Source organism: Eurosta solidaginis, chromosome 3 (assembly GCF_040869045.1).
Source record: "Eurosta solidaginis isolate ZX-2024a chromosome 3, ASM4086904v1, whole genome shotgun sequence".
In the NCBI taxonomy this organism is placed as follows: domain Eukaryota; kingdom Metazoa; phylum Arthropoda; class Insecta; order Diptera; family Tephritidae; genus Eurosta; species Eurosta solidaginis.
Genome location: NC_090321.1, coordinates 204,169,057 through 204,457,414, shown reverse-complemented (window position 1 = coordinate 204,457,414; position 288,358 = coordinate 204,169,057). Strand labels below are relative to the sequence as shown.

General features: G+C 36.5%; 1 protein-coding gene across 1 annotated transcript; it reads left to right on the top strand.

Moving 5' to 3' along the window:
- Positions 1-133,555: 133,555 nt before the first annotated feature.
- LOC137246086 (uncharacterized) lies at positions 133,556-282,953 on the top strand. The gene is made up of 4 exons (XM_067777181.1): positions 133,556-135,024; positions 277,945-278,490; positions 278,588-278,665; positions 280,884-282,953. Exons 1-4 carry the CDS (start codon positions 133,649-133,651, stop codon positions 281,257-281,259), a joined length of 2,376 nt encoding a protein of 791 aa, XP_067633282.1. The 5' UTR covers positions 133,556-133,648; the 3' UTR covers positions 281,260-282,953.
- Positions 282,954-288,358: the final 5,405 nt, after the last annotated feature.

Below are 288,358 nucleotides of genomic sequence, written 5' to 3'. Positions count from 1 at the left end.
ACTCAATAGTGAGGCAGTTTCCTGAGTCAGTGCATGTGATACCGTTTCTCCAAATGCTGGCTTTGGGTTTGCGTATGTGGCTCGCTTCGTTTCGACGTCCCGTATGCCATTTATAAAGCTCTGAATTTTTACCCTTTCGGTGTATTCCACAGGTGCGTCGGCATTGGCGAGATGAGCCAATCTTTCAACATCCGAGGCAAACTCCTGCAAAGTCTCAGTCGCTCTTTGGTGACGGTTTTGCAACTCAATTTGGAATATCTGTTTTCTATGCTCGCTTCAATAACGTTTCTCGACAGCGCCTATCAATGCCTCATAGTTGTTCCGCTCTCCTTCGGGAATCGTCTGTAGGATTTCGGCTGCAGGCCCCTTCAGTGCCACGAATAGAGCTGCAACTTTATCTTCAGCATTCTAGTTGTTCACTGCAGCGGTCTTCTCAAACTGTAGCTTAAAGGCCTGGAAAGGAACAGAACCGTCAACGGATGGTGTTTTTACCTTTGGATTACTCGCTGAAACAACTGGGCGATTTAGTAGCAACTCCTGTATACGATCTTTTAAAGCATCCATCTCGGCTTCCATTTTATCTTGTCGACCACTGAACCCTTCCTGAAACTGCATTAGTTTCTCGTCCATACGCGATTCTAGTTGTGCAGAGATCTGCGATGATACCTGTGCTGAAATTTGTGTCGACATTTCTGATATACGTGCCTCTTGTGCTTCAATTTTAGATGTTATTTCTGACGACATTTCTGAGATAAGTGTCCCCTATGATTAAATCTTCGCTGTTATACGGTTCTCCTGCGATTCTAGTTGTGATGCCATATATGTCTTCTGTTCTTCCATCTTGGATGTTAAACGTGTCTCCTGCCATTCCAGCTGAGATGCCATTTGCGACGACATTTCTGAAATGCGTGCCTCCTGTGCTTCCATCTTGGATGTTAAACGTGTCTCCTGCGATTCCAGCTGAGATGCCACTGTCGATGTTTGAGCAGTTATTGTAGCCAATATCATCTTCAAGTCTGTGCTCGTAACTGTCTATAATGTTTCGTTTTTCTCCTCAATTTTTGTTGTTGTCTCGTCGACATCAAGACGAAAGACATACTCTTCCACGTTAATTCCTCCTGCTTCCATTGCCTCTCGTAGTCGTGCCTGAAGTTCGAGTTTAATGCCGGTTGTATTCAATCCACGGTTCTCCAACTCCTTCTTCAGTTGCTGGATCTTCAATTCACTGAACTTTGCCATGTCCTTGTTGTCCTCTGGAATTTATTCAACAATTCCTCTTCTGACACCAATTGTAACGAATTGACTTGCTAATCCTCTTATTTGCTCTTTTGCTAAGTTCGTATCACTAAATTGTTGAATAAATAACTCCAATATTGAGTAATGGAAAAATGGCCTTTATTAAAGTACTTCACAGCAACTAGCTGGCTTAATAACCAAACTGATAGCTTAAATGAAACTGACTTTCAAAATAATACTGCTCAAATCAAATTGAATTCCAGCGCCTCTACATTTGCTGCCTTTTATACTCTCTGATTTCAACGTTCGCATCTTCTAGGCGCTTCCATTTCCAGAATCTACTAGTTGCCATCAGCTCTCAAACTTCTCGCCTGTAACTACAATTGCACGATTTTATAGCTTCTCTCATTGCATACTTTCAGGAGTATCTCAGATATATGCATGTGTTTGTGCATTGATTCTCCGCTGCTCGTATACGTACATGGTACGTATGTGTAGACGCAATTATTGTTTCGTTTATGTAGATACATAATGATTGATCTATGGATGTGCATGATATCACTGTTTAGCATCGGCTTAGAGATAGCAGCACCCCTTAGTTTTGCTAATATTCGTAACAATATATTATATTATAAAGAGCGGAGAGTTCTGTTAGGAATATTAAAACATATTTGTCTAAGAAGAGCTTGGCAGTCAATTACACCAGCCACATTGTCGACAATAAACATTAGATTTTAAACAGCGCCTCTGATTTCGATTGGCATGCACCTAACGGTATAGGGAGGCAAGGGGTAATCCAAAAAGGGAAGTTGAAGAAAAAATCAAGTGAACCTGCGTTGAACCCTTTTCTTGCTAACTTAGATGGAACTAAAAATTATACAAGATTTTCGTAGTGATTGGGTCTTTAAAGTCTTTCGCATCCGGCGGTAAAGAGCTAAATTAGAACAAGCTTACGGTATGATATAGTTAACATGGGTAAAGTGAATGAAGAGTCAAAACTATACCAAGATCACGAAATTCGTTAACCGAAACAAGATCTATACTTGATATATAGTAAATTGCCGGAAGAGCACTCATAGATCTAGAAAGCGTTATATGGCAATATTTACTCAGGGTGTTTGCTTTACTGAAATTATTTTCGCCCTGTGTCTTCTTATCAGTAACTTTGTGTGTTCCTTTCATACAATATTTAGCTTTTAATAAGAAAAGGGATATCATTACCTACAAACAGAACCGTTATTCTCAGCGGAAGGTGACTTAGTTCAAAAGTGGAATTTAAGAATGCAACATGTAGGTAACATATTTCACAGAAAAGAAAAATCCATACGATTTAGTCACAGATTATTATGTACAGTACAGTAATCAAGAGAATTTAAGTCAACTTGCAAAAGAAATGCATCTGATGTACATGTTATCCTTCTATACAGTTATTTTTTTAATGCTTTAGATGTAAACCATTGCCATTGATTATGATTAAAAATAGCTATGCCAATACATTGGTGTTATAGCTTTAATCCGATAACGTAGTGGCGTATTGGTGTTAAAAAAGATTTTAATTGGGCAAAGTCGGTCAGTGTGTCCATCCGCCACTAACGTGTCTAAAAATACCTGCCTTGAGAATCAACGGCATGCTCTTCGAAACGGGACTCTAGCGCTTTACCCACTATAACAAGGCGTCATGTTCAAAACATAACTCAACATAAACGCTGCATCTAAAAAAATAATTTTTAAAAAAATTTTTAGTTAAACGGTTTTATTGAAAACAATACTTACATGAAATAATAATAATGCTAAAAGCTAGAAAATAATTAGGTAGGTCCTAGGTACTAGTCATCACACTCCTTATCAATCTAGGGCGTTGATCAGACAATTAAATAAAAGCATTGTGACGTGAAATTTCTAAAAATGTGAGGCGTAGCATAACCTGATTAAGGTTCAGTTGGTCTTACTTATGACTATCAATAGAAATTTGACGCGTCCAACGCTTTAATTTAATTGTCTGATCAACGCCCCATATTGATGAAGAGTGTGATAACTGGTACCTAGAACCTACCTAATTATTTTCTAGCTTTTAGTGTAATTATTATTTATGTAAGCATTGTTTTCAATAAAACCGTTTAACTTAAAAAATTTTTTAACTATTTTATTTTCAAGTTTTTAGTCTTCATTTAATTCCCTATAATTTCTCATTCTATTTGGTTTATTTAGTGACTCATTAGTACAAGGAATCTTTCCTAACAATTTCTTACAATCTGAGTCCTCAATACATAATCCTTCTGAAGAATTTACTCGAGTCAGCGCCACGTATGCTTGTCCGTCCTCGAACTCCAAAGTATTTTGAAGTCACATCTACCAGTGGACAGGGGCACGTCACAGGGAGGGGTGCTATCACCTCTGCTGTGGACGCTGGTCATCAACCAACTGCTCAGGCGATTCGATGAGGGACGCGTAAAACTTACGGCTTACGCATATGACGTTGCAATTGTCATAAGTGGAAAGTGCTTTCGAACGATTAGTTCGTTGAAGGATCGGGTACTTCGGGATATTCATACCTGGGCATCTAATGTCGGGTTGAAAGTCAATACGGAGAAGACGGATATGGTCTTGTTTACAAAAGAGGTACATAGTCCCGAATTGGACCAGGCTTACGTTACGAGGGGTGACCTTACAGGAAAAACCTTACACAAAATATCTAGGAATCATCCTAAACAGTAAGCTGTCATGGAAGCTCAACGTGGAGGAGAGGGCGAAGAAGGCTTCAACGGCACTTTATGCATGTAAAAGAATGCTGGGGTGTACGTGGGGCTTATCGCCCTCTCTATCTCATTGGGTTTTTACAGCGATTGTAAGCCCTATTCTACACTATGGAGTTCTTGTTTGGTGGAAAGCCACAAAAAAACAACATACCTCAAAAAATTAGAGGGGGTATGCAGACTATCGATGCTGAGCATTACGTGAGCCCTGAAAACAACCCCGACGGCTGCACTTTATGCCATTATGCACATTCCACCTGTAGACCTGTTAGCAAAGAACATAGCATTAACAACCGCAACAAGGTTCGGTGCCTCGGGGCAGCTTGAGCGCCGACCATATGGCCATAGTAGTATAGCATCATCAATCACAAGACGAACAGACTACCTGATTCCCTATCTGCGCTTCGAGGGAGATCTCAAAGCCACAATAGAGGTGGACGGTTGGCGCAAGAGTACGCAAATGGCGGACGAGGCGATACATGTGTACACAGATGGTTCCAAATTAGTGGAAGGAGTAGAGTCTGCGGTATACTGTGCTAATCCGAAAACAAGCAGATCCTACATGCTGCCGGATTACTGTAGCGTTTTCCAAGCGGAAATATTAGCCGTAACCAAAGCAGAAAAACCCTGGAAGAGAAAAGCTTACGCTGCAGCCGTGTTAACTTTTATATTGGCAGTCAAGCAGCAATTAAGGCAATAATCTCGTATAGCACAGCATCTAAATTCGTGTTAGAGTGCAAGCAGTCTCTGGAGAGAATCGGGACGGGGAGAAGAATACATCTATATTGGGTCCCAGGGCATATGGGAATAGATAGGAATGAAAAAGCCGACGAACTAGCTAAAAAGGACACATCCCAATTAGACTGGGCGAGATTAAGCGAAGGCGAGAGGTGCACATGATCGACCAAGTGGGAAAGGCGTGGGTTCAAGTTCGGGGCTGTAAAGTGTCGAAGATTATGTGTAGGTCTTACAACCTTAGACTAACAAAGTTGCTTTTATCATTAAAAAGAGAGGACTGTAGACTCATGACGGGTATTCTGACTGGACACTGCCTTCTGGTTTCACATGCCCTTAAATTATACTTGGTAAGTGATAGCAGATGTAGCAAGTGCGTGTTGGAGGAGGAAGTGATCGAGCACGTTCTGTGCTCATGTCCCGCGCTTGCCAGGCTAAGACTCCAGCTATTAGGAGTGATACAGCTGTCAGATCTAGAAGCAGAAAGCGGCTTAAGTACTAGGAAGCTTCTAGTATTTGCCAAGATGACGGAGTTATTTTATAACATAGGTCCTGGTTTTTGATAGGGTTTTTCAGTATGGTCGTTAAAACAAGCTTCTGGTAACACTACGGACTCAGTCAGTCTATGTGAGGTCCTCATGGCCCGGCCAGTTCCACCTTACCTAACCTAAAATCTACCAGACTGTATGTAATATTTGTTCTGAATATGAGCCAAATCGGGCCACAAAATCCGATTTTTTTCAATATCTCCATCCTTGTAATACCTTGCGGCGATTTTTTCATAGGTCGCTTTCTATTCATGTATGTATTAGCCGTGTTTTTTTACATCTATAGCCGTTTACGCTTAAACTTTATATGGACTGCTAAGCGTCGAACTTTAAATACACCTCTGAAATTGCTGCGCATAAAATTTGTCCTACTAAATTTCAATATGCATTATACACATATGTATATAACTGAAATATGTGTTTATATTTCATCTCAACACTAATTCTATGTTTCACCTCTAAAAATTGTGTGCATCCACTATTCATCGCATCCGATTCAGGGCCCGTATTACGTGTCAGTGACTGAAAGCCATTTTCCATCAAGCGATAACTATGCAATTGTCAAACTATTTCTAAAAATTTTTATAAGTTATGGATGTAACGATTATTGTTTGCCGCTAGTTCGCATATGCCATTAATCCGATCCACCATTTCAGAGCTATTGTGATTTAAAAAATAAGTTTCTATCACGAATTTTAACACATAATACGGGCCCAGCTATATGTTATACATTTTGGCCACCAGAGGTTTGTGTCTCTGATTTTAGGTACACCCTGTTCTGTAGCTAGTTATTTAAATTAGATGGGCCTCCTAACCATTATCTAAGCGAGGATAAGTGTTTTTTTTACGCGCAAACGTAAAGGTATACGCGTGTAAAAAACATGCCTATTATTTGATAAAAATATGATCCTAATGGGGCCATAAAAATGATTTTTTTTAAATATTTCGATCCATGCGCCATCTATCGGAGTTTTTTCTTATAATTTCATTGTCATCGGGTTCTGAACTATATTCCAAGTTTCAAGCTTGTAGGTTATCGGGAAGTTACTTAAATTTTAATTACAAAATTCGTAAACAAGCGGCTGGCTGCTCGCTCCACACAGTAACCTGGGTTGATTTGCATGGACGAAACTTAACCCATATCGCGTCGCGCCATCGATTTTTCGATAGGATTTGGGCTCAGGAAAAAAAGTTCCACTAAGCATACCCGAAAAAATAATTTTCGAGCCTGGAAAATTTGAGTTTTTTGACTTTTTTTCTTTGATTTTTAAGATTTTTTTCATGACCTAATTAAAAAATTTTCATTTGATTTTAAAATTTTCATGTATACCCTGTCCGACTCATAATTGTCCGCTAAAAACTTAGGTGATAAGAGTTTTTTGAAAAAAAGAAATATTATTTGGGTTTTGAGGAGTGTTTTGGTGAAAAAAATTTATTTTTTCGCCATTTTTTTTAAGGGTTTCTTCAGAAACGTGCAAAAGTCTTGCCGATGAAAACGAATTTGTCTCATAGTTCCTATCCCACTTAAAATTATGCGATAAAAACGTTGGCATTAACAGTTTAAAAAACAAAATTTTTTTTTTGGTTTTTGGGACTTGTTCGAAATCGATTTTTTTCATTTTCAAGGCTCCAAATCATTTTTAAACGGTTTTATTTAGCTTGAGTTGACAAGCTGCACGGCCGCATGCACGGCCGTTGTGAACGAATCTTGTAATTGAAATTTAAGTAACTTCCCGATAACCTACAAGCTTGAAACTTGGAATATAGTTCAGAACCCGATGACAATGCAATAATAAAAAAAAATCGCCGCTAGGTGGCGCAAGGATCGAGATATTCGCAAAATTCGCGTTTGTAGTCCGATTTGGCTCATATTTGGAGCACATAATACATGCAAGAATAGAAATCGACCTGTGAAAAAAATCGCCGCTAGGTGGCGCATGGATCGAGATATTCACAAAAATCGTATTTGTGGTCCGATTTGGCTCATATTTGGAACACATAATATATGCAAGAACAGAAATCGACATGTGAAAAAATATCGCCGCTAGGTGGCGCAAGGATCGAGATATTCCCAAAAATCGTATTTGTGGTCCGATTTGGCTCATGCTTGGAACACATAATACATGCAAGAATAGAAATCGACATGTGAAAAAATATCGCCGCTAGGTGGCGCAAGGATCGAGATATTCCCAAAAATCGTATTTGTGGTCCGATTTGGCTCATGCTTGGAACACATAATACATGCAAGAATAGAAATCGACATGTGAAAAAATATCGCCGCTAGGTGGCGCAAGGATCGAGATATTCCCAAAAATCGTATTTTTGGTCCGATTTGGCTCATGCTTGGAACACATAACACATACAAGAATAGAAAGCGACCTATCACAAAAAATCGCCGCTAGGTGGCGCAAGGATCGAGATATTCACAAAAATCGTATTTGTGGTCCGATTTGATTTGGTCCATATTTGGAACACATAATACATACATGAATAGAAAGCGACCTATGTTGCCCGATTTGGCTCATATTTGGAACAAATATTGCATACAGTCCAGTAGAATTGACATCAAAATATTTTGGAGTTGGAGGAGGGACAAGCATACGTGGCGAAGAGTTGAGTAAAGTCTTTGGAAGGATTATGTATTGAGGACTTAGGTTGTAACAAATTGTCAGGAAAGAGTCCTTGTAATAATGAGTCACTAAATGAACTAAATATAATGAGAAATAATAGGCAATTAAATAAAGACTAAAAACTTGAAAATAAAATAATTAAAAAAATGTTTAAGTTAAACGGTTTTATTGAAAACAATATTTACATGAAATAATAATAATACGAAAAGCTAGAAAATAATTAGGTAGGTCCTAGGTACTAGTCATCACACTCCTTATCAATCTAGGGCGTTGATCAGACAATTAAATAAAAGCGTTGGACGCGTCATATTTCTATTGATAGTCATAAGTAAGACCAACTGAACCTTAATCAGGTTATGCTACGCCTCACATTTTTAGAAATTTCACGTCACAATGCTTTTATTTAATTGTCTGATCAACGCCCTAGATTGATAAGGAGTGTGATGACTAGTACCTAGGACCTACCTAATTATTTTCTAGCTTTTCGTATTATTATTATTTCATGTAAGTATTGTTTTCAATAAAACCGTTTAACTTAAAAATTTTTTTTTTATTATTTTATTTATGTATATGTTTCCGTTAGACCAACCAATAAGTATACCAAAATGATCAGGGGACGAGCTAAGTGGATTTGGCAATGTCCGTCTGTCCGTCCATCCGTCTGTATTTTTAAAAACTGTCAATGCCAACGTTTTTATCGCATAATTTTAACTGGGATAGGAACTATGAGACAAATTTGTTTTCATCGGCAACACTTTTGCGCGTTTCTGAAGAAACCCTTAAAAAGATGGCGAAAAAATAAATTTTTTCACCAAAACACTCCTCAAAACCCAAAAAACATTTTTTTTTTTTTCAAAAAACTGTTATCGTCAAAGTTTTTAGCGAACAATTTTGAGTCGGACAGGGTATACAAGAAAATTTTAAAATCAAATGAAAATTTTTTAAGTAGGCCATGAAAAAAATCTTAAAAATCAAAGAAAAAAGGCAAAAAACTCAAATTTTGCAGGCTCGAAAATTATTTTTTTGGGTATGCTTAGTGGAACTTTTTTTTTCCTGAGCCCAAAACCTATCGAAAAATCGATGGCGCGATATAGGTTAATAAACCCGTTTAAAAACTAATATTTGCTTTGCTCTGCAAAAACCCGCATCAGCAATATTTTTTATAAAAATAATTTCCATTCAAATAGCAAAAAGCTGTATCTGTCTTACAAGCTGAATTAAACTGAGCTTAGTGAATACACAACGGGATTTCTCACAGCCCAGTGGGGTACTTCATATTTTAAAGATTTTGATTTTACAATATAGCTGTCAAACCAGTTTTTTGCTCTCCTGAAAAACAAGGGGTTTGCTGGTAGAGGGTATAGAATATAAGCCGACGCTCTGTTAGGAATTTTCGGGACTGGCTTCCCTAACTTGTTTATAACAGCTTCATAAAAAAAACTACATACATTTATACATATACATATATCATGGGAATTGTAACAATAGCCAGTGGCAGAGATAAAATTTGATGGCACATTTTCTAGATACCAATAAAAAAAAAAATCGCTTGGACAACACAATCGAATATAAGAGCTCACTTTAACTAAGGACACTAACAGAAATCCCGCTCAGTCAGATGTGTATGTATGTACACTAGACTGGACATATATTGTATGAAAAAAATAAAATTTTGTGAAAAAGCTGTACCGCCCCCTCAAATTATCCCTTTGTATGTAGATAATTAAGTTCGAAACTCTTTGGCAGGTAACTTCAAGTTAAGGCGTGGCACATTGCCATTAAAATACTCAGAATCAGGTCTTTTGTAATTTTCGAGTCATACCCGACAAAACCTCATAAAAAGTTGTTAATATGCTAAATGGGGGTTGCTTCGCCGCCTCTTATTTGATCATGTATTGGTCACCGTTTCTGGAGACATAACTCGAAGACCGATTGAAGTAACTTAAACATTTGAAATGGGTGTTACAACCTCTTTTGACCAATGAAGAAGAAGAATTGACCTACCTACACTTTTTTCCTGTGCAAAGAGGAATACTTCTTAAAAAATACGGCCAAAATCATTAAATAAACACTCCTATTTCGATAATACATAGGGCCAAAAAACTGAACTAAATGAACTGTACAATAGATCTTAAGCTGAGTATATGATGTTCGTTTAAACCCGAACTTTGACCTTTCTTGTTCTTCTTCCACGTTTGTTAAATATTGTGGTTCTCCATTATTTAAAAAAAAAACACCCATTTCCATCAGGTTAATCTTTAGCTTACGAAAAGTATGTGAAAATTGAAAATCTTTGTAAATTTTTTTGTTTGCTTTAGAAAAATTAAATCAATTTTTTAACAGTATTTTTCGCCTCTTCAAGATCTATATCCGCATCTGAAAATAAAAAAGCTGCTTCTGGTGGCAGGTCCCACAAATTTCTATAAAACTCCTTTGTTATTTCCATACTTATTTCTTCCATTTATTCAAATAATATACTTTAAATCATTCCACGTTTGCGTTTTGCGTCAATTGGAACTTCATGACCGAGCCACAATAAACTTTTTCATATATGTAGATCTTTTGCATGCCAGTAACATCGCAACAATCACGCAAGATGTTCCGTTTGTAAATATAAAGGCACACCAGACTTAGCAATTGAAGTTTATTTCGCCTTGCCCATTCACATACAAAATTTCATGACGCATTGTTATAAACATTCTCACAATACAAGAAAAATACATATTTGCTAACATATTTCGTTCGGGATATTCATACCTGGGCATCAAATGTCGGGTTGAAAGTCTACGCGGATAAGACGGATATGGTCTTGTTTACAAAGAGGTACAAGGTCCCAAATAGGATCAGGCCTGAGTTAGGAGGGGTGACCCTACAAGAGAAACCTTGCAAAAAGTATCTAGGAATCATCCTAGGCAGTAAGCTGTCATGGAAGATCAACGTGGAGGAGAGGGTGAAGAAGGCTTTAACGGCACTTTATATATGTAAAAGAATGCTGGGGTGTACGTGGGGCCAATCGCCCTCTCTTTCTCATTGGGTTTTTACATCGATTGTAAGCCCTATCCTATACTATGGAGTTCTTGTTTGGTGGAAAGCCACACAAAAAGCAACCTACCTCAAAAAATTAAAGAGGGTATGCAGACCATCAATGCTTAGCATTACGGGAGCCCTGAAAACAACCCCGACAGCTGCACTCTATGCCATTCTGCACATTCCACCTGTAGACCTGGTAGAAAAGAACATAGCGTTAACAACTGCAACCATGCTCGGTACCTCGGGGCAGCTTGAGCGCCGACCATACGGCCATAGTAGTATAGCGTCATCAATCACAAGACGAACAGACTACCTGATTCCCTATCTGCGCTTCAAGGGCGATCTTAAGGCCACAATAGAGGCGGAGGTTAGCCCCAAGGGTGCTCAAATGGCGGACGAGGCGATACATGTGTACACAGATGGTTCCAAAGTAGTGGAAAGAGTAGGGTCTGCGGTATACTGTTCTGATCCAGAAATATACAGGCTGTCGGATTACTGTAGCGTTTTCCAAGCGGAAATAGTAGCCGTAACCAAAGCAGTAGAAACCCTGGAAAAAATAGCCCAAGATGCAATCGTGTTAAATTTTATGTTGGCAGTCAAGCAGCAATTAAGGCAATAATCTCGCATACCACAGCATCTAAATGCGCGTTAGAGTGGACGCAGTCCCTAGAGAGAATCGGGACAGAGGAAGTATACATCTATATTGGGTCCCAAGGCATATGGTAATAGATGGGAATGAAAAAGCCGATGAATTAGCTAATAAGGGCTCATCCCTTGAAGCTTGCTCCGTAGACGTCCCGTTTAGACTGGACGAAATTAAGCGAAGGCGAGAGGTGCACATGATCGACCAAGCAGGAAAGGCGTGGGTTCAATCGCGGGGCTGTAAAGTGTCGAAGATTATGTGCAGGTCTTACAACCTTAGACTAACCAAGTTGCTTCTATCATTGAAAGGGGAGGACTGTAGGCTCATGGCGGACATGGTGGGCACATGCCTTTAAATTAGGCTTGGCCAGTGATAGCAGATGTTGAAAGTGCGGGCTGGAGGAGGAAACGATCGTACACGTTCTGTGCTCTTGACTGCGCTTGCCAGGCTAAGACTCCAGCTATTAGGAGTGATACAGCTGCAAGATCTAGAAGCAGCAAGTGGTTTAAATCCTAGGAAGCTTCTAGTATTTGCCAAGAGGACGGCGTTATTTTGTAACATAGGTTCTGGTTTTTGATAGGGGTTTTCAGTTTGGTCGTTAAAACAAACTTCTGGTAACACTACGGACTTATTCAGTCTATGATAGGGGTTTTCAGTTTGGTCGTTAAAACAAACTTCTGGTAACACTACGGACTTATTCAGTCTATGATAGGGGTTTTCAGTTTGGTCGTTAAAACAAACTTCTGGTAACACTACGGACTTATTCAGTCTATGTGGGGTCCTCATGGACCGGCCAGTTCAACGTAACCTAACATATTTCGTGCCATGCATTTATATATTTTATAACTTGAAAAGTGTTAAAACCAACCAGTGGGAAAAATAATTTCACTTGCTGAGTGTGAAAGCACACTTATCCAAAGCAAATGTCGAATTCTTCTTCTTATGCTTTGCTTGCAACAAAGGTTGGAAATTGGCTACTTTTTCATGTCAGATGCGTCAGCGTCGCTAGTCTGCTGTTCTCCATAAAAATATGTGGAATCTACTCATAATGCATAAGATTTCGTTAAACGCAACGTCCTACCTCATTGCATTTTTTTATCAACAACAAAACCCGTACCACTATGATGATTTTAGTCTTACTAAGACAGCCACAGTTTCAATTTTAGTGATCTGGTCTAAAGCCAATTTTTATAATAAATAATAAAATAAATAATAAATTGCTTTTTATTTAGCCAATAAATATACGTTATTGGAATAGTTACGCGCGAAATGGTCTTTCTTGCCTTGTTCAGCAACGCTTAACGAAGATTTTGATACAACTTTAAAATTTTAGTGCAAGTTATGTTTCCCGAAAGCACTGAAAACTCCGTGAAAAAAAAAAGGTATTTCGTTTTTTAAAAGATATTTTACTCCCACTGATTGTTTTAAAGTTGATCCATCCAAATGAAATGATGAATCTGGATTTAATTGGGAATTCATGTTGTTAAGAATTTTTGAAATAAATAAATAAACAAAAATAAAAATTAAAATAGGAACAAGAAAGGATGTCTAAGTTCGGGTGTAACTGGAAAATATATCCTTAGCTGAGGGTTATCGAATAGTTTCAGTTTTTTGACACTAAGTGAAAAAGTGGGGGGGGGGGGGGATGCTTTTTAATGATTTTGGTCGATTTTATTAGAAATATTCATATTTATAAAAAATAAGGATAAGCACTTTCTTCACAATATATCAATTCTTCTTCCAGTAACGGCTATCCAGACGCAGTATAATGAATGGAATGAAAAAGGAGGGGTGAAGCACAAATTTCAAATATTTTAGTTTCTTTAATTTCTTGTTATAATGGTATTTTGAAAGTAAGTTGGTCTTTGGTCCTTAAAAAAATATTTATAAAATGGGCGTGGTCTTTAACCGATGTGGGAGAAACATGTGAATTGATACGTCAATTGGCTCTGAAACATTGGAAAATGCTTGATTGTTTTCGTTTTAATTTTCTTCTTATAAATACACTATAAGTAAAACAGCATACTTACAACTTTGTATAAGATTTTATCGGGCATTATTTTCGAAAATTAAAAAAAAAGTTTCGGCATTTTCAATGGGATTGTGCCACCCCTTAAGCCTGGTGTATTCTGCCTAATAGTCGCGATATTGATTATTTACATGCAAAGGAATAATGGGTGGGGCGGTACAGTCTTTTTGTGGAAAAAAAAAATTTTAAGACCACTCTAATTTGAATACATACGTATGTATAATGCATAATGTTATCATTCCAAATTTTGAGAAATAAAATCATGCTCAAATATCCTGAAAACACAAACAAAACATACAAAAATGCAAGTAGAAACACATATTCGTAAATTTTTTTTTTAGCTAATGTTAATAAACTTCTTTACGCAGAGCAAGGTATTATCATACATAAAACAAACATTCACACATACGTAATACATAATATGGTGGACATTGTTCACAGGATAATAAGGATAACTTTACCTTGCATACAAATGGATAATAAATAGTTTTTCTTGCTGTTGTGTTAACAGTGCTGGATAATAGTCGAGTGCAAAAGTGGTAAGAATAGTTTTTGTACAATTTGCAACTATAATCACATACTATGCAACATTTTATATTCTCATGGCGACGCCTCATATGCACATAAGCACATATACAAATACAGCTGCAAAATATTCATGGTCTTTTATGCGCCTTTGTTTATGCAATGCCAAGCAACAAATGCGTCGTCTACACCGAACACATTTCTATACGCATCATAAAATTTTATGCGGAAATGTGTCACATGCAATTGTAAAAGATGTATGTGAAGAGCGAAATAAAATGACGAAAAGAAAAAGTAGGGAAGAGAAGCTTCCCATCGTACTGAACTGTATATACCACGTAGTGTTTGGAATGGCGATGGCAAGTCGATCTTTAGCATAATTCGGTTGAGTATTTGTGATGTGCAAGCATCCTTGCTTTAAGTGGAATAAAAAAGGCAACCCAATAAAGTGCAACTAGGCAAAATAACTGTTCTTAAAAAAACTAACATGCGTACATCAAAAATTAGTACGTAAACACGGCATACAGAGAGCTTTGCGACTTAAGGAATAATCCTTAGTTGCCTTCTTAGACATTGGCGGTGCTTTCAATAATGTTACCAAACATGCGATCATAGAGGGTCGTAAGTACATTGAAGTAAATACAGCTCTTACTAAATGGATCGTCTGCATGCTTAATTGCAGGAAGATTTTTTTGCAGTGCGGACTGTATGAGGCCACAAAATCGAAGGACAGGGGTACGCCATAAGGTGGGGTATTGCCACCGCTGCTGTGATGCAGATGGCGTTACAGTTGTTATAAATGGATAGAGCATTCCAACGACTAGCCCCTTGATGGGTGGGGCGCCTCGGGATATACATATTTGGGCATCTAATTTCGGGTTGACCACTACACTGAGAAAAGGGATATGTTCTTGTTGACAATGAAGTATAGAGTACCGAATTGGCCTAGGCCTAAGCTAGGAGATTGCGACAAAGCAGGAGAAACCTTGTACCAAATAGGAATACTCCCTAGGAATCATTCTAGACAGTAAGTTGTCGTGGAAACTTAATATGAATAAGAGCGCGAAGAAGGCCTCAACAGCACTTTATACATATAAAAACTGTTGAGGTGTTCGTAGGGTCTATCGCCCTCTCTCACTCATTGGATATATATAGCGATTTGGAAGTCTTTCTTGTACTATGGAGTCCTTTTTGGTGAACAGCCACTCAAAAGGGAATGTGAATTAAAAAGAATGTAAGGCGCGATTACATCCGAAAAGATATAAGATGTCATGCTCAGTTTTTCCTAGGAATTGGCGCGACAGCTTTTCGTAGCAGAAATACACTTGGAGCACTTGCAAAATCATTGCCGAGGAGGGAACGCCGTTTTGAAAAACTTGTTTCTATTTATAACCCCCCCCCCCCCCCCCCCAAATTTTTAGGAAATATGTAAAGGAGCAGGACGCGTGTTGGAAGAGAAGCTCGGCCTAAAATCTCTTCGGATATAAAAAGGAAATAAATGCAAGGCGCAAGTTGCATTTATTTCCTTTTTATATCTACGGGTCAAACCAGCTTTGCGTACGGTCAAACCGAGTTTGGTTGCAATCTGAAGCACTAACTTTCCCCGGCTGTTGGTCGACGGGGTTCCCCATTTGATGGCTCTTGCGCTAAAATTTTATGCAACAATAAGTTTAGCAACTAGGTCCCTCAAATCATCTTGAACAAAATTCTAGCCTGGCAAAACTAACACACATCGTTCAATAATTATTAATTTCATTGCTCTAGCGCTACTGGGTATATGCCACTAACATGAATATAGTTTATCCTACCCTCAAAAGTCTGACAAATAGTTTCTTTTTAAACAAAATGCATTGTCTCCCCCAGTAATTGGCCTGATTCGCTTTTATTTCGAATTTTCAGTATTCCCCATTTATTGTTTGTCCTTTTTTCCAGCATCACAAAATGTAAGTCTGTTTTTGCGCTTCTCAGCAAGCTGTAATTCATTACACACTCACATACAATTTTCACACATCACGAACTGCAATTTGCGATTTATTGTAAACCCCAAAAAGAAAGACAAAAAATATTATTCCTCAATTGAATGTTACGAATAACTTTATGCTCGTATTGCATGCGACTATTTTGGTGTGTGTGACTACAGGGTGGTTCAAATGGGTTTTTATACTCAGTTGAGCAGAGCTCACAGAGTATATTAAGTTTGATTGGATAACGGTTGGTTGTACATATATAAAGCAATCGAGATAGATATAGACTTCCATATATCAAAATAATCAAGATCGAAAAAAAATTTGATTGAGCCATGTCCGTCCGTCCGTCCGTTAACACGATAACTTGAGTAAATTTTGAGGTATCTTGATGAAATTTAGTATGTAGGTTCCTGAGTAGTCATCTCAGATCGCTATTTAAAATGAACGATATCGGACTATAACCACGCCCACTTTTTCGATATCGAAAATTTCGAAAAACCGAAAAAGTGCGATAATTCATTACAAAAGTCAGATAAAGCGACGAAACTTGGTAGATTGGTTGAACTTATGATGCAGAGTAGAAAATTAGTGAAATTTTGGACAATGGACGTGGCACCGCCCACTTTTAAAAGAAGGTAATTTAAAAATTTTGCAAGCTGTAATTTGGCAGTCGTTGAAGGTATCATGATGAAATTTGGCAGGAACGTTACTCCTATTACTATATGTACGCTTAATAAAAATTAGCAAAATCGGAGAAGGACCACGCCCACTTTTAAAAAAAAATTTTTTTAAAGTAAAATTTTAACAAAAAATTTAATATCTTTACAGTATATAAGTAAATTATGTCAACATTCAACTCGAGTAATGATATGGTGCAACAAAATACAAAAATAAAAGAAAATTTCAAAATGGGCGTGGCTCCGCCCTTTTTCATTTAATTTGTCTAGGATACTTTTAACGCCATAAGTCGAACAAAAATTAACCAATCCTTTTGAAACTTGGTGGGGGCATAGCTTTTATGACGTTAACTGTTTTCTGTGAAAATGGACGAAATCGGTTGATGCCACGCCCAGTTTTTATACACAGTCGTTCGTCTGTCCTTCCGCATGCCCGTTAACACGATAACTTGAGCAAAAATCGACATATCTTTAATGAACTTAGTTCAAGTACTTACTTGAACTCACTTTATCTTGGTATGAAAAATGAACGAAATCCGACTATGACCACGCCCACTTTTTCGATATCGAAAATTACGAAAAATGAAAAAAATGCCATAATTCTATACCAAATACGAAAAAAGGGATGAAACATGATAAGGTAATTGGATTGTTTTATTGACACGAAATATAACTTTAGAAAAAACTTTATAAAATGGTTGTGCCACCTACCATATTAAGTAGAAGAAAATGAAAAAGTCCTGCAGGGCGAAATAAAAAACCCTTAAAATCTTGGCAGGTATTACATATATAACTAAATTAGCGGTATCCAACAGATGATGTTCTGGGTCACCCTGGTCCACATTTTGGTCGATATCTGGAAAACGCCTTCACCACCACTCCCTTTTAAAACTCTTCTTAATATCTTTAATTTGATACCCATATCGTGCAAACACATTCTAGAGTCACCCCTGGTCCACCTTTATGGCGATATCTCGAAACGGCATCCACCTATAGAACTATGGCCCACTCCCTCATAAAATACCCTTTAATGCCTTTCATTTGATACACATGTCATACAAACACATTCCAGGGTTTCCCTCGGTTCATTTCCCTACATGGTTATTTTCCCTTATGTTGTCACCATAGCTCTCAACTGAGTATGCAATGTTCGGTTACACCCGAACTTAACCTTCCTTACTTGTTATTAAGAAAATTTAAACATTTCAAAATTTTAAGTTTTTCGCAGAAAGAACGGCTGTGGGATGCACCCACGAACTGCCCCTTTTATCCACCAACTTGCTTGCAGGACTGTGGGTTATTGTGACACCGTTGCTTGGCCACATCATCCAATAAAAAATACCTTTTCTGAAGATGCGATTGGCTGGCAGTCTTATACCCCAGCTTCCATCCTCGATAATAACTTCGACTGTTTTGACCCCAATTTGCGACCTGTTATCGCTTGTACCTCGATTTGACTCACTCGCCAAAGACCAAGGTTCGCAGCCGAAATAGTCCCTAGCTGATTTTAAAAACAATCAAGAAAAAAATGTTTCGCAAAACCTTTCTTAACTTATTGCGAAAAAATTCCAAAATGGACCCGAAATAGTTCAACAATATTACAGAACTAATCCCAAATAGCATCTAATTTATTCCGGAAACTATCCCCAAATGTTCATGAAATTGTCTCCAAATAACTTCGGAAATGATTCCGAAGCTATCACGAAATTATCCAGAAATAGTCTTAAATCGATCCCAAACAAACCCATAATGCTTCATAAACAGTTCGGAAAATAACTCAAAATAGATCCAATATTACCCCTAAAAGATCATAAGAGAAAGCTCCAAAAGAAATTCGGAAGGCTATCCGAAATACTTTGAAAATAGTTCGGAAGCGGTCTAGGAAAGAGCTTAGAACTTGTCCTGAAACTTCCCAAAATTAATTAATAATTTGAAAATAGCCCCAAATAGCATTTATTTAATTCCGAAACTATTACGAAATGTTCACATCAGTTGAAATGATTTCGAAAATGATCCCAATATAATCTGAAGATATTTCCGAAATCAAAACTAAGGCTTTCTGATAATAATCCGTAATAGATGCGATAGGACCCCCGAATGATCCTGAGAGAAACTACTGAAGTAATTCCGAAAGCTATCCGAAATAATCTGGAAATAGTCCTGAAAATTTCTGAAAATAGTTCAAAATAGTAGTTCCTAAATGATCCTTAAGCAATCCCCAAATAGTTTCATAGGTGCCCACTCAGAGTATTTTAACCTCGTCAAAATGGTAGAAGTGTACGAGTGAGGTGCAATAGCGTGATCACCGTTTTAACTCTCATTTAAATGTACTCGCCATGTCCAGCTTGTTTCAGCACCCCAAGCAAAGAAAAGAAGCTTGTGAAACTCTACTTCATCAAACATGGAAAAAATGTCAAAATCAGCTGATTGCGATGAGTTCAAAAAGATCGCTTTTAAAAAAGAGTCATGATTAGAGAACACCCTGTATAAAAAATGTGTGATTACTTGCATGCTATGCTGTTTTTATACTCATCTGGGCAGAGCTCACAGATTATATTAATTTTGTTAGCATAACGGTACCCCGTAACGACATAAACTAATCGGGATAGATATATATCAAAATGATCTGGGCGATGAAAGAAATTCATTTAGACATGTCCATCCGTCCGTCCATACGTCCGTCCGTCTGTCCGTAAACACGATAACTTGAGTAAATTTTGAGGTATATTAATGAAATTTGGTATGTAAGTTCTTGGGTACTCATCTCAGATCGCTATTTAAAATGAATGAAGTAGGACTATAGCCACACCCAATTTTTCGATATCGAAAAACCGAAAAAGTGCGATAATTTACTACAAGAGGCGGATAAAGCTATGAAACTTGGTATGTGGGGTGGCCTTATGACGCATAATAGAAAATTAGAAAAATTTTGGACAATGGGCGTGGCACCGTCCACTAATAAAAGAGGACAATTTAAAAGTTTTGCAAGCTGTATGCAGCTTAGTATATAATGTTCGGTTACACCCGAACTTAGCCTTCCTTACTTGTTATTATTATTATCATTTTTTGCATGCTTTTGTGCGTTATCTTAGCAACAATGTATCGGATAATTCACACAACCGTAGGTGCACTAAGCCGATTTTACTTTGCACATGTCGAAGTTTACACAGTTTTTGTCTTGTTTTATTTTGTTTAATTCTTATCCTTTTATCTGCATCCTTGTGGTTCTCTGTTATTTCACCTTTCTGAGCATCGCATGAATTTCATATAATTTTTTATTTTTTTTTTTCAAACAATTGGCAGCTGTTGGTCAACAATGTGTCCCTTGATATGCGTGTTTGATGGATATCAAAGTGTAGTGCATTTATGAAGCGTCATTAATTAAGATGGCTTGTTTGCAATAAAAATCTCCTCCATCCCCTTTTGAACAATGAGTTATGGAATTGTATGGCAAATTTTTATGGAGAAGTGGAGATTTTATATACATACATACGTACATTCTCATATATGAGATGTGTGGTTATAAATTGAATTCTCGGATTTGAGTCCTATAGAAAAAGAAATACTGCTGAGAGTAGATTATTGATGGAACAAATCATTGAAGAACTTGTGGTAGAGATTTGATGGTATAATCCTTGAATAAGGTTTTTTTGCTTCGAAACAAATATATGAAAAGGATCATTTACAAGTGTAGACTGTTTAAAGAATCGTTTTATCATGCGACGCGTCTATAACGACTCATTAGATACACCCCATTTCTGCTTAAGTATATGTGAAGTTAGCCCGCATAATGTAAATTCCAACATTCTATAATCAAGTTTATTTAAGTTTATGTCGAAGAAATTTCCATTACAAACCTCGCAAGGAAAGATAGACAGGGAAATCTAAACGTCGAAAGGCTGCAGTCACAACACACTGCCATTGATTTCGCAGGTCGACTATCACATCTACACTGTGAGAGCGCAAGACAATAAGAAGGACTTCAGGAGCAGTGGGAGCATATCTCTAAAACACTTCATACCACCGCCCATAAAAAAATGTGTTACCAGCGACTACGAAAAAACAACTGGCACGATGAAGAATGCGCATTGCAACAAAAAGAAAGGATGCTGCCTATAGGGCTTCGAAAATCTAAGCGGACGCCTTTATAGGAAGAAAAAGCAGAGAAAAAAGGCGTGAGTGCGAGTAGCTTGTGCTGGTGCTTGAGAGCGTGCTTAGGGAACACTTATCTTATTTACTTACTTAATTGACGCTTAGTCATTCAAATTGTTATGGCCGTTCACAGGGGCATGCCAGCCGTTTCTTCACTCTGCTAACTGGCGCCAAATGGTCACACCAAGGGAATGTAAATCGTTTTCCACCTGGCCCTTCCAGCGGAATGGGGGTCGCCCACTTAATCTGCTTCCATAGTCGGGTTTCGATAAAAATACTTTCTTAGCCGGAGCGTCATCTTTGATTCACATAACATGGCCTAGCCAGCGTAGCCGCTGCTTTTTAATTCGTTGAATTATGTTGATGTCTGCGCAAAGCTCGTACAGCTCATCAATAATTTTTCTTCGAAGTATTTTTCTCTCACTCTCCCAGATCCGCTTCATCTGATACTGCCATGGTCCACCATAAAGCAAGACGTGTACGATAAGTGACTTGTAGAGCATGATTTTCATTTACCGCGAGAGGACTCTATTTTTCAATTTGCTGCCTAATTCAAAGTAGCATTTATTGGCAAGAGTGATTCTTCGCTGGATTTCAGAGCTGATGTTGTTGCTAGTGTTGATGCTAGTTCAACGTCATCAGCATATGCCAGTTATTGCACGCTTTTACAGAATATTGTACCAGAGCGGTTAAGTTGTGCAGCTAGTATAATTTTCTCCAGCACCAAATTAAGGAAATCGCACGATAGAGGGTCACCCAGTCTGAAACCTCGTTTAGTTTTGAACGCTCGGAGAGGTCCTTCTCATATCTGACTGAGCTGATGGTGTTGATCAACGTCATTTTGCACAGCCGTACAAGTTTTGTGGGAAAACCAAATTCAGACATAGCGGCATATAGGAAGCTCATTTTCGTGGACTAAGAGGCAATGTGTGCCAATTATCTTTTCGAAGGTTTTTTCCAAGACTTGCTGCATTGTGAAAATCTGGTCGATGATAGATTAACCAGGTCTGAAGCCGAACAGATAGATCCAATCATCCGATTCATGGTGGGCTTCAATCTTTCGCTGAATTTACTTGTCAGGACCTTATATGTGATATTAAGAAGGCTGATTCTGCGATATTTGGCGCAGTTTACAGGATCCCCTTCTTGTGGAACACTAAGATTCCAACCGTCGGGCATGCACTCGTCCGACCATATTTTGTAAAGAAGCTAATTCATGCGCCTCATCAACTACTCGGCGCCGTATTTGAATATCTACGCAGGCAATCTGTCACCGCCCGCGGCATAACCGAGTAGTGGCTATTAATTCCATCATCATCTATTGCGGGATCGGGTTCCCGTGATCCGCTCACTATTCAATTAATTTTTTTTATATAAGATGTGTTTATTAAACGATTATCAAGTTTATTTGCGGGCCTTTTATCTTTTTTATCCACATTATCTCAAACTTCACTCAGACGTATAATAATAAACAACAGACTAAAAATTCTCAGAGGTTGAAAAACTATTAATATTCTCAATTTCATTTCAAACGTTGTTCATGATTTGATGATAACCATTTTCACAAACGTCAACTTTGAAACTTGAGAAATATTTGAGAAGAAGGTTTCGATTTTTGCCGTTGAAGTTGCGTACAACTTGAGAAATATTTGAGAAGAACGTTGCGATTTCGGTCATACTTGAAATGGATTTGAGTTTATGAAATCTTCCAATCTGAGTGGTAAGCTCAAAGAACGTTGTAGTTAAGTGCAAATTAAAATTTTTTCATAAATGCAATAAATAAAACTGTCTCATAAATAAACCTTAATTTTCGTTGTATTTACAAACTACTATTTGTAGTGTAAAACATAACATTAGAATAACCGGTATTTGAACAATGAAAGAGCGTAATATCAAGAGTAATATGCAGGGAATTTGGTTGGCGCTTACAAAATATTCTGAGCCGACCATTAATTTTAGTGAATCGCAAATCCCAAACTAAAAATGCTATGCATTTCAGGTTAAGAACGCGAAAAACGGTTATTTGTGAACTAACAGTTTGAGTACAAACTCAGCGGGTTAGGGGACTTAGAATAAACCCGCGGCAGGTATGCCTGTCGTAGGAGGCGACTAAAATATGCAAATGATTCAGGGGGTTTTGTAGCGCCACCCTTTCAATTTCACTTTTCCTTTACATGCGTTCATCTGGCGAATTCAAAATGGCAATGTCCAAGGCTGTAAAAGGCTTATGCATTACTTTTTTTATAGTTCAAGACTACACAAAATCTAACTACTATCGAACTAGTTCTTGTGTGCTACTTTAGGGGTAGTACTAAACCGAAAATCATGTATCACTAGTTACTGGCTGCCCAACAGTGAGGTTACTCTCAATAACACTAGCCATGTTTATTTTTACATGTATATACATGTACATTTACGGGTTGAAAAAACGCATATCATCACTTAGATAATATTTAAAAGACCCACCTAGCGGCAATTATTGAAGATTCTCGGCAGTTGTGTGCAACAATTTTATAAGTGTAGATAAAATTAATCATTTGGAAGTACATATAAAGTTTAAGTGCATATTAATATATATGTAAAAAAACACAGCTTTTGTTTCGCGAGTGGAAAATTAACGTTTGAGAATTAGTCTAGTGTCCAGTCAAAACTGCACAATAAACAGAGAATTAGCATGTTCTCCAAATTTTTAGGATTCTTCATTCTGTTGTTTGTTGTGTTTTTAATTTAAGCACAAGTTAGGAAGCATCGGAAAATCATATTTCGTTTTCGCAACGTTCAGATCATGTTGACTTTATTTTGAGAATGTTGAACTTCTTAACTTGAAAACGTAATCGACAGTTATTTGCGATTCAATTAAGAACGTACGTTTACGATTGGGAACAAGCCTAGTTTTTAAGAGTCTCTCACGAAGATATTATATTAAAAGTTTTGTTGGGTATTGTCATGTTTGTATGAAGCTCACTAGATGTAGGTCGTGTGTACAAATGCACAAGTATGCTATATTAAGCTTATCCTGCCACAAAGTTTTTATAAAACAATATAAAGGGCGTTACGGCCCAAATAAGTAAAAAAATTAAAACAAGAAGCAGGGGCGTTGAGAACATATGTCGGCGCTTTGTAGTTTATCCGCTACTTAATCAAAGTTCAGCGATTATACCTATAAACACATTTTTTTGTTTTATTCATTTTACGAATTTCTCTGTTTTTTGTTTTTCATTTAGTTTTTCTTTGTTGATTGGATTTACTTCCCTTGACGATCAATTATGAGGTGAGTGCAGGACTTTAATTTACTGTACATATAAATTGATGCATAAATATATGTTTTGTGTGCTTAAAGGTTTTAATAAATTGCCATATGGTGTTTTGCTTGATTGTTCTGTTGTTGTTATACTTTTTATGTAGTTACTGTTATGCATTTTTTTATGTTCCCTGCTACGATAAGAAAAATAATTAATTTGAAACAACACATGTTTTTGGACAAATATATATATATATATATATATATATATATATATATATATATATGACATGGTGAGTTTTGTGATGATGGTAGAAAAGGGATGTAAAATGAAGGAAAAAGTCCGTTCCAAAATTTATAAAAAAGCAGTCTTAATAAAATCGGGCAAAGATATGTATATATGTATAGAACGGGCTTTTTCCTTCATTTTACATCCCTTTTCTACCATCATCGCAAAACTCACCATGTCAGGTCACCCTACTTTTATTTTCCTATGCAAATTGAAATGTTGTAAGAAAAAATGTCTAGGAGTAAGAAAAAGGGTACCGTTACCTACAATTTCAGCCATTTTGCAAAACTCTTGGTGATCTAGTTCAAAAGTTAGAGTTTAACAGTGTAACATGAGGGTAATTTTTTATAAAACAACATAAAACTCCAACTTTAATTGGAACACTTCCCAAAATATAGACTGCAATCCGAACGAAACCGACATTTATCCCAAATATTGAAACCAAAACAAGGAATGAGACACTCTCCAAAACCGAAGATAAAAAGTGAAATTATTTTTGAAGAGCGAAACTGAAACAGAAACTGGATTTGTAGAACGAAACAGGAAAAAATACCTTAACTTGAATCAATTTCGAAGAACGAAATGTAAATTGAAAATGTTTTTAAAACCGATTTCGAAATTTATTTCAATATAAATTTAAATAAAATAAACTGAAAAAAATGTTTAAGAACAAAATCAAATATGAAACTGAAACTCTTTTAAAACACAATCCAAAGTTTATTTTGAGCAGCTATTACAACTCTAAGTAAAATTTTGAAATCGAAAACCAAAACCGAAACCTTGGGGTAAAAGCCAAAACGCTGCCGCAGCGAAACTGACATTAGTTTTGAAGAATGAAAACTAAATGCATTTTCGAAACCGGAAAAAAAGTTACTATTATATGAGAGGAACAGAACTTAAACAGAAATTAAACAGGGATGGAAAGCGAAAAATTTCATGGATGTGGTAGTTTTGAACCAGAACTGAAATATTTTTTAAAAACAAAACGAAATTAATTTTGATAAATTCAAAACTAAAATAAAGCGTAACTGGACCGAAAACGAAATTGATATTGGTAAAGCGAAATAAACTCCTGGCACAAACTTTTTTAAAAATAGAAACCAGTATGAAATCGAGTCTGGATTAATTTCGAAAAAAATCAGAAATCTATTTTAAAAAACGATATTAAGAATGGAACTCATCGAAAGGAAACTGTACCAAAACCGAATCGCAACCCATAAGAATTCTAAATAAGCAACCCAAAATCTGTAACCAAGTTCTTTTTTAAAACCACAACCGAAACGAAAATGAAATTATTTTCAAAAAAGAAACGATATTGTTAACTGAAATAATCTTTAAAATCGAAACTGAAACAAAGCCGAATATAAATTAATTTATAAAAAAAATTATAAAGCCGAATATCAATTTTGGCGAACGGAACTAAAACACGATTTGTAACTGGGACGAAACTGAGATGAATTTTTTTAACGGATCTAATTTCAAAACCGGGCGAGCTTCTCTTCCGATTTGCGACGTGTTCCTTTTAATTTTCTTTACAAGATGGCGGGACGAACGTACATGTTGTAGCGAATACCAAATTATTTAACAAACCTCGAAATTGAAATATGTTTCCAGGTCTAATTCCAAAACGAAAGCGAAGCTTAATTAATAAAACAAAAAAAAAAAACTCAGCAACTTTATTTAAATCACCTTTCTTAACCAAAATCGCGGGGATTTTTAAAAAAGCCCACAATTTATTTTAAGAAATCCAAACCAGGAACCGAAACACTTTCCATAAATACAAAATAACTAAATCGAACAAAGCTCGCAATCATTTTTAAAAGGGAAAGCGGAACGAAATCTAAAACGAAATTCATTCTTTAGAATAAATCTAAAATCGAAACAGTTATTCTTTTCCCAGCGAAAACTGCAAAATAAATGGAAATAAACATAATTGGAAGAACCAAATCAAAACTGGAACCGAAACACTTTGCAAACCCGGAAGCGCAACCAAAAGTAATGATGGCCGTTTTTATCCTAAAGCTTCAAAATTTTTTCTGTTCGTTATGCTAAAATTTTAATTGGAAAACAATAACAAATTAAACGAGTTGTTTAATTTGTGTTCGCTTATCAACTGAAAAATTTTTTTAAGAGTGCAGAAAATATGTTGAAGCTTTAGAAAAAATAGCCCAGATATACATAGGTAATAATGGCGTTCATCCATAAACTCCTTCATGCGGCCGCGGTAGTGCCGACGCGGAGGTCCTGTATTCAAGTCACGCGCAAAGCAATATAGAAAATGTATTAAACATTTCGACTTCCCCTACAACATTTCCAAAAATCAATAAAAAAAAAGGAAGGAAGGCTAAGTTCGGGTGTAACTGAACTTTACATACTCAGCTGAGAGCTTTGGAGACAAACAAAGGGAAAATCACCATGTAGGAAAATGAACCTAGGGTAACCCTGGATTGTGTTTGTATGACATGGGTATCAAATGGAAGGTATTAAAGAGTATTTTAAAAGGGAGTGGGCCATAGTTCTATAGGTGGACGCCATTCGGGATGTCGCTATAAAGGTGGACCAGGTGTGACTCTAGAATGTGTTTGCACGATATGGGTATCATATGAAAGGTGGTAAAGAGTACTTTAGAAAGGAAGTGATCCTTAGTTCTATAGGTGGACGCCTTTTCCAGATATCGCCATAAAGGTGGGCCAGGGGTGACTCTAGAATGTGCTTGTACGATATGGGTATCAAATGAAAGGCGTTAATGAGTATTTTAAAAAGGAGTGGGCCTTAGTTCTATAGGTGGACGCCTTTTCGAGATATCGACCAAAATGTGGACCAGGGTGACCCAGAACATCATCTTTCGGGTACCGCTAATTTATTTATAATGTAATACCATGAACAGTATTCCTGCAAAGATTCCAAGGGCTTTTGATTTCTCCCTGCAGAACTTTTTCATTTTCTTCTACTTAATATGGTAGGTGTCACACCCATTTTACAAAGTTTTGCGTCAATGAACCAATCCAATTACCATGTTTCATCCCTTTTTTCGTATTTGGTATAGAATTATGGCATTTTTTTCATTTTTCGTAATTTTCGATATCGAAAAAGTGAGTTCAGATAAGTACGTGGACTAAGTTTAGTAAAGATATATCTATTTTTGCTCAAGTTATCATGTTAACGGCCGAACGGAAGGGCAGACGGTCGACTGGGTATAGAAACTGGGCGTGGCTTCAACCGATTTCGCCCATTTTCACAGAAAACAGTTACCGTCATAGAATCTATGCCCCAACCAAATTTCAGACGGATTGGGAAATTTTTGTTCGGCTTATGGCATTAAAAGTATTCTAGACAAACTAAATGAAAATGGTCGGAGCCACCCCCATTTTGAAATTTTCTTTTATTTTTGTATTTTGTTGCACCCTATCTTTACTGGAGTTGAATGTTGACATAATTTACTTATATACAGTAAAGATATTCAATTTTTTGTTTAAATTTGACTTTAAAAAAAATTTTTTTTTAAAGGGAGCCGATTTTGCTAATTTTTATTTAGCCCATATATAGTAATAGTAGTAACGTTCCTGCCAAATTTCATTATGATATCTTCAACGACTGCCAAATTACAGATTGCAAAACTTTTAAATTACCTTATTTTAAAAGTGGGCGGTGCCGGTGTCGGTTTTTCGAAATTTTCGATATCGAAAAAGTTGGCGTGGTTATAGTCCGATATCGTTCATTTTAAATAGCGATCTGAGATGAGTGCCCAGGAACCCACACACCAAATTTCATCAAGATACCTCGAAATTTACTCAAGTTATCGTGTTAACGGACAGACGGACAGACGGACGGACGGACGGACATGGCTCAATCAAATTTTTTTTAGATACTGATGATTTTGATATATGGAAGTCTATATCTATCTTGATTCCTTTATACCTGTACAACCAACCGTTATCCAATCAAAGTTAATATACTCTGTGAGCTCTGCTCACACAGCATTGTACCGACGATATACTATCAATATAGGTATTCTCTGACATGTAGTATATTGTTTACACGAACAAAGCGTGAAATAAACGTGGATCTATGAAACGCCACAGGATAGTAATTGATGCCGAGCACAAACAAATGCTTTCATAACTATTAATACTTACATATATAGGGAAGCAATGAAGCGATAAGCTCAAAGGCGATAATAGTAGCACAAGGCCACATAACGCTATGCACAGGAGGGTGTGAACAAAAGGACAATGCGCGGAGAATGGGAAGCAAGGACACGGTGAAGGGCTAGATCAGTACTACATTAATCAAATTCACAAGAGCGTCATAAACAATAGTGACTAAATTTTCATACAAAAGAGCATTCATACACATATATGCATGTACATACGTACTAAGGATGCTTACGGAGGATGGCGGTACCGAGTGAGTTGTAAAAGACCGGTTAGTGTAAGCATAAACATAGTCTTTGCAAGTGGTATACTATAAGGGGGAATATAGCATGTAGTGTAGGCGTAGTTTGTGGGACTGGTATACATAGAGAATGTAACCGTAAGTGTAGTTACAACACTGTAGCAAATATTAGGTTAGAGTGGCCGCCGGTGTGAGCACCAGTGCACTAAGGCCCAAAAAGGTCCCATTGTGATACCACGTGTATCTCTCCCCTACTAAAACCAACAGGTCGATACAGCAAACGTCAAGAGTTTCTTAGGTTCCAACTTAGCCAGATCACAAAGATCGTCAAAGAAGGGAGATCCCAGAGATTTCTTCTTCTTGTGCCAAGGCACGGGACAATCGCACAGAAAATGGTTCATTGTTTCTATCTCCTCTTCCTCCTGCTTTCAGTGCAGCCTGGCTATCAGAGTAAAAACAGATTTAGTTATAGCCGTGAGCAGCCTTCCACAGGTGATCAGCGGCCTCATTTATAGCAGTCACCTCCTCCTGAAACACGCTGCAAAGATCGGGTAGGCTAAATGATAGATTCCACCCTAGTTGAGGTGCAAAGACACCGCTATCCACGTTATTATCCAGATACTTAAGGATGGCTGCATGACATCCCACATTGCCTCTCCATTCGGATAACTCTCGCAGCCGCAGAGCAGAAAAGGCCGCACATTGCTTGGCTATTAAATATATTGCCAACACATTAAATTAGTGTCCAGCGTATCCGCAGGGGTGGTGCGCAGAGCACCCCCACGCAGATTAGAGCACTTTTTTACCTTCTGGAACACCCTTAGTTTTGATATAGTATCTAAGCTCGTCCACCTGACCACTGCCCCGTATAAAAGAATTGGTCTAACCACAGCGGTGTAGAGCCACAGGGTAATATCCTTCGCGCAACAGCTCCCCTACTACTGTACAGTGCCACCGTTGTTTTTTTCACACGCTCCTGAGCGTTTTCCCTCCAGTATAGCTTCCTATCCAAAATCACTCCTAGGTATTTGGCAGAGCCCTCAGCGTCAGGATCATACCCGCTAGCACCTACAGCTGCAACGCAGGATCTTATATTTCCTGGTGAACAGAACCAATTCAGTTTTGCCTGAATTTACCGATAGACCTTTACTCCTGGTCCATTTCTCCAAGGTCATCATCATTTGCGATTAACTTGCTGCAACCGTCCTTCTCAAGAAAAACTAAGAGCTCATTAAGTGTGGCAACCCATAGAAATTGAGAAAGTATCCCACCCTATGGGGTGCCTCTCCGTATGTGGTTGACCACCGTAGAGCCTGCCAGGTTAGCAAGAACCTTTCTTCGCAACAGTAACTGCTGAACAAATTTCACTAGCACCGGATCGGCTCCCAAGCCGATTAATGCATCAGTTATCGCAAAGGGCGTAACATTGTTGAAAGCTCCCTCAATGTCGAGAAAAGCAATGAGTGTGAAGTCCTTGCACGCCAAGGATTTCTCGATCTGGGAGACAACTGCATGCAAGGCCGTCTTCGTGGACTTCCCTTTCATATACTCACACTGTAGCATAATATGGTAACAAAGTACGCGGTCAAGTTGATATGGGCGCAATCAGATGGAAAATCAAGACAAGGAAAGGGAAGTAAAGAAAAGGAAGAAGGAAAGGAAAACTTAACTTCTATTTATCGAAAATGTTTCGATATGTTATCAAAAAGATCTCGATTTACCATCGGCATGTAATCAATTATTTATGGGCGATATGGTACCAAAAAGTTATCGATTTGTTATATTATGTGTTATAAAAATGTGATCGGTTTGATAGCGAAAAGTTATCGATATATATTTTTTAAATTTATATTTTTCTCGAAATTTTATCGACTTGTTATCGGACTTTTGCGAATTCATTATCGACTCGTAACCAAAGATCTATCGATTTTTTTATCAAAAAGTCGAAACTGTCGAAAAGTTATCGGTATATCATCGAAAACAATTTCTAGGTTATCAAAAATTTATCAATTTTTTACGGAAAAGTTATCGATTTGCTATCGGAGTTCTACCAATGTGTTATCGACGTGTTATTAATTTGTTATCAATGTCATCGATTTCGGATAACACTCCTATCCAGCAATTCGATGTCAACGTGATACCGATCTGTTATCGACAAATATAGATTTCTTATCGAACAAATACAGATTTGTTATCGACATTGTATCAAAAGCTATCGATTTCGCATCGGAGTACTACCAATTTGCTATCGACTTGTTATCTACGACTCATCGGTTTGTTATGCAAAAGACATGGAAAAGAAAACAATGGAAAGTCTATAACTCGGCGATAAAGGCAAATAACATCGCAATAACATCATCATAATCAGATAAATTGGGGCTTAACCACCTAGGGGATTTAGACCATTTCAATTCAAGTCACAGCAATCCCTGTGTCGTGATAAATTACACCAATTCGGGAACAGAAAAAGAGATCAAGTCTTCCTCCATCTGCCTCGCGCAACTCATTGCAGCTCTGACCCTCCTTTGCCTCTAAACTGCGGTGTCGATTGAAACACTTTCATGGCCGAAGCTTTTTCGTCCATTCGCATAATATGACCTAGCCAATGAAACCTTGGGGTCTTGCACAGCGTTATACCTCCTTCGAAACTAGGCGGCAGCATCACAGGCAGCACCATAAATCTTCCAAGAACTTTTCTCTCGAGCTCTTCAAATGCTATATCAAAACAGGTGTCATGAGCGACTTGTATATAACAAATCGAATTGCCTACTCAGTCTCGATCGAGAATCCCAAGCTACCACCAAACCTAACCTATTAACCTGACATCCGATTTCCAAAATTGTTCTACCATAATTTTGACTTTGAATAGCTCTATACTTTCTTCTGAGGCTGTTTGAGCTCTAAAGTCGTTTTCACATTGTTTTGCCTGCTAAACCATATGAAGCCTCTTAAATTATGATTCTGATTTCCGAAAAATATGAATATGCGAAATGAGAGTGTCTAATGTACGTACATATGCTCATATCTGAAACAACAATAATGCAATAAAGTCATTGTTTCGCAATACGAAATATATTGATGATACATATCTGCATATTTTGTTTTGCATTTTCAAAAAAAAAAAAAAACAAGATTTGTTTTTTTTTGTGCTTTTTTAATTTGATTGCATCCGATTACAATCTCGCTCCAAAAGGGTAAAATGGCAGTGGTAAAATATGAAGAAAAGAATCGCTAAAGCGTAAATTAACCAAGTGCTAGCAGCAGTAAGCTGAGTAAGCCAACCAACGACTAGGAAGGACATGACTGAGAGGAAGTTGAATTTAGATTTTTTTTTCTGCTTTAATTTTTGCTCAAATGGCAAACAGCTCTTAATTATGTAATCTTTATATATTTGCTGCAAGTCAAAACCAATGAAAGCGGAAGAATTGCATGAATGGAAATAGAAGTTTACCCTAAATGGCAGCTGATTAAAAGCAAAAAAACAATTGTATGGGGGTTTTTTTGTTGTTGTAACTGTAAATCATAAGTTTTGTGAGGGTGTTTGTCCTTTGACATAGAAGCGCATGCATGTGAAAAATTGTTCAAGTTGCTTATCATTCCGGAATAAGATGCAAAAGGAAATCGAAGGAATTGAACTGTGCTTTAATAAAATGTATGCTTGAGATCTTCTTCAAGCAATTATGCCTGGGTGCAAAGTATTGAAGTTGAGTACAGTTGCACCAAGCGAGACTAAGTCTTCTTGCACATTTCTCTGTCAACTCGGTGGGAGGGACCGCGATTCTCTGGTGCCAATTTCGAGTCTCGATAGGAATACTTTTTGAGGCGTGGCGTCCTCAACCATTATGAGCTAGGGAGCAAAGCCTGTTAGATTTTCTTTGTCGCATTATGTTCACACCGGGCAAAACAACATCAAAAATTAGGTAAAAGGTTTTTTCGATTAGAATAAAAAGATGATAAAAAAATTTTAAGGATAAATGGACCAAAAAATAGAAGGCAATTTTTCCTTTAATGCCGACATAGTCTTGTTGAATTTTGACTAAAAAACTTTAACAATAGCTCTTGTAATAGAATTTTGGGATTTAAAACTATAAAGGTGGAGCGCAATCTTTCAATTTAAGGCAAACCATGTACTTGGGATTAACTAATTGATTATTTAAAATTTAAACGCGCGCTCTACCTTTATAATTTTAAATCGCAAACTTCTTTTACAAGAGCTATTGTTAAAATTTTTTGTCAAAATTCACCAAGACTATGTCTGTATTAAACGAAAAATTGCCTTCTATTTTTTGGTCCATTTATCCTTTATCCTTAAAATTTTTTTATCATCTTTTTATTTTAAATTTTTTATTACTGCCTACAAAAAGGCAATTGCAACTTTGATTAGTAATTTAATTTATTCCTAAGTGAAAATTCTTATCTTTATTTATTTGTTCAAAATAGCTACCCGTTCTTTGGCGTTGCTCGGTCGTACTACGTCTATATCTATATTCGGCTTAGGTGACTGTAGAAAGATGTATGTGTTCTACATATAAATCGGTGAATTATTATAGCTGTTCGATGTTCTTGATACTGGTGGAGCGGGTGAGTTGGACAAAGAGGATGAATGTGGTGACTGATTCTTGTTGGCAATTATTCTCATAATTGGCGAAGCCGGATAGTGCAACGCAATCGTTGTTGGTGAATATGATCACAATTGTTGAGGAAGTAAGTTCAACACAATTGATAATGTGGTGCATTTTCGTTGGTGGTGAATGTGCATCATAACAAGAGAATTCCACCTCGTTTGTCAGTATACGCCTGAAAGTCTAAAAGAATCGTGGTGAAAGTCGCGTAGGCCTAAAAGTATGCAAGGACGTGCATTGAGTTGGGTCTTCAACGAGGTAGAACTCTACAATGCCTGCAACACTCAGGAGTCTAGCCATGAATGCATGGCCTAATCTTCTAAATAGTTCGACTTGTGCATTACGCAGCTCAAATTTTTTGACCAAACATTGCACTGTCATCGAGTTTTAAACTATATTTCAGGTTTGAAGTCTGTAGATATCCAGGAAGTTAGTTAAAAATCGATTTCAAGATTCCCAATTTAAAACTAATTTTCACAATATCTCTATCCATGCGCCACCTAGCGGAATTTCTTTGATAAAATATTGCATTGTCACCGGGTTCTGACTTACGGCTTAAGTTTCATGCCTCTACTTCATCGGGAAGTTACTCGAAAATAGATTGCAATCCCCCCGTTTTTAAAGATTTGCAGTTATCTTCACTAGCGCGCCACCTAGCGGAACTTTGTTTTCTATAAGTTGTATTGTCACCAGGCCTCTAACTAATTGCCAAGTTTCAAGTCTCTAGGTAACCGGGAAGTTCGTTAAAAATGGATTGAAAGATTCCCAAATTAAAATAAATTTTCCTAATATCTCGATTCATTTACGGCTCAAGTTTGATATCTCCAGCTCTCAGGGAGCGATTTTTTTTTTTACCAAATATTGCACTGTCACCGGGTTCTGACTTACGGCTCAAGTTTCAAGTCTCTGGATCACCGAGAAGTTAATTAAAAGTCGATTGCAAAATTTCCATTTTAAAACTAAATTTCTGTAAATCTTGAACCGTGCGCCACCTAGCGGATTTTTTTCACTTGCATTGTAATATCTGCCAGATCTGAACTATGTTCTAAGTATCAAGTGTCTAGCTCAACGGGAAGTTACCGAAAAAGACTTTTCCGTGGGTCAAAAATTCGTATGGAAATGAGGGGAAAAACATGAAAAGGACTTAATATAAAGGCAATAAAATAATAAAAAAGGTTTTCGAAGCGGGTAAACACTACCTGTGTATTTCTCGTAACAAAAGCTTCTCAATGAAATTTTTTTTGTCTTGCAGCTGTAATACGGAGTCGGCATAAAACATGAAAAGGGTACACCGCAAATTAAAAGAATGGCTCGGCGTAAATCTTCCGGAGCTAAAACTCGTGGAAAGGATCACAAATCTTACGGAGAATCATTCTTTAAAATACTCCAAGGGTTATCCCTCTTCCCCCGACAACATCCGTTATTCCGAACCATGCCCTAAGATAGGTGTGATGAGGGATTTAAAGAGCTTGAATTTGTTTATCAATACGGACACCTAGTTATGGGAAGCCTTTTCTAGTTTGGTTTTCAATATTAGCTCCGAGAGATCCTTTGCAAACCTTATGGAGCTCATAACGTACGACAAAGTCATTTTACAAAGTCGCATAATCTTGGCAGGGAATTTAAATTAAGGCTTACCATCCTACATATAGCTATATCTCTCAGAGCAACTTTAAAGCCAACAAAAAGGTGGTGGTAGAGGGATTCACAATTTTGTGTAGCACAATTCTTTCTAGCGGCTCCATGCACGAATTATTCACGATCTCACCTACTCGTCCTGTTGATTTAGTAGGCAAGGCTCTAACAAACCTTAGCCACATCACAGAAGGAGTTATTTGAATGATCTAGAAAGTTTACATGGTCACATTAAATCTACACCAAGATGGTCGGACTGATACTTTAATGGTGATATTTTTTGGAACGTTACGAATCAATATCCTACAAAGGACCATCAACATCTACAAACTCCACAAATGCTCCCGTGGATGACTTTATCGCTACAAAAAAAAAAAAAACAAGGAAAAATAGCGGTAGTAAATTATCTTATGAAGGGACTTTCAAGGATTTGTAGTATAGGGAAAACTTTATGTGGGGCATCGCAGGCGTGTGGGCCTGGCACCCCGAAATATGTTTTTTTTTTTTTCAAACTATGGGTCAGTGATTGGGATATGTCTAGGCCGAATAATTAATTTCCTTGACATTTGCAGTATTTTTAAGTTCTCTGTTAAAATCCCGACCATTAGGGCTAAATAAACCCTTAATTAGCACTTAACAACCTAATCGATTTTGGTCGTTTCCTAACAAGTCACGTTAGCTATCCCTGTTTCGCGAGAACTTACGCCACTTGGGAACACCAGGAGAGATCAAGTCGTCCCCAACCTGCCTCTCCCAACACAGTAGAAATGTTCCCTTCCTCTACCACCATACTGCGCTGTTGACTCAAATAATATCTTGACCAGAGCGTCTTCGTCCATTCGCGTACAAATTACCTCTCCGGCGAAGTTTTAGTCTTTATTCGCTGCACTTTCGTCATACCTGCATAAAGCTAATACCGCTCACCATTTTATCTCCTTTGATACGCGCCGTCGGTATTACGGACCAAACCAAAAATCTTCCGGAGATCTTGTCTTTCGAACACTGAAAAGCTATCTTATCTCAACGTCCATGATTCCGAGCCATACATGGACAGGTATGATGAGCTACGTGAGGGCGTGATTTTTGTTCGTCGAAGGAGAACTTTTTTTCTCTCGCCCCAAGACTTGACAAAAAGGTGATCTGAACATTAAGAAATAGTGCCATCCCAGCCACCACAGGTCTAACTATTTAAAACCTGGCTAAAAATCGTTTACAAAACTGCGGAGTTCTTTCTTAAAAAAAACTTTTGCTTTAATTTGAGGCAGCTTAAACTTTGTTTAAAGTGGATCTGGAGCATCCCCTTGTAAGTTGATGATGCTGTGGTTATGCAGCTGGAACTCATGGCAACCCTCAAGCTCCTCTATAAGCAAATTAATTATCAGCCTCACAGATAAATGTGATATGTACTAGGGACAAAATATGTAACGTCTTACGGATTTCAAGCCAGTAAACTCTAGTCAGGAGTCAGAAATCAGAAGTTAGTTCTAAGCTGAACCTCAAAAACTTTCTTTATGAATAATAGCTCATGTTTGTGTTTTAACAACAGATTCGAATTCTGCTGCTCGAAATCCATAAAACCAGACCGGTCTTGTACGTGCAACTACGTTTTACATGGAAGCCCTTTTTCTGTGGTACAGTATACTTGCACTCAGCTAGCCAAAAGTTAAAAAACCAACACTTATCGGGTGTACATGTGGATGCTCTCGCTTCAAAGATGCACTTACCGTCCTTCTCGGTTTTTATAGGCAGTATTTAAAATATTAGCTAGGGCGGGATACATATTACTAGGGACCACGATGTATATATCTATAACTTTTCAATGCGATCATTACCTTAACTGACTTAATTCCAATACTGATACAAACTGTGCATTTTTTACTCACTACTCAAAAACTGGCTTTGGATCAGGACCAGTGCCTGTAGACAATGGTGACGACCTTCACTTATCCTATTGAGACTACGATTGATTCATACAGGGTGTGACATTCATATTGAGCAGAATAAGGAGAGTAGCAATCACTTACTCAACCGAAATGACATCCAAACTGCATTAAACGTGTTGAGCTAGCTTCTCGCTATTCCAAAATTGGTTCAGCAATATAATGTTGTTAAAAATTACTAAATTATGGAATTCGGGTTAAGCGGACTCCCTGAGCACGCATACCTGTGCCCTGGAATGGTTAAGGCACTAATTCCAATGGTCATAGAAACCACTGTTATACTGTTTTTACACAGAAACTTAATGATCTCATTTCACCTTCTAATGAAATCGTAAATTTTTTGCTTTCACACAGAAGTAACTGCTCGATTAGTATGAAGGATGAAATGTCAAGCGAATAAAATGACAATGATATATGACAGACAATCATGGCGGAACGATATAAGGTGGCAGCATGGTGACATACCTACATAAATAAATAAGGATTCCATGTATTTTGTTTTTGTAAATTCTATGAACAAATATCAAAATCGTACTACGCCGGAAGTTTATGTATCAAATCAAATAAAAAAAGGTTATAATCAGCTGTTCTATGCAGCCACCTTGTATCGTTCCGCCTTGCAGATAATGACATTTACTTTGAAAAATGACATTTTTAAGTACTGACACACCAAAAACTAAGAAACTGTACGCTCCCAACAGAGTTGCGTTGTGCTTTTGACTTCATTAGGCATTCGATTAGCTACTAATGAAATAATTAAAGATTCGAATTTTGTAGGGAAGATTGAGCTCAATAAGCGTCTTAATGTAGAAAACTGCCTTTATTATTCAATAAGCCGTCTGTGTGAAAACAGTATTAGAAGCGTTCCGAATGTTTCTCATTATCGAGACTTCGAAGCAATAAAAAGTTGAAAGCAACAACACATAACTGTAATCAGGCTACACGCCCTTCTTGCCTTGACAAGCAGGAGGGGGCTACGAATTTTCTGCGTATTTGTCATGCCATCGCTAGGTACAGAAATCGGGCTACAGCGGATTAAGGGGAACGACCCACTACAATGCCCACATCCAGAATACTCTCTTCAATATTTGAGAAGTGTTTTAGAGAAAAAACAGCATCAGGGTTTTGAAGTAAATATATTCCGAGATACCACATGTAGTTTTTGATAGCCAGAAACCTCTTTTTATTTATTCGTAAATTGAAAAGATTAAGGACCAGATTACAGCCGTGGCGGTAACTGTTAAATATCACATCGAAACCGTTTAGAGTAACCAAAAGCGTTAACCCAGCGTCACTAAACCTAATCACAGCCCTAACTGCTGTATTTTTTTCAGCCTTTTACGATCAAATATAACAATAACAGTAGTCCATACAAGTTATCTCACGTACCATAAGTTATGTAAGGTTGAATTGATCGGTGAAATCGTTAAGGTTGGCACTGAATGGACTAAATGAGTTCATAGTGTTACCAGAAGTTGGTTTAACGACCAAACTGAAAACCCCTATCAAAAACCAGAACCTATTATATTCAACAACTCAGTTCTCTTGGCAAACACTAGCGGCTTTCTAGGAGCTATGCCACTTGCTGCTTCCAGATTTGACAGCCGTATCACTCCTAAGAGCTGAAGTTTTAGGCCCAGTTTTTCAGTAGTAGGTTAAGCTAAGCTCAAACTAAGTTTGCTTAAAGTCTAGTTAAATTTAAACTACAGTTAAATCACTCAGCAAGTTTTCGGTCACAGTTTAAGGCCGCCTTTGAGGTGGAGTTGAAAAAACTCTCCAAGGTGGTACCACCAAAACACGACAGCCGTTTACTGTGAGAAATTAACACCTGGGTGATAGCAGTACTGAAGCGTAATTAATTAAAAATAATTTATATATATCGATCGTTTCCTCCTCCAACCCTGACTTCGAACATCTGCTATCACTGTTCTCTCATTTTTTAATGATAGGAGTTACATTGTTAGTTCACGGTTTTAAGACCCAAACGTGATCTTCGACACTCTACAGCCGCGCGCTCGGGTCCGTGCCTTTCCAAAAAATGTGCAACTCTCTCCTTCTCTTAATCTCGCTCGATCAAATTACGATGTCCACGGAGCAAGCTTCGTGTTATGCGCCGTTCTTGCTAGTTCATCCGCTTTTCCATTCCCTTATACCACAATTTGTTTTAGTAACTGCGATGAGCTGTTATCGTCTGAGTCCGATAAATATTTAAGCTTATAAATTCGAACTTCTATACAAACATATTTATATATGTATGTAGTTGTAAATTTACTGACTAGTAAACATTTCTTTTTATTTCTCAGCTGTTTTTAAGATAAAATACTTATCTCAAAATGCTACAAATAAAACGACAATTGCTATTGTATGATCGCTTTCAAGAAAAAAGTACACCCACACCACACACTCTCACAAACACACACATTAAGCAAGAAAACGGAGATACCAATTACTCAGCATTTCGCTGTCATTTAAAGTGCAATCAGCAACAATTTGAAATTTCACTATCAGAGCATTCAACGTCAATGTCTACGAGCTAAAGGACCCACATCACTTACATACAAACATACTTACATACAGGTATATGCATAGATATAAATACTTAAATAAAGTAGCTAAGTAACTGAGCACAGAAAACCAAATAACAAAAGTGAATAGAAAAACAAGAAAAAAAAAATGGAGAAGCAAGGCAAAATTGTGGACGACAGCTAACGACAATCCATTTATCCTTTCAGAGCAGATCCTTAAAAGAAGTCGAACATTTTAGAGTTTTATTTTTATTTTATTTTTTTATAACTTTTTTCTGATTTTTGCAACAAATGCAGCAACTAACAACAAAAGAGGCGATGTCTAACTATTTAAATGAAAAAAGTAACACAAATTTGTGTGCGCTGTTGTAAAGTGCTTGTAAATGCATATGAAACAAGTAAGGAAGGCTAAGTTCGGGTGTAACCGAACATAACATACTCAGTTGAGAGCTATGGAGACAAAATAAGGAAAATCAATCTGGGGTAACCCTGGAATGTGGTTGTATAACATGTGTATCAAATGAAAGGTATTAAAGAGTATTTTAAGAGAGAGTAGGCCATAGTTCTATGGATGAACGCCATTTAGGGATATCGCCATAAAGGTAGACCAGGGCTGACTCTAGAATTTGTTTGTACGATATGGGTATCAAATGAAAGGTGTTACTGAGCATTTTAAGAGGGAGTGGGCCTTAGGTCTATCGGTGGACGCCTTTTCGAGATGTCCCCATTAAGGTGGACCAGGGGTGATTCTATAATGTGTTTGTACGATATGGGTATCAAATGAAAGCTGTTAATGAGTATTTTGAAAAGGAGTGATCCTTAGTTCCATAGGTGGACGCCGTTTCGAGATATCGCCATAAAGGTGGACCAGGGGTGTCTCTAGAATGTGTTTGTACGATATGGGAATCAAATGAAAGGTGTTACTGAGCATTTTAAGAGGGAGTGGGCATTAGGTCTATAGGTGGACGCCTTTTCGAGATATCGCCATTAGGGTGGGCCAGGGGTGACTCTAGAATGTTTGTACGGTATGGGTATCAAACGAAAGGTGTTACTGAGCATTTTAAGAGGGAGTGGGCATGAGGTCTATAGGTGGACGCCTTTTCGAGATATCGTCATTAGGGTGGGCCAGGGGTGACTCTAGAATGTGTTTGTACGATATGTGCATCAAACGAAAGGTGTTACTGAGCATTTTAAGAGGGAGTGGGCATTAGGTCTATAGGTGGACGCCCTTTCGAGATATCGCCATTAGGGTGGGCCAGGGGTGACTCTAGAATGTTTGTACGATATGGGTATCAAACGAAAGGTGTTACTGAGCATTTTAAGAGGGAGTGGGCATTAGGTCTATAGGTGGACGCCTTTTCGAGATATCGCCATTAGGGTGGGCCAGGGGTGACTCTAGAATGTGTTTGTACGATATGGGTATCAAATGAAAGGTGGTAAGGAGTATTTTAAAAGGGAGTAATCCTTAGTTCTATAGGTGGACGCCTTTTCGAGATATCGCCATAAAGGTGGACCAAGGGTGACTCTAGAATGTTTGTACGATATGGGTATCAAACGAAAGGTGTTACTGAGCATTTTAAGAGGGAGTGGGCATTAGGTCTATAGGTGGACGCCTTTTCGAGATATCGCCATTAGGATGGGCCAGGGTGACTCTAGAATGTGTTTGTACGATATGGGTATCAAATGAAAGGTGGTAAAGAGTATTTTAAAAGGGAGTAATCCTTAGTTCTATAGGTGGACGCCTTTTCGAGATATCGCCATAAAGCTGGACCAAGGGTGACTCTAGAATGTTTGTACGGTATGGGTATCAAACGAAAGGTGTTACTGAGCATTTTAAGAGGGAGTGGGCACTAGGTCTATAGGTGGACGCCTTTTCGAGATATCGCCATTAGGGCGGGCCAGGGTGACTCTAGAATGTGTTTGTACGATATGGGTATCAAATGAAAGGTGGTAATGAGTATTTTAAAAGGGAGTAATCCTTAGTTCTATAGGTGGACGCCTTTTCGAGATATCGCCATTAGGGTGGGCCAGGTGTGACTCTAGAATGTTTGTACGATATGGGTATCAAACGAAAGGTGTTACTGAGCATTTTAAGAGGGAGTGGGCATTAGGTCTATAGGTGGACGCCTTTTCGAGATATCGCCATTAGGGTGGGACAGGGGTGACTCTAGAATGTTTGTACGATATGGGTATCAAACGAAAAGTGTTACTGAGCATTTTAAGAGGGAGTGGACATTAGGTCTATAGGTGGACGCCTTTTCGAGATATCGCCATTAGGGTGGGCCAGGGGTGACTCTAGAATGTTTGTACGATATGGGTATCAAACGAAAGGTGTTACTGAGCATTTTAAGAGGGAGTGGACATTATGTCTATAGGTGGACGCCTTTTCGAGATATCGCCATTAGGGTGGGCCAGGGTGACTCTAGAATGTGTTTGTACGATATGGGTATCAAACGAAAGGTGTTACTGAGCATTTTAAGAGGGAGTGGACACTAGGTCTATAGGTGGACGCCTTTTCGAGATATCGCCATTAGGGTGGGCCAGGGGTGACTCTAGAATGTTTGTACGATATGGGTATCAAACGAAAGCTGTTACTGAGCATTTTAAGAGGGAGTGGGCATTAGGTCTATAGGTGGACGCCTTTTCGAGATATCGCCATTAGGGTGGGCCAGGGGTGACTCTAGAATGTTTGTACGATATGGGTATCAAACGAAAGGTGTTACTGAGCATTTTAAGAGGGAGTGGACACTAGGTCTATAGGTGGACGCCTTTTCGAGATATCGCCATTAGGGTGGGACAGGGGTGACTCTGGTATGTTTTTGTACGATATGGATATCAAATTAAAGGTATTAATGAGGGTTTTAAAAGCGAGTGGCCCTTAGATGTATATGTGAAGGCGTTCTCGCGATATCGACCAAAATGTGGACCAGGTGATCCAGAAAATCATCTGTCGGGTACTGCTAATTTATTTATACTTGCAATACCACTAACAGTATTCCTGCCAAGATTCCAAGGGCTGTTGATTTCGCCTTGTAGAACTTTTTCATTTTCTTCTACTTAATATGGTAGGTGTCACACCCATTTTACAAAGTTTTTTCCAAAGTTATATTTTGCGTCAATAAACCAATCCAGTTACCATGTTTCATCACTTTTTTCGTATTTGGTATAGAATTATGGCATTTTTTTCATTTTTCGTAATTTTCGATATCGATAAAGTGGGCGTGGTTATGGTCAGATTTCGCCCATTTTTTATACCAAGAAAAAGTGAGCTCAGGTAAGTACGTGGGCGAAGTTTAGTGAAGATATATCGGATTTTGCTCAAGTTATTGTGTTAATGGCCGAGCGGAAGGACAGACGGTGGACTGTGTATAAAAACTGGGCGTAGCTTCCACCGATTTCGCCCATTTTCACAGAGAACAGTTACCGTCATAGAATCTATGCTCCTACCAAATTTGAGAAGGATTGGTAAATTTTTGTTCGACTTATGGCAATAAAAGTATTCTAGACAAACTAAATGAAAATGGGCGGAGCCACGCCCATTTTGAAATTTTCTTTTATTTTTGTATTTTGTTGCATCATATCATTACTGGAGTTGAATTTTGACTTAATTTACTTATATACAGTAAAGATATTAAATTTTTTGTTAAAATTTGAATTAAAAAAATTTTTTTTTTAAAAAGTGGGCGTGTTCTTCATCCAATTTTGCTAATTTTTATTTAACGCATATAGAGTAATAGTGGTAACGTTCCTGCCAAATTTCATCATGATATCTTCAACGACTGCCAAATTACAGCTTGCAAAACTCTTAAATTACCTTCTTGTAAAAGTGGGCGGTGCCACGCCCATTGTCCAAAATCTTACTAATTTTCTATTCTGCGTCATAACGTTAACCCATCTACCAAGTTTCGTCGCTTTATCTGTCTTTTGTAATGAGTTATCGCACTTTTTCTGTTTTTCGAAATTTTCGATATCGAAAAAGTGGGCGTGGTTATAGTCCGATATCGTTCATTTTAAATAGCGATCTGAGATGAGTGCTCAGGAACCTACATACCAAATTTCATCAAGATACCTCAAAATTTACTCAAGTTATCGTGTTAACGGACGGACGGACGGACGGACGGACGGACGGACGGACGGACGGACATGGCTCAACCAAATTTTTTTTCGATCCTGATTATTTTGATATATGGAAGTCTATATCTATCTCGATTCCTTTATATATGTACAACCAACCGTTATCCAATCAAACTTAATATACTCTGTGAGCTCTGCTCAACTGAGTATAAAAAGAAGAACAAAAACAAATGTAAGAGTAAATGGAAGATGAACTCAAATATCATATACCCTGCAGTTTGCTGCTTTGTTTCAAAAGCAGTTGAAACCTCTTCTGATGGGTTTAAGGAGCGGAGATTTTTTCATTTCATTTTCATTTCGTTTATTAATAAATGCATTAGTACAATAAGAAAAGTAATTCTTTTTTAGTACAACAATAGTAATTTAAATATTTTAGCACATATCAAGGAACGTTATTAGAGAAAAAGTTAATTAAAATAGAGATGTAAATAAAACTGTAAGTAGAACAATATAACAAGAAAATACATAAGGTTTTAGAAAGCACATCTTAGGGTAAAAAGAACAAAGAATCAATCAAACAAAAATCGGCCAAGTAACAAGATTACTTAAATATGAGGTTAAAATAGTCTTAACAACTTCCCTGTCCCCATACAAAGCGCTTTGATAATGGCCCACGCCCATTACTTTTTTGTATTGCTTAATTGATTAATATGAATATATATAATAAAATATTATTTTTATAAATAATTTGACATATATTTACCTTATTTTGTCTATTTTATTATGTGACTCCTGAACGTAGCAAAAACAATTTTGTTTACCACGTTCAATGAGTCACATGTGAACATATAGGACCATAAGAAATAATTTAAGTTTTCGAATCACAAGTAAATTGATATATAAATGTCAAAAGCGTGTATTAGTGTGCTTTTTTGTTTAATTGAAGTTAGAAATATATACAAAAATTGAAGAAAATGAGAAAAAGGTATCAGAAAAAAAATTTCGAAATTTTCTTTCATTTTCCTAAAGTTTGGGTCTTTTGATATCCCTTCATAGAATTCACAAATATATAACGACATGTTCATACCAAGAAAGCGTCTTTAAGTTGTATAAAGAAATGAGTCACATGTGACTCATGAAATTATTTCAATACGCTCTTGTGAGTCACATATGACTCATTGGACAGGGAAGTTGTTAATGTTGCTCTTATTCAGACTACTGCGTATAGTAGAAGGAATTGAGTTCCATAAACTCGTAGCATTGATGAAAAATATCCTAGCCGATGAGAGAGAGTTATATTGCGGCACAATCAAATCATAAGAACGAGCCGACCTAGGAAATATTAGCTTTTCATAGAGATAACTAAGCGACTTCTCCTTTACAAGGTGAAAGAGGAACATGCAAATTCTAACTTTTACTTACTCAGAGAGTTCACACTCCAAAACACTTGTCCTCCAGGCAGATTTATGCGCAAATCTCGTATGCCCGAAGACATAGCGCGTAACATGGTTGAAAGCCACATCCAATTTGTGTGCAGACTGAAAGTCTAGCTTGCTATACACGAGACCAGAGTAAGAAATTATAGGCATTATAAATTCAGTGGCAAGTTTTCGCCTTATGCTAGCCGGTGTAAATGCGGCGGACATCCGAAGACTCCTTAGGGTATAGTATATCTTGCCAACAGAAGAGCTTATATGATACGTGCAGGTAAGGTCAGTGTTAATGACATAACCTAGGTTAGCTACTTTCGAGACAGTTTTAATAGCTCGATCCCCAAATTATAGAGGAGGGACAGTTGCGAGACGTTTTTTACTTATAGGAACACATAACATTTATCAACATTGAGACGAAGGCCATTTCGTGATGCCCAGGACTTGAGATAAGATAGGCCATCATTAAAATTAACGCACAAGTTAGTTGTCTGGTAAAGAAGACAGGACATATATAATTGGATGTCATCCGCATATGCGTGGATACTTGTATGTCGACATTCAGAGAACACATCATTCACAAAAAGACTAAATAGAAGGGGTCCCAGAATGGACCCCTGGCGAACACCAGACGACAGTGGACGTAACATAGACAGTTTCAGATCAACCTTCACACGCTGGGGCTTATCTGTAAGGTAGCTCTACATCAGTTGCACAGCAGATGAGCTAAATCCAAAGTGATTTTGCAGTTTAAGACAAAGAAGGTTATGTTCAACAGAATCAAAAGCTTTAGAGAAATCCAGTAGGCACAGGAGCGTTAGATATTTTTTGTCAAAAGCAAGATATTTCCTTTAAGGCCGAGCTTTTCTTCATTTTCCTATTGGCCTACATTTTTTACTTCGACTTCGAACGACAACTGCTATGGCAGGTGAATTTTGTTTATAAGTCTTTAATGATATAAATGGGACTGTCACACAACTGCTGAGGGTGACCTTAATTTAGAAAAATTTTCCAAAGAATATCGATGTTAGTTTTTCCGCCACTTCATGCGGGACCTTTGGTTTGTTAGGCCACCATACTTCTTCTACCGTTCAGTGAACTTTCCGAATACACTAGCACCTAGACGTACACATCGTCAGTCCACTCTGGTCATGGTTAGCATCTGAACATCGATGGAAATGCTCGAGCTAGTGAACTCGGTAAGGGAGTGGACTACGAGCTAGTAAAAAGAAATAAAGTCGAGAAGAGAATAAGACGTGGAGAGTAAAATAAGCCCTCTCACAATACCGGTAATAATTAAGCATTGACCAATGCTTAAGAATCAAGATTCTACAATAGGAAGAAAGAAGCTCCCGGTAGTAAGAAGCCGCAGTAATCGGAAGAAGTTGACCAGCCTAATTTCATTAAATAGAAGGGGAAGCGTTCCTCTCACAGGACTAGGAGTCAAGACTTAAAATAAATTAATTTAAGGTGCGACTTATGTCCCTCCGAAGAAATTAAGGACGAGCTTCTCTTCGCATTTGCGTCGTGCTCCTTTTGTCCTAAAAATTGGCGGGGTCCTTCACATGTTTTTTGCCGAATCCTAACGGCATATGCAACGCGGTTGACTTTTCACTGAAAAGCTTTAGATGGTAGAAATACACTAGGAGTGTATGCCAAATCACTGCCGAGAAGCGACCACGTTTAGAAACATTTTTTTTCCATTTGAGAAAAACTGTTTTCTAAATATTTTATGTTGCTTTGTCCGACACTTAAACCCAAGATCTTCGGTGCAGTAGGCGGAGCACGCTACCACCACACCACGGCGGACGCCGCAGTCAATATTTACGCCCATAAAAAACACATATCTACCATGTCCTTTGTGGTTATATTAAAAACGTTGCCGAAATGGTCGGGCCAGTAGCTTTATGGAGCAAACTTATCGCTACAAGATGAAGAACAACAGCAAGCAACTAAGTACCCCGAAAGCTGGAAATCAGATAAAGGAGGGAAGCAGTTGTAGTACGCCGAGAATATATGAGGTGGTTAATAAGCTAAAAGAAAATTAATATGAGATTGCAGCTTACTGGGAAATTCCAAAAGGCGCTAACGCTGCATTTCCTATTGTCGCCGAGAAGAAGTATAAAGGGGCTGTGGCGCACGCGTCTACCGGAAGGTGGAGACCTGTATAAAGAAACGATTCGTGACGAACTAAATACAAAGCTAACATGATTGAACGGAATTGCCTAAAACGCAAAGCACATGTGCTTGGTTTGCGGTCGTTGTTAAAGCACTGATTGCCACGATACCAAAGGAAATTCTCCTCAATATCTTCGATTAATATTTTCATCGCGGAAACTATAGCAACGGCCAAATATAAGACTTAAAGAAAATCGGTACATCCCCTTACGACTGCTAGTGCTCCTGGGTATAGAAAATAAAAAACTTAAGTATATATATATACAAAGATTATATGTAATTCCAAATATTGTGAAAAAATACAGAGCGAAGACAAAAGGAATTGGAATGCGTTAGAAGCTGAAAAACTGATTTGAAAGAAAAACATCAGCTTGTTGGGCTAAGAAGGGCGATTGGCTGTATGTCGGCTGCAGTTGATATCCTCAACAAAAACAAAGTAGAATAATGGCATAGAAAAGAGGATAAAGTATATCTGTAGTTAAATGATTGTGAACAAAGAATCAGATTTAGTTACGCATAAAGGTAGACACACATACACATGCACATACCTTTAATTTATGTAGTCTAAGGTTCGTAGCAAATGAATTGTTAATGCAGCAGATAGCTGACAAAATTCAGAAAAAAGCAAAAATTGTTGAAAAAGGGCACTCCTTGCACTCAACTCAACCTTATGGAATGCATTTTTATGTTTGTATGTAATTGTTGTTGTATATTGCATGCCACCTACGACAAAAAAAAATAGCACTTAGGACGACTGTGACAGGCGGTTAGAGTGACGACTTCTGCATTTATTTAACTGACAAAAATTGATTTTGCCGACCGTTCGTAGTGCTGTTAGAGCATATAAAAGTTGTAGACCAACAGACAACTCTAAGCGTGCAATTACAAACAGATGGAAGCAAAAGAACCAGCAGCTCGTCGCAGCAGCCGTTCGTGGTGTTTTTGTGTTTTGCGGTTGAGGGTACCTAATTTGTGATTCTAATACCTTAGATTTAGGGTATTTTTTAACAAATGATTGTGTAGCTCCATTTTAAAATGAAATATTGAGTATTAAAGATAGATTTTTGGGAGGAATTTCGCCGGCTTCTTATCGGTAAGTTATTGTTTTATTATCGGCATATTATCCATAGCGAAATATTATAGGTGAACTATTTGTTTGTCATAGGCCTCCTATTTCAGAGTCTCCGGCATCTTGTAGGTTCCTGATCGGCTTGTTAAAGAACGGGTTACAGATGTATCATCGATTTTGTATTGAAGTTTTTTCGGACTCTGTTTTATAACCGATGAGTTGTCGATAACAAACCGGTAATGTTCCAATAAAAAACCGATGACCTTCTGATATCAAATCGAAAAATTTTTGATAATAATTCGATAACTTTATAAATCGATAAATTTTCGATAATAAACCAATAACTCTTCGATAAAAATGCATAGCTTATTTGTTACTATTTTTTATCGATAGCAACTTCAAAACACTTCGATGTATTATCAACAGATTTTCGATAACCTGCCCATAATTTTGCTGTAGATTAAAGATTAATAATCGATAGTATTTCGATAATAAGTCCATGACATTTTGAAACATACCATTTTGAATACAAATCGATAACTTTTCCATAGCAAATTGATAAAAAATCTATAAACTGTCGATATCTTTTTGATGTTTAATCGAAAACTTTTCAATAGAAATCCCATAACTACTCGATGAAAAATCAACAATTCACTGATAAAATTTATTATCGATGGCAAATTTATAACACTTCGATACCAATTCGATAACACGTCTTTACTTTTTCAATAGAACAACTTTTAACAACCCAATAACTCATTAATAATAAATGGTAAGTACGCCCATCACCCGTTGATAACAAACCGATAACTTATCCATACCCTTTAAAAATTCGTTAACAAGTTGATAGCACGCCTTGCCTTGCCTTAATTTGCTTTCTGATTTTGCTCATATCAGCTCTACTAAGTACATTTTTTCCACATTTAGCTACAATGTAGCGACTACACTTACGTTTACATTCTGTATTCGTTCATACAGCATGCACTTACCTTACGCTCACATTTTAGTTTTCCTGTTTCCACATATTGATAGATACAAGAGTTTTCATTCCATGTATATTATGCATGCATATAGGGCACTCCATGCCCACTCTTACCCACCAGTTGGTTGAGACTAACCGATTTAGAACCGTTTTAACCATCTTCCTCTAATCACTTATCTATAAGTTATCGGAAGGTTATTTTCACCATTCTAACTAAAACATAAACTCTCAGTTAAAAGCAAGGATAGAGTGTAAGCAATAGTGAACTGTTTTGTTCGTCTGTATTCCTAATAGCATTTTGCTATTTATTCTACAAAATATTCACAATTATCGATTAAAGTGGGGGTTGGTCACCCTGTTTTGGTGAAAGCGAAAGTGTAAAAGGAAGCTATCTGCAAGATTGCTTTTCACCAGACAAATTCTATCTTTACTAGAGATATGAAAAACGGCCCTTAAAGTCTAACATCTTGTTGTTAGGTTAGGTTGTTAGGTTGTTGTAGTAATCCTCAAAAAAAGTTTGCTAAAATTTTTTCAGTCTTAAGTTTTTTTTTTTATTATAAAATTATTTTTTGAAAAATATGTTTGAAACAATTACAAACTAAAGCTTTTATAATCTGAATTCATTGAAAATTGTTTGTTGTATGCCCGGTTGTACATTGTGTATTGGTATTATTTCTCTAATTGCAGAACGGCGCGTTGTAATAATGAACAGGAATCGAGGTAGATTAAAATTTTTTATGGATGTGGTGTAATGCACGCATGTTTGAATGTTTGGTTCACATCGAACAAACACACAAACAGCTTTTATATTTTTTAAATAATTCCAGATTCAATTCGAGCTCAATGCCAGTACAATAAGTGCCACGATATTTTTCTTTTAATTTTTCTATAATTGAAAAATTATTTTTTATTTTTCTATCTGCGCAGCTTTGGCTGGTGTCTAAAAAGTTTTCTCTCTTCTATTCCAAAAATAAAAAATAGTTTTTCAATAATAGAAAAATTAAAAAAAAACCAATGATTGTCAAAAAAATTATCGTCTGGCCTTGAGCCCGAATCGAACCTTGAATCCTGTATCAATAGGCCGTAAAATAAAAACAATTGTTTTAGAACATGTAAAATGGGATTGATTTTTCATCAGTTTAAATTTGCTTCTCAACTTAAATAAATATATTCTAAGTGCCATAAACCTCCGATGACATTTAGGCCTAGCTTATCTTCCAATTTACGTCGTGCTACTTTTTAATTTTTCCTACAAACGGTACCTATATTTTTTGCGTTTATTCCGAAGCAGATGAATTTTGTTGAGAAGCTTTTGAAGAAGTGTTTGTCAAACTAAGTTATTAGAAATATAAAAAACAACTCAGGACGGGACCGTCTTCGGCTGTGCCGAAGACTTCATACCTTTCATGAATGGGGCTGAACAATAATCTTTTCCCGTTCGTAATCTACAAATAATCGGGTGTATAAGATAAGAAATATATAGTGAGCATATGTTCAAACCTAAACGATTTTTAAGATAAATATAAAATAAAAAATGGCAAAAAAACCCCCTTATCTGAACGATCGGTTGTATGAGATAGGTATATACTATATACATATAGCTCCGATCGAAATGATTTTTACAGGAAATCTTCTATGATGTATTAGAATATATATCACCAAGTTTCACGTTCTTATATTGAAAACTAAGGGAGAAATGGCCAAAAATCTTTCTATCCGAACGATCGGTTGTATGGGATATATACTATATATAGCTCCGATCAAAGTGATTTTTCCAGAAATTTTTTTACGATATATTAAAATATATATCACTGAGTTTCACGTTTATACTTTCTAAATTGCGGCAGGAATAACCAAAATCGCCTTATCTGAACGATCGGTTGTATGGGAGATATATGTTATAGTGGTCCGATCCTACCGGATCCGACAAATGTCTAATAAAATACAAAAATATATCCTTGCGCCAAATTTCATTGAGATATCTCAAAATTTGAGGGACTATTTTGCGTTCAAAGAGACAGACGGACGGACGGACAGACGGACATAGCTATATCAACTCAGTTCGTCGCCCTGATCAATTCGGTATATTTTTCAACGTTACAAACATCGGACCAAAGTTAATATACCATTTCATGTTCATGAAAGGTATAAAAATACGGTATCTTTTCGAATATTCATATCTTTCGTTAAACTAAATGACATAAATGAGAAAAAAAAACGGTGCAGAAAACCTCAACGCAAATGCAAAATTCCTTGACAGGATGAGTTGGCATGGAATGCCCCAAAGGCATGAAGAGTAATTTCCTGCTCGCATTAATATTCGTAGAAATAGCGCTTTCTAAGCCAACTCATTCAGTGGTCTTAATTGCTTTGAATGGCATTTCATTGCCACATTTTACTTTAATTGAAATTGCTGGATTTTCGCTTCCATTAATTTCCATTTTGAAAAGGATTTCGGTTGGAATTTGTTTCTTTTTTTTAAGTTACATATGCGCTTGCATTTCTGTAGCCTAATCCTTTTCGATTGATATTTGATTCAAGGCCTTAAGACTATTTTACCCAAAATATTTTTATATCAGAATCTTTTTTTATACTCAGCGTGATTTGCACACAGAGTATGTTAACTTTGATTGGATTTGATTGTTGTACAGGTATAAAGGAATCGAGATAGATATACACTTCCATATATCAAAATCATCAGTATCGAAAAAAAATTTGATTGAGCCATGTCCGTCCGTCCGTCTGTACGTCTGACCGTTAACACGATAACTTGAGTAAATATTGATATATCTTCACCAAATTTTGTACACGAGTTTATCTGGACCAAGAAATGAGCGAAAGCGCATGATAACCACGCCCACTTTTTATATATTTAGTAAATAATAAACCTAGAATGTTGAAATTTGACATGTGGACTGATATTGAGACTGTCGATAAAAATTTGAAAAAAATTTGTGATAAAATCAATTTTACAAATATTATTAATCATAAATCAAAAATGGTTAAACCTATCGTAACAAAATTCTGTAGAGAGGTTGCTTTACTATAAGGAATGCTTTGAAGAAAAATTAACGAAATGGTTAAGGATCATGCCCACTTTTATATTAAAGAGAAAAAGGTCGTGGACGAATAAAATAAGCTATATCTCTGCAAAAAAGAGCTTTATATCAATGGTATTTCATTTTGCAAGTGGATTTATAACAATAAATAGGAAAAACTTCAAATTTTAAAAAATGGGCGTGGCGCCACCCCTTTTATGACTAAGCAATTTTCTATGTTTCGGGAGTCATAACTCGAAGAAAAATTAACGGATCGTAATAAAATTGGGTACACAAATTTTCCCCATAGCAGGAAATATTTCTGGAAAAAATGGACGAGATCGAGTAAAGACCACGCCCACTTTTATACACAAGATTTTTAAAAGGGTCGTAGGCGAAAATAATAAGTTATATCTTAGCGAAAAAGAGGTTTGTATCAATAGAATTTTACTTTGTAAATTGAGTTATAACATTGAATTGGAAGACACTAAAATGTTTGAAAATGGGTGTGGCACCGCCCCTTTTATGACTAAGCAATTTTCTATGTTTCGGGAGCCATAACTCGAAGAAAAATTAACGGATCGTAATAAAATTTGGTACACATATTTTCCTTACAGCAGAAAATATTTCTAGTAAAAATGGAGGGGATCCGTTAAAGACCACGCCCACTTTTATATAAAACAAATTTAAAAGGGTCGTATACTACAATAATAAGCTATAACTTAGCAAAAGATAGTTTTGGATCAATGATATTTCACTTATCAAGTTTTATTCTAAGAGGAAATGGAGAGACCTTTATTTTTTAAACGGGCGGTGCCACATGTTATGTAGAAAACTAATTTATCTGAAATGAAATGTAAAATTGAAACTCACGCTGAGTATATAATGTTCGGTTACACCCGAACTTAGACACCTTACTTGTTTCTCATTAGATTTTATTCTTGCAGTACAATAAGCACCACCAAGAAGCAAACCAACTCTGCGTAAAATGTAACCAAATTTTTTTTTCGATTTCTTTTATTGCCTGCTCTTAGCAACATTTGTGTAATTGGTATTAATTAAAGTTACCTTCTATGCACACTGACTCATTACATACACACACACACAGCCACAAAACGTTTGTTAGCTACTTATTTTCGGTACTTTTGGTAATTGCTATAGCAAAGACTCTGTAAAGACCACATTTACCAAATTCTTTTTGTAAGGAATACTTAAAGCAAATGTCGGTACTACTTGGATTTGCCTAACTGAGCAAAGAATAATGTAGTTGGTTTGAAATACGATTTAAATATAAATTTAAATACGCATTTGCAGACGATTGAGGATACGTAATTGAAAATTTTTTGAAGATTGTCCCAGCTGTCCCTGCACCAAGGGAAAACAAGTCGTCCTCCACCTGCCTCTGCCAACTTAGTGGCAGTCTCATCCTTCCTGTTCTTCCAAACTGCGGTGTCGACTGAAATGCTTTCTTGGCTGGAGCATCCACGACCATTGGCATAACAAGCCATTGCCAGCGAAGTCTTTGGGTTTTTTATTCGCTGCATTATCACGACATTACAAACAGGATCATAAATATTCCGGAGAACTTATCTCTCACACACTCCAGGAGCCATCATACCTTCTCTGTTGTTGTTGTTGCTGTAGAGATAAGGGCACTCTCCGAAGGCCTTGGCGAGTGTTATCGCTGTTGGTGGTCCTTTGCCAGATACAGATCCGGTACGTTCCGGTAACAAGCACCATAAAGGTACGATTTAGTATGACTACACGAAACATTCTAGGCCATCCCGCTCTATCCCCTTCCTAAATCCACGAGGAACTCTGGGGCGGCAGAACCTCGACTGCTAAAGAAACAGTATTCGCCACGGGTAGGTGAGGTTGACAATTGGATTGGAGAAGCTATAAATTGGCAACCATTTAAATAAATTTGGTATTTTAGTCGCCTCTTACGACGGGCATACCTGCCGCGGGTATATTCTAAGCCCCCTAACGTTTTCCTCAACTCTTCTCACCAAACCATGGCTCCGTATATTATGATCGGTCAAACAAAGGCCTCTTACACCCATTCCGAATGTTTCGTCACAGGCCCCACTTTTTCCTGAATACCAAGCCCGGGAACGACTTCCGTATGATCATAACAGAGCTATCAAGCCAATCTTCCTTCTCCTCCCATAATGAACTTGGGGTCCCCAAAGCCTTGTGTGCCATACATTCATATAACAATGTATGTAATAATTTCGGGTGTAACCGAACATTATATACTCAGTGTGAGCTTCAATTGTACATTTCATTTCAGATAAATTACTTTTCTACATAAAACGTGGCACCGCCCGTTTAAAAAATAAATGTCTCCCCATTTCCTCTTACAATAAAACTTGATAAGTGAAATATCATTGATTAAAAACTATTTTTTCCTAAGTTATAGCTTATTATTTTAGTCTACAACCCTTTTAAACTTGTTTTATATCTCAGTTGCCGTGGTCTTTAACCGCTCCCGTCCATTTTTGCTAGAAATATTTACTGCTATAAGGAAAATATGTGAATATAATTTCATTACGATATGTTAATTTTTCTTCGAGTTATGGCTCCCGAAACATAGAAAATTGCTTAGTCATAGAAGGGGCGGTGCCACGCCCATTTTTTTAAATTTGATGTTTTTCCTATTTATTGTTCTAAATAAACTTGGGAAATGAAATACCATTGATCTAAAGCTCTTTTTTTGCAAAGATATAGCTTATTTTATTCGTCCAAGACCCTTTTAAATATATTTGGTATAAAAGTGGGCGTGGTCCTTGGCCGGTTTCGTTAATTTTTCTTCAAAGCATTCCTTATAGTAAAGGCAACCCCTCTGCCGAAGTTTGTTACGATAGGTTTAACGATTTTTGATTTATGATTAATAATATTTGTAAAATTTATTTTATCAAAAGTGGGCGGTGCCACGGCCGTTTTAAAAATTGTTTTCCAATTTTTATCAAGAGTCCCAATATCGGTGCCCCCCATAAATTCAGAAAACAGAAATTCAGAAACACACCTTTTTCAGAAAACTTTAGTCAGAACCCTTTTTCAGAAAGACAAATTTCTGAAGTTAAAACTCAGAAGTCAAATTTCAGAAATCATTATTCAGAAATGAAGTTTCAGAAGTCAAAATTAAGAAGTCAAATTTCAAAAGTCAAATTTCAGAAGCCAAATTTCAGAAATCAAAATTCTGAAGTCAATATTCAGAAAGTAATCAGAATACAGAAAAAACTTAAAATTTTTCTCAAAATTCAGAAACTTTTATTTATTGAAAGGTATTATGTATAAAGAAAAAGTAGTACAATCTGAAATTCTAAATTGTGTGCAATGGCAAGCATGTAATTAATTAAATCATTTTCACGTTCATCTTTTGCAAATGAATTTACAATACTAAACAAACGCTGATCGAAGTCTTTGTATTTTTTCTTGCGTTTTCGATATGGTTCACCTCCAGCTGAAAATTGCTGTAGTTTTGTTTCTGTTACTGCCTGTTCGTTTTTTATTTTATTTATGAAATTAAATATATTAGGGTGTGTCCCAAATGCATATCGAATGGCGTTGTGCCACCCTTGGATAGAATTATTTGTTTGGGCTTCAATCAAACGACTTCTTCCGACGTTGCTGTGTTCCAGGAAGTGGCAATCCAATATAAGTTACCTCGAAATAATTTAATAAGTTTTGTATTTCGGAATTGTATTCCTTTTCTTCGTTATCCACATAAAATTCCAGTTCAGATATCAATCCGAATGCATCGATCACCATTTCATCTGGAACAAATGCAAGTGCTAATAAATATTTCAAATTCATTGCGAAAATTGAAAAATTTGTATAACTCTTTTGCATCCCTAATGATTGGATATGTCTCCAAATGTTTTTGGAAAAGTGGAAAAAACATCTATGAATTAATGCTTCGGGAAACGAGTTTTTTACTGAATTAATTGCCGCCTTCTCGAAATCCAACATCACATATTTAGGTTAAAATGAGTTTCTTTGTTCTAATAAAGTCTTCATTATGATATTATATGTTTCGTGTTTTTTGTTACATACTAGTACATATACCAAGGGAAGTATTAAAGCATTTAAACCTCCTGCAAATAATAGAATTTCAATAGAATCGAGAACTGTATTTAAATATATACATATAAAGGAAACACTTGCCATGCAATGTATATAATTGGGAAAAAAGTGGAGGAACAACAGAAAATGTGCCATCCATATGAATCGAGGAGCAACTTGCTAAAAATTTAAAATTTTCTTCTGTGGAAAAAATGATTAGTCTTTGATAATATGGCCCACTATCATATAGCAAAAATTGTTTTCCATTTATTGTTTTGATAAACTCATTTTCAAGAACGAGTTCACTGAGATTATTAGGATTTTTCGGAACGAAATTTAAAGCACGTGTTCGCCTGACGGTGCGCATCATTTGATCGACTGAAGGGAGAATCGGTCTAACAGCTATATTTGCATTTGATATCATCTTTCCTACAATATCTCTCGAGGTACGACACTCTTCAGTAGCCTTTCGTTTTAAGTCTTTTGCCAATCGATAACATTCCACTTTCCTAGTATCTGGTGCATGTAAATGTATGCCTGTTATCCGCATGTTGTCATTATTTTCACCTGGTTCCACGTTGTTATATCGAATTAATTTGGCACCACAATTCGATTCACTTTTTTTACTAAAAAATATTCACGAAAGTGAAAAAACTTCCAATTTTGTGAATTAGAATTAAGTTCTTACTTTCTACAGAAAAAATAATCCGTTTCATTATACGACCTATCGAATGTATATTCAAATCCATCTAAGAAAATTTACAATAACACGAAAAAGTCATGATAAAAAATAAAGTCAGTGATCATACATTAAAAATGGATTAGTAGTTTATACTTAAAATATATCAAAACTGAAAAATCAAACATTTAAGTAAATTTGGAAAATAACCAGATGGCTGAAAAAAAAATTCAGAAGTCAAATTTCAGAAGTTAAAATTCAGAAAGTAATCAGACAGCAAAAAAACATAAAATTTTGCGCAAAATTTAATGTTTTTTTGCTGTCTGATTACTTTCTGAGTTTTGACTTCTGAAATTTGACTTCTGAATATTGACTTCTGAATTTTAACTTCTGAAATTTGACTTCTGAAAATTGAGTTCTGCAATTTTGATTTCTGAATTTTTGTTTCTGAGTTTTGACTTCTGAATTTTTGCTTTCTGAAAAAAGACTTCTGACTAATGTTTTCTGAAAAAATGTGTTTCTGAATTTTTGTTTTCTGAATTAATGGGGGGAACCCCCAATATCATTATGTATTATTTACAAAATAATAATAATGTTTTCAAAATTTTTATATATATAAAAAGTGGGTGTGGTTATAATCCGATTTCTCTCATTTTCAATACAAATCTATTTTGGGTCCAGATAAGCTAGTGTACCAAATTTGGTGAAGATATCTCAATACTTACTTAAGTTATCGTGTTAACGGTCAGCCGGACGGACGGACGGGCATGGCTCAATCAAATTTTTTCGATACTGATGATATTGATATATAGAAGTCTATATCTATCTCGATTCCTTTATACCTGTACAACCAACTCGGTGTGCAAAGTACGCTGAGTATAAAAAGTTCAGTATAAGTCGATAAACCAAACAATTTAATGAAATATTTTGTAGTTTTTATGAAATTGCATTTTCTATTCGGCGATCACAATAGGGCTGATCACATTCACGACGGCGGTGTAGCCGCCCCATATGTCATATTATTTGTACACATTTGCTTATGAGTGTCTTTATTTTCGGCGCGACAGAGCGGCACGACAATCAATCACGAAAGCCGTTGTAGCCAGATTAAACCTAACTATACTTTTGGGAAACGACAGTGAGAGCCGTCCTTTTTATTTTGTCAATAAAAACTAAACTAGAAGTAAATAACAGATAATAAAAGCTAAAATCATTTTTTGGGCGTTTTTTAAACATAATTAATATTTTTTTCTAAATTTTTCGCTACTGTTTGCTGTAATTTATATTGGTGGCTGCCGCTTTTAAAGTAATTAAGAAGCCAATGCTTGGCTACGGTTGTCGTCAAGTTTTGCTTTATTGTGGTTGTGGTCTGTAGACGCCGTGTTGAATGTAATCAGCCCTAATAGGAGCTGTCATCACCTACTGAAATTTGCATACAATTGCTTAAGCGCTATGCCAACTGAAATTACGAACTGAGAGGTAGGACTTCCAGTACGTGAGTCAACTGAAATGAAGAAAATATTGACTAGCGCTGATTCTCTTCTAAAGCCCTCATATAAGTAACCAATTTCGGCTCGTGTATATATTGGAATTGGATTTTCATGAATTGAAGAAATTCGGCCCAAGTCTTCTCTACTGTACTTTTCCGAATATTAGCAACACTAAGGGGTACTGCCATCTCTAAGCCGATGCTAAGCTGCGCCTTGTATGCACATCCATAAATCAATCATTATTTATCTACATAAAAGAATCAATCATTATGTGTACACATATGTACGTATACACAGCGGAGAAGAACCCACACACACATGCAGATATCTTATATGAGATATGCAATTATAATTGTGGAAGTGTCGCTCACAAACACACACGCATATGAGAGCTATACACGTACATCTGTAGTTTTAATTATAACAAATAACCAACTAGCAGATTCTAGAACAGAAGCGCTTAGAAGATGCAACGAGGAAATCAAAGAGTATAAAAGACATTAACAGTAGAGGCGCTAGAATCAGTTTTAATTAAGTACGCTATCTGTCGGGCAATAGTAGTGTTATTGTACTTTAATAAAGGCTATTTTGGATTATTGAAAAATGGAGTTATTTATTCAACAGTTTAGTGATTCGAACCTTAGTAGAAGATTTGAAATAAGCGGAATAGCAGTAAATTCGTAAAAGTACTATACCGCTCTAAATAACTTATTTTATTTCCTTTTTTGCTGTAGCGTAGCTGAAGTAACCGTGGTGTGATAGTAGCGTGCTCCGCCTACCACACCGTATGCCCTGGGTTCACACCCCGGACAAAGCAACATCAAAATTTTAGAAATAAGGTTTTTCAATTGAAGAAAATTTTTCTTAGCGGGGTCGCCCCTCGGCAGTGTTTGGCAAGCGCTCCGGATGTATTTCTGCCATGAAAAGCTCTCAGTGAAAACTCGTCTGCCTTGCAGATGCCGTTCGGAGTCGGCATAAAACATATCAAACATAACATATTAAACATATAAACACAAGAGGAGCACGACTCACATTGGAAGAGAAGCTCGGCCTTAGATCTCTTCGGAGGTTATCGCGCCTTGCATTTATTATTTTTTTTTTTTTTATATAGATGAAGCAATTATGACAAAGACCATCATAGCTATTTTGCGAAAAAGCCACGTATTTTTTCTGAAGTTTGAAGGACGTAAATTTGTATGTATACAAATTTTTTAGATCCTTTCATTAATTGTATGAGTGCCTATTTAAATATCAATATTGGATAAAAATAAAGCTCGCTAAAAACAAAACCAATTTGTGCTTTCCACTACATTTAAGCTGAAAACTTTTTTTTTATATATTTAGTCTTTATGAAAAAAGGTTATGGTGACCAGTCTACAGATTATACACACTTCAATACATATTGTTATATATGGGATGTATATATGCAAGTATCGATTATTATGTAAATACCATTAACGGTAACCAGCTTAGTTTAATGAAGTGTAAAATATTGTGTGCAATAGTAAATTGACTTTAATACGCTGACATCATAACGATGAAAGATATAAATAAGAATATGTGAATAATAAGGAAACCAAAAGATTGTATTTAATTTCAAGTACAATAAAAATGGTCAAAACCATCCTAAGCTCGTACCAAAATTATCTGAAAAAGTTAGAAACTCATCCTGAAAGCAATCTCGAAATAAACTAGAAACAGTCCCGAAATAATCCTGAGATAGTTGCCGAATGATCTTGAAATAATACAAAATAAATCCTTAGGGTTTACACAAAAATCAAGAAGTTTTGGTATAAGGATAACGAAAACAAAACAAAGCCCAAGAGTTTTGTAAACGATATCTTCTCGGTTTGTCAGCACATGAAAATGCACGCATATGCAGATGACATACAATTATATTTGTCTGGTAGTTTCACGGACGTAGCCAAACTCTGTCTTAAAGTAAATAATGATTTATTGTCAGTACAGAGCTGGGCCAATAATAATGGTCTCTGCCTTAATGCAACTAAATTGTTCATTTTGCCCATTTCGAAGAATAGGTCCGTTGATGCCCTTGCCTCACCAATATACATTGGAAACTCGGCTTTACAAATTGTTTCTAGAACTAAAAATTTGGGTTTCGTTATCAACTCTAATCTAAGTTGTGAAGACCACATCAATACAGTCATGCGTAAAGTGTATACCACTTTGCGCAATCTTAGGCAATCTGCACATTTCACACCTCCGCATATTAGAAGAAAACTGGCCCTACAGCTTCTTTTGCCAATAATAAACTATTCAGAGCTCGTTTATAACAAGTTGGACTCATGTTCTGCACACAAAGTTGAGGTCGCCTTTAATCATGTAACTCGTTACGTTTTCGGGTTACGAAAATTTGATCATATTTCGGCTTGGAGGTCCAAGCTATTAGGATGTAACATATTTGACTACCAAAAAGCTAGAAGTGTGATTTTTTTGTACCGCTTGATTGTCGCAAAATCACCATCATATCTTTTTGAGAAATTGACATTCACTAGGTCTCCCAGGACGAGTAATCTAGTTGTGCCTAACTTTAACTTCGTTGCTTCGACAAGGCTGTTTTTCGTCAACACCGTACGTATTTGGAACTCTATCCCAGCTGCAATTAGGAATAATGTAAACCAAAGCAACTACAAACATATTATTTTCAGTTATTTTTCTAGTCAACAAACTTAAAGTGGGCATTTGTTTTATTTTAATCTTATCTTAATCTAATTTAACCAAAATTTAAAATTCAAAAAATTAAAAATTTAAAGTTTTGTAGTATTGTTTTTGATATGCTTGTTTTTCTAGCATCTTTTATTTATTTATTTATTTAAATGAATTATATGAATTATGGTTGTTGTACTACAAAAGACAATTTGTCTTATTGTACTAATGTATTTTTTCCGAATAAATGAAATGAAATGAAATACACAAATCGATCCACACTTTGGGCCGGATTATAAATCACAACGTGACACTCTGCATCGCAGTCATTGCCATTCACAGTCTCCACTATATAATACCGAAAATTGCATAAAGGCGTTCCATTCACTGAAGTCAGTGAATGCTCTTATAGGATATGAAGTCCTGCGTTAAACATAATTTGCCCCTTAGTATCAATCAGTACCGAAGTGGTTTAAAAATTATCTATAAAACAATACGAAAGAGGTTTCGAAATAGCACCGATATATGCAGTACAACATTGATACCGAAGCACTAGAAAAAACAGTCGTAAACAATGTCAAAATCATGTCGCAATAGTCCAAATTCGCCCAAGAACAATCCTGGAATGATCCAAGAACAATATCGGAAATAAACAAAAACAGTTTCGAAAACTATCCGAAGATAGTGACGAAACGATCGTGAAATGGTATGAAACATGTTTAACTGATATGCAAATAAAAAATAAATGCAAGGCGCCATAACCTTCGAAGAGATCTTAGGCTGAGCTTCTCTTCCAATTTGCATAGTACTCCTTTTAGTTTTTCGTACAAATTAGCGGGAAAATACCTACATGTTTTATTCCGACTTAGAACGGCATATGCAAGATAGATGGGTTCTCACAGCGCAGCTTTTAATGGCAGAAATACACTCGAAGTGTCACTGCCGAAGGGCATCGAAAACATTTTTTTGTAAATCCCTAAAAAAAATCTTAAAATAATCTTGAGTCCATAAAGTTGCCACAAGTTTGCTCAACGATCAAACTGAAAAACCCCTATGAATATCTCGACAGGATCCAACCAATAATCACAAAATGCTCATGAAATTATACCAAAAACATAAAATGGATTTAGAAAACAATGTCTAATCGTTATCCGATAATAGTCACAATCTCGAAATGATCATGAAAACCATTCCGAGCTTATTTGAAAGTAGTTCCAATATACTTAGCTTAGTCATTAAAATCGAAATGTTCCTGGAAATATCCAAAAATTTTTTGAAAAAAGTATCGATATAATAATAAAAATATTCCGAAAATAAACTTTTTATAATCCAATGATAGTCTCGCAATGCTATCAACACAGTGCTGAATCCATAAGAAAAAAAATCCCGAAGTATTTCCGTTAATGATCGATAAATGATTCCGCAAGTAGGGAGGGGAAACGACGTTTGGGGTGGAGAGAAGGTCGGCGAGTAATGGGCTAAGAGTCTTTCAAATCTCGTCAGAATCCCTTTAGCCATTTTGTCTTGATTAAGTCAAGCCCTGGGGCCAAGAACCCCAATTTTTTAATATATTTTTATAAATTTATTTTAAAAAGATTTAACAAAAAAAGTTCATTTAAAAAAAAACAAAAGCAATTCTTAAAAACATTTCAGTTTTTTTAAATGAATAACAACTTAGTTTGTGAGTTGTAAGCCCGACAATACTTTACCCGCCTTTAAACACATACATACATATATGGATACTTATTTATTTGTGTCTTTCAAATCCCGTCCTTGCCACACGTGCCACATATTTCGCTCAGCATCAGCTTCATCACAAATATATGTGCCTATACATACATCACACATACCGCCAACGGCTGTTATAATTCGATTTTGTGCACCCCACATTGATAACCGCATTCTTAATGATTTTAACATCTAATATCCCAGTAGAGACATTAACAAGCTTTTTCTGACTTTACATTACAAAACAGCTTCTAAGCAAGAGTAATGCGCAACTGGGCAGCGCTCCACTGAGAGTGCTTCCTGTGCCCTTTTCTAAAAGCGAGTTAGCAAGGTATTACTTAAAAAGGGTCATTTGTGAGTTCTTTTGTGAACGATAACGCAAGGCCTTTTGATTTGGTTTATTTAAAAAAAAATAAAAACAAGTAAGGAAGGTTAAGTTCGGGTGTAACCGAACATTACATACTCAGTTGAGAGCTATGGTGACAACATAAGGGAAAAAAACCATGTAGGAAAATGAACCGAGGGAAACCCTGGAATGTGTTTGTATGACATGTGTATCAAATGAAAGGCATTAAAGAGTATTTTATGAGGGAGTGGGCCATAGTTCTATAGGTGGACGCCATTTAGGGATATAGCCATAAAGGTGGATCAGGGTTGACTCTAGAATGCGTTTGTACGATATGGGTATCAAATGAAAGGTATTAATGAGTATTTCAAAAGGGCGTGGACCTAAGTACTATAGATGGACGCCTTTTCGAGATATCGCCGTAAAGATGGACCAGGGGTGACTCTAGAATGCGTTTGTACGATATGGGTATCAAATGAAAGGTGTTAATGAGCATAATAAAAGGGAGTAATCCTTAGTTCCATAGGTGGACGCCGTTTCGAGATATCGCCATAAAGGTGGACCAGGGGTGACCCTAGAATTTGTTTGCACAATATGGGCATCAAACGAAAGGTGTTAATGAGTATTTTAAAAGGGAGTGGGCCTTAGTTCTATAGGTGGACGCTGTTTCGAGATATCGCCATAAAGGTGGGCCAGGGGTGACTCTAGAATTCGTTTGTGCAATACGGGTATCAAACGAAAGGAGTTAATGAGTATTTTAAGAGGGAGTGGGCCTTAGTTCTATAGTTGGACGCCTTTTCGAGATATCGCCATAAAGATGGACCAGGTGTGACCCTAGAATGCGTTTGTACGATATGGGTATCCAATGAAAGGTGTTAATGAGTATTTTAAAAGTGAGTAATCCTTAGTTCCATAGGTGGACGCCGTTTCGAGATATCGCCATAAAGGTGGACCAGGGGTGACCCTAGAATTCGTTTGTGCAATATGGGTATCAAACGAAAGGAGTTAATGAGTATTTTAAGAGGGAGTGGGCCTTAGTTCTATAGGCGAACGCCTTTTCGAGATATCGCCATAAAGATGGACCAGGTGTGACTCTAGAATGCGTTTGTACGATATGGGTATCAAATGAAAGGTGTTAATGAGTATTTTTAAAAGGGAGTGGGCCTTCGTTCTATAGGTGTTCGCCTTTTCGAAATATCGCCATTAAGTTGGACCAGGGGTGACTCTAGAATGAGTTTGTACGATATGGGTATCAAATTAAAGGTATTAATGAGAGTTTTAAAAGGGAGTGGTGGTAGTTGTATATGTGAAGGCGTTTTCCAGATATCGACCAAAATGTGGACCAGGGTGACCCAGAACATCATCTGTTGGTTACCGCTAATTTATTTATATATGTAATACCTGCCAAGATTTTAAGGGTTTTTTATTTCGCCCTGCAGAACTTTTTCATTTTCTTCTACTTAATATGGTAGGTGTCACAATCATTTTATAAAGTTTTTTCTAAAGTTATATTTCGCGTCAATAAAACAATCCAATTACCTTACCATATTTCATACCTTTTTTCGTATTTGGTATAGAATTATGGCATTTTTTCATTTTTCGTAATTTTCGATATGGAAAAAGTGGGCGTGGTCATAGTCGGATTTCGTTCATTTTTCATACCAAGATAAAGTGAGTTCAGATAAGTACGTGAACTGAGTTTAGTAAAGATATATCGATTTTTGCTCAAGTTATCGTGTTAACGGCCATGCGGGAGGACAGACGGACGACTGTGTATAAAAACTGGGCGTGCCATCAACCGATTTCGCCCATTTTCACAGAAAACAGTTAACGCCATAAAATCTATGCCCCTACCAAATTTCAAAAGGATTGGTTAATTTTTGTTCGACTTATGGCGTTAAAAGTATCCTAGACAAATTAAATGAAAAAGGGCGGAGCCACGCCCATTTTTTAATTTTCTTTTATTTTTGTATTTTGTTGCACCATATCATTACTGGAGTTGAATCTTGACATAATTTCTTATATACTGTAAAGATATTAAATTTTTTGTTAAAATTTTACTTTTAAAAAATTTTTTTTTTAAAAGTGGGCGTGGTCCTTCTCCGATTTTGCTAATTTTTATTAAGCGTACATATAGTAATAAGAGTAACGTTCCTGCCAAATTTCATCATGATATCTTCAACGACTGCCAAATTACAGCTTGCAAAACTTTTAAATTACCTTCTTTTAAAAGTGGGCGGTGCCACGCCCATTGTCCAAAATTTTACTAATTTTCTATTTTGCGTCATAAGTTCAACTCATCTACCAAGTTTCGTCGCTTTACCGGTCTTTTGTAATGAATTATCGCACTTTTTCGGTTTTTCGAAATTTTCGATATCGAAAAAGTGGGCGTGGGTATAGTCCGATATCGTTCATTTTAAATAGCGATCTGAGATGAGTGCTCAGGAACGTACATACCAAATTTCATCAAGATACCTCAAAATTTACTCAAGTTATCGTGTTAACGGACGGACGGACGGACATGGCTCAATAAAATTTTTTTTCGATCCTGATTATTTTGATATATGGAAGTCTATATCTATCTCGATTCCTTTATATATGTACAACCAACCGTTATCCAATCAAACTTAATATACTCTGTGAGCTCTGCTCAACTGAGTATAAAAAATAACAAAATCATATACATATCGGTGTATGAATATTAAACCGGTATTTAATATTTAAAAAAACACATTTATTTCAAGATAATGGTAACGAATATTTTATTCAAAGTAAGCGCCCTCGCTAGCTACACATTTTGACCACCTCTCAGGCAATTTATGGATACCTCTTTGAAAAAGTGTTCGTTTTTGAAGCAAACCAGTCATCGAGCCATTTTCCAACATTTTCGTAAGAAGTGAAGCGCTGTTCGCTAAGTGCGTGCCCCATCGATGCAAAAAAGGGAAACTCGGATGGAGCCAAGTTTGGTGAGTAAGCGAGGTAGGGCAGCGGTTGCCAGCTGTACGACTCAACCAATTCCCGAGTCTGTTTTGTTTGGTGTGATGGTGCATTGTCATCGAAAAAAATCACTTTGTCATGCCTAATTTCATATTCTGGGCGTTTTTGGCGCAGATCACGGTTCAAATTGGCCGATTGTTGTTGGTAGCATTGACTATTAACAGTTTCGCCTGGTTTTAGAAGCTCATACCAGATTACACTACGCTGATCCCAGAAAACACAGAGCATTGTCTTTTTTCGGAAGCTATTTGGTCTTGTGGACGATTGTGCTGGTTGGCCAGGGTCCATATACGATCTCTTGCGTTTGGGATTCACGAAATAAATCCACTTTTCATCGTCAGTAACGATCCGTTGCAAAAACGACTTTCTTTTTTGTCTGGCGAGCAGCATTTCACATGTTGTTTTCTGATTTTCCTGCTGTCTGTCGTTCAGATGATGTGGCACCCATCTTCCGCTTTCATGATCTTTCCCATGGATTTCAAACATGTGGAAATGGTTTCCTGGGACACGTTTAGTTGTTCTGGGAGCTGTCTTTGCATCTGACTATCGTCTTCATTCAGCAAAGCCTGCAGTTCGACGTCCTCGAACAATTTCGGTGGTTTGCCGCGGTCAGCGTTTGTCACATCAAAATTACCACTTTTAAACTTGTTGAACGACTCATTATACTGCGTGCGACCAAGAGCGTGCTTGCCGTAAGCTTCGACAAGCATTCGATGAGGGTCTATTGCCGATTTACTCAAATGGAAGCAGAAAATTAATGTTTCCCGCAAATCGTTGATTGAAGGCACGTATTTCGACATTTTCAAGAGCGAAAAAAACACGATGTTGTAAGAAATTTGAAATGTTTGGTATTGGATATTGTTGACAGATCATAAGGCGCCATTAACGCCAATGGTAAGTTTTGACTATTCCTACAATTGTGCCTACTGATCGCCAGATGCCAATGCCGGTTTCATACGCATACACCTGATAAATGGTAAAGATCTCGAGAAACTTCTGTAAGCGGTCCCAATTTCTTCCTTTTTATGCTGGTGTTCTATATAATCAAATTTCAGCTCTTGATAATGGCGTTTAGACATTGAGATCTTGTGATTATACTTCCGCCTGGCCTAATCTACCATAACTGTGGTAAAACTTAAAAAGCGGCATACAAACAAATAAGATGCGCTCCAAAAAGCACTCGACACGTTGTGGAAATGCGAACAGTTGGAAGTGGAATACATTCATATAAGCATATACATATATGTACATACTAGGGTGATTACAATTTTTGCACGCTCAACAGCAAACCTACAAAAATATGCCTCTAAGGCCCGGGTTTTCAGTAGTTGGTTAAGCTAAGCTTAAACTAAGTTTGTTTAAACTCTAATCATATTTAAACTCCGGTTAAACTACTGAGCAGTTTTTCAGTCACAGTTTAAAGCCGCATTTGGGTTATGCATTATCTAGATAATTTGTAGATACGGCAACAGCTGGATTTTGTTTACCCAACAAACACGGAAGCAATATTTTTCCCGCGAAATATATATGTATCCGGAAGTGATACCCAACATCTTTATTTAACTATTCTTAAACCAGATAGTTCTCGACTTCCTATCCATTTTGATTCTCCAATCACTATCCAATCGTTGAGATTTTTTTTTAAATTTATAGTTCTCGAGTTCTCAGAAGTCATTCTCGAATTATTCTCCAACCTTTGAGAGATTTTGAGAAACGCATAGTTCTCAAATGAATATACATCACATTTCTCCAGTTGATATCCTACATTAGATATCGAGTTGAGGTGAAGTTGAAAAAAAATATCCAAGGTGGTACCACCAAAGTCAACAGCTATTTATTGTGAGAAAACAGAAGAACACCTGCTTGATAGGTAATGAAGTAGTTAATCAAAATTAATTATACATATTTAACTTTATTTTCGTGAAAAGATTGTGATATGGAATCCTATTTTTGAGTCTAGTTAGAGGACCACAAGTTGGGAACTAAATTTTTAACTTAAGTAATAGAAGTTGTTGCTTTATAAAAAATTCCCTCTTTTGCTGTGTACGCTATAATTCTCGAGTTTAGCCACAGTTTCGAAACAACTTTTGAGATCTTAGAAGTATGCCTAGTTATCAATATGAGCTCTCTTCGCGCCATTTCGAACGAACGCAAATAACTAATAGGTTAACTAGAGTTTAACCCTGCCAGATCGGCCGAGCTGAGCTTAAACTTCAATTAAATTAGACTGAAAAACGCAGAACAAGTTTAAGCGTAGTTTAACTGACAAACTGATTTGAACTTGTACAGAAAAACCGGGTCTAAGAGTGTTATAATAAATAGTAAGATAAGACGTATTGTATTTTAGTATGTATATATCCTTAACGGGTTACTAGGCTCAAAAAAAATGCCTAAAATTTACTGAAAACAAAGAAAAATGGGACTTATTTAGACAAGTATTTTTCTTAAAAACTAAGGTGCTTTTTTCTTTGGTTATAGGAATAAGTTTCTTAAAAATCGAGAAATTTGTATAAAAAAAATTAAAAAATTGAATTGTGTAACTGTCACGGCCGGCGATTTCTAGTCAAAGACCGCAACTTTACAGTCAAGTAGTCTTAGTCACAGAGCTAAGTCGTACATGTAAATATACAATATTCAATAAAGTAAGAAAAATGTTTCCTCAAATTAATGAAAAGCTGTTTACAAAAATAAGAAACTCTTATTCATTACATTGAAATTTTCCTCAATTTAAAAACAAATGTTAAGGAAATGTTTTTCTTCATTTTAGTTAAATGTTTTTTTTTTTTTTTTTTTTTTGAGTGTATAAACAAAAACAAAACCAATCAATTACATGCTAATATATCCATACCAACTGAAAAGTTGGGTACCAGTGCGCATACGTAACATGTTTTTTTTTATTATTTTAAGCTAATATTAGCGTGTTAAAAGTAATTTTATATATCTGTGAAGAATTAAATGCTCTATAAAATAGTTTATGATTTTTTTTTGCAAATATTTTCTGTAAAGTTAAACAAAGTTGTAGAAATTCGAAAATCTGAAACTAATTTTCCTATAACATCGGTTGCTTTTTTTCAAAGCGATTTTTATTTTGTTATTTTTGTTTATCTGCACATTCGTATGTTCATTTCATTCGCCCGTTTACAATAGTGCCCTTTTTTTGGGTCGACTATTCCTTAAGCGGTTTCAACTCAAACCGCTTAGCCAACTGAACTAGCTTACTTTGTGTGGTTGGTTTCTAAGCAATTCGCAAATATATCTAGCGTTTTACTTCCACTAGCTTGCGAAAAAGTAACTATTAGTACCAGAAAATACTACGAGCGATGCGAACAACCTTACTAATAAAATCAATTGATCTAATTTTTAGCAGCCCATTTGGCATTTAAAAAATCTTTTGAGCATAGTTCCAAGGAAAACAAAAAAAAAACTCCAATGAGTTTCAAGGAGGTTAATTTGAAACACCCTAATAAATCTAGACAAGTTTTCTTAGAGAAAATTATTTGACGCTAAGTTCGTTTGCAATCACTGATGATACCGCAATTTCATGCTCATCTAATTAAAAAATCAATCAATGCTTTGCTAATGAACGAAAATTATTTAACTTTTTTGTTTCTTTAGGGGTTTGGCGGAAGAAGACGCAGTTAGAGGCTACACTAAAGTAATCAGCGTATTCACAAATTTTGAAAGAAAATTAATCAATAGATATTAAAGTTCCTAAAGATGCCTAAAAACAGAAAATGTTGTTCTAGTAATAGTAAATTAGAGTAAGCGCATGGCTTTGCTCGATATATAAAGACAGTACTAACAAGTAAGGAAGGCTAAGTTCGGGTGTAACCGAACACTACATACTCAACTGCCACATTACAGCTTGCAAAACTTTTAAATTACCTTCTTTTAAAAGTAGGCGGTGCCACGCCTATTGTCCTAACTTTTACTAATTTTCTCTTCTGCGTCATAGGGTCAACCCACCTACCAAGTTTCATCGCTTTATCAGTCTTTGGTAATAAATTATGGTATTTTTTTGGTTTTTCGAAATTTTCGATATCGAAAAAGTGGGCATGGTTATAGTTCGATTTCGTTCGTTTTAAATAGCAATCTGAGATAAATTCCCAGGAAATTGCATACCACATTTCATTACTATACCTCAAAATTTACTAAAGTTATGGTGTTTACAGAGAGACGGACGGACGGACGGACATGGCTAAATGAATTTCTTTTTTCGCCCAGATCATTTTGATATATAGAAGTCTATATCTATCTCGATTAGCTTATGCCATTACGAGTTATCGTTATGCGAACAAAATTAATGTACTCTGTGAGCTCTGCTCAGCTGAGTATAAAAATAATATAAAATGTTATGTTTGGTTTTAGCTTGTAAATAATTAATTGGCATATTAATTTGTTGTCTTCAAGACCGAGTTTGTTTTTTTTTTTGTAAACGTAAAAAGCTTACCATTGTATTAAAACTGTCATCAGCAGAACTGTGCGTTTTACACGGAAATATAGAAAAAGATGGAACGAACCTACCTCCAGCGCTAATGAAAATTCTGACGCTTATAAGAAAGCCTCACTGATCTGAAGTCAGAATTTATTGGGAATATTGTTCATTTTCGCCTTAAGATGGGACATCTGCATATGTCGGCCTCCAATACCTCGACTCTTTTTAACACGCTTATATTAGCTTCCCTTGTATGTATGCTTGTTTGTAACTCTCTAGGCTAGGAGAGTTAGATCCATCTAGCAGCAATTATTTAAGACTCGCGGCAGTGGTTAAATAACTCGCTACAAAATGAGTTGTGCTTAGTAGCGGAGACACGAACCTCTGTGCTACGGTTCTATCAAGATCAAATACCTAAGTGGATTGTAGACACTAACACGGCACCATATTTGCGTATTTTTTAGTTTTTTTACACTATATTAGGTTAGGTTGAACAGGCCGATCAAGAGGACATCACATAGACTGAATGAGTCCGTCAGAAGTTTGTTTTAAAGACCAAACTGAAAAACCCTATCAAAAACTAGGACCTATGTTATAAAATAACTCCGTCCTCTTCGCAAATACTAGAAGCTTCCTAGGACTTAAGCCGCTTGCTGCTTCTAGATCTGATAGCTGTATCACTCCTAATAGCTGGAGTCTTAGCCTGGCAAGCGCAGGTCACGAGCACAGAATATGCTCGATCGTTTCCTCCTCAAGCCCGCACTTCCTACATCTGTTATAATTGACCAAGCCTAATTTAAAGGCATATGACGCCAGAAGGCAGTGTCCAGTCAGAATACCAGCCATGAGTCTACAGTCCTCTTAATGATAGAAGCAACTTTGTTAGTCTAAGGTTGTAAGACCTACACATAATTTTCGACACTTTACAGCTTGAATCCACGCCTTTTCTGCTCGGCCGATCATGTGCAACTCTCGCCTTCGCTTAATCTCACCCAGTCTTATTGGGACGTATACGGAGCTAGCTTCACTGGATGTGCCCTTTTTGGCTAGTTCATCCGCTTTTTCATTCCCATATGCCCTGGGATCCAATATAGATGTATACTTCTCCCTGTCCCGATTCTCTCCAGGGACTGCTTACACTCTTACATGCATTTAGATGATGTGCTATGCGCGATTATTGCCTTAATTGCTGCTTGACTTTCAATGTAAAAGTTAACACGGCTGCAGTTTAAGCTATTCTCTTCCAGGGTTTCTACCGCTTTGGTTACACTACAGTAATCCGGCAGCCTGTAGGATCTATTTATTTCCGGATCAGCACAGTATACCGCAGACCCTACTCCTTCCACTACTTTGAAGCCATCTGTGTACACATGTATCGCCTCGTTCGCCATTTGAGCACCCTCGCGCCAACCGCCCACCTCTATTATGGCCTTAGGATCGCCCTCGAAGCGCATATAGGGAATCAGGTAGTCTTTTCGTCTTGTGATTGATGACACTATACTACTATGGCCGTAGGTTCGGCGCTCACGCTGCCCCGAGGCACCGAGCCTGGTTGCAGTTGTTAACGCTATGTTCTTTGCAACCAGGTCTACAGGTGGAAGGTGCAGTATGACATACAATGCTGCCGTCGGGGTTGTTTTCAGGGCTCCCGTACTGCTAAGCGTTGATAGGCTGCATACCCCCTCTAACTTTTTGAGGTACGTTGTTTTTGTGTTGCCTTCCACCAAACAATAATTCCATGGTATAGAATAGAGCTTACAATCGTTGTAAAAACCCAATGAGAAAGAGAGGGCGATAAGCCCCACATACACCCCAGCATCCTTTTACATGCATAAAATGCGTTGAAGCCTTTTTCACCCTCTCCTTAACGTTGAGATTCCATGACAGCTTACTGTCTAGGATGATTCGTAGATATTTTGTGCAAGGTTTCTCCTGTAGGGTCACCCCTCCTAACTTAGGCCTGGTCCAATTTAGTAACTTTACCTCTTTGTAAACAAACCATATCCATCTTCTCCGCGTTGACTTTCAACCCGACATTTGATGCCCAGATAGGAATATATCGACGCATCCGATCCTTCAAAGAGCTAGTCGTTGGGAGGCACTTTCCACTTATGACAATTGCAACGCCATCTGCGTAAGCAGTAAGTTTTATGGGTCCCTCATCGAATCGCCTGAGCAGTTGGTTGATGACCAGCGTCCGCAGCAGAGGTGATAGCACCTCTCCCTGCGGCGTGCCCCTGTCCACTGATTTCGTGGCCTCGTACAATCCAAATTGTGATGTAATCTTTCTGCAATTTAACATGCAGCCGATCCATCTGATTAAGGCTGGATTTACTTTAATGTAATTAAGACCATCCATAATCGCCCATTTAGAAACATTATTGAAAGCTCCGGAAATGTCTAAAAATACTCCTAGAGCATATGCCTTATATGCCAGGGCTTTCTCTATGCTTATTACCACCCTATGCAATGCGGTGTTTACCGACTTGCCTTTGGTGTACGCATGTTGTGTTGTGGAGAGCAGCTTTTCATCCATGTTGGACTTTATGTACACATCTATCAGCCTCTCAAAGGTTTTGAGCAGAAATGATGTTAAGCTAATGGGTCTATAGTCTTTGGGATACACGTGACCGATCTTCCCCGCCTTTGGTAGGAAAGTTACACGAGCAATTTTCCAAGAGTGCGGTACATGATTCAGTCTTATGCACCCATCGATAATTATTTTAAGCTATTCCACGACCGCTCTACTTGAAACATGTAGCATGGCCGGGAATATACCATCTGGGCCCGGCGATTTAAACTTAGAAAACGTCTTTACTGCCCACTAGATCTTGGTATCGGTCACCAAGCCCGGCACTACCCGCTCCGTGATCGAAGTGTGAGTGCTGTCTGCTGGCCCTTCTGAACCATCTCCCGATCGGAAATGTGTATCAAGAAGAACCTCAAGGGATTCCTCACTATTACGTGACCATTCCCCGTTCTCTTTCTTCACTAGTCCCTGGACTATGTTTCCCCTTGCTGGGACTTTTCTCAACCGTGCTGTTTCGCTGGAGCACTCTATGTCCGTACAGAAACTTTTCCATGAGGTTCTCGTCGACCTGAAAATTTCACGTTTGTAGATCCTCAGTAGATCCCTGTACTCGTCCCGACACGCTTCGCTTTCCGCGGTCTTTGCTAATTTAAACACTTCTTTTACCTGTCTTCTTAGAAGACTCAGCTCATTGCTCTACCATGGCGGCTTTGGTTTTCCTCTGAATCTTCTTAGAGGGCAAGCTTTGTTATACGCAGTCATAAGCGTCCTTGTTAGGAATCATTAGACTCCTCCAGTTCCTCCACATTGGCAACCTCTTTGGGTTGTCCCAGTTTTGTTTCTACCTGTTTCTGGAATTTAGTCCTGTTCGTTGACCTAGGGTTTCTAAAGGTTCCTCCCTTCTCTACCCTCTTTAGGGGGATGCTGTAGCTGATGTACGCATGGTCGGAGAAGGATGGTCTATCAAGAACCATCCAATCATACCTTGATATATCACGTTCGGAGCTCAATGTAATATCCAAAACACTGCTGGATGTTGGACCAATGTATGTAGGGACATTCCCCATGTTGGCTATCTGCAAATTGGTTTGCGGGATGTAAAAAAATAGAGATTCACCTCTCTCGTACATATCTGCTCCTGTTGTTGTTGTTGTTGTAGCAGTGCTTCGCCCCACCTAACAGCCGCGACCGATCACAAATTGTCATCAATATCCTCTAACGGGAGTCCAAGGAAACTTGCTGTCTCAACAGGGGTGGACCATAAGGAAAGGGGTGTTAGAGGCGTTGGTTCCACATTAAAATTGAAGAGATGGTTGGTGTCATGTGGGGACACATTGCAAGCTTAGAAGTATGCCTAGTTATCAATATGAGCTCTCTTCGCGCCATTTCGAACGAACGCAAATAACTAATAGGTTAACTAGAGTTTAACCCTGCCAGATCGGCCGAGCTGAGCTTAAACTTCAATTAAATTAGACTGAAAAACGCAGAACAAGTTTAAGCGTAGTTTAACTGACAAACTGAGTTGAACTTGTACAGAAAAACCGGGTCTAAGAGTGTTATAATAAATAGTAAGATAAGACGTATTGTATTTTAGTATGTATATATCCTTAACGGGTTACTAGGCTCAAAAAAAATGCCAAAAATTTACTGAAAACAAAGAAAAATGGGATTTATTTAGACAAGTATTTTTCTTAAAAACTAAGGTGCTTTTTTCTTTGGTTATAGGAATAAGTTTCTTAAAAATCGAGAAATTTCTTTAAAAAAAAAATTAAAAAATTGAATTGTGTAACTGTCACGGCCGGCGATTTCTAGTCAAAGACCGCAACTTTACAGTCAAGTAGTCTTAGTCACAGAGCTAAGTCGTACATGTAAATATACAATATTCAATAAAGTAAGAAAAATGTTTCCTCAAATTAATGAAAAGCTGTTTACAAAAATAAGAAACTCTTATTCATTACACTGAAATTTTCCTCAATTTAAAAACAAATGTTAAGGAAATGTTTTTCTTCATTTTAGTTAAATGTTTTTTTTTTTTTTTTTTTTTTTTTGAGTGTATAAACAAAAACAAAACCAATCAATTACATGCTAATATATCCATACCAACTGAAAAGTTGGGTACCAGTGCGCATACGTAACATGTTTTTTTTTATTATTTTAAGCTAATATTAGCGTGTTAAAAGTAATTTTATATATCTGTGAAGAATTAAATGCTCTATAAAATAGTTTATGATTTTTTTTTGCAAATATTTTCTGTAAAGTTAAACAAAGTTGTAGAAATTCGAAAATCTGAAACTAATTTTCCTATAACATCGGTTGCTTTTTTTCAAAGCGATTTTTATTTTGTTATTTTTGTTTATCTGCACATTCGTATGTTCATTTCATTCGCCCGTTTACAATAGTGCCCTTTTTTTGGGTCGACTATTCCTTAAGCGGTTTCAACTCAAACCGCTTAGCCAACTGAACTAGCTTACTTTGTGTGGTTGGTTTCTAAGCAATTCGCAAATATATCTAGCGTTTTACTTCCACTAGCTTGCGAAAAAGTAACTATTAGTACCAGAAAATACTACGAGCGATGCGAACAACCTTACTAATAAAATCAATTGATCTAATTTTTAGCAGCCCATTTGGCATTTAAAAAATCTTTTGAGCATAGTTCCAAGGAAAACAAAAAAAAAACTCCAATGAGTTTCAAGGAGGTTAATTTGAAACACCCTAATAAATCTAGACAAGTTTTCTTAGAGAAAATTATTTGACGCTAAGTTCGTTTGCAATCACTGATGATACCGCAATTTCATGCTCATCTAATTAAAAAATCAATCAATGCTTTGCTAATGAACGAAAATTATTTAACTTTTTTGTTTCTTTAGGGGTTTGGCGGAAGAAGACGCAGTTAGAGGCTACACTAAAGTAATCAGCGTATTCACAAATTTTGAAAGAAAATTAATCAATAGATATTAAAGTTCCTAAAGATGCCTAAAAACAGAAAATGTTGTTCTAGTAATAGTAAATTAGAGTAAGCGCATGGCTTTGCTCGATATATAAAGACAGTACTAACAAGTAAGGAAGGCTAAGTTCGGGTGTAACCGAACACTACATACTCAACTGCCACATTACAGCTTGCAAAACTTTTAAATTACCTTCTTTTAAAAGTAGGCGGTGCCACGCCTATTGTCCTAACTTTTACTAATTTTCTCTTCTGCGTCATAGGGTCAACCCACCTACCAAGTTTCATCGCTTTATCAGTCTTTGGTAATAAATTATGGTATTTTTTTGGTTTTTCGAAATTTTCGATATCGAAAAAGTGGGCATGGTTATAGTTCGATTTCGTTCGTTTTAAATAGCAATCTGAGATAAATTCCCAGGAAATTGCATACCACATTTCATTACTATACCTCAAAATTTACTAAAGTTATGGTGTTTACAGAGAGACGGACGGACGGACGGACATGGCTAAATGAATTTCTTTTTTCGCCCAGATCATTTTGATATATAGAAGTCTATATCTATCTCGATTAGCTTATGCCATTACGAGTTATCGTTATGCGAACAAAATTAATGTACTCTGTGAGCTCTGCTCAGCTGAGTATAAAAATAATATAAAATGTTATGTTTGGTTTTAGCTTGTAAATAATTAATTGGCATATTAATTTGTTGTCTTCAAGACCGAGTTTGTTTTTTTTTTTGTAAACGTAAAAAGCTTACCATTGTATTAAAACTGTCATCAGCAGAACTGTGCGTTTTACACGGAAATATAGAAAAAGATGGAACGAACCTACCTCCAGCGCTAATGAAAATTCTGACGCTTATAAGAAAGCCTCACTGATCTGAAGTCAGAATTTATTGGGAATATTGTTCATTTTCGCCTTAAGATGGGACATCTGCATATGTCGGCCTCCAATACCTCGACTCTTTTTAACACGCTTATATTAGCTTCCCTTGTATGTATGCTTGTTTGTAACTCTCTAGGCTAGGAGAGTTAGATCCATCTAGCAGCAATTATTTAAGACTCGCGGCAGTGGTTAAATAACTCGCTACAAAATGAGTTGTGCTTAGTAGCGGAGACACGAACCTCTGTGCTACGGTTCTATCAAGATCAAATACCTAAGTGGATTGTAGACACTAACACGGCACCATATTTGCGTATTTTTTAGTTTTTTTACACTATATTAGGTTAGGTTGAACAGGCCGATCAAGAGGACATCACATAGACTGAATGAGTCCGTCAGAAGTTTGTTTTAAAGACCAAACTGAAAAACCCTATCAAAAACTAGGACCTATGTTATAAAATAACTCCGTCCTCTTCGCAAATACTAGAAGCTTCCTAGGACTTAAGCCGCTTGCTGCTTCTAGATCTGATAGCTGTATCACTCCTAATAGCTGGAGTCTTAGCCTGGCAAGCGCAGGTCACGAGCACAGAATATGCTCGATCGTTTCCTCCTCAAGCCCGCACTTCCTACATCTGTTATAATTGACCAAGCCTAATTTAAAGGCATATGACGCCAGAAGGCAGTGTCCAGTCAGAATACCAGCCATGAGTCTACAGTCCTCTTAATGATAGAAGCAACTTTGTTAGTCTAAGGTTGTAAGACCTACACATAATTTTCGACACTTTACAGCTTGAATCCACGCCTTTTCTGCTCGGCCGATCATGTGCAACTCTCGCCTTCGCTTAATCTCACCCAGTCTTATTGGGACGTATACGGAGCTAGCTTCACTGGATGTGCCCTTTTTGGCTAGTTCATCCGCTTTTTCATTCCCATATGCCCTGGGATCCAATATAGATGTATACTTCTCCCTGTCCCGATTCTCTCCAGGGACTGCTTACACTCTTACATGCATTTAGATGATGTGCTATGCGCGATTATTGCCTTAATTGCTGCTTGACTTTCAATGTAAAAGTTAACACGGCTGCAGTTTAAGCTATTCTCTTCCAGGGTTTCTACCGCTTTGGTTACACTACAGTAATCCGGCAGCCTGTAGGATCTATTTATTTCCGGATCAGCACAGTATACCGCAGACCCTACTCCTTCCACTACTTTGAAGCCATCTGTGTACACATGTATCGCCTCGTTCGCCATTTGAGCACCCTCGCGCCAACCGCCCACCTCTATTATGGCCTTAGGATCGCCCTCGAAGCGCATATAGGGAATCAGGTAGTCTTTTCGTCTTGTGATTGATGACACTATACTACTATGGCCGTAGGTTCGGCGCTCACGCTGCCCCGAGGCACCGAGCCTGGTTGCAGTTGTTAACGCTATGTTCTTTGCAACCAGGTCTACAGGTGGAAGGTGCAGTATGACATACAATGCTGCCGTCGGGGTTGTTTTCAGGGCTCCCGTACTGCTAAGCGTTGATAGGCTGCATACCCCCTCTAACTTTTTGAGGTACGTTGTTTTTGTGTTGCCTTCCACCAAACAATAATTCCATGGTATAGAATAGAGCTTACAATCGTTGTAAAAACCCAATGAGAAAGAGAGGGCGATAAGCCCCACATACACCCCAGCATCCTTTTACATGCATAAAATGCGTTGAAGCCTTTTTCACCCTCTCCTTAACGTTGAGATTCCATGACAGCTTACTGTCTAGGATGATTCGTAGATATTTTGTGCAAGGTTTCTCCTGTAGGGTCACCCCTCCTAACTTAGGCCTGGTCCAATTTAGTAACTTTACCTCTTTGTAAACAAACCATATCCATCTTCTCCGCGTTGACTTTCAACCCGACATTTGATGCCCAGATAGGAATATATCGACGCATCCGATCCTTCAAAGAGCTAGTCGTTGGGAGGCACTTTCCACTTATGACAATTGCAACGCCATCTGCGTAAGCAGTAAGTTTTATGGGTCCCTCATCGAATCGCCTGAGCAGTTGGTTGATGACCAGCGTCCGCAGCAGAGGTGATAGCACCTCTCCCTGCGGCGTGCCCCTGTCCACTGATTTCGTGGCCTCGTACAATCCAAATTGTGATGTAATCTTTCTGCAATTTAACATGCAGCCGATCCATCTGATTAAGGCTGGATTTACTTTAATGTAATTAAGACCATCCATAATCGCCCATTTAGAAACATTATTGAAAGCTCCGGAAATGTCTAAAAATACTCCTAGAGCATATGCCTTATATGCCAGGGCTTTCTCTATGCTTATTACCACCCTATGCAATGCGGTGTTTACCGACTTGCCTTTGGTGTACGCATGTTGTGTTGTGGAGAGCAGCTTTTCATCCATGTTGGACTTTATGTACACATCTATCAGCCTCTCAAAGGTTTTGAGCAGAAATGATGTTAAGCTAATGGGTCTATAGTCTTTGGGATACACGTGACCGATCTTCCCCGCCTTTGGTAGGAAAGTTACACGAGCAATTTTCCAAGAGTGCGGTACATGATTCAGTCTTATGCACCCATCGATAATTATTTTAAGCTATTCCACGACCGCTCTACTTGAAACATGTAGCATGGCCGGGAATATACCATCTGGGCCCGGCGATTTAAACTTAGAAAACGTCTTTACTGCCCACTAGATCTTGGTATCGGTCACCAAGCCCGGCACTACCCGCTCCGTGATCGAAGTGTGAGTGCTGTCTGCTGGCCCTTCTGAACCATCTCCCGATCGGAAATGTGTATCAAGAAGAACCTCAAGGGATTCCTCACTATTACGTGACCATTCCCCTTTCTCTTTCTTCACTAGTCCCTGGACTATGTTTCCCCTTGCTGGGACTTTTCTCAACCGTGCTGTTTCGCTGGAGCACTCTATGTCCGTACAGAAACTTTTCCATGAGGTTCTCGTCGACCTGAAAATTTCACGTTTGTAGATCCTCAGTAGATCCCTGTACTCGTCCCGACACGCTTCGCTTTCCGCGGTCTTTGCTAATTTAAACACTTCTTTTACCTGTCTTCTTAGAAGACTCAGCTCATTGCTCTACCATGGCGGCTTTGGTTTTCCTCTGAATCTTCTTAGAGGGCAAGCTTTGTTATACGCAGTCATAAGCGTCCTTGTTAGGAATCATTAGACTCCTCCAGTTCCTCCACATTGGCAACCTCTTTGGGTTGTCCCAGTTTTGTTTCTACCTGTTTCTGGAACTTAGTCCTGTTCGTTGACCTAGGGTTTCTAAAGGTTCCTCCCTTCTCTACCCTCTTTAGGGGGATGCTGTAGCTGATGTACGCATGGTCGGAGAAGGATGGTCTATCAAGAACCATCCAATCATACCTTGATATATCACGTTCGGAGCTCAATGTAATATCCAAAACACTGCTGGATGTTGGACCAATGTATGTAGGGACATTCCCCATGTTGGCTATCTGCAAATTGGTTTGCGGGATGTAAAAAAATAGAGATTCACCTCTCTCGTTCATATCTGCTCCTGTTGTTGTTGTTGTTGTAGCAGTGCTTCGCCCCACCTAACAGCCGCGACCGATCACAAATTGTCATCAATATCCTCTAACGGGAGTCCAAGGAAACTTGCTGTCTCAACAGGGGTGGACCATAAGGAAAGGGGTGTTAGAGGCGTTGGTTCCACATTAAAATTGAAGAGATGGTTGGTGTCATGTGGGGACACATTGCAAGCGGGGCATACATTTTGTATGTCGGGGTTGATTCTGGATAGGTAAGACTTTAACCTGTTACAGTATCCAGAACGAAGTTGAGCAAGAGTGACACGCGTTTCCCTGGGGAGTATACGTTCCTCTTCTGCGAGTTTTGGATACTTTTCTTTGATTACTGGATTCACCGGGCAATTCCCGGCATAAAGGTCCGACGCCTGTTTGTGGAGTTCACCAAGGACCTGCTTGTGTTTTTTCGCTTCATACGGCTGGGTTCTCAGGTGCCGTATTTCCTCAAAATGCTTACGGAGATGACTCCTTAAGCCCCTAGGCTGTGCTGGTTCATCAATCAGATGTCTGTTGGGATGTCCAGGTTTCTGAGTATTCAACAGGAACTGTTTGGTTAGCATCTCATTTCTCTCCCTGATGGGGAGTATTCTCGCCTCATTATGCAGATGGTGTTGTGGGGACATAAGAAGACAGCCCGTGGCAATTCTGAGAGCAGCATTTTGGCAGGCCTGCAGCTTCTTCCAGTTGGTAATTTTTAGGCTTGGCGACCATATGGGTGACGCGTAGCACGTAATCGGCTGGCTAATTGCTTTGTATGTAGTCATGAGCGTTTCTTTATCTTTTCCCCAGGTACTGCCAGCGAGGGATTTGAGGATTTTGTTACGGCTCTGAATTCTCGGAACAATTGCGGCTGCGTGCTCACCAAAATGTAGATCCTGATCAAATGTCACACCCAAGATTTTGGGGTGTAGGACAGTCGGTAGCGTAGTGCCATCGACGTGGATGTTCACTCCTCCTGCTCCTCCCGACGCATTGTGGTGCGCATTTGCATCTGCGCCTATGACCAACCGCCCTTTGCGCCCTTCGTCCTATACTAGCCTCTTGCAATCCATCGGTGGAACCTCCGCAGCATGGGCCATGAAGCAGGATGCCAGGATAAAAACCTTCTTATTCCTTTGCTCAACGGCCACCACTAAGAGGTCCTCAGTAGTCTTATTGGGCAGCATATATGAATGCAGCTGTTTGCTTATCATTACTACAGCTCGCATCCGTCCCTCCGTTTGCGCGTAGTATACGCCAAATCCGCGCGCGCTAAACCAGAAACATTTCCTCTCGATGAGAGCCACGGCTCCTGGATCAGCGCCACGTCAAACAAACCCTCCTCAAGGGTTAGGAGGAGTTCGCTCGACGCCACTTTACTGTGTTGGAGGTTTATCTGTAGGACTCGCAGCACCATTGGGATGTTTGTCCCCCTCCAGCACCTTCGCCGTGACGTCGTCGTCCTCCCCTTACCCTTTTGGTTTAGAGTATTCGAGACTCACGGAGTTCATTGAATGAGCACTACTCTCGCTCCCCTAGTCCGACGCACCGCTTAATACGTATTTGTCGTCCTCGGCTTGCGACTCAGTCCTCCTCTTATCATCGTCCTTATTACATTCAGGTAATGAGTCGTTCATCTTGGTCGTACGACCACCTGCCCGATATGGCGGGCTCAGCGGTCCAGTATTATATACGGGGAAAGAACCATCCGCCACAGCAGCGCCACTTACTGTGGTAAGGCCATTAATACTTCCCGAGGTGGCTTGGTATCGGGAAGGCTTCGTTCGAATACAGCCGAATTTATCCCCTGGCTGCAAATCGTCCAATAGGCACGGGATTAGGGGGTTGGCAATTCTTGGTCACCGAAATCCCGCCGCCCTCCTATGAGGCAAAACGGCGTAGATGCCAGTCCTAAACAGCTCCGCCTCATAGTCGGGCGCTATGCAGTTCAGCTAAGCCCTCACACCAACGATAAGGTGCCTACCCTAGTGAAGGCTATATTATTTAACAAATATTTTAAGGAACCTTGCTTAGTTGCTGAAGTGAAAATTGGAGGTTGTCCTAATATAGTTTCCAATAGTTCATCGATGGATTTCTCTCTTCTCCGAGATATTTAGCTAGATCCCGGTGAGAGATAAGTAGGTGGGTAATGTGGTAACCCGCCTGTACCACAATTACAATATTTGATATGATTCTGACAAAAAATCAACACTGCAGACAAGCCAAGAAGCAACGCTTTACTTTATGAGGGCGAGTATTGTGAAAAGCGACTCCATTGACTTCACCTGTCTAGTTTATTGCATCAGTTAAAAAATGTTTACAATTTTTTGAATTATTTATCGAATTCTTCACATAAAATGACAAACTCAAACGGTTTATAAATAAAAATATATATGTTAATCAAGGCACAAAAGCGGAAATAAAAATTAACTTCAAATCTAAACAAACTTAACAGCTAAAAGGTGAGATATAATTATATGATATAAAAATATATATAAAACACTGTTGAATAATTAACAACAAAAAACAACACAAACCTATGGCAACTGACAGTTGAATATCAAAATCTAATATCACAAGTAAGGACGAGACTGTCTTCGGCTGTGCCGAAGACTTCATAACTTTAATGAATGGAGCTGAACAATAATCTTATCCCGTTCGTAATCTCCAAATAAACGGATGTGTAAGATAAGAAATATATAGCGAACAGATGTACATACCTAAACGATTTTTAAGATAAATATAAAAAAATGGTAAAAAACCCCTTATCTGAACGATCGGTTGTATGGGATATATACTATATATAGCTCCGATTAAAGTGATTTGTTCAGAAAATCTGCTATGATATATGAAAATATATATCACCGAGTTTCACGTTTATACTTTCTAAATTGGTGCAGGAATGACCAAAATCGCCTTATCTGAACGATCGGTTGTTTGAGAGATATATGTTATAGTGGTCCGATCCTACCGAATCCGACAAATGTCTAATATAATACAAAAATACATCCTTGTGCCAAATTTCATTGAGATATCTCAAAATATGAGAGACTAGTTTGCGTTCAAACAGACAGACGGACGGACAGACGGACGGACGGACAGACGGACATGGCTATATCAACTCAGTTCGTCGCCCTGATCAATTCGGTATACTTAATGGTGAGTCTATATTCTATATTTCTCAACGTTACAAACATCGGACCAAAGTTAATATACCATTTCATGTTCATGAAAGGTATAAAAATGAGAAAAAAACGTATGTTAATGACGCCGGATTAAAATGAAGGTCAAATGCTGTAACACAATTTTACTACAAAAAGGTATGATGAATGATAATCAAAAAAAGTAATTCAAGCATCGCCTACGAATATTATATTGTTGTAGCGATGTAAATATGTGGGCAGCTAATAAAAAGACTAAAGTTTAAGTTCCGTTCCTAAAATGCTTTGAGCTATTAGCGCGATCATTAAAATGTATTTAATTTTATTGCTTTACAAATGTAAATGAATATATATACATATTTTTAAATTTCATAACCGGGAAAAAAACCAAAAAAAAAAAAAAAAAACGCACATCAAACATGCCTAAACACTAAAGTAACAATTAAAGTAACAAGTGCCACCAATTTGTAGTTTTTGTTTTATTTACTTAATATTTTTACAAATTCGTGAGAATAAATACACTGCAACAAAAAAATTTTTAGTAGTCGTATTCACAAGCAGAGGTACAGTCAATCGCTTTTACTCCAGTGGAGTAAATTCCTTTTGAAATTCCTTTGTTACATTTTTTCCTTTCTCTGTTTGTTTTATCAGCAGCATTTGAAATTTAGATGCCATTAGTTCGTAATGTAATTTGTTCTATTTATTTACTGTTTCTATATTATATACACCAGTGCATAAAAAAATAGCAGCAATCTTTTATTATCAAATGTGTTATTATTGAGTTATTTTTTTTCATAATTTTATGGATTGCATATCAAATATTGAGCATGTAAAACATTTTCGAAATCTATAACGAAAAAGTTTGAAAATACGAAAAGCTTTTAAAAACTTTTCTAAAGAATTGAAAATTTTATAAAGTAAAAGCCTTCGTCATTTTATAAAAGCTTAATTCTGGTCAGCGCATAGTTCCAACTGAAGTTGGAATGATGGCTTTAGCAGATATCGTGCAAAAAAATAGACCTTACTAATTTACTTATTGGCGCTTAACCTTTTAAACGGTTATGGCCGTCCAACAAGGCACACCAGTCGCTTCTTCTCTCTGCCAATTGGTCACACCAAGGGAGTTTAAATCGTTTTGCACATCCTTTCAGCGCAGTGGGGGCCGCCCTCTACCACTGCTTCCATAAGCGGGTTCCAATAGGAACATTTTCTTGGCCGGAGCGTCAGCTTTCATTCACATAACCTGGCCTAGCCAGCGCAGCCGCTGCGTTTTATTTCGCTGGTCTATGTTGATGTCTGCGTAGAGCTCGTACAGCTCAACGCTAAATTTTCTTCGGTACTTGCCATCGCCAAAGCGTAGAGGTCCACAAATGTTTCGAAGAATTTTCTCTCGAAAACTCCCAGAACCGCTTCATCTGCTGTTGTCATAGTCCATGCTTCTGCCCCATATAGCAGGACGAGTACGATAAGTGAGTTGTAGAGTATGATTTTCGTTTGCCGAGAGAGGACTTTACTTTTCAATTACCTACCTATTCCAAAGTAGCATTTATTGGCAAAAGTGGTTCTTCGCGGGATTTAAATAGACCTTACTAACATCATTTTAAAAAGGCTGATTTTTATATATTGTCTTTGTAATGATATTAGAGTTCGCAAAGTCTCATTTCTAGACACTTTCCATAATCACATTGTCCAGTCAGACAATTTTGATATATAAAATCTAACATTTTTTCTCGCAAACAAAATGTCAAGTTTTTTTCCAAAATTTGTATTCGAGTTTTATTATAAAATAGCTGTTTTTTCAAATCTAGATGGATTGAATGTCTGGCTGGACAAAGCCACTATGAAAATCGTCTGAAAATGAGGCTAGTGCCTTTTACGAAGACAATATAACCAAATCAACCTTTATAAAATGACGAAAGTGAGGTCCTTTTTCCAATTTTTTGCAGAATATCTGCTAAAGGCACTTTGATTCAAGCATCATAGTGCTTACATATACTAACATTCCTACTTCATGCTATGGCAAAATTTCAGGTCACGAGCTCTTAGACTTTAAAAAATCATTATCATAAAGTCTTGATTTTTAATAAGCTTAAGTCAAACAAAATGTAAGTGTGAGCACCTCAAAAATTTGTATCGATTTTTTACAGCTTTTTTTCGAAGAGTGTTCTTGGTTTAATATATGAAGGAAACTCTGTAGGCCCCTCGGAAAATAATTTGTCAAAAATCAATGCATATTTCTAAACAATTTAAAATTGTACTTAGACTACACAAATTGAATTTTTTGAAACATATTTTATGTATATGAATTTGTATAACTTTTACTATGAAATTCATTACCATTTTTCTTAAAAGAGCGCAAATAACAAAAGGAAGAAAATAAGTAATACAATTTAATAATAACTTTTCCTGACATTTGTTTTGCTCGCAGGTGTATTTAGGTAAAATCATTGGCAGCGACAGCTTAAAAGATAACAAAGAGCAGGAAAAGGGAACCACAAAATCAAACAACGGTACACAAAGCATATAACATATATACTCAGTTACTTGTGTCATATACTTTTTAGATGCCACTAAAAATTTTCTTTGTCTCTTGAAAAAAAGATAAGTTTTTCTTTATTTCCACATTACTGCCTTTAACTAAAACGTTAGCAAATAAAAAGAGCTCAAATATATTTAACTATTCTAAACTATGTGTTTGAATTATTTCTAAGATGCCCAATGCAAACGAGTTCATGTCTTAACTCTTTTGTTACAACTGTCAAAAAATTATTCAGAGCACCAATTTCCTTATCAGTTCGCATAAAATAACCTAGCCAGCGGGCTTTTCGATGATGTTCATAACAGCGTCAACATCATGCAGCACATCAATAAACATCGTTCGCAACACACCTTTGATATATCGTTATGGACCATAAAGCTTCCCGAAAGATTTTTTCTCGAAAACAACCAAATTTATTTCGGGACAGTCCATGATTTTTATCTTGATTATAGAAACATGGAGCGTGGTTTTTTTAGTCGAGAAGACTTTTACTACTAGGTTGAGATTGTTTTCGTTGTAAAAGCTCAGCTAGGCGAAGCTCTTCACAGCTTCGAACTAATTTCTGTTACGAGTGAACTCATTACCAAGAATCGAATGCCATTTCGGCGCCGATTTTTCGCTTGAAGACAGCAAGTTTTTCATCTTGTCCTTGTTCATTGTAAGGTCCACATTTCGGTTTATGAACCCAAATTATTTTATTATCGCGGCTGTATATGCGGCGATTGAGTTACACTCTTCAACATAACAGGAAATTACACGATCGTGGGCCATCTTGCTTTTAACCTTATTTGCTTTTCAAAAGCTCGCAGGGTTCATTCGCAATCCATGTTGCTCAATGTATTTTATGAAAGCTTTTAACGGTTTGGCGATGGCGAGTACCGAAGAAGATTTAATAATGAGCTGTACGAGCTATACGCAGACGTCAACATAGTCCAGCGAATTAAAACGCAGCGGCTGCGCTGGCTAGGCCATGTTATGCGAATGAAAGATGATGCTCCGGCAAAGAAAGTGTTTCTATCGAAACCCGCTTATGGAAGCAGAGGCAGAGGGCGGCCCCCACTCCGTTGGAACAACCAGGTGGAAAACGATTTAAACTCCCTTGGTGTGGCCAGTTGGCGCCGGTTGGCGGAGCGAAGAAGCGACTGGCGCGCCTTGTTGGACGGCCATAACCGTTTAGACGGTTAAGCGCCAATTAAGTAAGTAAGTAAGTTTTAACGGTTTGCAGAGAACTCAAATTCAGCCATGGCAACACACAGACAAATTTGTCTCGCGCTTTTAAATGTTGAGCTGAGAGCGAAAAAGATAATACGTGTCGATTTGCCTACCTGGGATTTTCCTGAGGACTTGGTCTATCTTGCAAATCTGATCGGTACTACATCTGCCAATCAATTTGCTGATTTTGGGCTACAGTATTTCACACCACAAAATAGAGAGAATTTTATATGTAAGCGCGGGCAACAGCATAATTTGCGGGATACTCTTTCTTGCAAGTTGAGCAGAACAGATTCAAATTTTAATCTGAAAGGCCAGTGTTCGTCTTTCAGTGATTCATTATAACATTATACCTATACGCCGCCATCATTAGCTTTGTTATTAATTTCGTCATCTCCCCCACTATCTAGCATTCCCTCTTCATAACTTAAGCTATAAGTCGTTTACCAGGTGGTCACTGTGCTCCCTGCAGGAATTTGCTCCAGATTTTTGAATTCTATCATCCGCAGATTTTCTGGAAGAACTTTCCGTCATTATTCCTTTCAATTACCAGCTGCGACTCCCATGCCGGCGCGGTACATCTCGTCCTAACCATTACTTTTTCCGGCATCACTGGAACCCTATTATATTCGCAGCAATAACATGTAGTAGTGAGCGAACAATGTGCTCGCACTGCTCGATTACTTTATTAGGTCGAAGATTTCTTAGCGATATTGATACACATCTTAAAGCATGTGACGCCAAAAGGCAAAGCCTAGGCATATCATGAGCCCCAAGTCTTCTCTCCTTAGAGATAGGAGCAACTTTTTTACTCATAATGATTGAATTATTGAATTCACGTCACTGCTTAGCATCGACCTAGAGATGGCAGTACCCCTTAGTGCCGCCAATATTCGTAACACTGCCCTCTCTCTCGATCTAAACACTGCTAGCATCTCCAAATGAACCACCCTTCTACTTCGTGGTTGTTTGTAAGCGGCAGATGACATCACTGATCCTCTTCACAACTCTGTATTGGCCTTCCCAGCTACACCGATATTTGGATGGAACACTTTTCCGCCGGTGAGTGTTGTATAGCAGTACCAAATCTCCCTCCAAGAAACCTTCCGAATTAAAGTTCTTGTCATACCTGTGTTTCTTCTTACTTCTCATTACCTTGGGCCGTTCCCTCACACTCTGTTGCTTGGCCAATGAAGAACTACTTCGCAGAGCTTGATCTTGACGGATTGACTTTGCATCATCAATATCGTCTTGACTTTTCACAACAGTAGTGCGCGCTGGCTTGAAACCACCCTTGCATTCTTTCTGGAAAATTCTTTCAGTCGTTTTAGTGCGTCCATTAGGGTTTGTTAATGCCAGTGTTTTTCTCGCAGATACCTTTGATTTCGCTTTATTTGGCCCATTCGATCCATCAACCTTTGCTCGATCTACTTTCCTTGACCTTCGTGGTCTCTGTCGAATCTCCTTCACCAGCACTCGCTTACTGCTGAACCCTTTTTCCAAACTGAAGTTAAGTGGCACATCTTGGTTCTCATAACGCATCACCCTTATCTGTATATCGATCTTGATGCCATGGTCAACTAATAAATCCACTCCCAATATAACTTCATCAACAATCTCCGCCACAACGAATTTGTGTAAAACCATGACCTTCCCAATTAAGACTTCACAGATCACTTCTCCCCGGACTTGGTTATACTCGCCAGTGACTGTACGCAACCTTGCTCCAGGTAATGACTTTACTTATTTTGTTTAAAGCTGGCTTCAGGTCAAATTGAGTAAAACACAATATGTTTAAGTTTTACTACCAATATATTTCGGCTACTCTTCCGGTAACCGTCTTCAGGGCGTAAATTCCATTTATTTACACGTCTGCTCTGTCTGACGTGGAGCTGTGTCCTAATAGTTCCAATAATGTGGGTGGCCGTAAACGCAAAGCTGGAGGAGATGAGCAAGAGCGAGTAAGATGTAGAGATCGAGAGCTGGATCCAGCTATTGAATGCCCTGTGACATCTGTGTTGCAAATTAATAGAAAATCGAGCAGTCTTGCCGTCCTTGATTCGATCTGATTTGGTCTACAGTAGAGTAAAGTCATTACATAATTGTGATTTTTGGCGACCTCTTAATTAATTACTTATTTTGTTTAAAGCTGGCTTCAGGTCAAATTGAGTAAAACACAAAATGTTTAAGTTTTACACAGCTCCACGTCAGACAGAGCAGACGTGTAAATAAATGGAATTTACGCCCTGAAGACGGTTACCGGAAGAGTAGCCGAAATATATTGGTAGTAAAACTTAAACATATTGTGTTTTACTCAATTTGACCTGAAGCCAGCTTTAAACAAAATAAGTAATTAATTAAGAGGTCGCCAAAAATCACAATTATGTAATGACTTTACTCTCCTGTAGACCAAATCAGATCGAATCAAGGACGGCAAGACTGCTCGATTTTCTACTAATTTGCAACACAGATGTCACAGGGCATTCAATAGCTGGATCCAGCTCTCGATCTCTACAGCTGACTCGCTCTTGCTCATCTCCTCCAGCTTTGCGTTTACGGCCACCCACATTATTGGAACTATTAGGACCAAGATCTCAATGACGTGCAATGTGACCGGGCTTCCCGCATTTGGAGCATTTGATAACTCTCTCACTCCGCTTTTGCGATCCTTTCAGCGCCTCCAATATTGCGTCTTCCCACTCCGGCCTCTCTACTTCCACACGCCGTGCTTTGAAAATTGGCTTACACAGAAGCGACGCTGTTTCCTGAATCAGAGCTTGCGAAACCGTTTCTGCGAATGTTGGCTTTGGGTTTGCGTATGTAGCTCGTTTTGTTTTGATGTCCCGTATGCCATTTATAAAGCTCTGAATCTTTACCCTTTCAGTGTATTCCACGGGCGTGTCCGCATTCGCTAAATGTGCCAGCCTTTCAACATCCGACGCAAACTCTTGCAATGTCTCACCAAGCTTCTGGAAGCAGTTCAGTAACACCATTTGGTATATCTGTCTCCTATGCTCAGTTCCGTAACGTCTCTCTAAAGCACCCATCAGTGCTTCATAACAGTTCCGTTCGCCCTCTGGAATGGTTTGTAAAATCTAAGCTGCAGGCCCTTTCAATGCCATGAACAGTACAGCAACTTTATCTTCAGCATTCCAGTTGTTCACTGCTACGGTCTTCTCAAACTATAGCTTAAAGACCTGGAAAGGAACAGAACCGTCAAAGGATGGTGTTTTTACATTTGGTTTGGTTGCTGAAACTGCTGGACGATTTAGCTGCAATTGCTCCTTACGACCTTTTAAAACCTCGACTTTTGCCTGAAATTGAGCGATTTTTGTATCTTGTGCTACCAACTTTGATGATATACGGACTTCATGCTCTTCAAGTTGTATAGATATCTGCGATGATATCTGTGCTGAAATTTGCGCCGACATTTCGGATATTCGTGCCTCTTGTGCTACAATCTTCGCTGTTATTTCAGATGACATTTCTGCAATACGTATCTCCTGTGATTCCATCTTGGATGCCATATATGTCTTCTGTTCTTCCATCTTTGACGTTATGCGTGTCTCCTGCGATTCCAGTTGGGATGCAATTTGCGACGACATTGATGTTTCTGTCGATGTTTGTGCAGATATTGCAGTCAAAATCATGTTCAAGTCTGTGCTCGTAACTGTCTGCGTAACTGTCTCTTCCATTTTTGTTGTTTCCTCGCCATCAAGTTGAAAGTCATACTCTTCCACGTTAATTCCTTCTAATTCCATTCCCTGTCGTAATCGTTCCTGAACATCTAGATTAATGCCGGTTGTATTCAATCTACGGCTCTCTAACTCCTTCTTCAGTTGCTGGATCTCCAATTCACTTAACTTTGGCATGTCCAAGTTGTATTCGAAGTCTTCGGAATTTATTCAACAATTCCTCTACTGACACCAATTGTAACGAATTTACTGCAAATCCTCTTATTTCCAACCTTCTGCTAAGTTCGAATCACTAAACTGTTGAATAAATAACTCCAATATTGAATAATGGAAAAATGGCCTTTATTAAAGTACTTCAAAATAACACTTACACTTTGCAACTAGCTTGCTTAATAACCACAGATTGCGTGCTTAATCAAAAACTGATTATAGCGCCTCTACCGCTGGTGCTTTTATAGTATGTGATTTCCTCATGGCATCTTCTAGGTGCTTCCAGAATTTACTTAGTTAGTTATAAATTTCTCAGCTACAACTACAGATGTATAATTTTAATAGATTCTCTCATACCCCATGCGCTTGTATGTGTGAGCGGCACTTTCACAATCACAATCGCATACCTTTAGGAGCATTTCAGATAAGATATCTGCATGTGCTTGTGCGTTGCTTCTCCGCCGCGTGCATGCGTATGTGTAGATATATTGATTGAATTATTGATGTGAATTCACGTCACTGCTTAGCATCGGCCTAGAGATGGCAGTACCCTTAGTGCCGCCAACATTCGTAACAATATTATCTCAGAGCCTTTACCGGCTAGTACGTCAGTAAATGACTATTCTGCTTGATTCATCAAACGCAACACTTTTCTAATTTTCAATCTCACTTTTTCATCTCACCGGCCTTTTTTTTGCCATCTTAAACAGTCTTTTATTTTTTGAACTATATTTCCACTCGAAGTTCTCAACATTTTCTGACTGGTGATCCCAACATCACTTTTGGGCCCACCCTGTAGTTAAAGCCGCCAGAATTCTTCTTGGAACCCAGTATCTCAAGAAGAAGTGACAAGCACTGTAATAGCAATCATACAAAAACAAGGAACAAGCTGCAAATGGGAAGAGTTTATGAATGTGACTACATGTGTATATACCAACATACACAAATTCATTCATATTTGCAACGCACGCTCTTCTACCGCAGTCTACGTGCATCACATGATATTTTGTGTAAATTTATTATAATAGCCTCAATTTCTCATCTGCCTCACATAATCAATTGCTTACAATAATATTTATTGTTCTCCAGCTGCGTTTAGCATAACTTCAATAATACTTAAATAGCTGAAGCCTAGACGTATTTTGATACTACACATCGGGTGCAATGTGGTCAGAGCAAGAAAATTTAGTGACCATCAAATAAATATTTTTACGTTTTATACTTTGCACACCATTTTCTAGCTGCTAGTTCATATATTTGAAGATGTTTCAAATTACAGCTGTTCATGTTTCAACATTGTTCATTTTTTATACTCAGCGTGCTTTGCACACAGAGTATATTAACTTTGATTGGATAACGGTTGGTTCTAGTTCTACAGGTATAAAGGAATCGAGATAGATATAGACTTCCATATATCAAAATCATCAGTATCGAAAAAAAATTTGATTGGGCCATGTTCGTCCGTCCGTCTGCCCGTTAACACGATAACTTGAGTAAATATCGAGATATCTTCACAAAATTTTGAAAATGTTTGAAAAAATTGAAAATGAGCAAAATTGGGTAATAACCACGCCCACTTTTTATATATATAACATTTCGGAAACACACAAAAAACCTGATTATTTAGTAAGTAATACACCTAGAATGTGGAAATTTGACGTGTGGACTGATATTGAGACTCTTGATAAAAATTTGAAAAAAATTGTTTAAATGGGCGGAGTACCGCCCCTTGTGATAAAATCAATTTTACAAATATTATTAATCATAAATCAAAAATTGTTAAACCTATCATAACAAAATTCGGCAGAGAGGTTTCCTTTACTATAAGGAAAGCTTTGAAGAAAAATCAACGAAATCGGTTAAGGACCGCGTCCACTTTTATATAAAATATTTTTAAAATCGTCGTGGATGAATAAAATAAGCTTTATATTTGCACAAAAGAGCTTTATATCAATGTTATTTCATTTCCCAAGTATATTTATAACAATAAATAGGAAAAACTTCAAATTTAAAAATATGGGCATGGCACCTCCCCTTTTATAACTAAGCAATTTTCTATGTTTCGGGAGCCATAACTCGAAGAAAAAGCAACGGATCGTAATAAAATTTGGTACACAGATTTTCCCTATAGCAGGAATTATTACTGGAAAAATTGATGAGATCGGTTAAAGACCACGCCCACTTTCATATAAAAGAGTCGCAGACGAAAATAATAAGCTATATCTTTCCGAAAAAGAGCTTTGTATCAATACAATTTTACTTTCTAAATTGAATTATAACATTAAATTGGAAAACACTAAAATTTTGGAAAATGGTTGTGGCACCGCCCCTTTTTTGACTAAGCAATTTTCTATGTTTCGGAAGCCATAGCTCGAAGAAAAATTAACATATCGTAACAAAATTGGGTACACATATTTTCCTTATAGCAGAAAATATTTCTAGTAAAAATGGAAAATAGTTTTGAATCAATGATATTTCTCTTATCAAGTTTTATTGTAAGAGGAAATGGGGAGACATTTATTTTTTAAACGGGCGGTGCCACGTGTTATGTAGAAAAGTAATTTATCTGAAATGAAATGTACAATTGAAGCTCACGCTGAGTATATAAAGTTCGGTTACACCCGAACTTAGACACCTTTACTTGTTTTTATTTGCCTCATGCCGTTAAGTATCTAGTGTTTACTAAATTTGAACTTTTAAATTGCAAGGAAAATTTGTTAACTTAAAAAATAGTTTGTGAAAAAAATGTATTTGATTACCATCAAGGATTTCTTGCAATAAGATGTGACATGATAAAAACGCCACATACTAAGTTTGATTTATTATTTATCTATTTGTCTTATTAATTATTATATACGCATACATAAGTAGTTGATTTTTACACACACACACGTCGCATTTTGGGATGGTTATGAATGTAAGACATTTTTCCTAAGTGGGTTGGTTATTTGTCTCTATTCTGAATTTACACTCTTGAATTGTTCTTTAATCAATTCTTTTATATATTTCTTAGTCTACAAATTTAACAATTAATCAGACTAAATATAGTTACGGATTACAGATAAATTACAGAATCATACAAAATGAATAAAATTTATATTATAAAATATGTATATATATTATTAAACCCGTTGTCGGAATGGACTGCGATGCCCAGCAATGGGAATTTATTATTAGTGCTGTCGGATTGGACGTGATTCCGTGCAGTCGATGTATATGTAACACACAAAAAGTAGGGCTGCAATTTGTGGGAGGTTGGAAAGGACGTGATTCCAAGCCACCCTCCCAAAGTTACTGGAGCTGGAAATAAGAGTGTGAGTTTGGAAAGGACGTGATTCCAAGCCACCCATCCAAATCATAGAGTATTTAGAGTAGTCAGTAGATATGTTTTTATTACGTGGAGTGAGTCACACGTATTAATGTTCCTGCAGTGCTTATTGAAATCAGTACACAGACAACGAAGAGGTTCGTGCATTTCAAAATATGATCTGCATGTGCTTATATGAAGTGGTTTAAAATGTCTAAATGGTCTAAAGGGAACATTAAATAAAATTTTGTCAAGCAGAAATGGGCTAGTTATCATCCCTCTAATTAGTTTTACTACAAATAACATACCTACCGTCTCTCTACGACTCTGTAACATCGAGAGCTGTATGAGTTTCAAACGGCAGGAGTACGGAGGAAGAATCCTTGAGGGGTCCCACGGTAAGCCCCTTAGCACAAAAATCAGGTATTGCTTTTGTACCGACTATTATTTGTCGCAGTGGGTCTGGTAGCGAGGGTTCCAGATTGTCAACACATATTCCTATATTGACCTCACCAAGATATAAAGAAAGTTTAAGTTATATATGGATCATCGAATTCTTGAGAACATCGTTTTACGAACGCCAAAGTCCCTTTGGATCTGTTCACGCAACCTTCTATGTGCAATTTAAAGTAAAGTTTAGGGTACATCGTAACGCCAAGGTCTACGAAGATAATAACTTGATTAATTGTGTAATCAATAATCATATACTCGCAGGATTTCCTTGTGAAGCACATGGACTTGCACTTTGGCAGGTTTAGTGACATTATATTTACACTACTCAATTCAACTAGACTATTCATGTCCGATAGTAGATTTGATATATGCACTGATGGGCGGATAGGTATAACAAGTTTGACGTCATCAGCGTACATTAACGGCTTGCAGTACTTCAAAACATTTGGATGGTCGTTAATGAACAGCAGAAATAGCACTGGACCAAGGTGGCTGCCTTGAGGAACACCAGAAGTAACATCGATAGATTCTGACCTACAGTTATTAAATATAACTGTTTGTTTTCTATCCATCAAGTATGCAGATATCCAAGATAGAATTCTCTTTATGGTTCAAGCACGTTTTATCACAGATCGTAAATAACAGTTCCCACTGTTCCCGGCTGACGTTGTGTCTGTTCTTGCAGTTTTCTGAATAGTGAAACCTAAAAGCATCTGGTTCAAGAAAGAAATATATCCAAACTATTATATTGTTCTTAACCGAAATAGTCCGTAATGAAACCGAAAATAGTAGTGAAATGATCTGGTGGTAGTGCTGAAATGTATAGAATAGGTATCGAAGAACTAATCTGAAATAATTTCTACTTTCAAATTTTGTTAAATTAAAGATGTACATGAAATTGAATTTTAAAACAAATTTAAAAATACATATGAAAACATAATAAAATAGTAACAGTGGAAGCTTTCAAAGTGCGCCTGAAACATTCAACACAATTAGGATTAAATAACATACAGAAAAAGCAATACTCAGGGACCAATTGCAAAGCAATCAGCGGGCATTCATATGGCTGAGTAGCTAAAGGCATTTGCCTTTACACCAATATGAAGTATGAATGTTGGAGATTTGAGTTCAATACTCAGCTCTAGCTGATGAAGAAGTGAAATTCAGAAACAAGTCCTAGTAACCATCGCCGTTTGTAAACTTTGGAATTTTTCTCTAATATAAACATTGAAAACAAGGCTAAAATTTGTAAACTGTAGAAAGGAAGTTAAATAAATATGTTAATGAAAATGTCTTTCAAGGAATTTGTAGCCTGTAACAATCAGTTTCCTGAACCCATCATAGTTCCACCATTACAGTTTTGTCAAGGAACTGGTTTGTGGAGTTATTCATAAGTCTGCCACCATAGTCTTGTTAAAAGACAAGTTATTTTAAGATCGACCACTAAAGTGCCAAAGGACCTATTATAATAACCAATCACAGTTCTGCTGCTGTAGTCTTGTTAAAGCACCAGTTCTTTCAACCCATTACAGTTCAGCCATCATAGTCTCTATACGGTGGCTATTGGTCACCTTCCAATAACAACCCCATTGTAGAGCTGCCGGTGTTTTTCATATCATAAAAAAGGAACTGTAATGGGTGGCTTCTATATATGATCGGGATGTGGTACACCACGCCCCAGTCTTTTCGCCTGTAGGGTATGAACCGATCGACGTGTTATCGATTTTTTATCGAAGCGACAAATTTCGAAAAAATGTTGATTTGCTGTTGTTTTTTTATCGAAAATGTATCCAAAAATATCGAAAAGCTATCGAAAAATTAACGGTTTTTAATAGGAAAGTTATCGATTGTTTATAGGACAAATCTCTAATACATTAACACCTCAATAACAAACCGATTAATAATCGCTAATTTTTCGATAGCAAGTCTATAACTTTTAAATAACAAATCAATACCTTTTCAATAATAATGATAAACGCACGCACATAATTTGCTGATAATCAACCGTTCACTTTTCGATAACAATTATCATCGATAACAAGTCAGTATCACAATTGAATATTAATGACATGTCTATGACATTCCCTATAAAATTTCGTATTAATAGATGAATTTTTTCAAATCCTGCCCAATTAACACTGTGTAACAAATTCAAGTTAGCAAACCATACAAACAATACGCTCAAAATTGGCATTTGACTGCAAAGTTCGAAGGTCGATTAAAAAAAAATTCGAACCAACATAACAAACGCCGCTATACGGGTCTTCTAATTAAGCCTCTATTTTCACCCCTCACTCTCACAATTGACCTAACTTTTGCTAACCTGAATTTGTTCCACAGTGTAATTGCAAAATAGTGCGAAATTATCCCGAAAAAGTCGCTTATATAATCCCGAGATTGTCTTGAAAATGTTAAATGTAGTACCATAATAATACCGAATTAGTCCCGAAATTATCCCGATGTAGTTGGAAATCGGTTGTTATTCGTGATAAACCAAATTACTTTTTTGGTTAAACATTAATAGAAATCTATGTGAGCTCTTTATTGACCGACGAGGGCTCGTATTTTGTTTTACGATCAATGACGGAAAACCATTTTCATTCAAACGATAACTATGCAACTGTCAAACTTTTTCTAAAACGACTTTTTATCAAAAAATAATCGAAGTGTTATCGATTTCCTACCGAAAATTTATGGATTACTTGTGCAAAATGTTTCGATTTGTTATCAAAAACTTACAGATTTGTTATCGTTTTTTATCTAAGTTCTACCAATTTGCTATCGATTTGTTATCAAAAGTCATCGACTTGTTACAAACTACAAAAATACCGACGACTCATTGGTTTTTTATGAAACGGTTACCGATAAAACTTCAGTATAAAATCGATGACACATCTATAACACGTCTATAACAAGCCGATAAGAAACCAATAAAAGGCTGATGACTCGGCAATAACAAGCTGATAAGAAACCTCTAACCCAACGATAATAATTCGCTATCGATAATAAAACAATAACTTGCCAGTATCGGTTGTTACCGATAAAAAGCCGACAAAGCTCTTCCCAGAAAAGCCCGACTATTTTTATTTCTGGTAAAATTGATTCTGTTGTTTTTTAATTTCAACCCCTGGGCGAGATCTGGATAATTTAGAAACATTAGTTTTCTATACGTAGAACTGTATGTTTACACAACGAGCTTTACAAGTACTTGGTACTCACACCATTTTTGTCAATTTCTGACGCCCTGTGATTTTAATGGCTAGTTTGGCGTTTGATTCAAGTTTAGCATACCGAAAACCTTTAGCAAGTTAAAACTGTCTTCTTTGGTCTCTTATGATCAGTATAAAACAATCGAAATGTCATTGTTGTTGTTGTGGCGATAAAGATACTCCCGAAGGTTTTGGGGAGTGTTATCGATGTTGATGGTCCTTTGCCGGATATAGTTCCAGTACGTTCCGGTAAGAGGCGTCATTAAGGTACAAGCCCGACCATCTCGAGAAGGATTTATTTTTACCACAACAAATCTAAGCCATAGCACCCCCCCCCCCAACCCCCACCCACTAGCTACATGCGGAACATTTCGTCGCTAAAGCCTCGGCTGCTAAAGAAACAGGATTCGCCACGGGTTGGTGAGGTTAACAATTGGGTTTGAGAAGCTATAAATTGCGCTATTGACCCCTTGCCCTTGAAAAGTTTGTACTACACAACCCTTGAACTCTTTGGGTATTTTAGCCGGCTCTGAAGACAGGCATACCTGCCACGGGTATATTCTTAGCCCCCTAACCCGCAAGCCTTGTGGGCGTGAACCGGAATTCGTAGTTTATTTATTTGGAAAAATAAGTTAGTAAAAAGAGTACCAATTCATTAAAAATACAAAAAAAAATTACAAAAAAATTTTTAAGTTAAATGGTTTTATTGAAAACAATATTTACATGAAATATTAATAATACTAAAAGCTAGAAAATAATTAGGTGGGTCCTAGGTAGTAGTCATCACACCCCTCATCAATCTAGGGCGTTGATCAGACAATTAAATAAAAGCATAGGTCGCTTTCTATTCTTGTATGTATTGTGCGTTCCAAATATGAGCCAAATCGGACCACAAATACGATTTTTGTGAATATCTCGATACTTGCGCCACCTAGCGGCGATTTTTTTCCATAAGTCGCTCTCTATTCTTGTATGTATTATAAGTTCCAAATATGAGCCAAATCGGACCACAAATACGATTTTTGTGAATATCTCGATCCTTGCGCCACCTAGCGACGATTTTTTTCTTCTTATTATTGCATTGTCATCGGGTTCTGAACTATATTCCAAGCTTATCGGGAAGGTACTTAAATTTTAATTACAAAATTCGTTCACAACGGCCAAGCAGCCTGTCAAGTCAACCTAAATAAAACCGTTTAAAAAGCCCAGCTGTCTTCCATAGTCTCAGTATCACATAACTGATTTCCTAATTAACTGTAATGACTACGCACAACATTAAAGCACTATTTGAAATGAGTTGAAAATATAAGCGAACCGTAATATATAAAAACCATACACTCTAATTAGCCTGTAACATATTCTGCATGTTGAGCGTGATAGAAAATTTTGATTTTCCTAAAATGAAGTACAGATGCAAAGAAAAGGAAAGTTCGGACGTCACATGTGGTCAACCGCAAAAAGTTTTATTTCACTGTAAAATAAAAAGGAGGAGGAAACCGAAAAAAAACACAAATAAAGCAAATAAGGAAACGAAAAACAAATTTAAAAAGTTTTGATTCGAAAGAGAACAAGCCAAACGCACATCAAAGCAAAAACAATATTCCTGTTGCGGCTGGATTCATGATGACTTTTTCCCAGTGTTAAGCGAAGGTTTAACATCGGTTTACTCTGATATCCGGAAGATCTATCCAAAATTAAGAACAGCCATATTCGAAATTGCGTCGTCACTATGCAACCAAGTTATAAAAACTTACGTCACATTCAGTTTATGTGGAATGCCAAAAGACCTTCCTGTAATCCAAATAAGCTTCTTTAAGTACTGTGCCAGCACTCGATAAACCTGAGCTAAAGCTGGCGCTTTTTAATCATGTTTTATTTTTATCTTCGGCCTAAAGTAATTGTTCCTGTGGCGAGACCTGTGATCAGCTCTGTGACTATGAGTACTACACATATACGGCACTATTATATTTTACGTATGTGGTAGTACTACTTAACTTATTTTTTCAATCAGTGTGCCTATAGCTCAAATTGGTTCCGACTCTATTGTGTCAAGTTTTAGGTTTTGTTCTGCCGGGTCTTTTTTTTAATTTTTACCTCCCTAATATATAAAAATGTAAGCAAACTCCAAAAGAAACAAAAAAAAATCACAACATAAAAATTTAATGAGCATCTAATTTGTGAGATTATGACAGTCGTCGAGCTCGTGCATTGCGTGATGGTTGCATGATCTTAAGTTGAATACACCGACAGGCCGTCATTCAATTCAACAGACAGCAAGAGTGTTTACCACTAAAATTATACGCCTCAAGTAATGGCTCAGTAAGCAAAATGAATGTATATTAAGGCGCTGTTGATACTACGCAACTGAGGAGAGTGTGGAGCGCAGTGGGCAAAAATGAAACTTTTCAGCCACAAAAAAAATTTATCAAAACAGCGAAAAAATATTTTCAAAATAGAAAAGAAATTCATAATACATACAATATCTTTTAACTTTGTTTGGTTTTCCCAAATTTCAGCATTAACATCAACTATTGATTACCATTAAAATATATGTACATATCAACATTAGGGTAGATTTAAAAAAGTTGTTTTTCAAACTCCAATTACTACTGAACAAGTAAGTTTAGCAAAAAATCTTTCTAGTCCTTTTTTGTTGGCCCTTCTATTTCGTATAAGAATATATATAGTTGATTATTTCGGTACGAAGCTGTTGTTGTTGTTGTTGTAGCACTGCTTCGCCCCATCCAATAGGTGCGCCCGATCACTAATTGTCATCAATATCCTCTAACGGGAGTCCAAGGAAACTTGCTGTTCCAACACGGGTGGACCATCATGAGAGGGGTGTTATATGCTTTGGTTCCACATTACAATTAAAGAGATGGTTGGTGTCATGTGGGGACACATTGCAAGCGGGGCATACACTTTGTATGTCGGGGTTGATTCTGGATAGGTAAGAGTTTAACTTGTTACAGTATCCAGAACGAAGTTGAGCTAGAGTGACTCGCGTTTCCCTATGGAGTCCCTCTTCCGCAAGTTTTGGGTACTGTTCTTTGAGTACTGGATTCACCGGGCAATTCCTGGCATAAAGATCCGACGCCTGTTTGTGGAGTTCACTGACGACTTGCTTGTGTTTTTTGCTTCATACGGCTGAGTTCTCAGGTGCCGTATTTCCTTATAATGCTTACGGAGATGACTCCTTAAGCCCCTGGGCGGTGTTGGCTCATCAACCAGATGTCTATTGAGATGCCCAGGTTTCTGGGCATTCAACAGGAAATGTTTAGTTAGCATCTCAATTCTCTCCCTGATGGTGAGTACCAAGCTCTAATACACTTTTTTATAAATTTTGAAAATTTCGGATACGATTTGTATAGAAAACAAAGCCCGCGATTAAGCGTTAAAATGAAAAACTGAAATTTTTAAAGGCTATCCTTTTAGATGTCGTGAACAATGTTTCCACTATACTAAAAGAAAATAAGATTGATTGGACAACCGTAATAAACATACATATATGTATATGAAATTATTTTTTAAGTTTGGGTTTATGTTGCCATAGAATTATCAAAACACGCTACCAACTCACTCCAATACAAAGATAATACCATCTGCCAAAATTTACGGCTTGCAGTCATCATTTTTTATAGCGCACAGTGGGTTGCTTTGCATAAATTTGGTTTATAACCTAAAATTTACGAATTATTAAGAGCTAACAATTAGATAGTGCTTATATAAAATTGTTAAGAAAGCAAAAACTAAAATATTAATCATTACTAGATAAGGGCAATTTTTCGTAGATTCAGGAATATGAAAACTTTAATAAAAATTTCGAAAACTTTTGCGAAATTCTTAATTTTGCTCGTTATTGTTCATTTTTGTGAAATTTTCGAACTTCGAATCACAACATGGAAATTTAAAATTTTTATTATTATTTTTTTTTGCAAAACTGTTGAAACACTCTTGAGCTGGCTTTTTAAATTCATATGAATAAATTTTTCCAGCTGCTACATTTTTATATTTAAGGAAACTCAAGAAAACTCAAAACAGCCAATATGAGTAATCGATTTTTTTTTTGTTTTTTTTTTTGTTTTTTTCATTTAGGAATATTTAGAATTTTTCGAAAATTGTATAAAACTTCAAAGTACCACTTGGAATTTTTTTTAGCTACCTCAATTTTGCTATAGAAAAAATTAAAAATTTTTGTTACACAAATTTTGTATGGTTTTTTTATAATTTTTTTTTTTTACTTTTTGTATCTTAAATTTTACAGCTATTACTTCAAACACATGAACATATGTATATGGAAATTTAAAAATTTTTTTCTATTCCAAGTCTGTGGGTATACGCAAAAGCTCCAATCATCTCCGTGTGAACTTCAGCCTTTCAAATATTACGCCTGACGCAAATAATCCAATATGCTGAACTAAGGACACTGATTCTGCGTCGCCTAGTTTTTGGGGGATCTCCTTTTTTTGTAAACTAACTCTATCAAATTCCAATGCCCATCAAATCAAAAAATCAGACATTACACTTTCGACTGAACATTACGCTTAGTGGATCTTTCACACTAAATCCTATTTCTAGAGAAAACTATTTCTTCAGCCGAGAAAAAGTCAAAGAACCTCTTCGGGCTTAAAAATACATGTACATATGTATATGGAAGTTTAAAAGTGTTTCCAGTACTGGTATTGTTCATACTTTATAAAGTATTTGTAAAATCGGACATTCTGTTTTCCAGAGATTACCCAATACAGAAACACAGAAACCCCGAAAGCTTTTAGATTTTCAGTTTAACAGTTACTTAAAGCACGTCTATATTTTTTCTTTTTTTTTTTTTGATGATTTCAAAATGTTTCAGAATTTTTATAGTACTTCAATAAATTCTTCGGAAAATATCCGAAAAAAATTTAAATTCGACATCCCGGTTTTCCAGTACAAATTCAACTCAGTTTGTTAAACTATATTTAAATTTAAGCTGCCTTTTTTCAGTCGAATTTATCTGAAGTTTAAGTTGAGCTTAGGTGGCCGATCTGTCAGGGTTAAACTCTGGTTAAACTATCAGCTATTTGCGTTCATTCGCTATGTCGTAGAACATATCTAGCAAGCATTTGGGCTTAAGTACCATTAGAGTTCATGTTGATAAGTTAATGTCAAGAGTTGTTTCGAAACAAAGGCGCAACTTGAGAATCATAGCATTCTCAGCAAAGAAGTAAATTTTTTTATAAAGCAGAAAATGCTGCTACTTAAATTATATAAAAGATGGGTTCCAACTTGTACTCAACTAATTGGACTCAAATGTAAGATTCTTATACTACAGTACAGTCTTTTCCCAAAAATGAGATAAAACATGTATAATTAATTTTTAATTAATAACGTGTAAGATCATAAATGCAACCATGCCAACTAATTAATAGAATAAGCAAAAATACATCACTGTAAAGGAAGAAAAGAGAAGATGGATTGAAGACTGAAGAATAAAGTATTAAGATATTTAATCCGGCCGTTTTATTAACCATCGAAAGTAGAAATTACATCTCAGGTGTGTTAACGAACCTCGCGCCCTATTATAAACAACTATTTTGTAAAATGGATGGTCGAGACAACATTGTCAAGGTTTTAACTGAAAATAATGTGGATTTCCCTCCTACTGCCAACGTTATACAATTACGCAGATTACTGCAAAATATAGTTGGCGTGGGAGATAATAGCTCCGCAAATACCATGAATACCACTCCGTACACAAATATATTGGAGAACATTCCGAACGAAATGATTTAGATAAACGCTTCCGTTTCTATAGAGTCCTCTGCCGACATTACCGTTACCGCCGTTCATACTGCCGCCACTGCCGTCTACTCTGTTGCCGCTACCGTCTGCTCTGCCGTCACCGCCGTTTATACTGCCGCCTCTGCCGTTCCAACTGCCTTTACTACCGACGTTTTGGTTGAATTCAATTCAACACCTGCTGTTCACGATGTTTTTGCTGCCGCCCCATCAAACTCTACCCCAATTGACTATAAGTGTGGATGACTAACTGGTGGCGCTACGAAAACGTATGGAGATGTTAAAATTAATGAAAGAAATCGACGAGTTAAGAGCTAATACTGGGGTACAAGAGCAACGTAGACTGGATTTTGCCGATATAGAGCATGCTATGCCCAAGTTCAGTGGTGTTGATATATCAGTGACGGTGGGACATTTTCTTCAAGATTTCGAAGAAGTAATGGAGTCGTCAAGAGTAGACGAACGATTTAAATTGCTGGCTTTTCTTCGCTGCCTGGTGGGACAGCCAAAGTTTTCCTTACCACCACCAAAGCATTAAGCTATGCCGAGTTAAAAAAGGCCCTTACGAAGGAATGATGTGCCGGTACAGAGGAACGAAGTTTATAAGATGTTGGCAAGACACAAGTGGGACAAAAAGAACGAGTCATTACATTGTTACGTTCTATTGATGCAGGCAATAGGAAAACGGGCAAACATATGAGAAACAAAAATCATCGATTTCATAATAGACGGAATAGGCAATGTTGTGCCAAATGCACATCTACTAATACCGGCCAAAACACTTGATGAGTTGAAGGTATTAGTGAGCCGTTTTCCAAGAAAATATTTCACAGTAGAACCAGACTAATATTTGTTAGAAATTAAGTTATACTGTATAGAGGTTGATTACAGTGTCAGATTGGCCGAGCTGCAACTCTGAACACAAATAGCGAATTGTATCAGACTAACAAATGTATGACAGTGAAAATAGAAATTAAGATAATGTATCGAGGTCGATACTGTTTCAGGCTGGCCGAGTTGTAAGATCATAAATGCAACCATGTCAACTAATTAATAGAATAAGCAAAAATACATCACTGTAAAGGAAGAAAAGAGAAGATGGTGGACTTCCGGTTCATTATTGGATTTACGACTGAATAATGAAGTATTAAGATATTTAATCCGGACGTTTCTGCTGTTTTATTAACCACCGAAAGTAGAAATTACAAACGCTTCATTACTGCTACCAACCCGATGTTTATTTCTTACAACAAACTGCTGTTGGCTGTGGTGGTACCACCTTGCAAAATATTTTTTTTTTTCAATTCCACCTCAACCCCATATCCAGTGTAGAATATCAGCTGGAGAAATGTGATGTATGTATATTCATTTGAGAAGTATACGTTTCTCAAAATCTCTCAATGGTTGGATTCCGTCCTTGGATAATTGAAGAATGAATGTTTGGAAAATGATGTTTGATTGCAACTCCAGATTAGATATATATTACTTTAAGGGACATTTTTGTTGGGTAAACAAAATCCTGCTGTTGTCGTATCTACAAATTATCTTGATAATAAAAAACCCAAAGGCGTCCTTAAACTGTGACTTTAAAACTTCTCTATAATTTAACTGGAGTTTAAGTTTGACTAGAGTTTAAGCAAACTTAGTTTAAGCTTAGCTTAAACAACTGCTGTAAAACTGGGCCTTAATGCTTAAAAAAGTACAAAAAAATTAAGCACCTTTCGAATATTTTGTTTTCATGGTCATTGAGATATTTTTAGCAACAAAATAAATATTGGATATTTCCAAATAATAATCAAATTTCAGAAGCCCATTCCAAAGAAAAAGAACTATTTCTAAAAATTTGTAAAAAGTTTTTGAGTGTAGACTGGCTGAAATAAATAATGCAAAATACCACCTCTATATTTAAATATGTTGAGATGATCTCGAAAAGTATTTTTTTTTTCTAATTAGTTTTTTTTTTTTTTTTGAGTTGTTAGTAACTATCATTAACGATGCTGTCTCTTTTTGATGCAAAAAATGTCCAGTTTCTGGATTTTTATTTTTATTTCTTTTGTTGTATTTCTTCATTAAAATTATGGAAGAAAATCATTTTTTCCGGACGCTTAACTATTTTGAAAAAAATATTAACATTAAAGAACTGAAAAAAATGACCTATCGTAAGTAAGCCTCACCTCAACACAGATTTTGCAATAATTTTCGAAAACCCTTTCAGACACTGATTTGGATTCTCCACCTTACATAAATAGAAAGTTTGATATCACATGTTTAGCTCCACTTTAGTCATCCTAACCCACAGTGCAGCGGCAAAGACAAGCTGTTTTTGTTGTTATTGCAAACGTGACTGCGACTGTGGATAGTAATTTGCCAAATACTTTAAAACTTTATGTTCAAAAATATTGTTTCGTTTTATTTTAATGTCATTTTATTTGTTTATTTTATCTTTTTGATTTTGTACTTTGTTGTGCTATGTTTATTTATTTTGTGTTGTTGCTGTCCAAGCTAAATTATAGACTACGTCCAAGCAATTTCGTAAAATTCGAAAGTTTTTAACACCATACTTACACACACATACATACCATACTTACACACATACATACATGCATGCATGCATTTATTTGCACGTATGTAAGTATTTCCTTAATGATGTGGTTTTTAGTTGTCGGTAGCGTCGTTACCATATCAACAGTTGAATAAAATCTCAATTTATATTTAGCTGTTTGAAACATTTTTAAAGGATAATTTGTGTAGACATGTAATTCCAACTAATTTAAACTAATGAGAGGTTGGTGTAAGCAAGTTTTATACTTTCTGTCTGTCCCATAGACTCTTCTATTTTCTGAAGTTAAGCAGGAGATTATTTTTTGACTCTATACGAGATTTAAACCTTTCTCTAAGCTTAAGTACCAGACTCGCTTGCTTAAAGGTTGAATCTGTAAGGTTTAAAATAGCTATTCTTGGGAGTAGCTTGTACAGTTGCGATGAGCTTGGCTTAGGAGGAGATACAGGCGTAGTTCTTTATTTATTTGTGCCGTAAGTAGTATGGGCATTTTGGGTTTGAAATGTTTGATGTTCCTTTATGTATTCGGAAGACTCAGAAAATATTTGTTATAGACAGTCAAACAGGTAGATATGTACCCGTCCTCTGGTCCAGTACAATCACTAAACCTAGAACCATTTCCTATCTGAATATGCCTATCAATGGCAATAATTGTCACCAAAGACCTCAGTCGATTCGGCCAAAGATCTAGAAAACTAAAGAAACATATTAGGTTTTGCCTGGTTGCGTTTTCAATAACCGGTTGACTGGTACTAATGAGTGCCGCGGTTGCGACTACTAATATACGAATTGATCATACGACGTTGCTACCACTCTTCACAGTTAACGGTAAAAAATCACTGCGACTTCCTGTTTACGTTAAAAGATAAACAGTTCTCTTCGCAACAGTTTTCTTGGTTCCTTGAGAGGCGCTTATGCAACTAGTCGTTCTTGTTCGAGATAAAAAACGGCACAACCAATTCCATTTATGCAAATTAATACCTGTCAGAAATATCAGAACAAACCTACCTAATTTAAACGCATGTGACAGTCCTCTCCTTTTAATGATAAAATGAACTTTATTAGTCTAAGGTTGTAAGACCTACACATAATCTTCGACACTTTACAGCCCCGCGCTTGAACCCACCCTGCTTGGTCGATCATGTGCACCTCTCGCCTTCGCTTAATCTCGCCCAATTTAATTGGGACGTCTACGGAGCAAGCTTCAAGGCATGCGGCCTTTTAGCTGGTTCATCCGCTTTTTCATTCTCATCTATTTCCATATGCCTTGGGACCCAATACAGATGTATGCTTCTCGCTGTCCCGCTTATTTCAAGGGACTGCTTACACTCTAACACGCATTTAGATGCTGTGCTATGCGAAGTTATTGCCTTAATTGCTGCTTCACTATCAATATAAAAGTTAATACGATTGCAGCTTGGGCTATTTTCTTCCAGGGTTTCTACTACTTTGGTTACGGCTACTATTTCCGCGTTGAAAACGCTACAGTAATCCGGCAGCCTGGGCTATTTTCTTCCAGGGTTTCTACTGCTTTGGTTACGGCTACTATTTTCGCGTTGAAAACGCTACAGTAATCTGGCAGCCTGTAGGTTCTGTTTATTTCCGGATCAGCACAGTATACCGCATACCCTACTCCTTCCACTACTTTGGAACCATCTGTGTACACATGTATCGCCTCGTCCGCCATTTGAGCACCCTTGCGCTAACCGTCCACCTCTATTTTGGCCTCAAGATCGCTCTCGAAGCGCAGATAGGGAATCAGGTAGTCTATTCGTCTTGTGATTGATGACGCTATACTACAATGTCCGTATGTTCGGCGCTCACGCCCGAGGCACCGAGCCTGGTTGCAGTTGTTAACGCTATGTTCTTTGCTGCCAGGTCTACAGGTGGAATGTGCAGAATGGCATACAGTGCAGGTGCCGGGGTTGTTTTCAGGGCTCCCGTAATGCTAAGGATTGATAGTCTGCATAACCCCTCTAATATTTTGAGGTAGGTTGCCTTTTGTGTGGCTTTCCGCCTAACAAGCAAAGTAGTTTCGCGTTAATTTTAGGAAAATCGGAGATCTTTTGTTGCTGTCAAAGACTCGAAATGAACTTTCCCAATTATTTTGCATATATATCACAGTTTGAGTTTTTTGTATCGTGAAGAATTGTTTGCTGTTCTTATCAAGTCTTTGATTATACTCCAAAGATCCATTAATCTTAGGGTGAACTTAAGTTTTTCAGATATTACGCCTGACGCACAGAATCCAATATGTTGTACTGAAGATATCGCGTCGATTATCCTAGTTTTTGGGGGATCTCGTTTTTTGTAAACTAAACGTAGGTCTATCGCATTCCAATTGTTTTAGCAGATTCAACGGAAGAGTAAAAGTTTGAACTTCACTAACTGTCCATTAAATCAAATAAATCATAGATTACACTTTCGATTTAACATTAAGCTTAGTGGACCTTCCACACTCTTTATCCTGTTTCTAGAGAAGAACACTTCTTCAGCAGAGAATAAGTCGATGGACCCTTCTGGCTAAATAACACGATATCGCCCATAGTATCTGTCCATAGTATCAGAATTTGTTTGACGACCAAACTGAAAAACTCCTATTACCAGGACTTGTTTTAAAGAATATTTCGTCCATTTGGCAAATACTAACAGTTTTCTTGGAGCTAGCTTAGTAACTGCCTCGATATCTGGCAACTTTGCCACCCCTAGGAGTCGAAGCCATAACCTCGCGGGTGCAAGCCAAGAACTCAGAACGTGCTCAGTCATTTGTTCCTGCAGCTCGCACTTCCAACAACTGCTGTTACTGAAGAGGCCTAGCTTATAAACGTGTGATGTTAGAAGCGCGAAAATCGAAGCGCTTCGGTTCAGTGGTTCGAAACACTCAGGCAAAACTTGAACTGGTTCACGGCTACCTCCGAACCGCCGAACCGGTTCGGTTCAAGTCGTTCAAACGTTTAATACTAAGTTTTTATAGTACACAAAATTTGAAATTCGTCACTTGGGATCTGTGTGCAACCAACCATGGATATGTATCTACTAAGCATACAAATAAAATACAGTTATTGAGATCAAATCCATGTATGTATTTATTTATAAAACTTAGCATAACGGTTTGTTGATTATTATTAAATGTAAGGAACGAAAATGGTAGAATGCATGACTATACCTATAGGGAGTATTTACAACGTATATATTCTGCACGTAAGAAAGTAGTCGTATTTTTAAAAGAAGAAAAGCTATTCAATTAGCTGCTTTCAGTATACATATAAAACAACCTACTAAATTTTAGATGCGATATTACTACACAAACAACAAGATATTCATGAAAATGTAAATGTCTTCTTTGCTTTTCTTAGGCATTAAGCCTATAAATGTTGATATACGGTTATGTGAAAAATAATATGGTCTCCCTTTAAAACGGTATTGTTCCCAAATTATGTTTATTTATAAGTTTTTAATAATTCCAATTTAAATTATCGTTTTAACTATAACACAAACTATATATATATATATAATAAATAAATGTAAGGCACGATAACCTCCGAAGAGATCTAAGGCCGAGCTTCTCTTCCAATTTGCGTCGTGCTCCCCTTGATTTTCCCTACAAATTGGCCGGACGGGACCTACATGTTTTATGCCGACTCCGAACGGCATCTGCAAGGCAGATGAGTTTTCACTGAGATCTTTTTATGGCAAAAATACACCCGGAGCGCTTGCCAAACACTGCCGAGGGGCGACCCCGCTTAGAAAAATTTTCTTCTAATTTAAAAACTTTATTTCTAAAATTTTGATGTTGCTTTGCCCGGGGTGCGAACCCAGGGCATACGGTGTGGTAGGCGGAGCACGCTACCATCACACCACGGTGTGCAAATCCTCTTATTTGCAACCTTCTGCTAAGTTCGAATCACTAAACTGTTGAATAAATAACTCCAATATTTAATAATGCAAAATGGCCTTTACTCAAGTACTTTCAAAATAACACTTCTATTGCTCGACAGATAGCGTGCTTAATCGAATCTGATTATCACGCCTCTACTGTTGCTGCTTTTATACTGGGTGATTTCCTCGTTGCATCTTCTAGGCGCTTCCAGAATTTACTTAGTTACTGGTATATAATTATAACTACATATGCACGTGTGTAGCTCTCATATGCGCGTTTATTTGTGAGCGACACTTCCACAATTACAATTACATACTTTTGGGAGCATCTCAGATAAGATATATGCATGTGTTTGTGCGTTGCTTCTCCGCTGCGTGTACGTACTACACATATACACATAATGACTGAATTAGTAATGTGGATCAAGTCACTGCTTAGCATCGGTGTAGAGATGACAGTACCCCTTAGTGTGGCTAATATTCGTAACAATACATTTCAAAGCTTACACAAAGCTCCCAACAATTAATCAAATTTTCATCTGTTTTCCAGACTTATTAGAAACCTTCAAAAATTTCTGAGTGTGCAGTTTTGTAGCTCATCTAAATGTAGTGCAATAATGTGCAAGTTTCAAGAGGGTGTTCGCATTTTTTTCCATACACCGCATGAACAAAATTTATTTTAATATGGAAGATATGGGCAACACCCTCGGGAAAAACCAATTAGCGGTAATTTTCATCTACTTGAAACTTGAACACTATTACACTAAAATTGAATGAGCTTCAAGACTGTACAATCAGAAATTTTCTAAAAACTGTTAATAAAAAGTTTCAAAAATATATAAAAATTTTATTAATTTAACTTTAAAATTTTTATAATTATACATACGGGGAATTCTTTGACAAATCAGCCCCCCCCCCCCCCCCGGGCTAATTTAAATTTTAGGAAAAAACATTTTTGAGCACACGAAAAAATTCTTCAAGAAGTGTTTTTTAAAAATAAAGTTCTTTAACCTGAAAAAAACTGTCTAAATTGAGGCATCTCGCAAAAAAAGTGTAATTTTTTAGTCCAAAATTATCGAAAAAAATATAGTTCCTCAATAATAATGACCAAATTACTTATTAGAAATATTGTGGGGGTCGCTAAACAAGAATCCGATATCAAATTTCAAATTCAAACAGAGACGCTACCACTATCAAAAGTGACCACTCACGGCCTTTCCATCGTGAAAAAATGTATGCAATTTTATCCTAGAGTTGCATTTTCAAGCATAGTGGTGAAATAACAAAATGATAATTGATTTTTGTTGAAACTTTGTTTTGAACTGAACCGAACCATTTTTTTGGTGGTTTTCGGTTCAGATTTTGGAGTTAAAACGGTTCGGTTCATAGTTCGATTCAAAGCCCGAAAATAGCGGGTGGTTCGGTTCATGAACTGCTTCGAAGCGGTTTGCAGCCTTGGTTAGAAGACTGCGCTCAGTTAGTATGCCCATCGTGAGCTTTAAGTCCGGATATGAGCTACCTCCGATATCGTAGAACTCGCACATGGTCTATCTTTTGATTTTCTGCAGCTTTTTTCACGGCTACAAGACCTCCAGTGATCTGGCAGTTTGTAGGATCTACTTACTTCTGGATCGTTGTACTAAACAGCAGACCATACTTCTTCCCTTAATATGGAATCATCGGTATATATGTGAATAGCATATTCTGCCATTTCCGCACACTTCCGCCAATCATTCGGCTATTTTGTACCACCAAAAACCCTTAAACATGGCGTTAGCTGAATTCACACGAGGTCTTAAGCCTTGTTGCAGTTGCTAATGCTATAGTTTAGGCCATCATGGGGGATGTGCAGAATGGTAGCAATGCTGCTATCGGGGTAGCTCATAGGGATCCCTATTACTAAGCATTGATAATCCACAGAGGGTACTAGTTTTTATGTATACATACTTTATTGTAGGCCCACCCCTAGCATCTTCTTGCAAACATAAAGTTCCGCGGAGGTTTTTTTCGCTCTCTCTTCGACTTTAAGTTTCCACGACAACCTACTGCCTACATTCGTTGTGCTGTACATTTGTTGTAGGGTTGACCTTCCAAGCATAGATCAAGTCCAATTCAGGACCTTATATTTCCTTGTTAATAAAACTAGATCGGTTTATTTCCGCGTTGTCGACTAACCCGACTCCAGATGCCAAGTCATGTACATCCTGAAGCGCCTGATTGAGCTGAAATGACATCTGCATCTTTGATTTTGAAAAATTAAGTAAATATTCCGCAATCAGAAGTGAATTCTTAACCTCATTCAAATATGATGTCACTTAAATATAGTGTTCATATAATCTACTTGAAGACACTAATGTTAATGAGGATTTTAGCTAATGATGTTAAGAAGACATTTTGTCGAGCACTAAACGATAAAAAATAACCACAAACTTCAAAAATTGAGGGATGCAAGAGGAATTTTTGCAATATATAAATGTTAAATTCATTAAGTACCAGCAAGCAGGCGTACCCCAACTCATACCAAATGCATCACTCAAATGTGCAAAAGCAAATATTTCCCAAATGCCACGCTGAAAATGACAAATGTGTGTTTGGCAAATACAAATATATGTTAATTGGTGTCTTTACATACGTGTGTGTGTGAGTATGCATGTTTATTTGAGCATGTGTGTGTTAGTTAACATTATTTCCGCTCAAATATTTACACTGCATATTTTACATGTTCTTCCCCCGCAAACCCTTGTCAATAATGCTCTAACAAAAATTGCAACTTGGCAATTTCTTCTGCATTTTTTCTTTTGCATTTTTTTCTGCAATGAGTTTGTGACTTTTTGCCTCGTTCTACTCTCTGTTCATAAACATTTGAAATAACTTTACAACCCTCAATTGAATGTAAAGTCATCAACCAGACTGCAACATTTTTTGTCGCCCCCGAAAAAAGTGGCTGATGATTTTTCATATTGCAGTGAAAATGAAAAGTGGTCGTATGCATTTTGCAGATTAGCCCAGCAGTTATGTGTGTGTATGTGTGTAAGTATACTAATGTCCTTACGTGAGCGTGCATGCATTCGTAGATATATTCATGGTATGAGTAATGACTGAATGAATCATATTTGCTAAGCGTTGATATTTATGTGGACAAAAATGTTTGTATCCTTACATATAAACATACATACAAACGTATGTATATATAAAAATCAGCATGAGGAAGTAGTTTTTTCCGGCGGTTGCAATGAGTGTTTACATTGTATGTATGTATGTGTGTACGCAGATTTTTAGTGCTGTAATTAAGCAGGAGGGTGGTTTTAATTGAAGAATCGAGCATGCACTAATAATGATGATAATGATTGTATTCGTAATTATGTTTGTGTTTATTTGCGTATAATTAACTACAAAATTTGTAAAGAAATTATGTATATGCTGGTAGTGAATAATGTCGCCCTGATAGTTGCAATTATTCGTACATAGGAACTTATGCACTCACCCCCTGTAGAATAATCAATTCACTGTTTCATAATTAAATCAAAAGCGATTTTGACAAAAATTTAATAAATTGCTGTAAGTACTTAATACTTTACATCTCAATTAACGGTGAAAGTCCGCACACAGAAATTTCTGAAATTTTTCTTCTTTCAGCAGTGCTTTTCTCCATCTAAAAGCTTCGACCACTCACAAATTGTTATCGGCCAAAGAAACTCGCAGAGGCGTTGTTTCCACCTTATAATTGAGAATATGGTTCGTGTCATGTAGAAACATATTAAATGCCGGACATATATTTCGAGTGTCGAGATGGATTGTTGACAAATAAGAGTTTGACCTATTACTGTATTCAAATCGAACTTGCGACAGAGTGAGCGCCTTTCCCTAAGAAGTCTGCTTTCCTCAACTGCAAGAACGGAGTTCGGCATTTATCGGCACAATACTTTTGCTACTATTGGCCTTTTTATGTACATATTGGCTAAAAAAGGCTGCATTCTTATGCTTCATAGTGATTGGTAGGTGGTGCCTTTTCAGTCATATGTCTGTTAGAATGCTCAGGCTTTTGAATATTTAACAGATGCTGTTTTCTCAGCATTTTTTTGGTCTTTTTTATGGGGAGAATGCCAGCTTCACTGTTTAGATGATGTTCGGCCGACATAAGAAGGGATCTCGTGGCGGTTCCGAGCGCGGTGTGCTAGCAGGTCTACAGCTTCCTCCAGTGTGTATGCGTGTACCTTTTTTGTCTGTGTCCCGAGTGGACTTAAGAACTTCGTTACGGCTCTGAATTTTAGATAAAGTGTCGGTTGCATACTTAGCAAAACTCAGGTCATTCTTGAACGTCACAACCAGTATTTTTAAGTGCGGAACAGTAGGCAGCGTAATGCCATCGACATTTATTTAAGTTTATTTATTTAATATTGTCCATATTTGCCACGTCCATGTCATAAATAAGGTCGCCTAAAAGACTGGAGAGATATTTGCTAATTTTACAGCAAAACTCATCAAAGGAAAGTCCTGGACCTATTTCAGTGCAGTCATCGACGTATAAATGAAGAAATAATAAAAACCCTTAACAGGTGATATATAGTCGAATGCGATTTATGGAAAGTGAGTGATGCCACTCTTCTTTCAAAGAAAAGTGCAACTTGCTATATTTTTGAAAGTGTTCAAGTATATCAATGGAGGGTATCAGCAGAAAGAAATATGAAGAGGCAAATGTAAAAGAGATACAAGAGATGCGGTAGTGAGTAAGGGGTGAATAAGGTAAATATACGGTAGGGAAAAGAGTAGGAAAAGGAAAAGAAAAGACAGAGTGAAAGGAATTACCAGAACGCCAGGAAGGGCATAAGGAAATAGAGAAAAGAGAAAAGAAAATGTGAAGTACCATGCGTAAGAGATGACTTAAATACAAATAGGTGAAAAAATATTTTCCGTGGCAATCGGGCTAGTATCAGAAGGAGCTATTACTCTGCACTCCTCCCTTGCCGTTTTTCTGCTGCTCATTTTTCCGCATTCATGGCTTTAAGCCAGGAAAAAATTTAGAATGGGAAAAGCAAGGTAACACAAAGAACAAGCGAGTAGTCCACCTTAAAATATTAGACGCAAAATAGCTTTATACTGTTCGAGATGGTGGCCAGTCTTAGGAAAGCGATATCAAATAAACATACCTAATGTTGTAGGATCCGCGGAGCCTGAAAGTCACATATGGAACGTCAGTTACTACAAAATGTTCAATCTTCGAATGATCCACGACTTATTCTGAGCCTCATACGCAAACGATACTGTTATAGTCATTAAAGCCCGAAACACAGAAGAAGCTTAAATAAAATTCAATCAGGCCATGATACGCACGAAGTGATTATAATCGCGCGGGCTTCAGGAGCAGCATAAAAATGAAAGTGCAAGCTGCTTACAAAAAAGACATACAGCTAACAGTTGGCTATGGAATTTCAAGAAGCTAGTGAGAAGGTATTTCAACAGGTGTCGTTGCTTAGCAGTTTGATGCAAAACATCGTAGGACCCTATCCAATACCCTGGCTCCGAACTATATGCAAAAACACCAAACACAAAGCTCCCAACATCTGCACAGTGAACAACAGCTGTAGGAGTAGCCTTCGTTTATCGCACTCTTTCAAAACCAGCCGTACGAGTGATCACCAAAACAATCCTCATCGACCTATTGCTCAGTTGATCATTTTACAGGCGATCTTTCCACAGCGCAAAGGTTTCGTCCTTGCTTTCTCAGATATTGAAAGTCATTGAAAGTGGTCTTAACTCGAAATATCAAAAAAAGTACACTTTTTGTGAAAGTTCTCATCAGGAGCTTTCATTCTATATACATATTTTATAATCAAAATCGAAACATACTCGGGTCCATATATTAGGCCTGAAGACCATTGGCGCCTAGAGACTTAAAACTTATTAGTCAAACTACGGCTGTTGTAACAGTAAAGTGGCGGACTTCTTAGGTATATATAAAACGTATTGTAGATATGGGACTTAGTTTGAACTATTTGTTGATCATACATAGAAATATACATACATACATGGACTTGAAATTTTAACTAATCAATAATCTCAATAAGCATTGAAAACGACACTTTGCATATCATGGTCTTCTATTTGGTAAAGGTTTTCTTCGTTTGTGCGTTGTTGAATTTTAAGCACATCACACCATAAAACTAACAATGAATAATTCACACATTTCAAGCATTTGTTATTGAGTTGACAAGAGGCCCAATCGTGAAGATCGATCTGTAAACAAAGCAACTCACTCAATCATCATTTCGAGTATGTATGAATTGAACATGACCAAAAGTGTGTATCGATATAGGTACAGCAGCGCATAAAAAAATTGCAATGAATTTTTTTTTTCCAAATTTCGTTAGTCAAATTCTCCTCTTTTTGTTACCAAAATTTTAAGAAAACTTCCATAAATTTTGTAGCTTAAGCAATGCAAACCAAACCCCGCACTTTCATCGATTTCAAATGCTCCATTTGTATGGAAAATCTAAATCAAAATTCGGTTAAAAAGTTTCAAAATGCAATACTAGTTTTGAGATACCTTTAACTTGTACTTTGTTAAACTAAAATTGATTGGACTACAAAACTACGTGCTCGAATAATAAGTTTGAAATGACTTTGCTTTAGTTCCCAATTTCATGAAATAAATATTGAAAATAAAACAAAAATTATTCCTTTGTAACCTGCCAACAACAAAAATCATAACTTTGACACATGATGATACCGAAGTATGTACTGTGCAAATAATAATAAAATGAAAAGAAGGCAATTAGGATACGTTTACAACCACTGACACATGACGTGGCTGGTAACAGTTCAACCATCGTAGGAGCGTGGGTTTGAATACCACTTCCGAGAGAAAAGGCTTTGAAAAGATTTACAAGGTATAATCGACACAACACCTGTTGCCTTTCCGTCCTGATGTCACGTTGTTTAAATTTATCCAAAATTATTAAAAACTAAAAAAAATAGCTTAATCGATAAAATTTGATAAAAATTGCACTTTTTGAGTTCGCTGCTGTATATGTGTATGTTGTAAATATTTAACATAAACATATTTTGAAGAATAGGCATAAAGTTCAACTTAAAGTTTATTTATAAAAAGGGTGATTCAGTGAGGGAGAAACGGGAATCACTTCCTTATCTGTGGGAATATGCATAAATGTCTTAACTCAAATTGAGAAAGAAGTGAATTTTTATAAAATGGGAGCAATAATCACTAGCGCGGCGTTTCTTTATATGTTATTAAGGTAAGGGGAATTTTACTGAATAATAAAATTAATTATTAATATTGATATAAATATCCGCATATTTCACTCTTTTTCTATTTTTAAATAGGTGGCAGCCATATGAATATATGTAAAAGAACAAAACCTAGGTAATAGAGCATAGAACGTAGCGCGTTACCCACATACAAAGTTTTATAAAAATGTATCAATCCGTTTTCGAGATATACGCTGACATACAAAGGAATAAACATAATAAGGTAAGGTGGCAACAATATATACAAATATTTCCATTGATGTGCGACATAAATATTTCACACTTGGCAACGTTTTGGCATAAAGCCAAATTAAGCTTCCTTAACCCTAAAGCTATAATCGTAACCATACCCATATCCATAACCATCTCCAATGTGATCCTTTAATGGTGCCTTACCCTAAAAATCGTGAAAATTTAATAAAAATGAAGAAAACGAAAAAATTACAAACATATTCCACAAAAAACAAGTCTCTTAGTCATAACGTATCCAAAGCAATGAATAAAATCTGCAAAAAGTTATTAAATTCACCAACTCAAATATTTTTAGGTTATGGATATGGCGAGAAACCAAAAACCAATTGGTTGGCTATGGTAAGGTTTTGGCGTTAGCGTTATAGTATGGCACCATTAATCGATTACATTGATTTCCATACGGTAGGGTCGATCAGCTATTTTATCTGGTTATAGCTTTATGGTTATAAGTCACCATTAATTGGCCCTATATGTAGATATCTCACTTAGTTTTTTTAAACATTCTAAATAAGTGGCAACCTTGCCAACCTCCTAAGCAGCAGTAAATACACATGTATATTGAAGGTCTATGAATGTATTACATTCTACATATATCCACCAAACTTAATGCAAATTTAACTTTTTAAGAGCAGGTCAAATGTATTGTATTTGTGTGATGGAAATTAGTCTACATGCATATTTTACAGCTTATAAGGATCTTAAATGTCTTATTTGGTTTCGTTGATTTTCCGACAAGGTGGATAAATGATGTGTATTGAAAGATTTTCCGTCATCCCTTGTCAAATTTGGTTTCGAGACAAACGGGTTTTGGCATTGTGTCATCATCAGTGTCGATTTTCGTTCTCTTAAATTGGATCTTAAATGTCTATTTCTAATCTTAAATTTATATTTGAAAGGCATTTTATAAGCGCCTAGTATCAGAATTTATTTGCATTTTTTTCGGCTGCGCTAGTTATAAGCAACACCTAAGTATAAAATCTTAGAATATGATAAAATATCGCACCAAATTTCATCCTCATAAGTTGAACCGTTTACGTGATGATAGTGGATATAGATAAATTTAAATCTTATTTAATAGAATTAGGTGGTAACCCTAATGGCAATCCCACTTAGAAATATGTGCTATGAAAAAGTATGTAATTTACTTTTCGTTAAAATATCCACATTAGCAGGCGCTTAGCTTGGTGTAAATAAAATTCGAATAGGTGGTAACCCCGTAAATACAAAGATATTTAGTGGTAAATTAAATTCTTAGAATACGGAGCGCGATCTATGCACCAAATTTCGTATGCAATGAATCTAAAAAATTATATCCATTAAATTTTTCCTTTTCACTGAACAGCGCACCCTGTATCGGAATACTTAGAATCAACCAAATATTTATTCCTCACGATTTACAGTTTAATGGGCGTCTGTACCTATGTTTGTCTCTCTTCTAAATTTACTTTTCTATGATTTTACAATACTTATGTAAGTATGTACGTAGATTGTTAAGTGCAGCCAAGCAGAAGATCACTCGATATCGACGCTTTTGGTATAATTTACATACCAAACACCAATAAGACATCTTGCTGCCAACCAAAAATGTGCATACAAGGAAGACAAAAAAAAATCCAAAAAAATGCCACAAAAAAATTGGATGTAAAATTCGACAACGAACTAAACACACCGCTTGAATTTGTAATGCAGTGCTGCCAAGCGAAAACAACATCAAAGCAACAAAAACAGCATGACGATACCAAGAACAACAACAACAACAAAACAGCAGCCATAACACATTAAAGTTGCAGCTTTGTATGGCTGCATTGACCGCCGCCGCTTATAAGATACGATATCTAAATGTATGCATATGTAAGTTAAGTTCATCATAGATTCTTAACGCATTGCTGTTGTTCATTGTATTATTGTTATTGTTATTACTTCTATTTTTTTATTCATTTGCCGCTTCACTGCCGTTTGCTGTTATTGATTCCTCGCTCATAGATTCTTCTTTCGTTTAGCTAAATTTTTATTTAAATTTTTATTTTTACCGCCGCTTGAATAGTTTCGTGTGACTCTCAAAGTAGTCGTTTTTGTAGAGGCTTCAAGGTTTTTGTATGGCTTCGTGCGTGGTACAGTAGTGCCTCTTCAAAGAGATACTGAAAAAACTTGAAACATCATATATATTATTTCTAATTGCTGTTCCCTTTTTCGCTCTTATTTGTAATCCGAATCTATAAACAAAGTTTTGGTGGTAAAGATGGAGATTCGGGCTATTAGCGGGCTTTGGGCAATTTGGTCGTAATGCTTTTGTTTAGCTATATTTTATGAAAATAATTTGTTAAAAATAAACAATTGTGAGCACACAAAGAAATCTATTTGTACTATGGCACTATTGTGAATATCTGCACTGCATTGCCGACAGTTGTCACAAAACGCCAGATGGCAGGGCAAGCTGTAGGTTTAATTTATTGATAGAACAGTTGATTTCTGCTGATATTTGATAAGAGACTTTTATATTGGTTTCGCAAGATGCCCACGGGTACGGCTCGTATTTCTTTAAAATTCACCTCGTAGATATTTCTACGCATTATTGTTTCCATCAATTTATGCTGGCCACATTCACTTCTTATTTTACAATAGAACACCCGGTGGACACTGATCTGCGTCAACTTAAGTTTCCCTGCATAATTTTAAGCGCCTCTCAAGAAAAAGAGTTTAGTACAAGCGAAGAAAGCTTTTGTTGATTTGTTTAAAGTAGCATCTAGGTGAGCATTCTACGTAAGGGCTCCGTCCAGTATAACCCCTGGGTAATACGCTTTCCTTGAAAATCTGACATGAATAGTTTTCTTCTCCGGTAGAAGGCCCTAAAATAATTTTGTTAGGATTGATAGACAGTCCTTTGGTATCGCACGATCTTTCTATGATGGGCAGTGCTTGTTAAAAATTGTTTTCTCCTGCATATATTGGATGCAGATTCTTGAGTCATCTGCATACCCAGTATATATATATTTCAGTAACTGGAGGAGGTCATATATGATTGGGGTTCAAAGCACAGGAGTGAGTAGGTAGACCCCTTGATGGCACCCCTTAGTCGCCACAATTGATTGAGTTATATATACGAATCGGTTCTATTTATCTAAAAGATACCGTGTCAAACAAATTTTGCTATACAACGGGTAAAGTCGTTTCCTCGGTAAAGCACTTACTGATGATAAAAAACTTTCAGACCAGTTTCCCACAATAATGAATTCGACATCCAATGTAAGGCTACTAAAAGGAGGCATAACTCAGTAATATTTTGCTTATATTCATTTCGAAGAAATTTCAGATCACTTCGATCGAGTAGAAAAATTCAAATACTCTAACTATTCAGCAAACAAAAGTTGTTGGTGTTACCAATTGGCACCACTTATCCCAGAGGGAATTGGCTGGCGCGACTTATGTTGCGATAAAAGCCGCTTACACAGTTATGCGCCAATTAAGTAGGTAAGTAACGAAATCTTAAACCAGAGTTTCTGCTGAATTGCTCGTTCGGCATCTTAAAATGCAACCGTTTAATTTCGAATAGCGGCCATCAGCTTTATCCACAAAGAGTTGGTACATTTTCTTGCTCAGTCCCGCGCGGTGAGCCCCATTATCAAAGTGCAATTCATAATACTTGCATAAGGGTAGAGCAGGCTTGGCGCATCATTCTGGCTCAAACTCGGTTTTGATGCTGCAACAGGTTGGATTTCAATTAAAGAACTTCGGTAAGAATTCGTGGGTGATCCGGCACAATGCATAGAACAAGGCACTGTTAATACAACAACGACAAAGGTCAGCCCAAGGAACGTTTCTATTTTCGTACAATTACCTGTGTAATGGTATTCCTTTTAGAGGAACGGAGTTTCGTGGAACCGCAGTCTGATCTTTCTTGATTTTTATATTTCGGTTTTGCGTTTCGCAAATGACTGCTGTGCACTCAGATAGTTTTCTGTCCCCCCCTTTTATACTCTATACGTCCAGCCCCTTGGGCACTGTCTTATCATGGGGCTAATATTGGTAAATCCCAGAATTTATCTCAATGTTGGAGGCCTTTAGTGCAGTAGTGGACATGATTGGTTGGCCGAATGTATGCGGTGTATTAAGGAAGAAGAACGTCGTCCAGCATGATTCCCGATAGACGATTTTTAAAGTTTCATTAATGGCACCACTATTAGACATAGGCGCACAGAAATAACTTGATAACATACTCCAGGTATATCAGTCTCATATAGTCAAGGTATTTCAACATCGGGATTTCATGGCCTTGCCTACACTAGGAGATAGATTGAAGGTACTGAGGTGTTCTTCCCATTGAGTCCCTTTGTACATGTATATAGGATCGCTCGGTTTGAAATTACTTTACTGCTTTCTCTCGCATATGAAGATCTTTCCAAAGTCTTAACTCTTTTCGGACATGAGACGAATAGGATGGAGGGGTGGCGTAGAAGCGATATGTAAATTAATAGGAGCTGACTCAGTTAGCGCTGTTGAATTTAATATAATATCGGCGGTCTTTGGTGATATAGTCGGTTGATGGATCAATTAAGGGGGGGGGGGGGGGGGGGGGGGGGTGGGGGGAAGGCTGGCACAGATGTAAGAGTTAGCGTCGGTTATCAGCTTACGTAGCTTATGGCTACTACGCTTAAATAGAAATATCGTAGTTGCGACTTCAATCTGTGACTATGTTTTCTACTGGATTTTCTTTCGAATGTGTCACTTGGGATCAGTCACTAAACTGAAAGTCGTTTCATCCTTTGTCCAGCTGGTCTCTAATATCATTGTTTTTGGTAAAAATTTCTGAAATGTATTGTTAAAAAGAATTTATGAGGAAATCAAATAGCCTATTATGTTTTAGTTCTATCGTGGTATTACTGTACACATCGAATTAGCTACAAACAAAACCAACAAAAATACGCCGGCACTACGCACATTTGCATAGCAATCAATGCATTTGAAATACACAAACAAATTGTTGTTGTTGTTGTTTATATTTATCTTAAATCTTCCTTTTTTATATAGTTTCACAGTTGTTTGTTTTATCACCAACAGCAATCACATTTTGTTAGTTTTCTAATCGCTCTATGCTTTTATACTTGCTTCTGTTGTTGTTTTGTTTTTTGTTGTTATTGTTGCTCCTATGTGGTTACTCGTCTTACATTTTCACGCTTCCCCTTTAGAATTTTTCCTATAGATGCTAGATATTTCTCTATTTTTACTTTGTGTCCTACTTTGCTTCGTTTAAGAATTTTCTATTTGTTATGCTATTGAAAATATTATTTCCTATTTGCAAGTGCATGTTTGCATGTTGGTATGTGTATCATGTGTGTGTATTGAGAATGCAAGAGAAGCGAACATCGAAGCGAGAAAAGCACTTTAAGTGAAATTGTGAAAAAAACAGGGGCGTTCTATTAAGTGTGAATTAAGTTGAATTTGTTTTAGTGCTTCTTGGAGTTGTTCTTAGGACCAATATTGCTTCCTTTAAGATATTTGTGAGGGAGATCCGTGTGTATGTCGGTTAGCGGAAGACATACATAAGTAGCTGGTTTTTTAGCTGCTGTTTTTTTGCTAGCATTTTTGGTCGTTCATTTTGCTCTATGTTTCATACTTGACAAGCTATTGAAAAACTATGATTGGCAAGGATATAAGGCCAATGATTATTCGCTGGGTGTTATCTATGCTAAAGAGAAGAAAGATAAGTCTGGAGATGAGAGCGACAATCGAGTCAATTGTGCCCACTAAAAGATGCCATCATGGAGGTGTACTCTCTACTCTTTTGTGCAACCAAGTCATATATGACATCTTTCAGTTACCAGTGGATTTTATATACAAGAGTACGCTGATGACTTAGTAATCTGCATCAGAGGCAACAATATCGCATGCAACAACCCTGCATATCATAGAAAGGTGAAGTGATACTAAAGCACTCAATGTCAATTCTAACAAAGCTGACTTAGTGCCTTTTCACCGGGTATGCCAGAACCATCCCTGGTTGGGTCCAGAATCTGATTTTCAATGGAAGCAAAATATCTAGGATTTACATTGTACAGAACACTCACGTGGAATGCTCATCTAGATGCTGTCTTAAGCAAATAAACAAAAGTTTTCTTCGCCTGCACTCGATTTTATAGCAAAACATAGGGGGTTTTCCCAAAAAGGTGTACTGGATATTTAATATTTTTGTGAAGCCAATAGTTACCTGAGCTTCCTTAGTTTTGTTGCAGCGTCCAGTTTGCATTGGCATAACAGGTGCGATTAGAACGACCCAGCAGATGCATTTAATGCCTTAGTGGGAATACCTCAATTGCATTTTTATAGAGAAGTAACACTTGCTGCACTAAGACTTCCAACTATTTTTCAGCTTAATATCGGAAATATGAAAGGCAATGACAATTGAAAAATGGATGATGGTATTTATGGGTCGAACTTCAAGAAATCGATATGATCGGGATGCTAACCCGTTACATATCAGGTAATAGAAGTTTGCAGTAGAAAAAGTCTACGGCGGGGCTTATTTCCGAGTGAATGAATGCATTGGAGCCTTAAATGATTAGGGGGTCGAAAAAAGGTTTTCTTAGGATTTGCCTGGGAAACATCTATTCTATGGTCCAGAGTCCTTCTACGGACTCACAAAAGCCTACATTAGGGAAACCAAAATTAATTGGTAAACAAAACAGTTCAGATCACATTGGATTGACTGCCAAGGACAAAGATATGTATGTAGAACCGTTTATACTCGCAGCAACAAGAGCATCAGCCAAACACAATTAATATAAGCAGAAAATACTTACTAACGCTTACTGGGTACCTAATAGAGGTTTACGCCGATAACTTAATCGGCGCCAGCGGCGTAGGCTCTATTCCATACCGGCGGCGGCGGCGTCGGCGGCGCGCCGGTGTACGCCGGTGTTCTTACTTTAAAAAGATTGATGTTTCTATTTAAAAAAATAATATTTAGGAAAGATTTTGTTGTATGTCTTTAAGGAAATCAACGTTTTGGCCATTTCGGAAAGATCCGGGAGTTAACCTCAAAGTCTCACACACCGTTCAAAAATTTTCAGGAGTAGCTCTTTGCGGAGGGATTGTCCCCCGTTCGCTTACTCCAGAGAGGCTTCGAACCTAACCCCGGTCTTTGGAATTGGTACTGCTGCGTCTGCTGGAAAGAAATAGAGATACAAAAAATAGTCGCACTTTTGTCTGTATATCTCGTGCAAAGCGTAGTTTCACCTAGGGTTAACTCCTAATAATCGTCGCGAACACAATTTCTTTAAATCATTTGTGGCTCCTTGGCGGTCGGTTGCTATTATTGCGACTTAAGGTTGCTATTAATGGTCTATTAATACTCATGTCTCTCGTGGCACAGGGCGCCTCCAGTTTTTTCAGGTGTTTTTAAGAGCTACAATTCCCGATGTGCGAACAGTAGCAATTGCGACCATCAGTCGCTACCACGCCTCCTGACCCTCACACTATATGCCAGCACAGAAGCTATTGGACTGCGACTTCAAACTCATACCTTCGTCGACGTCACTTTCCTAGAAGCTCTAGGTGTAGCTCCGAAGTCTTTCTGACAGATATTTTTGTCGCGCTATGCTGCCGAGCTTCACCAGAAAAACATCTTGAAACGTTAGGGAGTAACTATTCGGCCAAGGATGCCGCCCTCGAAATAATAAGCAGTCTAAGTGGATATCATTGCTTAACACATGGGTGAAAATCATATAATCCTCGGCGCATCTACATAATTAAAATTTTTTTAAAACGTAGACAAAAGTTTGCCGACGTTTATGTTCACAACATTCATTTCAATAGTCTTCGTTAAATCAAAACGATATTTTAGAATGAAAGTCGACCGATTTTAAGTTGAAAGATGTAACTGCTGTTTTCCGGGCTTATGATATAAGAGCTCATTATGAATGACCGCGTAGCTTCAGTTTTCAGACTAGTTCGACTGTTCACTACGTTAGGGTAGTAGCACACACGGTCATTAGTTCGACTGTCTTGGGAAAGCTTTTGCTTCACCACTTTGAGTGTTCTTGCGAAGGACAAAGCCTCACGTGGTAATTTTTATACATTTGTAAAAGGAGCCGTAACGTGTTGGTGCTATTTACACTTGGTTGATAGGGTATAATCAATGTAATTCACTCCAAGGGACTAGTTTTGGATAGGGCCGCCAACAGGGAGACTTGGGTGTTGAAGGATGAAGTGTGAAAATCAAAATTTACATTTCAGGTAGTTTCGCAAAGAAAAAACAGTTGTTTGAATATAAGGCCAAGTGATTTTTCACACCTTTCTTATACGTACATATATCGTAGACTTAAGTATGAGGTAAGAATCAATTCAATGGAGTGTTTTGCACCTAGAACCTACTAAAGGATTTTGCATCACTGATTTCTTTTATTTTTTCAGCCAATCGCAATATACATTTTTTTTTAAATCGGCACCTTTTTGGGGTAATTTGCTTTTTTTTAACAACTTGATGACAATTTGAAAACATGTTCGCTTTGGACCATTTTATGTGAATTCATTGTTCATTATACTTTTTTTTTTTTAAATATGCAAAGTGACCATATAAATTTATTATATAACTTTTCTTTGAATTAAAAATAAATAAATAAATGTAAGGCGCGATAACCTCCGAAGAGATCTAAGGCCGAGCTTGTCTTCCAATTTGCGTCGTGCTCCTCTCGATTTTCCATACAAATTGGCCGGACGGGACCTACATGTTTTATGCCGACTCCGAACGGCATCTGCAAGGCAAATGAGTTTTCACTGAGAGCTTTTCATGGCAGAAATACACCCGGGACGCTTGCCAAACACTGCCGAGGGGCGACCCCGCTTAGAAAACTTTTCTTCTAATTTAAAAACCTTATTTCTAAAATTTTGATGTTGCTTTGCCCGGGGTGCGAACCCAGAGCATACGGTGTGGTAGGTGGAGCACGCTACCATCACACCACGGTGGCCATTGGGTGATGCAAAGTCCGTATTAAGCTGAAATTTAAAGCGCCTGTTTTTTTTTTAAACTTTTGAACAGTTAGAAAGAGTTAAATTTCGCGATTAGTTTCTTATAACTGACAGTGATGCGCATCCAACCAATTTTCGACATGAACAATAAATAACCTAAACAGCCATAAACGAGTAGAAAATATAGTAACACGCCGGACGCCACCGCCGCCGCCGCCGATATTTTTGACATTCAGCGGCGTGCGAAAAACGACCCAAATCGGCGGCGTATATCTCTAGTACCTAACCCTCTCCTGAAAAAGAGTATAAGTTTTTCCTTAATTATTTGACTCGATTTTGGCTCGACTCTGGCTTGACTTTGCGTCAGCTTTTATTTTACTTCTACCCAACTTTGCCTCGGATTTGACCAGACTTTGACTTAATTGTGATTTGACTTCGACTTGATTTTTTAACTGCTGTAAGGGCGTGTTCGGTTTCTTCTTGAATATTCTAGTTGCTACTATTCATTAAGGAGACGTGATTGAAAAATTATATCAGGCTCTTCATCCAAGCTCGAGAGTAACAAGTCACGCGTTTAACAAAGTGCCGCGCCATTGTAGCCGGGTGCAAGCAGTATGATATGGGCACAACTCTCAGTATAGCACAGTTTTTTATCATATGAGCTCATAACATGACCTTAACTGAAGGTCATAATGCTCAGAGCTAAAGAGTAAACAGGGGTAGAGTGACAAGGGTAAAAGTCCGTGGATCTGTAAAGACTTTCAGAAAAATTACTGGATCATATAAACAATCCCTATAAAGCACTAAAAATTTAAAGAGCGCCCATCTATACTTTTCTATTAGCGGCTTATCTACAAAAAACTAGACTGTAATTAGATAGACATCGCTAGCTGGGGCCATCCCCAATTAGCATAAACAAAAATGTCAATGGTCTTGCTACGGATTCATTCTCATAAAATTAAAAGTAGAAGTTTGCCAAACCCTTGGAAACACGAGCCTAACTTTCGGCCGCATAGGTAAAAAAATCGCTGAGTTGTTATCAGGTCAATGGCCATAATGTCAATTGATTTTATGACCACTTTAAAAAGCCACAAAGTGGATTGTTGTTATGACCATTTAAAATGATCACAACGTCAAATTACAAATTGTGCCAACGATATTGACATTATGGCCATCCTGTTTTCCCCTAATGTCCATGATATCAACTATTCGATTGTTTTCGCAATATCTTTGTTCAGTCAAAATAAAAGATACATATATTCTTTTATTTAAAATTTTCAAATACTGCGCTTTTTTTTCTATATTTTGGACCCATTCTAGTGACATATTGGAAAAAACTGGCCCAACGAGGGTCTTTCAGAGAAAATAATAATGCTATATGATTAGGGTCTTATCTCCGAAATGGTCATAAAGTCAAACGGAAATTTCTTAAATGACCATAAAATCAAACTAAGAAAGGCCAATTGATCGTATAGCCATTTGAAGTGTTGATAACGTGAATTGACGTTTTGGCCGTCGATCTTTTGTCATCGCACCAAGAAAATCGACATTAATAGTTTTTTAAATTAAACTAAGTTTCAAAAGGCTGAGTTATTTATTTATGGAAGAGCCGACTATACGAATGATGACCCATTTCTATCGGTACATACAGACGGCATCAGAGAAGGGACTTATCAAGCACTATGACAAATTACTTGATTTCATGTTATATTGAACTACATAATTACTGAAGATTTCCTGTGCAAAGGCATAATCAAATTGTGAGATTGAAATCAAGATTGAGTGTCTTTTTTTCCTTCGTGCAGAATGGATCCTTGTTATAATATTTCATAACGAAGTTGATTGCTTTATTAAACAAGTCCTTTCAAAACCATTTCTTCTTTTCAAATCAGACAAACCGCCACTGCCTTTTCTATTGGCAGGATGGTAAATTCTAAGCAAATGCTAATAAAGAACCAGAAACAATAACAGCAGGAACTATAAGAAACAAGAAAAAGTGACGATAAAATCAAAGGAAAGATGGCGAGCCTACAGCCAAAATTTATTTAATTGCTTATGCGATGAACGTATGTGTGGATATGTATGTATGTGTGTTATGTGTGTGTAAAAAAACACACACTCCTGAAAGAACACAACACACCTAAGCCTACTAACACATGCCAAAGTCATTTTCCATACTGGCCCCAACCAACATTGGCACTCAAATGGAGAAAGAGAGGGTAAAAATTTGTTCCCCCAATTTTCTTATTGAAGAGAAAAAAAGAGAATGAGTGAGTACCTACAAAATAAAAGTTGTTAAATAAGAAATAAACTAACAAAAACAATGAATAAAGAGAATGAAAAGAAGCACGTAAACAAAATCGAGAGTATGGATCCATACAAACATCCATACAAAGAGCTCACAGTAATAATAAATGAGAGAAGACAACAAAAAAACGAAATAAAGAGATTGAATAGTAAACAACAACCGAATGGAAACAGGCAAAGGTAATGTAACCATAAAAACATGCACACAGAAAATGTCAACAACAAAAATCAAAGGAAAGGGGCAGAAGAAGCATCAACATAGAGCCATTCTTTGAATTTAATACTCGAAGAGCAGGACGAATCGGCTTTTACAGGAAATACAACAAAGCAATAAGGTAATAAAATAACAGCATGGCAACAAAAATAACAATAACATCAACAACAATAACTATGAGATAGCATACATTATCTTGGTACAGTGAAAACAATCGGAGAGTAAATGCTCTGAATATTTATTGCCTGCCTTTTGCTTTGCCTTTGCTCTGCCGCCCAACCGACCGACCAACAGATTGATAGATGCACGTGTATAAAATGCTGCAGGCTTCCTAGCTGTTGTTGTCTACTTGCATATTTGAATTGATGTGTGTGCGTGCGCGGTTATCTGTGTGCATGACTTTATTGTTCATAACGACAGAGTTGCCAAGGGCATTTATTGAGAAAATCTATTGTTGACAGCGTGGGTGATATTCAAAGTAACATTCCAAAGGCATCGAAGGTATTAAATTTCATTTCATTTAAATTTGTAAGGCCAATTAACTTTAAGAACTTCAAATTTAAAATGAAATATGAGATAAATAAGAACGTAACACATACATATATGTGAAAGTGAAGGGTGTTTAAACTTTTATTGTCTTTTCATACAAAAAACGCATTGCTTTATTTTTTATATGGAAGAAATCTGAAGCACCCTTCGGAGAAAAAAACTGCGACTAAAATTGATTTGGCTTAAAAACTGCACACTCAAACAAATTCAGTGAGCTCCAGGAAATAAGTTAAAAATTTTTATAAAATTTTCTCGATAGGTTTATGTTATTCAAATATAAAATTCATGGACGTTTTTTAAACCGTTTTCCACCTGGTCTTTCCAGCAGAGTGATGGCCGCAATCTACTTTTTTAGTCGAACCATCATCTTTCATTCGCATAACATGACCGAACCTGTGTCTCCGGTGTGTTTTATTTCGCTGGACTATGTTGGTGTCTGCACAAAGCTCGTAGAGCTCATCAACAAATCTTCTTCGGTACTCGCCGTCGCCGACACGTAGAGGCCCATAAATCTTTCGAAGAGATTTTTTCACGAACACACCCAGAGCTACCTCATCTGATGTTGTCAAGGTCTATGGTTCTGCACCATATATCAAAATGGGTACGATAAGTGACTTTTAGGACATGATTTTCGTTTGCCGTGGGAGGACTTTAGCTTTCAATTGCCTACCTGTTTCAAAGTAGCATTTATTGGCAACCGTGATTTTTCGTTGGATTTAAAAGTTGACGTTATTGTTTGCGTTATTGTGGTCCCAAAATAAAGCAAGTGTCTGACTGTTTTGAAATGACGGATGCCAATAATGGCTTGGTTGTAACCATAACTTTCAGCGCGGGTGTTCAGGCGGATGATAGTATAGTTCCAGCGTGGTTAATTCAGACATAGTGGCATGTAGGCAGCTGATATCGAAGGTGACATTAAAACCGGCGAGTTTATATGTATAATTTCCTTTTTTCGATTTTTTTTTCTAGGGTTTACCGTATGCTGGTAAGGTCCAAACGGTCGATTTACAGTGGGATTCAATCTTTCGAACAATATGCTTTACAGGAGGTGTACCATGTGCAGAACCAGTAAAAGTTTGGTAAAAAGAACCATTTATTTTGTGCAAGCAAGGTAGCATAGCGACTCTACTGGTTTCGTAGAAACCTTGGTCTCTTGAGAAAAGATTCATAGGTTTCCCGAACATTACTTCGTTATCTTTTGATATTTTTGTTTGTGTGGTTAGAAAAATCATTCATCGCGCACTAACTATCTGTTTGGCGCAAAACGGATTTCGGAAGAAGATATAGTGGTGATTTTTTACATCAACATTGTGTACATATTTCCGCGTATACCTTGCCTTGGACACTGCGATAAAATGGCTTCGCCAATAAAGAGTTTACGAATTTGTGTTCTTTATTTTTGGCACGATATTTTAGGGTTTTATGATTCGCAGATAGCCTCACCGCTTGATCTTTTGAAAAACAACTCGGTAACACTCACCTTCTGCTCAAGTTTTCTAATCTAACTGGTGGGTTTCTTCTAAAATATTTTATATTGTTTTGGTCACTTTTTCTACCGGAACCAAGCTTCCAGAACCTAATCCTCCTTAAATTTTTTGACTTTGCTGTAAAGTTAGAAGCTACTAAGGGAACTACTAATTGTTTTCTGTAAAATGCCCAACTCTAATGACACTTTCGATCTATATAAATGACAGTAAGTTTGTGCGCCTGTAAGTATGCTTTGCTTTTCTTTGTATACCGAACAAACTATTTTTTTCCAAACGGGATTTCTTTCGATACAGCTTTAAAATATTCATGGCAACCCTATGCACTACAAGCAATCACTAATGCATTAGATATTTCTTGGGTGCATTTTTTATTTCTTTTCTTTCATTGGTCTTTGGCGAAGGCAATATTGATTGTTGTAGAAGGGCAAAGGCCGAAGAATGCTCTTGGTGATGGACACAGAAAAATGCTTAAAGGGACTGTATATATGTATTTTGGTGGTTGTTTGTTTTCATAACTAAAACGTTCTCTCATAAAAGCACGCACACATAAACGGATATAAACACAAACACACACATATTCATACTGCAAAGAATGCTTAGCTGGTAAAGCCAAAGCAGCAGCACACAAGCAAAGTAAGCACTCAAACAAACAAACAGATACACAGATATTTTGTTACTATACGCACGTACAACAAACACGCACGCACACAAATATAGGCATATGTGCTCTCATGAGAGCCCAAAGAGAGTGTGGTGAAGAGCTACAATATGGTCATAGCGCACTATAAGGCTAAACGTACAGCGACATAAACAAAAATTTTAATTTTTCAAATCAGTTTTTGGCGGCACTCCAAACGATATAGACTGGTCCATTCCCCCAACAATAACGGTATATTTGATAGGAGCGCGTCGTCGTGCGTGTATACGTATGTATGTATGAAAATCCGTGCGTGCTTTTGCGAGTGTGCGTATGTATGTATGAACGAGCGGGGAAATACGCGTGTACTAACGTAAACACGGCGCAGCTTAATTGCATTTTGAAAAGAATATACAAAGTGAAAGCGAAAACAATCAATGAAATAATGCCGGTAAATGAGCTGCAAGGATGGGAAACTTGAAGAAAAAATACGGATAAAGGCAAGCGTGCATACGTACAAAGTAAAGAAAGAAAGAAATATCATACGTAATTTCTTCGCTTTTGTGAGTGACAAATTTTGAAAAACAATTTGCAAAAAAATTTTGAAAAATTAAAAAAACTAGTTCTAATTTTAATTACTCATGTTTTCGAAGTAAACGCAAAACACGAAAGCAGACAACCCAAAAAATATAATTTTCAGCATCAAAAATAATTCTAAATTTCTAAAAACAGCAATAATTTAAAACGAAATGCATCTCAACATTTTTATATAAAAGTGAGATAGTGAAACTGAAAAAAAAATGAAAAAATTTAAAACACTTGTTTAATTATGTAGGCTTTCTAATGTGAGACTAAAACCAAAATCAAATTTCACAAAAATTTTAATCAATATAAAAGAAGTGAAAAATTATAAAATTTGTTTAAAATTTAAATGAGACTGAAACAAAACCAAATCTGTAAATCAAATTTCTTGAAAATTTTAGTATTGAAATAGCTAAAATTCGAAATAGTATTTGTAAAATTTTGTACAATAAAAATTATGCGAAATTTTGTTTGAAAAAATTTATGAAGTGAATATTTACCAAAAATTTATTGCAAATTTTTGAAAACTTCTAAAAAAAAATTGCTGTAAGAGTAGTTCCAAATAGTTTTTTACGAAATGCAAGCTTTAACAGATTCAAAGAGCACACAAAATAATTTCCTTTTTCGTAAGCATTTCCGTTTGTAAAGTAGTCATTAAATACAAAAAGCACCAAATTTGCAACTAATCCACAACAACAATAATAACAAAATTTTGCTACAACAAAATAATACAATCATTATCAACATGGATGCCAGCAGCAATGCCACCCCCATAAATCAACTCACTTCCACTGCCAACGTTAATGCGAATAGCAACAACAATACAGATAACAACAACAAAACTCACATTACCAACGCTTCCATCAACAATGCCACGATGACCTCGGGCTCGGTTGTCTTCGAGAACGGCACAATTATGGGTGCCATCTATGAGAATAACATGAGTTACAACAACAAAAGTAACAATAACAGCCAAAGTAACAGCAGCATTTATAGTCACAGGCATAGCAGCTATTACCAAGAGCCGGAAGGGCAGTTTGCCAACATACCGGAGATTGTAATCAATGGCAGCTATAGCAGCAGCCACCAAAATCTACACAACCATCAACAACAACAACTACACCTCCACCAACAACAACAACAACATCAACGACCAATATTAGGCCGCCAACAAAGTGATACGCACATTGTCGATTCCACAAATAATTGCGATGAAGCTGCCATAGAAAGCACAGCATTGCTAGTCGTCTCGTCCACGACAGCAGAACCCACAAGCGAACCCACTAACGACACAACTTTGCTGCATGACGAAGATTTAGGTGGCATGGTGGATGTATCCGATGCTGTAGTAAGCGATGAATTCGAACAATTTATGTTAAATCGCAGTACCTCTGATAGTAATATACTAGATTCGAGTTTTTATAGTGAACTCCAATATCAACAAACGCTCGGTATGAGTTTTGGTGATGGGAGCGGCGGCGGCGGTGTTGGACATCATGAGATTGGTGGCATATCAGGCGGTGCTTATATTGATGCAGCAACAGCAGCACAACAATACCAATTAGCTGCAGCTGCGGCTGCCACACGTGCACAACTTGGTTTACCACCATTGCCACAAACACCAAGTGCTGCAGCAGTTGCAGCAGCGGCGGTGGCTGCTGCTGACCTTCTAAATACGAGCACCTGTTCGCGTGAATCTTCGTCGCGTGCTAACAACAACCAGCACAATATTACCAACAATCAAAGCAATAGCAACAACAACAAAGGTTCGCGCACACGCCGTACACACAAATCGAGTAAAGCGAAATGGAATGCGAATATAGCAGCTGCTGCAGCTGTGGCTGATGTTGCACGTGGTGCTGCAACAGCTGCTGCTGCGGGTGCATATCCACCACAATATGCTGCCATATTTTTGGATCATGGTAATGTTACGGCGGCTGCGGCTGCCAATGCAATGGGACAAATGCAAATTGCAAATGCGGCAGCTGCTTCACCATTCTTAAATGCTCCATTAGTGGATGCTGCAACAGCGGCGGCATATTTGCAACACCAGCCTTATCAGTTGATTACAACAGCGACAGCACCCTATGCACATATCGGCAGGCATCATATGCACCACAGGTGGGTTGAGTTGATATATTCATTGAAATTTATTACTTCGAATTTATATTCTACTTCGAAAATTCTACTTAAGTAGTGCTGTGGTGAATAAACCAGGGATCGTTACATTTATAAGTTTTATTATAAAAATGTTTGGTGGTTTGAAAAATGTTTTATGCGACAAAATTACAAGTTCTCATGAAAAAACCTTCTTAATGATGCGGCTGAAAAAAATTTGTTTACATTTTTTAATATTTCAGTGTAGGAGTATTCAGAAAACATTTCGCCGTTGGCATAACGGACAGGACTATAAATCTGTTGGAGAAATATTCACCCGAGCACTCAAAGAGCAATATCACCTTCTCTCGTCACCGTCCATGATTCTGAGCCATTTATTAGGACAGGTATGATGAGCGACTTGGAGAGCGCGAATTTTTTCGTAGAGAGAGGGCTTTACTTTTCAATTGCCTACTCAGTCCAAAGTAGCACTTGTTGGTACGAGTTATTCTTCGTTTGATTTCTAAGCTGACATTATTTTTGGTATTATTTCAAATATACGGAATCCTGCACAGTCTCGCATTTATATCTGTCAACAGTGAAGCGGTTGCCAAGGCGCGAAAGTGCCGATTCTTCTTTTGATGACAGCAAGTACTTCGTCTTTTCCTCATACACCACAGGACCCATTGTTTTGCTTCTTTATCTAATCTAAAGGGGGCAGAACTTACAGCGCATTTCCTGAGGCCAATAATATCAAAATCGTTAGCTTACACCAGTAATTGTACGATCTTATAGTTTAGTTCTGCTACTAGAATTATCTTCTCTAGCATTACATTGAAGAAATCGCACAAAAGGGAGTTGCCTTGTCTGAAGCCTCGTTTGGTATCAAATAGCTCGGAGAAGTCATTCCTCACACGTCTTACTAGCTTTGCATGGAACTTAAATTCAGACTTGGCAGCGTACAAGCAACTTTTTTCCGCGCTGTGAAAAGCTGTTTTGAAGTCGACAAAAAAATGGTGAGTATCGATTCTCTTATCGGGAGTCTTTTCCAGAATCTGGCACATCACGAAGATCAGGTCCAAAGTAGATTTACCAAGTCTGAATCCTAATGAAGTCCCAATCAGTTTCTTGGGCTTCAGTCTTTGGCACAGTACGCTAGATAGAACCTTAAACGCAATATTAAGCAGGCTGACTTCGCAATAATTGACTCGGTTTTTGGTATCGCCTTTCTTGAGGATGAGTGCAGAACATATTAATACTCCAATATGTAGGCATGCGTTCATCCGACCATACTTTGCATAGGAGTTGATCCATAATTTTTACTAATGATTCGCTTCCGTGTTGGAACAGCTCGAAGTGCCTGCCGCGGTCGTACGCAGATGCCAGTGTTAACAGCCCCATTTTGCTACCATAAAAGACATTATAAAAGATATTAAGCCCTTGCTGCCGTGATCCACGACTTGGTGTAGATTATCCAGAAAAGGGAGCTCGCATGCAGAGCTGTCTGGACTGTTTGGTGTTAGTTCAGAATTGAGGGAGTAAGAGCCAATGGATTTGATACCCATTTAGCAGTCGCTAAAAATATCGATTTCGTTGCCAAACCATGGCTTCGATGAAAGCTAATACTTTTACCTGGAAGACACTATTGTGATCAGGTAGTCTGAAGGAGACTTGAAGGTCACGGTCCTTTGAATAGATCCCTCCTTCAACCCTACTGTTATACTTAGAGTCAGTGTATAATGAAATGCTGCCGCCAGCAACGAAACACCAATCCGACCGCATCCAATCATCTCTGCTGGGAATGTTTACGATAAAGTAGCTTTCCGAAGCTCTTTTAGTCGCAAAACGATCTGTGCTCTGAGGAAGAAAACTTTAATTGTTTAGTATGCTAGAGTGTGCTGTAATTTTAGTACTTTATCTGGAAGACCCTTTTAAACTCAGGGTTGAAGTTGCTGCTAGATCCAATCTTAGGATATTAAGAATGAACTGAAAAGCTTGGCTTGGCGTTGATGTTTAGATCTGTGCACTTTCCCAGCAAATGTAAGTTTGACGCCGTTTTCGGCCTGGCAAACAAAACAAAAAACGACTACCATATACGTAATATGGTTCGAACAATCTACCCCCGTGATCTACACATACATATTATGAGTTAGTCCCAGATTTTGGCAGTGGTTTGTCTAGTGTATAAATCACAAAAGACCTTAAAATGAAAGTTATGTTGAAGGGATTACAAATAAATGTTGTATCATTCGTATACTCATATTTTAAATTAAATTCAGTTAAAAAGAATTGCTTAATTAGTTGGTCGTTGAATTTATACTATGCTTGATGTAGCATATGTATACGGAAATTTCGTTTGACTGCAGAATATTTGTGTATATACATTGGGCTGGGTCGATTTGTATGGACGAAAGCTAACCCATATCGCGCCATCGACTTTTCGATAGGATTTGTGCTCAGGAAAAAAAGTTCCACTACGCATACCCAAAAAATAATTTTCGAGCCTGCGAAATTTAATTTTTTTGAATTTTTTCGACTTTGATTTTTAAGGTTTTTTTCATGACCTACTAAAAAAAAATTTTTTTTTTTTTTAACTGTTATCGCCAACGTTTTTAGCGAACATTTTTGGGTCGTACAGGGTATACATGAAAATTTTACAATCAAATGAAACATTTTTTAGTAGGCCATGAAAAAAACCTTAAAAATCAAAGTCGAAAAAATTAGATTTCGCAGGCTCGAAAATTATTTTTTTGGGTATGCGTAGTGGAACTTTTTTTTCCTGAGCTAAAATCCTATCGAAAAATCAATGGCGCGATATCGGTTAATAAGTCGACCCAGTCTAATATACATATACATACATATGTGTGACGGATGAATAATTGCAACAAAATTTTGATTAAAGTGTGTGGTGACACAAAAGGTGGTAATCAATATTTCAAAAATGAATGCTTGTAAATTGATTGTAAAAAACAATTTATTATCCACCAGCTATGACAAGCACTATGTATACAGGAATATTTAACTATACTGAGAAAAAATATAAATTAAAATAAATAACTTTTCCTGCAATTCAATTAAAGAACCAAATCGCTTGTACGTCCCATACTCTATTCACCTTACTGAGCTATTTAAATATATGTGATATGCGCAATTTCCCAAGGTTAAATTCTCTGCATTCACAAATCTTACTCTGTCGTTTTTCTGCTAGTTAATTTACCACGTATATTATTATTATCACACCCACCCTATGCCCCTGGTCATCTCTGTATTCAATATACACACATCTGTAAACGATATACATATACGACTCGTACACCACAAGCAAAAACAATCAAGCTAAATATCATGCACGGAATCAACAAATCAATGTAAAAGCTTACCAACATAATTTAAGTAATCAAACATACAAATAAATACTTATGTACATATGTATGTATATGTATTGTTACACATGCAAGAAAGAATATTTATGTACGCTCAGTCAAACGGAAATTTATCACTCAAAGTGTATCGATATTCTCGAACACGACCAACATATCACCAAAATTTCAATAATTTTTTATTCTTGTCACAATCATGACATAACCATTGTTTGAGGAGAGTTGGAGGAGAGGGAGTCGCATATAAGCAAAAGTGTAAACATTTTTTCCTCCAGAGAATTTTTTAAGAGCGTTAAAGCTAAGAACGTCATCCTTGTAGCATGCATTTGCGGCATGCAGTGAGTCACACAATTATGTGTTGGAAATTGTAGAAAAATTTTTGCATATTTTTAGGGGTCGCATTGTTGAAAATTCATATCTGAAAATGTTCCACCAAAATGTTTTTTACACAAATAAAATTCAAAAACATGTTAACTATTCTGCTACCTTTTACTCCCTTTTGAGGAAAATGTATTCTGTCATGAAAGATTCAAAATCTTCGCAAAAAATTTCCTACTAAAGTTATACCACACTTCTTAATCATCAATTTGTCGAGAAAAAACTTCTTATAAAAAAGGTTTCTATATAACAAATTATCAGTAGAAATAGCAAATTTTTTTTAAATTACAAGGTACTGCATATTTTCAGGCGCATATTCACACCATTAACTTCAGTGGCATACAAACAGGCCTTAAATAAATCTTTAATGTGACTAGTTATTTTTGGTTAGCAGCGCTTAAGAGTTTCCTTAAATATTAAAAATTACCTAAAAAGTTTAACTATAGACGCATGTGTGTTTTTGCAAGAAATATTTGTATTGGATATTAGTTTTTGATTTATATGAGTTAACCGGGGATTGTCCGTATCGCTTTAAATGTATGAAAACATTTATTTCAAGCAATTTTTAATTTTATAATTTATTTAATAATTTGGGAAAAATTTAAACAACGTGACGGACAGACAAGGCGACAGCTGTTTCGATTATACCTTGTAAATCTCTTCAAAGCCTTTTCTCCCGGGAGTGGGAGTCGAACTCGCACTCCTATGATAGTAGAAATGGTTACAAACGCATTCAGCTACGTCATGCCTTAGTTGTTGTAGTTCTATAAATAGAACAGAAACAACAACAAATACCAAGTTTCTCTAAAACCGCCTTACAAACATGCATAACTTCAACACATAACTACATACGAATTATGTGATGTGTAGAAGATAATATATGCGAAAGAAAGCAATTGGGAAAAACTTTACAACAACTAAGGCATGACGTAGCTGAATGCGTTTGTAACCATTTCAACTATCGTAGGAGTTCGGGTTCGACTCCCACTCCCAGGAGAAAAGGCTTTGAAGAGATTTACAAGGTATAATCCAAACAACTGTCGCCTACCTACATACGTCCTAATCGATTTGCCTGAAATTTCATACATAAATTTGCCTATATTAGTATTTACGATGCTTTTTTCCGGGACGTATACCAGAGACGGACTGGGACTGGGATTAGAACTAGGACTGGGACTGAGACTGAGACTCGGAGTGGGACTGGGACTGAGACTCGGACTGGGACTGGAACAAAATACATACCACCCTCTGGGACCGGCAATAAAAGATGAAGAAGAAGGAGAACAACTTGAGAGAAGAGAAAAGAGAGAAAGATACTGAGAAAGAGATAGAATGAGACGAGGATGGAGATGAAGCGAAAAAGACGGAGGGAGCAGTGAATAAAAAGATTGGGAAAAAGTGTAGAGGGGTAGGGCAGTGGTAGACGGAAAAGGCTTATTAAAATGTATGCGGATAGGCCAAATTTAGGGCAGAACAACGTCTGCCGGGTCTACTAGTATGGTCATAAAATTAAAATTTGAGCTGCAATTTCGAAAACTATTTCAGAATTTAAATTTGACGCCGATTGGGTGCACCAGGGGACACTGATGACCTGATGCTCAATATTCATTCTCTCTCAATTCGTTTCTAGGAATGGGTCTTGAATATCAGCTGTCTATTCATTCAATTGGAAACAAAAGTTCATTCGTTTCCAAGAATGGATCTTAAATATCAGATGGCTATAGAGTTGCGTAAAACGCGCCAAAAGAATTCCATGAAATCGGTGCGTTTTCATTATTTTCGAATAAATCAGCGAGTAAGCCGTTAAAAACTTATAAAACTTATAAAAAAGAGTTATAACAAGTAAGGAAGGCTAAGTTCGGGTGTAACCGAACATTACATACTCAGTTGAGAGCTATGGAGACAAAATAAGGGAAAATCACCATGTAGGAAAATGAACCTAGGGCAACCCTGGAATGTGTTGTTTGTAGGATATGGGTATCAACTGAAAGGTGTTAATGCATATTTTAAAAGGGCGTGGGCCTTAGTTCTGTAGGTGGACGCCTTTTCGAGATATCGCCATAAAGGTGGACCAGGGGTGACTCTAGAGTTTGTTTGTACGATATGGGTGTCAAATGAAAGGTGTTAATGAGTATTTTAAAAGGGAGTGGGCCTTAGCTCTATAGGTGGACGCCTTTTCGGGATATCGTTGTAAAGGTGGTCCAGGGGTGACTCTAGAATGCGTTTGTAAAATATGGGTGTCAAACGAAAGGTGTTAATGAGTTTTTTAAAAGGGAGTGGGCCTTAGTTCTATGGGTGGACGCTTTTTCGAGATATTGCCATAAAGGTGGACCACGGGTGACTCTAGAATTTGTTTGTACGATATGGGTATCAAATGAAAGGTGTTAATGAGTATTTTAAAAGGGAGTGGGCCTTAGTTCTATGGGTGGACGCCTTGTCGAGATATCGCCATAAAGGTGGACCAGGGGTGACTCTAGAATTTGTTTGTACGATATGGGTATCAAATGAAAGGTGTTAGTGAGTATTTTAAAAGGGAGTGGGTATAGGTGGACACCTTTTCGGGATATGGCCATAAAGGTGGACCAGGGGTGACTTTAGAATTTACAATGTGGGTATCAAATGAAAGGTATTAATGAGTATTTTAAAAGGGAGTGGGTCTTAGTTCTATAGATGGACGCCTTTTCGGGATATCGTTATAAAGGTGGACCAGGGTTAACTCTAGAATGCGTTTGTACATTACGAGTATCAAACGAAAGGTGATAATGAGTATTTTTAAAGGGAGTGGGCCTTAGTTCTATAGGTGGACGCCTCTCCGATATATCGTCATAAAGGTGGACCAGGGGTGACTCTATAATGTGTTTGTACAATATGGGTATCAAATTAAAGGTATTAATAAGAATTTTAAAATGGAGTTGTGGTAGTTTTATATGTGAAAGCGTTTTCGAGATTTCGACGAAAATGTGGACCAGGGTGACCCAGAACATCATCTGTCGGGTACCGCTAATTTATTTATATATGTAATACCACGAGCAGTATTCCTGCCATGATTCCAAAGGCTTTCGATTTCGCCCTGCAGAACTTTTTCATTTTCTGCTACTTAATATGGTAGGTGTCACACTCATTTTACAAAGTTTTTTCTAAAGTAAAGTTTTTTTCAATGCAATTACCATATTTCATCAATTTTTTCGTATTTGGTATAGAAATATGGCATTTTTTTCATTTTTCGTAATTTTCGAAATCGAAAAAGTTGGCGTGGTGTTAGTCGGCTTTCAGCCATTTTTTATACCAGTACAAAGTGTGTTCAGATTATTATGTGAACTGAGTTTAGTAAAGATATATCGATTTTTGCTCAAGTTATCGTGTTAACGGCCGAGCGGAAGGACAGACGGTCGACTGTGTATAAAAACTGGGCGTGGCTTCAACCGATTTCGCCCTTTTCACAGAAAACAGTTATCGTCCTAGAATCTAAGCCTGTACCAAATTTCACAAGGATTGGTAAATATTTGTTCGACTTATGGCATTAAATGTATCCTATACAAATCAAATAAAAAAGGGCGGAGCCACGCCCATTTTGAAATTTTCTTTTGTTTTTGTATTTTGTTGCACCATATCATTACTGGAGTTGGATGTTGACATAATTTACTTATATACTGTAAAGATATTAAATTTTTTGTAAAAATTTCACTTTAAAAAAAATTTTTTTAAAGTGGGCGTGGTCGTTCTCCGATTTTGCTAATTTTTGTTAAGCATACATATAGTAATACAAGTAACGTTCCTGCCAAATTTCATCATGATATCTTCAACGACTACTGAATTACAGCTTGCAAAACTTCTAAATTACCTTTTTTTAAAAGTGGGCGGTGCCACGCCCATTGTCCAAAATTTTACTTATTTTCTATTCTGCGTCATAAGTTCAACCCTCCTACCAAGTAGCATCGCTTTATCCTCTTTGTGAGCTCTGCTCAACTGAGTATAAAAATATTTTGTGGTAGATACATAGGTGAAAAAATATGAAATAATATATTTTCATCGCGTTGCTTTGCTTTGATGCTCTGGCATCGCCATAAGATAACAATGAACGGCTATCCCCCTTCTTGGCTTTGATGCGACCAAAACGTATATGTATATCCACATATAAAGGAAAACGCAAACAATTTTTAAGAAATTCCGAAATTAGATCCACTGTTATTTTAACGAACGCAAAAAGATAAAACTTGGTGAAGTAGCTGCGTTATCGTCCTCAAAAGCCGTTAATGAAACATGTTGCGGTAATTTAAAGTATAGAATGTCGCAACGCGCTACAAAACATGGCCTTTATCCATCCACTTACATCAATGCCAAGGCTAAGAAGCCAACTTTTTCACCAATCGAAAGTCGCTACCAAAACCCGTTTCGTGTGCAGCCCTTCGATGAAAGGTGTTGCCACTGATAAATTTTCCAAGGGTGAAAAAGAGTTATTTTTTCTTCGGGTTTGTAATCCTGACATCAATTCGAGTTTTTTGATATCCCAATTGACAAATTTGAGCAAATTTTCGGTGAAAATCATAAATTAAACCTTTACCATGTAAAATACGCCAAAATTATTCTGAAATGCCCAAATTTGATTTTGAGCATGATGGCATCTATGGCCAATATTTAAAAAAATGCACATTTTCACGCGCTCTCAAAGAGCGAGAAGTTTCATATCAGGTCATCAGTGCCAGGGGAGGTCTAGGGTTTCTCTACCTGCCTCTTCCTTCTCAGTGGTTGTCTGCCGCTTTCTCTCTTTTCAAACTGAGGTGCCGACTGAAATACTTTCTTGGGCAGAGGGTCTTCGCTCATTCGCATAACATAACTTAGCCAGCGAAGCCTTTGGGCTTTTATTCGCTGAACTATCGTCATATCTGCGTTAAACCCATACAACTGATCATTACACATACTCGCCGTTGTCATCACGGATACATCTTATGGAGAATTTGTTTCTCTAACAGTCCAAAAACCGTCCCATATTCTCTCGACACCGTCAAGATTCCGGCCCATACATCAGAACACGTATGATGAGCGATTTATAAAGCTTGATTTCTGTTCTTCGAGAGAGGACTTGACTCGTTCAAGGAGTTTCTCCATTTGATTTCAAGGCTGAGATAATTTTTGTTGTTAATGCTGGTTCTCAAATAGACGAAATCCTTCACAGTCTCGAATTATACCCGTCAACAGTAACGTGGCTACCAAGGCGCGAATGCGCCGATTATTTCTTGCATGACAGAAATTACTACGTCTTTCCCTCATTCACTGCACGATCCACCCTTTTTGCTTATTTATTTAATCCAGAAAAGTTCGAACTCACAACGAGTTTGTTTAGCCCAATAATCAGCATACGCCCGTAATTGTACGCTCTTATAATTGTACCATTACGGCTTAGTTCTGCTACTAGGAGGTGTAACTAAATCGAACTAGTTCTCTCATGCTGAGTTCAAATCGTTCCTCCTGCTGCACTGCACGTTTTTTGAGTCACTGTAGACACATAAATGACAAAACTTTAGTGGCGGAATTTTTCTTCGCTTAGTCGTACTACAACTTTTACAATACATTCACTTTCATTACATCTTCTTGCCATTTTATTTTTTGTTTTCCATATCTTTTGTTGCGATGTTTTTGTGTTACTTACTTGTACGTCCACTCTCGCTCCCTATCTTTATCTCAAACACTTGCAGCGTTACGAAGTTAAAGTGGCTCCTAAATCAAAGTCAGTCATCCAAAATGTCGACAACCACCCTATAAGCAGACCAAATACGAATTTTTACGTAAAACAAATAAATAAGAAAAGTTCAGAAAATCCTAATGGACACCAGCAAACTCAAACTCATACCCAAGCACCCAAAGTACTCGTACTCGTACATATGCATATGAATACCACGTAAATAATAAATGTAAAAACGAAATTTCAAAAAGGCAACCAAAAAAATCAGAAATATTGTTTTGGTACAGGGGAAAAAGAAATCAAGCATCTCTTGAAAAAGTTTCAGTTTGACAGGCGCATTTAAAATTGTAATTGGCATGCTCCATCACAATGCGGGATGAATATATGGATGGACGGACGGGCGTACAAATAGATTGAGGAACTTCAAACGAACAGACAGGGGGTTAGAGATGAATAAAGAGACAAGCGAATGAATATCTGAATGGATGCTTGAATGATTGGACGGCTGCATGTCTGTGTCGATGAATATTTGAGTGTTTTGCGGTTGCACATGCAGACAGCCGTAGGACGCATGTACGCCAAAACGCATATAAACAAACAAAGTAGCAATATAGGATGATCCAAATTGAATCAAATTTTATTGATGTGGTTCCGTGCATGCGGGAGATGGAGCATGCAGTTTTAACTGAGATTCGCTTTGTTTTAGGCTGCAAGCTGTGGTTGGACGATTGCTCAGATTAAATTAACTGCTGCGGGTTTATAATATGCAGCAATTAAATATGTTCGTACGACTAAAATGAATATGCAGCAATTTTAAAATTTGAGGGCTCAATTGTGCAGGAAGTTTTTGCTTCACTTCAATAAGCTTGCCTTTATATGTGTTTGTTAATTTTTAACCCACCAACTGCCAATTGGTTTGAATCAATTTTGATTTGGCACTTAGTGGATTAAAAATAAAGTTTATATAGTCTTATAAAAATAAATGTAAGGTGCGATAACCTCCGAAGAGATCTTGGGCCGAGCTTCTTTTCCAATTTGCGTCGTTCTCGTTTTTTAGTTTTTTCCCACAAATTGGCAGAACGGGACGTACCTGTTTTACGTCGACTCCGAAGGGTCGGGAGACGAGTTTTAACTGACAGCTTTTCATGGCAGAAATACACTCGGAGTGCTTGCCAAACACTGGCGAGTGGCGACCTCGCTTAGAAACCTTTTCTTCTAATTGAAAAACCTTGTTCTTAAAATTTTTGGGTTGCTTTGCCCAGGGTGTGAACCGAGGATCTTCGGTGTGGTAGGCGGAGCACGCTGCCATCACACCACGGCTTAGGTTACTAAACTAAAAGGCGAAGACCTTTAGAGTAGCACAAATTTCATCATAAATTTGTATCTGGCTGTTGAAGGGTTAAAATATAGGAAAGTTAACGCTATTTTCTTAAACTAAAAACAAAAATTCAGACATTTTGTTTTCCTGGACAGCCGCCTATGAAAAATATATAAACAATTTGTTTGGAGTTAACTAGGTTAAACAATTTAATATATACAAATTTTAGTTTTTTTTTGGCTTTTAGTGGGTTAAAAATTAAATAGTACTAGTATTGGTTTTATTTAATAATAATGTTACGAATATTAGCAACACTAAGGGGTGCTGTCATCTCTAAGCCGATGCTAAGAGTAACTTGTATGCACATCCATAAATCAATCATTATGTATCTACATAAACGAATCAATCATTAGGTCTACACATATGTACGTACACGCAGCGGAGAAGCAACGCACAAGCACATTCAGGTATCTTATCTGAGATATGCAATTATAATTGTAGAAGTGTCACTCACAAACATACGCGCATATGAGAGCTATACACGTACATCTGTAGTTATAATTATAATAGATAACCAACTAGTAGATTCTAGAACAGAAACGCCTAGAAGATGCAACGAGGAAATCAAAGAGTATAAAATGCAGCAACAGTAGAGGCGCTACAGGCAGTTTTGATTAAGCACGCTATCTGTCGAGCAATAGTAGAGTTATTTATTGTGAAGTACTTTAATAAAGACCATTTTGCATTACTGAATAGTGGTGTTATTTATTCAACAGTTTAGTGATTCGAACTTAGCAGAAGGTTGCAAATAAGAGGATTTGCAGTAAATTCGTTACAATAAGTAAACACTTTCAGAGCCTAGAAACACAAGTTTTACGAATAACTTTTATCTGGGCGTTTGGTGCGTTAAAAATTAGGAAAAATTATTCTTCAACTAAAAATGAAGAACTTATAAGTTATTAAAGCCAAGATTAATTTGATAATAAGTTTGGCGATTAATGGGTTAAAAATAAAACCTACAAAAACTGATTTTAGCTGAGTGCAATCAAGGATCCGACGCGCTGAGGAGACATTCTCTGAATGAGTTTTGGAATGTCCTCAGCTGGCGGAAATGCTGTCCGAATCGTGGCACCTTCATACAATCGCGTACGTTGACCTAGAAAAAAGGATGCTTAGATGGAGCAGCCGAGGATTCTTTAAAACGCCCCGCTTTCTGGAATGCTACGTACAATAGTCATCTTCGAATCGATCACATTTCTTGAGGCTTTCTCAGATCAAGCGCAAGATGAAAACTGATCACGGCCTTCAGGTGGTAGCAGAAAAACGGAGACTATAATGCTCACGAAGAGGCGGGTCACTACTATCATTAATATGACTGTTTGGGACCAACAGATACAAATATGCACCTCAATGGAGTACGACTAGACAGTAAGCTCTTCTATTCCAAAGCCTAGCCGGCTCAAAGCCATATACAAGGAATCTGTTCGCATCAGCCTCGGGTTCTTTAATCGTATAAAGTGCAGGAGTTTTGGGCCGCACTTATGCTGATGCAAATTGGAGCTGTCCTGGTAGTTGGGGGGAACTTACCTATAACTCTTCGCGCTGAAAACGAAGATATCAACAGCTGAGTGGAATATAACCTTATCTTAGCTGCCATTACGAATAATAGCGCAAACCGCGGAAAGTTCGGTTTTAGTGTATAGCCCTTGAAACAGGGAAGGGAAATCTACAATCGTAAAATTCCCTGTCTGTGCATAGTGCATTTCCTCCTACTAAATTGTTTGCCTTTTTGTTTCTGATTTCAGGTTTTCACATATGTCATGTGAATGTTGTGTTATGCTACGTTTTGTTTTGTTGCACAGTTCAAATTAATATATTTTGCATTATGTAATGTTATTTGTTGCATTATGTCATGGTATGATGTGATGCATTATTTCTGATGTTATGTTATGTTATATTGTCATATATTATGTAATATTCTCTTACGTTGTTTATTTCATGTACACATGGTATAATGGTTTGTTATGCTATGCTAAGTTATGCTATGTTAAATTATGTTTTGTTATGTTACATAATGTCATGTTATGTAATGTAATATGTTGCGTTATGCCACATTACGTTATGCTATGATGCATATGTCAAACCAATCTTTGTTGTTTTTCATCAAGTTAAGGACCGTATGCAGTTCTTCAGAAAACCAAAAAATTCATATAAAATGACAATCAAGAAATGATTAAGAAAAATTTCGTCTGTCAAATTCTATTTTGCAGTACGCAGGTTAGGTTAGGTTTTAGTGGCTGCTGTCCACATTGGAGCGGCACACTTAGGCCTTTATAGGCCCATTGTGAAACCACACGGATTTGTTCCTACTCTTCTAATCAAACCACTCCGTTGAGTTTATGAAGCTAACTAAGCGTCGTGTGTTGACCTTAGCTATATCAGTCAGATCTACGAGAAACATCTTGCCCATAAAACGTTGCCTTCTTCTACCGAGCGCTGGACATTCACAGAGTAGATGCCTAACAGTTTCAGGTTCTTCTTCGTTGCCGCAGCTTCTACAATAATCATTAAATGGAGCGCCAATCCTTTCCGCATGCGGTCCAATACAAACATGACCCGTAAGAAGACCTACAACCAAGGAAATATCCCTCTTACGGAGGGTGAGAAGCTCTCGCGATCTCTTCTCATTCCATTCCAGCCATGTGAGTTTTGCCGTGTGGCATCTATCATGATGTTTCCACCTGGCTCCCGATTCCATCAGTAGAGCCTCCTTTATCTTGAGCTTGCAGGTGGAGAGCGGCATGCTCAACTTCTTCCAGGATGGCGAAAGTGGAAGGGATGTACCCTTTCTTGCAAGCTCATCCACCATCTCATTACCTGGTATGCTCTTATGTCCCGGAACCCATACCAGATGCAGAGTAAACTGTTCAGCCATCACGTTAAGTGATCTGCGACAGCCTACTACAGTTTCAGAATTAGCTGTGACAGAGTCAAGGGCTTTCAGTGCTGCCTGACTGTCTGAGAAAATATAAATGTGTTTCCGAGATACTGCCTTCTCCCTAAGGCAGTCCACAGCGTCTTGTGTGGCCGCAAGCTCGGCCTGAAATACGCTACAGTGATCCGGAAGGCGAAACGATCTTTGTATTCCCAATCGTTCCGAATAGACACCCCCTCCGACCCTGTTATCCAGTTTAGATCCATCTGTGTAGATCTGAATGCTGTTAGTGGGCCAATCAGAGTCATTCGCCCACTGTTCCCTCTCAGGGATTAATATCTCGTATCCCTTGTTAAAGTTGGTATGTGGTTTGCAGAAATGTGTCCATTGTGGTATGGAGAATCTGTCGAGAATTTCAGTATGTTTGCAGTGCGACCATGTGGTTAGTTTCCTCAGCCTGATAGCTGCACATGCTGCATATTTTATGCCTACTATATCTATGGGTAGTAGGTTCAGTATTACATTTATAGCCTCCGTTGGCGTTGTGCGGATGGCTCCGCTTATGCATAGTAGTGCAGATCTTTGCACCTTTTGAAGAGCAAGAACCGTCGAGGATTTTTTCAGGGCGGGCCACCATACCGCCACCCCGTATAGCAATATTGGCCTAACTATGGCCGTGTATATCCAATGTACTATCATGGGGGACATACCCCATTTCCTTCCAATTGCCCCTTTACATGTGTAGAGGGCAACCGTAGCCTTACGGACACGTTCCGTGGTGTTTTGTGTCCAGTTAAATTTCTTATCAAGTGTGAGCCCTGGATAGCTGGCGGACTCACTTAACTTAAGCACTGTGTTTACCAGCACTGGAGTTGAAAGACGTGGTTTCTTATACCTCCTCGTAAAGAGCACCAGCTCCGTTTTATTTGGGTTCACACCCACACCATTATCAACGGCCCATGCTTCGACCCTTCTTAATTCAACCTGCATCATATCGCAGAGCGTTTGTGGAAACCTCCCACTTATCACCAAAGCAAGGTCGTCAGCATATGCTATAACTTTACAGCCCCTCCCCTCCTTCCAAGGTAACCTTAACGCTACTGGCCGAAGGCAGGAAGTCCCCTTTTCCCCTCACAAATTGAGGTTGAACAAAATTTTTGTTTGATGTCAAAAAACAGCTCATACTTTTGTTCTACCAAACCATTGTCCTGCTAGAGTGGTCAATACAAACGCTTTCGAAGTTGCAAAAAAACTTTGTTAGGCTTTCTGTCACACTTTTACTAATTTCCACTTCCTTTTTTCAGTACAAAAGTTGTTTCTCCTGTGAACCAACCTATGTGACAACCGCATCCCCATTGTTAAAATGTATATATTTTTGTGTGTATACTTGAGGTAGCAAAAAAAGCGAAACAAAATTTTAGCAAAAATCATGTTACAACAAAGCCTGAGGCGCCCAAACTCACTCCCTCTGGAACGATGAGGAGGCATAAACTTTTACTGCTATTTCATAGTAATTTATTTTTCTTTGCTGCAGAGCCAGTTTTTTTCCAAAATTGTTCTCTATTATTATCGTTCCCCAAAAATCTTGTCACGCTCATGCATGCAACATTTTGCTATCTGCGCTTTTCTGTCATTTCAATCACAGCAAAATACGTAAAGCATGGTAAATGTAGCCCCCACAGTAGACCTAAAGGCAGTGGCACAATGAAATTTTTCGTATAGATGCATTTAACATAAGCTTTAGCATTCCAGTAACATCGCCACGTTTATAAATATTGTAACGAATTTACTGCAATTCCCCTTATTTGGATCTGCTAACGTTCGTATCGCTAAACTTTTGAATAAATAACTCCAATACTGAATAATGGAAAAATGGCCTTTATTAAAGTACTTCACAATAACACTTATACTTTGTAACTAGCTTGCTTAATAACCAAACTGACTGAGAGCTTAAATGAATCTGATCTATTGCCCGACAGATAGCGTGTTTAACTGAAACTGCCCATAGCGCCTCTACCGCTAATGCTTTTATACTCTGTGATTTGATCGTCCCGATCAGACAAATCTCTCGATCTAAACGCCGCTAGCATCTCCAAATGTACCACTCTTCTACTCCTTCGTTTCCCTTTGGTTTGTATGCGGTAGATGGTATCACTGATCTTCTTCACAACTTTGTACAAGTCTTTCCAACTGCACCGAATCTTGGATGGAACACCTTTCCGCCGGGGAGGGTTGTATAGCAGTACCAAATCTCCCTCCAAGAAACCTTCCGAATTAAAGTTCTTGTCATACCTGTGATTCATCTTACTTCTCATTACCCTGGGCCTTTCCCTCACACTCTGTTGCTTGGCCAATGAAGAACTAATTCGCAAAGCTTAATCTTGACGGATTGACCTTGCATCATCAGTATCGTCTTGACATTTCACAACAGTAGTGCGCGCTGGCTCGAAACCACCCTTGCATTCTTTCTGGAAAACTCTTTCAGTCGTTTTAGTGCGTCCATTAGGGTTTGTCTATGTTGTGTTTTTCTCGCAGGTACCTTTGATTTCGCTTTATTTGGCCCATTCGGTCCACCAACCTTTGCTCGATCTACTTTCCTTGAGTTTCGTGGTCTCTGTCGAATCTGCCCCACCAGTACTCGCTTACTGCTAAACCCTTTTTCCAAACTGAAGTTAAGTGGCACATCTTGGTTCTCATAACGCATCACCTTCATCAACCTTCTCTGCATATCGATCTTGATGTCATGGTCAACCAAGAAATCCACTCCCAATATAACTTCATCAACGATCTCCTCCAATTAAGACTTCACAGATCACTTCTCCCCGGACTTGGTTGTACTCGCCAGTGACCGTACGCAACCTTGCTCCAGGTAATGACTTTGCTCTCCTGTAGACCAAATCAGATCTAATCAAGGAATGAGATGCGCCCGTATCTACAGTCAGTACACGTTCTTTACCATCCACATTCCCTCTGACGATAAGACCGCTCGATTTTCTACCAATTTGCAACACAGATATCACAGGGCATTCAATAGCTGGATCTAGCTCTCGATGTCTACATCTTACTCGCTCTTGCTCATCTCCTCCAGCTTTGCGTTTACGGCCACCCATATTGTTGGAACTATTAGGACCAAGATCGCAACTACTTCCACACGGCGTGCTTTGAAAACTGGCTTACACAGAAGCGACGGTGTTTCCTGAATCAGAGCTTGTGACACCGTTTCTGCGAATGTTGGCTTTGGGTTTGCGTATGTAGCTCGCTTTGTTTCGACGTCCCGTATGCCATATATAAAGCTCTGAATCTTTACACTTTCAGTGTATTCCACGGGTGCGTCCGCATTCGCTTAATGTGCCAGCCTTTCAATATCCGACGCAAACTCTTGCAATGTTTCACCAGGCCTCTGGAAGTGGTTCAGTAACTCCATTTGGTATTTCTGTCTCCTATGCTCAGTTCCGTATCATCTTTCAAGAGCACCCATCAATGCTTCATAACAGTTCCGTTCGCCTTCTGGAATGGTTTGTAAAATCTCAGCTGCAGGCCCTTTCAATGCCATGAAAAGTGCGGCAACTTTATCTTCAGCATTCTAGTTGTTCACTGTTGCGGTCTTCTCAAATTGTAGCTTAAAGAACTGGAAAGAAACAGACCCGTCAAAGGATGGTGTTTTTACCTTTGGATTACTCGTCGAAACTGCTGGGCGATTAAGTTGTAACTCCTGTATACGATCTTTCAAAGCATCAATGTTGGCCTATATTTTATCTTGTCCTTCACCAAAAGCCTCCAGCTGCGATGAGACTTTTGTTTCCTGGGCCTCCAGTTTCGTTGAGATACGCTCTTCCCGGGATTCCAGTTGTAATGTTATGCGTGCTCTTTTAATTGTTCTGCAATTTGTGACGGCATGTATGTTTTCTGTTCATCTAATTGTGCTTCAATCTTCGCTGTTATCTGTGTCGACATTTCTGACATGCGCGTTTCTTGTGATTCCAGCTGGGATGCCATACATGTCTTCTGCTCTTCCAGTTGGGATGACACTGTCGATGTTTGAGCAGATATTGCAGCCAAAATCGTGTTCAAGTCTTTGCTGGTAACTGTCTGCGATGTTTCGTTTTTCTCTTCAATTTTTGTTGTTGTGTCGTCGATATCGAGATGAAAGACATACTCTTCCACGTTAATTCCTTCTACTTCCATTGCCTGTCGTAGCCGTGCCTGAAGTTCGAGTTTAACGACGCTTGTATTCAATCCACGACTCTCCAACTCCTTCTTCAGTTGCTGGATCTTCAATTCACTGAACTTTGCCATGTCCTTGTTGTCCTCTGGAATTTATTCAACAATTCCTCTTCTGACACCAATTGTAACGAATTTACTGCAATTCCCCTTATTTGCAATCTTCTGCTAACGTTCGTATCGCTAAACTGTTGAATAAATAACTCCAATATTGAATAATGGAAAAATGGCTTTTATTAAAGTACTTTACAATAAAACGTATACTTTGTAACTAGCTTGCTTAATAACTAAACTGATAGCTTAAATGAAACTGATCTATTGCCCAACAAATAGCGTGCTTAACTGAAACTGCCCAAAGCGCCTCTACCGCTGATGCTTTTATACTCTGTGATTTCCTCGTGGCATCTTCTAGGCGCTTCCAGAATTTACTTAATTAGTTATAAATTTCTCAGCTACAACTACAGATGTATGATTTTTATAGCCTCTCTCATACCCCATGCGCTTGTATGTGTGAGCGACACTTCCACAATCACAATTGCATACCTTTAGGGGCATTTCAGAAAAGATATCTGCATGTGCTTGTGCGTTGCTCTCAGCTGCGTGTACCTACATATGTGTAGACATAATGATTGATTCGTTTATGTAGATACATAATGATTGGATGTGCATGCAAGGCGCTGCTTAGCATCGGCTTAGAGATGGCAGCACCCCTTAGGTTTGCTAATATTCGTAACAATATGTAGAAACTTCAGACTTGACAATTGAAGTTTATTTCACCTTGCCCATTCACATACAAAATTTCGCGAAGCGCTGTTATAAACATTCTCCTTATACAACAAAAATGCTCGCTATCATATTTGGTGTAGTATTCATTTGTTATATTGCAGTTTTTAATTGTGAAAAATGTTAGAAAAGTTACAAATGACTGAGAAGAAAAATTTCACTTGCAAAGAGTGCCAGCACCCTTAGCCAAAGCAAATGTCAAATTCTTCTTCTTATGCTTTGCTTGCTACAAAAGTTGCAAGTTGGCTACTTTTCCATATCAGATGGCGCCAGTTTCGCTCAAGCTACCGTTCTCCATAAAAATGCGTGCACTTTGATCATAACGCATATGATTGGGATATACGCATTACATATATGAAAAACTGCTTAGGTTACGGGGCTTTAAGTTGCTTTTGTGTATTACTCATAGTACTGAAGAATTACGGAAGTGTAGTAATACGAGAGTACATTCTGTATAGGTGGAGTGAAGCATAATGGCAGACGTGCTGTAAATACGCATATTTCGCTGTATTCACGTAGTAAACATTTTTTTGAAGCAGCTTTCTGCCACAGTGCTGCGTCGCTCACCGCTATCGCTTACTGTCTTCTTTAAGCATCTGCCGCAAATCTGAGCTTTCACGCATTTGGAAGTCACCGATTAATAGTACTGCTGCTGCTTTAATAAGCTTTGGTGGCCAACGTGTGTCATTTAAAGTGTGTCGGGGAAAAAGCGAATGCGAGTGCGAGTACTCGCGCTCATATAGCGGAAACGCATTTATAGCATTTTATTGTCGACAATTTCATTTCATTATTACTACGTAGAGTGTTTTTTTACTCCTTTGTGTATATTGTATTGTATTATTATTTCATTTTATTTTACAAATTTTTTTTGTTTTCTGCTTACCATGTCATTGTCAGCACTGTTGTCAGACAGACATAAGCCTCCATGCTTATGTATATTTCATTTAAGTATATGCTTATATGGATGTATGTATGTATAGGCACATTGATGGCATATTATGAGGCGACAGCAGATTCACAGACAACTACTGAGCATATACTTAATATGTGTTTGTGTGTGTGTGCAGGACTATGCGTGGCCTCCTAGTAGCGCCTGACGGGCGAAGCCAATACAAATTCCACAAATGTCGCTATATTTTTGTAATACACAAGCGTGGACTATTTGTCCTTGCATTTTTTTATTATTATTTTTCATTTGTTTTTTATTTTTCTTTTATTCCCTTAAATACCATTCACGAAATTAAATGGCATTTAAATTTTCATTGGGGTTGGTTGGGTGCAATATGTGAGATGGCAGATAAAAATTAGCGTCAATTAGATCAGGACCCAAAAGTGTAAAGGTATGCTATGTTATGTTTTGTTATGTGATTTATATTATGTTTTGGTATGTTTTGTTATTTTGTGGTATGTTAAGTTATGGTATTTTATGTTATCATATGTTTTTTTCCACTATCTTGTTTAATAAGTTATGTTATTTTGTCTAATAATATGTTTTATTCCGTTATCTTTCGCAATGTTGAGTAAATTTCGGTTATGTAAAGTAACATATACGTATAATGTTATGTCACTTTATATTAATTTTTTATCTTGTCATATCATTGACATTGTCATATTATGTTATGGTATGTAAAACATACCATGTTGTGTTGTTGTTGTTAATTTATTACACGTACAGTTATTTTGATTTTATTTTATGGTTTATATGCTATGTTATGTTCTGTTATGTCATGTTACGTAACGGTATATCTTTGTTATATTGTGCTATTTTGTTATGCTATGAAATTGTCATCTTGTATGATATGGGTAGCATAAAATTAAATTAGGTAGGTTATCTTGCATTAAGTTAATTTTCGTAAAGTTATTTTACGTGACATTGTCATGTGATGTGTTATGTCATATTACATTATCTTAATATGAGTAATATTGTGTTAAGCTGTATGAGTTTTCCCTCTATATGGAGCATGCAGCGTTATGAGAATGGCACTCGGTACTGCAAAAGCCAAACTATCGTGCCAGTGATTCAAGGAAACTTAAAGCTTGCTATTGAGCTTATTAAAGATGGAAGTGATTTACCTAACTGTAAATTTGATTGTTAAGGCATATTTCAATTCAGCAGCAGTCGAATTTAGAATTCCGCAAGGTAGCTAGGTTCTGTACCCAACACTGCAACGTGCTGAAACATATCAAGGTTTGGGCTTTGGGTACTCAATTGCCGAAGCTCAAGGCATCCAGGCTTCCACACGCCCGATGATACTCATGTTCAAAGAGACAATTCACAATTCACTGTCACAATTCACTGCTGTCCGGATGGAGTATTGCTATGCCACGAAAAGGAAAGTGGAGGAAGACGAAATACAGTACACTTAACTTTACTGTTATTTATCAAACTGTCCTGCAATGTACCATGCTCTACTGTTCTATACCATACTGTATCGAACTTTACTACACTGTATTTTACCATAGAAAAATGTTCTCTACTGTATCATACTGTGTTTTACTAGAGAATGCTGTACTATATTGTACCATATTGTGCTCTATTCTACCGTTCTGTACTATACCCCACCGTGCTGTAGTGTACAACCAACTGTACCATACTGTACTGTACTGAACTATTTTGAATCATACTGTACAGTACCTTACTGTTCTATACTCCACTCTACTGTATTTATTTTCATTTTATGATATGTTATGTTGTGTTATGTTATCATGCGTAGTTTTATATTTTGTTATGTTTTCATGTTATGTTATGTTATGTTGTTTTATGTTATGTTATGCTATGTTATATGATTTTATGTCGTTTAATTGTATGATAGGCTATGTTGCGTTCTGTTATTTTTTTGTTGTTTTATTTGTTACGTTGCGTAATGTTATATTCAGTTCTGTCATTCATAAAAGGTATGGATAATTATGTATCCACGCAAACAACGCCTCCTTTATTTGTTTTTTATATTTCAAGACTTGATTTGTTGTTATTACTGTTATAAATATTTACAAACTGCGTAAACTGGCGTAGACTTTTTCTAAATTGTCTTTATTTCTTTGTATACTCATTTCATTACGTATTTTCTAAACTAATTTTTATTTAGAAAATTATTTTTTATTTTTTATTTTATTTTTATTAATTTTTATCTCTTCCTGCCGTCAGCTATCAAACATTTGCATGTCGCAGCCGCCAAAAAGTTTTCGAATGTCTGACTTTTAGTATTTTGACATAGACAATGTTGCAGTACATACATTTGTATATTACAAGTGTAACTATGTGTGCGTGTGTGCTAGCGCTTGCCAGCCTCTCATTGGGTGGTACATAAATCTACTTCACACTGCCTGCCAACTCCTCAACCTTGGAGGAACTTCTATTTTTTATTTATTTTTATTTTTTTTTTTTGGTATAAGAAGAAGAGACACAGCTGCGAACAACACAGCTGTGCACAACCACTGCAATGCGAATTGTGAATTGGAGTATATACAATAATAGCAAAAAGAAGCAAAGAAAAATAAAAACAAAAAACACAATTAATTACTTTAATGATATGTACGTTGATAATTGTATGGTACTTAGTGTCGCTAGGCTGCCAACAAGTGTTGTAATTGACACAATTATGAGTTTGGCAGAGTCTGCGTCCTACAATGTATGTATTAATATATTTGAATATACGCGTGTGTGTGTGGGCAGCAATTTGGCATGAAATTGGGTAAAAGCTGTATTTTTACATAAATAATTTATACACTTGTAAGCATACTTAATTGCAAGCACACATGCAAACACACATACCTATGTACGTGCCTTAATGAAAATTAAATATGCGAAAATAAAAATCTCAACTTACTTAATGTTAAAATAATTTTATGCCTAAATATGTTTGTAAATAGTAAATATTGCAGTGTGCAGACTATGGTGTCATCTTTACCATCTGTCTGGTGCTCCTTTGTTGAACGCGCGAATTATGTCATCCCTAATTCTTTCTGTCTGTTTAGTTTGGCGCCAGCAAATTAATCAGAATATTGAAACTATGCTTTTAAATCCTTTACAACACAATTTTCTAACAAAGTTATCTTCATAAAGACGTTTTACGAGCAAATAAACAAAGTCTTCTCTAAATAAACAAAAGTATAAACTCAAATATGCTTAAACGGGCAAATCTGGTTATTCGTATGTCCTTTCAGCTTATGGAAATCTGTATATTTTATATTTTATTTTGTGTTTTTTTTTTGTATTTTGATGTTCATATAATATTATATTACGTAAATTACGTTTTATATGTAATATAATGGTATGTCATATGTTATGTTATGCCGTTGTATGCTATGCTATGTGACGTTATGCTAGTTTATATTCTTATGTTATGTTTTGTTATAAAAAACTATGTCAAAATATGTTATGTTATGCTATGTTATATATGTGTTTTGTCAGGCTTTGCTATTCTTAAGTACGTGGTATTGGGGCACTTGTGCATCAGGATATGTGATTTCATGTTATGTGTAAAAAAAAAAAAAATAAATGTAAGGCGCGATAACCTCCGAAGAGATCTAAGGCCGAGCTTCTCTTCCAATTTGCGTCGTGCTCCTCTTGATTTTTCCCTACAAATTGGCCGGACGGGACCTACATGTTTTATGCCGACTACGATCGGCATCTGCAAGGCAGATGAGTTTTCACTGAGAGCTTTTCATGGCAGAAATACAATCGGAGCGCTTGCCAGACACTGCTGAGGGGCGACCCCGCTTAGAAAAATTTTCTTCTAATTGAAAAATCTTATTTCCAAAATTTTGATGTTGCTTTGCCCGGGAGTTGAACCCAGGGCATACGGTGTGATAGGCGGAGCACGCTACCATCACACCACGGTGGCCGCCATGTTATGTGTATTATGTTATAACTTGCATGTCAAGTTATATGGTTTTACAACATTTTGTGTTATCATATCTCATGTCTAGATCAACGATCAACTAAAAAAATCGCAATTCCCCATATGCGCCCAAGCAAGTTTTATTTTGTTATACAGCCTTTTCTCGCTGATTAGTGGAGGTACTAATAAATGGAGTATACGGTTTGATGGCTATTGAATTGGGAAGCTTGGTGATAAAACTTCAAAATTTCATATTTTTAAGTTATGTAGCTCCCTTTCGGTCAAGGTGTGCAATTTGTTGCTTAATGCCGTCTTGTATGTATTATGCCTTGTTATGTTAAATTATGTTAGGACTTGTTAAATTGCATATGTGGGGTTATAAATCAGTCTACGTTTAGTCTTGATATATGTACTGTCAGAATAGTGTTCTGTCGAGGTACTGAAAGTCAGGCTTATGAGATGCATCCGGCTGCGTATACGTGAAATATTGTTATTTTATGTCATATTATGACTTATTTTTTTATGGTTTGCCATTTCGTGTTGTTTCAGATCATATAATGTTATGTATCTTATTATGTTGTGTTATGTTATGCTATGCTGTGTTACGTTATTTTATGTTATGTCCTATCGCTCTTTTATGTCATGTTATATTATGTTATGTTGTGTTGCGTTATGTCACCTTATGTATTGCTATACTTATTTACTTTGGCAGTCCTCGCTGCACAGAAAATAAATTGATTTTATGTGAAAATTACTTTCTTCGAAAATCTTATTATCCTGTTAAAATACTGATTTTTTTCTTTTTTACTTTTTTTAATTAAATTAAATACTCAACGCATTTAGTGTAAATCACTTTTTGCATTGCATATATCCCAACACAAACTGACATCATAAAACCACAAACCAACTAAACCACAATTGCAGTCATTCAAAATCGACATACCTGTTTCTACATACGTACATAAGTATGAATGTTTTTATGTAAGTGCTAGAGAAAAAAGGAGACACAATACCCACCAAAAATATGTATTTGAAATGAACTAGACATGCACTTGATGTACTTTTTCGTACGAAAACATCCTATCTCAGCAAAACTTTTAAAACCTTAAAACCTTAGATCAGCATTGGACCCAAGAACGTCTTATATCCCGATTTTTAGTATACCATATCTCCGAAGAACATAGCTTGGGTAATAAATGTGTTGCGCTTATTGGGTATATTTACTGTACATATACGACTCATATGCAGGAAAGGAAAGGAACGGAAAGGAGAGGAAAGGAAAAAGGTAAGAAAAGGAAGGGAAAGGAAAGGAAAGGAGAGGAAAGGAAAGGAAAGAAAAGGAAAGGAAAGAAAAGAAAATGAACGGAGACGAAAAGAAAGGAGGGGAAAGAAAAGAAAGTAGAAGAAAAGGAAATGAAAGAAAAGGAATTTAATGGAAATAAACAAAAGGAAATGAAAGAAAAGGAAAGGTTTGCTATAGGTCGCTATCGCCGAAGTATAGACGAATTATTGATTTGTTATCGAATTGTTATAAATCTGTTATCGATACCATAGATTATCGATGATTTATCAGTTTTTCATCGAAAACGACGAAAAAGTTATCGATTTTTTATCAAAATTCTATCGATTGACTGATCGATCAAGGGAGAGGAAAGTAAAGGAAGGGAAAGGAAAGGAGAGGAGAGGAGAGCAAAGGAAAGGAAAGTAAAGGAAAGAAAAGGAAGGAAAGAAAAGGAACGGAGACGAAAAGAAAGTAGGGGAAAGAAAAGAAAGTAGAAGAAAAGAAAATGAAAGAAAAGGAATTTAATGGAAATAAACAAAACGAAATGAAAGAAAAGGTAAGGTTTGCTATAGGTCGCTATCGCCGAAGTATAGACGAATTATGGATTTTTTATCGAATTGTTATAAATCTGTTATCGATACCATAGACTGTCGATGAGTTATCAGTTTTTCATCGAAAACGACGAAAAAGTTATCGATTTGTTATCAAAATTCTATCGATTGACTGATCGATTATTTAAAGAAAAATCATCGTGACATTATCAAGATTTATTGATTTTTTATTGAAAAGTTATAGACCTGTTATCAAAAAGTTATCGATTAATATCGAAAATGTATCGATGTGTTATCAACAAATTACTTATTTTTATCGAAAAGTTATGGATTTTTTATTTAAATCCTATCGATTTTGCTATCAAAAAGTTAAGAAAGGTTTTGGGGAGTGTTATCGATATTTAAGTTAATTTGCCGGATATAGATCCCATACGCTTTGGTAGGTGAGGTTTGTACTGTTTGTATCAATCCCTTGATCTCAACTTCTTATCGGAGTGTCATCAGTTTTTATCGGCATGTTATCAATTTGTAACTACAGACAAATCAATTTGTTATGATACAGTTAACGATAAAGTTTGACTATAAAATCGATTACACATCTGTAACTTGTCGATAGCAAGCCGATAGAAAACCAACTAGTATCCGATAACTCAGCGATAACACACCAATAACTCGACGTTTGTATCTCTCTGTCCAAAGTTAACCAAACCGATAACACAAAAAACTTGTCAGTATCGGATGTTATCGAAAACAAAATTAAAAAATGTCAGAAGCGCTTGTTATCGATAACAAGCCGACGAAGGTCTACTCAAAAACCCCGAAATTATTTCTATCTGGTTAATTTTGCTCTGCTGTGATTTTACTTCAGTCACTAGGCGAGCTCTACTTAATTTAAAAACAACCGGCACAACCCCAAAAATCGGACAAAGAGTCACTGGTGATTGTGCGCTTTTGAGCCAATTTCCGAACCGGGACCCGCTAATGCCAACGCAAATGTTACAACCCTAAGATCCGTCAATTACTGAAGAATAAATGTATCGATTTAAAATTGAAGCTTTCGTCCATAACGTTTATTTTATTTTTTTAATTACTCTCCAATTCACTCATTACATAAAAATTTTGAAAACAAACAATTGAGAAAAAAATTGCCTTCTTTGTTGTTTGAATAATCGATTTTTTTTTCATTTGCCATTGTTCTTTTCCACCCACGGATAAATTATAAGAGCTAAACAAAAATGAATTCAGCTTATTTAAAAGAAGTCAGGAAAACTGGGAAGAGTAAATATTTACCAATTAAAAAAGTGACAACTCCAAAACAATAGAAATTGACGTCATTGCAGTTAAAAATATTTCAATAAATAAATAAAAGCTCGTTAATAAATCAAATAAAGTGGAAAATTATTTGAATGCAATTATATGGATATTAACGAAATGTTAGTAATTTTCAGCTAAACTTAAATTTATCTATAAAAACTTTGTGTATATAAATATTTAATTTATGAACCATAATGAAATAATATATAACTCAATTAAAAAACAAAATCTAATAAATTACTTTGAACTAAAACAAATCAAACAAAAATGTATAGATTTAACAACCCACCATCATACATGTAGATGTCTATTTTTTTGAACTTATTTACATACGTATACCTATTAGGTACATACACAAAAAAAAAGGTTATTCGATTGCATACAAACTTCTCCTAAATAAATCAAAGTGCACGAAATGCCAAATAGATAACATTGTTTCATTAATAATGATATTTGTGTAAATATTTCAATAGCTTGTATGTTTAAAACAAATATACAAGTAGGTTTCTTTTTTGGTTGGGAAAAAATCGTTCAGTTTTACAAAATACATTTTCTATGCCAGTGCTGCCCATTACTTGGCACAAGTGCGTACAGAAATTGGAGCAAACTTTTGTGAAAATCTTTTGAGAAAACTCTTTTTCAAAATGCGGACATAAAACAGAGAGCAAGTACGTATATTATTTAAAAAAATTTCTCTAATTTTGACCTTTTGATGTGGCAAAGGTCGAGTTGAGTCAAAAATTTACATGGTTTTAACTCATGAAATAAAAATTTGCTGAACCAAAAATTAAACCTTATTGTCATTTCCAGGGCCGCAGAGAGCCGACATAACATACATAAATTTTTCAATTCACATTGTCAGTTGTATTTCATATAAAATTAGATTTACTAGAGCACTTACATAAATGAAATGTTAGATTTCATTGCTTGATTTGCTTACATTAATTTTTTCTTAATATGTGCATTTTAAGAGCTTGAATCAGCCAAGGAAAACCTTCCGTGCTTTTTGGTCTGCGAATATGAAAATTAGCGATTCAAAACAAATGCTGCGAGAAAGGCTGGACTCCAACGCCAATGTTCCAAGGCTTGTCAAGCGATTTTGGCTCATAATAGAACGTAAAAACATTTTCACGCGAGACAATAGACTAAAGAACGCTCCCTTCAGCCACACTGACTGGAAGTGTGCAAAATATTCTTAATGCTATGCAGATGTTAGAAAATAATACTTCCATCTTCAAGTCATGAAATTTGTTGAGAAGCCGAAATGGTGGCAGCGAATCACATCTCAAATTTGCTAAGTGGATGGCTTTGAGATGAATGATTTCATCTAGTTATTATATCCGTAGAAATATCGATGCCATAAATCGTGCAGAATGCCGCTGCCCTTTTTCTGAGCTCTTCTTCCGTCAGATCCTGATATTTCCACCAAAAACTAAATTTAATCGCAATGTCATTTACGGTTTCGAAACGTCTTGTCATGTTACCAATCAAGCAGTCCAAAAGAACGTAAAAACTTGCTGTTTGAATTGAGTTTCGGAATCACACTTAGGTGATTCGCCAGGTAATTCATCGAACTGGCGCTTTCTTATCTTCCTTCTTTCTCTGCGAAGGTATTCACAACTCCTATACTCCCTGCAGGAACCTTGCATTCTCGAAGTATGATCGACCATTGATCCCTGAACTTCTTCAACTCATCAATCAGGCTACGTATATTTTCTGTTCCCACGTCCAATGTGGCATTTCTAGCTTGCAGTACAGATTTCGATGGTTGATTACCGTCAACACTTTGAGCCAAATTGAGGCTAAGAGGATGCACTCAAATTTCCCCATATATGATTCAATACGTTTCAAATCCGCTACTGTTTCTAAACTCAGATTCAAAAGATTGATTTCATCAATAAGTTTCAATATTTGGGGAATGTGAGTTGCGAAAGGTTTCACACTATCCACACGAGCAGACCATCCTGTTTTGGACATGCTGTGCAAAGAGCAATTAGTTTTTTCCTTGAGAATTTCCCATCTCTGAGGGCTTGCGCTAAAGATATCATACAATTTCTGCATAATTTTCTGTGATGTCTTCTGCACATTAAAAAATTTACCAATAATTGGACCACTGACAAAAGAAATACGAAGCTTGCAACAATTAACGCGAAACTGACATATGTAAGCTTATCCACAGCATACTCATATGTTTGCACAAATTTGCGCTCCGCAAATTAAGTCAAGTGTACTAATTTTTTTCAAATTAACGCTCTAGTTTATTATCAGCCTGTATTTACAGATGGCGCTGGCTTTTACAAAAATTAAAAAGCAATACGACCAAACCGATAGGGGCATAGTTATAGTCGAAATAAAATGTGATTTTAATTTAGTTGAAGCATGACAGATAGCGCTTATAAAATTGTGTCAAAAGCGTTTATCTAACTTAAAATCACATTTTATTTCGACTATAACTATGCCCCATTGTATTTGATAGGCTGCTTATGATTTTAGCTTAGTGATTTTCAATTTTAAAACAATTTTTTATAGCAACAAAATATGTATGTATCTATGAAATCCTAGTTAGAGTACTGTCAATACTGCTTTGCCTAGCCGGGCCCCAAAAACCTTCCGGGCCCCAGGGCAATTGCCCTGGCTGCCCCCCCCCCTCCCTCTCCACGGCCCTGGTCATTTTGATTTGTAATATCAACCTGACTCAAGTTAAGTTATTCAAAATATTTTGACTTCGGAAACTAAATACTTTTTTGCCTTGTGAATAGTGGCAAGCTAGCAAAAAAAATTATATTACAACCAAAGTTAAATGTATAAATCTCATAAAATAAAGTCGCTAAATGCCGCTGAACGCCCATCACTTCACACAGAATGCTTCAATTTTGAAACGGTTTTTTGTACTTTAAAGCTCGTACCTACGTGAAATGGACATTTTCAATACAATTTGTTGGTATATATTATAGGGACGTGGAAAATTGCCAAAATATAGTAAACACTCATATAACTTGTGTTTACACAGCTATAATTGAAAAACCAACAGACAGATTTTTATATTTATTCTTTGCAATAAAACTCTGAAACATTTGCCTTAAGTTTGCATCAAAAAAAAATATTTGATTCCTTCCTTATATGAGCAAAATATTTAAACAAAAGTAACACTTTTTGAATTATACGAGCAAACTTGCTTGTAGTGGGACTTTTACCACATCACATAATGCTTTATGTTGTATAAAGTCGAATGGTGAAAAAACCACTATTCGCTAGCATTCTTGAACTTCGGGAATACTTTTATAGGTACATATGTATATGTATAGATTTTTGGTATGTAATTTCATTTCATATCAGCTTGACATACATTTCTATGCGTGTCGTCAAGTTAGTGAAACATAAATCGTTAAGAATGCATGCATGTATTGAAATATAATCTTTCGTTACAAATATTAAACGTTAAAAATCGTTAAAGTTTTTAAATAAAATGTCTATATTTTCTTATATTTATGTGCATATGCTAATGTTTGTGCACTAAGGAGATTTAATCTATCTATCTCTATGTATATATATAACTATTCGAGAAGGGTGCTTGTGAAAATGCTAGACCCTAGGAAAAATAGGCGAGTGAGCGAACGGAGTTATACTCTCGTAGCGTAAGCTGAGAAATAATCAATTAATTTGATTTTAACACGCTATGTGTGGGTACGCGATTAATTTAATTGTAAAACCCTACTACTATAATAGTGTTGTGCTCACTCAAATATTCGAGTTATTTATGCGACAGTTCAGCAATTCGAACGACAACAATACTTACTTACTTAATTGGCGCTTAACCGTCTAATCGGTTATGGCCGTCCAACAAGGCGCGACAGTCGCTCCTTCATCAACCGGCGCCAATTGGTCACACCAAGGGAGTTTAAATCGTTTTCCACCTGGTCCTTCCAACGGAGTGGGGCCGCCCTCTACCTCTTCTTCCATAGGCGGGTTCCGATAGAAACACTTTCCTGGCCGGAGCATCATCTTTCATTCGCATAACATGGCCTAGCCAGCGCAGCCGTTGTGTTTTAATTCGCTGGACTATGTTGAAGTCTGCGTATAGCTCGTACAGCTGATCATTAAATCTTCTTCGGTACTCGCCATCGCCAATGCGTAGAGGTCCATAAATCTTTCGAAGAACTTTTCTCTCGAACACTCCCAAAGACGCTTCATCTGCTGTTGTCATGGTCCATGCTTCTGCCCTATATAACAGGACGGGTACAATAAGTGACTTGTAGAGTATGATTTTCGTTCGCCGAGAGAGGACTTTACTTTTCAATTACCTACCTAGTCCAAAGTAGCATTTCTTAGCAAGATTGATTCTTCGCTGGATTTCAGTGCTGATGTTATTGCTAGAGTTGATGCTGGTTCCCAAATAAACGAAGTCTTTTACTATTTCGAAATTATGGCTGCCAACAGTAGCGTGATTGCTCGATGACAGCTGGTAATTCGTTTTGTCCTCATTCACCATCAAACCCATCTTTACCGCTTCTTTTGCCAGTTTGGAGTAAGCAGAACTAACAGCGCGGGTGTTTAGGCCGATGCTATCACGACAACAATAGCTCCAGTATAATCAAGAATCTCCCAAATTCGCTACAATATCAAAGTGTAAATTGTTATTTTCTCGAAATATTGACACTTACAGATATCGATCCCCAACTCAATTTCGATAAAAATTTGACTTTTTCGGTTATGCCAGGAAGCCGCAGAGGTATATGTGTGTATATGTCTAGCATTTGTTGTCTTGTATTTACATTTTCATTGTTGTCGGAGCAGCGTTCGTTTGGTAGTGATGGAAGTAAAAGTTGTATAGAGATGTGCGTTGTTGATAACATTCGCTACAATATTCATTGGGTGTAGTAAATGTTTTGGTTATAGCAGCGATGTTGTGCATCATTTAGCTCATGCAGAAAATGTTTTGGTGCATGTATCAGCAGCCCTGGGTTTATAATAATACCAGTTTTTCGAATTCAGGTTTTTTGTGATGTATTTATTTATCGTAAAATAAAGCATTTTAATTGCAGCTCTTTTGTTGCAAAAAGTCAAAAACTAATGAAACCGCAAAATAAGGGATCGCTTTATTATTGATTTTGTTTACATTTTTTGCAATGCAGATAAAAATATATTAATAATTTATTAAAAATTTATCAACTTTTTTATTATACAATTTTAATTTTGAATTGAAATTTCTTAAAAAATAAATATCGATGCTTTGGGTTATCGGTTAATGTCAATGATTTGTTGCATAAATGCAGGTAAATATTGAGTACAAATAATTAACCTCATTCACAGCGAACAATATTGGTAGACATTTGCGCTGAGCACTCCATCCTTACTTCTCTTACATGGAGTTAAAATTACGCCAAGTATCTGGTGTAGTTCGTTCGTTCTTTTCATACACCTCTCTCGAATCTTCGATCGTCCGGTTACATTGCTATCATTCGACCCCTGATATCTCATGTGTGTTACACATCACTGTTTTATCCTTTTCTGCAAACACATTTTAGTAAAGATTTCGTTATATCATGCTCACTTTGTCGTTGTTGTTGTAGTAACGCTTGTTTACTAGCGGTGAGATATCTAATAATGTGCTATACGTGATAATCAATAATCATATAGCTATATTATTTCTAATTGCTGTTTTCATAATTAAAGTTGTCGTTGTAGAGATGGAGATTCGGGCTATTAGCGAGCTTTGGGTAATTTTGGTCGTAGAGCTTTTGTTTAGCTATATTTTATTAAAATAATTTGTTAAAAATAAACGATTGTGAGCACACAAAGGAATCTATTTGTACTATAGCACTACTGTGAATATTTGCACTGCATTACTGGTAGTTACTATCATACGCTAGATTGCAGCGCAAGCTGTACAGCTGATGTTTATTGATATTTTATAAGAGGCTTTTATATTGGTTGCGCAAGATACGCACGGGTCCGGCTCGTTTTACTTAATTGTACTTCACCATTTTAAGTTATAAATAAGAAAGCGTTAGATGTAAATGCGAAAACGACATTTAAAAATGAAAAAATCTATTGTAAATGCGTAACCGTCCCTTTTACATGAGAGCAATAACTTCAAAATGAGGCAACGTCTAAATTAAATTGGCAAGCGTCAACTGTAATTGAGAATAGTCAGTTGTAAATGAGAACTGCAAAAGCGAAAGTGTGGCTTCGTCAAGGGAATCGTCAATCGTAAATGAGAAAGCATCAAATGAAAATGCAAAAGCGTTATTTGTAACTAATAACAGGCGATTGTGAATGAGAGCAGTTAGTTTAAATGACAAAGCGCTACATGAAAATGAAAGCAGTGAATTTTAAATGGGAAATGGTGTGGGAATAGTCAGTTCTAAATGTGAAAGCGCCATTTCTAAGACGAGAATGTCAATTGAAAACTCGAAAGCTTCATTTTAAGTGCCAACATTTTTTCGCTGCGTAAGGCGTTATTAAACTTTTCATGCGATCCAGAAATATGTTAATAAACTCAACTCCCATCTGCCGTTTGTCTTTGTTGGTATATTTTACATATTTCCTAGTTCTGAGGATATGTTTTTCTACTCACGGAGTGCTGTTCAAATATTGTTAAAACCAACTAACTTAGCGCTATATTTCTTCTATAACTGCAAAAGATAATGGCTGGATGAATTTTAAACTCGCGATTCGCTTGCTCCTGGCAACTAAGTACATTTTGATATATATTGCTCTTAACAATTATAATAATATTCCACATAAATATATAACAAAGCACAAAAAGTTGTAAATGTAATAATACACAAAATTGTTTAACAAATGCGAATCATTCATTGTAATTAAATTTGTTTTCACTTTATGTAAATTTTCAGAATTTCGTTACCGTACAAAAACGTACGCTTTAACAAGTTCATAAATATAAAGCTTCATACAAGCAAATGTATACCCAGTCGGTAACACAACAAGGTAATTGACCCCTACTGGAATTTAGCATTTTGTCGCACTTCTGTTCTTCATTTCTTTAAACTGAACTTCATTGTGCTAGAAACGTTAACGAAAAAATTAGTCCATGTAAATTGATGCACCCTAACGTATATATCAGACCAGGCTCTTTCCTTCAAAAACTCAAAGGCCTTACGAAAGGAGAGAGTTAAATACTGAAATCAATACAGCGAGTCCGTCAAACTTATTAACAAGAACAAACGTTTTATAAATTTTCTATCGAAGTATTAACGGTTTGTTATCGAAGCGTTAGCGCTTTGCTATAGGTGTGTTGTCGACGAGATATAAACTAGTTTTTGGTTTGATGCAAATTTGCTATCGAAAACAAAGGTTATCAAAGAATTAGTGGTTTTCATACACAAGTTATCGATTTTTTATCAAGTATTTATCAAAAAGTTATAGATATGTGTTACTAAAAAGTTAACGAAAGTAACCGATTTGTTATCAAAAAGTTACGGATATGTTATCAAAAAGGTATCGATTTGCTATCGGAAAGTACGAATTGTTTTCCTGAGCGAACTTCAAGAGTACTTCGTACTCTCTCTTTTTTTTTGTTTTTTTTTGAAAACTCTTTTCGACGTTTCTGATTGGGTAGCGACGATTATGTGCTTTAGCGCACATATATGAATAAAGTGAAAAAGGCTCTATAATAACCGCAAAAATTTGCATTTATTCTGCGAACTTAATTATCAATTTGCATATAGAACTGGAAGCATCCCATATAAATGTAGACGTATAGGTATATTAGGCTACTTTAGGAAAACATTTGCTCAGCTGCAATATCCTTAATCAATTCAAGATATGATTGGTGTGGTTTTCCAATTATTTTTAAATGTTTATTTTATATTATATATAAGTACGAGAAATTTAGAGAGAAATATGTCGTTTGTATATTTTTCTCCCCGTATGAACAGTTGCGTGACTGGCAGGCTAGGTTATGTTTGACCTTTCAACAGGTTTTGTTTTGCATGTTATTATTAAAATTAATATTAAGCAACTAACGAAGTCTAAGTTCGGGTGAAACCGAACATTACATGCCCCGCTGTACACTTGAAATGCTGTTGTTGTTTGTTTTGTGTGCTTAATAGTGTTACAAGACTGCATTCCTTATATTAAAGGCAACCTCTCTGCCGAATTTTGTTACGATAGGTATAATGATTTTTATACTCAGTTGAGCAGAGCTCACAGAGTATATTAAGTTTGATTGGATAACGGTTGGTTGTACATATATAAAGGAATCGAGATAGATATAGACTTCCATATATCAAAATAATCAGGATCGAAAAAAAATTTGATTGAGCCATGTCCGTCCGTCCGTCCGTCCGTCCGTCCGTCCGTCCGTTAACACGATAACTTGAGTAAATTTTGAGGTATCTTGATGAAATTTGGTATGTAGGTTCCTGAGCACTCATCTCAGATCGCTATTTAAAATGAACGATATCGGACTATAACCACGCCCACTTTTTCGATATCGAAAATTTCGAAAAACCGAAAAAGTGCGATAACTCATTACAAAAGACAGATAAAGCGACTAAACTTGGTAGATGGGTTGACGTTATGACGCAGAATAGAAAATTAGTAAGATTTTGGACAATGGGCGTGGCCGCGCCCACTTTTACAAGAAGGTAATTTAAAAGTTTTGCAAGCTGTAATTTGGCAGTCGTTGAAGATATCATGATGAAATTTGGCAGGAACGTTACTACTATTACTCTATATGTGCTAAATAAAAACTAGCAAAATTGGATTAAGAACACGCCCACTTTTTAAAAAAAATTTTTTTAAATTCAAATTTAAACAAAAAATTTAATATCTTTACTGTATATAAGTAAATTAAGTCAAAATTCAACTCCAGTAATGATATGATGCAACCAAATACAAAAATAAAAGAAAATTTCAAAATGGGCGTGGCTCCGCCCATTTTAATTTAGTTTGTCTAGAATACTTTTATTGCCATAAGTCGAACAAAAATTTACCAATCCTTCTCAAATTTGGTAGGAACATAGATTCTATGACGGTAACTGTTCTCTGTGAAAATGGGCGAAATCGGTGGAAGCCACGCCCAGTTTTTATACACAGTCCACCGTCTGTCCTTCCGCTCGGCCATTAACACAATAACTTGAGCAAAATCCGATATATCTTTACTAAACTTAGCCCACGTACTTACCTGAGCTCACTTTTTCTTGGTATAAAAAATGGGCGAAATCTGACCATAACCACGCCCACTTTATCGATATCGAAAATTACGAAAAATGAAAAAAATGCCATAATTCTATACCAAATACGAAAAAAGGGATGAAACATGGTAACTGGATTGGTTTGTTGACGCAAAATATAACTTTGGAAAAATCTTTGTAAAATGGGTGTGACACCTACCATATTAAGTAGAAGAAAATGAAAAAGTTCTACAAGGCGAAATCAACAGCCCTTGGAATCTTGGCAGGAATACTGTTAGTGGTATTGCATATATAAATAAATTAGCAGTACCCGACAGATAATTTTCTGGATCACCTGGTCCACATTTTGGTGGATATCACGAGAACGCCTTCACATATACATCTAAGGGCCACTCGCTTTTAAAACCCTCATTAATACCTTTAATTTTATATCCATATCGTACAAAAACATACCAGAGTCACCCCTGTCCCACCCTAATGGCGATATCTCGAAAAGGCGTCCACCTATAGAACTAATGCCCCCTCTCTCTTAAAATGCTCAGTAACACCTTTCGTTTGATACCCATATCGTACAAACATTCTAGAGTAACCCCTGGCCCACCCTAATGGCGATATCTCGAAAAGGCGTCCACCTATAGACCTAATGCCCACTCCCTCTTAAAATGCTCAGTAACAGCTTTCGTTTGATACCCATATCGTACAAACATTCTAGAGTCACACCTGGCCCACCCTAATGGCGATATTTCGAAAAGGCGTCCACCTATAGAACTAAGGATTACTCCCTTTTAAAATACTCATTACCACCTTTCATTTGATACCCATATCGTACAAACACATTCTAGAGTCACCCTGGCCCACCCTAATGGCGATATCTCGAAAAGGCGTCCACCTATAGACCTAATGTCCATTCCCTCTTAAAATGCTCAGTAACACCTTTCGTTTGATACCCATATCGTACAAACATTCTAGAGTCACCCCTGGCCCACCCTAATGGCGATATCTCGAAAAGGCGTCCACCTATAGACCTAATGTACACTCCCTCTTAAAATGCTCAGTAACACCTTTCGTTTGATACCCATATCATACAAACATTCTAGAGTCACCCCTGTCCCACCCTAATGGCGATATCTCGAAAAGGCGTCCACCTATAGACCTAATGCCCACTCCCTCTTAAAATGCTCAGTAACACCTTTCGTTTGATACCCATATCGTACAAACATTCTAGAGTCACACCTGGCCCACCCTAATGGCGATATCTCGAAAAGGCGTCCACCTATAGAACTAAGGATTACTCCCTTTTAAAATACTCATTACCACCTTTCATTTGATACCCATATCGTACAAACACATTCTAGAGTCACCCTGGCCCACCCTAATGGCGATATCTCGAAAAGGCGTCCACCTATAGACCTAATGCCCACTCCCTCTTAAAATGCTCAGTAACACCTTTCGTTTGATACCCATACCGTACAAACATTCTAGAGTCACCCTTGGTCCAGCTTTATGGCGATATCTCGAAAAGGCGTCCACCTATAGAACTAAGGATTACTCCCTTTTAAAATACTCATTACCACCTTTCATTTGATACCCATATCGTACAAACACATTCTAGAGTCACCCTGGCCCACCCTAATGGCGATATCTCGAAAAGGCGTCCACCTATAGACCTAATGCCCACTCCCTCTTAAAATGCTCAGTAACACCTTTCGTTTGATACCCATATCGTACAAACATTCTAGAGTCACCCTTGGTCCACCTTTATGGCGATATCTCGAAAAGGCGTCCACCTATAGAACTAAGGATTACTCCCTTTTAAAATACTCCTTACCACCTTTCATTTGATACCCATATCGTACAAACACATTCTAGAGTCACCCCTGGCCCACCCTAATGGCGATATCTCGAAAAGGCGTCCACCTATAGACCTAATGCCCACTCCCTCTTAAAATGCTCAGTAACACCTTTCGTTTGATACCCATATCGTACAAACATTCTAGAGTCACCCCTGGCCCACCCTAATGGCGATATCTCGAAAGGGCGTCCACCTATAGACCTAATGCCCACTCCCTCTTAAAATGCTCAGTAACACCTTTCGTTTGATGCACATATCGTACAAACACATTCTAGAGTCACCCCTGGCCCACCCTAATGACGATATCTCGAAAAGGCGTCCACCTATAGACCTCATGCCCACTCCCTCTTAAAATGCTCAGTAACACCTTTCGTTTGATACCCATACCGTACAAACATTCTAGAGTCACCCCTGGCCCACCCTAATGGCGATATCTCGAAAAGGCGTCCACCTATAGACCTAATGCCCACTCCCTCTTAAAATGCTCAGTAACACCTTTCATTTGATTCCCATATCGTACAAACACATTCTAGAGACACCCCTGGTCCACCTTTATGGCGATATCTCGAAACGGCGTCCACCTATGGAAGTAAGGATCACTCCTTTTCAAAATACTCATTAACAGCTTTCATTTGATACCCATATCGTACAAACACATTATAGAATCACCCCTGGTCCACCTTAATGGGGACATCTCGAAAAGGCGTCCACCGATAGACCTCATGCCCACTCCCTCTTAAAATGCTCAGTAACACCTTTCGTTTGATACCCATATCGTACAAACATTCTAGAGTCACCCCTGGCCCACCCTAATGGCGATATCTCGAAAGGGCGTCCACCTATAGACCTAATGCCCACTCCCTCTTAAAATGCTCAGTAACACCTTTCGTTTGATGCACATATCGTACAAACACATTCTAGAGTCACCCCTGGCCCACCCTAATGACGATATCTCGAAAAGGCGTCCACCTATAGACCTCATGCCCACTCCCTCTTAAAATGCTCAGTAACACCTTTCGTTTGATACCCATACCGTACAAACATTCTAGAGTCACCCCTGGCCCACCCTAATGGCGATATCTCGAAAAGGCGTCCACCTATAGACCTAATGCCCACTCCCTCTTAAAATGCTCAGTAACACCTTTCATTTGATACCCATATCGTACAAACAAATTCTAGAGTCAGCCCTGGTCTACCTTTATGGCGATATCCCTAAATGGCGTTCATCCATAGAACTATGGCCTATTCTCTCTTAAAATACTCTTTAATACCTTTCATTTGATACACATGTTATACAACCACATTCCAGGGTTACCCCAGATTGATTTTCCTTATTTTGTCTCCATAGCTCTCAACTGAGTATGTTATGTTCGGTTACACCCGAACTTAGCCTTCCTTACTTGTTAATTTATGATTAATAATATTTGTAAAAAAAACTTTTCCAAATTTGCATGAAGAGACCTCAATATCAAATATCAATATCAATATCAAATATACCCCTGTGTAAATCTGGGGTGGACATATATTATTCTAGGACTTGAACTAAGAAAATGTGTCCAGTTTATCTGCTGTTTTCCTCTAGGCAAATAAGGGCCCCTAATTTTATATATAACTAGCAGACCCGGCAGACGTTACTCTGCCCTAGCATTGGCCTATCTGCATAATTTTTAAGCAGTTTTTACCTCTTACACACCCTTCCTTTCTCTACCCTTTTTCCTTATCTTGTAGCGACGATTATCTCTATCTTCGTCTAACTCTATCTCTTTTTCCTTCCCGCTTTTCTCTTCCCCCCTAGTTCTTCTCCGCCCCTTTTTTCCAGTCGCAGTTCCACCCCAAGCTCAAGTCCCTGTACATCCCTGCTCCATTTCCCGAAAAACGTGTCATAAATACTAATCTATATGCCCAATTTCAGGTAAATCGAACCGCGAATTGAATTTTTCGAATAGATCGGTCCCTGGTTCACTTCCCGGAAACAAACTTCACAGAAACGCTATCCTATCTTCAAGTTGGATAAAACTGCACACGGTGTTCAAATTTGATTGAGATCTGTTAAGTAGCTTAAGGGGTCCATCACGGACAAACAACGTGACACGAAATTAATATATATTAAGATTACAACTGGGAAACAATTACTTTGGTACTCTCAAACGCGTTTTGGTCTTATTTTTGGCACGAAGAAATATATGTGAGTGGCAGCACTGGTTCAATAGGAAAATTTTAAATTTACATCACTTCTTAGCATATACGAAATGGAGAAATGTTGTATATACGAACTGGGTTTAAAAGCAGGTATAAAAACAGCCAAATTCATTCTATTAGCTAAAGTATTTCTAAATTGAGGACTTTCAAAATTTGTTTGCTACAATGAACACTTAGTCCGATTGAATAAAGGAAAGAAAAAATTATTGAAGTCGGTCAAACCGTTTATGAGTATTAGCTAAAATGTTTTTCAATTGCGGTTTTTTTTTTAATTTGCCGTACATGATCCCTGAATCAGACCGAAAATAACAAAGAAAAAATATTAAAATCGGTACAGCCGTTTTTCACATTTGAACGACCTAACGCACACAAATTCATTTTTATATATATAGATTACAAAAGTCTTGTGGAATTCGCAAAGGTTGGCATTGGAAAAATTTAAATTTAGGTTGCATATACGAAAGGGTTGTATAAAAGAAATTTATTTAGGGCGACATCTTTCCATCCACTCTGATTCATATATTGGTGCGTAAAACAACCAAAGCCGCACGAATAATAACAACAAAGCTCGTACTATTAGCTAAAATGTTGATAAAATGAAGATTTTCCAAATTTTTTTTTGCTGTAGATGAACAGTCAGTCCGATCGAAATAAAGGAAAGAAAAAAATTTTGAAATCGGTCAAACCGTTTTTGAGTAATAGATACAATATTTTTTAATTTAAGTTTTTTAAGTAAATTTGTTTGTCGTAAATGATCCCTGAATAGTAATATACTACGTGAAAAATAAACTAACACCTGATGGATTTTAACGCCATATTGGAGGGTGCCTACTATATTCGTCAGACCCCTAAACCCAGTAAAAAAAATCGAAACTGTAAAACTTTGTAAGATAAATTCTAAACTGTCTAATTTAATCTAAAAAATCAAAATAAATTCAGAGCTTTAGTTACGAATGTGAAGGACTGTTAATAACTGGGTAAGTATTATATTATGTTCGTCTTTTGAACACGACTCAAGTACTGTAACTTCAACAGACAAACTAAATGTAATCCTTACTCCGTTACCAACAGTTCTTAAATAACTCTGGAGGTCGGAGCGAAAGGTACTTTTACCACACCAATCTGATCGACAGGCTCTCTAGCATGATCTATGTAAAGAAAATGGAATGATGACAAAGCAGGAAAGGAGGACAATGTTGTCGGAGCAAGAGTTTTCTCCGAACAACCGAAAGTTGAAATGCCCTAATGTACATATTCATATATCTTAAAATATATATGAGAATATATATTCACTTGCAAAACAATGTTTATTTTCGCTATTTCATATAATACAACTTTGTAGATCAAACGAATTTCCAATTTTTCCATTTCCTCCTAACTAGACTTTGGCTGTTATTACTAGTTAACACAAAAGTGTTTATTTACTTAGATATGAACATCAAAGTTGCTAAGATATTAAAACAGCTTAGGCAAAACTTAATTTTAACAGAAAAACTCCTAAATACGTGATACTCGTGGGAGACGATTGTTGGGCAGCAGAAAGTATGCTACTGCTAACTAAAGCAGAACTCATCATAATATTTCTTTGAAAAGCTGGATCTACAGAATTTCAATACCTAAAGGCTAACTCTGCATAAACGCAAGCTGCTTATGTAACGACCAGCTTTGTCAAGTTTCCCGGAAAGAAAATATTCATTTGCAGTGCATTTGGCTTCTATGAATTTGGAAAAGTATTTTTACCACACATTTTAATACTTTTTTAAACTTTTGAAAGCCTACTAACAAAGCTTTAAGGCAAGAAACAAAACACATTTTAGTTTTAGACATTGTATCTTAGATCTCAGAAGAACGATAACTTAAACCAATTCACACATTTTTTTTTTTTTTTTTAATTGCAGGTAATACAGTTGAAGGAAAAACCATGAACTTGAATATTTTAAATAACTATAGCAAACCGAATTTTTAACGGTAAATACAAACACCTTATAAAACATTCATTTTCCAGAATATTAGTAGATTTCAATAAAACGATTGCTGCAGTGTCGAAACGATGTTCTCAATATGCAAAACTTGTGTAGCAGATTAAGGTGTTGGGAATGGGCGTGGCACTGCCTACTTCTTGATTACGATTTCAATAGCGGGAATTCTAGTACGTTTTATATGTTGTTACATATTGTAAGTTGATAAATATTCTTCATACTTGACTCGGATTATGTCAGTAAAAAAACCTGAAATTCTATCTAAACCGCAAGCACTTTTAAAATAAGGGTCGGAGGTATGCGTGTGCGTTTCAACTAATATGGAGCTTAGTACCACCTTTTCCCATGCGTAAGGGATTTACGGACTGCGATAAAATTTTGGAGGGGATGGAATATTTCCCGAATATTTAGGGATGACCTCAGAACACTTCAGGATTGTTTTAAAGACCATTTCGAAACTACATCAGTGCAATTTTGGGGCGTTTTCAGGATCATTTCATTTCTTTTTCGGAATAATTTCGAAACTAATTTATGACCAATTTGGAATGATTTTAGTTATCACTTTGGGACAACTTTTGAATAATTTCGTAACTATTTGGATACCAGTTTATGACCGTTACTTTGGGCGACTTTAAAATCATAGCTAGACTATTTAGGGACCGATAAGAGAAAACTAAAAGAACACTTTGGGAATATTTTAGTAAAATTTCAGTTATATAATAAAATAATTTTTAAAAATTTTTTAAAGTTAAACGGCTTTATTGAAAATAATACTTACATGAAGTAATAAAAATACTAAAAGCTAGAAAATAATTAGGTAGGTCCCAGGTACTAGTCGTCACAGTCCTCAACAATCTAGGGTGTTGATCAGACAATTAAATAAAAGCGTTGGACGCGTGAAGTTTCTAAAAATGTGTTTATGGTTCAGTTGGTCTTATATATGACTATCAATAGAAATTTACGCGTCCAACGCTTTTATTTTATTGTCTGATCAACGCCCTGGATTAATGAGGAGTGTGACGACTAGTATCTAGGACCTACCTAATTATTTTCTAGCTTTTAGTATTATTATTACTTCATGTAAGTATTGTTTTAAATAAAACCGTTTAACTTAAAATTTTTTTTTTAATTATTTTATTTTCAAGTTTTTAGTCTTTATTTAATTGCCTATTATCTCTCAATCTATTTAGTTCATTTAGTGACTCATTACTGCAAGGACTTTCCTACAATCTAGTTCCTCAATACATAATCCTTCCAAAGACTTTACTCGACTCTGCGCCACGTATGCTTGCACCTCCTCAAACTTCAAGATATTTTGATGTCATTTCTACCGGACTGTATGTAATATTTGTTCCAAATATGAGCCAAATCAGACATCATAGGTCACTTTCTATTCATGTATGTATTATGTGTTCCAAATATGGACCAAATCGGACCACAAATACGATTTTTTGAATATCTCGAACTTTGCGCCACCTAGCGGCGATTTTTTATTCATAGGTCGCTTTGTATTCTTGTATGAATTATGTGTTCCAAATATGAGCCAAATCGGACCACAAATACGATTTTTGTGAATATCTCGATCATTGCGCCACCTAGCGGCAATTTTTTTCTTATTATTGCATTGTCATCGGGTTCTGAACTATATTCCAAGTTTCAAGCTTGTAGCTTATCGGGAAGTTACTTAAATTTCAATTACAAAATTCGTGCCAGCCATCCAACTGTCAAGTCAACCTAAATAAAACCGTTTAAAAATAATTTTAATTGAATCACACTAAAAGATCTCAGTACACGTGAGAATAAATCACAGTTGATATTGAAATCAGTTGATATCCGAAAAAATCTTTTCTCTGCTTTTTTTACTTCAAGGGCAATTTCTGATATATTTAATTACTTGTCTTAGTTTTCCTCTAACAACTTACGTTTGTGTTAAAAAAATATTTAAATTTATTAAATGCAAATATTTGAAAAATATTTTTGGTCAATTTATTGCAATATTTCAAAAATGTTCATAAATCTCTTTAACAATTTTATCATGCTCTACTTGTTAGCATAATTTGTGCACAGATATGTGTGTAATCGTTCTAAAGTAAGGCCACGATTTTCAGTGGTTGGTTAATCTAAGCTTAAACTCTATTCAAATTTACACTCTAGTTAACATACAGCGCAGTTTTTCAATCACTGTTTAATACCCCGCGCTTCTTTGACGAGCAATATTGTTTTTAGTATCTAAATAATTTGTAGATACGGCAACAGCAGGATTTTGTTTGCCCAACAAACATGGAAAAAATATTTTTCCAGCCTTAGAGAAATAAATATATATATATCTAGTTCTGAAGTTGACAACATCATTCTCAATTCACAATCCAATCTTTGAGAAAATTTTTAAAATTTATAGTCATCGAGTTGATCTACAATGAATATCACATTTCTCTAGTTGATATCCTACATTAGGATATCGAATGAGGTGGATTTAAAAAAAAAATCTCCTAGGTGGTTCAGCCACTGTTTCTAAACAACTGTTGAGCTTTTAGAAGTATACTAGTTACCAATATGAGCTTTATTGGTACCGAAGTCCAAATGCTTGTTGGGTACATTCGACGACAGTGGCGAACGTATAGCGCTTAAGCTCAGCTTAAAATTCAGTTAAATTTGACTGAAAAACTGAGTGTGAGTTTTGAAATGTACATATATTTTTGTTTCATACAAATTATATGCAGAAAAATATATATAAGAATTCAAAAACTTACGTTTTTCCATGCGTTGTCAATCCGTTTTTCCAATTGGTTGAAAGTTACGGAAAAATTTGATATATGTATTTTCATTTGCTTTATTTCAAAAAATATTTTTATTTGCATGATAATTTATTTTTACTCAATATCTGACAATAACAAAAAATCCAAATTTATGATGTGTGCGAGTTGACCTTAATTTCTACCTAAATAAAGAAAAAACCTAAATCACTGGAAGCTTTCGGTAAGGCAGTGCAAAATTAAAATTTAGAATTTTTATGAGCATACTTTTCAACCCAAATTCAAATGTCAAACTTCAAAAACAAAAATATTGATTTTTCAATATTTTATATGCAAATAAATGGCTCTTATCCGTTCAATTTAAGTAAATCAAAGATCATAGAGCGATGATTCCTGGTGCGATAAGGTCCGATCGATTGTACGTGATGGTGAGCTTAATTTTGTTCAAGCTGATGTTGGCTGCATAAGGAGTGGATCCTTCTCAAATATGGACCGCAATCTGAACATATTTGGCACTAATTGGCTTAAAGAAGTTATTGGAGGCGTACCAACATCACATTATTGAATTCGAGATTGTGGAAAAGGTCATTACGGACGTGCTTCACTATGTCCGAAAAAAAGCCTCATAAAACGGAGCCACTGCATTTTCTTGAACTGCTATCTTGGGACAGGTACTTACCGCGGACCCTAATTGACCTCTGTTCTTTTTAACGTGAAAACGCATCAAAAATACCAAAATTCCCGTATTGTTATTATTTTCTTAGCAGGAATAAACAATTTAGGGTTTCAAATCAACTCGCACAGTTTTGAAAGCTTTTTCCTAAATTATTGCAGTGCTGGAAAGTTCCAGTAGAATATTAGTTTAGGTACCTAAAATTTAGGCAAACCCGCGATTTGTCAAACCATGGCGGAACTATACAACTTTGCAGCACGGGCAGCTGATTTGTACTTTTTTATTTGATTTGATACATCAACTTCCGGCGCAGTACGATTTTGATATTAGTCCATCGTTTTTGCAAAAACAAAGTACATGGAATATTATTTATATTTGTAGGTATGTCACCATGCTGCCACCTTGTATGGTTCCGCCATGTCTCAAACCTACGTAACCGTATTATTTAGGACATTTTTTAATTAATTTTTTACATTTTTTTTGTCTAAGGTTTTTTAAGATTTTTTCCATACATTTATTTGGGGGAACATCAATAACACACTTCGAGAAAAAAAATTGTCAAAATTCAATGCGATTGTCAGACTGAAATTAATTAAATTACAAGTTTCAGTTACACAATTCAAAGAAATTTTTTCTTAAAATATTGAAACTGCAGAAATTGTCTAATTGATGAAATTTTATAAAAAAAATGCCACTGTGTGTGTGTGTGTTTTTTTTTTATTTTTTTTTTGTACGCTGCTGTATACTCATGTCTCTGAAAATCGTCTTAAAAGAGTCTTTTTGGAGTCAAATTAGTCTCGTATTGTACGACCATTCCAAAAAAATAAATGATTTCGTTTCCATTCCGAACCCTTAGGAACTCATATTGAGCAAGAATTGGATAATTAAAGTTAATTTTCTGCCCTTTATATCACTCCAGATGTTCGTTGGGTATAACACTCACTTATTTCAAAAATTTTACAGATGAATTTGCATTGCTAAATTGAATATATTTTGAAATGTTAGCCAATGTGTCATTTCTAATTAAATTTACTCAAAAACATAGATAGTAACGTTTTAATTATATACAAGTATGTTGGTATGTGTAAATAAGATGTAAACCAAATATGCCAAATACTATTTGCATTTAGTTTTCAACACTATTTTATGAAATTTTCTTTCAACTGCATTGATGCGTATGCAAATGCAAGAGTTGAAGTACATAAATATATTTACAGTGTTGTGCAATAAAATAGCTGAATAAAACATAAAAAATTTAAAATCAATGTTCAATCATAAATTTTCTCTTAATTTCAGAATTTTTTTTAAACGGTTTTGAAATTGGTTTGCACAGTTTCAGCTCCAAAATTCATGAACATTTTTTTTTTAAATACTAAAATAAGAAATAAATAATTTATCTGAAATTTGATAAAAAAAATTCTCACTGCTATTCCTGTGGTTGGTGTTGTAAGTATGGAAGCGCTTTGTTCATGTGAAAAAGCGCAACTTACATCAAAATTGTAACCTTATTTCTCGTGAACTCACAGGCAACACTCCTCTAATGAAAGTGGTCACATTTGTTTCAGTTCTAGGAAGCAGTCATATTAACTTTAACTCACCGCATTTAAAAAATTTTTGATGTTACAGGTAAAAGCTTTGCTAGGAAACTAGCAGTTTAAACAGAGTTGGGCGATAGAGATGCTGCTGTGTAAGGCGTAGGTTTCACATTACAATTGAAAATATGGTTGATGTCATGTAAGTACACATCGCATTACGCATGTCGGGGTTGATTCTGGACAAGTAAGATTTAACTGTTACAGTGTCCAGAACGAAGTTGGGTCAGAGTAGCTAGTGTCTTCCTTGGCAGTCTGCTTTCTTCTTCTGTAAGAGTAGGATAGTGTATAATATTAACGGGGCTGACTGGGCGCGTCCTAGCAAAGGCGTTTACCTATTCTGTGTAGATTAGACTAGGGACCTTCTTATGCTTACCTGGATGAGATAGCTGAGTAGGCAGGTGCTAGATCTCATTGTTGCGTTTTCAGAAATGTTTCCTTATCTCTTTTAGAGGCCTAACTAGATCAAGAAGTTGTTTGCTGGAATGTCCAGGTTTGTGACATTTCAGCAAACACTGTATGTCCAAAATTTCACTACGCTATTTTATGCCGATTTTATTTTTTTTTGCCTCACTATGAAGATGATGGTCAGAAGTCATAAGAAGACATCCCGTGGAAGTTCTGAGTGCAGAGCTAAGACCTTCTAGGCAATCGAAAAGGTTTTAGGACAGAGTAGAGTCAAAATAAAACCCAATTGCAATTAAATTCTTATGTTGGGAGTGTCATACTTTATATATCACAGTCACAGTTCATATTAATCCAACCAGCAATACAGATCTAATAAGATGAGGGGCAATTTTTGTTTTTATTTATGCTGAGCCTGATATGACTGCGAATGTAAGTACGTGAGGTTTCTGTGCCAATCTGGTGTTTGACCTATTTAAACAAATTGTATTTAATGTGCCAGTTGCTTAAAGTTTTTTAAATGATTTCCTTAGATTTATATTGTAACGAATTATAATAATTAGCAATTATTTCTTGCCTTCTGTTATCCGTTCGAATCATGGAGCTATCAAATGAAAACACTCTGCTAATTCAAACGAAATGTTCATTGGAAACGGCACTACTATGGTGCTGCAGCTTGCAGTTGAACGTTTTCGCGTACTTTACTTACAACGTTTTAAAAGTAGACTGTTTAATCATTCCTTATATTGCGTTGCTTATATACCACTCAATTTATTCGTCATTATTTATCTACCAGGGTCCTGACTATTCGCGAGTAGCCTTCCCGAATAGTTGCTTATATACTTCTCCTTTATACATCTCATATTCGCTGTGGCTATACATACGTGTGTGTGTGTGTTTAGTTTATGTAATGTCATAAGTGCGCTTAATTGCAGTGTTTATGTGTATATAGCTATATATACGGCATAGTTATGAGTCAAAATTGCTAATATTCGCCACAATATTTAGGAACATTTTTTTCTAGATACATATCTTACCTTCATCCCTTCATCTTTTTTATAGGAAGCCTATTCGAAAAGCATGTATAGGCTTGCCTGTTGCTTAAAAAGTCGTATTTCTTAGCATATTTTCTGAACACTTAACTTGAACTAGTTATATTATAATATTGCACACGACTGTATCTACACCATCATAAGTTTTTTTGAATATGTCACACTTGCCTGCATTTCATTTGATATGCTTATCTATTACTCGTTTATTTATGTGTATTTTGTATAAGGAATAGCATTATATAATACATCCATATATACATTTTCACATAAGTATATAAGTATGGGTGTTCATATCCCGCCAGCACAACTGCTTTTGTTCTCAACTCACTTACAAGCCATCAAATGCGTATAGACAAACATATAAATTTTAAATTGCTTTTGTCAGCTGAAGTGCGTAAAATCATTTTAACATTGATAACAAGCAACAACAACAGCAGCAACAACAAGAATACACTTAATTCAAACAACAACAAAAACGATGGCGATAATACAATAAGCACAATCAGCAGCAGCAAATCAATTTGATGGACACTCGCATTAGAGTGTAGCGGTCATATTTAAATAAGTGCACTTACATACAACTACATACATGTATATACAAACATACATACATACGTAAATGAATAATGCATCATACGGTTGTTGAGAAGTACTGCTATAATAATAAAAATAAAAGCAGTAATAACAACAAAATGCCACTACTTTATACATATATGTATGTAACAACAACAGATTATAAAGCACAAATAAGTGCCATTACGACAATCTTGATGAACACAAAATTATTGTATTTGTTTAAATAGGAAAGTTCTTAGTTAAGTGTAACTGTGTTTATGTCTCTGTATGCATTATATTGCTTGACATAAAACCATGGACATTATTAAATGATATGCATAGCCTTTTAATAATGTATGTACATATATATGTACAAATATACATATGTGTGTATGCAATGAATTTGCTTGTGGTACATACAAATTTGATAATGGAAACGGGATAACAAACATATTATTCAAATGAGCACATGACATATTTAGATGCACATACACTTACATATGTATGTGTGCTTATATGCAGCTGTGTAGGTATGTTACTTTTTGGTTTATTTTAAGAAGTTTAAAATGGATATGACATCACTTTCAGGCAACCAGGAAACTGCAAATTAACAAACAAATAAGAATTTACATAAACAGTGTGGTGTAAAAGAAAAGCCGCATAAAGCATACAAGCAAATGTACGCAAAATAATGTAGATTTACTATAAAGCTATAGACGATAAAACTTTCTATCGCTCTTTTTGCGTTCTCCACACGCTGCAGCTTTGATTGTTGGTGCTGATGCTTGGGAAAGCTGATTTTTTACCGCAGACCAACTCAAATGCTTAGTACCCTGCAAAAAATCGTGCGATATATCCATAAAGAGAGCGGTCTGCGATTGATCTCTTTTATCCACAATGGGGTAAAAAGAGGCCGTGTAGAACAGTACACAAAGGGGTAAAAAGGGGAAGTGTCGAACATTACCAAAAGGATCTATCCGACAGTACCCGTAGGGGTATAAAAAGGACCAGTCCGACACTACCCGTTCAGGCATAAACAGGTACAATTGGCCTCACCATAGGACATGCTCAAACAACGCGATCACTGCAACCCATATAAAGAGATCAGAACTGGCTATAGTCTCATACTCCTTTTCATCCCGGATTGATCCTAGACTAGTCGCATTTCTTGCAGGGTATAAACTGTTTGCATGTGGAGTTGTTTTGTGGCGAATCTAAAACGTGAAAATCACTTAGACAATTCATAATCTCCGACAAATGAAAGCAAACAATAAATTGGGAAAAATCAGCTCTGAAATTGCTTGTACGTTATTATGTTTTTAAGAAAGTCGACATGTGAGGTCGCTACAAGCCAAGCTGGCGATAAAACACAGGCGAGATGTGCGATTATAACTAAGCAAGCTGTTAAATTATTATTTTTTTTTTAATTATTATTTGGAAATTTTCTTGGAATTTGAAGAGGTCGGCGTGCACCGATCAAGTCAGAATGCGTTTTCCATCACATTATTTATAATTTTTAAGTAATCAATTCAAGAATCCTTCCAAGGCATTTCAAGAATTAATTAATTAAACATTTCAACCTATTTCTTTATCTGCTACTTTTTGAATGTAATCGCCATCTTATTAATCTTCAAAATGTGGAAATTTGGATCTCTATTTGTCCATGTCACGGTGACGCAGAGAAAGGTGAGAAGTGGCACGCCACAGGGAGTACTTTTTCTTCCCTGGTTTGTGTCGATATAATGTTCGATCTGCTCGAAGATCTTGAAAGTAGTGGCTACGAAGTGGTCGCTTATGCAGATGACCTGGAAATTCTTGTCAGTAGTAAATCTCTGAATACACTGTTGACTGATAATTGGCATACGCTGGAACCCTCTCTGCGGGTGGTACATCGAATGTACGTTATGATAGTTTAACCGATTCTCCTTGATGGCGCTATAGTCAGGTAGGAAGCACTAGAGATTTCTTTCACGGTCAAAAGTTCCAGCGATTGGCGGAACCCTTCACACAATAAACGCACTACTGAATCTGTGCCCTGTTGACGTCGTGGGCAAATATAAGGTTATGAGTTGAGCAAACTCCAGTGTACTGACAGACTTTGACTAAATAAATGGCAAGACAGGATGGGATGAATAGAGTGGGGAAGTAGTGTGGGACGAGGGGCTGGTGAAACTTTTCACCAATGGCTTGGTGTTAATCAGAAATTTTGGCTGCTTTTCACTACATCTTAACTTCCAGGTGCAAGTCACTGTTATAAAGGATGCTGTGGAAGGGATGCTATCGACCAGTGTAACTGTTTGGAAATTAAACTTTTACTCAGATAGTAAGGCGGCGATTAAAGCGCTAAACTCTGCCACCGTGAGGCATAGAGCTATCTGGAATTGCTTGACCTCACTTGCTGTGGCGTTTCAGTACTTTTTGATACAAACTGGGTGCTAGGGCATAAGTATATCCCTAGCACCTATCAAGCAGAAGTCTCCACCCGCGCAGGCACAAGCGAGGTGAATGCGTCTACCAATGGAGACTTTGCGATTTTCCTGGTCGCTTGCTTACTGCTCTAGGCCTCGAGCCATACTATCAAACGCTGGGCTGTCATCACCCCATGCCGCTTGTCGCAGTTTCTCTGGCACGCTGTTGAAACCAAATGATCGGCGGAGCTATGCATGGTTTTTGAAGTGTTATTGCGACACTACCCAATGGGATACGCTTAAAAATACTGGATAGCCCCATCAACATAAAAGTGTGCAAATGAGGTATGTCTTAACTGAACAGCCGGCAACCTACTTAACTTTTTATGTGTAGGTTATATTGCATGTAAGCGGACGAATCTGCTTTTCATACAACTGAGTACTTTATGAGCCAATTGCCATCATCTCTTTTTGGAGATACCTACCTCAAACGGTCTTCACGTTGTCACTTGACTTACCATCTGTGGTTTACTTCCGTACTTAAGACCATGCATATAGACCTACCTTCAAATTTTAACGCAACAGTTTCATTGAATACAAAATTATCTCAAGTGACTAATTTTAATTTTACGAAACTTTCTGTTCACAAAATATCCAAAAAGTTACTCATACGCCATGTCCGCCAGTTACCTAATAAACGCATACTTGAACACTTTTCGCTCATTCGGCAAATAAACATATTTTAATCTTACTAATGAGTTTCAGTTATTTGGAGCGTCCAGTCAGTTTTGATTGAGTCCAAAAAAAGCATGTCAGTATGTACCAGATATTACTGATGCAATCTGATCATCGAAAAGAATATGCAAACATTTTTTTTGCTTTTAAAATCTTGTAATAATTTTCAACTCTGATTGCCATAGTCTTAAGTAAGTTTTAAAGAACTCATACTTAATTCATATAAAATTCACTATACCATCGCATGATACAACACTATGCATCTTCGTATAAAAAAATTAATAATACATGTGTGCATACGTACATATATGTCAAGTAAAGTAATAGCAAACCTAACAAATGCGGTTCTCTTACTTAATATGTAACATAAGTCGATCTTATACAGACACACAGCACAAATATATAAACCCAAACTTTCAGTCACTCAACCATTTAATTTCTTACTCATATATTTCATTACATACTTCTGATTGTGTGCACTTTCATACATATATACATACATATGCCACAATCAACTCTAAGTAAGATGATTCAGATTTATATGCTAATTGACAGCTGAAAGCCGCTTAAACTGTTTACATAGCTGTTTTAAATTTTACATTAGAACACAAATGTATGTGAGTAAATCTGCTTGTGCATACATTTGTATACATACATATGTGGGAAATATTTACCTCAAGAAAGCACATGAGTAAGAGAATATCTTCTCAAATAAGTAAATTATATGTATAAATAAATTAAATAAAAATACCCAACGTCTCATTAAGTGGTGTTTAAACTAATTTCAAGAGTTTGTCTGTTTTCTAAAAGCGTGAAATTTCTTCTTCAAAGCCTCAAACACATTGAACTTCAACTTTTCTAATTTTTATTTTCAATATTTAGGGTATATATATTTATATTTCCCGAGTTGATGTTGAGATAAAGATTTTTTGGAATTCTGAACTAAGCCGCTCTTCAAACAACTGGGTATTTTCCAAAAGTTTTCGTAGATATGGCGTTATAAATTAAATTTGAGCCTCATTATGCTTTTAGGCGCTACAGAATAGCAGCGACAGTTAATGATCTAACCTTCTTCTTGCCAAGTAGCTAAAAACCACTGGACAAAAACATTATTTACTAGGAAATTTATTTTTTAAGCTCAAAACGCTTTAACTTTTCAATGCCAGACTGGATCAGGCTCCTTAATTCAAAACTTATGTTGGAGGCCCTTTTGGAATTACTATTTTTTCTTCCTTCTAACTACAATTTATTTTACGTCTGTTTTTGAAAATGGTTTATTTGTACTTTGGTCTTGACAATCCCTATAAACCTTTCCTATGACCTACTGAGCTCTGCCGTATTTTTTCTTTTTTTTTATAATTTAGTAACACTACTTTACTCGATTACCAAAAAAAAAATTATGTAAAAACAATTAAAGAGCTCAAAAGCGCAACAAGGTTCACAGTCTACTATATGTATATTATAAAGTCAATTACTAAATGTCAAAATAGAAAATTTGTAAAATGTAGTGCATATTTCTAAGGACATATATTTTTGATTTTCTGGAAATTTACAAATTTTAGGACCAATTTAACCATTTTAATATCAATGTTTTCATTCAATATTATTCTTTGTATTATTTGAATTCGTTGCATACTTTTAGGGATTAATTTTTAAAATTTAACACTCGAGTGCACAAAAGGTCATTGCATATTTCAAGGGGCATTCTTTTTTCTTTTTTTTATTTTATGCGTAGATTTAAAATCTGTTAAAACAAATTTAGTTACATAAATTCTCTAGTAAAATTATTCTCAATGTTTGAGTACTCTAGCGAGTTCTAAAACTTTTCAACTTTGTATGTTTTATATTTTTAGTAGCATATTTGATCTTTTATGTTTTCTGTGGACATAAACAACTTTCTAAAAACAAGTAGAGTTGCATGAAATTTCCAATAAAATAGCTATCTATATTTTAGTCCTTCAATGACCTCTAAAGCATTTCATTTCATGTGTATACAAATTTGTTGCATATTTCAGGAGGTATATTAAATTCATGTATATTTTGTGAAGTAATTAATCATATTTTAAAACAAGTTTAATTGTAAAAATTCTAGTAGATACAATCATATCCCCATATTAGATTCCTTTACCGAATTCAAAAGTTTTTTTTTTTTTTTTTTGAATTTTGTGTGTATAAAAAGTAGCTGCATATTTCAAGGAACACATTTTTTTGGCTTGTAAATAGTTACAAACATTTCTAATAATTTTGGTTAAATAAAATCTACTCTTTGTATATAAAGCTCCACCTACCTCTGAGGCTTTTTTTTCAAATTCGTGTGTATAAAAAGTTGTTGCATAGTTGCAGGCGGAAATAGTTTTATACAACGGGTTGAAACAAGTGTAGTTTTATGAATCTCAAGTAGAATAATTCTTTTTATTTTAACACTCTATGGTGCGGACCAAACTCGAGGTTAAAATAATATGTTACATTTTTCAAGGCACATTTTTTCATAAATTTGGGATGGACATTTACACTTTTCAAAATAAATAAAATTTTATAATATATATAGTAAATCTATATTGCACACTGAAAGCTCTTTGAATTCGAGCGAATAAAAAATTGTTGCATAACTCAAGGCGCGTTTTTTATGATATTTACGACCTTTCAATACCAATCAAGTTTTAAAAAAATCTAAAACGATTTTTCCAAAAATAATTATTTTCAAATATTTACTCTCAAGCGCATTAAATTAAGGCTATTGGAATAAATTACACTCTTATACAATTCTACGACAGCCAAAACAGCCCGAAAGGCTGGTTATTTTACTTCAATAAAAATTTTCAAAGTATATAGTCTTAACAAGTCATTCAATTGATCAACCTAAACCTAAAAAAAAATGTCAAAATATATTTTGTTTGAAAATATGTATGTTGCATATTTAACGGATTATGTTTTTTTTAATTCTATTTATAATCTTTTAAAACTAGTTTATTTTATATTTTGTCAGCGCGCCTTTTTGAGCTCTGAAGTTGTCTTTACATGCCTTTGTCTGACAACGAGTTGAAGCTCCTAAAAGTATGCTCCACGTCTCACCAAACTAGCAAAAAGTTACATTACTCAAAAATCAAAAGGGCATGAAAAAGAATTCTGGAGCCTCTCAGAGCCACATTCATATCACTTTTAAAAATCGGACGGAAAATAATCAAGTCACAATAAAAAAAATATTTCAACGAAAATATAAAGAAGTATAAAAAGTACTTTTAAATAATGTCGCAAACTCTCTCAACAACATATCTAATACTATAAGCGTTCATTTGCTATTTCCTTATTGCGTTACGGTACAATTTTGTGCGGTAATGGGTCTAGAGCCGTTTTCGCCATCTCTAGTGAAGTTAGAATTTAACTGGAGGATAGCAACCCTTCAGATAGCTGCATTTAACATTTTTGTTATCACTAATACACTTAAATCGATAATTGTGAAGATTTTGTAGAAGGAATCGCGGCAATTTATTGTGAATAGACGAAATCAGAAAACCAGCTGAGTTTTGTTTACATTTTTTCCTTAAAGAGAAAACGAAAATTTAAATAGGAAATACATTTATAGATAGGAAATTCAAGAAATATTGCATACTTAAGGGCGCATATTAGAGAAAGTATTTTTTGCAGATGTTTAAGTAATTAATATAGGAAGTGGTTTGAGTGGACTATTAAGGAAATTTTTCGCGAAGAATTCTATAGAGCGGTTAAACCCTCTACCTCCCTCTCTAATTTAATTCATTTAAGTTAAGCCTCTTTTTTCATAGGAGACTAAACTATTATTTTGTTTTCTTTTATATAACACAAATCTAATTTTTTTTTTATCCTGTAATGAAATAACATCACACTTAAATCTGAAGTTGACTTGTTTAATGAAAGAAAATAGATGCAATTGGGTACAAAAATTGTATAAATAAACATATAAACACATAAACTATGCATGTACATATGTGTGTATCCTACGCCTGTAAAATGGCATCTTAAGAGCCTAAAGAATAAGCCGCAATTTCTGTCAAGTTTTTCCTTAGGGCACAAGCTAACAACTCTATAAATGCAACAATTGTGTTTTAACTATAAACGAAACTTGCTGCACAGCAAACATATATGTATGTGTGTACCTACTTCGGGTATTTTGCGCTTAAAACAATATACATATGAGTTTACTTAAGTACATATGTTGTTGCTCACGTATGTACGTATGTATGTGTATATGTAGCTATGAACATTGCTATTACAAGTGTATTTGAGAGAGCACAAGGCAAATAGGTGACATTATCTTTCTGCATATTCAGCAACAGCCGGGTATGTAACACTTAAGCAAGCGGCGCTTGTCTTTGTCTAAAGTAAACAAGCGCTTGATTTACAAGCATACTTGTAGGCAATTGAACAGCAACAGTAACAACAAACAAATGAAATGAATAAGATAAGGTACAATAGCACTAACAAACGCACAGCACTAGGAGCTATAGCAGTCACAGTAAAGAGAACAAGAAATGTAGCATTTGACAAGCGTTTCATGTAAAATTTACTACATCATAGGACACAATGCATACATTCTCATGCAGAAATGTATGCGAATTCATTTATGTATATTCAAGTGATGTATGTGTGTGGGGGGTAGCATGTGAGTATTCGTGTGCATTTTATGTGGCAAAAGCAAATATTTATGATGAAGATCCACATATAAATATTACACAAAAACACTTAAAGGAACATTGATATTAGATTGGGTCGGTTCTTATACAATATAAAAGAGTTGCAGAATATTTCCTCATAATTTGAAAGTTTTGTTGTGATAGGCTCAGGAAACGTGTATCATATCAAGCGCTGTTGTAGCTTTAATATACACAGTTATCCTTTTCATAGTTTGATGTAAAGAGAGGCATAACTTAAGGCGAGGCTACTTGTTCAGCAAATCGTACTATGTGAAAACGGCAACAAAACTCAAAAGGTCATAAGAAGAATATTTAGAGCTTTTTTACATCTACACAATTACCCATCTTTCGGATAGACTATGATCATAAGCTTTAAATTTCAGGTGATCTTTTGAATTTTGTTTTCTGCTGTGACTAATGGGGCCTACCATGCCAACCCAATCTGATAATGGATTTCGCAACAATAATTTGGAAAGATTACTTTATAATTTGAAAAGGATTTATAGATTGGCAAACCTTTTTATTTTTTTGTTTGTCATATTTATATTAAAAACCTCGCATACTAAATTGTGTAAAAAGTTTGTATGGTCGAAAATCAATCAACGAGGAAGTTTTCTCTTGAGCGCATGATTTTTTTTTTTTTTCAATTTTTTCTTTCAACGAATGGAGAGATATAAAAAAAACTCTAAATACAAGGCACGATATACCTCCAAAGAGATTAAGGCCGAGATTTTCTTCCAATTTGCGGCGTGGTTCTTTTTCATTTTTCCTTCATATTGTGGGACGGGACGTACGTGTTTTAAGCCTTCTCCGGCCGGCAGTGAGGTTTCACTGAGAAGATTTTCATGGCAGAAATACACTCAGAGTTGAGATGACTGTCAAGGTACGACTATGCTTAGAAAAACTTTTTATAATTGAAAAAGCTTGTTTCGAAATTTTTCATATTACTTTACTCGGGACTTGAATCCAGGATCTTCGATGTGGTAGGCGGGGCATGTCGTTAAGAGGTATAAATTTTTGCAAATTTCGGGATTTTTTATTCTCTATTTTAAGGTGACTGCGAAATTGAGCGAGTTGCATGGTTTTTTTTTTTTAATTTATAAAACTTTGATGAATTTTTTAAATGGTACCCAGAATTTATAATTTGTTAAAGTAGTATATAAATAAAATATGAATTCTAAAAGTGTTTTATCCTTAAAATAAAAAGCCGTGTCTCGTAAAGGAATATTAGCGGGTTCTTTTGTTAATTTTTAAATATAATATAAAAATCTTTTAAATTTCCGCTCCCTACATCCGCCGCTGTACATTTTACATGAGGGTGTCCCTTATTTATCTGTTTTTCTATCTACGAAACGTCCAAAATTTGTAACGTAAATATCATATCCCCTTTCCCGTATACGCCACTGCGCATATTTACATTGAGGTGTCCCCAATGTATTTTTTTATTATTTTTCACCAGCCGCAACATAAATTGTTAGTGATAATTAGCAATCAGCGGGGAATTCATATGGCTGAATGGTTAAAGGCATCTGCCTTTACACTGGTATGAATGTTGGAGATCCCAGTTCAATACTCAGCTCCCGAGAAGCTAGCTGATGAAGTGGTGAAATTCAGAAACCTGTTCTAGTAACAATCGCCGTGTGTGAGCTTTGCAATTTTTCTCTAATCATCAATAACAAAAACCATTGTATAAAGCAATTTGAGCCAGTCTCGCTAATTACATACACATAAATTGTTAGCTTAAAACTCAAAATTAATTTTATCAATTTTTTTTTTTAATTATAGAACAAAATATTTATTAAAATAAGAAAAATAATAAAGTAAAACATGAACACTGAAAAATGTGTTAATTCTTGACTTTTTTTTTTGTGAAGTTTTTAAATTTAAAATAAAATTTTACTTAAAAATATAATTTTTCAACATTGTCACGTAAATATTTTTATAGGAATTTAAACGCTCTTCAAACACGGTTCAAATTTATTTTCTATAAGTTCAATCATTTAAAATTTAGCCGAAGTTAAGGCTGAAACCCAACTTGATATAGACAGACATCCTAATGTACAATAGAGCTTTTCAAAAAAAATATGTTTGCCAGTTCTTTGTACACGAGCTCAAACAATTTTTTTAGATGTTAAAATATACCGCTATATGTATAAGCCTCTAATATCTAAATATCACACTTTTAAATTTGTCATACAAAGTGCAGGGAAAAATGTGGTTTTACATATTTTGACTTTGTTAAACTATTAAAGCATATGCTGATGACATTGAAATCATCGGCCTAAACACCCGCGCTGTTAGTTCTGCTTACTCCAAGCTGGAAAAAGAAGCGGTAAAGATGGGTTTGATGGTGAATGAGGACAAAACGAAGTACCTGCTGTCATCGAGCAAAGAGTCAGCGCATATGCGCCTTGGCAACCACGCTACTGTTGGCAGCCATAATTTCGAAATAGTAAAAGACTTCGTTTATTTGGGAACCAGCATCAACATTAGCAACAACATCAGCACTGAAATCCAGCGAAGAATCAATCTTGCCAATAAATGCTACTTTGGACTAGGTAGGCAATTGAAAAGTAAAGTCCTCTCTCGGCGAACGAAAATCATACTCTACAAGTCACTTATCGTACCCGTCCTGCTATATGGGGCAGAAGCATGGACCATGACAACAGCAGATGAAGCGGCTTTGGGAGTGTTCGAGAGAAAAGTTCTTCGAAAGATTTATGGACCTCTACGCGTTGGCGATGGCGAGTACCGAAGAAGATTTAATGATGAGCTGTACGAGCTATACGCAGACATCAACATAGTCCAGCGAATTAAAACGCAGCGGCTGCGCTGGCTAGGCCATGTTATGCGAATGAAAGATGATGCTCCGGCCAAGAAAGTGTTTCTATCGGAACCCGCCTATGGAAGCAGAGGTAGAGGGCGGCCCCCACTCCGTTGGAAGGACCAGGTGGAAAACGATTTAAACTCCCTTGGTGTGACCAATTGGCGCCGGTTGGCGGAGCGAAGGAGCGACTGGCGCGCCTTGTTGGACGGCCATAACCGTTTAGACGGTTAAGCGCCAATTAAGTAAGTAAGTAAGTAAGTAAACTATTAAAGGAATTATTGTAAGAAAAATTTTTGTAAAATACTAAACGCTTTTCAAAAGAGCTTTCTAAATTTATTTTACTTCATTTATTTGTAAAATTATTTCTTAATTTTTTATTTTACTTATTTTTTTTTTTTTTTAATTGCCTATTAAGTTATATTTGGACTTGATTAACTTTAAAGCCAGTAAACTTAGCGAAGATTGTTTATCTAATTTGTTGTAAAATGATAGGCTACGTTTCCACCAAACCCAAACTCCGTGGTTGCCTCCTTCGTACGACAGCTAAAACGTGTCTAAAAATATATGGAGAGATATAAAAATCGGCGCTTTAACCGCGGTATCAATAATCTTAAAAGCGAAAATCAAACATTTTATTTCTCTGAGGAGGTACTTTGCGTAAAATAGTTGGAAAACATGAAGTTTGGGTAAGATTCGTTCGCAACAAAATTATGAAGCACATTTTTTCTAGCATATACGCATTAGTAAGTGTGAAACCCAATGTACCCATACTATTTGTATTATTATTAGGGTATCACTATATTTCAACAGCTAACCAGACCTTTATATCGTAGTTCCGCGAAAAAAATAAAACTTAAAAAAATATTTTTGGGAACGGCCTAATGTACAAATAAACTTTAATTTAATTGAGCGCACCACACGGCCAACAAACACAAGCTGTTAATTATATTGCCACAGTTACAAATTCATCAAAGATATAAAGCATACACACATACACATATATATGTATGTATGAATGCATAAGTAAGCAGAGCGCTCGTTCACGGTAGAGCTTACAATTGACCATAGCTGAGCATATATCGGAGCATACTATCAATAGCAATGTCACTAATTGCCTGAATAAACAAATATTCACTAATTGCTTGAATAAACAAATATACATATGCCCATACCTACATATGCATATATACAAATATATATGCATGCATGTCAACTCAAACAGTTTACCTCAAACAAACCAAATATCATGCCACTTACCGGCCATACAGCTCCATTTCAATTGAACATCGTCCGTTTCTGACAAGATATCTACTCAGTTACTGCTTGTTCAAGTCTCTCAACTTTGTGTTTGTTTTGGTCATTAGCGGTTAACAAACTCAAAATATTTTTAAGTTTCATTTACTACTATGTGTGGGTAAATGTAAGCTGCAGCTGGTCGAATTTTTAAATTGTCTGCATATTTAAAGGCTGTTAAGCTTATATAACACACAAACGCACACATACGCTTCAAGAACTGAGCTAAAAGCGTAAAGTGTTTAAAATGCATTGGACGCTTAAAATTGATTTTTTAACTCGTTAAAGTGTTTTTGGCAGGGACGGAAAATAATAATTTTTTTTTTCGGAGTCGAAAAAGTCCTGGTCAAAAAATTGTCCTTGGTGAAAATGTTTAAGTTCCCAGGTATCCCTATAGCAATATCATGTCGAAACATGCATCATTTTTATTTTTCGAACTTTTTCCATAAAAGTCCACATATAAAAGTAAAATCTGTTTTTTTATTTTTTTAGTCCGATAGAACTAGTTACACTCGGACTCAAAAAATAAAAATCCGAAAATAATTTTTATCTTGATCCAAATATATTTAAAGTCCAAAATTAATAGTTTTACAAGGACTTATATTATAAAAGGAATAAAAGTTTCAGCCCCTGGTTTTTGGTTATTCTGGTGATGTCCAAATTTTACAATTTTGTCTTTGCTTTGTTGTCACGTAAAAACTATACAAACATTTCGTGTATTTATTTATTAAACATTTTCTAACGAAAGAAGCATAGAAGTAGTCATAAAGTATATGAGATATGAGTTTGATGTTCACATACGAAAAGGAATGACACTAAAAGAAAAAACAACAAAACCAATTTATGACAAAATTTTTAAATAGATGTTTGCGAAGCGACAATATCATCATCATTACTTGGAGCTTAACCACCTAAGCGATGTTGGCCATTTTGGAACAAGTCACGCCAGCTATCCCGTTTTCGCGATAACTGACGCCAATTGGGAGCACCAAGGGAGGTCAAGTCTTCCTCCAACTGCCTCTGTCAATTCAGTGGCGGTCTCAACTCTTCTACCTCTGCTTCTAATTTCCTGCAAAGACTTGAATTGTTACTTTCTGGGTCGGGGCGACTGCATCCATTCGCATAGCATGACCAAGCCAGCGAAGCCTTTTGATATTTACTTGCTGCACTATCGTCATATCTGCGTAAAGCCCATAGAGCTCATCTTTATATCTCATTCGATACTCGGCGTTAACATCACGGACAGAACAATAAATCTTCCAGACAACTTTTCTCTCGAACACTTTAAGAGCCATCTCATTTTCTCTCGACACTGGACATGATGCCGAACCATACATCAGGACAAGTATGACGGACGACTTGTAGAGCGTGCTGTTTGTTCGTCAAAAGAATAGTTTACTCTTCAATTGCCTATTCATTCCAATATAGCGCTTGTTGGTAAGAGCCATTCTCCTTTTGATTTCTAAACTAACATTGTTTTTGCTGTTAATGCTGATTACCAAATAGACGAATTGTCGAATTTATATCCATCAACAGTAACGTGGTCGCCAATGCGCAAATGGGCCAATTATTTCTTTGATGATAGCAGGTACTTCGCCTTGTCCCCATTTACAGCAAGGCCAGCTTTTTTGCTTCTTTATCTAAGCCTTTAATAAAAAACTAAGCATCGTCATAGTGATGGAGGGCGGCCGTCGAGGGTCTTGCTTTGTTAGTAGCCTTTTTAGAGGAATAAAGAGCCTCCAATAACATATAATCCAGCGGAAATCAATTGCAAAATCTATAGACGCAATAAAATAAGGTACTGTATGTATTGTACGATCTAACATGGGTTCGGCCAAAACCCCTGGCCACACTACAACGCGTCCTCTGCTCCCAATACTATGGGTTGTCGAACCAAACGAAATACTCCTCGAACTCAAAGCAGTATCGGCACTGTTTCCTTCCATGTTAAGCGAAATAGTATAAGAGCCGGTTCGGAGGTTATAGCCTGTACTACTAAATTTGCTTTCAATTAACAGGGACAAAAAGAACTTTTCATTTTCAATAACACACAATTTCCAACACGCCCACTCAGAGGCATTGAACTGACGCTTTAACTAAGAGTGCAGCACATCGGCCTTCAAATAGCTAGCAAAAATAACTCAACCTAGAAGACATGACAGATTTAGATGCATACAAGCCGTGTAAAAGAATAAGCCGTCAAAATTTGGGCTGTGAAACCAAAGCTAAAGCTTTACAACGCTGTCGTAGGACTCTTACTAACTTACGGAGCGATAATATGGTGAGCTGCCCTAATCAAGCAATGCAACATAAAAAACCTAGGCAAGATGTAACGGGCACCCTACAGGGACATTTTGGTCGCGTCCAATGAACGCGTTTTACATTCATGTTCTTGCAAATAGGGCAGCCATAAATCTGAGGATGTTTGGGTCCTATAACGAGAAGAGGTATAGTCGTAGAGGTACATTGAATGAGACGTAAAGGACACAATGCCAGAGCCACCCCACCTTCTCTGAAATGTTACATGAACTTTAAGCCGTCCAACACTTTCCTAAGAGGGCCTGCGCTGTCATGCTAGAAAAGGGATTATTCATTTTGAGGGTTAAAACATCAAAATTACGCACTGTGCGCTATTAGGGCTTGGTCGACTAATGAACCATGCTCCATGCCTAAATAGCTTTCGTGAAATGTCATACTTGATAATCTCCTCCGGTTATTAGACTATAACTTGAAAATTATAATCTTCTGATATTTGTAAATTTCGAATTTCGTATTTTAAGGCTGTCCAAAATGAGTTGAAATAAAAGTGATCGGAAGTCTTGAACGAGTGCATCCTGAGCTACACAACGAAAAACAGCAACAGTTGAAATAATAAAAAAGAGTTCGCTCAAGAAACCCAGCTGTAACTAAAAAAAAACATTTTGTGGCGAACACTTGACACTTGTAAAAGTCAAATGAGTTTGCCCTGAGACATAATAATCTCCTCCCCCTAAGTTTACTTTAACACTGATTCCAACTCACTTTGTATTTCAAATATGTACCAAAAGTAATCTGTTTCATTTTTTTTTTTTGTTTTTCACAAACAAATAGCCTATCCTCAAAAAAATATATACAGCTGCGAACACAAAATTAGCCGTGGCATTTTGTTACCAATTTTCGTCAATTACTTACATCTTATTTTTTAACTATCTATAATTTAAGAAAAAAATCCATGAATTTATAACTGACATTACGCAACCCAATCTCAGAAACGTTCTCGAAAAAAACATTCAAATTTCGACAAAATTGTACGAAAATGTCTAATAGCGGATTCCAATCGAGCTCAAGGTCTTATTATATTTTTTTGTCATTATTATTTTTATAAAATATTTTTTCTTAATTGATACAAATTTCTATACTAAAATCATGGTTCAACTATATGGTTGGCTCATCTGTACAGCAACAAATTATATCTGTTCAAATTGTCAAAATCTGTGTATTGGTATTAGGCGAATGGAATGAAATGAAAACATAAAACAAATCAGTTTTTATGTGTGGTAAGAAACCGTTGTCAATGTGTTGGTTTCATTTTGAGTTTGCCATCTCCTTTTGACAATCCCATCGACCATGCAATGATAAAAACAAAATCAATTTGATGTTGGTATTTTGGTCAAACACACACACACCGTTGCAGAGAGGTAGACCTGGCCGAGGAATTGAACGTGGACTGTAACCGAAGGTTGGTGAGTCGGTGGATCGACTTCCCCAAACAACCGGAGGTCAGTGGGATCGATGCACGTCACAAGTGGGCAGCTGGTGGATTGCAGCGAGCCGGTGAATGTGGCTGGTAGATCGTTGGATCGGTTTCCAAGCAACCGAAGGTTGGTGAAACCGATATACGTTGTTGGTTGACAATTTGGTGGATTCCGACGGATCGGTGAATACGGAGGGGATCGTTGGATCGATTTCCAAGCAAGCGAAGGTTGGTGAAATCGATACAAGTCCCTGGTTGACAAGTTGGTGGATTACGGCTGGTCGGTGAATACGGAGGGATCGATTTCCAAGCAACCGGTCGATTTCCAAGCAACCGAAGGATGGTGAAGCCGATACAAGTCCCTGGTTGACAAGTTGGTGGATTAAAGCGGGTCGGTGAATACGGCTGGTGGATTCCGGTGAGTCGGTGGACACGGCAGGTAGATCGTTGGATCGATTTTCAAGCAACCGAAGGTTGGTGAAATCGATACAAGTCACTGGTAGACAATCTGGTGGATTACGGCGGGCCGGTGAATACGGAGGGGGATCGTTGGATCGACTTCCAAGCAACCGAAAGTTGGTGAAACCAATACAACTCCCTGGTTGACAAATTGGTGGATTACGGCGGGTCGGTGAATACGGAGGGAGATCAAGTCACTGGTTGACAAGCTGGTGGACTATGGTGAGCCGGATGGTGGATCGATTTCCGAGCAACCCAAGGTTGGTGAAACCGATACACGTCACCAATTAATAAGGTGGTGACTTCCGGTGAACCGGGAGTTAGTTACTAAACCCAATTTATTCGGTGGTATCTTCCCGTAGATGGAGAGATGACTCACCAGTGTCGGAGGGAACTGTGAGGTGGAAATTGAATCTCCTCGCTCACTGCTCTCCCGACACCCAAAAAGGAAGCGACCATGGTCGCCCACTTCGTACTGGAGCGAAAGTGCCAGACAAGGTAATGGTATCCGCTCACACGCATGGGGTGCGGATCTTACCTTGCTGAAGGTTGAGCTCTAGCTAATCATGAAATACAGATTATTTGTACTTAAGTAGAAGTGGATATGAAAAGGTTGAGAATTAAACGCCGTCTTAGCTTTGCATATTAGCAGTTAAAAGAAATAAACTATCGAAACAAAAAGCAAAAGAATTTAATTCACGAAACATAAAACATTGCCACTGCTATTTTCGTGTACGCAACTGTATATATTAAACATAATTTGACTGCGCCTTTAGAACGAACAAACAAAAATCACTTCTCTCCAAATGCCTCCGAGGCTATGCAAATATTTTTTCTTGTGATTTGCTTATTTAGATCCCATATTTTTTTCGCAGATCTCATATTTCACTAGAACAATCAATCATCATAGACAATCTACATAAATAACTTCTAAATTGCATAACATAAAGTCATTTCATAACAAATGTTGCTATCATTCACTCGCAAAGAAAAATGTTTGCAGTTTTACGGGAATGTCTAACGAAAAAACAAAAGACTAAAAAAGCATATTATTTACAAATATTAGATAAAAAGAAAAATGTGAAAAGAACAGTGTCCACATGCTTGCCTTACATGTGGTGTGAGTTGTGTACGATTTTTCGCCTGTAAGTGCTAAGCTTAAATGACACTTACCGGATACAGCTGCTGCTCAAAGGAGGGGTCATCGTCATTTGGGTTTTTTTATACCAAGCTGTTTTGGGATTTTGTTATACAGTTTTCCAAAGTAGTTTGTGCTTTATTAGGCTACAGAAAATGCTTCAAGCGATAAATAAACTTGAAGAAATGATTTCGTATTATTGAAACAGCTGTTGTTGTTGTTGTTGTTGTAGCAGTGCTTCGCCCCATCCAATAAGTGCGACCGATCACAAATTGTCATCAATATCCTCAAACGGGAGTCCAAGGAAACTTACTGTTTCAACAGGGTTGGACCATAATGAGAGGGGCGTTGGAGGGGCTGGTTCCACAATACAGTTAAAGAGATGGTTGGTGTCATGTGGGGACACATTACGAGCAGGACATATGTTTTGTTTATCGTGGTTGATTCTGGATAGGTAAGAGTTTAACCTGTTAAAGTATCCAGATCGAAGTTGAGCTAGAGTGACTCGCGTTTCCCTAGGGAGAGTGCGTTCATCTCCTGCTAGTTTTGGGTGTTGTTCTTTCAGTACAGGATTCAACGGGTAATTCCCGGCATAGATGTCCGACACCTGTTTTTGGAGTTCACTGAGGACCTGCTTGTATTTTTTAGCTTCATACGGCTGTGTTCTCAGGTGCCGTATTTCCTCATAATGCTTGCGTTCAGTGTAACCCCATTTAATTTGAAACAGCTGTCGCTTTGATCGGTTGTTTTGAATTTTTCTCAAATATTATTTGCTATAATTATTATTATAATAGCTAGGTAGTGCGCCGTTTTCGTCCCTATATTCCCTCACCATCTTGAACATTCATTAAGCACACTAGCTTAAGTTAGGGACGGCTGAGTGGCAATTGTCTCAACTAAGTGGGCTCACTTGAATATTATTACGACGGCACTAGTTTCTACACATTACGTTAATCTGTACGTAATAATCTTTTACTTCCTGACAAGGCAAGCACTGAGCCTAAATAATTATTTCGGAGATTTGAGCTTTAACAATCCGATATTATTACGGCTTGCCCCATAAGCTTGACAGCTATACATGAAATTAACTGGCTGAATTCGTCTTGTAATATCCAATGCACGTGTCCACAATAATATGCTGCTCCGAATGGATTTCCATGAGCTAGCCATTAAGAGCGCACCCTAAATGAACTTAGCTAGTTTCGCTGTGTATCGAAAATCTTCAATGCGCTGTAAGGATGCCGACGCATAGCAAGAAGTGGTGCCAGTACAGCCCTTTCTATTCTGAGTGAGGCTCAAATTTCCAACAGCAGACTAAGTCGCCAGCGATGATTTCAAGCTTTGATTGTTATGCCCCCCCCCCCCCCCGCTCTCAAGTACCACGTGTTTGGGCAAGAGGTCAGGGTGACTGTCGATATACCCTAGCATCCAGATAACTTGTTTCAAAAATTTGAGCAGACTGCTCAACCCTAAATAGTGGCGACTTCAGCGTAGAAGATACTACAATGGTCTTCTTTTTATTTTCCTTGTAGCCATAGGGGACTTCCTGAAGCTTATGGAGAGTTTTCTCAATCCCTTGGTGGTTATTGATTCGACACGTTTCGAAAAATTATACCACTAAAGAAGTAGAGAGATTATCACGACGTTGAACTTTCTAGGTCATCCAACATCTTTCTTCTGTGGGGACCTTGGGGTCGCCAGAGCCTCGCCTGCTAAACAGACCCCTGCTCAAGTGAAGTGTCTAGTTTGGAATAAAATCGAAGCTGGTCAGAATTCTTTAGCTTCCAATGATCATAAGTCTGTATTTCCCTCCTCGAAGCTTAGTAGCCCATAGCGTAAGCGTAACTTCATAAAGGTACAAGCGTAATAGCGCCAACAAGCGGTCAGGTAAGTGTAGCAGCGTATGGACGTAAAATCGTCTCAACGTAGCAGCGCACCTAAAAGCATATTGGCGGATCTTTGCATCAGCGTAGGAGCGAAAGGGCTTAGGAGATTATTAGTGACATGCATTTTGTTAAATCGGCGGAATTTCCCGATGGCGTGTTACAGTAAGGCAACATCGAAAGAAGCGTAAAAAACTAACAGTTTAAATATCATAAGCATATAAGCTTGTTAGCACAAGCCCGTGTTCAGGTAAGCGCTTGAACGTAGTAGCGCAATAGCGAAGCTTTTACAAAAGCTGGAAAGCGTAACAGTCAAAGAGCTTTAAAAAATAACGGCTTACTGCTGACGTTTTGTCGTTTTGGCGGAAGTGCGGAATAGCGTATTTTTATAAAACAACATGGAAAGTAGAGTAAAAGCATTTTAGTGTAAAAATCCTATTTTCCTTAAATCGAATGGCCGTAAAAGCGCAAAAGCATACGAGCTTACCGGGACTCCAGCTACTAGCGGCGGCAGAGTTTCCAGATGATCTAGACGCTGCAATTAAGCTAGGTACTGAAAAACTTCTAGTATTTGCCAAGAGGACGGAGTTGTTCAATAAGATAAGTCGTGGTACCTAATTGGAGCTTTTCGGTTTGGTCGTCAAACAAATTCTGCTGACGCAATAAACCCATTCAGCCTATATGAGTATGAGGTCTTTATTGACCGGCCATTTTAACCTTACCTTACCTATGCGGGTTTCATCTTACTGGCGTTAATTCATATTAGCGTATTGCTGTAAAAGGGTAAAATAATATAGATATAAGCGTACGGGCGTAACGTAGACACGCATGAGCGTATTGGCATACCATAATGTTATCGTATTACAACTTCCACTCCAACTACTATCGCAGTAAGACATTTTAAAGTAACAATAAATTCCACTTAGCGACAGCCCAAATCAAAGATACATAGGAAATAGTAAGTTGCAGCTGTGAAAAGTACGGCTTATTTAAACTAGATGGCGCTGTAAACTGCATCTACTACTTTTTCTATTACCACTGCAAAAATACTTTGATGATCTATTAAATTTTTTTTCAAATTCAACCCTCCATAAAAATATGCGCAGCGTAGCCCAAGAACCTTACTTAGTAAGGTTGAACTAATTTCAAATCAAATACGCGCAACTCGGTATATGACGTGTCTCTTCATCTACCCTTACACCATTTAAATTGGCTTAGTAAGTTTACATTTACCTGTATTTACCGATATTATTTTTTCTGGCACACTCTTACAACAAACTGCTATTTTTTTAGCTCTCTCCCCATTACTCTATTTAACTAAAAAAAAATGTCATACCTTCAAAGTAAAGTTCACCTCTTCCCTCCTCCCTTCACTCATTCACTAAATTGGTATGTCACTTGATTGGCCAACGCCAACAGCAAGCAGCAAACTCAACAACAATTGTACAAATGACAAGAATAACAACAAAGCATTACTAAAAGGTATATCTAAATAAAAGTAAAATAACAAGCATACATATGTATGTACGAAACAACAACAACCGCAATAACAAGCAAAAAAATTATAATAACACAAAAAGAGGATATCAGTTGGGTGTCCACTTACAATTTGTTGCTGCCACTCGCCAACGTTTTGTGGTCGTCATAGCGTCGGCCGGCTGCCACAAACTTCTCTGCTCCTTCACAGCATAACCCGCAAACAAACGCTAGAGGAGTGCGCTATAGCTTTGATGGCGCATTGTCTGGGTATTAAGGTTTCATGCGTTCCTATCACAATTGCTATTACTAAAGCTATTATTGTCGTTTACTTTTTTCTTCAATTTTTATACCTTTCATGAACATGAAATGGTATATTAACTTTGGTCCGATGTTTGTAACGTTGAGAAATATAGAAGATATACTCACCATTAAGTATACCGAATTGATCAGGGCGACGAACTGAGTTGATATAGCCATGTCCGTCTCTCCGTCCGCCGGTCTGTTTAACTAGTCCCTAAAATTTTGAGATATATCGATGAAATTTGGCACAAGGATGTATTTTTGTATTATATTAGACATTGGTCGGATCCGGTAGGATCGGACCACTATAACATATATCTCCCATACAACCGATTGTACAGATAAGACGATTTTGGTTATTCCTGCCGCAACTCAGAAAGTATAAACGTGAAACTCGGTGATACATATTTTAATATATCATAGAAGATTTTCTGAAAAAATCACTTTGATCGGAGCTATATATAGTTATATCCCATAAAACCGACCGTTCAGATAGAAAGATTTTTGTAAATTTGTTTTTTGGTTTCGGGATTACAGTCCAATAAATCAGAAAAACGCCTTTTTTATTTTCTCGCCAACGTTTCGACCTTTTATTTTGGTCTTCTTCAGGGCTCAATTTTGACGAGAAAATAAAAAAGGCGTTTTTCTGATTTATTGGACTGTAAACCCGAAACCAAAAAACAAATTTACAATAAATAAAGAAAACAGTCGGTAGTACAAAAATAGAAAAAATTTGGCCATTTCTCCCTTAATTTAGAAAATATAAACGTGAAACTCGGTGATATATATTTTAATATATCATAGAAGATTTTCTAAAAAAAATGACTTTGATCGGAGATATATATAATATATATCCCATACAACCGATCGTTCAAATAAAAAGATTTTTGGCAATTTCTCCCTTAATTTCCAATACAAAAACATTAAACTTGGTGATATTTATTCTAATATATCATAGAAGATTTCCTGTAAAAATTATTTCGATCGGAGTTATATATAATATATATCCCATGCAACCGAAGACAGTCCCGTCCTTACCTGTTTTTTTTTTTTTTTTATACAACTTTTTTCTCGTATTTTTTATCATTCTTTCTACAATCCATTGGTGTCTTACCACATTTGCTCGTTCTTTGTTATACTCAGTTGAGCAGAGCTCACAGAGTATATTAAGTTTGATTGGATAACGGTTGGTTGTACATATATAAAGGAATCGAGATAGATATAGACTTCCATATATCAAAATAATCAGGATCGAAAAAAAATTTGATTGAGCCATGTCCGTCCGTCCGTCCGTCCGTCCGTCCGTCCGTCCGTTAACACGATAACTTGAGTAAATTTTGAGGTATCTTGATGAAATTTGGTATGTAGGTTCCTGAGCACTCATCTCAGATCGCTATTTAAAATGAACGATATCGGACTATAACCACGCCCACTTTTTCGATATCGAAAATTTCGAAAAACCGAAAAAGTGCGATAACTCATTACAAAAGACAGATAAAGCAACGAAACTTGGTAGATGGGTTGACGTTATGACGCAGAATAGAAAATTAGTAAGATTTTGGACAATGGGCGTGGCCCCGCCCACTTTTACAAGAAGGTAATTTAAAAGTTTTGCAAGCTGTAATTTGGCAGTCGTTGAAGATATCATGATGAAATTTGGCAGGAACGTTACTACTATTACTCTATATGTGCTAAATAAAAATTAGCAAAATTGGATTAAGAACACGCCCACTTTTAAAAAAAAATTTTTTTAAATTCAAATTTTAACAAAAAATTTAATATCTTTACTGTATATAAGTAAATTAAGTCAAAATTCAACTCCAGTAATGATATGATGCAACAAAATACAAAAATAAAAGAAAATTTCAAAATGGGCGTGGCTCCGCCCATTTTCATTTAGTTTGTCTAGAATACTTTTATTGCCATAAGTCGAACAAAAATTTACCAATCCTTCTCAAATTTGGTAGGAGCATAGATTCTATGACGGTAACTGTTCTCTGTGAAAATGGGCGAAATCTGTGGAAGCCACGCCCAGTTTTTATACACAGTCCACCGTCTGTCCTTCCGCTCGGCCATTAACACAATAACTTGAGCAAAATCCGATATATCTTTACTAAACTTAGCCCACGTACTTACCTGAGCTCACTTTTTCTTGGTATAAAAAATGGGCGAAATCTGACCATAACCACGCCCACTTTATCGATATCGAAAATTACGAAAAATGAAAAAAATGGCATAATTCTATACCAAATACGAAAAAAGGGATGAAACATGGTAACTGGATTGGTTTGTTGACGCAAAATATAACTTTGGAAAAATCTTTGTAAAATGGGTGTGACACCTACCATATTAAGTAGAAGAAAATGAAAAAGTTCTACAAGGCGAAATCAACAGCCCTTGGAATCTTGGCAGGAATACTGTTAGTGGTATTGCATATATAAATAAATTAGCAGTACCCGACAGATGATTTTCTGGATCACCTGGTCCACATTTTGGTGGATATCACGAGAACGCCTTCACATATACATCTAAGGGCCACTCGCTTTTAAAACCCTCATTAATACCTTTAATTTGATATCCATATCGTACAAAAACATACCAGAGTCACTATGTCCCACCCTAATGGCGATATCTCGAAAAGGCGTCCACCTATAGAACTAATGCCCCCTCTCTCTTAAAATGCTCAGTAACACCTTTCGTTTGATACCCATATCGTACAAACATTCTAGAGTAACCCCTGGCCCACCCTAATGGCGATATCTCGAAAAGGCGTCCACCTATAGACCTAGTGTCCACTCCCTCTTAAAATGCTCAGTAACACCTTTCGTTTGATACCCATATCGTACAAACATTCTAGAGTCACCCCTGGCCCACCCTAATGGCAATACCTCGAAAAGGCGTCCACCTATAGACCTAATGCCCACTTCCTCTTAAAATGCTCAGTAACAGCTTTCGTTTGATACCCATATCGTACAAACATTCTAGAGTCACACCTGGCCCACCCTGATGGCGATATTTCGAAAAGGCGTCCACCTATAGAACTAAGGATTACTCCCTTTTAAAATACTCATTACCACCTTTCATTTGATACCCATATCGTACAAACACATTCTAGAGTCACCCTGGCCCACCCTAATGGCGATATCTCGAAAAGGCGTCCACCTATAGACCTAATGTCCACTCCCTCTTAAAATGCTCAGTAACACCTTTCGTTTGATACCCATATCGTACAAACATTCTAGAGTCACCCCTGGCCCACCCTAATGGCGATATCTCGAAAAGGCGTCCACCTATAGACCTAATGTACACTCCCTCTTAAAATGCTCAGTAACACCTTTCGTTTGATACCCATATCGTACAAACACATTCTACAGTCACCCTGGCCCACCGATATCTCGAAAGGGCGTCCACCTATAGACCTAATGCCCACTCCCTCTTAAAATGCTCAGTAACACCTTTCGTTTGATGCACATATCGTACAAACACATTCTAGAGTCACCCCTGGCCCACCCTAATGACGATATCTCGAAAAGGCGTCCACCTATAGACCTCATGCCCACTCCCTCTTAAAATGCTCAGTAACACCTTTCGTTTGATACCCATACCGTACAAACATTCTAGAGTCACCCCTGGCCCACCCTAATGGCGATATCTCGAAAAGGCGTCCACCTATAGACCTAATGCCCACTCCCTCTTAAAATGCTCAGTAACACCTTTCATTTGATTCCCATATCGTACAAACACATTCTAGAGACACCCCTGGTCCACCTTTATGGCGATATCTCGAAACGGCGTCCACCTATGGAACTAAGGATCACTCCTTTTCAAAATACTCATTAACAGCTTTCATTTGATACCCATATCGTACAAACACATTATAGAATCACCCCTGGTCCACCTTAATGGGGACATCTCGAAAAGGCGTCCACCGATAGACCTAAGGCCCACTCCCTCTTAAAATGCTCAGTAACACCTTTCATTTGATACCCATATCGTACAAACAAATTCTAGAGTCAGCCCTGGTCTACCTTTATGGCGATATCCCTAAATGGCGTTCATCCATAGAACTATGGCCTATTCTCTCTTAAAATACTCTTTAATACCTTTCATTTGATACACATGTTATACAACCACATTCCAGGGTTACCCCAGATTGACTTTCCTTATTTTGTCTCCATAGCTCTCAACTGAGTATGTTATGTTCGGTTACACCCGAACTTAGCCTTCCTTACTTGTTTTTTTATGTATTTCTTTTTTTTTCTGAAATTTTTTTCTGTAGTCGACTCCGCTCGCTGCTTGTTTTGTGTTGTATGAACTTTGGTTATCTGACACCGCAAAGGAAGTCCATCAATATCATTTTTCATGCATGTCTTGCGGTTCTCTGTCGTTCTTGCGGTCATTCATGCTGCTGCTGCTGCTGCTGTCAACCTTTTGATCCCCATTGCCCACCTTCGCATCCTGCTCTGTGTGTAGTATCTTCATCTCAAGCTTTCTGCTGTTGTTGGTTTTTTTCGTCAATATTTTTCATTGCGTTTGTGTTTAACTAAGTGTATTGATGTTATTGGTCTATGTGGTATTTTTGCTGTTGGTACGAGTACATTGTGGTTGTTGCATTTTTACATGGCTTATAACAACATACAAACATTAACTAGCATTCTTTTGTGGTTTTGAGTTAATTTTTTTTTTTTCGGTTTTTATAATTTTTATACCCAGCTGCACGTAATCACAAGACACATAAATTGACAATAAATCAAACAATAGGTTCAATATTTTTGTTATAAAGTTGAAAAATTAAGTTGTTTATCAGATTGATTTTCGGTATCTTTGAATAATTTCAGATTTCTTTCGGGAAAGTTTGGAAAGATTAGCCGTATTTTAAAAAGAGCTCGGAACTATTTTCGATATGATTTCAGAGCTTTTTCAAAATAATTCTGCAATTGATTTTGAGATCATATCTTTACCGTTTTGATACCATCTCGGGTTTATCGGAACTATATCTTGAACTATTCTCCATTATCCTTGGATAGTTTCGGGTCTCTCTCGTGACTGTTTTGGAAAAGTTTTCCTCGTAATCCTGGAAATATTTCCGCTATCATTAAAGATCAATTTTAGGAAATGTTCGTAATTATTTTCATTATCAACTCAAGTCCTTTTCAAAATGAATTCGGAATGCCTTTCGGAAACTTATCCGAAAAGTTTCAACACCTTTTCGGTGTTATCTCCCGATAAATTTGGGTATCAAATCGGGTCTAACTTCAGATTATTTTTGAACTTTATCCGGACTATTTCGGATCATTCCGGGACTATTCAGGGATAGCTTCCTATTTCTTTGGAATCATGTCGAGACATTTCGCAATGGTTTCAATTTTTGTATAATTTTGAGATTGTTTTCGCGATAGTTTCGTGCTATTTCGAGATGATCTCGGAAACATTTATGGATCGCTTCGAGATTGTTTGCTTAATAATATTGTAATGGTTTCGGAAAAGTTTCGGAGCGATTTCAGGATCTGCAGTCACTCACAATATACTTTATATAAAAGAATGTGTCGCCAGAAGGCAGTGTTCAGTCAGAATATTCATCATGAGCCTACAGTCCCCACCTGCTTTTCATAGCCGCTGCATATTTTTCCCCTTTCTCTATCTCTTTACCTGAGTCTTAATTTTTCACTTTTTTTTGCTCCCTGCTTTACTTCTTCTCCCTTTTCCTGACCACTACATGTTGACCTGGCTTTTGAGTATCCCCTCTTTGCCGATTTTTCCTTTACCTCATAGTAATCCCTTCTGATTCAATTTCCAATCCATCATCGTTTTCCGTTTCAGTGACCTTTCTCATCCTCTTTTCGCGTTTCGTCTTCCCCGCTCCTTACCATTTTCCGCACCTCATTCTGGTACAGCTATAACCTCCTCCCTCTCTTTTTTCCACATATTATTCATAAGTTTTCTTCTGCTCTTCCTTTCCACTTCATTTTTCTTCCTTTTACTCTTCGTTTTGCTCTGTGTGTCTACTTGACTGCCTCTCTCTCTTATTTCCTACTAGCCTTTCCATAATCGTACTCCTATGTTATCCAATTTCTCTTCTCTCCCTGTACCAGGACAGTGCAAGAATAACACCCGGCAGCCTTGAAGTGAAGATCCTGTCGGTTGTAGGTTATTAAATACCTCATTTTTGGGCAAAAAGAAGAGCATATGAAATGCCTTATGATGATCAACTTCGGTACAGAAGAAATAATGTTCCAATTCCTTTAGCACTCTTGAGTTCTCCTGTCGTCGTCTAAATCTCACCCTCTTCCCCTATATCTCATGTCAATATGTCTTCTTTGCCTTCGTACATTACTCCATTTTTACGAACAAATTTAAGGGTTAGCCGTTCTATCATATGAACTCCTTCTTTTTTTTTCTTGTGCGATAAAGAGACTCCTCGGATATTTTGAGAAGGTTTATCGATCATGATGATCTATTACCGATGATTGATCGAGTACATATCCCAACCATCTCGGGAACGATTTGATATGAACAAGTTAAAGCTTCTAGGTCTTTTAATTCCCTCTTTTGCTAACGAACTTGAGGCCCCAGAGCTTCACCTGTCAAATATAAATAGATTTTCCACGGGCAGATGAGGTTGACAATTGGGTTGGGGACACTGGTAATTGCGCTGGCAACCCCTTGAAAGTGTTGCGCTGTACAACCGCTCAAATCCCATAGAAACTCAGTCTAAATTTTTAAACAAAGGCGCAATTTGCTTAATCCCTCTGTAACACCATTCATTTGACGGAAAATCTTAGTCGAAAAACGTCTCCTTAGTTTAAGCGAAATTGTTCAGGCGACTCAACGTAGTGAGATTGAGTCGGTTAGCCCTAACAAAGATATCGCGCTTCATTTTATACAACAGCTAGGTATATAATTTTTGTTCCCTTCCCTTTTTTCCTTTATTTCAAACCGCAGCTATTTTTGCTTGCAATTTATTTAAGTTTTGCGTGCTTGTTTGTTTTTACTGTCAAAATAGATTACTTTGGGTTGTCTGCTTTCAGTTTGAAGCTTTTTCGCAAAAATTGCTTGTACGCAGGATATACACGCCGCATCGATAGAAAGCCACACAAAAAGTTGGCTTTCATACACACAGGAATACCATAGCATGCAACCCTGCACATGTGTGTACTTGTGTGGTTGCTTACTTACATTCTTTGTGGGTGTTTTGCTGTCGCAACGCGCTAATGAATCACTGAGTGCCATTTGACCATAAAATGCTTAGAAGAATTTTTCATATATGAAAACGACATGACATTGGCTTATAGCGGCCACTTTGTCAAAATGTAAAAAATATCGTTTGCTTATATATTGTGTAGGTACTTATCTAAAAGAGTTACAAGCAAAAAATCCCTTTAAATATTTCGTATTAAATGAGCTTATCCGCAAGCAATACGCATAAACCCCTATTAAGTATATTAAATGTGGTATTATTGTTGTTATCTGATTTGTTTTTTGTTGTGATTTTATTTTATTTTATATCAACTGTGCAATTGCAATAAATTTGTGCTTCGAAGTAGCCGAAGAACAAGATAACATTAATTGTAGGGTAAAATTTATTGCTTTTTTATATGTGCGCCATAGGGATTGACCATATCGTTGAAACAATGGAAAAAGGTTAAATGAAGTCCGAAGAATTATTAACTTAAAAAGTTTTGTTTTTATTTGTTTGCATGCCCTTTCTTGCATTTTAATGAAGTCAACCACTCAGTGTTGAAGTGGATTTTTTACAGTGCAAGTCATGTAATAATTTGGTTAAAAGTTAATTTTAAAAATTTTCTTGATGTTCAAAGGAAATCGAAAATATAAAGTACCTAGACCTGAAACCAGATTGTGGAAGCCCTCAAAGCTGAAACTCCATCGTCTAAAGAAAGTTTCCTTAAATATCCATATTTGATTGAATATTTTTAAGACCCAACAAGCCAAGACCTTTATCATAAAACTTCCATGTAATTTTTTTTTATTCCAACTATAAAATTTTTATAACAAAACTAGCCATGCAGGCAGACTTGGTTCTAAACTAACTTTGGTTTATTTGAATGGCTTTTAAAAAGTTTTCGTATCTTTATCTTCCTCCTTTTCTCTCTTTTCCTATTTTTTATTCACTCGCCCCTCTCCCTTTTTCGCACTCTGCGACTCTCCCCCCCCCCCCCCCCCCCCCCCCCCGTCTTTTTGCTCCTTTCCTTAATCTCTGTATCCATCTCTTTCTGTCCTTCAACCGCATAGATAGGTTCCTATTCCACTACCCAGAAAGTTTGTGCCCTAAGAATCTTATAATCTAGGCGAGAAGCTATCAGTGTATGTTATGATTTTTAAGAATTCATCGTTTTTTCGTCCAGTTCGCGAAAAAGAACTTGACAGGAACACTTTGGGTGTATGTCGGCTAAAATCCATAGACGAGAATCAAAAGAGTGTGTTTCATATCCTACCAAAGGCTAAACATACTCGTAACAATTCATACACCCGCGGCAAGTGCTTTAGCAGTTAATAAAGTAATATGGTCGGGCTAGTGCATGCCTTACTATTAGTATCTAACTAACTGTTACTTTACCAACCTACTAGGAAGTAGAACCTGTAAAACGTCTCAGCTCTCCTTGAATCCGCCCTTGAAATGTTGAAGTCCTAAACATATTGATTACACCTTATTAGTGCGGAATGAGAGCTTGTAAATCCATCCTTTTTACTTTGTGTTTAATTCTGAAGAAAATGCGAAAAATAACTTACAAATATCAGCTTCTCGTTGTTATTTTTTTTTTTGTAGCGATAAGTACTCTCCGAGGGGTTTTGGGACTGTTATCAGATATAAATCCAGTACGTTATGGTAACAAGCGCCATTAAAGTACTAGCGCAACCATCTCGGGAACGATTTGATAGGACCGCATTGATCCTGCTAGGCAATCCTGCCGCCCAGTTCCCTAGTTCCATGGTGGACTTGGGGTCGCCAGAGCCTCACTAATGATACATACATATTTAATACTGCGTTCCTGAAACAATTTAGAACCAATTTTAAATTAAATGAGCCCTTCCGCAGTCTGTGTCAAAATTATAGCTCTCTTTCCAGTGCAACTGATAGTTCGAAATCGCTTTTAGCAATAAATAATATATACTTTTTTTTTTTAATAACTAACAACCTGTTGGATTTTCTTTACAAACTGTTCGCTATTTACAAACTATTTATATGTCATTAAGTTAGATTATCTTATTAGTGTTTTCCTAAGATGAGAAGGTTAAAAATTTTCTGTAGCTTAACAAATACTTGTCTTTCAACGAATTGGCAAACAAAAATAATAATCTATCCGTCATGCGGATGCGCCCCTCGTGTCGATTGGGCGGGACTTGGAGGGTAAAACCCGCTGGAAATTATTATTTGTAACAGGATTGGATTCGCGTAGATGAGTTTGTTAATTGTGTGTTCAGAAGCTATGAACTGCGCCTATAAACCCCTTGAATCCCATCAGCTCTTCGTCGATTTTAAAGCCGCCTTCAATAGCGCGATGAGGATTTTCCTATATGCCGCTTCTTTCTTAAGGTACGTCCTTTTTGCCAAGTTCGTATTTGGTTCTTATTAGATGTGAGACCTACCCACAATAACCCAGACGCTCATAGAAACAAAATTTGAAGAAACGCTGGCAAACGTGCATTGACACTACTGATATTCATTATCATCATAAATTAGCGCTTAATGGTCCAAGCTCTTTGTATCGCGATAACTGGCACCAACTGATCGCACTAGTGGAGATCAAGTCTTCCTCCACCTGCCTCTCCCTCCTAAGTGGAAGTTTGCCGTTTCCTCTGCTTCCAACTGCCAGTCTATTCGCATAACGCAGCCGAGCCAGCGAAGCTTTTGGGATTTTATTCACTTCACTATCTTCATATTTATTCAAACTATCTAATCATTATACCTCCTTCGATACTTGCCTTTGGCATAAGAGCCAGTACCATAAATTTACTGCTGATATTAGTGGTGAATAATGGAATTTTTTGTTTGCGGTATTTTCGCGTATTTGACAACTCAAATTCTTCAAAGTAACGCAACATTTTGCTTAACTGATTTTGAAACAAGTGCAAAAAATTAAAAAAAACACACCGGATGAAAATAGCCAAATTTTAAAACTACATGAACTTAACACCGGCTTATAATAATTGAATATTCAATTATTACGTTTTTGTAAGAGAAACTGAAAAGAAAGAAAGAAACATTTACTGGCATATTGCGATGGTATCATGTCAAAAACCACCAGGTAATTGCCTGATGATGATTACGTGGCGGTTTTCGAAATGGTAACATCGCAATATGCCAGCAAATGTTTCTTTCTTTCTTTTCAGTTTCTCTTAGAAAAACATAATAATTGAATATTCAATTATTATAAACCGGTGTTAAGCTCATGTATTCTTAATCTATGAGGAATAATTTTGTGAAATATATAAATCCATTACTCACTCCCTCACTCACTCATTAAGGAAGTATCGATGGGGATAAAATATTCTAGTAAATTATTTAACAAAAACTTCAATAAAACTGGCCTTTCTTTGGTCAATTTTTCTTCGTAAACGACCTACTTTGTCCCCTTGAATTTTACTAGCTTTTCCTATACCCCACCAAGTATCAATAATACTGTTAGTTGCGAAAAATTCCAATATAAAAAGTTGAACTGTAAGTAGTTAAATAAATTGCCAAAGTTAAGGTAGAATAATGTATGTCAACAACAGGGGCATGCCACAAACCCTTCAACTATTTCTTGAGAAATTTTCATATTTTTGTTTTATTAGTCAAATTTGCTTGCAAATATGTATATAAATACGAATATATGTATATGTATGTATGTATATATAGATTCTGCATTCACTGCAATATTGAGTTGTGAGTTAGTAAAGAAGAAACTTTGTACTAAAACTTATTCAATAAAAAATTATTTGCATCATCAAACGTAGCTTTTAGAAAGCTGACACAGCAGCAACAAAAACAACAAAAATACCAAGGCTCCTGGTTACGGTTTCTCTAAAGTAACTAATATTTGTAATTCATTCATTTGTTTTACATATACAAAATGTTACTAACTGCATTTGCGTTTGAAAACATTTTTTTTTATTATTTTCTTGCCACTTAGTATTATACCCTTTGCGCAGAAAAATCACCATTCACATAAATCCTTTAGTAAAAAATATGCATAAATACACACATATATACGTACATACACATTACATTCTTATACTATAAAATATATGTATATACCTAGTTGGATTTAATCTCCCGCAGTTTATTAAATTTTTATCAATGAACTCATTCAGCTCAACTATGCTCTGCTAAAAATCACCGCATCGCAGCATCTCTCGGCAGCATTAACCCCATTAAAGTAACCCTTCAATTTTTGCATCTTTATATCTTTTGAATGTTTTTGCTGCAGTTTTTGTTTTTTCTTTTTTTCATTTTTTTGTTTTTTTTTTTTTTTTGTCAAACATGCCCACTTGCATTCTTAAATGAACAGCACTGATTAAAATTGTTATTGAGATTCTCAACTCGTACATATAACACTATGGCATATTTTGATGAAATTTTTTGTAAATATGAGAGGAGCAAATATATAAACTAATAATATGATTAAATTCATATAAATAACTCACTCAGAAATGATTTGTTCTTATCAATTATAATTTCTTTTTTATTCATCATTTGAAAAAAAATTTTCCGTCCTGATGTCGAATTGTTTCAATTTTTCTCAAATAATTAAGAAAATAAAATTGAGATAATTGCTAGCAAAAAATGCGTCAATGTATTTAAAAGAAAATGGACAATTCCCTCTTTGAAATAACAACTTACTTGTTGCTCTTAATCAATATAATTATTTTTTTATTTATTAATTTTTTTTCACAGAAATACAATACAAACGTTTTTAAAAAGTTTAAAAATTTCTTGCCAATATAATATTTTTATTTACATTTTTTTTTTTTTTCGTTGTATACATATTTTTGAAAGCAATATTAATTAAAACCGGAATAAAATTACGTTTTTAAAAGTTTAAAAACTTTTGAAATTTTTCAAAAGTCATTTAACCTTTTTTTATTTCTAGAATTTTTTTTATATATTGCATTTATTTTTGTTTTTTTTTTTTTACATTACAAACGTTTTTAAAAAGTTTAAAACTTTTAACCGATATAACAATTTTATTTACAATTTCTTTTTTCATGGTTTTTTAATTTTTAATAGAAATATTATTTAAAAGCGGAATAAAACTATGTTTTGAAAAGTTTATAAACTTTTGAATTTTTGTTCATGTTTATTTACCTATTTATCATTTTTTTTTTTTTTCATATCAATTGTATTTTTTTATCTTGATAATTTTTTTTTTATTTTAAAAATTTCTGAAAATTTTTTGAATTTATTTATCCAATTATGTTTTTTGTTTTTTCATAGAAATCTTGCATAAAAGTGGGATAAAACTTGAGATGAAAGTTTTCGAAAATTTTTAAAGGTTTTGAAGTTTTTCATATAAATCGAGTTTAATTAACACTGAATCACCCGGCATTGCTCGTTTTCTGCTTGTGTTTCCTGCCAGAGTGCTAGAGTATACTCACTTGTGTACTTTTATGAGCGTCTATACTTTCTGATGTATCGACATTTCCTTTTCACCCCGTTATCATTGGTACATACAGTTGGTTTCATTGTTAATTTTTACTAGTTTTTTGTCCTGATCATAATTGCAGTCGTTGCCCAAACCTTTCATTTTCAAACAAATGTCTTCAAAATACCACACTGTACATCACGTTGCTCACTAATTTATTTACTCTATCAGAAATATACGGAGGATTAAACAAGTTTTCGGACGAGTTTTCGGCTCGTTTTAGTTTTTTTTTTTTGCTGCTTAAGTATCAAATTCCCAATAAAAAACTAAATTTGTTTATACATATTTTTAAACATTTCTTTCACATTCTTTTCTTCTATTTTTTATACATATTTAAATTCTTTATTTTATTTTTTTTTGCTGCATAAGTTCAGTCACTCCAAGCACGGAAATCCACCGCATCTTCAGGGAGTTCAAAGAATTTTCATCTTCAATGAACACAACAGCACTGCACAGCAAGAAGTTTGCAAACTTGCAATTTGATATGATCTTTTTTTGGTCTCCTACGCTCAACATTGAGTAGTTAAGAAAAAGTTGCTGGTGCATTTCGATACTCGACTAAATGGCGGGGAGACGACTTTGATGAATTACGTTGCGTTGATGACAAGACGTAGAGTGCAGGGGTGGTGAAAGTGCGCCAGTTACTTAATGCAATATATGCAACCCCTACAGACCAAAAGACTTTGTTGCACCCAAATTATCTTCTTTTTGATATTTACGAGCATTTATATGTATGCAGACACACACACACACACCAATACTAATACACACGCAAAGTAAATAAACTTATTGTAAAGTTATCATCGAAGGAAACCAACAAAAAAAACTCAAAGTAAGTTGAACAAAAAGTGAGTAGTTGATGGAAATTATGCAGAGGATTTATACACACCCACATTCGCAAAACCGCACTTGAAATCATTTGCCATAATCATCAAGAACATGAACATGAAACGTATTTTATTTAACCCCATTTGCCCGGCAGATGTGGATTGGATGATGCCTAAGTACGGTGGGCTTGACTGTCAGAAAAATGTGTTGTTAAAAAGAATTTTTGAAAATTATAAAGACATTTTTCTTCAAGAATACATAGAGAATTTATAGATAAAAGTTTTCGAGGGTCTGATTGTGAAAGGACAGCCCAAGGTATAATTGGAATTCAGAAATATGTATTATGAGTAAGGAGCACATTTTTCTCTAGGAAGCTAGAAAATCTACACTGGAAAGAAAAGATGCTCAGTCAGAGGTTTGCCATCAAATTTTCAAGGACTGATCTACAATTGAGTGAGACCGCGAGTCCTTCTGGTACCCTATGCCAAATCTATACGTCCACCGAATTTGGCTAGCATGTTTTAATCCGATTTAAGAAAGGTACGAGTACCGACTGCAGCACTAATTTTTGCCCTCAGGGCAGCAGCTAAAATATTGTTTCTGGTTAGTCAAAGAAAATCGGAGTCCATTAGTCTAGGGAATTTATAACGATATACAGAGAAAGGGGATGAAAAATTAAAAGTTCAATTAAAATTCATGTTGGTATTAACTTGGAAATCAAATTTGCAGACCAATTGAAGAATGATATTGGATACCAACTTGAGAGCCAAGACTTTCTCAAGTTTTAAAGAACAAGTTGAAGATGATGTCAGTCATCAACTTGAGAACTAAAAATGTCTCAAAGGTTACAAATTTAATTGGGGAATAAACTTGGGTGTCAATTTGTAGACTAAATATTTACCAATAGTTGGATAAAATTTCTTTTAACTGTGCAAAATTAAATAAAGTTGACTTGTATTCTGCTCCTTTATTAAGGCCCACTCCCCCCACCCCCCTGCCCCGTCTCTTTCTTTTTGAAGCGATATAGACTCGCAAGGTTTGGTCAGTGATTATCGATGTTGATGGTCCTTTGACGTATGAAATGGTACATTTCGGTAAAAATCACAACAATGGTACTAGCCAGACTATTACGGGAGCGATGTAATATGACCACGTTGAACCTGTTAGGCCATACCGCTCCCATCCCCTTGTTATATGAGAAACTTGTGGTCGCCAGAGCCTCTCCTGCTAAATATGTGTAGATTATATACATTCCAAATTGTAACAGGATTCGCCTCTGGTAGACGAGGTAGACAATTGGGCAGGGGAAACTGCGACGCTTTGACGCTTTATACTGTGCTTCACAACCCTTAAATAACGCCTTCCCCTCCCCCCCCCCCCCATCCATTCCTTTCATCCCTTGTTTGAATTTTTGTTTATACATTCACTCATAATCTGTCAATAACATTAAAAAATGTGTTGGAAACTTTAGCACGTTTGTTCTACTATGCACCACCGCTCGTAGCAATAAATGCAGTAGATATGTATGTGGTAGTGCATAAGAGCATCTAATAAATTTGTTATTTTAATATTTCACATTATTTTATGGTAATTTTCGGGTTACACCAAAAAAAAGTGGGTGTTACTAGTTATATCCGCATGCTGGCTATTGTTGTTATTGCTGTTTGGATTGTATGTAATAGCTATCGTTTGGTTTCGTGTCAACAACATCATCAGCAACCACAACCATCATCATCATGCGGGTTGTGTGAGCACTCGCTACATTAAAGGCATTAGGGGATACTGAACATTCGTAAAAGTAGAGTGAGGTTGTGTGCGTGCGTGTGTGTGTCACTGCAGCTGGCACACTAAACCTAGCTCACAGCTCAGCCAACTAAATGCGCCCCCACAACCCTTAAGCGACCCATTTATTTGGTACCCCTTTTCTCGTAAATTATTGCTAACAGCGTTTGAAATTGAATTTTAATGCCATCAACCGAAAGAATAATGTAAGTAAGCTTTATCATTTTTCATACAGCACACTCGGTAACAAAAAAATTAAATACGGCTTAAATTTTCAAATACATATAACCACATTTTGGCACAAATGCAATCAGCAACAATAACAGAATAACCCCAAAAAACCGCTGGTGACAAAAATTAAAAATGGTTTATTAATGCAACAAACGAGTTTTCTTGCATGCGTGAAATGACATATTTCGTTGGCAAAGCAATACCGTTACGGTTATATGCCTCAGTGACCTACACACTGCGCCAGCTGAGTGATAGAAAAAAATTATACTAAACAATTTAGTTTATTTAAATACTGTCGTGGTCGAAGAAATTGGTGTAGAATATTTTTTTTCTACACCAGTGATTGATTGGGTTCAACGTGGATAAGGTTGCCTTTTATGAGAAACTAGCGAAAACATACGTTGACTATCGGCGCCCTGTAATTGAAGTCATGCTTACCGACAGCAACTCCAAAGTGGGCAATGAAAGGCATTTTGGTCCTGCAGTTGCTGTGGTACCAGGTTTCAGTACAAACTGAGACACCTAGCTACTTCGCCGTCTTCAGCACATAGAACACGAAATCTAAAAGCTCACCTCATGGTCGACGGCATTGTTATACCAATGTCACTAGGAACGTTTTACGCTGGGAAGCTGCTCACAATACAGACAGCATGTTACGTCATTCGTCTCTCACACTTGCTCTCTGATAGCAATCTTTTACCTGTCGATGTAACAATGTAGTAAGAACACACACTAAGTGCTGCCTCTGTGGTTATTAAAGAGTACAATGGATATCGAAAAATTAAGTGGTGCGAGGAGGAATGTTGCGCCACAAAAGAGATGGACGAAGAATACATGGCCTTGCCGCTTGAGGTTAAAAATATACTCCTACTTTGAAAAAAAAAAAAACGCAACGCCGACCGTCATAAATACCAGGAGTTTTACATGCTGCCTGCTAGGGATATCAGAAAACCCGGAGGAAGACAAGGACATAGGGAGTCGATGGATTTCCAGCGGAGAAAATCACGTGCTTACAGAGCTGGTAAAGAGCGGGAGTCAACTCCTTTGCAAAATATCGCACACGTAGAGCAAAACAACTAAAAAAAAAAAAAACAATTATGTAAGGCGCTATAAACTCCGAAGAGATCTAAGGCCGAGCTTCTCTTCCAATTTGCGTCGTGCTCCTCTTGATTTTCCCTACAAATTGGCCGGACGGGTCCTACATGTTTTATGCCGACTCCGAACGGCATCTGCAAGGCAGATGAGTTTTCACTGAGAGCTTTTCATGGCAGAAATACACCCGGAGCGCTTGCCAAACACTGCCGAGGGGCGACCCCGCTTAGAAAAATTTTCTTCTAATTTAAAAACCTTATTTCTAAAATTTTTGATATTGCTTTGTCCGGGGTGCGAACCCAGGGCATACGGTGTAGTAGGCGGGGCACGCTACCATCACACCACGGTGGCAAAACAACTGTCATCTCAAAAAATCACGATGCTTAAGAACGGAACAAAACTTATTGGCTTCCCCACATACCCCAATGTAATTTTGGTTTTAATGAATCCCTCTATTGGTGATTAGTGGAACTAAATATAAATCAAGTAAACATTGTGGAAAGTTTTAAATTGGGGAATCCGATAGTATGCATAGGTACGAAATTTCAGATTATTGACTTAGCTCTCTATTGAGCAAGATGTGCGATATGGTCAGACCCGGCCATGCCCAATCCATATAAACAGCGATCCCGTAAAAATGTTCTTACTACTGCGGAAGCGCCCTGATCAATATCGGTTCTATCTAGCATAGGACTGGTAAATGTACCAACGGCCTAGATAAGTCTACGATAGAAGAATCGACGCGCACAATCTGTTTGTTTACTTCAAAGCAGCTTTTTGTTTGACATCATCAGCTACTTGAGACTTAAGAGAAAAAGCTTGGAACCATTCGAAACAAAGTCAGGCTTTAATTGGGAAATTGAGCCAAAGTTTTGATTATCTTTCGGTGTATAAGCGAGCTGTACGATCGGCTTTTGTTGAAGGAAAACAATTTCATTATTTATTTTTGCTTTTTCTTTCATTGGAGATTTATGGTTTTAATTATAACCATTTTGTAACTTGTCAAACATACTCGACTCCCTCATGAAGGTGCAAAATAGCACAAAACGGGTAGGAGAAAACCCAGAACTTCTATAACTTTCAATAGCATATTCTTGTAAACTTGTTTATCCACCACAATTTTGGATACAGATAAAACGATCTGAACAAAAATGGTGTATCTCTTTCTATGACTTTCACTCTAGGTATTGCCATCAAGGTTAGTTTTACAGGGTTGCCATATATGTATATTAAAATTTTGCAACAATGCAATTAAATTTGTCAAATAAAAAGTATTTTATGCAGTATTTCAACGAAAATGTCCAATCGGTGCGCCACCCAGTTTACCACCTAACTATAGTATGTTTATTTATTTAGATATTCACTCCTATCTCGAGAACGGCTCAACACTTGTAGAGGCAATTTGTTGCAAAGGTAGTCTATCCTCATTCTAAAATTTTCTCACTAAGAATTCAGTTATCAAGTAAATATATTTTTCGTTGTAGCTATTTTAACAAAGATATTTGTAGAGAGAACTGCCACGCCTTGTCTTTATTCTATATATTCGATAATGTATTACATTCTGAAATCTTTTGCGTAGCTGTTGTTACTGATGATTTCTTTACAAGCTTTCCACTTATTTAAAAATAGTTTAGAATATAATTGAGATATTCCATCGCATTACATCGAAACGGAAGAAAAAATTTTGTGCACCTTTGCGCGACCACCACTGTAGAACTGTAAGCAAATGTGTCACCATCAAGGGCAATTTCCGGTTTTGTCATCTCTTTATTTATGCCACTTCAGCAACCCTTATCAGTGTTTTTTTTTGTTATTGGAGTATATATTTTGCATGCTTTTATTGTTTTTGCTTTATGCAAGTGGTTTTTCGGATATTGTATGTGGTTTACCGAATTTTTCTCCACTTTTAACACAAACAAATGATAAACGCATAAATTTATATTTTTCTACGAAACTCAAATTTTTCAGCAACTTGCTGGAAACAAAATAAAAGAGAGACAAAAATATTAAATTGAAATTTTGCACAAAAACGCAACACGAAATTTGCAATTGCTGTTGCACCGCGCTATTTCGTGCATTTAATGTTGATAAATGAATTTTGCGGCTAAAGGTTTGTGGCATGCAACATACAATCACACATACATATGTACATACACTCGCACTAAGCCACATAAATTCATTTGTAGTAGACCAACAAATAAATTTAAGACGCAACATAACAATAATTATAATTCGGTTATTTTCACAAATGCATAAATAAATATTTTATCAAACTTTTCCCATTATCCCCTTCATTTTGCCATTCGCGCAACATTACACCCATCTACTTGCATATAAATATCCTTTAAGCATTGTTTAAACGTTAATTTACGCGAATTCCTTCCTTTATTTTTGTTGTGCTTGATGCTATGTGTTTGTTCACACCGAAAACCCAAAACCATTTCAAAATTATAGCCAATTTATATGCCATTAGTATAGCATTGATTTGCGTAACTGTGTGTCGTTGTCTGCATTGCGGGCAATACAAAAAATTCCTATTAAAAACATTAATAATAATGAATAACGGTACTTTGCTGCCATCTTGTTTTGTTGTGAATTTTTTTTATGTTTTATGTTGCTGTCATTTTAGGCGAACTTTAATTGTGGCAGATATCAAAAATGATAGATACAGATATTCCACAATATTTGATGATATCAAATTATGAGCTAACAGCAATATTTAATAGGATTGCCAAGTGTTTTTATAATTATTTTGAAGCATCGTGGTTGCCATTTAAAAAGTAATTAAGCATTTCGAGCAACATGCCACAGTTTGTCGCATACATCGCGTATTGCTCTAATAAAATATGTAAGCTCATATTCAACGAACGAATTGGACCTCATAAGTGCGGCCTTAAAATCTCGTAATCAACCAGATATTCACAAAATGTCACACTTTGGGGGATATAATTTCGATGATTCGAGCAACTTCGCCTATTTAGCAACCGATATAAACAGCTAAATGAATATCCACCTAAAAATTAAATGTAGAGTAACTCTTGTTGTTGTTGTAGCGATAACAGGACCTCTGCTTTGGATCGAATACGCAAATAAAAAGTAAAAATGGTGATGAAAGAAGAAAGGATGGCTTTTGAAATATTCTCACCTACGATGTGTTTATAATTTTGCGTCTTACCACAAATTATTATATCATTAAAATAACATCATATAACATGGGTGTATATCACATCATATCGTATAATTGAAATACATCCCTTTTAATAATCTAGAGTCTAGAGGACTGAGCAAGACAAATTAATGTGTAACTAATTGTAATTCATTTCACATAATAGCATATCCGGTATAGGTTCCCATTATATCGCAAACTATGATATCATGTAATTTAATATGATATCACATGGGGCATATCACATGATTAGAGTATATGTCATTTCTTATGAATTTGTAATTACTTTAATTTCAATTCACATCGTATCATATCCGATCTGTGTTTTTGTCATATCGCAATTTATGATGCCATGTAATTAAACATTATATCACATCGTGGCATATCACATCATGTCATTTCTTCTATACTCTTAAGCAAACACTAATGAATGTGTGACAAATGTCATTTCATTTCACATAATATCATATCCGATCTATGTTTTCAAAGTATCGCAAGTTATCATATCATGTCATATTATCAAATATATACATACATATATTGTAAAAAAAATGACTATGACCGTAGCATGACAAGCTATTAATTCCCACATAAAGGTAACTGTCGCCAATTGCTATCACCAAGTGATATCAACTCAGTAGAGATTTCAGCTTTGCTCTGCAGCTAAGCACGCGTGTCAATAGAAGTACTTCGCATCCATTGGCATGACAAGTCAGGAACGCCAGTGAGCTTTAATTTGCTGTAGTATGTTCTTATTAAACTCTCTGCGGTATACTCCGCTAGCATCAATTAAAGGACCATAGTTAATCTGAAAAACTTTAGCCTTGCATACTCTAAATGTGACCTCATCTACTTACGAGGTCGTCCGCTATCCCAAGGAAGACCAAAAATTTATCAATTACACGATTGTAAGATGACTCTAAAATGACTCACTATTAATCTTAAAATTACAAAATATATAGCGATCACAAAAGTGATTATAAATACGACTTAAAAAATTAAAATAGGATCAGAATATGACTCCCTTGTATGCTTGTAAGGGGCTTATTGAAAATTCGATAACAAAACGTATATCGCTTACAAACTGGATATAAATAGGACTCGTGAAAAACTATAAACTACTTACTTCCGTATTTGAAATCTGACTCGACTCTGACACTCTCATATAGTCTCAACGTTATATATTACAAAAAATAAGAAATACAAAAATTTACGGCGATCACAAATTGATATTAAATACGACTCGAAAAACCTAATAAACTTATTATTACCACAATTGAAAGAGGACTTGAGAAGGGTTCACTCGTATGCTTAAAAGTGATTTATTAACAAAATGTTAAACGATCACAAATTCATTATGGGTACGACTTGAAGAGAACTATAAGCTGATCATTTACGATATTGAACAGATGACATCAAAATGACTCATCCGTTTGTTTTGAAAGTAATTTATTAAAAATTGTGAGCTATCACAAATCGATTATAAGTACGACTCAAAGAAAACTATAAACAGAATATTGGCGAGATCAAAATAAGACTCGAAAATGACTCTTTACTATGCTTGTAAATTTAATGAACATGAATGTGAATAAGATGCTTAGTAAAATAATACAAAAAAAAATCAAAAACAGCTGAACAATTGTAATTTTCGGTCCAATGCCATAGCGCCATTAAAAAATTTGGTGTAAATGTTTAACTCTTAATACAAAGCGCAAATGAGTTTCCCTTTAATGTAAAGAAATGTCAAAAAATATGGCGCACCATCACAGAAAAAAAACCACAAAAAGAAATATAAGAAAACACATAAAAGGAAGTACCAACAAAAATAAATTATAAACGTACTTTAATCAGCTTAAATGTACTTACAATTAACCAAAAAACAGTAGCTATGGCAACAACAACATACATCTTGCCAATGAATATATGTTTGTACCTCTGTTTAGAGGTACGAAATGCTCAAAAGGTAAAAATGTGTGTGGTCGAGGACAACGACGACGACGCTACGAGTTGAAAGGTTAAATGAGTATGATGCTGCACAGAACATAAAACATAGAGAGTAACAAACAAACAAACACACTCGTATCTGCTCACTAAACTTAAATGAATAGTAAAGTATAATTTATTATATACTAGCCTTTACCCGCGGCCCCGTCCGCAAGGAGAAAATGAAATATGTGGGCTATTCACGTTAGCCTGCTTATAAAGTTATCTGTTTAAAATTTTTTTTCTGTCTAATGCATTTTATTTTTTAATTGAGTAAAAAAAAGAACTTTATGAGCTGATAACCTGATAGGATCACAAAATGATAACGAAATTATCCAGAAAAAGCCACGAAATGACCCCGACGCTATCGCGGACGGATCCCGAAAACCATCCAGAAACGCCCCGGAAGTGTTTCCAAAAGTTCCCGAAGTAGTCCCAAAAAAACCCGAAATGACAACGACACGATTCTAGACTTATCCAGATAACCACACAGAAATGATGCCTGAAGGGTACCAAATTGATCCCGAAATAGTCCCGAAAAAGTTCCGAAATTACCCTGACGGGCTCCCGGACGGATCTCAGAAACCATCCAGAAAATATCCAGGAAGGGTCCCTAAATTATCCCGACTAACTCCAGAAAAAAAAAACTCCAATCCACGATGGATCGCGAAAACCATACAGAAATGATTCCGGAAGGATTCCAAAATGATCCCGAAATAGTCCGGAATTGACCCAGATGGGATCCCGCACAGATCCAGAAATGATCCCGGAAGGGTGCAAAAACTATCCCGGAAAAGTAACAAAAAATCCCGAAATGGCTCCTACGGCATCCCGGACGGATCCAGAAATGATCTCGGAAGGGTCCCCAAATGATCCCAAAATGGTACCGAAATGACCCTGATGGATCCGGCAAACCATCAAGAAATTATGCCGAAAGGGTCACAAAATGATCCCGAAATAATACAGAAAAAGTCACGAAACGACCCCTAGAGGATCCCCAAATGATCCCGTATTAGCCCCGAAAAGGTCCCGAAATAACCCCGACGGGATCCCGGACAAATCCCGAAAACCATCCAGAAATGATGCCGGAAGGAATCCCAAATGATTCCGTAAAAGTCCCGCATTGATTCCGACGGGATCCCGAACGGATACCGAAAATCATCCAGAAGTGACGCCGGAGAGGTCCTCAAATGATCAATTAATAGTCCCGAAATGACCCTTAAGGGGTCATGGACGGATCCCATAAACCATCCAGAAATGATCCCGATATATTCACGAAGAAGTCCCGAAATGACCCTGACGGGATCTCGAACGCACCCCTAAATGACCCTGACGGGATCCCGGACAGATCCCGAAATCCATCCAGAAATGATCTTGGGAGGGACCCCAAATGATCCCGAAAAAGTCCCGCAATGGTTCCGAGGAGATCCTGATCGGATACCGATAACCATCCAGAAGTGATGCCGGAAAGGTCCCCAAATGATCACCTAATACCAAAATGACCCTGACGGCATCCCGGACTGATCCCAAAATCCATCCAGAAATGATCTTGGGAAGGTCCCAAAATTATCCCGAAATAGTCTCGGAAAAGTTCAGAAATTACCCTGACGGGTTCCCGGACGAATCCTGAAAGCCATCTCTAAATGATCCCGAAAAAGTCCCGAAATGACCCTGACTGGACCCCGAAAGGATCCCGAAAACTATCCAGAAATGATGCCGGAAATGTCCTCAAATGATCACCTAATAGTTCCGAAAAGACCCTGACGGGATCCCGAACGGATCCCGACAACTATCTAGAAATGATGCCGAAAGGGCCCGCAAATGATCCCGTATTAGTCGAGAAAAAGTCCCGAAATGAACCCGACGGGATGCCGGACGAATGCCAAAAACCAGCCAGAAATGATGCCGGAAGGGACGCCAAATGATCCCGAAAAAGTCCCGCAATAATTCCGACGGGATCCTGAGCGGATACCGAAAATCATCCAGAAGTGATGCCGAAAAGGTCCTCAAATGATCACCTAATAGTCCCAAAATGACCCTGACGGCATTCCGGACAGATCCCGAAATCCATCCAGAAATGATCTTGGGAGGGTCCCAAAATTATCCCGAAATAGTCTGGGAAAAGTCCAGAAATTACCCTGACGGATACCGGACGTATCCTGAAAACCAATCTTAAATGATGCCGAAAAAGTCCTGAAATGACCCTGATGGGACCCGGAAAGGATCCCGAAAACTAACCAGAAATGATGCCGGAAAGGTCCTCAAATGATCTCCCAATAGTTCCGAAAAGACCCTGACGGGATCCCGAACGGATCCCGACAACTATCCAGAAATGATACCGAAAGGGCCCGCAAATGATCCCGTATTAGTCGAGAAAAAGTCCCGAAATGACCCCGACGGGATGCCGGACGAATCCCAAAAACCATCCAGAAATGATTTTGGAAGGGACCCCAATGATCCCGAAAAAGTCCCGCAATTATTCCGACGGGAATCTGAACGGATACCGAAAACCATCCAGAAGTGATGCCGGAACGGTCCTCAAATGCTCACCTAATAGTCCCAAAATGACCCTGAGGGCATCCCGGACAAATCCCGAAATCCATCCAGAAATGATCTTGGGAAGGTCCCAAAATGATCCCGAAATAGTCTCGGAAAAGTCCAGAAATTACCCTGACGGGTTCCCGGACGAATCCTGAAATGATTCCGAAAAAGCCCCGAAATGACCCTGACGGGATCCCGAAAGGATTCCAAAAACTATCCAGAAATGATGCCGGAAATGTCCTCAAATGATCCCCTAATAGTTCCGAAATGACCGTGACGGGATCCCGAACGGATCCCGACAACTATCCAGAAATTATGCCGAAAGGGTCCGCAAATGATCCCGTATTAGTCGAGAAAAAGTCCCGAAATGACCCCGACGGGATCCCGGACGAATCCCAAAAACCATCCAGAAATGATGCCGGTAGGTATCCCAAATGATCCCGAAATAATCCCGAAATTACCTCGTCGGCATCCCGGACGGATACCGAAAATTATCCAGAAATGATGCCGGAAAGGTCCACAAATGATCCCCTAATAGTCCCGAAATTACCCTGATGGGATCCCGGACGGATCCCGAAAACCATCCAGAAATGATGCCGGAAGAGCCCCCAAATGATCCCGAAAAAGTCCCCAAATGACCCCGACGATATCCCGGACGGATCCCGAAAACCATCCAGAAATGATGCCGGAAGAGCCCCCAAATGATCCCGAAAAAGTCCCCAAATGACCCCGACGAGATCCCGCACGGATCCCGAAAACCATCCAGAAATGATGCCGGAAGATCCCCAAATGATCCCGAAAAAGTCCCCAAATGACCCCGACATACTCCAGAAAAGGTTCCGAAATGGCTCTGAGGGAATCAACGACGGATCGCGAAAACCATACAGAAATGATTCCGGAAGGATCCCAAAATGATCCCGAAATAGTCCGGAAATGACCCAGATGGAATCCCGCACAGATCCAGAAATGATCCCGGAAGGGTCCAAAAACTATCCCGGAAAAGTAACAAAAAATCCCGAAATGGCTCCTACGGCATCCCTGACGGATCCAGAAATGATCTCGGAAGGGTCCCCAAATGATCCCAAAATGGTCCCGAAATGACCCTGATGGATCCGGCAAACCATCAAGAAATTATGCCGGAAGGGTCCCCAAATGATCCCGAAATAAAACAGAAAAAGTCACGAAACGACCCCTAGAGGATCCCCAAATGATCCCGTATTAGCCCCAAAAAAGTTCCAAAATGACCCTGACGGGATCCCGAAAGGATTCCGAAAACAATACAGAAATGATGCCGGAAAGGTCCTCAAATGATCCCCTAATAGTCCCGAAATGACCGTGACGGGATCCCGACAACTATCCAGAAATGATGCCGAAAGGGTCCGCAAATGATCCCGTATTAGTCGAAAAAAAGTCCCGAAAGGACCACGACGGGATCCCGGACGAATCCCAAAAACCATCCAGAATTGATGCCGGTAGGTATCCCAAATGATCCCGAAATAGTCCCGAAATGATCTCGTCGGCATCCCGGACGGATCCCGAAAATTATCCAGAAATGATGCCGGAAAGGTTCCCAAATGATCCCCTAATAGTCCCGAAATTACCCTAATGGGATCCCGGACGGATCCCGAAAACCATCCAGAAATGATGCCGAAAGGGTTCCCAAATGATCCCGTATTAGTCGCGAAAAAGTCCCGAAATGACCCCGACGGGATCCCGGACGGATCCCGAAAACCATCCAGAAATGATGCCGAAAGGGTTCCCAAATGATCCCGTATTAGTCGCGAAAAAGTCCCGAAATGACCCCGACGGGATCCCGGACGGATCCCGAAAACCATCCAGAAATGATGCCGGATGAGCCCCAAAATGATCCCGAAAAAGTCCCCAAATGACCCCGACGAGATCCCGGACGGATCCCGAAAACCATCCAGAAATGATGTCGGAAGAGCCCCCAAATGATCCCGAAAAAGTCCCCAAATGACCCCGACGATATCCCGGACGGATCCCGAAAACCATTCAGAAATGATGCCGGAAGAGCCCTCAAATGATCCCGAAAAAGTCCCCATATGACCCCGACGAGATCCCGCACGGATCCCGAAAACCATCCAGAAATGATGCCGGAAGGGTCCCCAAATGATCGCGAAATAGTCCCGAAATGATTCCGGAATAGTCCCGAAAATGTTCCAAAATAACCCCGACGGGATCCCGGACGGATCCCGTAAACTATACAGAAATGATCCCGGAAGAGTCCCAAAATGATCCCGAAATAGTCCCGAAAAAGTCCCGAAATTACCCCGGCGTAATCCCGGACCGATCCCGAAAACCATCCAGAAATGATCCCGGAAGGGTCTCGATATGACCCTTACGGGATTACAAATAAGGTGAAGCTAATTATAAAACCATGTTAATAAGGCAGCAGGCGCATTGGAGCGAATAAAAAGTTAGATAGAAACATACAGGTAAAGCTAATAAAAGCGTGCTAATAAAAACAATTGATGGAGGGCGGATGGCGAGAGTAGAGGAGAGGACCACTGATCGTTCCTCCAAAATTGTCTAGATCTCGTTCTGTATGTACCAGATACCAAAAACTATTGATTTAGGAGAAAATTTAGATTGAGTTATAACAATTTATGGATTTTACACCAGAGGGGGTGATAAAGGGGGGCGGGCGGAGGGTGTCACTGCTTACTTTGTAAGCCCTCGACTTATTTGACCCCTTGAGTCTGTGATATTGGTGAAGGCCAGTATACGTAAAGTTATAATGTGTAAAAATTATGAAAAATCTCGAAGGGTCGTGGGACCCCCACCCCTCTTTCCATGTTCGAAAAAAATTTCGCTAGTAGACTACTGTCTGTGTCCCAAATTTCATCAAAATCCGTGTAGCCATTCTGGCGTGATTCAGACGCAAAGACGAAAAAATATAATAATTAAATTATAACTGTTCCTAGGGGGCGGGGACCACGCCCCTTTTGAAAAATATATAGCTAGTAGATCCTTCTAGACTATTGGCTATATGTGTGCAAAATTTCATCCAAATCGGTCCAGCCGTTCTTGCGTTATTGAGTCACAAAGACAAACGTCTGGACAAACATCCAAACATCCAAACATCCAAACATCCAAACATCTAAACATCCAAACATCCAAACATCTTAACATCCAAACTTTCCCATTTATAATATATATTAGATTAGATAAGATTGGTACGCACAAAGGCATTGAAAGCGCGTTGGCTTTTAATGAGGAACTTGAAGTTGCATACACGTACGTACGAATACTTATGGATGCCAATGTAGATACGTATGAATATACATATGTATGTATAAACGAGAGATATGAGTGATGTGGAAATAAGCTGCTGCCGACCTAACTGCCTTTGTGACAGAGCAAGAGTTATGCGGCAGTTATCCACCGACGTGTGCCGTACGTAAGGACGTTTGTCGTACGAAGCACGTTTGACCGAACTCTCAAGCCCGTAGGAATCAATGTGTGCGTCTGTGTACATGTACATAACATATTTGTGTGTGTATTGTTTACAGATAAGCACTGTTGCCATTGACCATTTTGCATGTATGCTTATGGAAACATTAACTTTTTCCAATTTAATTTTTGATATTGTAAAAGGCCGGAATACATATTAAATAAGTATAAATAGATTAAATATTTATAATCAGCACTTTTACATAATTATTTCGAATTATTTCCACAATTTTTCAAACTTTAATTAGGCGTTTTTGCATAAAATTGCAAACGGTCAAAAATTAGCGCACAAAAGTTTACTAGGCAACTCTGTCTAGTGAGAGAGCGATCAGCTGACACGTTCTTACGGAAAAAATCAAAATTGTTTTGATTTCTACGTTCCGGGCTACGTACGTACGGGCGTTGCACGTCGGTGAGTTTTCATTTACATTGCACACTCATAAGATAGGTCGTGTCAGCTGACACGTTTTTTCTACGTACGTTCGTGGGTAACTGCCGCATTAGAAAGAATATTTATATGAATGTATGTATGTATGTATGTTTGTATGTTGCTAAGTTTGTGCTGATGCGTAAATCTAATTAAAAGCAAAAACCTCAAAAAGTTTCACTCTGCTACCTTTATGACCTTATTTTTTCCATGCACTTACTTTCATATACATATGTATTGCACGTTCATGTATGTGCGTATGTATGTATGTATGCACTTTAGAACGTATCGAAATAAAATTAACTTCATACTTACCTTTACTATAAAAAATGTTTCAAAAAAATACTCCTTCTGCCCACAAATACATTTGAGTTTTTCCTATTTTCTTCATATCTTATCCGTTTTTAGTGGGTTCCCTCATTATGAGAACCCAATATTACTTCCTCATAAGGATAATTCTTTTCAAGCACCATTCACTTAAGCCAAGGATGGATCCATTACTGTGCGCTTAACGGTCTCGTACCTTTGAATTATTAGCTGCAATAGTTCGAATCGCTTTGTGGAGCAATGAACTTACCTATCGCTTTTATTTCGAGCTTCCGTTAAATAATTGAATCCGCCTTCAACACAGTTCAGCAATGGCATAGTAAGTGATATACGCTTTCGTTCTCCTGAAAACATCTGCATTTGCGACAGTAATGGTAGGATCCGATGCACATCCCTGCAGCGTGAGGTTTTTTCTATCAGTATTCAAAAAAAAACTTTTACCAGGAAGCCAAACAACATATTATTATTAGTGAAAAGTGTTTGTTTGTGCCATATCATAGGAAGGCCTTCGTGGCTTGGTAGTGCTCTATATAGTATTTTTGCTCAAACATATCTTGCAAAATGTGAGTGGTCGCGTCCTTCTCTCCGGATCATTAGATCTACAGCTGCGCTCAATATAATAGCTTTCAATAAAGGCGTATAGGCTTATTTATTGGATCGTCTCTTTGAGATATCTGCGGCATTTATCAGTCCACTTTGTGTTGCCGATATTGAGTCGGAGGGTTGTAGTGTGAGCTGACTTCCTGAGAATAACTATGAAAAAACATTGGTCAGCTTAAAACACAGGCAATAGAAGTTGTTTGTTTGGTATATATTAGAATATTCGGGAACGCAGAAAGATATCTGTACTAGCAGGTCTGTGAAGAGATGTTGCCTTCTACCTTCCAATTTAACTTAGAGCGGATAGTGAATATGTTGATATCATTGCTAACAGTATGTTGGGTATGTGTATGTTATTGCCTTTTCTTGTCGTGATAGCAATTCCACTGTGTAGTTCCTAACGTTAATGTGTCTAGACATGCAAAAATCAGTGAGTATAGCTTTTGAATACAGGGCAATGCTGATCAAAACCGTATCACACCCACTTCATTTATTTCTCAAACGTCAGTTTCTCTAATTCACAAAGCTTTAATAACGACTCAATTAGTAATAGGTGCAGTAATCTATTAATTTCCTTCATCATGTAGACAAGAGTGCCGCTATGGCAGAGCTCCGAGCCTGTTTGGACTTTTTGCCAAATTTTGAGGTTCGTAGATTTTTTAAAGGCAGGCAAACTAGAACAGCATGTAGTTAGACTGGGCATATAATATCTATATAGATCTTCTGTGCTACTTCCGCCTAAAGTTCTACTCTAATAGATATCTTACAGAAGTACAAAATGGTTGCAGCTGTCCTTATACGCTATCAGAGTAGTTTTCAGGCATCAACCATAGGCAGAATCTGCACTAAGGAGGAAAAAGACTTGATAAAAGTATTGGTCATCGGCAAGGGGTTGCCAGCGCAAAATATAGCTTCTCCAACCCAATTCTCAACCTCACCTATCCGTGGCGAATCCTGTATCATTAACAGCCGAGGCTCTAGCGACTCCGAACTCCTCATGTATCTAGCGGATGTGAGGGCGGTATAGCCTAGAAGTTCGCATGTTGTCATAACAAATCGCTCCCAATATGGTCGGGCCGGAACGTACCGGATCTGCAACCGGCAAAGTACAATCAACATCGATAACACTCCCCAAGGCTTTCGGGCAGTGTCCTTATCGTTACAACAATAACAATAACATTATCGGTAGAGCAGTAGACAACCGTGCAGATGCTAGCTAGAAAATACCTTATCTGAGAGTAAATCTTTGAAAATCGCCTATCCAAAAATATATTTTTAAAAGAAAAAGATCAAATACACTCTTTGAGAAGCGGCAGTCGAGAAACGGTGATATTCCGCTCATAAAATATTAAACCAAGATCTTTTGTAGTGGTTTTTTTTTTTTCAATTTATGAAAGTTTCGGTGCGATCCTAGGGTCAAATTACTACACGATAATAAAGATAAGTCAAGTTTTTTTCGATGCTTTTAAATAAGTTGTGTGAGTTGTTTTTTTTTCGATACGCTCTAATGCACATATTTAATATATCCACGTATATTTATTAGGTAGATATATGTACATAAAATAATATATATATATAATATATAATACTAAATTTTTCAGTTGAAGTGTTTTTGGTATACGGGTGAGTGAAATGAGCTTAACTACTGATTTTTCACTGCTGCATATAAAAGGTGCATCATTTGTACAGGAATGGCTGAATGTTTAGGTCCATTTTCATCATCTTTCGTTAGTAAAATATTTATAAGTTATCGAAACTCTCATTTTCACCATACTAACTAATGATCGACTGTCAGTTAAGAGTAAGGCAAAAGTGTACAAAAATCACAAAAAAAATGTACGATTTTTGAAATTTTAACTCTCACTTCTATCGACCAACTTCAAATAAAAGTTTGCTTTGTTTTTAGATTGGATCCCCTCTTAAACAAACTGAAACAGACGCTATTTGAACACCCTGTGAGCAAGCAAACAAATCAAATTATTTTCACCTTAGCTACAGCTTTCACACAGTCATAAAAATCACATTATCTTGAAAAATTTTTTGAGAAAAAAATCAAAAAAATTTCGTTATCATATACAAACATGCATACACACAAAGTATTTGTGGAAAGACTCTTCCTATGCAAACACAAAGCACTTGTACAAAGCAGCTGTAAAAAATATCTTTGTGTGTGCATCAACAGCAAGTGAAACATACACATGCATAAGCACTTAAAAGCTCATGAGAGGAATACCGCGGTGCGGATTTACGTATGAGTGGCATTTAGAGCAAAGCTCAGTTAGTTGGCTCATTTTTTTTTTGACTAACCAGGAGTACTTTTTCCTCTGTGACTTTTGCTAAGTCTGCATTAATGTTAGCATAGTAATAATCAGCGGCTTCACATAATTCCTCATTATCAACACGACACATTTTATACTTAAGGAGTACCGTTATATAAATGACATATGCCCTCGTGCGACAATTACATATAAGTATGAGTGGTATCTGACGTGTGCCGTGAGTATGCCAAAGCTTATGTTTGTGGGTGTTAGTGTCAATTAGTGCCATGAAAAATTATTACAAATCCCATTACTTATATTTTTTACATATTTCTTTGTTTTCATAGTGTCATAGAACTTTAACGGGTCAAGCGGTTTAAGTGATTTTTTTAAATTTAAATGCTTCTGAAATTTTTTTCTTTTGTCGTATATTTAAGTGATGGCTGTTACCTTGACAGCAGTTATTAAGATTTCTAATAAATATTAAAGTTTCTCACAGCATCGGCATAAATGTCACCAAATTATGGAACTAAACAAGAAAAGAAATAATTCTTTTAGGAATAACTTCATAAGCAGTTTTATGGGTTTTGAAGCGGTGCACAGTGGCGAATTTGCACACAAAATTACCAACTGGCAAATTAATATATCGGCTTTCTCAAAATTTGTCAAAAATCGAGAAAAAAATTAAAAATTTGTTTATTTTTCTATTCCCTTGAAAAAAATTTGAACAAATTTTACACAATAAAACGCAAAACAATAGTTTCGTTAATTAAAAAAAAAATTATCTTATTTTGTCTTTTTTTCAATAAATATTTCTTTTTCTAAGGAATTTTTATTATTTTTTTTTTTTCAAGTAAATTTTTATTTTGTCTTTTTTTCAATAAATATTTCTTTTTCTAAGGAATTTTTATTATTTTTTTTTTTCAAGTAAATTTTATTTTAAAGAATTAAATAAAGTCCTTAAATAAAAATCTGTTTTTAAAACTAACAATTTTATTAGGCAAAATTTTTCGTTCTTAAAATACCAGTATTTTTCTAAGCTTTTAGAAAAATTAGTGAGCAAATTTATATGAACACATTAAAAAACAATATTACCGTAATTTTTTATATTATTTTTCTATTTTATTACTAGGGGGTTTTGCCCCCTGCTCGCTACGCTCGCCAATCCCCACCCCATCTTCCGATAGCTTCGCTATCTCCAGTGGGGCTCCTACATTACTTAAAATGTTTTTTATTAACAGTTTTTTTTATTTCAGTTAAATGTTGTAAAACTTATACGTTTATTCGAATCTTTCTGCTTGAGATTTAAACTCCAGCCAGTTTCACCAGTAGGAAATAATAGAGGAAATGGCATAGGGTCTGTGTGCGGTGAATTGAACGACAAAAATCGTATTGGCCTTTAGGACAAACACGAACATCTATTTTTCAATTTATTCCACCGCCTTGCGCATCGATTATAGCGACCAATTCTTGGCAAATTGGTTTGTTATAAACTCGCGGATGATCGGTTAGTGTAGTATAAAAGCACAAGTTATATTCTTTATCGATGTTATTCTTTTGGATTTCATAAAGATTTCTGTATTGTTCAGCATACGGAGTTTTATTCAGAATTGGTTGAAGTATTTGAAGAACATCATCTCTGTTTACTCTTTTGGCTCTTTCAAACATAGCTTCGCCATTGTCATATATGCAAATTTGCCCAAATTGAGGTTATTTACCATTGTGTTCCAGCGATGTAGTTGCTTTTAAGTAAGCTTCGCCTAATATACTCATTGCATAGACTCCATTTTCAAGTCTACATTTTAAGCATTGAAGGAAGCAAAGGCGAATAAATTGTTGTACACTCTAATATTTTCTCGGAATTGTTTATTTATTTCATTGCTTTCGTACACCAATTTCTTGAGTATTTCGGGGTACTCGTCGTTATTTGGTAGTACAATTTTACCCTGGTGACAACATGAATGTTCGCATTCTGTTTCTAAATCTCCCATATCCAAATACTCAATCTTTGACTCCGCATCATATAACCCTAACATCAATTTGCTTTTCTTTGCTCTTGCCATACGGTAATTTTCTCATGCTGATTTACGCTTCTCAGCTTCCATCTCCTCATATTTTTCTGCACGGTTTTTCAAAATTTTTGATTTGTTTTTCTTATAGAATTTCACATCGAAATGTAATATTTTCACTTTGTTTTTCTCAACAAACCTTTTCTTAGCATTGCGACGTTGAATACGTTTTCTCTCCGCCAACTCAGCTTCGGTTAAATTTATCTTCTTCCTATAAATTAAAAAAAAAAGCAGTACATACTACAGAAAGATCATACCACTGAAATAAAATATTCCCGGAAGAAACAAACTTTTTTATATAATAGAATGATATAAAACGCAATCCAATAGCTCATTTTTTTAAATAATTTAATTGGGCATTTTTTAAATACTCTTTCCAAGGAGTATTGATTTTTTTTTTATTCAAGTAAATTTTTATTAAAAAAAATAAATAAAGTCCTTAAATAAAAAAAAAAAATGTTTTAAAGGTAATAATTTTTTCAGGCATAATTTTTCGTTCTAAAACACACACATTTTTCTAATTTTTTAAGAAAAATTATTGAGCAAATTTATATAAACATGTTAGAAAGCAATATTACCGTAATTTTCAATTTATTTTTTGTTTTTTTATTTTATTACATAAAACGCAATCCAATAGCTCTGTTAATTAAAAAAAAATTTTAAATCTTTTTTAAAAAATTTGATTATTTTTAACAAACTATTTTTTTTTTTCAATATACTAATCTTTATTTGAGCGTATTTTAATAAATATTTATTTTCTATAGAATATTGATTTATTTAGATTTAGAATTTTATTTTGAAGAAATAACACAAAAAATTCAGAACAAGTACGAGTTTTTTCAATTAGAAGAAACTTTTTCTAAGCCCCTCAGCAGTGATTTGGCAAACACTCCGAGTGTATTTCTGTCATCGAAAGATCTTCAGTGAAAACTCATCTGCTTGCAGATGCCGTTCGGAGTCGGCGTTAAACATGTCCCGCCAATTGGTAGGAAAAATTAAGAGGAGCAATCCGCAAATTGGAAGAGAAGCTCGGCCTTAAATCTCTTCGGAGGTTATTGCGCCTTGTATTTATTTATTTTATTTTTAAATAAAAAACTGTTTTAAAGGTGACAAGTTTTTCAGGAATGATTTTTAATTAATTTTTTTATTAAATAATTTTTTTTTTTAAGCTAACAATTTTTTCTTAAGTAAACCATTTTTTCTTTAAGAAAGTTTGTAAATTTTTTTCACATAATAAGAATTTTTGTTTTTAAATTAATATTTTATTTTTTCAATATATAATTAAAATCAATTTAAATTAACAAAACAGAAATTAAATGCTTAAATATTTAATGGTTAATTTACCTTTCTGACAAATTCCGTCAATTAAATAGTTTAGTTCGTAGGTGTGTGGGTTCAAATCCCACACCCGGGAGAAAAGGCCTTGAAGGGATTTACAAGGTATAATCGATACTGATGTCGCCTTGTCCGTCCTGATTTCACGTTGTTTAAATTTTTCCCAAATTATTAGAATAATTTTAAGCTTGGTTTTTTTGTATTTAAATAAAACATTTGTTTTCTCAAAAGAAACAAGGTTTTTCTTTCCTTAAGAAATAACTCGGTATTTCAGGCGGCAGTTTCTGCCAAACCAAAATTTTTCAGAAGTTTTTGTTATTTATAGCCTTTCATGTATCGTAAATTAGATACCTTTGACCGTGGTTTTTAATTCAATTAAAGAAAAAAAAGGATTAAAATTTTATTAAATTGATATAATTTTTTTAACAAATAATTTTTTTTAAACGATTTCGTTTCTTTTATCATTTTTCATCAATTGTATTGTAGTTTCATATAAATATCTTTGAAAATGTTTTCGAAAGCTAAATTTATTTATCTTCGAAATTTTTTCGAATTCAACATTTCAAATTAAAAACAAGTAAGGAAGGTTAAGTTCGGGTGTAACCGAACATTACATACTCAGTTGAGAGCTATGGTGACAACATAAGGGAAAATAACCATGTAGGAAAATGACTCGAGGGAAACCCTGGAATGTGTTTGTATGACATGTGTATCAAATGAAAGGCATTAAAGAGTATTTTAAAAGGGAGTAATCCTTAGTTCCATAGGTGGACGCCGTTTGGAGATATCTCCATAAAGGTGGACCGGGAGTGACCCTAGAATTTGTTTGTACGATATGGGTATCAAATTAAAGGTATTAATGAGGGTTTTAAAAGGGAGTGGTGGTAGTTGTATAGGTGGTCGCCTTTTCGAGATATCACCATAAAGGTAGACCAGGGGTGACCCTAGAATGCGTTTGTACAATATGGGTATCAAACGAAAGGTGTTAATGAGTATTTTAAAAGGGAGTGGGCCTTAGTTCTATAGCTGGACGCCGTTTCGAAATATCGCCATAAAGGTAGACCAGGGGTAACTCTAGAATTTGTTTGTACGATATGGGTATAAAAAAAAGGTGCTAATGACTATTTTAAAAGGGAGTGATCCTTAGTTCCATAGGTGGACGCCGTTTCGAGATATCTCCATATAGGTGGACCAGGGGTGACCCTAGAATTTGTTTGTACAATATGGGTATCAAAAAAAAGGTGCTAATGAGTATTTTAAAAGGGACTGGGCCTTAGTTCCATAGGCGGACGCCGTTTGGAGATATCTCCATAAAGGTGGACCAGGGGTGACCCTAGAATTTGTTTGTACAATATGGGTATAAAAAAAAGGTGCTAATGAGTATTTTAAAAGGGAGTGGGCCTTAGTTCCATAGGTGGACGCCGTTTGGAGATATCTCCATAAAGGTGGACCAGGGGTGACCCTAGAATTTGTTTGTACAATATGGGTATAAAAAAAAGGTGCTAATGAGTATTTTAAAAGGGAGTAATCCTTAGTTCCATAGGTGGACGCCGTTTGGAGATATCTCCATAAAGGTGGACCAGGGGTGACCCTAGAATTTGTTTGTACAATATGGGTATAAAAAAAAGGTGCTAATGAGTATTTTAAAAGGGAGTAATCCTTAGTTCCATAGGTGGCCGCCGTTTCGAGATATCGCCATAAAGGTGGACCAGGAGTGACCCTAGAATTTGTTTGTACGATATGGGTATCAAATTAAAGGTATTAGTGAGGGTTTTAAAAGGGAGTGGTGGTAATTGTATAGGTAGTGGCCTTTTCGAGATATCGCCATAAATGTGGACCAGGGGTGACTCTAGAATGCGTTTGTACAATATGGGTATCAATCGAAAGGTGTTAATGAGTATTTTAAAAGGGAGTGGGCCTTAGTTCTATAGGTGGACGCCGTTTCGAAATATCGCCATAAAGGTGGACCAGGAGTGACTCTAGAATGTGTTTTGTACGATATGGGTATCAAATTAAAGGTATTAGTGAGGGTTTTAAAAGGGAGTGGTGGTAGTTGTATAGGTAGTGACCTTTTCGAGATATCGCCATAAAGGTGGACCAGGGGAGCCTTTAAAATACGTTTGTACAATATGGGTATCAAAAAAAAAGGTGCTAATGAGTATTTTAAAAGGGAGTAATCCTTAGTTCCATAGGTGGCCGCCGTTTCGAGATATCGCCATAAAGGTGGACCAGGAGTGACCCTAGAATTTTTGTACGATATGGGTATCAAATTAAAGGTATTAATGAGGGTTTTAAAAGGGAGTGGTGGTAGTTGTATAGGTGGTCGCCTTTTCGAGATATCACCATAAAGGTAGACCAGGGGTGACCCTAGAATGCGTTTGTACAATATGAGTATCAAACGAAAGGTGTTAATGAGTATTTTAAAAGGGAGTGGGCCTTAGTTCTATAGGTGTTCGCCTTTTCGAGATATCGCCATAAAGGTGGACCAGGGGTGACTTTAGAATTTGTTTGTATGATATGGGTATCAAATGAAAGGTGTTAATGATTATTTTAAAAGGGCGTGGGGCTTAGTTCTATAGGTGGACCCCTTTTCGAGATATCGCCATAAAGGTGGACCAGGGGTGACTCTAGAATTCGTTTGTGCAATATGGGTATCAAACGAAAGGAGTTAATGAGTATTTTAAGAGGGAGTGGGCCTTTCTGGACCAGGGGTGACTCTAGATTTTGTTTGTACGATATGGGTATCAAATGAAAGGTGTTAATGAGTATTTTTAAAAGGGAGTGGGCCTTCGTTCTATAGGTGGACGCCTTTTCGAGATATCGCCATAAAGATGGACCAGGTGTGACTCTAGAATGCGTTTGTACCATATGGGTATCAAATGAAAGGTGTTAATGAGTATTTTTAAAAGGGAGTGGGCCTTCGTTCTATAGGTGTTCGCCTTTTCGAGATATCGCCATAAAGATGGACCAGGGGTGACTTTAGAATTTGTTTGTATGATATGGGTATCAAATGAAAGGTGCTAATGAGTATTTTAAGAGGGAGTGGGCCTTAGTTCTTTAGGTGGACGCATTTTCGAGGTATCGCAATAAAGGTGGACCAGGGGTGACTCTAGACTTTGTTTGTACGATATGGGTATCAAATGAAAGGTGTTAATGAGTATTTTTAAAAGGGAGTGGGCCTTCGTTTTATAGGTGTTCGCCTTTTGAGATATCGCCATAAAGGTGGACCAGGGGTGACTTTAGAATTTGTTTGTATGATATGGGTATCAAATGAAAGGTGTTAATGAGTATTTTAAAAGGGAGTAATCCTTAGTTCCATAGGTGGACGCCGTTTCGAGATATCGCCATAAAGGTGGGCCAGGGGTGACTCTAGAATGAGTTTGTACGATATGGGTATCAAATTAAAGGTATTAATGAGAGTTTTAAAAGGGAGTGGTGGTAGTTGTATATGTAAAGGCGTTTTCCAGATATCGACCAAAATGGGGACCAGGGTGACCCAGAACATCATCTGTTGGATACCGATAATTTATTTATATATGTAATACCTGCCAAGATTTTAAGGGTTTTTTACTTCGCCCTGCAGAACTTTTTCATTTTCTTCTACTTAATATGGTAGGTGTCACAACCATTTTATAAAGTTTTTTCTAAAAGTATATTTCGCGTCAATAAAACAATCCATTTACCTTACCATATTTTATCCCTTTTTTCGTATTTGGTATAGAATTATGGCATTTTTTTCATTTTTCGTAATTTTCGATATTGAAAAAGTGGGCGTGGTCAAAGTCGGATCTCGTTGATTTTTCATACCAAGATAAAGTGAGTTCAGATAAGTACGTGAACTGAGTTTAGTAAAGATATATCGATTTTTGCTCAAGTTATCGTGTTAACGGCCATGCGGAAGGACTGACGGAAGACTGTGTATAAAAACTGGGCGTGACATTAACCGATTTCGCCCATTTTCACAGAAAACCGTTAGCGCCATAAAATCTATGCCCCTGCCAAATTTCACAAGGATTGGTTAATTTTTGTTCGACTTATGGCGTTAAAAGTATCCTAGACAAATTAAATGAAAAAGGGCGGAGCCTCGCCCATTTTTAAATTTTCTTTTATTTTTGTATTTTGTAACACCATATCATTGCTGGAGTTGTATCTTGACATAATTTACTTATATACTGTAAAGATATTAAATTTTTTGTTAAAATTTTACTTTAAAAAATTTTTTTTTTAAAAGTGGGCGTGGTCCTTCTCCGATTTTGCTAATTTTTATTAAGCGTACACATAGTGATAAGAGTAACGTTCCTGCCAAATTTCATCATGATATCTTCAACGACTGCCAAATTACAGCTTGCAAAATTTTAAATTACCTTCTTTTAAAAGTGGGCGGTGCCACGCCCATTGTCCAAAATTTTACTAATTTTCTATTTTGCGTCATAAGTTCAACTCATCTACCAAGTTTCGTCGCTTTATCGGTCTTTTGTAATGAATTATCGCACTTTTTCGGTTTTTCGAAATTTTCGATATCGAAAAAGTGGGCGTGGTTATAGTCTGATATCGTTCATTTTAAATAGCGATCTGAGATAAGTGCTCAGGAACCTACATACCAAATTTCGTCAAGATACCTCAAAATTTACACAAGTTATCGTGTTAACGGGCGAACGGACGGACGGACGGACATGGCTCAATCAAATTTTTTTCGATCCTGATTATTTTGATATATGGAAGTCTATATCTATCTCGATTCCTTTATATATGTACAACCAACTGCTCAACTGAGTATAAAAATAAGTAAGTGGCTGTGAAATTGTTTTCGAAAACTATCTTTTGAGTACATTGGGAAATTTTTCGAGTTTAAATATTTTGTTCTTCATTTAAAGCTTTTTCAAAACATTTTCGAAAAAGTAGCTTTTAAGAGAATTTTCGAATTTAAGTACTTGTTAAGCTACGTATATTTAAAAATATTTTATTATTTATTTTAAAGCTCTTTCAAAACATTTTCAAAAACAATTAAGATGGGCTGTAAAAGTTACATATATACACTTCGATGAAGATCTGCACCGTGAAAGACAGAATAAAAAAGCACACTTTTCATTAAACAAAATTAAATTTTATCGCCGAAATCATAAGGCTGAAGGCTGTCATTTAACTTAAAAATTTTCACTTCAAGACTCTAGCAAGGACACACGCTAAACGCCAAAGACACATTACATATGCAGTTCTGGTTAAAGCTCATTAGTTCTATTTTTTATTCTTTGCTAGGTCATGCATTCTCTGAACTGAACTCAATCGTAGAACATTACTTTTGTAATTAAACTGAGTACTTTTGTTAGAGACGCATGCAATATCAAAAGCAACATAACATTTTTAAGTATCTACATAGTACTCATATTGTAGAGCGATATCACATTGTTACAAACACATATATTGAAACCTTCATAACTAACTAACTAACTAAGTAATTCATCAACAAAAGCAATGTTGTCTACATCAGTATGAATCAGTGCAAGTATTCGCATTCTAGTAGTACAAGCAGAATTAGAGTGGAGCATCACTGTTGAATAATTTTTTTTTTCTAATTTTCAAACTGACAACAGTTGTAAACGTGCATAAAAATAACGCACATGCGTACGAAGCTATGCATCTTCATATAAACGTATGTTTATGTATGTGTGGGTGCATGATAACCCAGTGAACAAAATAATAAATGTATTGTTTTCTTGTTAGGCCAGAGTATTACTTAGCTTTTGCTTGCATTGGCGAGAAATGAGCAGCCGAATTAAAGGATTCATTATGTATTGTGAAGCATAGCTCAGACGAACAATTCGCCTCCAAACGATTTCATCTAGCAATGGTATTCTCTATCATTTACCTTTCTTCAAACAGGAAGGCGAAAGCAATTGTAAAATGATCTGTTGCCTTCTTTAAACATAGTGCAAATACACGAGCGATTCGTCTCTGAGGCGAAACGAAAGCTGTAAGTTTTCCCTTCATACTTCTACGCGTTTCAACGCTTTCAGGTCTTCTCCAGAGAACCTGGTTTTTAATTATTTGGTCTTTTTCGACTTTGGAACAAAAAAAATGATTCAAGATATCTCATTGACTTAGGGATTGCAAATTTTGTGTCGCCGGTGACCCGATCTCGGACGCTGTGCACGACAATTTCTCTCATGAATCGAAACATCCAAAATAGGTCTACCAGCGCAGCGGTTGTCTGTGATTTTTACTCCTACGCGTTTCGACGACTTGTTCAGGGAAAACAAATTTGATTTCAGTTCATGTATTTTTTTTCTTCGAATTTTGAAAAAACGTTTGATCTTTTTACTTAAGGGTTATCAAAAAGATTTAAGCGAAATATGCCTAATTTTCTTGTTTTAATAATGTAATTATTATTTTTTAAGCTTATATCACAGATATTAAAATAAGTTAAAAGTCAGACCTTCGAAAAAAAATTAAAGCAATAAACTACAAAAAACCCAAAAAAATCTATCGGATCTGGGAATGTGGCACATGAATTCTCATGCACTGAATCTGAGTTCACTATAAGAACTAATCTTACACAAGTTCTAGTTCGACCCTTAACTCAAAAGATGCTTAATCGCCAGTGATTTGTTTTCCGCTTTTTGAAGCCATGGTGAAACCATGATCTGTTAGGCCATTTCAAATAGCGGTAAAACCAATTTCATTCTTACTTCCTAAGGTAAATCTAAAGTAAAGCCTACCTACCTTCGAGAAACACGACATACTTTTAAGGCAAGCCCTAGTCTTAACATAGCAGAACCACTTTTGGTAAATACTATATCGCAGTAAGCTAAATATCTGAGCGTTGAGTGTGTTGGTGGTTCTTATATAGGGCGCGAAAGGCAAGATGTAGGTATATACAACTACTCGCCTTGACAAACTGGGTTTCTCGGGCTCTGACCGATTTCAAAAAGTCAAAAGCAAACCTCTGTTTCCCATGCTAAATTTGACATTTTGACATCATAACGCACTTTGAGATCCACATGGTTCAAAATTTGCTGGCTGTGTCCTCTCAGGTTCAAATGCTCTAGAGGCTCGCGTTGGTAAGTAAGTGAGCCCTGATACAACAAAAATCTGAAAATTTAATATATACAGCCCTTACCCCGGACCACATTAACAAATAACTTACCCAAACACTTTTTTTGATCCTTTTTTATTTTGCTGAAAAGTTTTCTATGGCAGAAATTTTTGATTGATTGAAATAAATCTTGCAACAATTTTTCAAACGAATAAAAATTAAACAGTCTTTTTTTTATTTTTAGTTGGGATGGCAACGCAAAATGTCACAATCTGCTTAATTGTCGATTATTTTTCTGACATAGTTCCAATGATCGCATGTAAAGAAAATTGTTATGACCAATGCAAAAAAATATCTCTCTCCAATGTGCACATTGCACACGCAATTTTGCATCTTTTTTTTCTTGCTTTACTTACACACATGCAACAATGTCCACCTACATACTTACCTAATAATAGCTACTCGCTGCTGTTGCTGCTAATGAAAATCTTTCGTTGCGTACTTCATTTGTTGCGTGGATCGTAGGGCAACTTTTATTTTTTGCTATTATTTACGCTACGCATTATGTGGAAGTTCTATTACTAGAAAGAGATTTTTCAAAGTTATTCTTCTTTCATTTTAATTTCTTTTTCCTTTTAACTTATTACTTACTTTTCTTAATTCCTCCTCTTCCTCCAGCCGTGTGCTTTAGTTCAGGTAACTAATTCTTTCTGGTTAATGCACTTTGCTAGTAGTAACTGGAAAAATACTTGTAAACTCATTTGGCTTTTTTTACTTTCTTTTTATTGTGCATTTAAAGACTTAATTTCCCCCTGTTTTGATTGTCGATTTAGATTCGTTTTTAAACCCATTGAAACTTTTCTAAAAAAAAATTTGCGAAAAAAAGATTTGTTGTATCTTCGAAAAAGTTTCAAAGTTAGTTGCTTTAGAAATTATTTACATACATACATATATGCATTTGGAAGAATATTTGATTATTTATTTCAAACTTTGGATATGCATTCTTGCTCAGCGCTTGTTACAGTGCATGTTGCCGTTTCGAGTATGAAATTTTAAAATATTCAGCAAACTTTCGACATTAAATATTTCAAAATATAAAAATCTTTGAAATTGTTTTGGAAAAAATGGGTTCTGGTATCTTAAAAAAAAATAAATATAAAAGTTAAATATTTTACAATATAAAATAATAATGCATTAATTGAAAAATTATTTTGTGAGCATGGTTTGGTGAGTAGGGTTTTACTAGTAACTTTTGAAAATATATCGAACTAAAACCGTGCTCTAAGTATATTCCACTATTTGTTTTCAAACTTTTTGAGCATATTTTTAAACATTTTTTGTCTCGTTATTGGCCGTTAGTGTTTAGAAAAACTGAAATTTTTGGTTGAGCTCAAGGCCGGGGTTTGTTAAATAAAACACTTGGATGTGTATTATATTTTGTTTTTATTTTTCAATATTTCGACTTCAGTCTGAAGTCATCCTCAGGAATCTTAAGCTACTCTTTGCAGAAAACAAAATAAAATACACATCCAAGTGTTTTATTTAACAAAACCCGGCCTTGAGCTCAACCAAAAATTTCAGTTTTTTTAAACATTTTTGCGAAAAAAGTTCAAAAAAGTTCTTCAAAAAAATATCGTAGTTTAATGCTCTAGGAATTATTAACATTTAAAACAAGTAAGGAAGGCTAAGTTCGGGCGTAACCGAACATTACATACTCAGTTGAGAGCTGTGGAGACAAAATAACGGAAAATAACCATGTAGTAAAAAGAACCTAAGGTAACCCTGGAATGTGTTTGTATGACATGTGTATCAAATGGAAGGTATTAAAGAGCATTTTAAAAGGGAATGGGCCTTAGTTCTATAGGTGGACGCCTTTTCGAGATATCGCCATAAAGGTGGACCAGGGGTGACTCTAGAATTTGTTTGTACAATATGGGTTTCAAATGAAAGGTGTTAATGAGCATTTTAAAAAGGAGTGGGCCTTATTTCTATAGGTGGACGCCTTTTCGGAATATCGTTATAAAGGTGGACCAGGGTTGACTCTAGAATGCGTTTGTACAATATGGGTATCAAACGAAAGGTGTTAATAAGTATTTTAAAAGGGAGTGGGCCATAGTTCTATGGGTGGAAGCCTTTTCGGGATATCGCCATAAACGTGGACCAGGGGTGACTCTAGAATGCGTTTGTACAATATGGGTTTCAAATGAAAGGTGTTAATGAGCATTTTAAAAGGGCGTGGGCCTTAGCTCTATAGGTGGTCGCCTTTTCGAGACATCGCCATAAAGGTGGACCAGGGGTGACTCTAGAATTTGTTTGTACAATATGGGTTTCAAATGAAAGGTGTTAATGAGCATTTTAAAAGGGCGTGGGCCTTAGCTCTACAGGTGGTCGCCTTTTCGAGATATCGCCATAAAGGTGGGCCAGGGGTGACTCTAGAATTTTTTTGTACGATATGGGCATCAAATGAAAGGTTTTAATAAGTATATAAAAGGGATTGGGCCTTAGTTCTATAAGTGGAAGCCTTTTCGAGATATCGCCATAAACGTGCACCAGGGGTGACTCTAGAATGTGTTTGTACAATATGGGTATCAAATTAAAAGTGTTAATGAGGGTTTTAAAAGGGAGTGGCCCTTAGTTTTATATGTGAAGGCGTTTTCGAGATATCGACGAAAATGTGGACCAGGGTGATCCAGATCATCATCTGTCGGGTGCCGCTAATTAATTTATATATGTAATACCACGAACAGTATTCCTACCATGATTCCAAGGGCTTTTGATTTCGTCCTGCAAAACTTTTTCATTTTCTTCTACTTAATATGGTAGGTGTCACACCCATTTTTTTTCTAAAGTTATATTTTGCGTCAATAGACCAATACAATTAACATGTTTCATCCCTTTTTTCGTATTTGGTATATAATTATGGCATTTTTTTCATTTTTCGTAATTTTCGATATCGAAAAAGTGGGCGTGGTCATAGTCGGATTTCGGCCATTTTTTACACCAATACAAACTGAGTTCAGATAAGTACGTGAACTGAGTTTAGTAAAGATATGTCGATTTTTGCTCAAGTTATCGTGCTAACTGGGCGTGGCTTCCACCGATTTCGCCCTTTTTCACAGAAAACAGTTATCGTCCTAGAATCTAAGCCTCTACCAAATTTCACAAGGATTGCTAAAATTTTTGTTCGACTTATGGCATTAAAAGTATCCTTGACAAATTGAATGAAAAAGGGCGGAGCCACGCCAATTTTGAAATTTTCTATTATTTTTGTATTTTGTTGCACCATATAATTACTGGAGTTAAATGTTGACATAATTTACTTATATACTGTAAAGATATTAACTTTTCTTTTAAAATTTGACTTTAAAAAAAATTTTTTTTAAAAAGTGTGCGTGGTCGTTCTCCGATTTTGCTAATTTTTATGAAGCATACATATTGTAATAGGGGTAACGTTCCTGCCAAATTTCATCATGATATCTTCAACGACTGCCAAATTACAGCTTGCAAAACTTCTAGATTACCTTCTTTTAAAAGTGGGCGGTGCCACGTCCATTGTCCAAAATTTTACTGGTTTTCTATTCTGCGTCATAAGTTCTACTCACCTACCAAGTTTCATCGCTTTATCCGTATTTGGTAATGAATTATCGCACTTTTTCGATTTTTCGAAATTTTCGATATCGAAAAAGTGGGCGTGGTTATAGTCCGATATCGTTCATTTTAAATAGCGATCTGAGATGAGTGCCCAGGAACCTACATACCAAATTTTATCGAGATACCTCAAATCTTACTCAAGTTATCGTGTTAACGGACAGACGGACGGACATGGCTCAATCGAATTTTTTTTTCGATACTGATGATTTTGATATATGGAAGTCTATATCTATCTCGATTCCTTTATACCTGTACAACCAACCGTTATCCAATCAAAGTTAATATACTCTGCCAGCTCTGCTCAACTGAGTATAAAAATATTTGATCATTTATTTGAAACATCGAATATGTATTCTTTCTCAGTTCTTATTACAGTGCATGTGTAGTTTCGAATATAAACAGTTAGCATGTTCGGAAAATTTTCGAAGTTGAGTTTTTCGAATCTATATATATAAAATTCAAATTATGTATGTATGTAGGTATAGATAGAGTTGCGTCCCAAAAGGATCGACCGATCACAACCAAATTTGCACAAGCCACTAGAAACCTTCCAAGGATGGTCATAGGCTAAAAATAATATCGATATAGAAAAGGTTCGTGGCACCTCCCATGCAAAACAAATATTTGGTATTACATAACTCTAAATGTATTCATGCTAGAACATTGCAATTCAATAAGGAGTTATATGAGGTCAATCCCTAACACCCCCAAAAAAATGTGGGGTTGGGGAGAGGGGGGCGTGGCATCTCCCATATAAATGCAATTTATCATACTGCATATCTCTGGATGTAGTAATGGTAGGATAGTGAAAATTGGTAAGGAGCTATATGAGGTTAAGTCCTAACACCTCCACTAAAATGTGGAATTGGGGAAAAGAGGGCGTGGCACCTTCTTTAAATGGGATTTTCAGTTGGTCTTCAAACTCTTTGAAAGTATTTGAAAGAGTTTTTGAATAATAATAATACATTACGCAAAACAAATGTTGAAAATGTTTTTGTTAATAGGATTTTTAGGTATTTTTGAAAAATTGGCGAATTAAAATATTTATTTAAGCACAAACGATATTTTATTTTCAAACTTTAATAAATATTTGCGAAAATATGTTGTAAAGTATTTTTGAAAAAATTTCGAAGTTAAATGCCTTAGAAATTACGTACGTATAAGCATTGGCAACAATATTTGATTATTTGATCATTTATTTCAAACTTCGAATATGCATTCTTGCTAAGCACTTCTTACAGTGCATGTTTTAGTATCGTATATAAACCACAACTAACTTCGAAAATTTTCTATGTTAAATATTTTTTAATTACAAAATAATAATAAATTGAAGTATGCAAATAAATAACTTTGAAGATGTTTTGATTTTGGTATTTTTAAACAACTTTCGAACTAAAAAGTATTTTTCAAGACAAATGGTTAGTTTGCAAAAATTTATATATATATATTTATATATATATATATATTTAAAATACTTTTTGTGAAAAAAAGTTTCATTGTATCATCGAAAAATTTTGAAATTTAATATTAAAAATAAAAAATTTTTTTTGTTGTGAAATATTTTTTTAAATGCATGTAAACATCAGTTTCCAATGCCTTTGAAAATAATTTGTTAAATTTTTTCGTTAAAAAGTTTTGCAGTACCTTCGAAAAATGTTCGAAATAAAATACTTAACTAATATTTCAAACAACGAATATGCATTCTTGCTGATCGCTCGTTACATTCAGGGTACGTGTAGTGGTAAGTAGAGGTAGGAGTTCCAGGAAGGCTACTGAATGCAGTCTAATGCTAGAGGTGTGAATTCCCGTGATGTTATGAAGCAGCAGGGCCGTTGGTTAATTTGATTTATATCTGATAATTGAGATTTATATCTGGCACTTTTGTTATGAATTTCCATGTATCTAACTTTCCCACCTCAGACTGCAACTGAATTTAACCATTTTTTCATTTTATCCATGATTTTCGCGCTTTTTTGCAAGCTCTTATATATTCTTTTTTTTTTTTGCTACTTAAGACTTTGATCCTTCGCATACCAACAATTTAACACACAAAATAGAATATCTCAAGAACACTTTATTACTACCCCGATTCCACACGCATTCCTTAAGTACAAGCTGGGATGAATAGTTTCACACTCCAGCCTCTTTCAAAGCGCGTTCCTGCTCTCTCACCCCTATGGTGAACAATCTAAAAACCCTCTGCCTGTCGCATGATAATGCTAAATCTCAAAATTAAAAGCAACTAGTGCCAACCAAAAAAAAAAACTCCAACAACAAAACGTTAATAGGAAAAAACTCGTAATATAGCAGAGTATTTAAAATAAATCTTACAGCAAAAAAAACTCTGAAAAAAGTTTGCGCGTAATTATACTAGCATCCATTAAATTAAAATCCCCAACAGCTAAAGCTAAGCTTTAAAGCTTACAAATCTGCTAACAGGGGGCCATGGAAATAAAGAGAAGATAAAGTATGTGCAGAAAAAATATATATAAATTTAACACAAAAAAACCTTAGAAAGTGTTTTCTTCATTTCCTTTTCATCTAATTATTCCACAATTACTGGTTCAAAACACTAAGTTAATTTTGTCTTTGTGTTGCCGTGGCAGCGTGGAGGGAGCGGCTAGCGCGTAGATGAAGTTTTCTTGTATTGTCGGTAACAGCTAAATTTCAAACATCACATCGCCACACATCGTGGGACACATGTGGCACGCTGAATGTGCGTGCTTCCTGTTTGTATAACAAACAAAGGCGTTTGAAAACAAAAAGCTAAAGAATCAAAGAAAATATAAAACAAATAAATCTTCACAAAGCCGAAACCATAACAATTTTGCTGTATATCACCTCCTCGGTCTGCATGTCCATCGCACCTACTTTGTTCTTCACACAAGCTTGCCACTTAAAATACGAACTCACTATAAGTGTCTGTCTTGAATTCAGCTAATTTTAAAGTTCACTTATTGGACGGCTATTAATGAGTTGAAGTTTGTAACGGACATGCCGGAGCTGTTGACTTTTATATATATATATTTATTTTTATTTATCTATTTTCATTCCATACTTCACACCTCAGATGGTGAGGCATGCAGTTGTGTTTCCCTGTTTTACGATTTCCTTATATTCTAGTCACAGGAAGTCAGTTCACTATATAAACTGAAATTTTATTATATCAAGTATTTGTTGCATTTGCGCATGCGCGTCGGTGTTATGCAGCTTTTATATCAATGAGTTGCGTGAGTTGTCAATATTATTTTTTCTATTTCTACTCTTCTTTTAGCTATTGATTATTTATTGACTTAACTGCAGCGGCATTTCTTTATATTGACTGACATTCTGTGCTTAATTGTGGCGCCTTTTGTTATTGATAATTTTTTTATTTATTCAAATATGCTAAGCACGTGATACAACAGGTGTGCGGTAGTGGTGAAATTCTTTAGCTAAACGATCTAAAAAAGAATAACTATTGTTTCAGAATTCTTTCAGAAAATAATTTCGATGCGATGTATAGAGTTAAAAAAAAGTTCAAAGTTGAATGCTTTTGCTATCTATGCACTTCGAAGAATACTTGATTATTCGCTTCATACTCAGAATATGCGTCCAATACGCTCCATTACTCCACTCACACATTGGGATCGATTCACATAGAGAAAGAGGATGTTTGTAGTTAACAGCATCACCTAACGTAAACAAATGTAGGAGACTTGTGGTAGAGGGTAATATCCGCAGAGATTTTGTTACTATAAATAGGCGAAATTAGAAAATTCTACTGGAGGTTTATTTAAATATCTTCGAAAATATTTTCGAAAATAAAATTTTAGTATCTTCGAAATTTTTTCGAAATGAAATATTAAAATATATAAATTATGAATACGCTATGCCAACCAAATTGCTATGAAGGTGTTTGCGAACATTTTTTTCCTGTTATCGAAAAAAAATTTGACGTTTTGCAGTATCTTCGAAAAAAATTCGATGTAAAATATTTTATAATATGAAATAATAAATGGCAGCCGCAGTGGTGTGGTTGTTGTTGTTGTTGTAGCAGTGCTTCGCCCCATCCAATAGATGCGACCGATCACAAATTATCATCAATGACCTCTAACGGGAGCCCAAGGCAATTTGCCTTTTCAACAGGGGTGGTGTCATGTGGGGACAAATTGCAAGCAGGACATTTTTTTGTATGGCGTGGTTGATTCTGGATAGGTAAGAGTTTAACCTGTTACAATAGCCAGATCGAAGTTGAGCTAGAGTGACTCGCGTTTCCCTAGGGAGAGTGCGTTCCTCCTCTGCTAGTTTTGGGTATTATTCTTTGAGTACATGATTCACCGGGCAATTCGTGGCATAGAGGTCCGACGCCTGTTTGTGGAGTTCACTGAGGGCCTGCTTGTGTTTTTAGATTCATACGGCTGTGTTCTCAGGTGCCGTATTTCCTCATAATGCTTACGGAGATGACTCCTTAAGCCTCTGGGCAATGTAGGCTCATCAATCAGATGTCTGTTGGGATGGCCAGGTTTCTGGGTATTCAACAAGAACTGTTTGGTTAGCATTTCATTTCTCTCCCTAATGGGGAGACGATTTAATTTGTTGCAGTGTTGTGGTGGTAGCGTGTTCCACTTACCACAACGAAGGTGTTGGGTTCAAACCCCGGGCAAACCAACATCAAATATTTGGAAAAAAGATGTTTAACTAGAAACAAGTTTTTCTAAGCGGGGTTGCCCCTAGGCAGTGATTTAGCAAACACTCCGAGTGTATTTTTGGCATGAAAAGCTTCTCAGTGAAAACTAATCAGCCTTGCAGATGCCGTTCGGAGTCGGCGTAAAACATGTCGGTCTCGTCTCACCAATTTGTAAAAAAAATTAAAAAGGAGAACGACGCAAATTGGAAGAAAATCTCTTGGAGTCTATCGCGCCTTGCATTTATTTATTTATTTATAGAATAATAATACATTTAAGTAAATAAATACTTTTGGAAAAGTTTTTGCGCGTATAACTTTTAGATATGACTTTTAAAAAATGTTTGTTATTTTGAAAAACTCTTTATAAATAGAACAAATTTCGACTTTATTTAAAAATGTTTTCGAAAATGTAATTTTAGTAGCTCGCAAAAAATATCGAGAGCCATATTTTGAAATATAAAATTTTTATATTAACAATAACTAAATACCCTTCCAAATGTTTGGCAAATTGGGTCTTAGAATCTTCGAAATGCTTTAAAATAAAAAAAAAAATTTTTTACTTACAGGCCCTTAAAAAATATTTTAGAAAAATTTTGTGAAAAAATCCTTTTAATATTTTCGAAAGTATTTCGAAATTAAATACTGTAAATGTAGCATACATTTCGGCAAACATTTTTCAACTTAGATTGGGTATACGGCACGTTACGGTAGCAGCTAGTTAAAAACTTTTTGAAAATTAAAGTTTTATATATATGTTCGAAAAATTTTCGAAGTTAAATATAAAATAAATTCATAAATTAGTATCTTTGAAAAAGTTTTAAGAAATTTCTTTTTAGTAATCTCGAAAAGTTTTCGAATTTAAATATATTAAAGACTATGTACATATATTTCCAAGTATATAGCTGTTTGATCATGTTCGCATATTTTTGATGAGTGTAGAAACTATTCAGCTGGCTTCGAAAATGCGTAGCAAAAGCGCTTTACTATCCAAACATTGCCACCAAATTTTTTCTGTTTTTTACATTCATGCCAAGCTGTAACAAGCAACAAATCAATAGAAGTGAGGTATTTATAAAATGGCAACTCAAAAGATTTTTCAATTAAATAAGAGTCGTTTATAGAATAATCTAATAACGAGTAGCAGGAATCGTTCAAAACGCTGATGACTTCGAACAAAAGTAATTTTACGCTTTGAAGCTAAAAGCAATTTACAGAATTTATTATAAAGGCACACGCAGACAATAAACTTATTTAATAGACACGCATGATGACATGAGTACAAAGTTAAATACATACATGCATACATACATAAGCACATCCAACATAACATATACTTATGTTAAGGCACCCTGTAGAGAAACATTTTAATTGCTTTTAAAAGTTGGGTTATGTTGAGAAGACAAGCATGGAATTGGTAAAATGTTCGCGTTGAAATTCTCTTACTAGAATGATTTTAAAGCAGGTTTGCAGGAAGTCCCTTTTAATTTTTCCTACAAATTAGTAGGAAGGGAGCTTCATGTTTTACGCTGACTCCGAACGGCATCTGCAAGGCAGACGAGTTTTCATTGAGAAGCTTTTGATGGCGGAGTGTTTGTCAAATTACTGCCGAATCTTGAGGCCGCTTAGAAAAACACTTTTTTAATTGAAAAAACTTGTTTCTAAATTTTTGTTGCTGCTCTGTCCGGGAATTGAACCCAACATCTTAGGTGAAGTTGGCCGTACTTACTTAGCCACTCATTTAACTCTTAATCTGTAGTGTAATTCACTAACTTTTTAACCACATTTGCCATCGATTTATTTGCGAATCGACAACTATAACGATTTCGTTATTCAGTAAATATTTTGTATCGATATTTGTTTATCGGCGATCAGCTGTGTTGTTAAATAAACGGCAAGTAAATTGGCTGCGTTAAAAATCACGAAATTAATATTTCTGGCAATTTTAGTTAAAAAAGAAAATCGGAAGTTTATTTAAATACTTTCAAACACGAAAAGCTGCTTTATAAATCAAATGGCATTTGAGTACTTGGCGTACATTTTATCACAAGATGAAGAATTACTAACTTCATCGCCAGTGTACAGACACCTTCTTAGAGAAGTAGATAACTCATTCCACTTGAATGCAACGAAGTTTCGAAAGCTGTACTGACTAACCCCAGACTTGGCTCATGATATTATTTCTCAACTTGATGGTCAATTAAGGGGTAGAAGAATAACCACGATATCAACAGAGAAAAAAATGAATACCTTATTTACTTACCTCTTGTTAAAATATGCAAAAAAATTGCACAATAATGGCTTTTAAAAGCAGTTGGTATACGGAATTTATTTATTTTTGGCACTCCTTTTGTGCTTTTCGCATTTTTTAGGTTTCGTTAAGCTGTGCTGCCATCTTTCTACTATTAAAACGAAATTTAAATATCAACTATTTCGAGTCGTTAAAACTAAGTTGGTGAATAGTACAATCGATAAGGCAAGCGACAAAATCGTTAATTAAAATCTCTACAAATCGCATCGTAATAAGTTAGGGAATTCCACTACTGAACTGCTTTGGCTCTCTAGCAAAGTGCTATCCAACTGGTCCATCCAAAAATCTTCTTCTGCTTCCATATGTGGGTGCCGACAAGAATACCTTCTCTGCCGGAGCATCTCCTCTCAATCGCAAACAATCAAATGTTTCCAGATGACTCTTAATCAAATAACTGTTAGCTAAGGAGATATAAATTTAAGGTTAGCGAACTAGTCCCAAATGAGTTAGAGCTAGGCTTATGAACTTTATTTTTGAACGAAAAATTATGAGTTTTTTTTTTTTTGGGGAAAAACTTCCCAAATATCAAAATGGCATAATGATGTGTTATAAGTAGCAAAAAAGTAGTTAAATTATAATTCACTTTTAATGAGTTGAGCTCCCTGCCGGCTATTCACATTCAAATCAATGTGCACATACAAAGCTACTTATAAGCCAGTGCATTTATTTATATGTTTTCATCAAAAAAGTGTTAAGTAATAAAAAGCAATTTTTACTACTTTTTACTATCATTAAAAACTCACTGAGTTAGCTACAGTGCGCGTTCGAAATTGTAAAAAGGCATTTGATGCAAAACGCCCGCATTCAAATAACAATTTCAAAGCCATAAAAAATACCAAACGCGACCATAGAAAAAAGGAGCAAAACTTGATGATGCCTTTCAATGCCCTGCACTTCTATTTGATGCACAAAAGTGTTTGTATGTACATGCAGTGAAGAAGGCAAGAATACAGGGACATAACAGCATGATGTTTATTTAAATAAGACATTAGAAAATTTTCTTGTTAGTTTACGAGTTCGAAAAAAAAATATGTTTTGCTGCATTTACAACGTAAAAACTTAGAAGTGCTGGAATTGAGATTCGAAATCAACAAAAAAAAAAGTTTTTTATTGAAAACATAAATCTGCAGATATGCAACTTTATATTGAAAAAATCTGAATCTTTCGCTTAATGCTGTTTGCCATGCAGTATTTGGATGCACATTTGCTTGTATGGGAATATTATGAGCAGGGAGTAAATCGATGAGCTACAATTTGTCTCATAAGATGTCATTTAAATTAACGTTAGGTGTGAAAAGGTAATCAATTTCAAATTTATCATTCAGAAGAAACAAAAGAAAAGAAAATTAAATGAAACAGAGAGGCTATAAAGAGGCTTTATAGATGTTGTCGCATTTATTTTTGTACTAAGTGTGATTTTAAATTAGGGTAGGCTGGAGCAAAAAAAAAAAAATGAGGAAAAATGTTGGAAGCATTTTATTTAGTCAAAAAATATTTTATTTAACAAATCCAAAAGTAATTTCTCGACGAGCAAATTCTACGTTCTCTAAGTCTCTCATCTTGGAAGATGTTGAGAGAAGAGGGAATGGCCATTCTTGTAATCGAGAGAAAAGTTTCTGAACTCCCTTGATGTTTAGAGTGAGTTATGACGAAAAGAGGATAGCTGGTTAATAATGAATGTGAAAATCTGAAGAAACCCAAATTTTTCAAATTAATTAATTTTCTTTTCATTGAAGCATGCATTTTAAAATCTTATGTATTTCTTTCTCTTTTCTTTTTAGGTAAGTTTATGTTGAATGGCGTTTAAGAAATAAACTTAGATGATATGCAACCCTGGAAAATTAAAAAGGTACTAAAATAGGACATTATTCGGCTGATTTCGGTAGGTAATTATATTTAGCCATTTCACATGGTCTCCTATTCGCTGCATGTGGTATACTTTAAACAATATTACATTGGAAATAATGGACACAACTCAAATTTTAAAATTTTACATAAATACAACACTCTTTTAAATTGCCCAATTTTTTCCCTTTAAACAGGCTTTCATTTTTAAACTTCATTCATTCATTTTTTGCTCTTAATAAGCTCTACTACTCCAGTTCATTGTACTTAAGACAAAAAAAATTCCTTGTATAAACTCGCCTTGACCTTGACTTTAACACTGCAATTTAGGATTCTTAGGGGAACGGATATTTACCTTGATTAATATTTTAGAATACTATGGTCACCTCGCCACACGGGTAATCGTACAACTATGGTGAAATCTTTGAAAATTTCTGGGAGTAAGGATGATGGGATGGAGTAAATGAGCGCATTAGGCTCTTAGTCGAACCAGCATAATGATAAAGGTGGATCTATATTTAGCCCGGTAGTGAGGTAGCTTGATTTGCTGCAGATCTAGCGAGAAACAAATTGCAATAGAGAGAGCAGGAAAGCTGTATAAGAGTAACGGGAAGTGGTAAAGGTTTCCCAGCGGTTTTTTTATTAATACTAAAAAAGTTATATACATATGTACAAATACTGTAAAAGTTGTGTATGTATAAATCGGAAGATATTTGATCTTTCATTGCAAATACGCAACCGAAACACTACGTTATTCGAACATTCGGATAGACCAGAGTTGATTATGTATGTTCTTACCAAAAGATGTTTGAAGTCAAGAGTGCCATCGAACGTGTAAGAAAAGGTGTATCGAAATTAAAATATTTTCGAAATTTAAATTTTAGTAGCCGCGACAAATGGTCGAAGTTATTCTATTCGATTCTGGAATTTATGTTTTAGACCACTATGCTCGCCTCATCGGGCGATTGGTTTCATAACCAAAATAAAATCGGTAAAGGGTAGGGTAGAGTACTTAGAGAGCGAATTAAGCGGAGAATTTCAGGGTATATTCAGAGAGACAAGTCATAATAGAGACGGTTATAGATCTCTTTTACAATACTAGGCTGAGCTAAATTGTTCAGCGCTTTTGAGTCGTGGTTAAAAAGCAGCCGGTAAAACGAGCGTCTGGCAGGTTTTTGTGAATGTGCAAACTGATCGAAGACAATTTGATAGTAGCAGCTTTTCTACAAATAACCTTCGATGCTACAATAGATCCGAGAATGTGAAACAAACACGCGAAAAAATACACAGTCTCTTTAGGGGACAACAAGGCTTAGAGGCGGAAAAACTCAAAGCCGCTTGTCAGTCTAACCGTGGGCGCAGGAAGCTATGCACAGGTAGAGAGAAAGTCGCAATAGGGATGAAGCGTTTGTTTTTACAGATCTATCTGTTTGTGGTTTTGAAAAATGGGCAATACCACGCCCGAGTAAGTGTGTGTGTGTATTTTTGTAAGCGTTCGAAAGATCTCAACCAAACTTTATGAAATGTTCAATTTGGTGTCTATGCTGGACAGAGGCTACATAAGGTTTTTGAAAAGGAGGTGATAACACGCCCCCCCTAATATGAATATGAAATTTCTACTTTCTATTCCTTCGAATCTGCCTCGACTTAGCTTCATGATAGTGTGTCCAATATTGAAATACGTATGTAGACACTTTTGAAAAGTAGGAAATGACACGCCTCTTCATAATGCAAAATACAAGTTTGTCGTATCTTCTAATCTTTTCGCAACAGATATCTATGTAGTATTTAATATAGAAATCCCCTGGTAGATATGCAATATTGAGTTAGTGATCGTATTTACAAAGAAGATAGAGTGGAATTGGGATTGGGAGTTGAAGGAGCATAGAAAGTGGAATTTAGAATGAGAGGAATAAGGGAATGAGAGATTCGATCTCGAATGAGTAGGGAATTAAGATTGTGACTGAGAACAGTAGGAAATGAGAGAAAAATTTAAAGGAGATATTTTTGTATGCTCATAAAAGCCAAAGCGCTGGCGGAATAAAATCGGCCAGGGTCTTTAATTAAATCAATGATGCACAGGAGAGCTTTTCAGAGCTTCGGGAAACTATTTGGCGGTCACCTACATGTCATGTCAGCGCAGCGACAGAGATTCAGCAAAGCAAGCAGTCAATCAGTTTTCGCTTGTGCTTTAAGCAGTAAACATCTCTGACGTGAATTCTATACTTAATCATTCACTTTTAACTCACACATACTATTCCAAAAAAAATTACGTTTTAATTCGAGGCTCTGCCGGCGTTGTGCAACACTGAATTAAATTATAAATAAAAAAATGTTATTGCCATTAATCATTATTTAAAAAAAATCGATATCGATTAATTAGCTAAACGTAATTCGCACTTAACTATATAATCCAACATTTAAAATCAATTAATTAATTAAATATTCAACCGCAAAAAAAGCCTTTGAGTGCAACAAAAGCTTAAGTAACAAAAACAGAATGTTGTGTAAAAATCACAAATAAAAAACATTACAAAAAAAATTAAAAAAAGCATAGAAAAAATGCGTGAGGACGAAAAAACATTAAAATTGTGTTAAAACATTAATTAACTAATGTATGCAAACACACGCGAACACACAGGCACGCAGCGCAGCAAACAACAAACCACATCATTAAATGCACATTGAAAGAAAATTACTGAAAAAACACTTAAAATGTAATTAAAAACAAAAACACGCACAAAATAAGAAATGATAAATCTTACAGTATGCCATAACTCGTGGCATACCCAACAACAACAAATGGCAAGTGGAGGCAAATTGCCACTGGCAAACTGGTAAAAGATTAAAAAAAAAATGCCAACGGATTTAGTTAAACAAAAAAAAGGAAAATTCATTTAGCTTCAAAGCCAATAAAAAGTTGAGACAGATTTGTAATGAATTGGTGTAGCTATTTGGACAAAACCTTGTAATGGTGTGGCGACTCTACGATGCATTGTGGTCGCATCCGCGCGTATGGCATTGAATCGAAGTACGGATGAATACAAATTGAATCCAAGCTAAGCTGCGCTGTCATTAGTATAACAAAAGATTTAACTGCTTTTATTGGTAAGAAAAATCAATTAACGATATAGACAAAGAAATGATAGATAGGCAATTGAGTTTGGTGAGAAAGCCCAAGGTGAAAAAAATTTGGGAGAAAAATTAGACAAGAAAAATATACAGATGATTGAAAGAATAACTAAGGTGTCTACTTTTCTTTGAATTAATGTTTAATATATATCCATTAGCAAGTCGGCAGGGGGTGGATATTGAGCAAGCTTCATAATATGATGTGCGCTCTCTGATTTCATACCAACTTCGAATTTATCAAAGGCGGGCTTCAACATAGTTTTATCTCCTCGCAGGATAAGCTTGTGGAAGGTCTGAACTGGTACAGTCAACAGCATAATTACTACACAGATAGGTCGCTGGAAGGTCGGTGAGTGATTTTATGTCAGGATCTCAATGTAAGCCGCAAGCTCAAGCTGCCAGATCGCTCTACGGCATTTCAGCGCTTCTACGGTGGAAAAGTTCAGCATCTGCTTCGACAAACAAGTTTCCACTAATGCCGTGAGCTCGATTGTGTCGCATTTCGAGGAAGATTTGGAAGCTCCTAGCTTCTATTGCCATTGACTTGAATTATTTTAAAACTAAAAACATCTGTATTCCAAAGCATACTTAAAGCAAAGGCGGATTTTTTACCCGTATAGGTATAACTGAAACGGTCGTAGCGAGTTGCAGAAAGTTCGAACCTCAATTGACCAACTGAAGTCTGCCCTTATACAGATAAACATCGCATTAACGATTGTATTAGAATTGGCTAGTGGATAACAGGCGTGTTGTCGAAATTATTATGAAACAAAAAAACGCTAATTTATGACAGGTGATTTTGGTTGTGAAGGGTCACTGTCGTGTTCATGCGGTATGGAAGAATTTGTATACTGATGTAGAAAATGACATAAAGACTTGACCAGAGATGTTCAAATAAAGCACAGTGGGGTGTTTAGGGAAAAAGAGTTTAAGGTCCCTCCTCTCCTCCTATGCAAACTGAAACTTTTTTACGTTCATCTTAGGTACAATTTATAGTAAGCTTTAAAAATGTACCTGCATAGGCATTTCAGCAAAATGGGCAACTTTTGCTTTTAGTGATATGATGTCCCTCTCTTCTCAAGATTAAGCAAAATTTTTTCGAAAATAAAGAAAAATGCCAGACGCATCAAAGCAATTATTTCCTTTTTTATTATTTCTATTATGCGAATGAAATATTGCTTATTTTTATTACGCAAAATTAACAAATGCAATATAATTTCAATTTATTTTCCAACACCAACAGCAATTCTAACTTTCACACAAACACACACAAATATAAAGTAATAAAAACAATATTAGCTCTCACTAAGCATAACAAAATAATAAATGTGGTGCATGGGTGCGCGAGCTTATGTGCACATTATTGTGTTAGCTTTAGATGTGTGTGTGCGTGTGTGTGTAAATATGGCTCACGTATGTTTTTACGCATACCTATACGAGCATTTAATTATAGCTCCAACATAAAATTGAATTTACAAAGCAATCAATTAATCCCCTTACAGATCGGTAGCTGGATAAATGTTTTATGAAAAACGCTATAGGACTTTGTTAATGTGCATGGGCTTGTGCGCGTGTGTGTGTATGTGTATGTGAGCTGTTTGTTAAGCTAAGCTATTCAGCAAACTATAAATGTAATGCATAGACCCTAACATATGGCATTTTAATGACTTTGAAAGAATAATGAATCGAAAAGTGCTAAATAGAGTCTAAGCGGCAAACAGCAACAATAAAATGGATTTTCCTTTTTTCGACAGACGTTTACAGCAGCTTTAATTTGACAACACTTACATACATATGTACACACATAATTAACTATATGCTAAGCTAATAAATTTTCAAGATGCAATGCTTCTACTTTTTAAATGAGTGAAAAAAGTTGGGCAGTAAATCAAAGCTTAAACGTAGCGAAGTTCGAACACGCGAGCCCGTTGAAGAAAGTCTCATCATTTGTCAGGCGCATAATAAAAGTTTATTGTTTTTTCTTTTCTTTTAATGAAGCACAGCATTTGCATGGAAGCAACAGCAACAATTCATCTACATAAATTAAATAGACGCATAGGGTCACATGATTGGTGCAGTAAGCTGCAAGCACTGCACGCGTTAGTATGCAACAACAGTAACAAAAAATATTTTTTAAATTTTTTTTTGTTTTTTTTTTTTTTTGTTTTGAGTTTCTTTATTCTATCAGTCAGTCTCGCCTCTGATGAAAAATCAAAGCTATCAGAGCTTTTGCTGGTCCATAAATCCATTACTGAGTTACAGGACTACATTCATATACTCAGATATTTATGTATACAGCAGCGAACAGAAAAAAACAGTGGGAATTTGTCTGAAATTTCGTCAATTGAATTAAAGGAATCTTTACTTTTGGTATTTCAATACAAATTTTCTATTAATTCTGTTATTGAAATTATGCACACAAATCGAAAAGATGTTCGAAAATATTCGAAAACCCCAAAAAACTTTACGAAAATTTCGAACTTTTTATTTGGAGATCTTTGAAATTTTTAGTGTAAGCCGTTTTGTAGACCAAAAATTTTTAGTCTTACAATGCTATATGCTATAAGGTCTCTCATAATTGGCATCGATTTTTAACAATTTTTTTCTACGAAGTGTGTGTCAGAGTTTAGTCCACACAAAAAATATTTAAAATTTTTATGAAAGAAAATCTAAAACAACCTTGGGAAAAAAAAGTTATGCTTTGTTGAACTAAAAGTGATCATGCTAAAATAAACTGCATGCTCAGAAAAATTTCAGAGAGCTCGAAATAAACATTTCAAAATTTTCGTAAAATTTTTTCGAATTTTTCGAACACGTTTTTGGAACTGGTTTGGCTGGACTCAGCTAAAAAAATGTATAGACATTTTTTCTTAAAATATCGAAAATATAAAAAGATCTTAATTGAGAAAATTTGAAAGAAAATATGTCACTGCAATTTTTCTCCTCGCTGTTCTACATGTATATAAGTTACAGCTGTGTATAGTAAAACATATAAATTTTTTGGTGCCGAAAAAGATTTCGATTAAAACATGTTCGTCAGTCCAACCGCTAAAACGATAATTTTAGATATCTCTCCTAAATTTAGTGTACTTATTTTTCAGAACCCAAAATCGATCAATATCGAAAAAATTTAACATGAAAATAAACCACGACCACTTTTTCAACATCGAAAATTTCGAAAAAATGTGTGCGAGTGGATTGATTTTATGAAAAAATGGCTTTGACACCGCCTGCAGTCATAGGAGCATTAAATATTTTAAGATCCAAACCCAATTTTTTAAGAACAAGTCATAAGCGAAAAGAAAATTACTCCGTTTTGCGAAGTTAGTTCGAAAAACCATACATATGTTTTCGATAGATAATTATATAACGGCTTTTCGAAAATCTAACTTTCGACTTCGTAAAATAACTATTAAATAAACTTGACATAAGAAGCTAACAATTGTGCATCCACTTTAAGGTTATAATCCTTCAGACTGTTGAAAACTCAAGGTTCCTGAAGGCCATACAAGTGGCTATTGGCAGCTCTTTGGGGAAAAGACGAAAAGAACTGTTGACGACATAAAAAGAATTGGACGGCCGATCTTTGACTACGCGTCGCAGATACACTGATACTCTCGATCTACAAAACTACCGCGTGAAATAACTGAAGGCCCCATTTGCAGAACTTATGCATATGCGCAAACGTAGGTAGCTTATTTTTAAAAGTGACTTTTGGTAAACCCTTTTACTGCATTATTATTACTCAAATTCGTAAATGTGTGGTGCTCCTAATTTTTGAGCTACAGCTGTATTCATGTGCTAAGTTGATGCACAATGTAACGCCTCATCTTTTGCGGAGTGACAGCCGCTAGGCGCAAAAATGCAGACACATACATATGAAAAAATCAAGCTTGCTCACTTAAGAAGCAAATTTAAATACACAGCTTGAGACGCTGTCAGTAAAAGGTACTTAATGAAGCAGCTTCAGCCATACTACATATGCTTACGTATACATATGTTTAATCTATGTGTGGAAGCATACATCTAGGCGTTTTTGGGCGTTACCAACACTACCGGCTTGGTGTTGGCTAATTTATGAAGCTTACACAAGGGGGAGGTAGAGTAAAAAATAAAAAATTTTTAAAATTTATACAGCTACACCATAGTAAGGACAAAACAACGTCTGTCGGGTATGCTAGTTTAATAATAATGCCTAGAAATTATAAAGTAAACTTAAATAAATTTTTCGAAATAGCTTCGCACCAAAAATATTTCACGTGTCTAGAAAAGCTAACATTAATGAAGCACTTCATACATACAAACGTATCTATATACATATGTGTATATAATAATATTTTATCCGTTGTGGAATGAAATTGTAATCAAATGTGATGGCATGAAAACAAGTCGCATGGTTAGACAGAAAAATCTCTATTTGTATGTATATATGCACGTATGCATTTGAAAAATCTCTATAGCAATGAAATGTATTTCTAACAACTACATTTAATCATCAAGCGTGAACAGCATGGAAAATCAATTAGACAATAAACAAACACAGCACAGCAGCACAATCAAAAATAACACGAAAATATCCGAAATCAGTAATTTTTCATGTGGTTGCGAGTTTTTTTGAATGTTTTTTTTTTGTTTTTCTTAAAACTTTTTTTTTATAGGTTTTTTTTTAACAAATTTTGCACATTTTAGCAAAACATTTTGTATTCCTGCATACAATTTTCGTATTTTTAACTATTGGTGTGATAGTTCGGAAATTTCAATTTTTTTCTTTTAGATTTTCTGTTTACCATTTATCACTCGTAAGTTTATTATTCGGTTTGCATATCAAATAAAGAAAATTTGATTTTAGTTTTTGTTGCTGCTGTTTACATAAATTTGGATAGATTGATTTTATAGCAGCCAACACACGGATGTTTTATTTAATTATGCAATTTCAAATGTTATTTGTTTACAAGTTGTATATAAAAACTGTGCGCCTAAATGTTGTTTTTTTTTTTCTTTCTTTTTGTTTTTTTTTTTTTTTGTTAGTAGTGATTGAGGTTTTAAACAATAGCAAATTGAAGTCATTCAGTTTAGCATGATACTTTTTGAAATACATAAATGCTACAAAAAGTATCAGATTTACGGGGTCAAAATTTTAAAGTGAACAATTAAAGCGAAATTGAGAATTAAAAAAAAATAAATGTAAGGCGCGATAACCTCCGAAGAGATCTAATGCCGAGCTTCTCTTGAGAATTTAAAACTGAAAATATGTTAAATTTAAATTTAGAAATGGATTAATGACTTAGTTTGAGTAGAACCAAACTTTACTTATATATCCAGCTGGTTACGATTTATATGTGCCACTTTGAAATGAGGTAGTGTCAGGCCCGTTTCCAAAAATTTTACTAACATTAGCTGTGTTTTTTTATACATGTATATACATATGCACTTAAACTTTATATGGATTGCTAGGCGTGTAACTTTATCTGAACTTATGAAATTGTTTCACAGAAAATTAATACTACTATGCATTGTACTTAGTTGCAACTGAAATGTGTCTCTCAATTTTATCTCTACACTATTGTTCACTTCTATGACCAACAAGTAAGGAAGGCTAAGTTCGGGTGCAACCGAACATTACATACTCAGCTGCCAAATTAAAACTTGCAAAACATTTCAAGTTCCTTCTTTTAAAAGTGGGCGGGAACACACCCATTGTCCAAAATTTTAGTAATTTTCTATTCTGCGTCTTAAGGTCAAACCACCTACCAAGTTTCATCGCTTTATCCGTCTTGGTAATGAATTATCGCACTTTCTCGGTTTTTCGAAATTTTCGATATCAAAAAAGTGGGCGTGGTTATAGGCCGATTTCGTTCATTTTAAATAGCGATCTTAGATGAGTACCCAGGAACGTACATACCAAATTTCATCAAGATACCTCAAAATTTACTTAAGTTATAGTGTTTACGGACGGACGGACGGACATGGCAAAATGAATTTCTTTTTCCGCCCAGATCATTTTGATATATAGAAGTATATATCTATCTCCATTAGTTTATTCCGTTACGGGGTACCGTTATGCGAACAAAATTATTAATATACTCTGTGAGCTCTGCTCAGCTGAGTATAAAAATGGTCATCGCAACCGATTCACATATATGTTATACACTTCGACCAAACAGAGATGTGTGTCTCCGCTATTCAGAATAACCCATGTTGTACCGAGTTATTTACCAGTCCCGCGAATCTTCAATAAGTGCCGCCAGATGGGTCTCTTTAACAATATCTAAATGATGATAAGCATTTTTTTACCCGCAAATGTAGATGTATACACATGTAAAAAACAGCTACTTTAATTTGCGTAAAAGGATCTATCGTCTTTCGCCAAGATGTAAATAATTCGATACATTTTTTAGTTACTAAGGCCATATTGTAAATTCATTTCACAAACAAAACTAATTTTTTCCTTTAAGCAGAAAGCTCAGCAAATTCCATTAGATTTTGTTTTATTATATTATTTTGCAAGAACATATATCGCAATCCTGTGTATACAGTACGAATTCATTCACATTTTTGAATTACCTGACTTCCCAGTGGCACTTGCTGTTGACCCAGATTTGCCAAGACATTGGCAACGATTTCCCTCTTTACTTAAAAAATGGAAATTTACCCACTTTTGTCAAAATTTTTTCTTACATCATTACAAATCTTCTTTGCCGATTTCAAAATCCCAAAATATTCTATCGAATCAGATAATTTTGCGATACAAAAATACGAGCTTTATCGATAATTTTCGTCTTATCGCTTTAGTTACTTCTATTCCTATCGAAATAGTTTTTAAATGTTGTGTCGCTTTCGTACCTAAATGTCAGTTCGCATGTGAGCAACAGTTCTTCCCGAAGGCTGATAAGAATTCGAAACCACGGCGATATCTCCGGTATCGAATAAGTGATTTATGCGATAGAGAATGCTAGCAGGTATCATTTATTCAAATTTTAAGTGTACCAGTATACGCTAGTAATTTACTCCATTTTTGAAAATTTTCGATTTCGAACAAGTGGTCGTGGTTTTAGTTCTTACATTTCCATTTTCAATACCAATAAATTCTGGCTTGAAAGTAAGGCACTAATATCGCTAAAATTGTACCAAAGCAGTCTCGAAACAATGCTGAAAATAATGTAATCCTGTAATGATCCCGACCATTTTGAACACAAAAACACATATGATTACAAATGGATCACAAACAGTCTTGAACCGAAATTAAAAAAAATTATAACTATACCAAATTCGACCATATACAAGGTTTACAAAATATTCTGTAATCTCTGGATACCCCAAAAACCGTGATATAGCATGGCTCTGCCTTGTCTTTGGAAAAGGACCTGTTCATTTATCTCATCTCAAGTTGGCAATTGGTAGCCCCCCAAAGTAGAGGTTTAAGCCGATCACTTTATCCGCAGCGGCGGCGTAGGCTCTATTATATACGGGCGGCGCGCCAGCGTTGGATAACCCATAAAACTGAACTTAAACATTTCAAACCTATCCCGCAATGGTCGGGCTACTGCCGTAATGGTGATATTTTCTATCACCATCAAAATCGACAAAACAAAAATACCCTTCAGGAAGTCTCGTTACAGCTACAAGAAGATAAAGGATACGTTTAAGAGGAAGTAAGAACAGGTAGAGGGCAATTCGGTGTGAGAATCGCTCGATTCTACTACGGAAATGAGGGAGCAAAGTAGAAGCGACCAGCTGAAGGCGATAAGGCTGCCTTTGAAGAGGGAAATTACCCAGTCCCAGAGGAGGTTGTTATATCAAGTCGCTCCTGAGATGAGCATAATACTACCGTTAAAGCACAAATTTCCGAAACGTACCGACCTAGTTTAGTGCCCTTCAACCACTCATTTAGTTTGACGTTTCAAAGCATACGGTGGTTATAACAGTCACCTGCATTCCGACAACATTCAAATAATATAATGCGAGAAGCGAAAATGGAAAATGGATCACCATGTCTACCCCGAAAATGAAAGAATGTTGATTACATTTACCTCTTAAAGGTATTACCTTAAGTTGAGAATAAGGGAGGATTAAAACGCGTCCTTTCCAACCTTCTTTATAATTGATTAAATGGCAACTGTTTCCGTCTTGCATGGAATGCTATGTGCTGACCATAATCGATTTCAGATACGACAGTATACCCAATAGAATAACATAATCTAATTTATAAATGAAGTGTATTTCGTACTTTACGATTTAGGTCTAGGCTAGTGCTTTCCAGCCACTCATTTAGTTGGAATTCATTTTTTGAAGCCGTTATTTGCTATGCTGACTAGAGTCACGTGCATTTTGATAACATTAAAATAATATGATGTAAAAAGTGAATATGATCATCAACCTTGTGTACCTAAAAGTTTGAACATCGAGGATAGGAAACACGTCCTCTGCAACATCCTAATTCGTGCTATGTCTCTAGAAAGCTCATTCCGATTTCATAAATGCCAAAGTAGTTATAATGTACTTACTTAATGTATTAATTTAAGTTAGGAGAACGGAATAATTGGAAGCGCGTCCTTTTAAACCTCCGTTTTCTTTCAAGACTAGCGCAAGTGGTCCATCAAATGTTTTAGTGAATACTTTGCGGTTTTAAAATGAAGCCCAACGACAACTTGACGGTAGTGGAAGGCTCAATTTCCATATAATCATTTAGTCAAGGATTATTATATTTGTATATAAATTGTATTAATTTTTTGATATTGTGAAAATATATATGGGGTATTCCAACCCATTTCGACCAATTTTGAACCCGACCCCTTTAGAATTGACTGAAAGTTTTTGTTCTTTTTCTAGCTTACAAAAGACGTTTTTCAGAATTTTTTCAAATTTTTTCATCCAACTCAAAAAAAGTTATGAATTTAAAAAAAAAAACCGTTTTTGTTTTCAAAATGCTATAACTTTTTCAAAAATTTACCGTTTGGGATCTTTTTTTTTTTAATTTGTTTTTAAATGTACTTTTCGAAAAAAATACAAAAAAAATTTTAAAGTTTTTTTTTCAATTAAAAAAAAAATATATAAAAAAAATCGGCCTATTCCGGGGTTAGTGGGGATGATTGCAGAATTGATTGAAGTTTTTTATGAGAAAAAAAAAAACAACAAAAAAAATGGCGAAATTCGAAAAATCTCGAAAAACTGAAAAATTACAAAAAAAAACTTTAAAATTTTTTTTGTATTTTTTCCGAAAAGTACATTTAAAAACAAATTTAAAAACACAAGATCCCAAACGGTCATATTTTGAAAAAGTTATAGCATTTTGAAAACAAAAACGGTGTTTTTTTTTTAAAATTCAAAACTTTTTTTTGAGTTGGATGAAAAAATTTGAAAAAATTCTGGAAAACGTCTTTCGTAAGCTAGAAAAAGAAGAAAAAATTCAGCCAATTCTAAAGGGGTCGGGTTCAAAATTGGTCGAAATGGGATGGAATACCCCATATGTACCCTTCAAAAAACGCGAGTACCCATAAATAGTGTAAGGAATACTCCTTTAGGAGTATAGGAGTGTTCCAAAACTAATCTGTATTCATACAAAAAATGTGCTCCAATTAACATTGCGATGTCCTAGGAGAGGAGTAGGTGATCCCACTCTCGCTTTGTTTGTGAGTATTCCATAGAGTACATACGTGAGAGTACTTTCCAAAGTACTTTCACTGTAGTACTCCATGTAGCACCCGCAGAGGATCATATGCCAAAGTACTAAAGAGGAATTGTGTCGGAAAGAATTATCGGAGTCAATTTAATTGAAAATGAAAGTAAATGAAGAGGGGCAATATAACTTTTATATTTTATACTACGAATATTCTTATGTTATTTAGCATTTGCGTGAATAAAGAAACTAATATTTCTCTATGCTATAGTATTGTACATAAAACCAGTGCGCGGTTGCATTTTATCAGAGTTGCCATAGTAAAATTTTATTAACAGTAACTCTGTTCGATCGTCATCGTGTCGTCATCACGGTCGTTAAAAAACGAGCAATGATCGGCTGACGGTGGTCCGCAAACGCATTGCAAAGGAGTAGTGTTAGAGTACTCCAACATGAAGAAAATGGAACACGTAATCCAACAATTTTTGCTGGGTACTTGCTTCCATTATAAAAAGTGTATCTGAAAATATGAGCAGATACTAAGAAAACCCACCTGAAATACAAAAACCCATTGCATGAATTCTAATTATAGTCCACAAAAGGACAAATCTGATAATTTACGATAAGCACTTTCAGATCATATTGACCAGCAATAAAAACGCTTGTTACTTTAATTCTCATACCTGTCATTCATTTCTTTTTCTCACATTCACCGACATCGCAACAAAAACAATGAAAAAAAAAATTACAAAAACTCATTTCAGAAAATCATTTTCTTTATTTGTTTTATGTGCGTCTTTCCTTGCAAAAGGATATAAATCTTATAATAGATGCGCTGACCTGCCCCCAAAAGTAGAATAAATTCTAATAAATTAAATGATTTTTTTTTATGATTACAGATATTGAACTGCCACAAAGAAAAAAATAAAGAAAAGAAAATAAATTGAAAGCAAAAGAAAAAGTAAGCGAGAAGCAGCTGCCCATTTACTCAGCATAAATTATAGTGAAATAAGTGCTAAGACAAGCCGACAAACTGTCAGACAGACACATTTCATACGCACCAAAAAAAGGTGCACGCACACACATACACATGCACAATTTCACTTTAGCTTGATAGGTATTTTGAGCATCATTGGCATTTAGGCAGGTGTTGCATGTCAAACGAATGAACAAACAACAAAAATGAAAATAAGAGAAAAAACAAATTCAAATACCAGAAAATTTGTATTTGTTAGGATCAAGATTTTTAGTACACAAAAGACTCGACTGCATGCGGGGTTAAGAACAGCAGGCTATCTTGCTTAAGTATCCTTAGTTGACAGTGAGCGTTAAAAGCGGCTGCAGCCCTAATAACCAATAGGAATAACAACAACAAAAATTACAACGACAGAGACATTGACATGCATACACAAAGCTGAATGTCAACAGATGAAGAAGAAGAGAAAGAATAAGAATCCTCTGGCACTAATACACACAAGCTACCTGGCAAGTGTATGTGTACGACGAATACAAAGATGCCTTAAGCAGAAGTGAAATAATTTTCTATGCTTTACTGTGAGGCACTTTTCTAATTGTTTTGCTAAGCATACATTACAGGGATCGTGCAGTTTATAAGTTTTTTTAAGAAGCCCATTAAAAAATTGTTTTTACTTTTTAAGAGAAAATCTAATGTAAAAATCGTCCTAATTTCGACGTAGAGGCTGGATTAATTCGCATGCAAAATAAAAACTGCAAAAGTTAGCCCCGAAATTTGAAGTTTCTGCTGAGATGTTCTCAAAAAAAAAATTGTCTTAGTACTTGTAAACACCGCCGATTAAAACTTTAATTATACATACATACATAGTTAGGTTATACGACATCTGATTTCAAATATCATTATTGTGACCTTTTCGAGCTTTCCCTTAAATAACCTTCTGAATTTCATGGTCTTTTTCACTTAGTTGTTTCTTTTATAGTTTGGTGAAAATATAAGTATACTGTAAGGAGCTAAAACTCATTTCGCAGATAAGATGCTACCAAAATTAGAATCCCGTACCTATGTTTAGGGCTAGTGTTTGAAATTAACACGTAAGTATAAACACCTGCCAATGAAAAACCTAAGTAAAACGCCTCGGATGAAGTCTGTATATTCTGATGACGACCACGGCAAATATTTTAGGGCTGCGACTTGAGAGCATGTACCTGAAACTCCTGGACTCTTGCAGGAGTAGGTACAGGCGCCCGTCTGGAGGCACGATGAACGGTGCTAGGTAGAACAGTAATGGTGTGCGACGTCTACCACAGTGGCCATGGGAAGGAGACCAAACGAGACGGTATACCACACCACGGAGGTCGAATGAATGCATATACCTGGAGCTCCTATACTCTTTCAGTAGTAAATAAATATGTCTGGCTGAAGGCATGATGAATGGGGTGATGCAGAACAGTAATATGCGATGACTACCGTAGTGGCCATGAGGAGGGAATCAAAGCCCCATCAGACATAATTTTCCGATTACTGATTTTAATTTTCCATTTTCAGAATTAATTGCAAATTTTCTGAATTTGATTTATCTTTCTGAATTTGTGTTTATATTTTCTGGATTAAATTTTTTTTAATTCAGTTTGCTTTTTTAATATTTATTTTTAGCATTTCTGAAATTCATTTCAATGCCCCTTTCGAATTATACTTTGCCTTTTTGGGAATTGAATTTTTCCTGTTCTGAATTTAATTTTCTTTCCCTTAATTTAATTTGAATATTCTTCCTGTTCCTCGAATTTAATTTTCCATATTTAGAATTGAATTTTCCCTATTCTGATCTTACACTTTTTGAATTTGAGTTTTCCTTTTTTAAATTATATTTTTCATTTTCCGAATTTATTTTTCTCGTTTGCTTTTCCTTTTTCTGAATCTAATTTAAAATTAAATGCTCATTCGCTCAATTCAATGTTCTCTTTTCAGAATTGAATTTCCGTTTCCCGAACTTAATTTCTAAATTCAATTCGCCCTTTTTTGTATTACAATTTTGCTCCTATTAATTTAATTTGAATATTTCTGAATACAATCGCTCGATAGCCAAAAAACCACATCGATTTACGCCGTTAACGACTCAAGAATATGAGTCTTTCATCGAAGGTAGCAATCGAATGTAGACAGCCGCTAAAAGAACAAGCCTCGTTAGCCTTGTGTTGCAGAGTTTACAAATAGTATACCAAGAAATTGCGTTGCAGATAGCCTACAAAAGAAGATCACTGAAAAGCCTGATGTTGCATGATTGGAGAACATTCATCTTCTTTCGTTTACGTGCGAACACTGGAGTGGATCTGATTTCACAGAAAGGACAACGCGAAATTGGCACTGACACACACATGTGAGGTATCAAGGCAAACTTGACCACTTATCATTAAGAATGAAAGCAGGTTTCAAGCTGATCTTAAACATTTTTACCAAGGTAATACTCTGCCTTGACCAAGATACGTATGGATGTTCGGAAATTTTTGTGTAAGTCCTATCTGATACTAGTCATTGGGGACCCAGACTGCCTTCCTGTATCATTTTTTCGCTCCCTGTTGCATTCACATGAGTGCTCTTATATTAGTTCACATTTGTGCGTTTGTTTATTTCCATATCAACTCAGGTAACGATTTTCCACCTTTATTACCAATCTTCTAATGACCTCTTTTTTCCTTTTATGTGTTTGTTGTAATGCAGATTTCTACCTGCTCAGCAACAAACGGCTGTCAGTGGCATGCAGCATGCAAGATGCTGCTTAACAAAGGCATGCTGTTACTTCCAATAATAATGATGCGCTGGCAGATGCTGGTTGAAGTTTTATTTTTTTTTTTTTTTTTTTTTGCTTCCAATTTTTCCTTTTATTCCATTTTATGTTGATTTCAATTTTTCACATTTTTTATTGACTGCGCACTCCATGTAATGCTGCGTTGAGCAGCGGCTCTGAAGTGAAAATCCTACTGCATTAGCAGGTAAAGAAACAATTTTTATTTTATACTTTGTTGCAGCAACACTATACATCTTTCTAGATAATGCCCAAAGTTGATATTCTGTGGACCATTTCTGAAAACTCTCGGCAACTAGACCGTGCTATACCGCCCTCTCTTGACCGCAAGTTATTTATAAAAGTCGCACGAACAGGATGATATCTTTGCTTTTTATCCTGAGTCCACATCTAGTCGATTCCTTAAGACTGACCGCTTGACTACAGTGATATGGATCTCTGGTTACAGTGTTTTAGCTAAATTTATGAATCTGACAAACATGTGAGTATGGTATCTCATCTTTCCAGAAAGGTTGAAAGGAACATGCTGAGTTAAACTTAGTGACATTGCTCCCCATCTAGCTGCGTCCAAATACTAGCTAGCATCTGCTTCAGCTAGAAAGCTATTGGCAGATGGTACAGTGTCCATGTGAAGTGCTCAGACAAACTTGTCTGCGCATAAATGAAAACTATATTAGATTCCTAAGTAATCTCAAGAGCATATCCTAAGGTCCATTGATTGGAACGAGCCACTTCTTTGGACGAAAATTTTCTTTGCAAATGCCCTGCGCTGGCCATGACCCACATGACATGTCTGAATAGGCACTTCATTGACTGTTTAATGCAGCATGCCTATGTTGAAATCAGAGATTTATAGTGCTAAGTTAGCGGAATAAATTTTGTTTAGGTTCCAATGGATCAACCGATTTAACTGTTTGCTTCTATGTTGATTTTAGGCTATCACTCTTAGCCAGCCTAACTTTTATCGCCTGCTATTATGCTGTTGCTATTCTGGTGCTCAAATATCTCAATATCCGCATTTGCTAACTCAGGCTTTTAGTCGTTCAGCTGTTCGGCACGCTCGGTTTGTTTGCACAACTGTTGCCAATCAACGACCATCCCACCGTAAGGATAATTCTGACAATTTCCGCCTCATACTCTGTTTCTGTTGAGTGGGAGCTTCTCGGGCAATTACTTGTTGAGTTTTATCCCAGCCTATGACAAATTTTATGTATAACAGTTTTCCATCAGAAGTCGATGAGCTCTAGCTAAATGTTTGACTTATCACGCTGGCTATTCCCTTATCAAGAGATCAACTAGTTTACCTTGTATAGATGATTTAATCGTTGGATGAAATGAGGTCAATTTACGAAATTTCCGTTTTACCTTATGATCATTGCGGGAAAATGGCCAGAACCATACACAGCAATTTAAGTTCGACAAGTCAGTACAATAAGTTCTTTTTATTTCAAAGGAAACCTCACCGGCCCAGCTTTTAATAAATTTTATTAGGGAAAACAGCGCTGTAGGTGAAAAATGGGTGAAAAAATGGCGCCATACTTTCTCCAAACTTTTAGTTGAAAAAGTTCTTCTTAATTCAGAGAAGACCTAATTGAGGCAGTATTTTATCAGGTTTTTCCCTAGAAAAGGGCCAAAATATATCCGAAAACTTGAACAAAAACGTATCATGCCCTTAAATGGCGAAAACAATAAAACTTAACTGTAATTCAACAGTTGTTAATGCGTGAATGTTCGAAAAAAATAATGGAAGGTCCCCTAGAGAAAAAAAGATTTCACTTTTTGACCATTTCGGAAAGCAAGGATGGTAAAATCTGACTCTCGTTGGCATTGTAACCATTTGAAATTTGACTATGTGAGCCATTTCGTATGTTCATAACTTCAAAGAGCTTTGTGGCATTTGAAGTGGTCATAAGGTCGATTCACGTTGCGGTCGTTTACTTTACGTCACCCCTCCGATTTAGTCACCATAGAGTCTTGTGATGTCTATAGAGCTTCGAGAAACTATGTGTACGACTATGCAAATCTCACAACTGGGATACAATATGAGATGCCCACTGAAGCTTTACTATTCTGACCTGTTTATATTTTGTGTTTATCACCGGCGATACCGAGGCATCCCGCTGTCAACTATAAACATTTTGTCTTAATAATAAAACTTATATATGTACCTACACACATACACACACAAACTTGCATATAAAAAAATATAAAAATATTCTTTAGTATAAGAGTTTATTGATAAAAATATAACATCCAAGCGGGTCATAAATAATAATTGTTTAACTTTCATCTTTTCATAAATATTTTTTGTTCTCTTTTCTTTTACAGACGCTTCCTTGACACATCCAACGGTATTGTAAATAATCCAGCTGGCATTGTTGGTGCTGCAACGAGTTGTACAGGAGGTGGCGGTGTTGGTGCTACTGCCGGTTCATCAACCGACCCACATACAATAGCTTCTGCTGGTGGGACATGTGGGCCAATACGTTCTACCTTTGTTAAATGCTTCTCACGTCCTATTGTACCCTTTATTATCGGCATATTTGCACTTGGCGGTGCTGCATGCACATTGGGTGGTGTTGTATTGGGCGCAACTGGTCTCATTGAACATACAACACAATATTTGAGTGCTTCATTGCTTATGATCGGCATTGGACTGTCATTGCTGGTTGTGTCTGGTATTATTTGGCGCTTGTGTTCACCGGGCGATGCGGATGAGTGTCCCTGTTATCGGCTTATGGAAAACTGCCGCAATTGTAACAGTCCCTTTTGTAATAATCGTTTACTGTCCAGTGGTTATCTGTATCCAGAGTTTCAACATAGACCGCCACCCCCATCATATCTGACATCGTTGCACGAATGTGCGGCTATTGGGTGAGTAAATGAAGCTTTATAGAGTTTTTCTTGTCCTGTGCTTTTAAACAAACTTTTTTACGCCTTAAATTATGCTTTACTTTTTTCTACTTTACAGTTTAATCAATGGCGCTGTTTACAGTGGATTACGCATGAATACGCCACCGCCTTTATATCGTTCAACAAATTCTTTAAGGTATGTAATCTTACTCATCGTTTTGGGTTATTATAAAGTCATAAAGTAAATAATAAAAGGGAGTCAGTGAGTTATTGGTGGCACTTAAATATATCTTTTAAGCGCTAAAGTTTTGATTTAACTTTTATGGGAAGTAGCAACCAAACATTAAGGGAAAAAATATAAATTTGTGGCGAGCCCATAGAAAAGGTTAGGTAAGCAAAGCTGCTGCTCACAGTATCTGGATCACCTACTTTAGATAACATAAAATAAACGACAGTTCTTTTATTTTTCGATTTAACGACTTCTTCAGCTTTAAACTGAAACGCAATAGTATGGTAACCGAAGATGTCTTGAAACTGTGCAGACTAGTTTTTAGGATCAGCATCATCAGCCGAGGCCAGTATTTGAACGTTCATTCAATTTTACTGTTCCTTCGCGTAGCAGTAGCAGCTCATAGTCCTGGGCTGCTTCTTCTTCTGCCGAGTCCAATTGTTGGCTTTCGGGCAAGTCTACCTATTTTCCGAATGAGGATTCAGCACAAGCGCATACCGAGAATGTGTTACTTGAGCCCTTTTGCAGTGTCATACAACTAAAGGGTTAGTCGAAATGTGCACTACCGTTTTGGAGACAGCAGCTTTTGCCTCCTGAATAAAATCGGGTTATTTTCTAGAGAACCCTGTTTCTAAGAAGTAAGTACCCTTGCCCGTGCGCTAATTGTGACCGTCATTTCGTTCGAAGATTGATTAAGGTCGGTAACCCTGAGCTACTCAACACCTGTGTCCGTAATGGAGTCAGTTTGTCCGCTCGCGCCTCGTATCGAGGGGTTTGATCTTCTTAGGTTCGTATAAGGTAAGCTTCCCCCCTTTTTGCCCACACCACCACTTGGGGATGGCCGAATAGGGTTTATCTTTGCCACGCAAGTTCTCAGCAGCTCCGACACCATTCCCAAGCTTTGTAAAACCGTTTGAAGATGGTTTAAGGTCTGGGCATGTTTAGTCATGCAGAGATCTTAGTCCAAAATTTCATTTTGACTCCTTTTTCTATTTCTGCGGTGACCATACATTCCTGAGAAAAAGAAAATAACGGTCGACTACGGCAGAGCTACATGCCGCAGAAAGACCACCGCTCTCCCGGTGGTGAGCAAGTGTCCTTTAGTATCTATTAGAGTACAGTTGGTGACCCATGCCTGTAAGCCATGCAGTAGCTTTGGATTTGTGGTACGAATTGGATCCTTTAGGTCTAGTATAGCATTCAAAGCAAAACAGGGTCACCTCGAGTAGGCCTTGGGCATTTGGTTTTGGGGTACGTGAAATCATTCGAGAGGGGCCAGCACAATCCACTAATTGTGCCAATTTAGTCTTGATGGGAGAGATTCTATAATTTGCGCATCATTCACACTCTGCGCCAAGCTTAACTCCAACGAACTTGCAGGAGATTGACCAAAATGATTGTGAAATCTGCAGGTTGCTAATTTTGATTGCATTGGCAAAGGGCTAGCTATTTTCAAAAATCAAACAAATTTTAAATAAGGGCACAGGGCAACCGGACACTTTATATCAATAGCTTATTCTAAAAATCTGGCAGCATAAGGACGAGTCGATTTAAAACTTGCTTTACCAATGTCCATGATTTCGATGTCCAGGAAAGCTAATTCCATTTCTGGGACGCACTCTTAATTGTGTCTGAGTGCCCGGAAATTAATACATTGCTCGGACTAATAAGAAAAGGTCTAATTGGACAAAGATGCGGCCAAATCGTCCTCTAAGTAATTAAATAAAGGCTCAAAAATGGCTCAGAAATCTATCGCTGAAAACCGAGCAAACTCATTGGGGGGAAAAAAGGCCGGCCGCATAGATTATCGTAGAGGTTGGAATAGAAACCCTTTGAACTAAATGACGGAATACTCGGTTGAAAGAGGGCAGTCGGCACCGACAGAAATTGTCCACCATATTCGTGACAATTAACAGAAGGTAGGGGCGTTGGGATATATCCAGATATCAGAAGCTCCTTAGGCTGCCGCACCAATCCCGCTTCCTTGAATACTCGCAATCACTAATGCTAGCAACGCCATATTTGCACACTTTCAGAAACGAATTTTTTTTTGCACGACACTCATTAAAGTTCATATAAATCTAATTGTTAACTGACATAATTTAACGAAATTGGGTCCTTCACTTAGCAAATAGTTTTCATTTTTAATAAATTAATTTTCTCAACTTTCTCTCTTCTTTTGCAGTGTTTTCGTGCCTGGTTCGAATAGTAATACACAAACGCTAACCACTAATACACCAACAACCACATTTACACCCACCACTGTAATGCCAAATAACAACAACAATCGCCCACCACAAACTGGGCCACCCAATTATACGAATGTGCCACCTGTCGCGCTTCACAACAACAATAACACGCTAACGCCAACGACCATATTAGCTGAGCTGCTGACCGAACAAACGGTGCTCTTTGAATATGCACAAACAGAAATGCAACAAGAACAAGAACAACATGAACAACAACAACAAAACACTGCGGATACACAAAGTGAAGCGCAACAAATGGAAGTGCATCAAATAGCACCACAAATGGAGCTTCAAATGGAACAGCAACCCTAGACCAAAGAGATCAATTAGATGAAATTGGACTAAGCAACAAAAACAAAAAAAGCAAAGTGCAACTGTAAAAAAATCCGAAGTGAAGCGAATGTAACGGGAATTTTTATTACGAAAAGTTTTATGTATAAATATCGTAAAAACTAGCAAAAATAAAGCTATATAAAGAGTGAGCGAATACACACACACACATATATAGAACGTTTATACAAAACGGCCGCAGAAGTATTAGGGTGAATTGAAAAATGTTACGAAAAATTTTCATCTAATCGTATGATGTTTTCCAGTTCTATAGCCAATCTTCAGACTTAAACGGATCCATAAATCGATATTACTTCGATGTATTGTTGTTGTTATATTAACGATAAAGACACTCCCCATGTGGAACTTGGAGTCGCCAGATCCTCGCCTGCAAAATATGTGCATGATACATTTATATTTGTAATAGGGTTCCCATCGTGTAGGTAAGGGTTGCCCATTGGGTTCCGGAAGCTCCTTTGTTTTACTTTCGTTAAAGTTTATCTGCGAATTTCAGTACAAAATTGGGTAGCCTTGCAATCGATTTTTGAGAAACCTACCATAGGGCAAGAGTCTTGAAACCTAAAACATACTCCAGAACCCGATGACAGTGTACCACTAAGACGGAACTTAAAGCGCGTTTGATAAGTACAGGATTAGCTTAAATGTTATATGAAACCTCGTTTGATGTGGAATGGCTCTGACGGGTCTCAACCATTATGGAGCGGGCTGTGTTGCTTAAGGTTTTTGGCAAAACCCTATAATCTTTGCAAGGAGCTTAGATTCAGACAGTAGACACAAAAAGGCGGTGCGTTTTGAATATCTTAACGTGAGTCTACTTCTGGATCTGGCGTATCGTAAAGATCTGATCGAAAGTATAAACCGCACTGATAAGATCCACCAGTTCGTTGAGGCTTCAGTCTTTCTCGTGAAAAAACGATAGATTGCTTTCCGCTCAAAAGATATCTGGAAATTTATGCGGCGCTCTGAAAACTAGGCCTTCTTTTTTTGTTGGTTTGTGCAAAGAAACGTATTAAGGATTAAGAATCTGGAACCTAACTTATGTTGACCATTCTCAAGTCATAACGAAATTGATACAACAGACTTTACCAATTTTTGTTACATACAAAAAAATCCTATATTTTTATAATAAGGCAACCAAGGCGAATACATACAAGGTGAAGAAGCTATCAGCTGTTGGGATAACAACACCTGGTACTGAATTCGCCTTGTATAAGGCGTTGTATGCAAAGAAAGAAGAAGCAATCAGCTGTTGGGGTAACAACACCTGGTACTGAATTCGTCTTGGTTTGAATAACGGGAAATGAAAATAGACAATTTTGTATGTAATTTGTTGGCTCAAAAAAATTGACTGACTACAGATAAAAAAATGAAAGTTTTTGAATTGTATTTGTATTGCTTTGGTGTTGCCTTAGCATTGTCTGTGAATTGAGAACAGAGCAATCAAGACGTGTTTAATCTAAGTCAGCCGTTGACCTAACAACGTAAGCGCCAAAGCAACGCAAAATTTGAATGTTCTTGGGCCTTAATTTTTATGTAAGTAAGTAATATTTTGATACTAATGACTCGTAAAAACCCAATTCTTTTGAAGAAGACCGTTTTGATTCTAAATATGCACAAAATTCTAAACGTATCTGGTTCTAGTAGTAATAGTACTAGACGACTCCAAGCAAACTTCGACGAACCATTCGACTTATTTTTCGCTTCTATTACACAGACCATCTGCTATGTTTTTAAGAAACATTTCTATTGTTTAAATGCCCGTCCTTCGTTTTTTTGTCACAGAAAACAGGAATGTTCTGCCTTTTCTCATTTGTATCCCTTTTGTCTCTTGTTTGTTTATCAAAACAATTTAATGTAAACAAATTTTAGGTGGCAACAATTTTTTTGTTTACCGTTTCAACATATATCGGTTGGGGTACCATCCCTAGCTGGTACATATATTGTTTGTGAAAACTACTGCTATAGTTTTCGCTTCTTGGCTTGTGTTTGCGTATACCCCGGCCATTTTTGAAATTATTTGTAACTAGGTACCAGTAACAAACTAACCACATCCAATGCCGTCTTATAAAATGAAGTGCTTGAGTTGTATTGCTTCATCATTATTTATAATGACAGATCAAAGGATATTTTTGAAGATATTGATTTGGAAAACCCATATAACATAACCTCAAAAATTCAAATTTTTTACTCATCTCCCTATTGATCTTAGCGCGCATAAAATTGACCTTAATGAATATTTTCTTAACATAACTTTATTTTCTGGGCTTAGTTGACGATAAGAAAATGCCATTTTAACGTGTCTATTAGGGTGGGTCAAAAAGAAATTTTATTTTGGTATAATGATATTGGAAACGATGACCTTTAAAACTGAAGGCTTTTGCATTTAATGTACAATGGAGTTGTCAAAACGAATCCTATAGACTTCAATCCATTAAACTCGAATCTGTGGCAAGAGCTTAAAATTTCAATTTCTTCTCACTGCAAAGTTATAATGAAAGAACACGAAATAATCATACGAATCAGCTTAAAATATGTACCCATCTTTACTTGTACAGATATTTTCTGTATGCGGGGTGTTTTGTTACAGACTTCAAGTTTTGAAGCGAAAAAATCTTAAATATCATCCAGTAAGTAATTGTAAAGGTATTTCATTTATTCCTAAGAAACTTCCGCATTCTTTTAAGGGACTTCTTCGCAGTGATGTAGGTTGATATAGAAGTTTCAGTCATGCCTAGAATGCTCAAGTTAGACCTCAGCTTGAAGGTTTGTGCCAGTTTCATATTTGACTTGTACCATATAATGATGTCAAACGACTGATTTATTTATTTTTCAAAATACTTAAAGGGGTTTGTGTGTGTGTGTTCGTTACATATTTAGGCACATTAAAATGTAATTGTTAGAATAATTTATGATAATCAAATAAATAAGTAAAACAAAAATGTAAACTAAACTATGAACTGAAATTGTAAATACACAAAACACATGCACACACATACTAACAAGATCAATGCCTGAATAGATGCATAACTAGTTTAGTTAATCTAATATATATTTCTAGTAAACAAAAACCAAAAATATGGTAAACATGTAAGTGTTTTTATATGAACAGATATAAATTACATTTCAAAATGTAAAAAAAAAAAGTTTGTTAAATTTAGCATAAAGAAAATAAACAAAGTTTGCACATACAGTAACGAAGAGAAAAATAGTAGTGGGAATTATTTTTTTTTTTTTTTTAATTTCGTCTATTAAACTCTTTTTCTTTTTATTTTTGATGCTTTAATAAAAAACATATATGAATTTTATGAATGATGCTATGAAAGCCAATCTTGAAAATGTTTTCGAAAAAAATTCCAAAATTTAAAAAAATGTCGATTTTTTATTTTGAGTTCTCTCAAAACTCGCATTGATTTTTGACAAGTTTTTCCCGAAGGGTGTTTTAGATATTCCTTCATACAAGGTGTTAAAATTTTTGTTTTATAACGGAAGAATATTTGAATCACCTTTCTCAAACAAAAAATAGTCAAAAATTAGAGCTTACGATTTCTCCAACTTGTTCGAGAAAAGAATTCTCGCTGGTCTTTGCTTCTCGCGAGTTTCTTGAAATACTCGCGACTTTCATTTCTCTCCATTTAATCGATGCATTTTGGGGTTATATACAGAGCTTACGATTTCTTCTGGAGCACAAGTGACAATTTCTACAAGACAACAATTAAAAAACACCGAAATGCATAGAATACTATCAATGTAGCGACTAGTTTGAATGTGATAAGCTCGCGAGCATTACGAGTACTTCGAGATTTGAGAATCTTACGAGAAGCCCAGTTCTCGTCTTGTGGATAATAAAAAATAAAATATAATGAACAAAATTATATTCATATATTTTGAGTAAAGTATCTTGCAATATAATCAACAAAAAACCACAAGTAAAAAAAGAGGGTATATAAATACTGTCAATACAGCAAATAAATTGAGTGTTGAGAGAATTCGCGGGTATTTCGAGATACGAGAATCTCGCTAGAAGTCGAGGTGTCGAAATTCTCGCTTGGTTTCGAGAAGGAATCGTAAGCTCTACAAAAATCAATGCAAAAATCCTATAACTTGTACTTTATGAGATTAAAATTTATTGGCCTAAAATACTGCATACTCAAAAAAATTAAGAAAACTTTATAAAAATAGTTCGTAATAATCTCAACTTTTTGAACTGGTCGATCGTTTTTGATTTGCATCATTTCAGTTGCAAAGTTGATAGAAATTTTTACACCGAATATCAAAAAAATTCAAAATAATAAGTTCGAAATCATCGTACAACTTTATCGAATTTCGGAATTTTTTCGAAAGCGCTTTTAAGATTGGTCGAATTCACGAAATTTTTTTTCTTGAATATCGAAAATATAAAAAACGAACTTTATTGATGAAATTTTCCACTGCAATTTTTCTGTTCGCTGCTGTAAATACATACGCGAGCAATGTATTGTTAAAACGAAATTTTGCATAAATTTCACTCAAATTCCTATAAACTTATTTAATTTAATTTCAAAATGCAAATTATTGAAAAATGTATGCACACCCTGCAATGAATCAAAAAAGTTGTACGCGTTTAGTCCCGATTGTCTACAATGGGCTATAATTGACCCCAACTGGTACCGTATGGGTATAATAGAGTTCAGTCAGTGCTCAATTTGTGTAAATGATTCGGTGCAGTCATTCAAAATTGGTAGTCATACTATAAACCAGTGCAATTACTACGATTATGGGACATGCCGAAACAAAAGGAGTCAAAATTGATTCTTTTGTGACTCATCCCGATTTAATCCGAAAATAATCACATTTTTGCAGGGTACTTGTAGAAATTAATATATTGTTGCAGTGTAAATATTTGCAATAAAACCAGAGATATTTAAGTTTTAAATTATGTACATATATCTTACATGCAAGTATATACGATTTTTTATTAGGGTGCGCCTTTAAAGAATAAAATATTTCCTTACAATCTCACCGAGGGTCCAGCATTATATTGAAATTGTCCACATAATAACTAAGTGAAGATTTATTGCTATTGATAACGTTTTCATCATTTTTCAAGTTTTTACTGAAATATGCTGCGCTACGAGTATTCTAAAACGAACTAACGAAAAGTAATTTCAAAAATTTTTCTGCGTGCCCTTTACATTTGAAAACAACGTTTCCAAATTATGCGCCGGGGTTGGTTGTTATAAACATAGCCCTCCCAAAACTGAAAATTCTAGAATTTTGTTTGAAGTTAATTATGAAATCTGAGAACAACAATTGTTTACTCATCCTTATTCGAAGTTATATATCGTGAATATCCGCCATATGCTTATGTATGTATGTAGTTATAATATTATAATACAAGGAATCAAAAAAACAACATATAAAGTAAGAAATAGCAAATTTAAAATGTGACTTATGCGGCAGTTACTTACGAACGTACGTACCAAAAACGTGTCAGCTGACATGACCTATCTTATGACTGTGCAATGTAAACGAAAACTCACCGACGTGCAACGCCCGTATGTACGTAGCGCGGAACGTAGAAATCAAAACAATTTTGATTTTTTCCGTAAGAACGTGTCAGCTGATCGCTCTCTCACTAGACAGAGTTGCCTAGTAAACTTTTGTGCGCTAATTTTTGACCGTTTGCAGTTTTATGCAAAAACACCTAATTAAAGTTTGAAAAATTGTGAAAATAATTCGAAATAATTATGCAAAAGTGCAGATATAAATATGTAATCTATTTATATTTATTTTATATTAATTCCAGCCTTTTACAACATCAAAAATTAAATTGGAAAAAGTTGATGTTTCCATAAGCATGCATGCAAAATGGTCAATGGCAACAGTGCTTATCTCTAAACAATGCACACACAAATATGTTATGTACATGTACACAGACGCACACATTGATTCCTACGGGCTTGAGGGTTCGGTCAAACGTGTTACGTACGATAAACGTCCGTACGTACGGCACACGTCGGTGGGTAATTGCCGCTTTACACATTTGTGGACACCAACGAACAGGAAAATAGCAGTGGCAATTATTTTTTAATTTCGTTAATCAAATTTTTTCTTTATTTTCAATATTTTAGGAAAAATTTTTATGAATTTTTAAAAAACATATTCGAAAAATTTCGAAAATTTTACGAGAGCTTCGAACTTTTTATTTGGAGCTCTTTGAAATTTTTTGGGTATGCAGTTTTGTAGCAATCAATCTTATTCTAAAAAAGTACTATTTTTTCGTAAGTGTTTCAGATTTTCCTCCTTTGAAACTTGTTTTTTATGTATGGAAAAACTGAAACACCCTACTGAAAAAAAAATTTCAAAATTCAATGCGAATGTTGAGAGACCTATAACTTGTACTTTGACATACTAAAATTGATGAGGAACTAACTCTTAATAAAAGTTCGAAATTTCTTTATGTTTTTTCGAATTTTCCGTTTTTGAGGTTGGTTTGCATAGTTTCAATTACAAAATAGAAAGAAGTTGTTTCTCCAAGTATCAGAAAAAATAAAAATTGATTTATCGAAGTTTGAGAAAAATATTACCACTGCTATTTTCCGTTCGCTGCTGTACATCCTAATCTATATAAATCTATAAATAAATACATATTACATAGAATATGTGCACAAAGGAATATGTTTCTACTGTAACCTGTTCGTGAATATTGTTTTAGTATTTTTCTATGCCAAATTTTTTAATAAATATAGAATTATTATTATTATATAAATTATACACTATTTTTATACTGTTTCGATTTATACAACGATTGAAAAAAAGATAAGTAGAGATAAATGCCATTTGGATCGGTTTTCCGATATCCCTTTTCAATTTTAATTAGGACGCAAAACTATTTCAGCATTGTGGCATCTTCAAGGTGCCTTTTTGTTATGTCTCGTTTGTGTTTAATATATGGTTACTAATATTAGAGCATACAACTTAGCATTGATGCGACAGAACCAAATGAGCCCTGAAGTGGCGCAACGCCAACCAAAACTGAGAAGGAATGACAGAATATGGATTCAAAATAATATCCCTTTTG

Excerpts from the sequence above, each read along its gene's own strand:
- LOC137246086 (XM_067777181.1), top strand. The coding sequence starts at position 133,649 with ATGGATGCCAGCAGCAATGCCACCCCCATAAATCAACTCACTTCCACT. Across the intron at positions 135,025-277,944 it reads AGGCATCATATGCACCACAG|ACGCTTCCTTGACACATCCA; the intron begins GTGGGTTGAGTT and ends TTTCTTTTACAG. Across the intron at positions 278,666-280,883 it reads CGTTCAACAAATTCTTTAAG|TGTTTTCGTGCCTGGTTCGA; the intron begins GTATGTAATCTT and ends CTTCTTTTGCAG.